The 288,358-nt window shown below is 47.8% G+C and overlaps 2 protein-coding genes across 2 annotated transcripts; one reads left to right on the forward strand and one right to left on the reverse strand.

Annotated features, from left to right (window-relative positions):
• Window positions 1-11,536: 11,536 nt before the first annotated feature.
• LOC141082271 (uncharacterized) lies at window positions 11,537-13,183 on the reverse strand. The gene has a single exon (XM_073566212.1). It carries the CDS (start codon window positions 12,839-12,841, stop codon window positions 11,537-11,539), a length of 1,305 nt encoding a protein of 434 aa, XP_073422313.1. The 5' UTR covers window positions 12,842-13,183.
• A 4,216-nt stretch (window positions 13,184-17,399) lies between these two features.
• Window positions 17,400-237,195, forward strand: LOC141082428 (oocyte zinc finger protein XlCOF29-like). The gene is made up of 3 exons (XM_073566370.1): window positions 17,400-17,498; window positions 35,917-36,096; window positions 237,055-237,195. The coding sequence occupies exons 1-3, from the start codon at window positions 17,400-17,402 to the stop codon at window positions 237,193-237,195; spliced, it is 420 nt and encodes a 139-aa protein (XP_073422471.1).
• The last annotated feature ends 51,163 nt before the right edge of the window (window positions 237,196-288,358 follow it).

Here is a 288,358-nt window from a genome sequence, read left to right on the forward strand (position 1 = left end):
AACAGATGCTCCCTACTATCAATACACGCTTCAAACTCTTGTTTGGCCAGCTTCCATTGTCCCCAGTTTTGAGTTGTAGGGCTCTGCAAGAACTCTGTATACAGATTTCTAAGCTTTACACTAAAATCTGAGTATTTTTCCGCTATTCTTTTTCTTTAGTGAGGCCACAAACATCATAATTTTGCCTCTTAGCACCCTTTTTGCCATATTTGATCCTTGTTATCCCACTGAAATTCTTCCCTCCAGCCCCGTAATTAATTTGTCATTAAATCCCTCATCTTTTGTAAGTTAAGCTGGAAATTTAAATATGTAATGTGTTCCTTTTATCTGGTTATCCACCAATTCCATATCCTCCGGAGCATGGTCAGATATGACCAGGTCATGGATCTCCATTGACTTCATTCTCTTTAATAGTCTCTCCGAGATCAACAGATAGTCTATCCTTGACCAGGATTGGTGGGCTTGAGAGAAGTAGGTAAACTCTCTATCCTCTGGATGTTACCAACACCAAACATCTCTCAATCCAGTTTGTTCAAGGAAGGAGGGGAGAACAGTCTCTCTATTTGGAGGGATCAGACTCTGGCTTTTTCTGTCCTCCTCCTCATTGTGAACAGTATTCATGTCTTCCCCAGGAATTATCAAAGGGGAGTTGTCCAAGATAATTTTCCTCTCCAGGTAATTAAAGAAGACTTTGAACCATTAGGACCATATACATTGTAGATTGAATAGATTTCTCCTCCATGCTCTATGGTCATAGAATCATAGAGTTGGAAGGGACCTCCTGGGCCATCTGGTCCAACCCCCTGCTCAAAGCAGGGGGTTGGACCCAAACCCATCTCCCCTGATCATCACACTCCTGGGACAGCAGATTAAATGCAAAATTACGATGGAATAGTATCACTTCCCCTGCGTGTCTACCTTGAGCTGCCGAGCCCACTACTTTCCCCACCCACAACTTGCTGAGCCTAAAAAAATCCCCACTAGCGTTTATACGATGCAGCGCTTGGCGCCACTAAGCCCCGCCCCTTCTGGTATCGCCGCCTACTATCGCACATGCACGCATGCGATCGGCGCACCCTATCTTTAGCATAGGGTGCGCAGATCGTGTGCTGGCCGTGCGCTAGTAGGATTTCAGCATGCGCTGCGCACTCTTGAAAGTGTGCCGAGCACGCCAAAATGCAACATGGTGCGTTCGGCGCACACCGGCGCACCTTCAAAAGTGCGCAGCGCACGCTAAAATCCTACTAGCGCACAGTCAGCGCACGATCTGCACACCCTATGCTAAAGATAGGGTACGCCGATCGCATGCGTGCATGTGCGATAGTAGGTGGCGATACCGGATGGGGCGGACAGGGAGCCGGCAGGGTGCGGGGCTTAGCGGCGCCGAGCGCTGCATCATGTAAACGCTAGTGTGAAACTAGCCTTAGATGGGTTTCTTGAAGCAATACAATATCTGGTGAGATATTCAGATGCCTCAGTATACCACTAATAGCGTTGTGGACTTTGCTTTTTTCTGAGGAAGTAAGAACCACCAAAAATAAGGGGGTCTGAATACTTTCTGTACCCACTGCATAAATAGAGGGAAGTCTCCACAGGTTAATAGAATCTATGGTATATATGTACATCAAACACATGAGATCACTTATACACAGACACACTGTTCACTATAATTATAATATATACAGTATATATTATAATTATAGTGAACAGTGTGTCTGTGTATAAGTGATCTCATGTGTTTGATGTACATATATATACGGTGGATTCTATTAACCTGTGGAGACTTCCCTCTATTTATGCAGTGGGTACAGAAAGTATTCAGACCCCTTTAAATTTTTCACTCTTTCTTTCATTGCAGCTATTTGGTAAATTCAAAAAAGTGCATTTTTTCTCATTAATGTTCACGCTGCACCCCATCTTGATTGAAAAAAACAGAAATGTAGAAATTTTTGCAAATTTATTAGCCCCTTAACCTCCAAGGGTGTTTTGCACGTTCATGACCGGGCCAATTTTATACAATTCTGACCACTGTCCATTTATGAGGTAATAACTCTGGAACGCTTCCATGGATCCCCGTGATTCTGACATTGTTTTCTCGTGACATATTGTACTTCATGTTAGTGGTAAAATTTATTTAATATAACTTGCGTTTATTTGTGAAAAAAACGGAAATTTGGCCAAAATTTTGAAAATTTCGCAATTTTCCAACTTTGAATTTTCATGCCCTTAAACCACAGCGATACGGCACACAAAATACTTAATAAGTAAAATTTCCCATATGTTTACTTTACATCAGCACAATTTTGGAACCAAAATTTTTTTAGGAAGTTATAAGGGTTAAAAGTTGACCAGTGATTTCTCATTTTTACAACACTATTTTTTTTTAGGGACAACATCACATTTGAAGTCACTTTGAGGGGTCTATATGATAGAAAATACCCAAAAGTGACACCATTCTAAAAAACTGCACCCCTCAAGGTGCTCAAAACCACATTCAAGAAGTTTATTAACCCTTCAGGTGCTTCACAGGAATTTTTTGAATGTTTTTTGAAAAATGAACATTTAACTTTTTTTTACAAAAAAATTAATTCAGGTCCAATTTTTTTATTTTACCAAGGGTAACAGGAGAAATTAGACCCCAAAAGTTATTGTACAATTTGTCCTGAGTACGCTGATACCCCATATGTGGGGGGAGCCACTATTTCGGTGCATGGCAGAGCACAGAAGGGAAGGAGCGCAATTTGACTTTTTCAACGCAAAATAGGCTGAAATTGAGATCGGACGCCATGTTGCATTTGGAGAGCCCCTGATGTACCTAAACAGTGGAAACCCCCCACAAGTGACCCAATTTTGGAAACTAGACCCCCAAGGAACTTATCTAGATGTGTGGAGAGAACTTTGAATTTCCAAGTGCTTCAGAAGTTTACAGCCGTAAAATTAAAAAATCATATTTTTTCCACAAAAATGATCTTTTCACCCCCCAATTTTTATATTAACAGGACCCCAAAAGTTATTGTGCAATTTGTCCTGAGTACGCTGATACCCCATATGTGGGGGCAAACCACTGTTTGGGGCGCATGGCAGAGCTCGGAAGGTAAGGAGTGCCGTTTGACTTTTTCAACACAGAATTGGCTGGACGCCATGTCGCACTTGGAGAGCCCCTGATGTGCCTGAACAGTGAACCCCCACAAATAAAACCATTTTGGAAACTAGACCCCCCATGGAACTTATCTAGATGTGTGGTGAGTACTTTGAACCCCCAAAAGCTTCACAGAAGTTTATAACGTACAGCCGTAAAATTAAAAAATCATATTTTTCAACAAAAATGTGCAAATTGCCTCTTCAGAGAAAAAGAGGACTTGAACTCTATAGCGCCACCTGTTGGTAGTAGCAATCCTGCAAGTCACAATCAAAACGAGTCTTGTAATATGACTTAGGATAAAATGATCTTTTCACCCCCAATTTTTATTTTCCCAAGGGTAACAAGACCCCAAAATTTATTGTGCTATTGTCCTGAGTACGCTGATGTCACGATCCCGCCGCTGACACCATTAAGTCACGGACAGAGGGATGCGATGCACTGCCAACACACGATCACAGGCACAGTGGGGCTTATCTTAGTTATCCCACCGCTGTCACCATGTGATAAAAAAACAGCAAGCTAGGCTTGCCCTAACAATTTATCACATGGGGGTTATTTTGGTTGTCCCAACACTGCCCACAATACTTCACAAAACTTTTCAGTTCCACTTTGGAACTCGCAGCTCTCTGGCGCCCCTTACCCTCAGGTCAGCAAGGGAACTACACCTGGGATAATTTGTCACTGGCCGGCTGCTTCAATGAGGTCTGGCCACCCAGCATGCTGCAGTGAGGGAATTATAAAATGCTCTGGCCGCAGCCACCCAATAGCTTATAAAACCCCTTCCGTCACTCTCAGCTGTACCCAGGGCCCAGATCACACCTTGCTGCCACCAGCTCCAAAGCTTCTCTGATTAAGTTATAAACTTAATAGAGGGGTTTGAAGCCAACCCAATTCAGTAGCAATTATCTTAAAGGCACGTGTTCGTTTTTAGAGCATGAAGACAGACTAATAAAGTTATCATTTATTCCCCAAAAGGGGGCAGTGATTACACAGATAAAAAAAGTTATAAATTTGAGACATTAGGTATGTATAATACAAATATAAATGGGATTAACATTGGGATCAACACTTACAGTTGCTTAATGGTCTTTAGGCTAACCATGTGGGGAGAGGCATAGCCACAAATCTCCCTGCATCTGGGGTCCTTTCAGCACGGGCTCTGCAGTTCGAATGCCTGATTTTTGGGAGGGAATACCTTATAGCTTTGAATTTGTGACATCATAAAAGAGGCGGTCTAGGGATGTTCTAGCTATAACTTTTATTTTTTGCTAATGACACTGTATGGCAGCTCATTTTTTGCAGGACAAGATGACGTTTTCAGCGTTTATTTATATCCATCTTTTTGATCGCATGTTATTCCACTTTTTGCTTGGCGGTATGATGATAAAGCATTCTTAGCCTTGTTTTTTTAATGGGTTCAATAAAGGGGTTAATTAGTGGGAGTTTTATAGAGCGGGTCGTTACGGACGTGGCGATACTAAATATGTGTACTTTTTTTATTTACATAAAGAAATGAATTTATTGAGGAATATTTTTTTCTTTATTTAGGAATTTTTAAAAAATTATTTTTACACATGTTAATTTTTTTTTTTACTTTTTCACTTTTTCCCAGGGTATAACATTACTATATAGTGTCAGAGTGTACGAGGCTTCTGACAAGCCACCTCCCTGCAGGACCCCGCGGCCATCTTGGACCCAGGGACCTGTAGGGAGGAGGCCCAAGGAACAATGTGATCACATTGCATTGGTCTGAGGGTCTCATGGAAGCACGCAAGGAACCCCTTCCCTGCGCGATGCTTCCCTATGTCACAGGAACACTGCGATCATGTTTGATCGCAGTGTGCCAGGGGTTAATATGACGGGAGCAGTCCATGACTGCTCCTGGCACATAGTGCCAGTTGTGATAATCAGTTGACACTCGGCTGCGATCAACCGCATTTTCTCTGTGAACGTGGCTGATCGCGTATGATGTACTATTCTGTCCATGGGAATGATCATTTCCGGTGACTACCTCTTGAAGCTCGCCAAGATTGTGCAAAGCAGTCATCGAAGCAAAAGATGACTACTTTGAAGAACCTAGAATATAAGACATATTTTCAGTTGTTTCACACTTTTTTGTTAATTATATAATTCCACATGTGTTAATTCAAAGTTTCGATGCCTTCAGAGTGAATCCACAATTTTCATAGTCATGAAAATAAAGAAAACTCTTTGAATGAGGTGTGTCCAAACTTGGTCTGTACTGTACATCACCTCACTCTATACATTGAACTTTGGGGTACATGTTTTTTCTATTAGTCACCTATTGATTAACCTTAAGGGGGTGAATTATGGGTATAGTTTTATATTTGGAACTAATAAAGTTTAGTTTTATCCTTTTAGCAGCAAACATGAGGAATGACAAGAGACAACCCATTTAAGAAGATTCTATTTTGGTTAAAACTATTCCAACATTATGAACATAAAAGACTTCTCCCCTATGTGACATCTCTGATGTTTATTAACAGTTGATTTCCAAGTAAAATATTTCCCACATTAAGAAAATGAAAATGGCTTCTCCTCTGTGTGACTGCTCTGATGTCTAACGAGAATTGCTTTCCGGTTAAAACATTTCCCACATTCTGAACAGGTAAAAAGGCTTCTCCCCTGTGTGCGTTCTTTGATGGCAATCAAGATCTATTTTCCATTTAAAACATTTCCTACATTCTGAACATGGATATGGCTTAGAATCATAGAATCATAGAATCATAGAATCGTAGAGTTGGAAGGGACCTCCTGGGCCATCTGGTCCAACCCCCTGCTCAAAGCAGGATTCGCTAAATCATCCCAGTCAGATGTCTGTCCAGCCTCTGTTTGAAGACTTCCATTGAAGGAGAACTCACCACTTCTCGTGGCAGCCTGTTCCACTCATTGATCACTCTAACTGTCAAAAAGTTTTTTCTAATATCTAATCTGTGTGTCTTCCCATTCAGTTTCATCCCATTGCTTCTAGTCTTTCCTTGTGCAAATGAGAATAAAGTTGATCCTTCTACAATGTGACAGCCCTTTAGATATTTGTAGACAGCTATTAAGTCTCCTCTCAGTCTTCTCTTTTGCAAACTAAACATTCCCAAATCCTGCAACCTTTCCTCATAAGACAGGGTTTGCAGACCGGTCACCATTCTGGTCGCTCTTTTCTGAACTTGCTCCAGTTTGTTGATGTCTTTTTTAAAATGTGGTGCCCAAAACTGGACACAATATTCCAGATGAGGTCTGACCAAAGAGGAGTAGAGGGAAATAATGACTTCACGTGATCTAGACTGTATGCTTCTGTTAATACATCCTAGAATTGCATTTGCCTTTTTTGCTGCTGCATCACACTGTTGACTCATATTCAGTCTGTGATCTATTAGTATACCCAAGTCTTTTTCACATGTGCTGTCACTTAGCCCTATTCCTCCCATTCTATATATGCTTTTTTCATTTTTATTGCCCAGATGTAGTACTTTGCATTTCTCCCTGTTAAAAACCATTCTGTTAGTTGCTGCCCACTTCTCTAGTTTATTTAAATCTTTTTGAATCCTCTCTCTCTCTTCTCTAGTATTAGCTATCCCTCCTAGCTTTGTGTCATCAGCAAATTTAATCAGTTTACCCTCAATTCCTTCATCTAAATCGTTGATAAAGATGTTGAACAATACAGGGCCCAGGACAGAGCCCTGTGGTACCCCACTTGAGACATTCTTCCAACTGGATGTGCAGCCATTTACGACCACTCTTTGGGTCCGATCACTAAGCCAGTTATGAATCCACCTAACAGTTGCCTTGTCCATTCCATACTTAGTCATTTTTTCAATAAGGATTGTATGAGAGACTTTGTCAAATGCTTTGCTGAAGTCAAGATATACTATATCTACAGCATTTCCTTGATCCACCCAATCAGTGATACCGTCATAGAAGGAAATTAAGTTAGTCTGACATGACTTATTAGTTAGAAACCCATGCTGACTCTGTTTAATCACTTCATTCTTATCCAGGTATTGACATACATGTTGTTTAATAATTTGTTCAAAGATCTTTCCTGGTATAGAAGTCAGACTCACCGGCCTATAGTTGCCTGGGTCCACCTTCTTCCCCTTTTTGAAGATAGGAACAACATTTGCTCTTCTCCAGTCTTCTGGCACTTCTCCTGTTCTCCAAGAATTTTCAAAGATTATGGAGAGGGGTTCAAAAATTTCTTCTGCTATCTCCTTCAGTACTCTGGGGTGTAATTCATCTGGACCTGGAGACTTGAATTCATTTAGGTTAGCTAAGTGTTTCCTCACTATCTTTCTGTTTATAGATATCCTGGATTCTTCTATTCCCTTAATAGGACAGTGAATAACAGTTGATGTTGCATTTCCTTTCTGAGAGAAAACAGATGCAAAATAGGAATTTAAAAGTTCAGCCTTCTCAACATCCTGTCTTACCATTTCATCATTTTCATCCTGTAAAAATCCTATAGCATCTTTGACTTTTCTTTTACTTTTGACATATCCCCAAAATCCTTTATTTTTAGGTCTTCCACCTCTAGTAATCCAAAATTCTAAAATAGCATGGTCGCTACCTCCTAGGGTCCCAGCCACTTTTACCTCCTCAACCATTTCCTCCCTGTTTATAAGGATTAGATCCAAGGTAGCAGTTCCCCTTGTTTTCTCCCTTACCTTTTGGAAGATAAAGTTGTCAGCAAGAGAGGATAAGAATTTCCTTGACCTGTTAGTTTTGCCTGAGAGAGATTCCCAACAAATGTCTGGATAGTTGAAATCTCCCATGACAACTATGTCATATTTTTTGGAGAACTTGGCCATCTGATGCATAAAGAGTTCATCTATATCTTCGGCTTGCACAGGCGGCCTGTAGTAAATGCCTACAATGGTGTCCTTTCCATTGTTCTCTCCTTGTATTCTTACCCAAACAGTTTCCACAGAACTCCCAGTCTCTGAAGCTTCAATCTCTGTGCAGATATACGCGTTTCGAACATACAATGCGACACCCCCTCCTCGTTAATCAAGTCTGTTTCTTGCAAATAAGTTGTATCCTTCTAGTCTTGTATTCCAATCATGTGTATTGTCCCACCAAGTTTCAGTGATTCCAATTACATCATATTTCTGTTCCTGTGTTAGTAGTTCCAATTCTCCTTGTTTGTTGCCCATGCTTTGTGCATTAGTATAGAAACATTTTAGTTTGTGATTGGTTTCTCTTTCTCCAATATTTTTATTAATTAGATTCTTTCGTCTTTGTTCTTCCTTTCCACTTCTAATAGCAGAGTTCTCAATAGCATTTGTCAGGTGTATGGCTTTTTCTGGTCTTTTGCTTCCCTTCCCATGTTGTTCTAGTTTAAAGCTCTCCTTACAAGTGTAGCAAGGCGACTTCCAAATACCTGCTTTCCAGTCTTCGTAAGGTGCACCCCATCTCTAGCAAGTAGTCCATCGTATAAGTAGTTCACTCCGTGATCCAGAAATCCAAATTGTTGCTGACGGCACCATCGACGTAGCCAGTTGTTCACCTGCAGAATCTTATTCCACCTCCTTGTTCCATGGCCATCCACTGGGAGGATGGAAGAGAAGACCACCTGCGCTCCCAGTTCTTTCACTTTCTTGCCTAAGTCTTCAAAGTCTCTGCAGATGATTTCCAGGTCGTTTCTTGCGGTGTCATTTGTCCCCACATGTAGTAGCAGGAATGGGTAGTCATCTGTAGGTCTGAAGAGTCCTGATATCCTGTCAGACACATCTTTAATTTTTGCACCTGGAAGATAGCACATTTCTCTTGTAGTTATATCCGGTCTGCAGATAGCGGCCTCTGTTCCTCTCAGCAGGGAATCCCCCATGACCACCACTCTCCGTTTCTTCTTCACAACATTTTTCTTTCTCCATCCAGGAGGACTCTGAGGGCGTACAAGGTTGCTGTTTGTTGGCAAAGTCTTATCCTGATGTATTTCTTCATCGTTTTCCTGCGTGAGAGCCTGGTACTGGTTCCTGAGCAGTATGGGTGCTGACTGCCTCCTGATCCTCCTGCTTCTCTGGGTCACATGTCTCCATTCCTCTGTTTCTTCAGGTGCACTTCGAATTTCTTCTCTTTCTGTAACATGAAGAGATAATTCTGCTCTGTCCAAGAACTCTTCACCTTCCTTAATGATCTTCAACGTAGCTAACCTCTCTTCGAGATTTTGCAACTTTTCCTCCAACAGGGACACAAGCTTGCATTTGTGGCATGTGAAGTTTGGCTTTTCCACTGGTAAATCTGTGAACATGTAGCAAGAAATGCAGCTCACCAAATGGCTCCTGGCCTCTTCCATCTTGAGATTTCTTAAAAACGATGAAAGATGATCCAAATTTTTCCGATTTCCTCTTTTCAGCTGCAACGGCCAAAACCCAGTGATCGTTGAGCTCGCGGAGACTCTTCACTTATCCCAGAAGGCACTGGGAATATGCAAATGATCTCCTCAAGACTCTTCCCCTGGTTTTCCGATTTCCTCTTTTCAGCTGCAACGGCCAAAACCCAGTGATCGTTGAGCTCGCGGAGACTCTTCACTTATCCCAGAAGGCACTGGGAATATGCAAATGATCTCCTCAAGACTCTTCCCCTGGTTTTCCGATTTCCTCTTTTCAGCTGCAACGGCCAAAACCCAGTGATCGTTGAGCTCGCGGAGACTCTTCACTTATCCCAGAAGGCACTGGGAATATGCAAATGATCTCAAGACTCTTCCCCTGGTTTTCCGATTTCCTCTTTTCAGCTACAACGGCCAAAACCCAGTGATCGTTGAGCTCGCGGAGACTCTTCACTTATCCCAGAAGGCACTGGGAATATGCAAATGATCTCCTCAAGACTCTTCCCCTGGTTTTCCGATTTCCTCTTTTCAGCTGCAACGGCCAAAACCCAGTGATCGTTGAGCTCGCGGAGACTCTTCACTTATCCCAGAAGGCACTGGGAATATGCAAATGATCTCCTCAAGACTCTTCCCCTGGTTTTCCGATTTCCTCTTTTCAGCTGCAACGGCCAAAACCCAGTGATCGTTGAGCTCGCGGAGACTCTTCACTTATCCCAGAAGGCACTGGGAATATGCAAATGATCTCCTCAAGACTCTTCCCCTGGTTTTCCGATTTCCTCTTTTCAGCTGCAACGGCCAAAACCCAGTGATCGTTGAGCTCGCGGAGACTCTTCACTTATCCCAGAAGGCACTGTGAATATGCAAATGATCTCCTCAAGACTCTTCCCCTGGTTTTCCGATTTCCTCTTTTCAGCTGCAACGGCCAAAACCCAGTGATCGTTGAGCTCGCGGAGACTCTTCACTTATCCCAGAAGGCACTGGGAATATGCAAATGATCTCCTCAAGACTCTTCCCCTGGTTTTCCGATTTCCTCTTTTCAGCTGCAACGGCCAAAACCCAGTGATCGTTGAGCTCGCGGAGACTCTTCACTTATCCCAGAAGGCACTGGGAATATGCAAATGATCTCCTCAAGACTCTTCCCCTGGTTTTTTGGTTTTTTGGTTTTTTTTTCCCCAGCTTCTCTGCTGTGTGAATTCTCTCATGTGTATCAAGACTTGAATTCTGAGTAAAACATTTCCCACATTCTGAACATGAAAAAAGCTTCTCTCCTATGTGAGTTCTCTGGTGATCAACCAAATTTGACTTCTGGTTAAAACATTTCCCACAATCTGAACAGGAAAAAGGCTTTTCCCCCGTGTGAGTTCTATGCTGAGTAACAAAATGTGATTTATCTGCAAAACATTTCCCACATTCTAAACATGAAAAAGGCTTCTCTCCTGTGAGTTCTTTGGTGCTTAACAAGATCCCCTTTCTGGTTAACACATTTCCCACATTCTGAAGAGGAAAAAGGCTTCTCCCCTGTGTGAGTTCTATGGTGATTAACCAAATCTGATTTCTGGTTAAAACATTTCCCACATTCTGAAGAGGAAAAAGGCTTCTTCCCTGTGTGAGTTGTATGGTAAGTAACAAAATGTGATTTATCTGCAAAACATTTCCCACAGTCTGAATAGGAAAAAGGCTTCTCCCCTGTGTGCATTCTCTGGTAACAAAATAAGATTTCTTGTTAAAAAATTTCCCACAATCTATGATGTTTATTAACAGTTGATTTCCAAGTAAAATATTTCCCACATTAAGAAAATGAAAATGGCTTCTCGTCTGTGTGATGTCTCTGATGTCTAACAAGAATCGCTTTCCGGTTAAAACATTTCCCACATTCTGAACAGGAAAAAAGGCTTCTCTCCTGTGTGCGATCTTTGATGGCGATCAAGATCTATTTTCCATTTAAAACATTTCCCACATTCTGAACATGAATATGGCTTCTCTGCTGTGTGAATTCTCTTATGTGTAACAAGACTTGAAATCTGAGTAAAACATTTCCCACATTCTAAACATCAAAAAGGTTTTTCTCCTGTGTGAGTTCTTTGGTGCTTAGCAAGAACCCCTTTCTGGTTAAAACATTTCCCACATTCTGAACAGGAAAAAGGCTTCTCCCCTGTGTGAGTTCTATGGTGAGTAACAAAATGTGATTTATCTGCAAAACATTTCCCACATTCTGAACAGGAAAAAGGCTTCTCCCCTGTGTGAATTCTCTGGTGTTTAACTAAATTTGATTTCCGGTTAAAACATTTCCCACAATCTGAACAGGAAAAAGGCTTCTCCCCTGTGTGAGTTCTCTGGTGTTTAACAAAATATGATTTCTGCTTAAAACATTTCCCACAATCTGAACAGGAAAAAGGCTTCTCCCCAGTGTGAATTCTATGGTGATCAACCAAATCTGATTTCTGGTTAAAACATTTCCCACATTCTGAACAGGAAAAAGGCTTCTCCCCTGTGTGAGTTCTCTGGTGTTTAACAAAATGTGATTTCTGGTTAAAACATTTCCCACAATATGAACAGGAAAAAGGCTTCTCCCCTGTGTGAGTTCTCTGGTGTCTAACCAAACTTGATTTCTGGTTAAAACATTTCCCACATTCTGAACAGGAAAAAGGCTTCTCCCCTGTGTGAGTTCTCTGGTGTTTAACAAAATATGATTTCTGCTTAAAACATTTCCCACAATCTGAACAGGAAAAAGGCTTCTCCCCTGTGTGAGTTCTCTGGTGTTTAACCAAATTTGATTTCTGGTTAAAACATTTCCCACATTCTGAACAGGAAAAAGGCTTCTCCCCTGTGTGAGTTCTATGATGATTAACCAAATCTGATTTCTGGTTAAAACATTTCCCACATTCTGAACAGGAAAAAGGCTTCTCCCCTGTGTGAGTTCTATGGTGAGTGGCAAAATGTAATTTATCTGCAAAACATCTCCCACATTCTGAACAGGAAAAAGGCTTCTCCCCTGTGTGCATTCTCTGGTGTGTAACAAAATGAGATTTGTTGTTAAAAGATTTCCCGCAATCTGAACAAGAAAATGAATTTTTTGCTTTAGGAGCAGTTTGTTTTTTAATGCCTCTTTTGTGACTTTGAGTTTCCTTAGTAGTCAGTAATGAATCAGAAGATGGGACCTGTTTCATAGGATCAGATGACAGATCTTTGCTGTGAATGGATGATGGTATATCTGGAGTAATAGCAATCACTTCAGTTGTATCTTGTAGGATCTCAAGATCATCAGATTTAAAAATTAAAGATGTCAGCTGTTCTTTTGAACTCCTGTTACAGTCATCTGCCAAGACAAAGAACAATTTTCTTTCATGAAATATCATTGAGTTTTATATTTTTGAACATTTCTACTTAAAGAAGTTGCCCACTACTGTAATTTTTTTTCATAAATCTTGTTATTATGTGCCACTAAAAACATCCACTGTGTTTATTTTAGCAATATTACCTTTTATGATGCTCTAGCAGCACAATTTCAGTGCTGGCTCCAGGTCTCATGGGCTTAATCGACAACTTCCTTTCTCCCAACTTACTGTGCTCTAATACTACAAGTTCCATGATGCATTGCACTGGCCTGTAAGCCAGCACCTAGCACACCCACTCCAAAACACACCCAAACCCCTCCCTCCTCTCTCTTCAATCTGAAGCATCTTATTGTAAGGGTCTGTGCACACGTTGTGGATTCTACTGTAGATCCGCAGTGGATTTGGCCCTGCGGATCCGCAGCAGATTCTCCTGCATTGTACAGTACCATTATAGTCAATGTAAAACAAAAACCGCTGTGCACATGGTGCAGAAAATCCGCAGCATAAACGCTGAGGGTTCATTTCTGCAGCATGTCAATTCTTTGTGCGGATTCCGCAGCGTTTTACACCTGCTCCATTATAAGAATCCGCAGGTGAAAGCCGCACAAAATCCACTATAAATCCGCAGGTGAAACGCCGGTCATTTTACCTGCGGATATAACAAAATCCACACAGAAAAATCGGCAGCACAATCCGCCACGTGTTCACATAAAACACATTGCAAGCATCATGAGCGCACACACACAGGAGCGCGCACAGACACAGACGTTCTTAATAATAAGTCCCCGTGTACACACCGTTATAGTGCTGAGAGCTATAAGGCTGTGTGCACACCGGGCGGATTCCAGGGCGGATTATTCCACACAGAATCCGCAGCTCTTGGCAGATAATGCAGGTGCGTTATTGATGCGCTTTTCATGTGTTTTTTCATGTTTTTCACATACAGATTGCTATGAGTTTTTGTAAGCCAAATAAAGGTATGTTATTTAACAAAAAATGATTTGTGATGTCATTTCTGTCCGACCTCCTCTTTTACATTTGTCCAACCCACACTCCATTACACACACAGATAGAGAGATATGGGATAGATAGATAAATAAATAGATACAGATATGGGATAGATAGATATGGGATAGATAGATCCATATATCTATCTATCCATATATCTATCTATACTATCTATAGATATATCCATAGATATTTCCAGATATTTCTATAGATATTTCCATATCCATGTTTATTAATGAACAATGTTTCATTTTAAAAAATAAAAAAAAATGGCGTGGGCTACCACGCAATTTTCTGTGCCAGAGGGTGAAAGCCGACGGCCAGGGGACAATATTTGTAGCCTGGGAAGGGGATAATACCCATGGCCTTTTCCCAGGCTATGAATATCAGCTGGCAGCTGTCTTCATAGCCTTTACTGGCTATTAAAATAGGAGATCCCCCAAAAAATGACATGGGGTCCCACACAATTTTATAGCCAGAAAGGCTACGCAGACAGCTGCGGGCTGATATTCATAGCATAGGAAAGGGCCATAGATATTGGACCCCCCTGGCTACAAATACCAGCCCGCAGTCGCCCCAGAAATGGCGCATCTATAAGATGCGCCAATTCTGGCACTTAGCCCCTCTCTTCCCACTCCCATGTAACGGTGGGATATGGGGTAATAAGGGGTTAATGTCAGCTTGCTATTGGAAAATGGCCCGGTTAATAATGGAGAGGCGTCAATAAGACACCTATCCATTATTAACCTTACAGTAATAAAGGGTTAAAAAAACACACACACATAAGAATAAAGTATTTTAATGAAATAAAACACAACATGGAATTCATATTTTTTTTGCACGCCCAGATCCAAGCGATGCCCTTGGTCTCCTGTAATAAAAAGTAATGAAATAAACAAGCAAACCGTATACTCCCTGTCCGACACAGTCCAATTAATAACAAGTGTCCCACGACGATCTCCCCTACAGAACAGTGACATCAGGTGAGTGGGCCTCCCAGTGATGAACTGACAGGAGACAATGGCTCCTGCAGTGCATCACTGAGGTTACATGAGTTCAGGCTCTCACTTTACAGCAATGCTGCATGAGAATTAGGATTATGGTTAGGGTTACGGGACCTCTTTCCCGGCGGCGGAGGGATACACAGCGGAGGATTACCTCTGCCTGTCATTTCATTGCTGGGGCCCCTGGAGAGCGGTCGTATCAGCTGATGCGACTGCTCTATATGGGAGATAGTCTTTGGACCCTCGTTATTACCTGGACTACAGCGGAAAGGTGAGTATAGGTTGCTTTATTATTTTATTTTTATTACAGGAGATCGATGGCTTCATGTAATTAGGTGATTGTACTCTGTTATGTGTTAAATGTTATATGTATGTTCTATATGTTGTATGTTCTGTATGTGTTTTTTTTTACATTCAACACATTAGCCGGAAGATGGGACTACTACTGTCTCATCATTGGCTAATGTGTCACTCACTGACAGTGTAGCAGGCATAACTCGATGGGACTTGTAGTCCCATCGGACAATGCCTGCCTGCATAAACACACATGCACACACACTCACACACACCCGCACAGCCCCGGCACCACCCGCACAGCACGCAGACCCCCCCGCACAGCCCTGGCAAAACCGCACAGCCTGCCCACCCACCCGCACAGCCGGCATAAAGCCCGCAGACCCTCACAAGGCCGGTCCACCCCCTGCACAGCCAGCAGACAGCCCGCAGACCCCCACATGGCCCGTCCACCCCCCGCACAGCTGGCAGACAGCCCGTAGACCCCCACATGGCCCGTCCACCCCCCGCACAGCTGGCAGACAGCCCGTAGACCCCGCACGGCCTGCCCACCCCCCGCACAGCTGGCAGACAGCCCGCAGACCCAAACACGGCCCGTCCACCCCCCACATAGCCAGCAGACAGCCTGCAGACCCTGACACGGCTCACCCACTCCCCCGCACAGCAGCCCGCAGAGCCCCGTGCAGCCTGTCCACCCACTGCATAGCCGACAGACAGCCTGTCCACCCCCTACATAGCCCTGTCCACCCCCTGCACAGTCCCGTCACTCTTGATGGGTGAGAAGACAGATGCTGCAGAGTGACGGGGCTGTGACGTGTGGTGCAGCACCGCCCACACACTGCTGTGACTCTTGATGAGTGACAGCAGTGTGTTGACGCTGGGTCACGCCTTGCTGATGATGTCACATCAATTTCCAGAGTCAGGAAATTGACATGACATCAGCGGATGTTAGCGGCGGCTGCAGTCTGGGGGTCACGTGACCCGGAATCAGCTACCTGCATAACGCCGCTCACAGGCAGAATTGGCAACGCAAGGTAATTACAAAAATCATTAGGAGCCCCGGGGGATACAATGGGGGGTTACTAAAAAGTAAACTGTCCATAAAAATGGCAAGCTATGCAAAAAACTTTAATTATTTACCAAGACAATGACAGTTCACAGTCTAATAGAAAACTTTGTTGGATGAGCCAGTAGTGTGCGGTGTTCAACTGTTGGTTCATTCTGCCTCCCAAATATCAAATAAAAAAACAGATAAGGCAGGTTACAGTTAATGCTATAGTTAGGGTTAGTGTTGGGGCTAAAGTTAGGGTAACTGTTAGGCTAAACTTAGGGTTAGGGTTTCTTCTAAAGTTAGGGGTAGGGTAAAGAATTAGGTTTTACTCAATTGTCTGCCCAATAATTTGGTCACGTCAGTCACGTCGCAGTTTTGTATTTTTGAAAAAAAAATGAAAACTTATAAAATGGCCCTTCAGTTTTATAGTGGAGGAGGCTTATGCACTTTTATGTTCTGACAGCGAAGAAAGTATTGAAGAAAGCATACAGGATAGTATTACATACATAAGTATACATTAGAGTACAAATTATAATACTTTCCCCATTTTTTAATAAATGCAAATACACCAAACACATCCCTCCCCCTTCCCATAACAAGAACCCCCCCGTCACGCATCTACAATCCTTAGCCATGCATTACAATGTTGTACACTTTTTTATAACCCTAATATCCTATTTTTGATGAGTTCTGCGGAAGCCAATCCGGGAAAGTCCAACCAGCCCCCCCAGATATTCTCGTAGTGGTTCATCTTTTCAAGTAGACGCTTCGCTCCATAAGGATTACAAAATTAACTCTTTTTTACAAATTCCTTCCTAGTAGGAGGATTTTCATCTAACACAGTGTTTCTCAACTCCAGTCCTCAAGACCCACCAACAGTTCATGTTTTCAGGATTTCCTTAGTATTGCACAGGTGATAATTTCATCACCTGCTCACCTGCTCAAGCATTAATAGCATCACCTGTGCAATACTAAGGAAATCCTGAAAACATGACCTGTTGGAGGGTCTTGAGGACTGGAGTTGAGAAACACTGATCTAACCAGTGCAACGTGATAGTCTTCTTTGCAACATAAAGCAGTCTGGCTATTGCTGGCCTACCCCATTCATCCAACGCCACCTCCTCTACATGTCCTAAAATACACGTCAATGGATCTCGAGAAATATTTGCTTCCGACACTCTTTCCACTAAATTTAGGACCCCGAACCAAAATGCCTGTAATCATGGACAAGACCATAGCATATGAAGGATATCAGCTTCATCCATCGTACATCTCGGACATCCAGAGTCTGCCCTTAGTCCAGCCTTTTTCATCCACACAGGTGTCCTGTATACCCCATGTATAGTGTATAACTGCGACCCCCTCCCAGATCCACTCATAGATATTCTAGGGACATATTGTAAAACCGACTCCCACTGCTCATCCGATGTGTCTCCCAAATCCCTTGTCCATTTGGATCTAGCCATCAATGGGTGTCTATCCAAAAACATATCCAGCAATCCCCTGTGAATTATCGATATAAGACCCCTAGTGCCCCTCTGGGGGCCAAGCGTATCCAACATACTGTCATTCTGTATCACTATCGGTGACTTTCTCCACTGTCTAGAGAATGCGTGTCGCAGCTGCAGATACTGGTAAAACATAGTATGCTCCAAAGGGAACTCTTCCCTAAGTGTTTCAAATGTTTTAAATGTCTCACCATCTAGCACAGCGGTGGGGAATCTTTTTTCTGCCAAGGGCCATTTGGATAATTATACCATCCTTCGGGGGCCGTACAAACTCTGCCCACAAAGTACATCCTGACTGTGGTACTGGCTTAATCTTTCATTGCATGCCCTTCAATGTTCAGTAGTGAACACTGCATGTATGTGCTCACAGAGCAAGAAAAATTAATGAGCTTGTGGCAATCAAAATACAGCTCCCTGCCCAAGAATGCAGTCCCTGAGAATCTGCTCGGGGGGCCTGATAAAAGGTCATCGAGGGCCGTAAATGGCCCTGGGGCCTGAGGTTCCCCACCCCTGATCTAGCAACAGCGACACATACCATATACCTATTCTTCTCCACTGTCCAAAATTCCGTAGACTTAGCAGTTCAGTCAGCCGGGGGTCAAACCAAATGGCTTTGTATCTCGGGTATTCCCCTATACCCCTTCATAGCTTTATTTTTTTCCACAGTTTCAGATTTTGGCATTTTAACGACACTAGTCAATGCCTGCCCAGAAATGCCCCAGAACATGACAGACTATTCAAAATCAGACCCATCATCGAAGACTTGACAGAAAAGTTCTTAAAGCTTTACACCCCAACAGAAAACATTTCCATTGATGAGTCCCTTGTAAAATTCAGAGGAAGACTGCACCTCAAGCAATTTATTCCTTCTAAGAGGGCAAGGTTCAGAATAAAGTTCTATAAAATGTGCGAGAGTTCAACCGGATACACATCAGCTTTACACATTTATGAGGGGAAAGAAAGCCAACTAAACCCACCAGGATGCCCTACTTATCTGGGGACATCGGGGAAAAATGGTTTGGGAGCTGATAACTCCATTTTTACAAAAAGGCTACAATCTGAATGTTGACAACTACTACACCAGCATACCCCTATTTAAAAGTCTGGTTGGAAATAACATAGGGGCTTGTGGGATCATTCACAAAAACAGTCAGGGGTTTCCACAATCATTGGTCAGCAAAAAGTTCCGAAAGGGGCAGTCAGGGGCTTTACACAATGGAGAGCTGCTTGCCATTAAGTATAAGGATAAAAAAGATATTTTTATCCTGAGCTCGATCCACACAGATGCCACAAGGGCCCCTGCAGACCAACAGGGATCCACTACTCCAAAACCTGTGGCAAACCACAGTTTTGGTGGAGGAGAAAGTTGTGATCTAGAGGCAAAATGGTGATCATGGTAATACGGCCGGACTACACCACCGATAAAGCAGCCACAGCCGGTGACTGAGAGGAATCTGTGACTTCTCTGCATTCAGTGGTCACTACTCACCTGGGTAGTCATATGTGGGAATCTCCTCTTTACACCGCTCATCATCCCTCACATATGTCTCTGTAGTATTAATATGGGTCAGATCTTCACCCTGAAAAAGATATTGTAAAAGTCACCGACAGATGGAGAAGTCCCATCTATGATCAGCTCTAATCCTGCCATCTCCACCGTTCTCATTACACAAGTATAAAACATATAATACTGGTGGATAAAACAAGACTGAGCACAAGACCTTCACAGCCGTCTACACATCATAGGGGAGATCTCCTGACACCTTCTCTCCATCTACCTGATGATCCTGAGGAGCACTCGGATCTTCTTGGTTACAGTCCTGTGGAAGAAGCGGACGGGGACATCTCTCTGGTGTTGTCCTCTTACTGGATAGATCTGGAGGAAACACATACAGGGACTGAATTCATTCTCTACATACAGATAATTATAGGCCGTGTGTATTTAGTCCTGTCTATTACCTGGTGATGTGAGGGGCTGGGGAACCTCCATTATGACGTCCTTGTACAGATCTCTGTGTCCTTCTAAATACTCCCACTCCTCCATGGAGAAATAGACAGCGACATCCTGACACCTTATAGGAACCTGACACATACAATGATACCGTCATCCCCCGATCCCTTCATTGTATTACTGTATAATGTCCCAGCATTCCCAGCAGTGTCACCTCTCCAGTCTGCAGCTCAATCATCTTGTAGGTGAGTTCTAGGATCTTCTGGTCATTGATGTCCTCATGGATCAGGGGGTGAGGTGGAGGCCCCGTGATTGGGCTCAGGGGTCTTCTCCATCCCTCAGACATAGGGTCCTGACAGCGATCACTAGAGGTTTTCTTCACCACTGTGTAATCCTGGTTATGGAGAGACACATTAATAAATCTCACTCCAGACATTTCCAGAGTCCTCACCTCTCCAGTTCTGTCCATCTGTTATTCCCATAGATAAGAATGATGTAATGTGACGTCATCAGAATCTCTCACCTCTCCAGTGAGACGGAAGAGGATCTCTAGGGTGAGGTGTAACATCCTCTCCGCCATCTTGTCTCTGTCCATATCCATCCTTGATGGGTAAATCAGGAAAATTCTCTTCTGTAGAAGATCTTCACTGAGAGGATCCAATATTGTAGAGACCTGAATGAGAAGAAGATGATCCGATGTAACATCATAAGAATCCTGTGTAATAATACAATTACTGGAGATAATAAGGGAAACATATGAGGAGATTTATTATCTTACAGGGTTTAGTTTTCTTCCCTGACATCTACTAATAAAACCTATATATTTAGGCCACAGACAACAAGCAGTTTCCTCCTCGGAGTCGGCAGCTGAACAGGTTCCTCATAGACTCATCTTCCATAACGCTAATTCTCGTCTCATTACCGACACTGGAATCGGCATTAGCAATACTGCAGGAGATATTCATTACACGCGACATGAGAAATAACTCCTTCATGATGAGGACGACATCTTCATCTTCTACTGCGGCTCTAGAGACAGATTTGGCCAGAGTCGGTCACTGCCTCCATCCCCACCGGCCGTCTATATGAAGGTTTCCCGTCTTCCCCGCACTGGAATCTTCTATCACGTTAGATCTCAGCTCTGAGTCACACACAGAAGTTTGAGGCGTTTAGAAAAGATTTTTAGCTTCCACAATCACAACGGACAGAAATGATCTGATCCCAAAGTCTCCATGTACAGTGATTTATGGGGTTTATTTCTGGCCTTAGACTTTCCTATATTACAAGAAAAACTCCAGAAAAAGCCGATATTAAAATGTTTCTAAAGAAAAATTGGCTCCAACAATTCTTGTAAGAAGAAAAAATTATGCAAAAAGCAGAAGACACATTTTATAATTTTTAACATGTTAAACTTTTATTAAAAAGAAATGAATCTTTTTGGGCCCCAGAACATAGATGTACACCGCAGGGACGGCACAGATGAGGCTTCAACAAAACCACTTGCTGCTGTGAAAAGCAAACATGACATCTAAGAAGGTGTGACAGAGTTTGGCTGGATGCCCCCCGCCTCCAAGTACTCGATAGTATGGGGCGGCCTAGTTACTCCGATACTTACATGCCTAATAATGGGGTCTGGGCTGCAAAGTATGAAGGTCTATTAGGCCGGGCCAGAGGCAGCGTCCAATAAGTTACCTTATAACGCCCCCATACACATTAGACTAAAGTTCCATGAAAGCACTGATTTCGGGGGGTTTGGCCGACCATATAATGTATTTGGGGGCCTCCCGACAGATGATGTCAGGGCAGAGAAGGATCCGGCATCCTGAATTTCAGAGGATAATCCATCTGTTCTTCCTGTAGATAATCCTCCTCTAGAGGAGTCTGGAGGCGACTCTCTCATACAGTCCACAGGAAAGCTGGAATATTTGTGTGTATGGGGGAGTCGGGAGAGATCGCCGTCTGCCAAATGACCGATCAGCCAACTCTGATCTCACGTGTATGGGGCCGTTAGTATTACACTGACAGGCAGTGATGATACACGGCACTACAGCAGTACAGGGCATCACCGGAGCCATCAGAGGCTTGTATGTTGTATGATCGCACTGATCAGAGGGGTTTAAAAAAGGTTTAAAGTGGAAAAAATATCTCAGTTTCAGCAACAAGAAACATCCATCACTATATGGAAAGCAGAGTCACTGCACAATGTTAGTTACGTCACGTCCATAACTACTTTATTATACTCTATTATCCTGTACACAGTGGAGTAGATAGAAATCACAGATCCCACAGCAATAGCTGGAATTGGACCCTCCAACGTAAAGAAAAAAAAATCTATCTATATACACTGTTCAAAAAATAACGGGAACACTTAAACAACAGAATATAACTCCAAGTAAATCAAACTTCTGTGAAATCAAACTGTCCACTTAGGAAGCAACACTGACTGACCATCAATGTCACATGCTGTTGTGCAAATGGAATAGACAACAGATGGAAATTATTGGCAATTATCAAGACACCCTCAATAAAGGAGTGGTTCTGCAGGTGGGGACCACAGACCACATCTCAGTACCAATGCTTTCTGGCTGATGTTTTGGTCACTTGAATGTTGGTTGTGCTTTCACACTCGTGGTAACATGAGACGGACTCTACAACACACACAAGTGGCTCAGGCAGTGCAGCTCATCCAGGATGGCACATCAATGCGAGTTGTGGCAAGAAGGTTTGCTGTGTCTGTCAGTATAGTGTCCAGAGGCTGGAGGCGCTACCAGGAGACAGGCGATGTGGAGGGGGTATATGAGGGCAACAACCCAGCAGCAGGATCGCTACCTCCGCCTTTATGCAAGAAGGAACAGGAGGAGCACTGCCAGAGACCTGCAAAATGATCTTCAGCAGGCCACAAATGTTCATGTGTCTGCACAAATGGTTAGAAACTGACTCCATTAGGATGGTTTGAGGGCCCGACGTCCACAGATGGGGGTTGTGCTCACAGCCCAACACCGTACAGGACGCTTGGCATTTGCCACAGAACACCAGGATTGGCAAATTCGCCACTGGAGCCCTGTGCTCTTCACAGATGGAAGCAGGTTCACACTGAGCACATGTGACAGCCGTGACTGAGTCTGGAGACGCCGTGGAGAGCGATCTGCTGCCTGCAACATCCTTCAGCATGACCGGTTTGGCAGTGGTCAGTAATGGTGTGGGGTGGCATTTCTTTGGAGGCCGCACGATGTTGGGCTGTGAGCACAACCCCCATGGAGACACAATTGTGCCTTTACCTGGAGATAAATTCCCAGTGGGGGCAATTTCCAAAATGCAATAACTTAAGTGGGGAATTCAGCTCTTTTCACACTTAAGGGATCTGTATATGGAGTCTACAAACTACAGTGGGGAAAATAAGGATTTGTTGCGCTGCCAATTTTGGGCCTATAGTCACATTTTTGTGAGGAAAAAAGTACAATTGTCATTTTTTCCTTCCACATTGCTTAAATTCCTCTCACACTGTCCGAATTCAGATATTGCCCTGTCAGAAAGGAGAATACAGGGAGCAAAAGGGTTAATAGGACTCACAGGAGGAATCGGCCCAGAAAGCAGAAGATCCAGGAGTGTCCGCCACATATATGACTGCTCTGTGCACAGGACCTGTGATGAGGTCACAGGAGGGGAGGAGTCAGGGGTCACATGATCAGGGGCCTCAGTGTGTGCAGGACTCAGTGTGCTGGAGCGCTCCCGATAATCAGCTGCGTGTGTCGCGCTGTGTGATAGTCACAGCACCTGCATGGAGGGCGACACATGCAGCTGATTATCGGGAGCGCTCCAGGGATCCGGGGTCCCGATGCAGCTATTCGGTAAGGCATGTTTGACACATCAGTTTTTTTGTTCAGTCAAAATCCGCTAAAATTGCGGCTAGCGGATCCGTTCCTGTACTGACCACAACGTTTGTCACCGGACCGTTATTTTAACGGATCCATCAAAGGAAGAATTTTAAAGGAACCGCTGCCCAGGGAAGGAGAGAGCAAGAGCAAGAGAGAGAGTGAGAGAAATTTTTCAGCCGCGAGAACAGAGTTTAGGGTTAAATTTCCGGCTGAGTGAAGTCTTTCGGGCATGCGCAGTGAGAAGTGCAGATCCTGCCGCCCGAAAAAACGTTGCATGGTCCGTTCGGCCATGTCGGCGGACGTCAAAATTTTGGAGGATCCGCAAAAAAACGGATCCAACGGATGGCCATGCGTCAAGATCCGCCGGTAATGCAACTCAATGAGAAGAAAAACGGATCCGCCAAGAAAAATGGCGGATCCGTTTTTTTTTTGCAAAACGGCGGATTTTGACTGATGGACACAAACGGATGTGTGAAACAGGCCTAAGTGATATTAGCCAATAACAACTTCTCCGACGATATTCGCTCATCTCTAGTAATAACAGCTCAAAGGAATTCACCAAACTTTTCATTAAGTTTAATAGTAAGACCCTATTAAATATTGAGCACCAGCGGAATGAAGCATCGACAGTGGCATGTAAAAGTGTGGGCGCCCCGGGTCAAAATGACCGTTATTGTGAGCAGTAGTAAGATGAAGATGAAATGATCTCTAAAAGGCCGAACCTCTAAGATGACACATGGCCTTTGTATTTTAGGCAAAAATAATAATAAAAAAAAAATATATATATATAGACTTTTTTACAATTTCATAATTACAAAAAGGAAAAAGGGGCGATGCAAAACTTTGGGCACCCTTGGAGATTTGTGTACTGAGATCATTTTGACCAAGATTTCACACCTTAATTAGCTTGTTAGGGTTATGGTGAGATCACATGGTGACCAGGAGCTACAGTCTGAGGAAAGGGCTAAAAAGCCTTCACTAGACCCCTGTACAGCTGTATAATGAGGCCCAGGCTTTATAGTGAAGGGACAGGAGTGAGGGCCTGATCCCAGGAGCTACACTCTGAGGAAAGGGCTAAAAAGCCTTCACTAGACCCCTGTACAGCTGTATAATGAGGACCCAGGCTTTATAGTGAAGGGACAGGAGTGAGGACCTGTGCCCAGGAGCTACAGACTGAGGAAAGGGCTAAAAAGCCTTCACTAGTCCCCTGTACAGCTGTTTAACGAGGCCCAGACTTTATAGTGAAGGGACAGGAGTGAAGGCCTGTTCCCAGGAGCTACAGTCTGAGGAAAGGGCTAAAAAGCCTTCACTAGTCCCCTGTACAGCTGTATAACGAGGCCCAGACTTTATAGTGAAGGGACAGGAGTGAGGGCCTGATCCCAGGAGCTGCAGTCTGAGGAAAGGGCTAAAAAGCCTTCACTAGACCCCTGTACAGCTGTATAATGAGGCCCAGGCTTTATAGTGAAGGGACAGGAGGGCCTGTTCCCAGGAGCTACAGTCTGAGGAAAGGGCTAAAAAGCCTTCACTAGACCCCTGTACAGCTGTATAATGAGGCCTGGGCTTTATAGTGAAGGGACAGGAGTGAGGGCCTGCTCCCAGGAGCTACAGTCTGAGGAAAGGGCTAAAAAGCCTTCACTAGATCCCTGTACAGCTGTATAATGAGGCCCAGACTTTATAGTGAAGGGATAGGAGTGAGGGTCTGTTCCCAGGAGCTACAGTCTGAGGAAAGGGCTAAAAAGCCTTCACTAGACCCCTGTACAGCTGTATAATGAGGCCTGGGCTTTATAGTGAAGGGACAGGAGTGAGGGCCTGCTCCCAGGAGCTACAGTCTGAGGAAAGGGCTAAAAAGCCTTCACTAGATCCCTGTACAGCTGTATAATGAGGCCCAGGCTTTATAGTGAAGGGACTGGAGTGAGGGCCTGCTCCCAGGAGCAGCAGTCTGAGGAAAGGGCTAAAAAGCCTTCACTAGTCCCCTGTACAGCTGTATAACGAGGCCCAGACTTTATAGTGAAGGGACAGGAGTGAGGGCCTGATCCCAGGAGCTGCAGTCTGAGGAAAGGGCTAAAAAGCCTTCACTAGACCCCTGTACAGCTGTATAATGAGGCCCAGGCTTTATAGTGAAGGGACAGGAGGGCCTGTTCCCAGGAGCTACAGTCTGAGGAAAGGGCTAAAAAGCCTTCACTAGACCCCTGTACAGCTGTATAATGAGGCCTGGGCTTTATAGTGAAGGGACAGAAGTGAGGGCCTGCTCCCAGGAGCTACAGTCTGAGGAAAGGGCTAAAAAGCCATCACTAGACCCCTGTACAGCTGTATAATGAGGCCCAGGCTTTATAGTGAAGGGACAGGAGTGAGGGCCTGTGCCCAGGAACCACAGTCTGAGGAAAGGGCTAAAAAGCCTTCACTAGACCCCTGTACAGCTGTATAATGAGGCCCAGGCTTTATAGTGAAGGGACAGGAGGGCCTGTTCCCAGGAGCTACAGTCTGAGGAAAGGGCTAAAAAGCCTTCACTAGACCCCTGTACAGCTGTATAATGAGGCCCAGGCTTTATAGTGAAGGGACAGGAGTGAGGGCCTGTTCCCAGGAGCTACAGTCTGAGGAAAGGGTTAAAAAGCCTTCACTAGACCCCTGTACAGCTGTATAATGAGGTCCAGGCGTTATAGTGAAGGGACAGGAGTGAGGGCCTGTTCCCAGGAGCTACAGTCTGAGGAAAGGGCTAAAAAGCCTTCACTAGACCCCTGTACAGCTGTATAATGAGGCCCAGGCTTTATAGTGAAGGGACAGGAGGGAGAAAAGTGGGGAAAGGAGCCAGAAGAGCCAGACTGCCCATCACTAACCTGCAGAGCCGCACTCCACATATATGGCTGCTCTGTGCACAGGACCTGTAATGAGGTCACAGGAGGGGAGGAGTCAGGGGTCACATGATCTCCGGAGTGCAGACCTCCATGGAGCCTTCTCCTCAGTCAGTGACATTCCCGCCATTATTCGCCCCTCACTACTGGCACAATTACCCCGCGCCGCCTTCTCTACACAGTGTTATGTGTGGAATGTAATGTGTGATTTCTCTGGAGGGAAATAGACCCCACACATGAGGGAATTCTCCCCAGTTACCGGCCGTCTACTATATGGCGGCATATGATTGTGCTATCGACTTCACACCAGGAGCTAAAATGCCCAAATCTCTAATGTAACCGCTATAAGAGAAGATATAACAAATTTCCCCTAAACTCACACAGCGGAGGAGGCCTCACTTGGAGCAATGTGACTCGCGCACAGAAAATCTATTCCCGGTTCTGTGATAAGTTATCGGCCGACAGGAAGAAGAAAGGTCTGAATTACAGCCCAGACTGGAGGAGAAACTGCAGGAGTTAGAATTGGCCAATCAGCGCTCTTCACCCCTATACTTATCTACACAAATACAAGATATGAAATGACAATTAGACGCCATTCTCACCACCAGAACGGAGAGGCGCTAACTTGGAGTAAAGCCGCATTTTATCACCATGCCAATAAGCCTAATAAGATGCCGCTCGTAAGCTCAGAATGAGAGAGTCACTGCATATAATCTCCTCTATAAAAGACCCTAAGGGTCAGCTCTCAGCCCACCCCGATGTCATGTATAGCACTTATAATGAATACCCCCAGAGTTTGTATTCCCCCCACAATCACCCCCCTCACTACTGGAGTCATTCCTTCACACACTACATCTACCTAACCTGACTGAGTCCGCGGCACAACAACTCCATTTACACATCTCTGAGGAGGAAATAGTTTCAACACTCAAAAAACTAAAAAGAGGAAAGGCCCCGGGGCCGGATGGTCTTACAGCAATATATTATAAAAAATGCAGCGATGTGCTGACACCACATATAAAAACCTCTGTAATTCACTACTAAATGGCTCACAGCTGCCCCCTGAGCTCTACGTGGCGCATGTAACCGTAATCCCTAATCCTAAGAAAGATCATCTCACCACAAATTATAGACCTATATCCCTCTTATACATTGACTTCAAAAGCTTTACATCCGTTGTGACTAACAGGACCAATAAAATCCTCCCTCACCTCATCCATCGGGGTCAGGTTGGTTTTATACCAGCGCGACAGGCCCCAGATAATATTAGGAGAGCGTTAAATATTATTCATACAACTAACCTACAGCGAAAGCGACTTCTCCTGCTTGCATTAGATACTGAGAGGGCTTCCGATTCGGTGTCCTGGACATATCTCTTTACGGTTCTATCGGAAGTCGAAATCTCCCCTAAACTTATAAAGTGCCTCCAATTGTTATATGATAGCCCTATCGCTTATGTAAAACTCCCGTCACCACACCCCCCTCCAATTAATATTCAGAGGGTACCAGGCAGGGCTGTCCTCTATCTCCGGATCTTTTTGCACTTGTAATGGAACCCATTGTGGAAGCAATAAGGAGAGATCAGAATATCCTGGGCCCTGAGAATATGGGAGACCAATATAAAGTCAGCCTCTTTGCGGATGATCTCCTGCTAACATTAATAAGTCCCCACACTACACTCCCTCACTTGTTTTCCCTCCTTCATAAATTTGAGAAGATCTCAGGGTTAAAGATTAACATTGATAAATCTGAAGCATTATTTGTAAATTTTCCTAAGACAGAGCAAACTAATATAGCCTCCCATTTTGGGTTTATAGACAAAGAACATTATCTCACATATCTGGGTATCAACTTAACAGCCAACAGGTCACCTCTGTTTAGGTGGAATTACACTCCACTGATCCACAACTTCCAGAGGGACCTGGATAGATGGGCTTCCTCAAAGTTATCCTGGCTCGGCAGAATACATGCATTAAAAATGGTGTCACTGCCTCGCTTCTTATATCTATTTAGGTCCCTCCCAATTATGGTACCAGCCAGAACGTTCACTCATTTACACTCCATGATGTCTAAGTTTCTTTGGCTCGGAAAACAACCCAGAATTGCGCAAAAACTTATGTTCCGTCACAGAAAAGAAGGGGGTTTATCCCTCCCTAATTTTACACTTTATTACAAGTCGGCACAGATTGCTCCATTAATAAGTGCGTGTTCATATCCCAATAGTCCGAGATGGGTTATTCTGGAATCATTTCTCTCCAAACCATTCTCTTTATCAGGCCTAATGTGGACCACAGACCGACTTCCACGGGGGTTAATGAATGTGGCTCCTTTTACAGTCCACTCGTTGCTTCTTTGGAGGAAAGTCCGGTTTAAATATAACTTACAATCAAGCCCTTCTCCCCTGACAGCTATATTACAAAACCCCATGTTCCCTCCAGGCCTTGAGCCACAATTTTTTTCTTGGTGGAAGCTGAAAGGTATTCATATACTTAAACATTTGTGTTCCCCATTTAATATCTTACTTGACAGACAGGAATTTGTTCAAACATTTGAACCTCCAGTTAGGGAGGTAATGCGACTGAACCAGATCTTCCACTTTGCAAAGCAGATCCTCCCGAGCGGTACTACTCTCAGGGCAATGAGTTTTGAAAATAAATGTCTAAATGACCCTTTGGGCAGGGGAACGATCTCATTGATCTACTATGCTATAAATTCTCCACAAAATGATAAAAAAATTGAAGTATACAGTATGTTACAGTAGGAGGAGGATTTGGGGTTTAAACAGTCAATTGATGAATGGTATCGTAGCTGTGACACCCTATCAGAAGGTAGTCACCAGACTTCCCTTGTGGAGACCTCCTTAAAACTATTGCACAGAGTCTATTATGTACCGGAAAAAATTCACAGCATTTTTCCCAATATCTCAGGAGACTGTTTTGGGGCTGTGGAATATCTGGTGACATGAGACATATTTGGTGGTCTTGTACGGTGGTTTCTGGGCTTTGGGAGAAGGTGAAGTGTCTGATAGCACAGATGTATGGTGGACCGGTTGTTCTGGAACCTTCTACCCTTTGACTGGGAACCAGGCCTTCCCGGCTTCCAGAAAGCTTTCAGAAGCTAGTAAACTACTTATGTATGGCCACTAAATCCACATTGCGGCAAAGTGGAAGTCGCCCTCACTGCCAATATCTATGGTGAAAGAGAAGATGACGACATTATGTTATTCTCATTTGTGGCCCCAGCGTTTCTTGTAGAATAAATCCCTTTCTCACACAGTCCTGTAGTAATGACTTTGTTCTCACGTTTTGTAGGAGGGTTCGTCTGACTCCATCTTATGTTATCAGTATAAGTGTGAGAGATGAGAGACAGACGACCGCAGTTTTACCGTGTGTGTCCGGCGTCAGTTCTACAGTGTGAGATGTGCGGGGTCTGTGACCGAAGCTGGGGGTATACGGGTGTATACAGCATACACAGGGGTTTGCGACTGAAGCTGGGGGTATACGGGTGTATACAAAGTACACAGGGGTCTGCGACCGAAGCTGGGGGTATACGGGTGTATACAGCATACACGGAGGGGTCTATGCCCGAAGCTGGGGGTATACGGGTGCATACAGCATACACAGAGGGGTCTGCGACTGAAGTTGGGGGTATACGGGTGCATACAGGATACACAGGGGGGTCTGTGACTAAAGCTGGGGGTATACAGGTGTATACAGCATACACAGGGGTCTGCGACCGAACCTGGGGGTATACGGGTGTATACAGTGTACACAGGGGTCTGTGACCGAAGCTGGGGGTATACGGGTGTATACAGTGTACACAGAGTGGTCTGTGACTGAAGTTGGTGGCATACGGGTGTATACAGAGTACACAGAGGGGTCTGGGACCGAAGCTGTGGGTATACAGGTGTATACAGCATACACAGAGGGGTCTGTGACCGAAGCTGGGGGTATACGGGTGTATACAGTGTGAGAGACGCGGGGTCTGTGAACGAAGCTGGGGGTATACGGGTGTATAAAGAGCACACTGAGGGGTCTGCAATCGAAGCTGGGGGAATACAGGTGTATACAGCATACACTGAGAGGTCTGAGACTGAAGCTGGGGGTATACAGGTGTATACAGTGTGAGACGCGGGGTCTGCGACTGGAGCTGGGGGTATATGGGTTTATACAGCATACACAGAGGCGTCTGCGACCGAAGCTGGGAGTACACAGAGGGGTCCACACAAACGCGGCTCCACTCCGTACACCTCGTACACACACGACTCCGCTCCGTACACCTCGTACACACACGACTCCGCTCCGTACACCTCGTACACCTACGGCTCCGCTCCGTACACCTCGTACACACACGACTCCGCTCCGTACACCTCGTACACACACGACTCCGCTCCGTACACCTCGTACACATACGGCTCCGCTCCGTACACCTCGTACACACACGGCTCCGCTCCGTACACCTCGTACACACACGGCTCCGCTCCGTACACCTCGTACACACACGGCTCCACTTTGTACACCTCGTACACACACGGCTCCGCTCCATACACCTCGTACACATACGACTCCGCTCCGTACACCTCGTACACACACGGCTCCGCTCCGTACACCTCGTACACACTCGGCTCCGCTCCGTACAACTCGTACACACACGGCTCCGCTCCATACACCTCGTACACACGCGGCTCCGCTCCGTCCACCTCGTACACACACGGCTCCGCTCCGTACACCTCGTACACACACGGCTCCGCTCCTTACACCTCGTACACACGCGGCTCCGCTCCGTACACCTCGTACACACACTGCTCCGCTCCGTACTCCTCGTACACACACGGCTCCTCTCCGTACACCTCGTACACACACGGCTCCGCTCCGTACACCTCGTACACACACGGCTCCGCTCCGTACACCTCGTACACACACGGCTCCGCTCCGTACACCTCGTACACACGGCTCCGCTCCGTACAACTCGTACACACACGGCTCCGCTCCGTACACCTCGTACACACGCGGCTCCGCTCCGTACACCTCGTACACACACGGCTCCGCTCCGTACACCTCGTACACACACGGCTCCGCTCCTTACACCTCGTACACACGCGGCTCCGCTCCGTACACCTCGTACACACACTGCTCCGCTCCGTACTCCTCGTACACACACGGCTCCTCTCCGTACACCTCGTACACACACGGCTCCGCTCCGTACACCTCGTACACACACGGCTCCGCTCCGTACACCTCGTACACACACGGCTCCGCTCCGTACACCTCGTACACACGGCTCCGCTCCGTACAACTTGTACACACACGGCTCCGCTCCGTACACCTCGTACACACGCGGCTCCGCTCCGTACACCTCGTACACACACGGCTCCGCTCCGTACACCTCGTACACACACGGCTCCGCTCCGTACACCTCGTACACACACGGCTCCGCTCCGTACACCTCGTACACACACGGCTCCGCTCCGTACACCTCGTACACACGCGGCTCCGCTCCGTACACCTCGTACACACACTGCTCCGCTCCGTACTCCTCGTACACACACGGCTCCTCTCCGTACACCTCGTACACACACGGCTCCGCTCCGTACACCTCGTACACACACGGCTCCGCTCCGTACACCTCGTACACACACGGCTCCGCTCCGTACACCTCGTACACACACTGCTCCGCTCCGTACACCTCGTACACACACTGCTCCGCTCCGTACTCCTCGTACACACACGGCTCCTCTCCGTACACCTCGTACACACACGGCTCCGCTCCGTACACCTCGTACACACACGGCTCCGCTCCGTACACCTCGTACACACACGGCTCCGCTCCGTACACCTCGTACACACGGCTCCGCTCCGTACAACTCGTACACACACGGCTCCGCTCCGTACACCTCGTACACACGCGGCTCCGCTCCGTACACCTCGTACACACACGGCTCCGCTCCGTACACCTCGTACACACACGGCTCCGCTCCGTACACCTCGTACACACACGGCTCCGCTCCGTACACCTCGTACACACGCGGCTCCGCTCCGTACACCTCGTACACACGCGGCTCCGCTCCGTACACCTCGTACACACACTGCTCCGCTCCGTACTCCTCGTACACACACGGCTCCTCTCCGTACACCTCGTACACACACGGCTCCGCTCCGTACACCTCGTACACACACGGCTCCGCTCCGTACACCTCGTACACACACGGCTCCGCTCCGTACAACTCGTACACACACGGCTCCGCTCCGTACACCTCGTACACACACGGCTCCGCTCCGTACACCTCGTACACACGGCTCCGCTCCGTACAACTCGTACACACACGGCTCCGCTCCGTACACCTCGTACACACACGGCTCCGCTCCGTACACCTCGTACACACACGGCTCCGCTCCGTACACCTCGTACACACACGGCTCCGCTCCGTACACCTCGTACACACACGGCTCCGCTCCGTACACCTCGTACACACACGGCTCCGCTCCGTACACCTCGTACACACACGGCTCCGCTCCGTACACCTCGTACACACGCGGCTCCGCTCCGTACACCTCGTACACACACTGCTCCGCTCCGTACTCCTCGTACACACACGGCTCCGCTCCGTACACCTCGTACACACACGGCTCCGCTCCGTACACCTCGTACACACACGGCTCCGCTCCGTACACCTCGTACACACGGCTCCGCTCCGTACAACTCGTACACACACGGCTCCGCTCCGTACACCTCGTACACACGCGGCTCCGCTCCGTACACCTCGTACACACACGGCTCCGCTCCGTACACCTCGTACACACACCGCTCCGCTCCGTACACCTCGTACACACACGGCTCCGCTCCGTACAACTCGTACACACACGGCTCCGCTCCGTACACCTCGTACACACGCGGCTCCGCTCCGTACAACTCGTACACACACGGCTCCGCTCCGTACACCTCGTACACACACGGCTCCGCTCCGTACACCTCGTACACACGCGGCTCCGCTCCGTACACCTCGTACACACACGGCTCCGCTCCGTACAACTCGTACACATACGACTCCGCTCCGTACAACTCGTACACACACGGCTCCGCTCCGTACACCTCGTACACACACGGCTCCGCTCCGTACAACTCGTACACACGCGGCTCCGCTCCGTACACCTCGTACACACGCGGCTCCACTCCGTACACCTCGTACACACACTGCTCCGCTCCGTACACCTCGTACACACACTGCTCCGCTCCGTACTCCTCGTACACACACGGCTCCGCTCCGTACACCTCGTACACACACGGCTCCGCTCCGTACACCTCGTACACACACGGCTCCGCTCCGTACACCTCGTACACACGGCTCCGCTCCGTACAACTCGTACACACGCGGCTCCGCTCCGTACACCTCGTACACACGCGGCTCCGCTCCGTACACCTCGTACACACACGGCTCCGCTCCGTACACCTCGTACACACACGGCTCCGCTCCGTACACCTCGTACACACACGGCTCCGCTCCGTACAACTCGTACACACACGGCTCCGCTCCGTACACCTCGTACACACGCGGCTCCGCTCCGTACACCTCGTACACACACGGCTCCGCTCCGTACACCTCGTACACACACGGCTCCGCTCCGTACAACTCGTACACACACGGCTCCGCTCCGTACACCTCGTACACACACGGCTCCGCTCCGTACACCTCGTACACACACGGCTCCGCTCCGTACACCTCGTACACACACGGCTCCGCTCCGTACACCTCGTACACACACGGCTCCGCTCCGTACACCTCGTACACACACGGCTCCGCTCCGTACAACTCGTACACACACGGCTCCGCTCCGTACACCTCGTACACACACGGCTCCGCTCCGTACACCTCGTACACACACGGCTCCGCTCCGTACACCTCGTACACACACGGCTCCGCTCCGTACAACTCGTACACACACGGCTCCGCTCCGTACACCTCGTACACACACGGCTCCGCTCCGTACACCTCGTACACACACGGCTCCGCTCCGTACACCTCGTACACACACGGCTCCGCTCCGTACAACTCGTACACACACGGCTCCGCTCCGTACACCTCGTACACACACGGCTCCGCTCCGTACAACTCGTACACACTCGGCTCCGCTCCATACACCTCGTACACACACGGCTCCGCTCCGTACACCTCGTACACACGCGGCTCTGCTCCGTACACCTCGTACACACACGGCTCTGCTCCGTACACCTCGTACACACACGGCTCCGCTCCGTACACCTCGTACACACGCGGCTCCGCTCCGTACACCTCGTACACACGCGGCTCTGCTACATCCACCCTGTAAACCCCTCCTGACCCCACAGAAACTTCCCCTCATCCAGCACCATGACAACCAGAACAGCAGAGTCCTGCACACACTGAGGCCCCTGATCATGTGACCCCTGACTCTTCCCCTCCTGTGACCTCATCACAGGTCCTGTGCACAGAGCAGTCATATATGTGGCAGACACTCCTGGATCTTCTGCTTTCTGGGCCGGTTCCTCCTGTGAGTCCTATTAACCCTTTCGCCCCCTGTGTTATTCTTTCCTTAGTTTCCCTGTCTCTGTGTTTTGGGTCGTTGTTCTGTTCTAAGACCCAGCCTCCACTCATCTTCAATGCTGTTACTGAGAGAAGGAGGTTTTTGGCCAAAATCTCCCGATACAAGACCCCATCCATCCTTCCTTCAATACGTTGCAGTTGTCCCGTCCCCTTTACAGAAAAGCACCCCCCAAAGTATGATGTTTCCCCCACTAGGCTTCACGGTTGGTACTGTGTTCTTGGGGTTGTACCCATATATTACATATAGATAGAAGATTCCAGTGCGGGGAAGACGGGAAACCTTCATATAGACGGCCGGTGGGGATGGAGGCAGTGACCGACTCTGGCCACATCTGTCTCTAGAGCCGCAGTAGAAGATGAAGATGTCGTCCTCATCATGAAGGAGTTATTTCTCATGTCGCGTGTAATGAATCTCTCCTGCAGTATTGCTAATGCCGATTCCAGTGTCGGTAATGAGACGAGAATTAGCGTTATGGAAGATGAGTCTATGAGGAACGTGTTCAGCTGCCGACTCCGAGAAGGAAGCTGCTTGTTGTCTGTGGCCTAAATATATAGGTTTTATTAGTAGATGTCAGGGGAGGAAAACTAAACCCTGTAAGATAATAAATCTCCTCATATGTTTCCCTTATTATCTCCAGTAATTGTATTATTACACAGGATTCTTATGATGTTACATCGGATCTTCTTCTTCTCATTCAGGTCTCTACAATATCGGATCCTCTCAGTGAAGATCTTCTACAGAAGAGAATTTTCCTGATTTACCCATCAAGGATGGATATGGACAGAGACAAGATGGTGGAGAGGATATTACACCTCACCCTAGAGATCCTCTTCCGTCTCACTGGAGAGGTGAGAGATTCTGATGACGTCACATTCCATCATTCTTATCTATGGGAATAACAGGTGGACAGAACTGGAGAGGTGAGGACTCTGGAAATGTCTGGAGTGAGATTTATTAATGTGTCTCTCCATAACCAGGATTACACAGTGGTGAAGAAGACCTCTAGTGATCGCTGTCAGGATCCTATGTCTGAGGGATGTGGAAGACCCCTGAGCCCAATCACGGGGCCTCCACCTCACCCCCTGATCCATGAGGACATCAATGACCAGAAGATCCTAGAACTCATCTACAAGATGATTGAGCTGCTGACTGGAGAGGTGACACTGCTGGGAATGCTGGGACATTATACAGTAACACTATGAAGGGATCGGGGGATGACGGTATCATTGTATGTGTCAGGTTCCTATAAGGTGTCAGGATGTCGCTGTCTATTTCTCCATGGAGGAGTGGGAGTATGTAGAAGGACACAGAGATCTGTACAAGGACGTCATAATGGAGGTTCCCCAGCCCCTCACATCACCAGGTAATAGACAGGACTAAATACACACGGCCTATAATTATCTGTATGTAGAGAATGAATTCAGTCCCTGTATGTGTTTCCTCCAGATCTATCCAGTAAGAGGACAACACCAGAGAGATGTCCCCGTCCTCTTCTTCCACAGGACTGTAACCAAGAAGATCCCAGTGCTCCTCAGGATCATCAGGTAGATGGAGAGAAGGTGTCAGGAGATCTCCCCTGTAATGTGTAGACGGCTGTGAAGGTCTTGTGCTCAGTCTTGTTTTATCCACCAGTATTATATGTTTTATACTTGTGTAATGAGAACGGTGGAGATGGCAGGATTAGAGCTGATCATAGATGGGACTTCTCCATCTGTCTGACTTTTACAATATTTGTTTCAGGGTGAAGCTCTGACCCATATTAATACTACAGAGACATATGTGAGGGGTGATGAGTGGTGTAAAGAGGAGATTCCCACATATGACTACCCAGGTGAGTAGTAACCACTGAATGCAGAGAAGTCACAGATTCCTCTCAGTCACCGGCTGTGGCTGCTTTATCGGTGGTGTAGTCCGGCCGTATTACCATGATCACCATTTTGCCTCTAGACCACAACATTCTCCTCCACCCAAAACTGTTCAAATGACTTTGGGCAGTGAAAGCCCTTTTCTATAGAACTTACCTCCTGGAGGATCCACCTACCCCCTGGGATTAGTGTGAGGGTGATCCCTTAAAGCAAGATCTATATGATTGCTTGTACCTGACCCAATATAGGCCAAGTGCGCGCTTAAAGAGTCACACAGAACACAGAGTTAGATGTCTACTCCTTTCTCAGTAAAGGCTTGCACACAACTGAAGTTTATTCTCAAGACAAAGAGACAGGAAATGGGTGTCACACAATCTTCTGAGTAGCCAGTGTCAGTCTATGATAGGTCCATTTCAGCTTCACTTCCATATATGGTATCCAGTATCTCAGCTTCTGCATTGCAAGGATTCCTTCCAGAGTGTTGTCTGAAGACACAGACGCCATTTTGGTATAGAACTGACTTAGGCTAGTTTCACACTAGCGTTTCACTGACCTGCGTCGGTCTGCGCACAGCCGCCGCTAAGCTCCAACCCAGGCCGCGCCTCCTCCCGGCTGCTCCGCCTATGGGCGCAAGACGCTGCATGTGACCTGCGTACCCTATCTTTAGCATTGGGTACGCAGGGCATGCGCAGGTATGCGTTTGCTGGCGCATGCGTCCTTTTGAGGGTGCGCCGAGCGCACCAAAATGCCACATGATCCAGGATAGGGCCAAGTCTGTGATGCCAAGAAATGAGAGAATCTGTAGCAGGAGGGAATGGTCCACGGTGTTGAAGGCTGAAGACAGGTCCAGGAGAAGGAGGACAGAGTAGTGTCGCTTGCTCTTGGCGGTTAGTAAGTCATTAGTGACTTTAGTTAGGGCAGTTTCAGTTGAGTGATGCGGTCGGAAGCCAGAATGTAACCGGTCAAAGAGGGAACAGAAGGAGAGGTGGGAGGACAGTTCAAGATATACATGCTGTTCCAGTAGTTTTGAGGTGTAAGGGAGGAGAGATATTGGGCGATAGTTTGACGCAGAGGATGGGTCAAGGAGGGGCTTTTTGAGGATGAGTGTGATTGAGGCATGTTTGAAGGATGAGGGAAAGACACCATTTCTGTCCAATAACAGCAGAGTTTCCCTTTATCCTGACTTTTCAATTTGTATTAAAACCAACTAACTTCAAGGAGGATTGTGATAATCTCCAGGACAAACATTCCACCTGTGCCATGATAGATCTCTAAGCTGTGCGTGGCTCAGGCTAGTTTCACACTTGCTTTTTTTTGCAGCGCGTTTTTCCCGCAAAAAAACGCATTAAAAAAACGCATACAAATGCATACAAACGCTGCGTTTTTTTCCAGCATTTTAATGCGCATGCAGGAAAAAAACGCAGCGTTTTTGCGCGTTTGTATGCGTTTTTTGTGCGTTTGCGTTTTTTTACAGATTTTGGAAAAACCCCACAAAAAAGAAAAAACAACCATTCAACAACACACAAGACCAATGGGACTTCATTGTGGGTGTGGTATGTTAATATATATACACCCTGTCTACAGTATTCTTCACATTTGCTTGATTCTTCTCGTGACCATGGATCTGCGCTGGAAGAGTTTTCACTTCAACTTGGATTTGGACATCGCGATGGCTCAGGCGTATGCAGTTGCTTGCCATGAACAAAGGAAGAGAGAGAGGCAGCGAAGACGGCGGCGTATGTGGATACATCCGATTGTTGAACTCCGGGAGAGCCGTGGGGCATACCATACCCTCTACAGCGAGCTCCAGTCAAACCCGGAGAAATTTACAGATTATATCCGGATGTCCCACGAAAGTTTCATGGATTTGCTTGCTCGTGTCCAACAATCCATCCGGAGACAGGACACACAGCTCCGTCGTGCGATTCCTCCTGAGGAACGGCTACTGGTGACATTACGGTATGTTTTAAAAACAAAGGGGTGTGGTCTGATGTTTTTTTTTGTAAATTTAGTATTCAAAACCTTGGGTAATTAGTTTTCGTGAATGTACTAATATTTTTTTTATAGTTTTTAAAAATAATATACATAAATATTAATTTTACTTCTTTGTCTGTTCACAGATTCCTGGCGACTGGAGAAACCCTATCCTCACTACACTTCCAGTACCGTATTGGAATCTCTACCTTGTCTGGAATTGTTGCTGACACCTGCCGGGCTCTCTGGAATGTTCTTTGCCCAGAATTTATGCCCCTGCCCACCGCTGAAAAGTGGATGGAAATTGCTGACAAATTCTGGACAGTATGCAATTTTCCCAACTGTTTGGGAGCTGTTGATGGGAAACACATACGGATCATCAAACCCCAAAGAACGGGATCTGAGTACTATAATTACAAAAAGTACTTTTCAATAGTACTCATTGCAATTGCGGATGCCGGATGTATGTTTGTAGCAGTGGACATTGGAGCATTTGGCCGTGGTAATGACTCGCAGGCTTTTAAAAACTCAGACATGGGCCGGAGGTTGTATGGCAACCAATTTAATTTCCCTATGCCACGGCCTCTTCCTCACACCGAAGCTCCGCCACTGCCCTTTGTAATGGTTGGCGATGAGGCTTTTCAAATGTGCGGAAACTTACTGAAACCCTACTCCAGCCGGGACTTGGACCACACCAAAAAAATTTTTAATTACAGGCTGACCAGGGCCAGAAGAACTGTCGAGTGTGCTTTTGGGATTCTTGTTTCCAGATGGCGAATTCTGGGCACGGCCATTAATCTTAAACTTGAAACAGTCGATGAGGTGGTGAAGGCCTGTGTGGTTCTACATAACTTTGTGATGGCTAAAGAGCACCCGACCTTTGAACTGGACGATGATGCTCCTAACCCATTGCCTGAATTCACTCAGCACACTCTCAGGTCATCCGTTGAAGTTGGCCAAATGAGGGACAAATTTGCGGCCTACTTTATTTCTGATGTAGGACGGGTGCACTGGCAAGATGAAATGGTGTAATGTTGTTGTTTATGGTAATAAAAATCCTTATTTGATACCATTACTGAGTGCACTATATTTTTTAAACTCCGATTAATTAAAAAACTTCCCATGTATAACTGAATTTTGTTATGTTCACACACCTGGGCAGGTAAATACACATACGAGTTAAAATGCAGCATTGCTAGTCTGCGTGAAATATATTGGAATGAGCAAAGCTGCAGGCCATGAATCAGGAAACCATTTTTTTTCAAGATAAAATTGTGCAAATAGTTTAAAACAAAGTATGTGATTTTCTCAAAACACAACACTCAAAACCCAACCCCAATGAAAGTCCATGGGGAATACAAGTCAGCATTGAGTGGATGAATGTAATCTGCTCCATTAAAAGTTATTACACTAGGCCTTTGAATGACTATACTAGGCCGTGGTATTTCAAATATGAGTATACTAGGCCTTGGGGCTAGTAGTATAGTAATATGTGAAATACCACGGCCTAGTATAGTCATACCAAGGCCTACTGTAATAACTCGATTTTTAACAACTAGCATCTTGTTTCAACAAAAACAAACTGGTGAAACTAGAAAGAAACTTATTTTTTAGACAAGTTTCAACAGTTTGTTTTTCATGAAACCAGATTCTATTTGGTAAAACTAGAGTTATTACACTAGGCCTTGGAATGACTATACTAGGCCGTGGTATTTCAAATATGAGTATACTAGGCCTTGGGGCTAGTAGTATATGTGAAATACCACGGCCTAGTATAGTCATACCAAGGCCTACTGTAATAACTCGATTTTTAACAACTAGCATCTTGTTTCAACAAAAACAAACTGGTGAAACTAGAAAGAAACTTATTTTTTAGACAAGTTTCAACAGTTTGTTTTTCATGAAACCAGATTCTATTTGGTAAAACTAGAGTTATTACACTAGGCCTTTGAATGACTATACTAGTCCATGTTATTTCACATATGACTATACTAGCCCTTGGGTTGGTTTTTAACATGTATTTACCCATCAGTGTGTGTGTGCGGCGCAAACAACATTAATGAAACTTATTAATGGTGAACCACAAATGTAAATTTATTTTTTATCACAAAAAAAAAATTTAAAAATTATTTTTTACGGCGTTTGGGGGCAGATGGTTTCAATTTGGGGGTGTGCAGGGAATATGCAACACTTGCAGTTGAAGACGGTGTTTGAGGGGAAGGGGCAACAAAACTTGTGGGGGAAGGTAGTCCAGTTAAGGGAATTAAACTTGGAACACTTGTAGGAGAGGAAATCTGTTCAGTTACATTAGTTGTAATGGCATGTCGCCGTAGGCTTGTGTGCCTGGACCGACTTTGGCCCAATGCCCGCCTTGATTGATTTCGCCTTGAAGTAGGGGCAAATATGGAATGTAGGTCCCCCGTCTGCTGGTATGGCTGCTGCTGCTGAGGTGGCGGCTGCTGCTGCAGAGGTTGCGGCTGCTGCTGAGGTGGCGGCTGCTGCTGAGGTGGCGGCTGCTGCTGAGGTGGCAGCTGCTGCTGAGGTGGTTGCTGCTGCTGCTGAGGTGGCGGGTGCTGCTGAGGTGGTTGCTGCTGCTGCTGAGGTGGCGGCTGCTGCTGAGGTGGCTGCTGCTGCTGAGGTGGCGTCTGCTGAGTTGGCTGCTGCTGCTGAGGTGGCTGATGCTGCTCTTCTTGTTCAGTGCTCGTCCTTGCAGGAGGACTGGTGGCGGCAGTGATGGCCCAGGTTTGCAGAGTGGTGGTGGCAGGGCTACTACATGTTGTTGTAGCGGCAGGGCTGTTCCATGTTTGCCTAGTGGTGGCTGAGCTCCACGCATGCATGGGATTGGCGGTGGTGCTCCAGACAGGAGCAGCGCTTGCCATGGTGGTGTCGGTGAAGTGACCAGCTGCACTCAGACTTGTGGTGGTGTAACGGTGGGTGTCCAGCCTTTGAAGAGAGGTGTCCGTGCAGTGGTATGCAGCACAAGTCGGTAGTGAGGTGAAGCGAGTCAATGGTGGCACAGGTGGAAAGGACACCACTGACTGCTGACCGTACCGATTATGCTGCATAGCCTGCAAGAAAGCATTGTTGCAGGCCTGCAGCACATTCAGCTGTTGATCAGGACTAAGGTGTTCCGCCATGCCCTTTTCAATCTTACTAAAAAAATGGTGTGCTGGTCTGTTGAGGTCGGCCTCCAGACGGTCAAGGCGCTGTTCTACAGAATTGAAGCGGTGTTCAAAGTGGTTAAAACCACGTTCCATCAGTGCAAAACCGCTTTCAACTCTGTCGGACAGTGACTTGAGGCTGGAATTAAATGTCTCGCTCAAATGCATAAACTCGGGCAAGACATTCCTGTCCAAGGCCCTCTGCTGCTGGCGGGTAGTGCCCGCATAACCAGTGGCAGAGACCTGGGACAGGGGAACACCTGATGGCCCAGCTTCCTGGTCACCAGCTGTGTGTGTGTGGGACCTGCAAGGTGCTTCCTGGCTGTCGGATGGCTGGGACGGGTCAGAGGACGTCCGACGAAGGACCGCTCCAGGGCCAGGTTGCAGGGTGCTGCTCCAGGTGCTGTGGAAGAAAGGAAAATCATTACTACCATGCCTTTACAAGAAGCATCAGCTGTGGATTAGAAAAACACAGATTAATAAAAATAAAAACCCAAAATGTATAATACTTACGATCTTGTGGCAAGGACCGGTCGTAGGAACTGCAACGCGTGATAGTGACGGTATCTAGTTCTGGTCCTTGACGCAGATCCACTGCGAACCTGGCCCTCAGCACGAACATCACTGTTGAAGCGGTCCTTGATCGAACGCCAACGTGTTCGGACTTTGTCCACTGTTGATAAAAAAAAACAGTGCCGTCAAGTACAACAGTCACTGCTTCACAATTTAGCAATACAATACTCAAAGCAGTCACTGTACACCCCGATGACACTGTTGGGTTTCCTGCTAGAATACACCTAGCACGAAACCCAACAGTGCCGTCAAGGACAACAGTCACTGCGGCACAATGTAGCAATACAATACTCAAAGCAGTCACTGTAGACCACGATGACACTGTTGGGTTTCCTGCTAGAATACGCCTAGCACGAAACCCAACAGTGCCGTCAAGGACAACAGTCACTGCGGCACAATGTAGCAATACAATACTCAAAGCAGTCACTGTAGACCCCGATGACACTGTTGGGTTTCCTGCTAGAATACGCCTAGCACGAAACCCAACAGTGCCGTCAAGGACAACAGTCACTGCGGCACAATGTAGCAATACAATACTCAAAGCAGTCACTGTAGACCACGATGACACTGTTGGGTTTCCTGCTAGAATACGCCTAGCACGAAACCCAACAGTGCCGTCAAGGACAACAGTCACTGCGGCACAATGTAGCAATACAATACTCAAAGCAGTCACTGTAGACCCCGATGACACTGTTGGGTTTCCTGCTAGAATACGCCTAGCACGAAACCCAACAGTGCCGTCAAGGACAACAGTCACTGCGGCACAATGTAGCAATACAATACTCAAAGCAGTCACTGTAGACCACGATGACACTGTTGGGTTTCCTGCTAGAATACGCCTAGCACGAAACCCAACAGTGCCGTCAAGGACAACAGTCACTGCGACACAATGTAGCAATACAATACTCAAAGCAGTCACTGTAGACCACGATGACACTGTTGGGTTTCCTGCTAGAATACGCCTAGCACGAAACCCAACAGTGCCGTCAAGGACAACAGTCACTGCGGCACAATACAGAGCAGGGAAATACTCACTAAACGCCTTTTTGGCGGATGCTGTGGCGCTGTCCCAGCCATCCATCAACGCTGCGGCCACCTCATTCCATAGCCGCCGTGTCACCACATTGTCCTTGTACAGCCGGTCACGGCTGTCCCACAACGGCGAACGCTCCTGGACCAGGCTGATGAGCTGCTCATTATCCAGGTAGACGTCTTCATCCCGTTGTGGAACCTAGACAAAACACATTCATTAGAATAATCAAATTTAAATTGACTAAAAAGTTACAAAAAAAGAAAAAAAAAAAAGAGTAAAAATAGAAGATAAAAAAAAAAAAAAAAAAATTACAAATCATTTGATACTTACATTACGTATCACCACCGGGACTTGGCTTCGCTGCTCCTGCTGTTCGCCCTCACTATTCCCGTCCGCAGATGATGATGACGATGTCTGAAAGTTGAAAAAAACGTAAGAGATTTGGAGAAGCAGCAGATATACTTACCAGATGCACGAAAATAATCACCTCACGGTCTGCTTGCGCCAATTCCTGCCGCGATGGGGAATACTCCGATTCTGAAGACATACTGCATGTAAAAATAATAAAAATCATTAGTACATACATAATTTAAAAGGACAGGCATATAATGTAATATACTCACATTCTTCGCTGATATAAAGTGTTCTTGGTTGAATGTCTGCTCTTCAATCTGTCTAGTGTAGTAGTGGCAGAGTTTTGGCAGGCACCTCCTTTATATAGCCTTTTTTTTTTGGACTTTAGAAGATTCTAACTAGGATAAAAAGTGGACACCACCCAAAAAACGCTGCGCTAAAAAAGCGCATACCTGCGCATGCCAGTGCGCACGTATGCGCATCCATAGGCTATAATGGCCATTTTTAGCGCAAAACGTGCGCATACGTGCGCATGCGATTTTTTCAAGGGCCAAAAAATGCAACATGCAGCGTCTGGAAAATACTATCGCACACCCCAAAAAAACGCAGCGCATGAAAATCGCATACATGCGCTTACAAGTGCGCAGGTATGCGCACCCATGTTAAATATAGGGGAAAAATCGCATGCGCACGTATGCGTTTTTTTCCAGCGCTAAAAAACGCAAATGTGAAACCAGCCTGAGGGCTGTAATATACATTTATTCCCGCCTGCAGGAGATGTGTTGGCTCCAGCCCTGGTGTCATGGAGTCACTCCACGTCATAAATTACATTGTTTTTGATCCTAAGGAATTCAGATTACTGCACAATCTCTCCTGAAATGGGGAACAATATTATTTTCTCTAATCTTCTGCTCAGGATCCATAGTAGCTCCAATGGTCCACCATAAATGAGGGTAACTCTGGTTTACTGTTGTGTAATCTGTATTTGTAGTTTTCAGTTAATGAGATTCTCGTGCTCTGGGGCGGGACTGTGGGTGGGGCTGTGGGCGGGGCTTTATGTGGTGCTCTGATTACATATTCATCTGTATTGGCTTATGACAGGTCGCTGACCCCTCACTGACCTGCCCCCATTATTACATAATGCATATAATAGCATTGATATTATTGGTGATAATGCCTATAATATTGTGGCTATTGTGAGGCTTAGAAAAAAAATCACATCCAGCAAAATGACACCAGCGGCCCCTGTGCAGTAGCCTCTATCTCTTACTTATAGATACTACTGTGCAGGTGCCGCCATCACCGGTGACATTTTGCTGGATTTCATTTTTTTCTAAATATCAAAATAGCCACGAGTCTAAACAGTGGAAACCCCCCCAACAAGTGACCCCATTTTGAAAACTAAACCCCCCCCAAGGAAATGTGTGGTGGGCACTTTGAACAACCAAGTGCTTCACAGAAGTTAATTACGTAGAGCCGAGAAAATAAAAAATCATATTTTTTCCACAAAAAATGATCTTTTTGCCCTCCATTTTTTTTTCAAAGTGTAGCAGGAGAAATTGGACCCCAAAAGTTGTTGTGAAATTCGGCCTGAGTATTCTGACACCCCATATATGGGGGTAAACCACTGTTTGGGCGCATGGCAGAGCTCGGAAGGGAAGGAGCGCCATATTGGAGAGCAGATTTTGCTGGAATTGTTTGTGGGTGACATGTCACATTGTCTGAGCCCCTGAGGTGCCAGAACAGCATAAGCCCCAAAAGTGACTGCATTTTACCAAATACTTCCCTGAATGAATTCTTCTAGTGGTGCAGTGAGCATACTGACACCACAGCTGTTCCAAAGAAAATTATACCATTGGGCAGTGAAGACAAAATAATGAGATTTTTACCACTAAAATGTTGTTTTACCCCAGATTTTACATTGGAAAATAGGTAGATAGGTAAATGGTCGCTACACCCATAGATGAATTCACAGAGGGGGGTCATTTCCTATTCCCAGAGGGGTGTCATTTCCAAAATGGGGTCACTTCAGGGGGGATTCTGCTGTTATGGCACTTTGGAGAGCCGCTAAGTGCCAGAACAACAGAATCCCCCCTGAAGTGACCCCATTTTGGAAATGACACCCCTCTGGGAATTCATCTATGGACAAGGGGGCGGCACGGTGGCTCACCAATGACAACATCTGTAAGGAGTTTGTGTGTTCTCCCCGTGTTTGGGTGGGTTTACTCCGGGTACTCCGGTTTCCTCCCACATTCTAAAGACATACTGATAGGGAATTTAGATTGTGAGCCCCATCGGGGACAGTGATGATAATGTGTGCAATCTGTAAAGGGCTGTGGAATATGTTAGCGCTACATAAAAAATAAAGATTATTATTATAGTGACCATTTTCACTACATGGAGGATTTCCAGAAACACATAGTGGAAGTTTTAAATGCGGCCATTGTGTAGCATTGTGGGCGGCACGGTGGCTCAGTGGTTAGCGCTGCAGCCTTGCAGCGCTGGAGTCCTGGGTTCGAATCCCACCAAGGACAACATCTGCAAGGAGTTTGTATGTTCTCCCCGTGTTTGCGTGGGTTTCCTCCGGGCACTCCGGTTTCCTCCCACACTCCAAAGACATACTGATAGGGAATTTAGATTGTGAGCCTCATCGGGGACAGTGATGATAATGTGTGCAAAATGTAAAGCGCTGCGGAATATGTTAGCGCTATATAAAAATAAAGATTATTATTTATTATTATAGCATGTTCGCATATTGGTGTGAGTAAGACTTTTGTAAGCAATGTGACCGGGAAAAATTATGTTATTAGACATTTCATGAATTGCAGTACTAAAGGTGTTATTTATAAAGTCACTTGTAAGCGCGGATTGGAGTACGTGGGAAAAACGATTCGAGAATTTAAGAGGGGAATTGGCGAACATGTGGGAGACATAACACATAAGAGGGACACTCCAATCTCAAGGCATATTCATGGTATGCATGAGGGGCAGATTTCATACCTTTCTTTTACTGCCATTGATAGGGTCTCTAAACCACAAAGAGGCGGCAATTGGGATCAATTGCTGTTGCAACGTGAGGCTAAGTGGATATTCTACTTGGATACTGTAACACCTAAAGGCCTCAATGAACAGATCATTTTTAATTGTTTTATTTGAATCCCTTCTTTTGCCTTTTTTCCAATTTTTTTGATCTATAGTTTGGATTTTTCTTTAAGCCTGAATCACTTTTCTGTCACCCATTATTGGGGATTGGCATATGTGTATACATTTATATTATATGCCTATATATGCATTTCATGTTGCCGCTTATTTTGTTGTTTTGCGCATTATCTTATACTGGCACTTAATTGGGCGCCATTTGCTCCTTTTTTTGATATTTGGATATGCTATAATATTGCGTGCTTATATGAATATATGGTTTGAATTATTGTGCCTCTCCGGTGCTCTCATATATGATTGGCTTTTTCTGTATTGGCGACGCTGGGGGCGGCGCCGCACTCTTAGGAGTGTGGCAGGATATGTTCCCTGCTAACCGGAAGTGTGGCGCCGTTTGTTTTGATGGATGACACCGGAAGTGTGGCAGGATAGTTTCCCTGCTAACCGGAAGTGTGGCGCCGTTTGTTTGATGGACACCACCGGAAGTGGGGCATCCACCATCTTCCTCTCACCGGAAGTGGGGCGGCATCGGTTCTGGGAAATCTACTGAGGCGGTGTCTAGCGCGAATTATGACGCGCGCTCCTTATCTGAGTCGTCTTATGTGGTATGTCTGACACGCAAAACATGAGTGTGTATGGATAATTTGAAATACGCCATTTGTGTATGTGGTTTGTTACCGGAAGTGGGGCATCCACCATTTTGCGATTGCACCGGAAATGGGGCTTCATCCGCCCATTGGACATGGGTTTTTCCTTTCCAGTGATGTCATTGTGGGGCGTCTTTAGCGCTGGTTATGGCGCGCGCCCTGGGAGTTTTAAATCTTGCAATGGGGGATGACTGGTATGCGAGGTATGATCAAACATATATGTGTTAATTATCTAATTGTGGCAATATGTGTGCATTAACACAATGAGATATACTGTGTATATATATATATATATATATGCCCTCTTCCTTCCACTCTCTGCAGACAGCAGATAGCATAGAGAGCGGGAGGATGTATTTCTCTTAGCTATAGCACTATGGCACTTTAAACAAGTTAGTCCCCTGAAGAGTTACTTGGATGAAACGCGTTGGGACGCTCCTTATAGGGAAAGTGCAGGGCATGTGCAATATAGGGCTAGCTGTGGACTGCCCTTGTAAGGGCAGGAGCCTGGGGATCAGTTAATGGTTAGCATGTAAGGGAATTGACAGGGTATTGTCCTCCCATCGCTACCTTCCTGTTGGTATACAGAGTATCCCTGGTGACTCCTGACCGTCTGCATAAACCGGTGAGATTGTTCCTTTTTTGAAATCTCGTTCCTTTTTTGAAATCTCGTTTATGAAAGGCTATGAACCTGTGGTCTGGCCTTTAAAAAATATACATGTGTATACATGTGCAATTGGCTATAGCATTGTGCTACCTTTTCATTCATGCTGTATCCATTATATAGGTTGTTGTCTGTTTTATCAGTTACATTCTATATCCCTTTTGTGATGCATTTGGGTGCTTGCAAATATCCTCTGAGGATCACCCATTTATCTTGCATCTTTTTTTACATTCACTTGTGGGTGACATTATTTTTGGTATTTTTTAATTAGACGGTTAGAGTGATCAATGAGTGGAACAGGCTGCCATGAGAGGTGGTGAGTTCTCCTTCAATAGAAGTCTTCAAACAGAGACTGGACAGACATCTGACTGGGATGATTTAGCGAATCCTGCTTTGAGCAGGGGGTTGAACTAGATGGCCCAGGAGGTCCCTTCCAACTCTACCGTTCTATGATTCTATGAAACCGCCGACCATAAACAAATGTCGGCTCTGCACAAAGCCCTGCTAGTGCTGACGTTTTTCTACCGTTGGCAGTCATGAAGCGGTTAAGTTAAGGGTACCATCATTTCTGTCCAGGCCTATTTCATGAGTTTAATTTTTTTCATTCTGTGGCAGCATGGCTGAAAAGCAATGTCTGACTTTCATTTGTTCATTGAAACCAGGGGAAGAGTCTTGAGGAGACCATTTGCATATTCCCAGTGCCTTCTGGGATAAGTGAAGAGTCTCCGCAAACTCAACGATCACTGGGTTTTGGCCGTTGCAGCTGAAAAGAGGAAATCGGAAAACCAGGGGAAGAGTCTTGAGGAGACCATTTGCATATTCCCAGTGCCTTCTGGGATAAGTGAAGAGTCTCCGCAAACTCAACGATCACTGGGTTTTGGCCGTTGCAGCTGAAAAGAGGAAATCGGAAAACCAGGGGAAGAGTCTTGAGGAGACCATTTGCATATTCCCAGTGCCTTCTGGGATAAGTGAAGAGTCTCCGCAAACTCAACGATCACTGGGTTTTGGCCGTTGCAGCTGAAAAGAGGAAATCGGAAAACCAGGGGAAGAGTCTTGAGGAGACCATTTGCATATTCCCAGTGCCTTCTGGGATAAGTGAAGAGTCTCCGCAAACTCAACGATCACTGGGTTTTGGCCGTTGCAGCTGAAAAGAGGAAATCGGAAAAACCGCGCGCCAAATTTTGGCTCATCTTTCATCGTTTTTAAGAAATCTCAAGATGGAAGAGGCCAGGAGCCATTTGGTGAGCTGCATTTCTTGCTACATGTTCACAGATTTACCAGTGGAAAAGCCAAACTTCACATGCCACAATTGCAAGCTTGTGTCCCTGTTGGAGGAAAAGTTGCAAAATCTCGAAGAGAGGTTAGCTACGTTGAAGATCATTAAGGAAGGTGAAGAGTTCTTGGACAGAGCAGAATTATCTCTTCATGTTACAGAAAGAGAAGAAATTCGAAGTGCACCTGAAGAAACAGAGGAATGGAGACATGTGACCCAGAGAAGCAGGAGGATCGGGAGGCAGTCAGCACCCATACTGCTCAGGAACCAGTACCAGGCTCTCACGCAGGAAAACGATGAAGAAATACATCAGGATAAGACTTTGCCAACAAACAGCAACCTTGTACGCCTTCAGAGTCCTCCTGGATGGAGAAAGAAAAATGTTGTGAAGAGGAAACGGAGAGTGGTGGTCATGGGGGATTCCCTGTTGAGAGGAACAGAGGCCGCTATCTGCAGACCGGATATAACTTCAAGAGAAATGTGCTGTCTTCCAGGTGCAAAAATTAAAGATGTGTCTGACAGGATATCCGGACTCTTCAGACCTACAGATGACTACCCATTCCTGCTACTACATGTGGGGACAAATGACACCGCAAGAAACGACCTGGAAACCATCTGCAGAGACTTTGAAGACTTAGGCAAGAAAGTGAAAGAACTGGGAGCGCAGGTGGTCTTCTCTTCCATCCTCCCAGTGGATGGCCATGGAACAAGGAGGTGGAATAAGATTCTGCAGGTGAACAACTGGCTACGTCGATGGTGCCGTCAGCAACGATTTGGATTTCTGGATCACGGAGTGAATTACTTATACGATGGACTACTTGCTAGAGATGGGGTGCATCTTACGAAGACTGGAAAGCATGTATTTGGAAGTCGCCTTGCTACACTTGTAAGGAGAGCTTTAAACTAGAACAACATGGGAAGGGAAGCAAAAGACCAGAAAAAGCCATACACCTGACAAATGCTATTGAGAACTCTGCTATTAGAAGTGGAAAGGAAGAACAAAGACGAAAGAATCTAATTAATAAAAATATTGGAGAAAGAGAAACCAATCACAAACTAAAATGTTTCTATACTAATGCACAAAGCATGGGCAACAAACAAGGAGAATTGGAACTACTAACACAGGAAAAGAAATATGATGTCATTGGAATCACTGAAACTTGGTGGGACAATACACATGATTGGAATACAAGACTAGAAGGATACAACTTATTTGCAAGAAACAGACTTGATAAACGAGGAGGGGGTGTCGCATTGTATGTTAGAAACACGTATATCTGCACAGAGATTGAAGCTTCAGAGACTGGGAGTTCTGTGGAAACTGTTTGGGTAAGAATACAAGAACAGAACAATGGAAAGGACACCATTGTAGGCATTTACTACAGGCCGCCTGTGCAAGCTGAAGATATGGATGAACTCTTCATGCATCAAATGGCCAAGTTCTCCAAAAAATATGACATAGTTGTCATGGGAGATTTCAACTATCCAGACATTTGTTGGGAATCTCTCTCAGGCAAAACTAACAGGTCAAGGAAATTCTTATCCTCTCTTGCTGACAACTTTATCTTCCAAAAGGTAGGGGAGAAAACAAGGGGAACTGCTACCTTGGATCTAATCCTTATAAACAGGGAGGAAATGGTTGAGGAGGTAAAAGTGGCTGGGACCCTAGGAGGTAGCGACCATGCTATTTTAGAATTTTGGATAACTAGAGGCGGAAGACCTGTGAAGACTCAGACGTCAAGGTTAGATTTCAGAAAGGCAGATTTTAATGGAATCAGAAAGAGAATTGGAGGGATCCAATGGCTGGATATCCTTAAAGACAAAAATGTCCAGGAAGGATGGGAAATCTTGAAAAATGAAATTCTCAAAGCACGGTTGTTAACAATTCCGAAAAGAGGGAAGAATAGGAAGCATTTAAGGAAACCAGGATGGTTGAACACAGAACTTAAGCACATGCTAAAAAGGAAGAAAAAAATGTTTATAAAATGGAAAGAGGGAGGCATATCTAAAGAAGAATATAATGCTGTCTGCAGAACCTGCAGGGCACAAATCAGATTAGCTAAAGCTGAAAATGAATTGAGGCTTGCAAGAGATGTCAAAAGCAATAATAAAGGATTTTGGGGATATGTCAAAAGTAAAAGAAAAGTCAAAGATGCTATAGGATTTTTACAGGATGAAAATGATGAAATGGTAAGACAGGATGTTGAGAAGGCTGAACTTTTAAATTCCTATTTTGCATCTGTTTTCTCTCAGAAAGGAAATGTAACATCAACTGTTATTCACTGTCCTATTAAGGGAATAGAAGAATCCAGGATATCTATAAACTGAAAGATAGTGAGGAAACACTTAGCTAACCTAAATGAATTCAAATCTCCAGGTCCAGATGAATTACACCCCAGAGTACTGAAGGAGATAGCAGAAGAAATTTTTGAACCCCTCTCCATAATCTTTGAAAATTCTTGGAGAACAGGAGAAGTGCCAGAAGACTGGAGAAGAGCAAATGTTGTTTCTATCTTCAAAAAGGGGAAGAAGGTGGACCCAGGCAACTATAGGCCGGTGAGTCTGACTTCTATACCAGGAAAGATCTTTGAACAAATTATTAAACAACATGTATGTCAGTACCTGGATAAGAATGAAATGATTAAACAGAGTCAGCATGGGTTTGTAACTAATAAGTCATGTCAGACTAACTTAATTTCCTTCTATGACGGTATCACTGATTGGGTGGATCAAGGAAATGCTGTAGATATAGTATATCTAGACTTCAGCAAAGCATTGGACAAAGTCTCTCATACAATCCTTATTGAAAAAATGACTAAGTATGGAATGGACAAGGCAACTGTTAGGTGGATTCATAACTGGCTTAGTGATCGGACCCAAAGAGTGGTCGTAAATGGCTGCACATCCAGTTGGAAGAATGTCTCAAGTGGGGTACCACAGGGCTCTGTCCTGGGCCCTGTATTGTTCAATATCTTTATCAACGATTTAGATGAAGGAATTGAGGGTAAACTGATTAAATTTGCTGATGACACAAAGCTAGGAGGGATAGCTAATACTAGAGAAGAGAGAGAGAGGATTCAAAAAGATTTAAATAAACTGGAGAAGTGGGCAGCAACTAACAGAATGGTTTTTAACAGGGAGAAATGCAAAGTACTACATCTGGGCAATAAAAATGAAAAAAGCATATATAGAATAGGAGGAATAGGGCTAAGTGACAGCACATGTGAAAAAGACTTGGGTATACTAATAGATCACAGACTGAATATGAGTCAACAGTGTGATGCAGCAGCAAAAAAGGCAAATGCAATTCTAGGATGTATTAACAGAAGCATACAGTCTAGATCACGTGAAGTCATTATTTCCCTCTACTCCTCTTTGGTCAGACCTCATCTGGAATATTATGTCCAGTTTTGGGCACCACATTTTAAAAAAGACATCAACAAACTGGAGCAAGTTCAGAAAAGAGCGACCAAAATGGTGACCGGTCTGCAAACCCTGTCTTATGAGGAAAGGTTGCAGGATTTGGGAATGTTTACTTTGCAAAAGAGAAGACTGAGAGGAGACTTAATAGCTGTCTACAAATATCTAAAGGGCTGTCACATTGTAGAAGGATCAACTTTATTCTCATTTGCACAAGGAAAGACTAGAAGCAATGGGATGAAACTGAATGGGAGGAGACAAAGATTAGATATTAGAAAAAACTTTTTGACAGAGTGATCAATGAGTGGAACAGGCTGCCACGAGAAGTGGTGAGTTCTCCTTCAATCGAAGTCTTCAAACAGAGAATGGACAGACATCTGACTGGGATGATTTAGCGAATCCTGCTTTGAGCAGGGGGTTGGACCAGATGGCCCAGGAGGTCAATTCCAACTCTAAGATTCTATGATTCTATGATTTTCATAGATTTTTAATTTATTATTACTTTTGTAAGATTCAAGTTATTTCTGTGACCATTGTGGGTTTTTCTGTAATTAAATGAGGGGTACCAGCAATTTTGACCACGTGTGTAGGAGGAGTGAATATTTTGACTCCACCGCCACTTTCCGGAAATTAACACTTAGCGGATGTTGGAGAGTGAAAATTACACATTTGCCATTTTATTACCCAGCAAGACACACACCACAAATTAAGTGGGTTCTTCTCACTATAGTATTGCTAAATACAGGGATTCTAAATGTTGTTTGCGCACACTGCAAGACTCCGAAGTGAGAGCGGATTTTGCTGGATTAGTTTATAGAAACTCTGCTGCTTTTCAACAGCCTTTGAGCCACTAATAGTGTGGGAACCTCTGTTTTTCCATTGACAGATGATGGACCTGAGTGGGGACTTGTTTTTGTGAGATGAGAATTGGTATTATTTTCGCCTACATAACATTGATTGGTTTCTTTTTATTCGATATTTGGGAGGCAGAATGAACAAACAGTTGAACACCGCACACTACTGGTTCATCCAACAAGGTTTTCTATTAGACTGTGAACTGTTATTGTCTTGGTAAATATTTAAAGCTTTTACATAGCTTGCCATTTTTATGGACAGTTTAAGTAGAAATGTTCAAAAATATAAAACTCAATATTTTATTAAATTTTTTTTTTTTATCTTAGCAGATAACTGTACCAGGAGATCAGAGGGACAGCTGACATCTTCAATTTTTAAATCTGATGATTTTGAGATCCTACAAGATACAACTGAAGTGAATGCCATTACTCCAGATATATCATCATCCATTCACAGCAAAGATCTGTCATCTGATCCTATGAAACAGGTCCCATCTTCTGATTTATTACTGACTACTAAGGAAAATCAAAGTCGCAAAAGAGGCAATAAAAAACAAACTGCTCCTAAAGCAAAGAAGTCATTTTCATGTTCAGAATGTGGGAAATGTTTTACATGGAAATCACATTTTATTACTCACCAGAGAATTCACACAGGAGCAAAACCTTTTTACTGTTCAGAATGTGGGAAAAATTTTGCACATAAATCAAGTTTTGTTACCCACCAGAGAATTCACACAGGGGAGAAGCCTTTTTCCTGTTCAGAATGTGGGAAATATTTTGCACATAAATCAAGTTTTGTTACCCACCAGAGAATTCACACAGGGGAGAAGCCTTTTTACTGTTCAGAATGTGGGAAATATTTTGCACAAAAATCAAAGTTTGTTATCCACCAGAGAAATCACACAGGGGAGAAGCCTTTTTCCTGTTCAGAATGTGGGAAATGTTTTAATCAGAAATCGGTTCTTGATAGACACCAGAGAACTCACACAGGGGAGAAGCCCTTTTCCTTTTCCTGTTCAGAATGTGGGAAATGTTTTGAACATAAATCACATTTTGTTAGACACCAGAGAGCTCACACAGGGGAGAAGCCTTTTACTTGTTCAGAATGTGGGAAATGTTTTAACAATAAATCCGATTGTGTTAATCACCAGAGAATCCACACAGGGGAGAAGCCATTTTCCTGTTCAGAATGTGGGAAACGTTTTAACACTAAATCAGATTGTGTTAAGCACCGGAGAATCCACACAGGAGAGAAGCCTTTTTCATGTTTAGAATGTGGGAAATGTTTTGGACGGAAATCACATTTTCTTTCCCACAAGAGGACTCACACAGGGGAGAAGCCTTTCTCATGTTCAGAATGTGGGAAATGTTTTAGGAATAAATCAGATTGTGTTATGCACCAGAGAATGCACACAGGAGAGAAACCCTTTTCTTGTTCAGAATGTGGGAAATGTTTTAACACTAAATCAGATTGTGTTAAGCACCAGAGAACTCATACAGGGGAGAAGCCTTCTTCCAGTTCAGAATGTGGGAAATATTTTAACCGGAAAGCGCTTCTTGATCGCCATCAGAGCAGTCACACAGAGGAGAAGCCATTTTCATTTTCTTAATGTGGGAAATATTTTACTTGGAAATCAACTGTTAATAAACATCAGAGATGTCACATAGCGGAGTATACTTTTATATGTTCATAATGTTGGAATAATTTTAACCAAAATTGCACCTTCTTAAATGGGTTGTCTCTTGTTATTCCTCATGTTTGCTGATGAAAGGAAAAAGCTAAACCTTATTAATTGCAAATGTTAAACTATACCCATAATTCACCCCCTGAAGGTTAGTTGGAAAGTCACTAATAGAAAAAACATGTACCCCACATCTCAGTATATAGTGTGAGGTGACGTATACACATTCACTCTCAAAGCCTCTCATTTCTACGGGTTTCATCGTCCTCACCAAAGATGACTCATTAGGATTTGGTGCAGATACAATCTTTTGGTCATCCTTTATTGCATTTCAATGCAATGTTGTGGCGACCAAAAAAAAGTAATTCTGGCGTTTTGACCTTTTTTCTCGTTACGCCATTTAGCGATCGGGTTAATTTTTTTTATATTGATAGATCGGGCAATTCTGAACGCCGCTGTAACAAATATGTGTATGTTTGATTTTTTATTGTTTTATTTTGAAAGGGGCGAAAGGGGGGTGATTTGAACTTTTATTTTTTTTTATATTTTTAAAAACATTTCTTTTTTTACTTTTGGCATTGTGAAGACATACAGCATTGTATCTTAATTAACCAGACGACTATTTTTTAGCAACGAAGAATAATAGAATGTTATCTCTATGTTGGCTTTAAATTTAAGTGTTGATTTCTAGTTGGTCAAGAAAACACTTTTGCTTGTGTAAGCCGGTAATATTGACTTTTATTGTACGCTTATCCTTGATCACTAGTGATGATTGCTGATATGCTAATTATACATTGTGTTATGGCGCCAGTTTGTTGACTTCTAAAGCAGAGAGGGAAAAACTATGCAAATAATTTAAATAATCAAGTAATGCTATAATAATCTCATCTCCATTCTTACCCTTTATGTAAATACTGAATGAGGGACACTTGTTAAGTCTAAAAATAGGTTACATGCCTCTGTATAAAGAGACTGAGAGAAACAGTCAGAGAGATTCTGCCAAGACATCTATAGATCCAAAGCACAAGAGACAGGACAGCAGCCACAACATCATCACAAGGGACACGGATCTATCATTCTATAGAAAACAACCTAGGGGTTTTCAGCCTTGGTTGGAAGAATACAGATCTGCTCCATTGACCATCACTGAACCATGGATACATTTGCAGAAGCCAGATTGTGATCTTTGGATCAACTGGCCTTGTACCTTGTATGGACTCAATGGACTGTCATCTTCCTACACTTATTGTTACCTCCTCTCTGTGTGCAGGCCACCATCTTGCTCTCACCGGAAGTGGGGCGGCATCGGTTCTGGGAAATCTACTGAGGCGGTGTCTAGCGCGAATTATGACGCGCGCTCCTTATCTGAGTCGTCTTATGTGGTATGTCTGACACGCAAAACATGAGTGTGTATGGATAATTTGAAATACGCCATTTGTGTATGTGGTTTGTTACCGGAAGTGGGGCATCCACCATTTTGCGATTGCACCGGAAATGGGGCTTCATCCGCCCATTGGACATGGGTTTTTCCTTTCCAGTGATGTCATTGTGGGGCGTCTTTAGCGCTGGTTATGGCGCGCGCCCTGGGAGTTTTAAATCTTGCAATGGGGGATGACTGGTATGCGAGGTATGATCAAACATATATGTGTTAATTATCTAATTGTGGCAATATGTGTGCATTAACACAATGAGATATACTGTGTATATATATATATATATATATATATATATATATGCCCTCTTCCTTCCACTCTCTGCAGACAGCAGATAGCATAGAGAGCGGGAGGATGTATTTCTCTTAGCTATAGCACTATGGCACTTTAAACAAGTTAGTCCCCTGAAGAGTTACTTGGATGAAACGCGTTGGGACGCTCCTTATAGGGAAAGTGCAGGGCATGTGCAATATAGGGCTAGCTGTGGACTGCCCTTGTAAGGGCAGGAGCCTGGGGATCAGTTAATGGTTAGCATGTAAGGGAATTGACAGGGTATTGTCCTCCCATCGCTACCTTCCTGTTGGTATACAGAGTATCCCTGGTGACTCCTGACCGTCTGCATAAACCGGTGAGATTGTTCCTTTTTTGAAATCTCGTTCCTTTTTTGAAATCTCGTTTATGAAAGGCTATGAACCTGTGGTCTGGCCTTTAAAAAATATACATGTGTATACATGTGCAATTGGCTATAGCATTGTGCTACCTTTTCATTCATGCTGTATCCATTATATAGGTTGTTGTCTGTTTTATCAGTTACATTCTATATCCCTTTTGTGATGCGTTTGGGTGCTTGCAAATATCCTCTGAGGATCACCCATTTATCTTGCATCTTTTTTTACATTCACTTGTGGGTGACATTATTTTTGGTATTTTTTAATTAGACGGTTAGAGTGATCAATGAGTGGAACAGGCTGCCACGAGAGGTGGTGAGTTCTCCTTCAATAGAAGTCTTCAAACAGAGGCTGGACAGACATCTGACTGGGATGATTTAGCGAATCCTGCTTTGAGCAGGGGGTTGAACTAGATGGCCCAGGAGGTCCCTTCCAAACTCTACCATTCTATGAAACCGCCGACCATAGACAAATGTCGGCTCTGCACAAAGCCCTGCTAGTGCTGACGTTTTTCTACTGTTGGCAGTCATGAAGCGGTTAAGTTAAGGATACCATCATTTCTGTCCAGGCCTATTTTATGAGTTTAATTTTTTTCATTCTGTGGAAGCATGGCTGAAAAGCAATGTCTGACTTTCATTTGTTCATTTTCATAGATTTTTGATTTATTATTACTTTTGTGAGATTCAAGTTATTTCTGTGACCATTGTGGGTTTTTCTGTAATTAAATGAGGGGTACCAACAATTTTGACCACGTGTGTAGGAGGAATATTTTGACTCCACAGCCACTTTACGGAAATGAACACTTAGCGGATGTTGGAGAGTGAAAATTACACATTTGCCATTTTCTTACCCAGCACATAGTGCCCAGATTGTGCTCCAGGAGACACACACCGCAAATTAAGTGGGTTCTTCTCACTATAATATTGCTAAATACAGGGATCCTAAATGTTGTTTGCGCACACTGCAAGACTCAGAAGTGAGAGCGGATTTTGCTGGATTGGTTTATAGAAACCTTGTTGCTTTTCAGCAGCCTTTGAGCCACTAATAGTGTGGGAACCTCTGTTTTACCATTGACAGATGATGGACCTGAGTGGGGACTTGTTTTTTGTGAGATGAGAATTGGTATTATTTTCACCTACATAACATTGATTGGTTTCTTTTTATTCGATATTTGGGAGGCAGAATGAACAAACAGTTGAACACCACACACTACTGGTTCATCCAACAAGGTTTTCTATTATACTGTGAACTGTCATTGTCTTGGCAAATAATTAAAGTTTTTTTACATAAACTGTCTGTAAAAATGGCAAGCTAAGTAGAAATGTTCAAAAATATAAAACTCAAGGATATTTTATTAGAAAATAATAATTGTTTTTTATCTTAGCAGATGACTGTCCCAGGAGATCAGAGGGACAGCTGACATCTTCAATTTTCAAATCTGATGATCTTGAGATCCTACAAGATACAACTGAAGTGATTGCTGTTACTCCAGATATATCATCATCCATTCACAGCAAAGATCTGTCATCTGATCCTATGAAACAGGTCCCATCTTCTGATTCATTACTGACTACTAAGGAAAATCAAAGTCACAAAACAGGCATTAAAAAACAAACTGCTCCTAAAGCAAAGAAGTCATTTTCATGTTCAGAATGTGGGAAATGTTTTACATGGAAATCACATTTTGTTAGGCACCAAAGAACTCACACAGGGGAGAAGCCTTTTTCATGTTCAGAATGTGGGAAATGTTTTAACCATAAAGGGCATCTTGTTATACACCAAAGAACTCACACAGGAAACAAGCTTTTTTCTTGTTCAGAATGTGGGAAACGTTTTGCACATAAATCATATTTTGTGAACCATCATAGAACTCGCACAGGGGAGAATCCTTTTTTATGTTCAGACTGTGAGAAATGTTTTAACCATAAAGGGAATCTTGAGCAACACCAAAGAAATCACACAGAGGAGAAGCCTTTTTTATGTTCAGAATGTGGGAAATGTTTTAACCAGAAATCACATTTGGTTAAGCACCAGAGAACTCACACAGGGGAGAAGCCTTTTTCATGTTCAGAATGTGGGAAATGTTTTAACTATAAAGGGAATCTTGAGCAACACCAAAGAATTCACACAGGGGAGAAGCCTTTTTTGTGTTCAGTATGTGGGAAATGTTTTAGCCGGAAAGTGCTTCTTGTTACACACCAGAGAACTCACACAGGGGAGAAGCCTTTTTCATGTTCAGAATGTGGGAAATGTTTTAACCAGAAATCACATTTGGTTAATCACCATGGAACTCACACAGGGGAGAAGCCTTTTTCATGTTCAGAATGTGGGAAATATTTTAACCGGAAAGTGCTTCTTGTTAGACATCAGAGCAGTCACATAGAGGAGAAGCCTTTTTCATTTTCTTAATGTGGGAAATATTTTACTTGGAAATCAATTGTTAATAAACATCAGAGACGTCACATAGGGGAGAAGCCTTTTTATATTCATAATGTTGGAATAGTTTTAACCAAAACTGAATCTTCTTAAATGGGTTGTTTCTTGTCATTCCTCATGTTTGCTGACAAAAGGATAAAACTAAACTTTATTAATTCCAAATGTAAAACTACACCCATAATTCACCCCCTGAAAGTTATTCAGTAGGTGACTAAGAGAAAAAATATGTACCCCACAGTTCAGTGTATAGGGTGAGGTGACGTATACACACTCACTCTCCAAGCCTCTCATCTCTGAGGGTTTCATCGTCCTCACCAAAGGCGACTCATCAGGAGACTCTTTAATATTGAACTATATTCAAGCGAGACTAGACAAAAAAACCCTGAAACTATATACTGTGTAAGTTTATAAGCCACTCCAGTGTCAGGAATAGATAGTATGTGACAATACCGTATAATTCTTGTGTTTTTCTCCTATAGGGACTGCCCTAGTTTGGTAATGTAACTGCTGATAATTAGTAGTGCAGACAAATTGTCCTAGACTAAACTCAGTCTTCAGACGGCCCAATATGTACCACTCAGGGAAAACTTACCTGCTCCAAAGATCATTAGCAGCTTCTAACTAATGGCCATGCTGCGGTCTGTCAGGGAACGAGTGCAATATCGTTATAAAGACTAGGGATATGTGCAATCATAATGTCTGGGAGATCTGTGCCATTATTTAGTGTGAATATGGAAATTATCTCTGAAAGGTAAGTGTTCCCTGAGCGGTATATACGGGATTATCACATACTATCTATTCCTGACACTGGAGTGGCTTATAAACTTACACAGTATATAGTCTGAGGTCGCCCAATATGGGGCTAGTTTTCTGACTGTTTCGGATAACATGATACATGATTTTAGGGTTTTCTTCGTCTAGTCCCGCGTGAATATAGGTCAATATTAAATAGTCTCCTGATGAATGAATGAATCCAGTGAATATTCATGCCAGCAGGAAGCCGGTGGCTGACACTGCGCGCTACTGAAGAGCAATGAATGCTCACTGCTCTCTGTGCGCACAGTCCCGGTGAGTACTCCGGCAGCTGCGCTCTGCTTGAGAACAACACATGACGTCCCTGCCATGTGCTGCTTACAAGCATAAAGCAGTTGCTGGCATTGGAGCAGACGCTGTGAGGGAGCGCAAGGATAGGTAAGTGTAATGGTTTTTTTAAATGTCTTCTGATGGGGCCATGCATACAAGGATGGGGGTGGTGGCCAATTATAAGTATTGGGCCCTGCATACCAGGACCGCAATGGGGCCCTGCATATCAGGATAGGGATGGGGCCATGCATAATAGTATAGGGATGAAGGCGATAATTACTGCCAGGATAGGAATGAGGAGCCATGCATACCAGGGTAGGGATGAGGGGGCCATGCATACCAGGATAAGGGATGAGGGGGCCATGCATACCACGGTAGGGATGAGAGATCCATGCATGCCAGGGTAGGGATGAGGGATCCATGCATACCAGGATAGTGATGAAGGGGCATGCATGCCAGGATAGGGATGAGGGATCCATGCATACCAGGGTAGGGATGAAGGGGCCATGCATGCCAGGATAGGGATGAGGGATCCATGCCAGGATAGGGATGAGGGATCCATGCATGCCAGGATAGGGATGAGGGGGGGCATGCATGCCAGGGTAGGGATGAGAGATCCATGCATGCCAGGGTAGGGATGAGGGATCCATGCATACCAGGATAGTGATGAGGGGGCATGCATGCCAGGATAGGGATGAGGGATCCATGCATACCAGGGTAGGGATGAAGGGGCCATGCATGCCAGGATAGGGATGAGGGATCCATGCATGCCAGGATAGGGATGAGGGGGGGCATGTATACCAGGGTAGGGATGAGGGATCCATGCATGCCAGGATAGGGATGAGGGATCCATGCATACCAGGATAGGGATGGGGGGGGCATGTATACCAGGGTAGGGAAGAGGGGACCGTATATACCATGATAGGGGATATTAAGTAAAGAATTTGCTACAATTTTTACCTAATTTCCTCCTCTAAAACCTAGGTGCATCCTATAGTCCAAAAAATACAGTATATATATTTTTTTTTCTCAGCTCATTCCTCATGTTTGGCCTCATTAAAATAAAACACACATACTCCACTGGCGTGCCAGTGGCTGACACTGCGTGCTACTGAAGAGCAATGAATACTTAATGCTCTCTGCAATGAACAGTCCCGGTGAGTACTCCGGCAGCTGTGCTCTGCTTGTGAGCAACGCATGACGTCCCTGCTATGTGCTGCTTACAAGCATAAAGCAGTTGCTGGCACCGGAGCAGACGCTGTGAGGGAGCACAGGATAGGTAAGTGTAATATTTTTTTTTTTTTATGTTTTCTGATGGGGCCATGCATACCAGGATGGGGGTGGTGGCCAATTATAAGGATTAGGCCATGCATGCCAGAACCGAGATGGGTGCCAATCATACCAGAATAGGGATGGGGGCCCTGCGTACCAGGACGAGATGAGGGCCCTGTATACCAGGATAGGGATGGGGCGATGCATACTAGTATAGGATGAGGGTGATAATTCCAGCCAGGATAGGGATGAGAGGGCCATGCATGCCAGGGTAGGGATGAGGGGGCAATGCATACCAGGGTAGGGATGAGGGGGCCATGCATGCCAGGGTAGGGATGAGGGGGCCATGCATGCCAGGGTACGGGATATTAAGTACAGAATTTACTACATTTTTTGCTTCAATTTTTTTCCTAATTTCCTCCTCTAAAACCTAGGTGCATCCTATAGTCCCAAAAATACGGTATATATATCTTTTTTTCTCAGTGAGCTCAGTCCTCATGTTTGGCCTCATTAAAATAAAACCACTCATACTCCACTTCAGTGATGTCGAGACTCACTGTCCCGGGGCTTATGTGAGGTTGTTACATCACACGAGCCCGGCACCCAATCAGCGGCAGTATTCTGACTCTTCCTGCTGGCTGTGAATCCCAAGGGTTCTAACTATCAGCTTCTTAGATAATTGTATAACTCATACTCACACCACCAGGCGTTTTCAGGTAGTTTTAACTCCACCGGCAATGCAACTGCAGAAAGACCAAGAATACCTCTTTGTGGCGTTTTGACTTTTTTTTCTCATTACGCCGTTTAGCAATCAGGTTAATTTTTTTTATATTGATAGATCAAGAAATTCTGAACGCGGTGATACCAAATATGTGCATGTTTTTTTTAATTGTTTTATTTTGAGTGGGGCGAAAGGGGGGTAATTTGAACTTTTATATTTTTTTATTATTTTTAAAAACATTTTTTACTTTTGGGATTGTGAAGACATACAGCATTGTATCTTAATTAACCAGACGACTATTTTTAGCAAACGAAGAACAATAGAAAGTTATCTGTATGTTGGCTTTAAATTTAAGTGTTGATTTCTGGTTGGTCAAGAAAACAGACTTTTGTTTGTGTAAGCCGGTAATATTGGCTTTATTGTGCGCTTATCCTTGATCACTAGTGATGTTTGCTGATATGCTAATTATGCATTGTGTTATGGAGCCAGTTTGATGACTTCTAAAGCAGAGAGGGAAAAACTAAGTAATGCTATAATAATCTCATTTCCATTCTTACCCTTTATGTAAATACTGAATGAGGGACACTTGTTAAGTCTAAAAATAGGTTACAGGCCTCTGTATAAAGAGACAGAGAGAGAGACAGCCAGAGAGATTCTGCCAAGACATCTATACATCTCAAAAGGACCAGAGACAGGACAGCAGCCTTTTTAGATCATGGCTCCATTACGAGGGACACTGATCTATGATTCTACAGGAAACAACCTAGGGGTTTTCAGCCTCGGCTGGAAGAATACAGATCTGCTCCATTGACCATTGCTAAACCATAGATACGTTTGGAGAAGCCAGGTTGTGATCCTGAGATCAACTGGTCTTGCATGGACTGTCGTCTTCTTACGCTTATCATTACCTCCTCTATGTGCATGCCATAGGTGCGGTAGTGACCCTGGAAGATCTGAAGTCACAGCTGCTATTATCCCGGCAGGTCAGTGGAAGGGTGAGACTCTGTAATGTGCCCCATCTTGGGTACTGTGCTGGGACTGTTCTATGTGTTATCTGCCTGTTTTGTGGCTCAGTAAAGCATTACCCACACTGTGTTACCCTCACCCTGTGTTGCCTGAGTAGCATTTTGCCCATGTTAAAAGGAGAGCGGGAGTTTGGCCGGACGATCCCTGGTCCATGCATTTTCGGCTAGCGGGCAGCGCTCATAGAAATAGACTTCTGCTGGAGACCTCTAGTTGTCATGCTAACCCATCAGTGATCCACAATCATGTGATGGGGTCACTGAAGGGCGGGATTTCGGCACGCTTGCTGGCATGTGCCAGAAAAGATGTGGGCTCAGCACTGGCGGCACATCAAAGGGAGGGAGTCTGACATCGGCATACATTTACACCTGATGTCAGAAAGGGGTTAAAGAGGGTTATTTTTACAGAGACAGAAGTAATCAATCATGTATACATACAAATAATTACAGAAATACACAGCTTATAATGTTAAATAGTATAGAGTTAAGACAACAAAATATAATTTGTGTAAATCATGTGTAGATATAAAAATTCAGGCAAATGTCAAATGTAGCGCCATCTAGTGGCTATGTGCAAAAGTGCCATCATAGAGTAAATTGTATCCTAAGAGAGCGTCACTATCGAGGTGGAAATGAAATGAAAGGGAAGGTGCCGTGATTTTTGATAATTTATTGTAAAAATGAAAATTATCTAAAAAGATGTTTTCATCTAAGCTTGACTCTGTTATGTTTATGTTTTTTTACTGTTTTAGTGCAGCCACTGGGCGCTGCCATTTTACCTTGCAGGTCTGTAATGGCTGCTGAACGACACTTTCCATCCTCAAATACGGCAGTCCCTGGGCATAGGAGACAGCGATCGGATGCTGACCCTATCTCTAACATTGCAGCCGCATCAGCTGTAAACTGGGTATGCCTCTGTGGGCTGCTCAATTCACAGCTGTAGTTGTGGCCAGATGCCATTTTATTAGAGACCAGCGCTATCCCCTGAGCTCCATTTACACTCTATCACAAGCCCTATTATGCCGGATGCTGTACTGTTCACTGCCAGCATAATAGGTCTTGGATGGTCACGTTGCACTTACCGTAAGAGCTGCAGGAGATCAGGAAAGGATACCGGACGAGCTCCTGGAATCCTGACGAGCTGCTGCCTGCTGTAGACCCGACAAACTGCTGCCTGCTGTAGACCCGACGAGCTGCTGCCTGCTGTAGACCCGACGAGCTGCTGCCTGCTGTAGACCCGACGAGCTGCTGCCTGCTGTAGACCCGACGAGCTGCTGCCTGCTGTAGACCCGACGAGCTGCTGACCGCTGTAGACCCGACGACCTGCTGACCGCTGTAGACCCGACGACCTGCTGCCTGCTGTAGACCCTACAAGCTGCTGCCTGCTGTAGACTCGACAAGCTGCTGCCTGCTGTAGACCCGACGACCTGCTGCCTGCTGTAGACCCGACAAGCTGCTGCCTGCTGTAGACCCGACGACCTGCTGCCTGCTGTAGACCCGACGACCTGCTGCCTGCTGTAGACCCGACGAGCTGCTGGAGACAAGATGACCTGCTGTATACCAGGTGTGCTGCAGCAGCGACAGGAGTGGGGTGGTGACATCATCCATTGGTAACTATCAGGGCTGAAGAGGTGAAGGGCCAGGAAAACTGCTTTTTGTACAGAGGCAAAAATATGAGAGGTGGTTGATGGTATATGTCAGGGGGGAAGTAGCATATGGAGGTTGTGCATGACATACAGGGGTGAGGTGGCATATGGAGGTTGTGCGTGGCATATACAGGGGTGAGCTGGCATATGGAGGTTGTGTGTGGCATATACAGGGGTGAGCTGGCATATGAAGGTTGTGTGTGGCATATACAGGGGGAGCTGGCATATGGAGGTTGTGCGTGGCATATACAGGGGGAGCTGGCATATGGAGGTTGTGCGTGGCATATACAGGGGTGAGCTGGCATATGGAGGTTGTGCATGGCATATACAGTGTGAGCTGGCATATGGAGGTTGTCTGTGGCATATACAGGGGTGAGCTGGCATATGGAGGTTGTGTGTGGCATATACAGTGGTGAGCCAGCATATGGAGGTTGTGTGTGGCATATACAGGGGTGAGCTGGCATATGGAGGTTGTGCAGGGCATATACAGGGGGAGCTGGCATATGGAGGTTTTGCGTGGCATATACAGGGGGAGCTGGAATATGGAGGTTAGGTGTGGCATATACAGGGGTGAGCTGGCATATGGAGTTTGTGCGTGGCATATACAGGGGTGAGCTGGCATATGGAGTTTGTGCGTGGCATATACAGGGGTGAGCTGGCATATGGAGGTTGTGCATGGCATATACAGGGGGGAGCTGGGATATGGTGGTTGTGCGTGGCATATACAGGGGGGAGCTGGGATATGGTGGTTGTGTGTGGCATATACAGGGGGGAGTTGGCTTATGGAGTTTATGCATGGCATATACAGGGGTGAGCTGGCATATGGAGTTTGTGCATGGCATATACAGGGGTGAGCTGGCATATGGAGTTTGTGCATGGCATATACAGGGGTGAGCTGGCATATGGAGTTTGTGCATGGCATATACAGGGGTGATCTGGCATATGGAGGCTGTGCGTGGCATATACAGGGGGGAGCTGGCATATACTCCTCACACAATGTGCCCATACAATACTCAACACGTGCACAGTAGGATGACTCTACAGTGTCCCTAACGTGGTATGATGCAGCAACCGTGTCCACACCATAGTATCATGCCCCCACAACCACTAATGCAGTATGATGCAGCAACCGTGTCCACAACATAGTATCATGCCCCCACAACTACTAATGCAGTATGATGGTGCAACCGTGTCCACAACATAGTATCATGCCCCCACTAACACAGTATGATGCAGCAACAATGTCCACAACATAGTATCATATCCCCACAACCACTAGCGCAGTATGATGCTGCAACAATGTCCACAACATAGTATCATGCCTCCACAACCATTAGCGCAGTATGATGCAGCAACCGTGTCCACACCATATTATGATGCCCCAGAACCATTAGCGCATTATGATGTAGCAACCGTGTCCACAACATAGTATCATGCCCCCACAACTACTAATGCAGTATGATGCTGCAACCGTGTCCACAACATAGTATCATGCCCCCACTAACACAGTATGATGCAGCAACAATGTCCACAATATAGTATCATACCCCCACAACCATTAGCGCAGTGTGATGCAGCAACAATGTCCACAACATAGTATCATGCCCCCACAACCACTAACACAGTATGATGCAGCAACCGTGTCCACAACATAGTATCATGCCCCCACAACCTCTAATGCAGTATGATGCTGCAACCGTGTCCACAACATAGTATCATGCCCCCACAACCACTAATGCAGTATGATGCTGCAACCATGCCCACAACATAGTATCATGCCCCCACAACCATTAGCACAGTATGATGCAGCAACCGTGTCCACAACATAGTATCATGACCACACAACCACAAACACAGTATGATGCAGCAACCGTGTCCACACCATATTATGATGCCCCCAGAACCATTAGCGCAGTATGATGCTGCAATCATGTATACAGCATAGTATCATGCCCCCACAACCACTAACATAGTATGATGTGACCATTGCGCACCCCATTCATTATGATACTGCAACAGCCCCCTCCAACGCAGTATGTTGTTCCCACAGTGCCCCAGCAAAATATTTAACCACGGCTCCCCAACACCGTATGATGCCAACAGTCTTCCCCCACATACATTATGAGGCCCCTACACCGTAAGAATTCTCTACATCCCCCCACACAGTATGATGCCTCCACAGCCCCACAAAACAGTATGATGGCCCCCACAGTACCCCATACACAATGTGATGGCCCCCAAAGTCTCACACCGTATGATGGTCCCAGCTGCCTCCAATATAAGTATGATTTCCCCACAGTTCCCTACACAGTTTGATTACCCACACAGTCCCCTCACACAAAATTGAGGCCCCCACACACAGCATGATGTCCCCATAACTATGTACACAGTATGGTGACCCCCACAATTCCCTCCACAGCACACACAGTATGATTGCTCCTACTCAGCATGCTGGCTCCATTCCAAAAGAATTCACTGACAAAATTGTTTAAAAAATGTTATCACCCAGCCCAATTCCTCCAGTGCCCTTCACCCGTCTGTGCAGGGGTGATCTAGTCTCCTCATTGTGCCTTCTGGCTGACACTCAGATCTACAGACTGAATACAGTTCTACCATTGAATTCCACTGTATTGGCCTCGGATGCAGATACTGGTGAAATTTAGCCACCAGCACAGGGAGGGCAATGTTGCTTGACACCACCCCCTCACACTCACGGCTCCCATAATGGCTGCATGGTTTGCCGCTGTTAGCTTGAAGCGGGTGGTATACTGCTATCATTTAGACACTTTTGTCCATGAATTAGATAACTTTGTGATCGGTGGGGGTCCAACTACTGAAAGCAGGGCTCTGCAATGAGCCATCAGAATGGAGCGGTGGCGGCACATGCGTTCCGCCGCTTCTTGTATTGTCTATAGGATTGCTAGAGAGAATCAAGTAGAGCTGTACGCATGTGACAGCCATCTAGGCAAAGAATTGAGTGATGGAGGCCACAACTGTTTCATCGTCCTGTTCTCTGGATCTATGGGGATCCAATCTGTCTGACTCCCACCAATCACAATGACCAATCCTGTGGAAAATGTGAAGCTAAAGACTGTTTATAGATGGACTGTAGTTTGCTGCGAGGTCAGGTGGATCTTCTGCATTGTCTCTAGTAGATCATCCAGTTGTTAGAAGTAGTAAAGGTAGAAATGACCATTCTCGACCAATAGAAACTTTACAGCATACTAGACTTCTATTGGGGAAAAATAAAAGTCTAGGTGTTATGCGTCTCCATTGCTTTTCTGTACAGGTTAAAAGAAAGTATACCAATGCGTATACATCAAACGTAATGATAACACAGCCCTAAACCTGAACTCCAATGCAGGTTCACATTGAAGAGCAGTTTTATAGCTACACGTAGCTAGAATTTACAGGAAACATTGGAAATTTATTGAGGCTTTTGTTTCAGTTTTCGCGCATAAAAAAAAAAATCACCAAGTTTGTACCGTTTCGTGCAGCACTGAAAATTTGGTGCAAAGTACAATAATGCAGCCTGAAAAAAACTGACATCAAGCTTCAATTCATCTCATTAATATTATTATTATTATACATTTTATAGCGCCATTTATTCCATGGCACTTTAGATGTGAGAGGGGCAAATATAGACAAGTACAATAAACATGAGCAAAACAAGGTGCACACAAGTACAGAAGGAGAGAGGACCCTGCCGGCGAGGGCTCTCCGTCTACAGGAGATGGGTGAGGGTACAATAGGAGAGGGTAGAGCTGGTCGTGTGGCGGTTCACTAGACTGAGGATCACCGCAGGTTGTAGGCTTGTCTGAAGAGGTGGGTCTTCAGGTTCTTTTTGAAGGTTTCCGTGGTAGGGGAAAGTCTGATGTGTTGAGGTAGAGAGTTCCAGAGTATGCTAGAAGCATGGGAGAAGTCTTGTATGTGGTTGTGTGTAGAAGAGATAAGAGGGGAGTAGAGAAGGAGATCTTGAGAGGATCGAAGGTTGCGTGTAGGTAAGTACCGTGAGACCATTTCACATATGTATGGAGGAGACAGGTTGTGGATGGCTTTGTATGTCATAGGGTTTTGAACTGGAGCCTCTGGAAGATAGGAAGCCAATGAAGGGCTTGGCATAGAGAAGAGGCTAAGGGATAACAGAAAGATAGGTGGATTAGTCGGGCAGCAGAGTGTAGGATGGATTAGAGTGGTGCGAGAGTGCTAGAGGGGAGGCCAGAGAGTAGGAGGTTGCAGTAGTCGAGGTGGGAGATAATAAGGGCGAGCACAAGTGCTTTTGTGGCTTCGTAGTCAAGGAATGTACGGATCCGGGAAATATTTTTGAGTTTGTGTCAGCAGGAGGAGGCAAGGGCTTGGATATGTGGCTTGAAAGAGGGGGCAGAGTCAAGGATCACCCCGAGGCATTGAGCATGCGGGACTGGGGAAAGTTTATCTCATGATAAATTCCCTCTTGTAAGTCACTTTGTAAGGACGTCATTGTATCATGTGCATATCTTATATATACTCTCCTCTCCTTAGCGCAGATCTGCTTGTCTTGTGTCAATACCGAGCTCCTTCTGGTAAGTTTTATATATGTCCTAGTTTAGTCTTTATCCCGTGACATAATCTCTCCCAGAATGCAGAGCAGAATACATTAGATTAGCCCACCCAGGGACCAAGGGATGTGTCTGTCTACAGATGGTAAGCTGTTTTAGGGGCAATCAGCAGAAATGTACTACAACCAGACGTTCTGTAATTCAGGATCATTAAACCCTTAATTACTGCTGTAAAAACATTATGGGTTCTTCTAATGAGTGCACCAGTGTTACCGGACGATGCTTCAGAAGAAGACTACAGCGCTGTGTCTGCACTGTACAGATGCTCAGGCTGTTGCTTGCAGCCTTGAGCATTAACAATGATCGGAGTCCAAATTGGTCTAGGATCATGTAACCGCTTTGTTACGTGTTACGGAAACACTCAGCACCCAGAATATGTTGTGCAGTTATATGTATGTATAATAGGTTCCATGGGAGATGCATGTCCCTAATGCATCAGCCCACAGGCTGCACCCTGGGCAGAGGGGACATGATATTCTCCTTTTGTCCGCCCCCCCACCTTTGTAATTCCCACAGTAAATATTGGCAGGCTCCGGCCACCTGCGGCTATTGTAATGTATGTCTGGCCTGCCGCTTTTCTATTGGCCTGTCCTCTGTATCTGTGTGATATATTCTGTGTCCTGTGAGTAAAGTGTTGTCAGACTGGAAATACGTGGAGAAGCATTGATCTTTTATATGCTCCCATGTAACCAAGGAATTCCAGCCAGCGTCCTTCATTCAGACTCCAGCCAAAGCAGAGTGGACCTCACGGAAACACGGGGTGGTACTGAAAGAGGTACCCGAGATTAGAAGACCCCGTTACACTGGTGGCAGCCAGTGGGATATGATACCCCTTCTACAGGAGGAAAGGAATGAATGGAAAACAACTACCAGAAGTTAAAGAGGACTACATTAAAAGATCTGGTGGAAGCCCGAGGGTTGATCGCCAGCAACAAAACAAAATCGGATTTGATAGCAGCCATCATGGAGCACGACAGTGCAGCGCCCCCCAATGTGAACGTGGAGGAGACTGAATTCCAGAGGGAAGTAAAGAACAGACTGGCGTTCTATGGCCCAAACCCTGCAGTAGAGATCATGCGAGAGGTGATGGCTGATGTGCGTACAGATCTGAAGGAAAAGATGGCCGAGCGGATAAGGATAGAGCTAGCCAAGATGGAGATGGCAGAGTGGACCAAAGTGGATCTTGCCAAGATGGAGATAGCAGAGCGGAGAGAGGAGAGTCAGCGAGCAGGGGGAGCTCTGGCCTTCGACCAGGTACCTTCAACAGTAAGCCACAAAAAGATCCAGTATAATGCCTTCCGACAGTTGGGGGAGGCAAAGGAAGACATTGATGGCTTTCTGCAGGACTTTGAGCGGCAGTGTGCCCTTCATCAAGTAAAGTTGGAGGAACGGGTTCAAATTCTGGCCAGCAAGCTGACAGGCCGGGCAGTGGATGCCTATCGCACGGTACCTGATGAGGACTGTATGGACTATGAGTGGATCAAAGAAGTGATCTTGGCCCGGTATGCGCTGACACCAGAGGCTTACCGCCAAAAGTTCCACGGACTCATAAAACGCGTAACCGATACCCATGCTGATTGGGCCTGTAAATTACGGCGGTCACTGCTACAGTGGGTACAAGGGAGCCAAGCAACCACTAAGGAGGATGTCCTCCAGTTCTTCTTGTTAGAATGATTCTATAATGGACTAACCCCCGAGACACAGGAATGGCTTCGGGACAGGCGGCCAACGACTCTTGAGTAGTGTTGAGCTTTCCGATAGCGCAAGTATCAGGTATCGGCCGATATTAGCTGTATCGGAATTCCGATACTGACTTCCGATACTTTTTTCATATCAGATACCGGAATCGGAAGTTCCCATAATGCTATCAGCCTGCTCGCTTTGATTCAGCCAATGGGAATCCTCAGAAGTGTGGGCACATCCTCTTAGGCATGTAGGCATGTTAACTATTGGCATGGCTGTGATTGGCTGCTGAAATGATGTCATGATGCACTATAAAAGCCACTGCTGCCGCCATTTCTGGTCACTCTGCTGTGAATTCAGTTAGGGACAGGCTGCTGTTGGAGACTGTGAGGGACAGTTAGAATTAGCGATTCTCAAAACAATATTGTGCTTTACCCAGGCTACATAAACCACCACTGTAGCTTTCTTTTCCCTAGCAGCATTGTTCACAGCTGTCTGCAAGGGCTGTGTGAGTGCAGCTCACGCTGTGGAGTGGGTCCTTCAGCCACGTCTGGTTGTAGGACGCCCAGCGTGCGTCACTGCTGCCTCATACATATTTTTCTTTTTGAGCCGCTAATTTTTAAAAAATTCTTTCTAGTGTGCTTCCATCCGTATCCATGTACGTTGGTTGCAAACACTAGTAGTAGAGGGCGGAGCCTTTCTGCAGCCTTTCAATGCTAGTGCCCACTTAGCTGCACTGTTCACGGCTGTCTGAGAGGTCTCTGACTGTGTGTGAGTGCAGCTCACGCTGAGTAGTGTGTCCTGCAGCTAGGTCTGGTTGTAGGGCGCTTAGCGTGCATCACTGCCTCACACATTTTTCTTTTATTGCAGCTCATTTTTTCTCCTATTAGTGTGCATCCATCCGTATCCATATACGGTGGTTGCAAACACTCTAGGAGTACACAGCGGAGCCTTTCTGCAGCCTGTCAGTGCTAGTGCCCACTTAGCTGCACTGTTCACGGCTGTCTGAGAGGTCTCTGACTGTGTGTGAGTGCAGCTCACGCTGAGTAGTGTGTCCTGCAGCTACGTCTGGTTGTAGGCTGCTCAGCGTGCGTCACTGCCTCACACATATATTTCTTTAATTGCAGCTCATTTTTTATTCTCCTATTAGTGTGCATCCATCCATATCCATCTACATTGGTTGGTTGCAAACACTATATAGGAGTAGATAGAGGAGCCTTTTTTCTGGCTTGTGCCCTTCAGCTGCAGCCTGATTAGTATTACCCAATTTTTTTGGAGCCTCATCTTTTGCATTGTATGTTACCTGCCTGCATTGTAATAGCTCCAGAAAGTTGGTGATACTCTGACTTTCAAATCTTTGGTCACATCCTTTTAGTTTTTTCCCCCCAAAAAAACAACAAAGTTCACCAAACACTACATTTGAAAGTTGTGTAGGCCACATTAGCTCCCATTAAAGTGTAGTCGACACACACACTTCATAAAATTAGTGTTTCTTTTACCTGTAACCAGCTGTTCAGGAATAAGCACACTAAGGCCCCCCTTTGTACTTTTCTGCCTATCTTTCTCAGTCTAGCAAGATGAAGAAGGCAGGGAGTAAGGCACGTGGCCGTGGGTGTGGGGATTCTGCAGGGAGAGGACGTGGGGATTCTGCAGGGAGAGGACGTGGGGATTCTGTGCTTGATATTGGCACCAGTGAGTCAGCATCCCCCAGTTTTAGCAGGCAACAGTCCTTTATGCGCAGCTTTGTATGACCTCACCGTACCCCACTGCTGCGGCAGGAACAAATTGAAGCCGTTGTCGGATGAATGGCAGCTAACGCATCAACTTCAATTACTTCCACATCCTCTCAGGGCCAGAGCACCGAAGAGCAACCATCTGTCTCTTCACCACCTGCCAAAGTGCCCAGGCAGTCAGAGAGCCCTGGACCGGAGCCATCACAGTCTCTACTTCTGTTCTCGGAATCTGTTGGTTTGGAAAGAGGGGGCCAGCCAAGCAGCATTCCAGAATGTGAAGAAGAGGGAGTATGCAGTGATGCGTAACTTCTTTGTCCCTCTGAATCTGAAGAGGCGGGTGGGCCAGTGCCTATGGTCAGCACACCTCAGTACGCATCAGATGATGACGAGACTCAGTTACCACTTTCTGGTGCGTACGGTGCTGGTGAGACAACCCAGGAGAAGCAGGTGTTTGAAGAGGGGAGTGTAGATGATAAGGTCCTTGACCCATCATGGCGTGAGGAACAGGAAAGTGGTGGGAGCAGCTCTGAGGAAGAGATTCCCCGAACGGCCAAACCAGAGGGAGAGGGAGGGGGCGGACTTGGTTGCCTGTAGCCTCCACTTCGGCACCCGTTAGGAGCATTCCACTTTCAAAAGGCAAAACGGGTGCTCCCAAGACTTGCAGTGGGTGGTCCTTTTTTGACAAAGTTGCAGATGACATTTGCTTTGTCAAATGCAAGCTGTGTCATGAGAGAGTCAAAAGAGGGAAAAATGTCAGCAACCTCAATACCACTAATTGTGGTATCACGTTAGTTGATTCCCAGGTGTGTGTTCGGCAATGTCTTCTGCTCTGTCCCCATTCCCATTAATAGTTGTGGGAATGTGGACAGAGCAGGACACCTTGCCGGACACACATCAGGGGATCAACTGACGTGACTGAGCCCCAGTAACTCAGGAACAAGTGTGGATTGTGCAGACAACACTGCAGAGCAGCAACTGGCGTGGTTGGAGGCCAGGGGAAATACTAGAGACAGTAGAGCCAGAGGCCAAAGTGGAGCACGGTTACAATCAGTAGTTGTGTACAACCAATATAAAACTCGCTCCAAGTTGGCCTGCTGCATGATTGACCCCTGGGCTTCAACATCGCATGTTGCTGCTCAGAAGTGTGTTTGCCACGGGTACTCCCTCCTGCCCAGCTGGGTTCCTGCACCGTCAGCTGTTTCTCGGCAGAGCCTTTGGCCTAGATGCCTCCTTCTTGGTATCCGAGTTCCAGCAACGTCTGCTGGTCCTTGGTAACTCCTGCTTAGAAACCGTGTTCCAGCACCATCAGCTGGTCCATGGTTGTGCCATTGGCTCTTGTTCCTTTTGCTGCCCCTCCGGGTTCCAGCACCATCAGCTGGTTCTCGGCAGTGTCTTTGGCACGCGTACTCCCTCCTGCCCGGCCTGGTTACAGCACGCCTGCTGTTTCCGGGTAGTGTCAACGTCACTTTGCCACTGATACGTTGTCCTGTCGTGTTGTGGTCGGGTTAGCCGAGTCTATGGTGCCTGCAGTTTCAGTGCTTCCCATGTGGGCTGCGGGTTCTGGTAAAAAAGGCTGGTTCCATAGTGCCAATAGGACAAACACCCCCTGTAGGACTGTGGGTTTCGGTAACTGCGGCCGGCTCGCGGCCTTGCAACTCTGTTTTTCATGGGTACCTTCTGCTACCCATCCGGGTTCCAGCACCGTCAGCTGGTTCTCGGCAGTGCCTTTGGCTGAGGTGCCTCCTTGTCGGTATCCGAGTTCAAGCAACGTCTGCTGGTCCTTGGTAGTGCTTTATAGCACAGGTACCTCCTGCTTAGTAACCATGTTCCAGCACCGTCAGCTGGTCCACGGTTGTACCATTGGCTCTTGTTCCTTCTGCTGCCACTCTGGGTTCCAGCACCGTCAGCTGGTTCTCGGTAGTTCCATTGAGTATTGTAGCTTCTGCTACCCATCCGGGTTCCAGAACCATCAGCTGGTTCTCGGCAGTGCCTTTGGCTGAGGTGCCTCCTTGTCGGTATCCGAGTTCAAGCAACGTCTGCTGGTCCTTGGTAGTGCTTTGGAGCACAGGTACCTCCTGCTTAGTAACCGTGTCCCAGCACCGTCAGCTGGTCCACGGTTGTGCCATTGGCTCTTGTTCATTCTGCTGCCCCTCTGGGTTCCATCACCGTCAGCTGGTTCTCGGCAGTGTCTTTGGCACGGGTACTCCCTCCTGCCCAGCCTGGTTACAGCACGCCTGCTGTTTCCGGGTAGTGTCAACGTCACTTTGCCACGGATACGTTGTCCTGTCGTGTTGCGGTCGGGTTAGCCGAGTCTATGGTGCCTGCAGTTTCAGTGCTTAGTATGTGGACTGCGGGTTCTGGTAACAAAGGCTGGTTCCATAGTGCCAATAGGAAAAGCACAACCTGTAGGACTGTGGGTTTCGGTAACTGCGGCCTGCTCGCGGACGCGACACTTTGTTAATCATGGGTACCTTCTGCTACCCATCCGGGTTCCAGCAACGTCAGCTGGTTCCCGGCAGAGCCTTTGGCCTAGGTGCCTCCTTGTCGGTATCCGAGTTCCACCAACGTCTGCTGGTCCTTGGTAGTGCTTTGGAGCACAGGTACCTCCTGCTTAGTAACCGTGTTCCAGCACCGTCAGCTGGTCCACGGTTGTGCCATTGGCTCTTGTTCATTCTGCTTCCCCTCTGGGTTCCAGCACCGTCAGCTGGTTCTCGGCAGTGTCTTTGGCACGGGTACTCCCTCCTGCCCAGCCTGGTTACAGCACGCCTGCTGTTTCCGGGTAGTGTCAACGTCACTTTGCCACGGATACGTTGTCCTGCCGTGTTGCGGTCGAGTTAACCAAGTCTATGGTGCCTGCAGTTTCAGTGCTTAGTATGTGGACTACGGGTTCTGGTAACAAAGGCTGGTTCCATAGTGCCAATAGGAAAAGCACCCCCTGTAGGACTGTGGGTTTCGGTAACTGCGGCCTGCTCGCGGACGCGACACTTTGTTAATCATGGGTACCTTCTGCTATCCATTCGGGTTCCAGCAACGTCAGCTGGTTCCCGGCAGAGCCTTTGGCCTAGGTGCCTCCTTGTCGATATCCGAGTTCCACCAACGTCTGCTGGTCCTTGGTAGTGCTTTGGAGCACAGGTACCTCCTGCTTAGTAACCGTGTTCCAGCACCGTCAGCTGTTCTATGGTTGTCCCATTGGCTCTTGTTCCTTCTGCTGCCCCTCCGGGTTCCAGCACCGTCAGCTGGTCCTCGCTAATTTCATTTGCTCTTGCAGCTTCTGCTACCCATCCGGGTTCCTGCACCGTCAGCTGGTTCTCGGCAGTGCCTTTGGCCTAGGTGCCTCCTTGTCGGTATCCGAGTTCCACCGTCTGCTGGTCCTTGGTAGTGCTTTGGAGCACAGGTACCTCCTGCTTAGTAACCGTGTTCCAGCACCGTCAGCTGGTCCACGGTTGTGCCATTGGCTCTTGTTCATTCTGCTGCCACTCCGGGTTCCAGTACCATCAGCTGGTTCTCGCCAGTTCCTCAGCCTTCTTGTAACTTCTGCTACTTTTCAAAGTTCAAGCTTGTGGAAATGGTTTTTGATTCTCACTCTGGATCTCCGTGACAATGACCCTGAAGACGACGACCCTGAAGACCACACAGAAGAATACCTAAAAGATGACCCTGAAGAAGATGACCAAGAGGACAAAGAACAGGAAGACAACCACCAAGATGCAGAACAACAAGAGACAGAAGACCAAGAAGCATGAAAACCAAAAGCAGAAGAACATTAAGCATAAGACTAAAAATCTGAGCAAATGAGATTATCAAATTTAGAAGCAGAAGAAGACTAAGCAGTGTATGGGGGTGAGTCCGTTCCTCCTCGTGGTGCCCATGGAAAAGGCCTGCTGCTGCAGGCCAAACTGAATGCGGACAAATCCTATTGTAAATCTTTTGTGACAGGCTGAACGAAAGGTGTAATCTTCAAACTTTTATAGATAACAACTACAGGAATGGCTGACACAAATAAGAATATGATGAAGAAGAATAGGAAGAAGATGAAGAAGTAGAATATGTAGAAGAATAAAAGAAGAAGATACTGTTGCTGCTGAAGATGATGAAGGAGAAAGTGTGGGAGAAGTAAAAAAGAAGGTGAAGAGCATGGAAGTAGTGAAACCTACATATCTGACAAAAAATTAAAGACTTTAACATAGTCAATATCTTTGTAACTACGAACGTCTTTAAAAAAAAAAAAAAATTCCTGTTATTCCATTTGATTGGGCTAAACCTCTATGGCTTTAATGTCTCCTACTCCTCCCATAATACATTCTACATTATTATTAGTTGTTTTTCTTCATGTAGAATTAACCGACAGGGAAAGAAAGGGTTTTTTTTAATTCCGATATTTCTGTTCCATTGACTTGAATGGGACTTCCGGGATCGGAATCGGCGATACCCGATACTTTTTTTAGATCGGCCGATCCATTCCGATACGATATTTTTCAGTATCGGGTGGTATCGCTCAACACTACTCTTGAGGAAGCCACTCGTCTGGCCGATGAACATCATGATGCCAGGAGGCCTCAGTTGTCCGGATCAATGATGGTTACTAGGGTCCCGCCCATGGACCTGGAGGGCCCCAAACCACTGAAGATTGTAGGGGGACCAGCTAGAAACCCGGCCTACCACAGTCCCCCTGGAGAGCGATGCCACACCTGCCGTCAGCTGGGGCACCTGCAAAGACAATGTCCCAACCGGACTCAGCATACCCAGTGGCCAAAGGCGGGAACAGCTACCTTCAGCCGGGCTGCTGTACACTGCTACCAAGGCAAAGCTGACCCGTCATTGGGGGCTACAACTAACCAAGGGGTGGAAGAGATGGAGGAAGTGCTGCATGAAGTAGACCCCGTGCAGGCAGCCCGGGCAACGTATGCAGGGACTAAGAGATTCCGGGGCAACTTTGACCCTTGTGAAGCCTCATCTCGTCCGGGACCAAAGGAAGACGGACCGGACAGTGGCAGTCCGTGTAGCAGGGGGAGCTATACATCAACTGCCCACTGCCAGGATTCACCTGAACTGGGGAGTCGGGGATGGCTTTGTTGAGATCGGCTTGATGGAGGATTTGCCTGCAGACGTCTTGCTGGGAAATGACTTGGGGCCCATGTTGTCTGCATTCTTGGTTGCCCCTCTGGCTGAGACATATCCTGTTACCACCCAAGACAAGCTCGAGCTGCGGAGGCGGAATCACACTCAGAGGAGGCCCAGGTAAGACATCCCAGTCCTACACGTATTCCCATAGCCAGTCACATTTCTTGGGCCACCCTAGATGAATTTAAGAGGGAGTTACTTGAGGATCCTTCATTGGAGGGATATTGTGGGAAAGCACAGGAGGGGAGAGGGGTTGTAGACTACTACTGTTTGTCGCCGTGCTCCACTATGGCCTCCGGCTCCACTGTCTCTAGTATTTCCCCAAGCCAACAACCCCGCCAGTTACAGCTGTGAAGTGGCGTCTGCACAATCCACACTTGTTCCTGTGTAACTGTGGCTCAGTTCCGTCTGTTGATCCCCTGATGTGTGTCTGGCAAGCTCTCCTGCTCAGTCCTCATTCACACTACTAGTAATGTGAATGTGGACAGAGCAACAGACCTTGCTGGACACACATCAGGGGATCAACTGACGGGACTGAGCCACAGTAACTCAGGAACAAGTGTGGATTGTGCAGACGCCACTTCACAGCTGTAACTGGCGGGGTTGTTGGCCACGGGAAATACTAGAGACAGTGGAGCCAGAGGCCTAAGTGGACCAAAGTTACAAATCTGTAGTAGTTTGCATGTGGAGGCAGCAGGGGACTTTGCCGTCTACAAAGCAGGGGAACAGCTGGCATTACTGAACCCCACTAACACAGGAGCTAGTGTGTTTTTCTCTGTGAAGACGGCACTTCTGAACACCAACTGGCGTTGTTGGAGCCCAGGATGAGGCATGGAGCAGGCTGAGGACTGATGGTGTTGGCATATGGAGGCAGCAGGAGACTTTGCCGTCTACACAGCAGGGGACCAGCTGGCATTACTGAACCCCACTAACACAAGAGCTAGTGTGTTTTTGTCTGTGAAGACGGCACTTCTGAACACCAACTGGCGTTGTTGGAGCCCAGGATGAGGCATGGAGCAGGCTGAGGCTGTGATGTACCATGTCTGCAAGATATGTTTTCTGTTGCAATGTGCTAACAAATCCTCCATCCTAGGACATTGTAAACTCTCAGTAGTAGGAATTCCTTCCCCCCAGGTTTTATCAACCCTGCCACTTCCTCTGGAAGAGCAGGAATGTTAATTAGCTAGACCATCTTCCTCACACCATTTGCCTTCTCTCCTCTTCAGAGCGGGAAAAACTTCTTTGTTTGAAACGAATAAAACTATGAGAGACTATACCATAAGAACCAAATACCCTAGAGATATGAAAATCATATTTTTGTAACCTGAGCGGTCCCAGCTTCGAGACCGCGTATGTTTCGAAGTTCTACCCTGTCCAGAACATGAGATAGGATTTGCGCCCAAATGGACGGTCATATCGCATAGATGTTTGATGTTTTCTTGATGGGCTCATTACGCTGGGAAACATGATACCACTGATGAGTCCATACCAGCTTCTCCCATAAAGTTATAGCTAATCTAAGTTTTGTAGCCAAAACATAACTTGGATAAGAGAGGTGGGATCAACCCAGAATGCACTTCTCTGTGATGTCACATAGGAAAGTCTATAAGGCATTTCCGGGGCAAACCAGCTCAGAACAGCTCAAGTCGTCGTGCTAGAAAGATCCAGATGAGCGGAGAAGTGCAGCTCCGCCTCCACCCACCTTAGCCGCATGGTCTGCCTAAGGAACAATATGGAACTGTGAGTGTAATCTCTTTGTTTTCTCCACTTTTATTTTATACCTGTACTGTACATATTTTATGTCTCAATTTTATAGCAACTTTTATCTGTAATCACTGTCCTCTTTCGGAAAATAAATGAAATTATTTAGATCTGTCTCCATGCTCTAAGAATCGAACTATACGCCTTTGATAGATAATCGCTACTAATTCAAGGGGTTTGCCACGGACCCTCTTAATTTAACACTGTGAATTAAGTAACCGTGACTGGTGGCAGCGCGTTGTGTACGGCTATTACGGCTTGCTGGCAGTCTAGAAGGGTCTTATATTGCTGAGTAAGGGGCTTCAGCCACAGCATTGATAATTCCCTTACTGCAGAAGCCTAATTGCCGGTTCACAACAGGCAGCCCGTCCGGCGACTAATTATCCTAGGTGCAGTTCCCTGACTGACCTGAGGGTAAGGGGGGCGCCGGAGAGCTGCGAGTTCCAAAGTGGAACTGAGAAAGTGGGATATACATAAATCCCCGCAGTACTTGGAAGATTGATAGCAGTGGTGGGGCATCCAAATTAAACTCCCCCTGCGGCAAATTGTAGAGCGAGATTAGCTTGCTGGATATTTTTGGTCACATGGTGCCAGTGTTGGGATAACTAAGATAAGCCCCACTGCGCCTGTGATAGCCGTGTGCCGGCATTGTGTCACGCCCCTCCGTCCGCTGATACACCCGTGTCAGTGGTGGGACTGTGACATAGTGGTGACACAGGGTCCGCTGTCCGTCGCGTTTTGGTGGCAGCGGGACTCCCGTTAGTGTCGCCCGTAAGTGGACGAACGGCGGTGGGCTGTTCGTCACATATTGGTGGCAGCGCGGTGGGATAATCCTAGAGCATTAGTGATTTGGTTTGAGCAATCATTCCTCTCACTAAAAACCTGCACGGTTCCTGCGGGAATCCTGCATCATAGGTTTTGGAGAACAGACTCAGTGGTTACTAGTCCTGAGACATTAGTGTGTACTTGCAAGTATCCCCCTCCCGTTTCTTCGTTTTTCTTTTTCTATCTTTTATTTGGCAACCATGGCGGCAAAAGGAGAACCTTGGTACACCCGGCAGACAAAGGAAGTTCTTGCTGCGTTATGCACGTACCAAGGCCTTGACGCCACGAACAAAAACAGAGCTCAAATGATCGCGGCTCTAGTGCAGCTGGACAACGACCAGAATCCAGCGAGCGCAGAAGTTGGCCCAAGTTGCAATGGGGCTGCAGCAGAGGCTCCACTCCTGAGCGCTGGCCCCACATTCAACCAGAACGGGGTGGACCCCTATCTGCAAATGGCCTTGGACGAACTCCCCGCCGAAGACAGTGATGGGCGGGTGAGGCTGATCCAGCAAGCTCGAGAGAGAGCAGAGCAGCGAGCCGAGCGCCAGGCGGAGAGAGCTGAGCGCCAAGCTGAGGCTGAGAGAGCCGAGCGCCAGGCGCAGAGGGCCCATGAACTGGAGGTACTCCAGCGGGGTGGGAATGCCCTCACAGCCCGAAGCCGTGAGCCCAGCAGCGTCCAGACTCCTAAACCCCGGCCAGAGCATTTTCCCGTGATGGAAAAGGACGGGGACTTGGACACATTTCTGCGAGCCTTTGAGAAAGCCTGCAGACAGTACCAGCTGCCTAGAGACCAATGGGCAAGGTACTTGACCCCAGGGCTAAAGGGCAAAGCCCTGGAGGCATTTGCTTCTCTTCCGCCAGAAGCCGATGATGACTATGACGCCATAAAGCAGGCGCTGATCGCCAAATACCGGCTGACACCTGAGGTATACCGAAAGAAGTTCCGACACCTCCAACGTGACCCACACGATAGCTACAGTGATGTGGTGCAAGGACTCAGGACCCACTTTGACCAGTGGATCCATGGACTGTCCGTTGAAACCTTTGAGCAGCTACGGGACCTGATGATCAAAGACCAGTTCCTGCATCTCTGCCCAGCTGAGGTCCGACAGTTCATCCTGGACCGCGAACCAACGAACGCGGACAAAGCGGCGCAGATCGCCGACAACCACGAGGCCAACCGGAAGCCCGAGACGCGGAGGCCAGTCGCCACCAGCTGGAAAGGGGGTAAGCCAGCAACCAACCCCAATGCCCCAGCTAGCCGTCCCTCCGGAGGCCCTGTCCCTGTTGCCAACAACAGGCCGGCTACTGACAGTCGCCTGTGTCACCACTGCCAGCGGCCTAGTCACTTCTTTTACACCTGTCCGAACAGGCCGAAGAACCCCCCAGCCAAGGCCCCCGGGCCCAATGCCTCTGTTCTTTTGGTGGGAGGTGTGGTTGGGAGGGCTGACGACAACGTTCAACCTGTTCAGGTGGGGGCCCGTCTTGCTACAGGCCTCAAGGACACCGGGGCTGAACGAACCCTCATCCGTCCTGGACTGGCGGCCCCTGAAGAGTTTGTTGAGGGGAAAACCCTGACTGTCACCGGGATTGGAGGCACCCGTTGTCCCTTGCCAGTGGCACGAGTTTTTCTTGACTGGGGTGCCGGGAGCGGGTTGAGGGAGGTGGGAGTGTCTGAAAATTTGCCCACTGATGTTTTATTGGGGACTGACTTGGGGAGGATGGTTGCATACTATGTCCCTGACACCCTTCCCCAAACTGATAATAAGGGTAACGTTAACCCTGATGATGTTGATGATGGGAAACTGAATGTGTTACCTGCTAATGCCTTGATGAGTAATGATGCAACTAACAACCATTCTTTCCCCAGGTACGATGCTGATGCTGATGTGAATGTACCAAAGCAAACTGATAACCATTCTTCTCCTAGGAAGGATGATGATGATGTTGATGTATCTGTGCCGACTGAACCCGTTAACCCTTTCTTTGAAGCGGTAGATGTGTCCACAGGTACCAAAGTGCTCAGCCCCGTCACTCTGCGGAGTGAGACGGCTGAGGAACCCCTGGCAGGAGTAAGCAACGGTGCTCAAGGAAATGGGGAGGTGCATGGGGACCATGAGGAAGGTAATGCCATGCAGCTGACCAGTGCCACCGAGGAAGGTAACTGGCCCATAAGTAGCACTGCTCCTGAAGTGTTGGGGGTGGATGGGGAGGTAGAGCCAAGGGCAGCACCAGCTGGTGGGTCTGCAGAAATCCCCAGGGAGACAGCATACATAGCAGCTGTCACACGCAGTCAGAGTGCCCAGATCGCAGGTAACGCACTGTCTTCTGGACCCTCTGCTGCTACAGGAGAGACTGAACCAGAGGTGAACCCAGAGCCGGTTCCAGAGGGTCCCAGTAAAGAGGGGACCCTGACGTCACTTCTGGCAGCCTCCAGCATGGAGTTCCAGGCTGCTCTGCACTCAGATGCCAGCCTGGAGAAATTGAGAGGTCTCGCCGAGACGCCCACCTCCAAGTCTGATAAGGAGAGGGTGTTCTGGGAACGAGGAAGGTTGTACCGGGAGACAGTACCCGGAGATCCTAAAAAGGAGTGGTTGAGGGAAAGACAGCTGGTCGTCCCCTATCAGTTCAGAACTGAGTTGTTGCGGATTGCCCATGAGATTCCACTCGCTGGACACTTGGGGATCAGCAAAACAAAGGCACGGCTGTCTCAACACTTCTATTGGCCCAAGATGGGGACAGATGTAACACACTACTGCCGCTCCTGTGCCACCTGTCAAAAAGTGGGTAAGGCGGGGCCTGCTCTTAAGGCTCCCCTTATTCCTTTGCCGGTGATAGAGGAGCCTTTCCAGAGAATCGCGGTGGACATTGTAGGACCGCTGTCCGTCCCCAGCAGCTCCGGAAAGCGATACATTCTCACCGTGGTAGACTACGCTACCCGGTACCCAGAGGCAGTAGCTCTGTCTTCAACCAGGGCAGATAAGGTGGCTGACGCACTGGTGACCATCTTTTCAAGAGTAGGATTTCCCAGGGAGATGCTTACCGATCAAGGGCCCCAATTCATGTCTCGCCTAATGGAGGCTCTCTGTGAGAAAATGCAGGTGACGCAGCTGGTATCGAGTCCGTATCACCCACAGACTAATGGTTTGTGTGAACGTTTCAACGGTACCCTCAAACAGATGCTCCGCATACTGGTTGAGACCCAAGGGCGCGACTGGGAGCGGTACCTCCCACACCTGCTGTTCGCTTACAGAGAAGTTCCGCAGGCCTCGACCGGGTTCTCCCCCTTCGAGCTCCTGTATGGCAGGCGAGTCCGGGGACCCCTTGGGTTGATAAGAGAATCCTGGGAAGATGAGCCAAACCCCACAGAAGTGTCCATCGTGGATTATGTCATGCGCTTCCGTGACAAGATGCAGACCTTGACGCAGTTGGTGCATGACAACATGATGCAGGCTCAGGCTGACCAGAAGCGCTGGTACGACCAGAACGCCCGGGAGCGGACCTACCAGGTGGGTCAAAAGGTGTGGGTGTTGGTCCCGGTACCAACGGATAAGCTTCAGGCAGCCTGGGAAGGCCCGTACGTCGTCCACCAACAGCTCAACCCGGTCACCTACGTGGTCACGCTTGACCATGCTCGGGGTAGGCGCAAGGCCTTTCACGTCAACATGCTGAAGGCGCACTACGAACGTGAAGCTTGCATCCTACCGGTCTGCAATCTGCCAGAGGATGGGGAGGAAGATTCCCTCCTGGACATGCTGGCCCAGGCCAAGGCCAATGGGTCCATTGAGGACATGGAGATAAGTGGTTCGCTCACCGTGTCCCAGCGGTTGCAGTTGATGGCCACCCTGGAACTCTTCCGGCCCGTGTTCACCAACCGTCCTGGGAGGACGGAGTTAGCGGTTCATGAGGTGGACACCGGGAATCATGCCCCATTACGGCGAACACCTTATCGGATCTCTGAAACGGTGCAACAAGTCATGCGCCAAGAGGTCGATGAGATGTTAAGGCTGGGAGTGATTCGACGGTCAAAAGGTGCGTGGGCTTCACCTGTAGTCCTCGTGCCTAAAAAGGATCGAACCACCCGGTTCTGCGTGGACTACAGGGGGCTCAACGCCATCACAACCTCTGATGCCCACCCGATGCCGCGCATCGAGGATCTGCTCGAGCGGTTGACAAACGCCAACTACATATCCATCATGGATTTGAGTCGGGGATACTGGCAGATTCCCCTGAGCCCTGAGGCACAGGAGAAATCCGCCTTTATCACCCCCTTTGGACTGTACGAGTCCACGGTCATGCCCTTCGGCATGAAGAATGCCCCTGCCACTTTCCAGCGGATGGTCAACCACCTGCTTCGGGGACTGGAGGAGTACGCAGTGGCGTACTTAGACGATATTGCCGTCTTCAGTTCCACCTGGGAGGAACACCTTCAGCACCTCCAGGAGGTGCTCAAGCGTCTTCACCAGGCAGGCCTGACCATCAAGCCGGGGAAGTGCCAGATAGGCATGCGCGAGGTCCACTACCTGGGGCACCGGGTAGGCGGGGGTTCCATGATTCCGGAGCCAGAAAAAGTGGACGCAATCGTGTCCTGGCCCACCCCCAGGACCAAGAAACAGGTGAAGTCCTTCTTGGGCACTGCAGGGTACTATAGGCGGTTCGTACAGGACTATAGCGCCCTTGCCAAACCCTTGACTGACCTCACCAAGCAGAGGCTACCCCAAACAGTCAACTGGACAGATGACTGTGAGGCGGCTTTCCAAGCTTTGAAAGCAGCCCTGTGCAACTCTCCAGTGTTGAGAGCAGTCGACAGCAGTGGCCCGTTTCTGGTACAGACCGACGCCAGCGAGTTTGGCCTCGGTGCTGTGCTTAGCCAGGTCGACTCGGGGGACCAAGAGCACCCCGTGTTGTACCTGAGCCGGAAACTTTTGCCGAGGGAAGTGGCATACTCGACCATCGAGAAGGAGTGTCTGGCCATGGTGTGGGCACTGCAGCGTTTGCAGCCCTACCTGTATGGGCGCGCCTTCACGGTGGTAACCGACCACAACCCACTGAGCTGGTTGCACACCGTGTCGGGAACCAATGGAAGATTGCTCCGCTGGAGCCTTGCCCTTCAACAGTACGATTTTACTGTAAAACACAGGAAGGGCAGTGAAAACGGCAATGCCGATGGGTTGTCCCGCCGGGGCGAACCCGCTGAGGTGCGCATGGCCGATTACCGAGAGGTAATGCCTCCTTAGCGCCCTCTTAAGGGGGGAGGTGTGATGTACCATGTCTGCAAGATATGTTTTCTGTTGCAATGTGCTAACAAATCCTCCATCCTAGGACATTGTAAACTCTCAGTAGTAGGAATTCCTTCCCCCCAGGTTTTATCAACCCTGCCACTTCCTCTGGAAGAGCAGGAATGTTAATTAGCTAGACCATCTTCCTCACACCATTTGCCTTCTCTCCTCTTCAGAGCGGGAAAAACTTCTTTGTTTGAAACGAATAAAACTATGAGAGACTATACCATAAGAACCAAATACCCTAGAGATATGAAAATCATATTTTTGTAACCTGAGCGGTCCCAGCTTCGAGACCGCGTATGTTTCGAAGTTCTACCCTGTCCAGAACATGAGATAGGATTTGCGCCCAAATGGACGGTCATATCGCATAGATGTTTGATGTTTTCTTGATGGGCTCATTACGCTGGGAAACATGATACCACTGATGAGTCCATACCAGCTTCTCCCATAAAGTTATAGCTAATCTAAGTTTTGTAGCCAAAACATAACTTGGATAAGAGAGGTGGGATCAACCCAGAATGCACCTCTCTGTGATGTCACATAGGAAAGTCTATAAGGCATTTCCGGGGCAAACCAGCTCAGAACAGCTCAAGTCGTCGTGCTAGAAAGATCCAGATGAGCGGAGAAGTGCAGCTCCGCCTCCACCCACCTTAGCCGCATGGTCTGCCTAAGGAACAATATGGAACTGTGAGTGTAATCTCTTTGTTTTCTCCACTTTTATTTTATACCTGTACTGTACATATTTTATGTCTCAATTTTATAGCAACTTTTATCTGTAATCACTGTCCTCTTTCGGAAAATAAATGAAATTATTTAGATCTGTCTCCATGCTCTAAGAATCGAACTATACGCCTTTGATAGATAATCGCTACTAATTCAAGGGGTTTGCCACGGACCCTCTTAATTTAACACTGTGAATTAAGTAACCGTGACTGGTGGCAGCGCGTTGTGTACGGCTATTACGGCTTGCTGGCAGTCTAGAAGGGTCTTATATTGCTGAGTAAGGGGCTTCAGCCACAGCATTGATAATTCCCTTACTGCAGAAGCCTAATTGCCGGTTCACAACAGGCAGCCCGTCCGGCGACTAATTATCCTAGGTGCAGTTCCCTGACTGACCTGAGGGTAAGGGGGGCGCCGGAGAGCTGCGAGTTCCAAAGTGGAACTGAGAAAGTGGGATATACATAAATCCCCGCAGTACTTGGAAGATTGATAGCAGTGGTGGGGCATCCAAATTAAACTCCCCCTGCGGCAAATTGTAGAGCGAGATTAGCTTGCTGGATATTTTTGGTCACATGGTGCCAGTGTTGGGATAACTAAGATAAGCCCCACTGCGCCTGTGATAGCCGTGTGCCGGCATTGTGTCACGCCCCTCCGTCCGCTGATACACCCGTGTCAGTGGTGGGACTGTGACATAGTGGTGACACAGGGTCCGCTGTCCGTCGCGTTTTGGTGGCAGCGGGACTCCCGTTAGTGTCGCCCGTAAGTGGACGAACGGCGGTGGGCTGTTCGTCACAGAGGCCTGCTGGTTTTTGGCAAGTGGAGGCAGCAGGAGACTTTGCCGTCTACACAGCAGGGGACCAGCTGGCATTACTGAACCCCACTAACACAGGAGCTAGTGTGTTTTTCTCTGTGAAGACGGCACTTCTGAACACCAACTGGCGTTGGAGCCCAGGATGAGGCATGGAGCAGGCTGAGGCCTGCTGTATTTTGAATGTGGAGGCAGCAGGAGACATTGCCGTCCACACAGCAGGGAAACAGCTGACGTTACTGAACCCCACTAACACAGGAGCTAGTGTGTTTTCCTCTGTGAAGACGGCACTTCTGAACACCGACTGGCGTTGTTGGAGCCCAGGATGAGGCATGGAGCAGGCTGAGGCCTGATGGTGTTGGCATGTGGAGACAGCAGGAGACTTTGCCGTCTACACAGCAGGGGAACAGCTGGCATTACTGAACCCCACTAACACAGGAGCCAGTGTGTTTTTCTCTGTGAAGACGGCACTTCTGAACACCAACTGACGTTGTTGGAGCCCAGGATGAGGCCTGGAGCAGGCTGAGACCTGATGGTGTTGGCATGTGGAGACAGCAGGAGACTTTGCCGTCTACACAGCAGGGGAACAGCTGGCATTACTGAACCCCACTAACACAGGAGCTAGTGTGTTTTTCTCTGTGAAGACGGCACTTCTGAACACCAATTGACGTTGTTGGAGCCCAGGATGAGGCATGGAGCTGGCTGAGGCCTGATGGTGTTGGCATGTGGAGGCAGCAGGAGACTTTGCCGTCTACACAGCAGGGGAACAGCTGGCATTACTGAACCCCACTAACACAGGAGCTAGTGTGTTTTTCTCTGTGAAGACGACACTTCTGAACACCAACTGACGTTGTTGGAGCCCAGGATGAGGCATGGAGCTGGCTGAGACCTGCTGTTTTTTGGCATATGGAGGCAGCAGGAGACTTTGCCGTCTACACAGCAGGGGAACAGCTGGCATTACTGAACCCCACTAACACAGGAGCTAGTGTGTTTTTCTCTGTGAAGACGGCACTTCTGAACACCAACTGGTGTTGTTGGAGCCCAGGATGAGGCATGGAGCAGGCTGAGGCCTGCTGTTTTTTGGCATGTGGAGGCAGCAGGAGACTTTGCCGTCTACACATCAGGGGAACAGCTGGCATTACTGAACCCCACTAACACAGGAGCCAGTGTGTTTTTCTCTGTGAAGACGGCACTTCTGAACACCAACTGACGTTGTTGGAGCCCAGGATGAGGCCTGGAGCAGGCTGAGGCCTGATGGTGTTGGCATGTGGAGACAGCAGGAGACTTTGCCGTCTACACAGCAGGGGAACAGCTGGCATTACTGAACCCCACTAACACAGGAGCTAGTGTGTTTTTCTCTGTGAAGACGGCACTTCTGAACACCAATTGACGTTGTTGGAGCCCAGGATGAGGCATGGAGCTGGCTGAGGCCTGATGGTGTTGGCATGTGGAGGCAGCAGGAGACTTTGCCGTCTACACAGCAGGGGAACAGCTGGCATTACTGAACCCCACTAACACAGGAGCTAGTGTGTTTTTCTCTGTGAAGACGGCACTTCTGAACACCAACTGACGTTGTTGGAGCCCAGGATGAGGCTGGCTGAGGCCAACTTGCAGCACGTTTTATAGAGGTAGTAGACTACAACTGATTGTAACCGTGCTCCACTATGGCCTCCGGCTCCACTGTCTCTAGTATTTCCCCTGGCCTCCAACCCCGCCAGTGACAGCTCTGAAGTGGCGTCAGCACAATCCACACTTGTTCCTGTGTTACTTGGCCTCAGTCCCGTCAGTTGATCCCCTGATGTGTGTCCGGCAAGGTCTCCTGCTCTGTCCTCATTCACACTACTAGTAATGGGAATGTGGACAGAGCAGGAGACCTTGCCGGACACACATCAGGGGATCAACTGACTTGACTGAGGCCAAGTAACACTGGAACAAGTGTGGATTATGCAGACGCCACTTAAGAGCTGTCACTGGTGGGGTTGGAGGCCAGGGGAAATACTAGAGACAGTGGAGCCAGAGGCGTAAGTGCAGCAGGGTTAAAAATCAGTAGTAGTTTGAATGGAGCAGGAGACTTTGCCGTCCACACAGCAGGGGAGCAGCTGGCGTTACTGAACCCCACTAACACAGGAGCTAGTGTTTTTCTCTGTGCAGACGACACATCTGAGCAACAACTGGCTGTGTTGAAGCCCAGGGATTATAGTTCAGGTGGTAGAAACATGAACACAACAGGAGACCTGGATACAGTTGCCAACCAATTATTTAGCCTGGAAGAGGACTGGCAAATTCTGGGGAGATCCAGTCCTTGTTCATTTTCAGAAAAGTAAGCCGGTCGACGTTATCGGAAGAAAGTTGCGTGCGACGGTCTGTTAGTACACCACCTGTGGCACTAAAGACGCGTTCCGATAATACACTGGCAACAGGGCAAGCCAGCACCTCCAATGTATTCTGGCTAAGCTCTGGCCATGTATCCAGCTTAGAGACCCAAAACTTGAAGGGGGAAGAGCCATCTGGGAGTACACTCACAGGGCAAGACATGTAGTCTGTCACCATCTGACGGAAACATTGCCTCCTGCTGACTGGAGCCGTCAGTGATGGTGTAGACAATTGTGGCGGACACACAAAACTTTGCCACATTTGGGCCATAGTGGTCTTGCCTTGTGCTGAGGCGCTGCCTCTGCTCCCTCTTTGTGCCGTGTTTCCTCCACTGGGTCGACGCACAGAGGTGCTTTGTAAAGCACTAGCACCACTGCTGTGGTGGAATGGAAAACATGATGGACTGCACCAGTGTGTCTTGGTACTCCCGCAGTTTACGCTCCCGGTTCAACGTTGGTATGAGGGTTTGCAAGTTGTCCCGGTAGTGAGGATCTAGGAGGGTGTACACCCAATAATCAGCCGTGTAGAGAATGTGGGCGATGCGGCGGTCGTTTCTCAGGCACTGCAGCATGAAGTCAACCATGTGCTGCAGACTCCCAACTGCCAAAGAACCGCTGTCCCATGCTTGAGGCGTGATCTCTGCCTGCTCTGCATCACCCCACCCTCGCTGTACTTTACATACTGACTAGAGCTTTGTGTACCTCCCTCCTGTGGAGAGATGTCTTCCTCCTCCATCGACTCCTCATCCTCCTCACAAAGTGTCCCCTGCCTAGGCCTTTGTGAGGAAGCACGTAGCGCAGACTGTCCAGAAGCAGATGGCATTTGGGACTCCTCATCCTCCACCTCTTCCAAAACCTCATCCCTTAGTGCTTGCTGTGTTTTTTGAAGCATGCAGATAAGGGGGACAGTCATGCTGACTAGTGCTACATCTGCACTCGCCATCCGCATGGAATCATCGAAGGCACGCAAAACGAGGCAGATGTCCTTCATAGAGGCCCACTCAGTGGTGCTGAAGTGTGACCGGCGCACATTGCGACTTGTTTGCGCCTGATGCAGCTGGTACTCCATGACTGCTGCCTGCTGCTCACACAACCGCTCCAACATATGTAACGTTGAATTCTACTTGGTGGGTAGGTCACATATGGTGCGATGTTCCGGAAGGCGTAATCGGCGCTGCAGAGCAGCAAGGCGCGATCTTGCCGTGCTGGAACGCCGCAAGTGAGCGCACTCTATGCGGACCTTGTGCAGCAGTGCATCACGATCTGGATAGTCCCTCAGAAAGCTCTGCATGACCAAGTTGAACACATGTGCCAGACATGGGATGTGAGTGAGGTTGCCAAGGCCAAGAGCTGCCAACAGATTTCAGCCATTGTCATACACTACGAAGCCCGGCTGGAGATTCGCTGGCAGAAACCACCCGTCGCTCTCCTGCTTGATGGCATTCCAGAGCTCCTGCGCTGTGTGGCTTCGATTCCCCAATGAAATTAATTTCAGTACGGCCTGTTGACGTTTGGCCACGGCTGTGCTCATATCGGTCATAACAGGCTCCTTCTGTGCTGTTTCAGAGGAACTGGAGTAGGACGAGGAGTCAATGTGTACAGACTGGATTCCTGCAATCCGTGGAGTTGGCAGAACACGTAGAGCGCCACTCTCCAGATCTGTACCCGGCTCCACAACATTGACCCAATGGACAGTGAGGGAAAGGTATCGTCCCTGTCCATGGTTACTGGTCCACGCATCGGTGGTCAGGTGGACCTTGCTACTGATGGCGTTTAGTAGCGCATGTTTTATGTTTGCCTCCACATGTTTCTGAAGGGCAGGGACGGCTTGCCTGCTGAAATAAAAGCGGCTGGGCACAGTGTATTGTGGGACTGCCAATGCCATGAAGTCCCGGAAGGTGTCAGTCTCCACCAGCCTGAATGACAGCATTTCAAGGGCCAGTAGTTTGGCAATGCCAGCATTCAGAGTCTGTGCTCGGGGATGGTTTGCCGAGTATGGCCGCCTTTTCTCCCATGCCTGTGCTCCCGATGGCTGCCGAGTGGCCTGGGAGTGTGAGGATGACTGGGAACGTGGTGCTGTAGGTGGAATATCACAGGGTCTCCAGACAACAGTGCCAGAGGTTCTACCTTGGCGATCCTGTGAGGAAGCCGAACCAGCTGTGTGTGAGCTGGAGGAAGAGGCCCCAACACGAGCTGAAGAGGTGGTAGGTGGTGCTGTACGTTGGCCTACGTCTTCAGTGTGTCTGTGTAACTCCAGCTCCTGCTTGGTCCACACATGTTTCCACACATTAGTGGTATTGAGGTTGCTGACATTTTTCCCTCTTTTGACTCTCTGATGACACAGCTTGCATTTGACAAAGCAAATGTCATCTGCAACTGTGTCTAAAAAGGACCACGCACTGCAAGTCTTGGGAGCGCCCTTTTTGCCTTTTGAAAGTGGAATGCTCCTAACGGGTGCCGAAGTGGAGGCTACAGGCACCCAAGTCTGCCCCCTCCCTCTCCCTCCGGTTTTGGCCGTTCGGGGAATCTTTTCTTCAGAGCTGCTCCCACCACCTTCCTGTTCCTCACGCCATGATGGGTCAAGGACCTCATCATCTACACTCCCCTCTTCAAACACCTGCTTCTCCTGGGTTGTCTCGCCAGCACCGTACGCACCAGAAAGTGGTAACTGAGTCTCGTCATCATCTGATGCGTACTGAGGTGTGCTGACCATAGGCACTCGCCCACCCGCCTCTTCAGATTCAGAGGGACAAAGAAGTTGCGCATCACTGCATACTCCCTCTTCTTCACATTCTGGAATGCTGCTTGGCTGGCCCCCTCTTTCCAAACCAACAAATTCCGAGAACAGAAGTAGAGACTGTGATGGCTCCTGTCCATGGGTCTCTGACTGCCTGGGCACTTTGGCAGGTGGTGAAGAGACAGATGGTTGCTCTTCGGTGCTCTGGCCCTGAGAGGATGTGGAAGTAATTGAAGTCGATGCGTTAGCTGCCATCCATCCGACAACGGCTTCAATTTGTTCCTCCCGCAGCAGTGGGGTACGGTGAGGTCCTACAAAGCTGCACATAAAGGACTGTTGCCTGCTAAAACTGGGGGATGCTGACTCACTGGTGCCAACAGCAGGCATAGAATCCCCACGTCCTCTCCCTGCAGAATCCCCACGTCCTCTCCCTGCTGAAACTCCACGCCCACGGCCACGTGCCTTACTCCCTGCCTTCTTCATCTTGCTAGACTGAGAAAGATAGGCAGAAAAGTACAAAGGGGGGCCTTAGTGTGCTTATTCCTGAACAGCTGGTTACAGGTATAAGAAACACTAATTTTATGAAGTGTGTGTGTCAACTACACTTTAATGGGAGCTAATGTGGCCTACACAACTTTCAAATGTAGCGTTTGGTGAACTTTGTTGTTTTTTTGGGGGGAAAAAAAACTAAAAGGATGTGACCAAAGATTTGAAAGTCAGAGTATCACCAACTTTCTGGAGCTATTACAATGCAGGCAGGTAACATACAATGCAAAAGATGAGGCTCCAAAAAAATTGGGTAATACTAATCTGGCTGCAGCTGAAGGGCACAAGCCAGAAAAAAGGCTCCTCTATCTACTCCTATATAGTGTTTGCAACCAACCAATGTAGATGGATATGGATGGATGCACACTAATAGGAGAAGAAAAAATGAGCTGCAATTAAAGAAATATATGTGTGAGGCAGTGACGCACGCAGAGCAGCCTACAACCAGACGTAGCTGCAGGACACACTACTCAGCATGAGCTGCACTCACACACAGTCAGAGACCTCTCAGACAGCTGTGAACAGTGCAGCTAAGTGGGCACTAGCACTGACAGGCTGCAGAAAGGCTCCGCTGTGTACTCCTAGAGTGTTTGCAACCACCGTATATGGATACGGATGGATGCACACTAATAGGAGAAAAAATGAGCTGCAATAAAAGAAAAATGTGTGAGGCAGTGACACGCTGAGCGGCCTACAACCAGACGTAGCTGCAGGACACACTACTCAGCGTGAGCTGCACTCACACACAGTCAGAGACCTCTCAGACAGCCGTGAACAGTGCAGCTAAGTGGGCAAAAAGGAAAAGAAATATGATGTCATTGGAATCACTGAAACTTGGTGGGACAATACACATGATTGGAATACAAGACTAGAAGGATACAACTTATTTGCAAGAAACAGACTTGATAAACGAGGAGGGGGTGTCGCATTGTATGTTAGAAATGCGTATATCTGCACAGAGATTGAAGCTTCAGAGACTGGGAGTTCTGTGGAAACTGTTTGGGTAAGAATACAAGGACAGAACAATGGAAAGGACACCATTGTAGGCATTTACTACAGGCCGCCTGTGCAAGCTGAAGATATGGATGAACTCTTTATGCATCAAATGGCCAAGTTCTCCAAAAAATATGACATAGTTGTCATGGGAGATTTCAACTATCCAGACATTTGTTGGGAATCTCTCTCAGGCAAAACTAACAGGTCAAGGAAATTCTTATCCTCTCTTGCTGACAACTTTATCTTCCAAAAGGTAAAGGAGAAAACAAGGGGAACTGCTACCTTGGATCTAATCCTTATAAACAGGGAGGAAATGGTTGAGGAGGTAAAAGTGGCTGGGACCCTAGGAGGTAGCGACCATGCTATTTTAGAATTTTGGATAACTAGAGGCGGAAGACCTGTGAAGACTCAGACGTCAAGGTTAGATTTCAGAAAGGCAGATTTTAAGGGATTCAGAAAGAGAATTGGAGGGATCCAATGGCTGGATATCCTTAAAGACAAAAATGTCCAGGAAGGATGGGAAATCTTGAAAAATGAAATTCTCAAAGCACAGTTGTTAACAATTCCGAAAAGAGGGAAGAATAGGAAGCATTTAAGGAAACCAGGATGGATGAACACAGAACTTAAGCACATGCTAAAAAGGAAGAAAAAAATGTTTATAAAATGGAAAGAGGGAGGCATATCTAAAGAAGAATATAATGCTGTCTGCAGAACCTGCAGGGCACAAATCAGATTAGCTAAAGCTGAAAATGAATTGAGGCTTGCAAGAGATGTCAAAAGCAATAATAAAGGATTTTGGGGATATGTCAAAAGTAAAAGAAAAGTCAAAGATGCTATAGGATTTTTACAGGATGAAAATGATGAAATGGTAAGACAGGATGTTGAGAAGGCTGAACTTTTAAATTCCTATTTTGCATCTGTTTTCTCTCAGAAAGGAAATGTAACATCAACTGTTATTCACTGTCCTATTAAGGGAATAGAAGAATCCAGGATATCTATAAACAGAAAGATAGTGAGGAAACACTTAGCTAACCTAAATGAATTCAAGTCTCCAGGTCCAGATGAATTACACCCCAGAGTACTGAAGGAGATAGCAGAAGAAATTTTTGAACCCCTCTCCATAATCTTTGAAAATTCTTGGAGAACAGGAGAAGTGCCAGAAGACTGGAGAAGAGCAAATGTTGTTCCTATCTTCAAAAAGGGGAAGAAGGTGGACCCAGGCAACTATAGGCCGGTGAGTCTGACTTCTATACCAGGAAAGATCTTTGAACAAATTATTAAACAACATGTATGTCAATACCTGGATAAGAATGAAGTGATTAAACAGAGTCAGCATGGGTTTGTAACTAATAAGTCATGTCAGACTAATTTAATTTCCTTCTATGACGGTATTACTGATTGGGTGGATCAAGGAAATGCTGTAGATATAGTATATCTTGACTTCAGCAAAGCATTTGACAAAGTCTCTCATACAATCCTTATTGAAAAAATGACTAAGTATGGAATGGACAAGGCAACTGTTAGGTGGATTCATAACTGGCTTAGTGATCGGACCCAAAGAGTGGTCGTAAATGGCTGCACATCCAGTTGGAAGAATGTCTCAAGTGGGGTACCACAGGGCTCTGTCCTGGGCCCTGTATTGTTCAACATCTTTATCAATGATTTAGATGAAGGAATTGAGGGTAAACTGATTAAATTTGCTGATGACACAAAGCTAGGAGGGATAGCTAATACTAGAGAAGAGAGAGAGAGGATTCATAAAGATTTAAATAAACTGGAGAAGTGGGCAGCAACTAACAGAATGGTTTTTAACAGGGAGAAATGCAAAGTACTACATCTGGGCAATAAAAATGAAAAAAGCATATATAGAATGGGAGGAATAGGGCTAAGTGACAGCACATGTGAAAAAGACTTGGGTATACTAATAGATCACAGTCTGAATATGAGTCAACAGTGTGATGCAGCAGCAAAAAAGGCAAATGCAATTCTAGGATGTATTAACAGAAGCATACAGTCTAGATCACGTGAAGTAATTATTTCCCTCTACTCCTCTTTGGTCAGACCTCATCTGGAATATTGTGTCCAATTTTGGGCACCACATTTTAAAAAAGACATCAACAAACTGGAGCAAGTTCAGAAAAGAGCGACCAGAATGGTGACCGGTCTGCAAACCCTGTCTTATGAGGAAAGGTTGCAGGATTTGGGAATGTTTAGTTTGCAAAAGAGAAGACTGAGAGGAGACTTAATAGCTGTCTACAAATATCTAAAGGGCTGTCACATTGTAGAAGGATCAACTTTATTCTCATTTGCACAAGGAAAGACTACAAGCAATGGGATGAAGCTGAATGGGAGGAGACACAGATTAGATATTAGAAAAAACTTTTTGACAGTTAGAGTGATCAATGAGTGGAACAGGCTGCCACGAGAAGTGGTGAGTTCTCCTTCAATGCAAGTCTTCAAACAGAGGCTGGACAGACATCTAACTGGGATGATTTAGCGAATCCTGCTTTGAGCAGGGGGTTGGACCAGACGGCCCAGGAGGTCCCTTCCAACTCTACCATTCTATGATTCTATGATTCTATGATTCTATGGCACTAGCACTGACAGGCTGCAGAAAGGCTCCGCTGTGTACTGATAGAGTGTTTGCAACCACCGTATATGGATACGGATGGATGCACACTAATAGGAGAAAAAATGAGCTGCAATAAAAGAAAAATGTGTGAGGCAGTGACACGCTGAGCGGCCTACAACCACACGTAGCTGCAGGACACACTACTCAGCGTGAGCTGCACTCACACACAGTCAGAGACCTCTCAGACAGCCGTGAGCAGTGCAGCTAAGTGGGCACTAGCACTGACAGGCTGCAGAAAGGCTCCGCTGTCTACTACTAGTGTTTGCAACCAACGTATATGGATACGGATGGAAGCACACTAGATAGAATTTTTTTAAAATAAGCAGCTCAAAAAGAAAAATATGTATGAGGCAGCAGTGAGGCACGCTGGGCAGCCTACAACCAGACGTGGCTGCAGGACCCACTCCACAGCGTGAGCTGCACTCACACAGCCCTTGCAGACAGCTGTGAACACTGCTGCTAGGGAAAAGCAAGCTACAGTGGTGGTTTATGTAGCCTGGGTAAAGCACAATATTGTTTTGAGAATAGCTATTTCTAACTGTCCCTCACAGTCTTCAACAGCAGCCTGTCCCTAACTGAATTCACAGCAGAGTGACCAGAAATGGCGGCGGCAGTGGCTTTTATAGTGCATCATGACATCATTTCAGCAGCCAATCACAGCCATGCCAATAGTTAACATGCCTTCATGCCTAACAGGATGTGCCCACACTTCTGAGGATTCCCATTGGCTGAATCAAAGCGAGCGGGCTGATAGCATTATGGGAACTTCCGATTTCGGTATCCGATATGAAAAAAGTATCGGAAGTCAGTATCGGAATTCCGATACAGCAAATATCGGCCGATACCCGATACTTGCGGTATCGGAAAGCTCAACACTAATTAAAGATTGTAGTTAGGTGAGTTGTGACAACTGGAGAGACTGGAGGAGATGTGAGGGAATGGGGTCGGTAGTGCATGTAGTTGGGAGAAGAAGAGAGGAGTCTGGAGACTTCTGTGATAGGATCGAATGTGGAAAGTGAGCCAGGGGAGATGCAGGAAGGGATGGGAGTCACAGCACTTGGTGGTTGGGAGCAGATTTCCTGATGGATAATATCTATTTTTTCTGTAAAGTGGGAGGCCAGGTCATCAGCACAAATGTCAGTGATAGGGGCTTGTGCTTTTGGCCCGAGGAGGGAGTGAGAAGTGTCAAAAAGTTTCTTGGGGTTGTTGGCTAGTGAGGAGATCAGGGTGGTGAAGTAGATCTGTTTGGCGAGGTGAAGGGCAGCGTTATAGGTTCTTAACATAAATTTAAAGTGGATGAAGTCTTCTAGTGTGCGGGTTTTTCTCCATAGGCGTCCATAGGCGTCCAGCACTCCTAGAGCATCGCTGGAGAAGTAGAGTTTGCGATGTGAGCCAGGGCTGTTTTACTCTGTGCTTGGAGGTTCTCAGGGTGAGGGGAGCTGCTTGGTCAAGGGTGCTTCTAAGAGTGTCGTTGTAGTGATGAACAGCCAGATCAGGACAGGAAAAAGGAGATTGGGGACAGTGATGAGTGTAGGGAGTCTGAAAGTGTCTGAGGGTTAATGGCTTGTAGATTTCTGAATGTGTGGTAGGTAGGAGTGAGCTGGGGTGTGTGAGGATTTGTGAGTGTGAAGGAGAGAATGTTGTGGTCAGAGTGGAAGCGGTGAGTTATTTAGGTGGGAGATTGAACAGAGCCGGACAAAGACCAGATCAAGTGTGTTACTGTCCTTGTGTGTCTCAGAGGTTGAAAGCTGCGAGAGGCCTAAAGAGGTGGTTAGTGATAGAAGCTGGGATGCAGATGTGGAAGTAGTAGATAAGGGTTGGAAGTTCTGAGGACATGAAGTGTGGCAGCCAGGCTGAAAAGTGGTTAAGGAAGTGGGTGGTTGAGCCTGGGGGCTGGTATATGACCGCTACTCTGAGGGAGAGGGGACGAAAGAGCTTGATGTTGTGGACTTCAAAATAAGGGAATGAGAGTGATAGAACTGGGGGATGACCTGGAAAGTGCATTGTGGTGACAGGAGTATGCCGACTCCACCACCAGGTCTGTTTGTGGGTCTCGGGGAATGAGAGAATTGTAAGCCACCATAGGAAATGGCAGCAGGAGAGACAGTGTCAGAATCCTGAATCCAGGTTTCAGTGAGGGCCAACAGATTAAGGCTACTTTCACACATCAGGTTTTCGGCGTCAGGCGCGATCCGGCGTCGTGCCGGAGCGCCGGATCCTGCAAATATTTCGTAAAACCGGATGTGACGGATCCGTTTTTCTGCCGGATCCGTCTTGTTCTTGACAGACAAAACCGGATCCGTCTCATCCGGTTAATCCGGTTTTTGTTCCGTTTTTCGACGGATTACGCCGGATCCGGTTTTTAAAATTGACCCTTGTGGCCTTCCGAACGGGATTGGCTACTGGAAAACTATATATAGCGTGTTCCTACAGCCCTTCTTTGACAGGTTGTAGAGGAGAAAGTGCAGGTTGGAGAGAAGAGCAAGTTACTGGCGAAGATGGATGTTGTGATTGGAAATATTTTGAAGAATTTGGCGGATTTTACAGCGGAGGCGAATCGTTTGAGGGTGATTGTTCTGGAGAAGGAGAGAGTGAGACAGCAGCGCATCAGGCATCGTAGACGACGTTTGTGGATCCACCCCATCACAGCCAAGAGAATGACGCGTGGGGTCTATTCTACACTCTGCATGGACCTTAGACGAAACCCAGATAAATTTTTTGGATATGTTCGGATGAAAATGGAGAATTTTGATTACTTGGTGGAGCGCATTGCACACCTCATAAGAAAAGCAGACACCTATTGCCGCTTCTCTGTTTCACCCGCAGAGCGTCTGATGGTGACTTTAAGGTAAGCCACATTTATTGGATATGCTCGCATCAGAGCACACTTTCACTGCAATCTTGTTGGTGGTAGTTTGTATCTCCAAGTGTTATAGCTGAGTTTTGGTATGTAATGCTGTGATTTAAAACTAATTGATTGTTTTTTAATTCCCCACAGATTTCTTGCAACTGGAGAATCCCTTTCGTCACTGCATTTCCAGTACAGACTCGGGATTTCCACCATATCTAGAATAGTGAAGTACACATGCCGTGCACTGTGGGACTCCTTAGCTGAAGAGTTTTTACTAGAGCCCACAACAGAGAGGTGGATTGAAATTTCAGAAAAGTTTCAACAGATATGTCAGTTTCCGAACTGCTTGGGCGCTGTGGACGGGAAACATATCCGCATTGTAAAGCCAACCGGATCGGGATCGGAATATTTCAATTACAAGAAATATTTTTCCATTGTCCTCATGGCCATCGCTGACGCGGAATACAAATTTATTGCTGTTGATATTGGGGCCTATGGCCGCTCCAATGACTCTCAAGTTTTCAAACTTTCTGCCATGGGGCGTAAACTGTATGGAAACACCTTCCAGTTCCCACCCCCTAGACCGCTGCCGCAAACATCTGGTCCACCTATGCCATTTGTCTGTGTAGGGGATGAAGCCTTCCAGCTGTCAGAACACCTTTTGAAACCGTACGGTAGCAGAGGATTGTCAAGAACAAAACGCATTTTTAATTACCGCCTCACAAGAGCAAGAAGAATGGTTGAATGTACCTTTGGTATTCTGACAGCCAAATGGCGGGTCCTATTGACTGCGATCAACCTCAAGACAGAAACTGTGGACGAGGTGATCAAAGCTTGCGTGGTACTCCACAATTTTGTTAGCTGCAAGGAACCCATTTCCATTGAGGACACCTCTGAAGAAACCACCTTGCAAGATTACCATGACATTACCACTAGAAGTTCTGTGACGGTTTCAGTAATGAGGGACAATTTTGCACTATACTTTGTCACCTCAAGGCAGAGTACACTGGCAGGATGACAGAGTGTGAAAGATTTGTGCCCTTAACCAAACTTGTATACCTTCTGTACCAACAGTATATACCTTTGCCAACCAAAGTTGGCTATCTTGTCATGGTCTTACTATTTTTAGCTTTAGGCCACAGGTGTGTACCTAATTGTGTTTTATGCAAAGTATTTCACCTTTTAACAAAAGTTGTGTACATTGTTAGGAAATCAATAAACACAACTTTTTAGGTGAAATACTTTGCTTCAAACACAACCAGGAACACAACTGTGGCAAAAAGCTATAATTTACCCACAGTTATATACTGTACCTGGTTTTTAATACCTTTTTACCTTTGAAATACCCTGTATTTAACCTTTTTTTTAAACATATTTCGCCGCAGAAAGAAATGACAGACAACCATTGTGAAACGATAATTTAACTTTTTTTATTTAAAATATTTTTTTTTTGTAAAATGTTTTTAAAGTGCAAAAAACTTTTTTAATAAAGGTTTTAAACCCAATGGGCATTTTTATTAAAAAACACATCATAAATCTGTGTAGTGTGGGGTGGAAATACTGCTGGAGGGGCTGCGGGACACTTCGACACTGGGAGTGTGGAGAGAGGACTGGGATCGTGGTGGGGAAGGAACAGTTAGAGGTGAAGGTGTGGAAAAAGCTACAGAATGGGTGGACATGTGGGAGGCAGAAGAGGTGGTGGGCGGTGGAGTGGAGGGTTGGGCAGGGACAGTAGGAGCAGATGATGTTGATGGAAAGTTGTATGGGGAAGGAGTTTGGTACGGGGAAGGAGTTTGGTACGGGGAAGGAGTTTGGTACGGGGAAGGAGTTTGGTACGGGGCAGGTTGCTGGAAGTGGGGAGATGTCTGGTACTGGGGAGGTTGCTGGTACTGGGGAGGTGGCTGGTATGTAATAGGAGGGGGAGGATGGAAAGTGGCTGGAGGGGGTGCAGGTGGAGGAACTACTGGGGTGGGAGGAGGAGGTTGGGAGGTAACGTGCTGGAGAGCACCGTGGCATGAATGCATTACATGCATCTGCTGGGTAGGAGAGAGCGTTGCCATGCGCTCCACAACAGACCTGAAAAAGGTGTGGTTTGGCGAAGATCTTGCTTCTGAATGCATGGTTTGCAGAAGTGTCTTCACCTCCAGAATGCTGGAGTTGATCTGCTGAAAGCCTGCGGAGATTTGCTCTGACAAGACTTTTAGACAGTTCTGGAAAGATGCATTCAGATGCAAGAACTCTGGCGCATAAGTCTTTTCCTGACCCCTCTGCCGCTGCCGCCCAGTACCCGCAGGTGTACTAGAGGTGGCAAGGGCAGAACGGTGGGGTAAAGGGAAAGCGATCTCCTCACCAGCAGCTTCATGTAATGTAGGCGGCCACGATGCTCCTGTGCTGGTGGATGGGACAGATGGGCCGAATGTGTGGGAAGGCTGGGAAGGTGCAGATGTACCGGGGCGGTCGAAATGTCCCTCGGTGCCGGTCTCCTCAGGGATCGCCTCAGAAGGGTCCAATTGTGCAGGCTCCCGAGTGCTGCTCACCGTGCTGTGGAATAAAGAGAAAAAAAAACAATTAAAATAGTGACATGGTATGGCCCTGGCTGAAAAAAAATTGTTACATCTAAACATTTTTTTTTCACATGTGGTGTGTAATATTTACCTTCTGGTGACAATTGTATCCCGGAGGAACGACAGGGCTCGTGCGTACTTGTACTTGCTCCTGCGTCCTCCAGATCCACTCGGGGCCCGCATCTCTTTATTGAACTCCTTCTTGAAACGATCCCTCACAGACCGCCACCGCTTCACAATTCTGTCCCCTGAAACGAGAAAGGACAAAGTGGTTAGTATACAACATCAGTGTTTCCCAAACTCCAGTCCTCATGGTCCCCAGGGGTCATGTTTTCAGGATTTCCATAGTAAATAGAAATCCTGAACACATGATCCGTGGGGACCACGGGGACTGGAGTTCGGGAAACACTGGTTTACATCAAGCAACCGGTACTGTATATACTTACGCTCTTTAATCTGGGCCCGAGCATCGAGGTCCTCCCAGTGGGCCACAAGGAGCGAACAGATTTCCTCCCAGAGTCGTCGGGTAACGATCAGGTCAGCATGGCGGCGGTCAGCCATATTCCATAGCGGCTCCCTTTCTCTGACGAGATCGATGAGGTGGTCCACATCTATTCCTCCATCCTTACCGTCTGAGTTGGGAGCACGCTGTGAAGGCTGTTAAAGTAAAAGAGAAAAATAGCAAAATTAGTCACCACACTTAAGACATGAAATAAAAAGTGTACCAAAATTTCACTTAAATATTATGCTTACACGCTGGTGACCGCCGCGTTGCTGTCGCCGACGACCCTGGGAGGCACTGCGAGGACCTCTTGGCCGAGCACCAGATTGGGAAGACTAGAGAAGAAAAGAAAAAAATGTATGTGTTTGGATGTAGGCATTTGTTTGCTGTGTGTGGTCTGTAGAACATTGTTTTCTATGTGTTGTGTGTAGTGTGATGTTGTGTTTCTGCGTTTGATGCAAAAAACTTACCAATTGTGAGCCCACTCCAGGTGTCTGTCCACCCCTTCCTTCTTCTTCTGAGAGCTCCTCTTCAGCTTGTGATTCCTGTTTTGAAATAAAAGCCAATGAATAGACATATATTACAGAGATGATGGATTTTGGAAATAAAAACTTACAGTCAAACGCTGACGATGCGAGGGAGGGCTCCCAGAAGATGATGTGCTGTCCTCTTGCTGGCCAGACTCCATGGCTGTGGGTGGTGCTGTTGCTGCTGCCACTACTGCTGCTGCATCTCTTGGGCGGCTGTTGAATAAAGAGAAACAAAGGGCCAATGAATATCTTGATATTCCATGGCCCTAGTTTTGAGGAATGGGGGATTTGATAATTACCTTCTCTCATCTGCTGCTGGACTCCCCTCTCGTTGTTCAGCATGCTGCTCCATTTGGGGTGGTGGTGGTGCTGATGGTGCTGCAGTGGTCTCCTGCCTTCTCCTGCGCCTGGTTGCTGTCTTGGGTGGCATGTTGGGTGTGGCTGAGGGTCCCACTGTCATGCTTTTATATATGTGTCTTGTGGGCAGAGCTACTGAGCATGCTCAGACCCAAAAATCTGGATCCGGCGCATTCCGGCGCTCATAGGCTTTCATTGTGTGAAAAAGCCGGACACGCCGGATCTGGCGTGTCCGGCTTTTTCGCCGGAGACAAAAAACGTTACAGTAGCCGTTTTTTCCAGACGCCGGATTGCGACACATTGCCGGATCCGGCGAAAACCGGATGAAACGCATGGCCATCCGGCGCGATCCGGCGCAAATGCAAGTCAATGGGGGGGAAACCGGATCCGGCATTGCATTTCGCCGGATCCGGTTTTCGTCAAAAGTGCCGGATCGCGCCTGACGGCGAAAACCTGATGTGTGAAAGAGGCCTTAGGATGGAAAACATAATGGAATTCATGACGTTTAGTAAATCTATGAAACCAGGGCTGGAGCCAACACATCTCCTGCAGGCGGGAATAACTGTATATTACAGCCCTCAGCCACGCACAGCTTAGAGATCTATCATGGCACAGGTGGAATGTTTGTCCTGGAGACTATCACAATCCTCCTTGAAGTTAGTTGTTTTAATACAACTTGAAATTTCAGGCAAAAGGGAAACTCTGTTATTGTACAGAAAATTCACACTTACCGTATTTTTTGCACCTAGGTTTTAGAGGAGAAAATTAGGAAAAACAAATTGAAGCAAAAAATGTGGTCAATTCTGTACTTAATATTCCCTATCCTGGTATATATGGTCCCCTCCTCCCCATTCTGATACACATGGCCCCCTCATCCCTACCCTGGTATGCATGGATCCATCATCCCTATCCTGGTATGATTGGCCCCATCCCCATCTTGGTATGCATGTATCCCTCATCCCTATCCTGGTATGCATGGTCCCATCCCCATCCTGGTATGCAGGGCCCCCCATCTAATCCTAGTATGCACGCCACCTCATCTCTATCCTGGTATGCATGGCCCCATCATCCCTATCCTGCTATGCAGGGCCCCATCTCATCCTGGTATGCAGGGCCCCCATCTCATCCTGGTATGCAGGGCCCCCATCTCGTCCTAGTATACATGGTCCCATCTCTATCCTGGTATGCAGGGCCCCATCTTGTCCTAGTATACATGGTCCCATCCCTATCCTGGTATGCAGGGTCCCCTATCTTGTCCTGGTATGCATGGTCCCATCAGCCCTATCCTGGTATGCATGGCCCCATCCTTATCCTGGTATGCATGGCTCTGGAGGAGGAAGGACCAGAACAATAAAGGCAACAGAGTCTGTGGGCCGTAACCATTGGGACTGCCACTAGTGTGGCAGGGGGACAGAGAACCTGACCGGGACAGACCTGTGACCTTTGCTGCAAAGGGCGGGTCTGATATAAAAAGGGGGGGTGCGCCGGAACCTGGGGTTTCTGGCGGGAAGACAGGAGGTGCAGTAGAGGAAAGTTTGCTCCCTCCCAGCGGGTAACACTACTGACGACAGATTGCGCTTGAGTGTGCACCCCCCAACATCCAGCAACAGCACCAGTGACCGCTTACCGCTGCCGGATGCCGACCCTACGTGACCGCAGGCAGGAAGCGGTGACCGTACTGTGCAACGCTTGACAGCAGACAGTGTAGAGTTCATGGCTCCCGTCGGAGACTTTGACTTTACATCCGCGGCTGCAGCCTTGATACCAGAACCCTCCGCCTCATCTGCCGAAACAACAGCCACCGGTACCTGGACATACAGCAGCCCACCAAAAGGTCCCAGACTCTTCTTCACCGCTAAGAGTTCATCCAGGACCGCTTCCTCAACGTGACGCGCCATCTGCGGCGCCATCGTGGAATCTTTCAACCACCTCCCTTCGGACGACAGTCTGATAAGTTGAACCCTACCGTTTTTTCCTCTCCCGTCGTTAGCAATTCTTTTTTCGTTGTTACCATTGTTGACAGGTGAAGTCAAGCTGTCACTGCATAATACTGAACTTCCACATATTTGTCCGTGCAATACTTCTTTGCATCTTGTATATATTAACTCCCTGCGTGGAGAAAGCCTTGTTATCTTTTTCTCTGGTTATAAAAAGACACCCGTTAACACTTGCTCTGCCCCCTGCTCGTCACTGCATCCAATGCACCTGCTGGTAACCTACAGCCCCATCTCGTCCTGGTATGCAGGGTCCCATACTTATAAGTGGCCCCCATCCCCATTCCTATCCTGGTATGCATGGTCCTATCAGAAAACATTAAAAAAACAAACCATTACACTTACCTACCCGGTGCTCACTTGCAGCCTCTTGCTCCGGTGCCAGCAACTGCTTTATGCTTGTAAGCAGCGCTGGGAACAGTGCGCATTCATGAATATTCATTTCTCTTAAGTAGCGGCACATGTGACCACCAGTAGCAGCAGGAAGCTAGTTGCTGACACTGCGCGCTACTGAAGAGCAATGAATACTCACTGCCCTTTGCGTGCACAGTCCTGGCATCTGTGCTCTGCTTGTGAGCAGCGCATGACGTCCCTGCCAAGTGCTGCTTACAAGCATATAGCAGTTGCTAGCACCGAAGCAGGACGCTGTGAGGAAGCGCGGGGTAGGTAAGTGTAATGGTTTGCATTTTTAATGTTTTCTGATGGGGCCATGTGTTATGATTAGGTAACCGAGCAAGATAGCTGGGGAATAGGCTAGGCAACCAGATAACCAGAAAGGTTGGTAACTAAGCAGATTGCAGACCCCTAAACTGACAACACAACTAGAATTAGCCGTGGGACGTACCTACGATGCCCTAGATGCCTCGGCACAGCCAAAGAATTAACTAAGCCTAAAGCAAGAAAGGGGAAAGCTAAACTGCCCCGGAGTAGAACCCCAAAGGAATAGATAGCCCCTGAACATATATTGCCGATGAGACAAGATGAGGCACAAAACACAGGTAGAAAATAGAGTAAGCAAATGATGGCGCCCAAACTGTCTAGATAGAACAGGACAGGAAAGATACTGTCTGCAATCACGCAAAAACCCTAAGAAAAATCCAACACGTATGATATGCAAAAATACTGAGTTCACACGACTTGTCCCCCACTAGATCAGAATTCTGGTGTGAACTGGAAGCAAAACAAAAGATACTGACATAGCAGGGGATTAGCAATACTGAACACACTGATATGAGCTGTGGCATATGGAATAAGATCCTGTTATGAATGGGTCACCGAGGAGGAAAACTAAAAAAGCTAAGTCACAGAAAACCACACAACTAGCAGCAGCCGTGGAGTGTTACTACGATGAATCTAGACGCCTCGTCACAGCTGGAGGACTAAATAAGCCTAAAGCAAGAAAAGGGGAAAACTAACTGCTCCAGAGCAGACCGCAAAGGAATAGACAGCCCCCACACATGTATTGACGGTGAAGCAAGATGAAAACACAAACACAGGCAGGAAAATAGGCTGAGCAAACGATGGGGCCCAAACTAACTAGAAAGGACAGGAAAGGAAAGACACTGTCTGCAATCTGCCCAAAAACCCTACAAAATAATGTCCAACACTTCTGATAACAAAATTAACCCTGAAGTCACTAGACTTCTCCCACTATATCAGCACTCTGAAATATTATGAGACAGAGCAAAAAAGAGGACAATCTAATAAGGGACAAAAAGCAAATTGGCAAATACAGATAAACAAGAGTGGAAATTCAGCACAGCCCCAGCCGGGGCTGGCTGACCACACAAAAAACTGAATACACAAACAAAATCAATTGTGAACATTAACAGAAACACTTAGCTTGAGATGACTGGAACAGAGCTGAAAACCAAGACCTGAAAAGCCAGAAGGAATCACCAGCACCAGAATAGGGCGTCGGCTGTCTTAAATCCAGTCTGAGATTCCAGAGATCCAATCGTTATCCTCATCATGAGGTAGCAGATCTCTACTAATTAAATCAACCTCACTACCTCCTGTTACCACCAGAGGGAGCCCGGAAGGAGAACTCACAACTGGTAGACCAGAAAATGAGTTCACAACAGGGTCCAGCACAGGTCCCCGCAGGGAACAAGGCTGAACTAACACCTGCAAAGCAGAAATCAGAGAAAGGCAAAAACTGGATCAAATGCAAAAAGATTGCAGCAAACAAATGACTTATCTGAACGATGCAGGACCAAGCAGGGGGCAGTCAGACTTCCAAGTGCACAGGAAGAAACCAAATCACCAGCAACAATTGAGGGAAGGTTGCTCACTTAAATCTTCCCAGTCTGTAACACCTGACCTCCAATCATCATTTTCAGGTGATTGACTTTTGTCAACCCGACCAGCTCCATTACCTGCAGCAATCACCAGAGGGAGCCCAAACTCAGAAGCCAGGTCACAAGTGTTCACAACAGCCATGCATACCAGGATGGGGATGGGGGTGTGGGCCAATTATAAGGATGGGGCCATGCATACCAGGACTGGGTTTGGGGGGGTAATCAGATCCAGACACTATTATTAAAGAGAAATGAATATTCATTGTCCTCCAAGCCCATGGGCGTGGAATGCAGTGAATATTCATTTCTCTTTAGCAGCGGAACACGAGTTAGCCGCAGCCACCGGCTCCAGCCTCCTGTGACCATCTGCCGTTCCCCCAACTTCCCACCACATCCAGAGCCGGTACATCCAGACTATAAGACGCACCCCCCCATTTTCCTCAAGCGTCTTATAGTCCTAAAACTACGGTAGTTTTAACACAAATTGAAAAGTGGGGATAAGCCGGAATACTTACCGGTAATGCTCTTTTAATGAATCCACGACAGCACCCACCGGAGAGAGGGATCCGCCCATAGGAAAAGGAAACCTACAGAGATAAAAGAGGGCGGTCCGCCTCTCCTCCTCAGTTGGATTTCAGAGTACCCGGAGGACCGCCAATTATTAGGCCATTATATTATTCCATATGATCATTCTATTTTTACAAGTAAGAAGGTGTATATACATTATGTTAATTTCTAGAGAGGGTTAGTGAACGGGTGCTGTCGTGGACTCATTAAAAGAGCATTACCGGTAAGTAATCCGGCTTTTTACCCTTCGCCACAACAGCACCCACCGGAGAGACTTTCAGAGACCTTGACCTGGGAGGGACCACCGTGCCGAGGACCGCTCTACCAAAGGCTAGGTCAGATGAGCATGATAAATCAAGCCTATAGTGGTTATAAAAGGTAGAGGGTGTAGACCAAGTAGCAGCCTTACATATAGACTCGATTGGGACATCTCCCCTTTCTGCCCAAGAGGAAGCCATAGCTCTGGCGGAATGCCCTCTGATACCCTCCGGAGGTTCTTTATTGCTCTCAGAGTATGCCAGACTGATCGCGTCTCTGATCCACTGAGACAAGGTACCCCTTGTGACCTCATATCCCTTCTTTTGGCCCTGGAAGGAAATAAATAGAGCCCTACTCTTCCTCCAGCTGCTAGACCTCTCAATGTATTGTAATACTGTTCTTCTAAAGTCTAGTGTATGGAACTTTTCTTCCTCTGGAGTAGAAGGGTTACTAAAAAATGAAGGGAGATGGATCTCTTGTGACCTATGAAACTTCCCTGCTACTTTTGGTAAGTATGAGGGGTCCGGTTTTAATATTAGCTGATCCTGGAATGTCAACAGAAAAGGAGGTTCTATTGAAAGTGCTTGTATGTCGCTAACTCTTCTGGCTGAGGATAGTGCAACTAGTAGTACTGTTTTGAGAGCTAGGTGTTTAAGGGATATTGAATCTAATGGTTCAAAAGGAGGACGTGTTAGGGCCTCCAGTACAAGATTCAAGTCCCAAGGAGGAACTCTGGGTATGTGCACTGGTTCGCTTCGCTCACAGGCCGAGATGAATCTGGCTATCCATTGCCTGCCAAGTTATAACTATAGAGGGCCCCTAGAGCCGACACGTGGACCTTTAGTGTGTTAACCGATAGTCCTAAATCTTTCCCTTTCTGTAGAAATTCTAGGATTGGTGTTATCGGAATTTCTCTAGAATCGGGGGCTGTGTGAAACTCTAGGAATTTCCTCCATACCCTGGTGTAAATTTTTGTCGTAGCCAATTTTCGACTCTGCAGAAGAGTATTGACTAATCCTTCCGAGAATCCCCTTGCTCTCAACATTTCCCTTTCAAATTCCAGGCCGTCAAGTGGAGATTGTCCACTTGAGGATGGAAGAATGGCCCCTGCGAGAGGTGCTTCGGGGTTGAAGGAAGCACCCAAGGGTCTGTCACTGACATTGCCTGCAGGCATGAAAACCATGGCCTCCTGGGCCAGAATGGCGCTATTAAAATTATTTGCGCTTTCTCTGCCCTGATCTTCCTGATCACCTGTGGTAGCAGTATGATTGGGGGAAATGCATATGCCAGTTTGAACTGCCATGGGGCTTGAAGGGCATCCAGAATTTCCGGATTGTCTACCACGTTTAAAGAGGCGAACCTTCGCACCTGCCTGTTTACCCTGGTGGCGAAGAGATCTATTTGGGGAAGACCCCATAGTGACACGATGCGTGAGAATATCTGCTGGTTCAGGCACCACTCTCCTTGCCATAGTGTATGGCGACTGAGATAATCTGCTTCCAAATTGTCTCTTCCCCTTATATGGAGGGCTGAGAGAGACAAAAAATGTTTTTCGGCTAAGGACAAGATCTTTCTTGCGGAAGACATTAAGGCGACTGATCGAGTCCCGCCCTGTCTGTTCAGATATGCGACCACCGTAGTGTTGTCTGACAGGATCCTCACGTTTTCCCCTTGTAACTGCGGAAAGAAATAATATAATGCATGACTATCCGCCTTTAGCTCTTTCAAGTTTGAGGAATCCTGATGCTCACTTATATCCCACAAGCCTTGGCCGAAGTTGTCTCCCATATGGGCTCCCCATCCTGTGGGGCTGGCGTCGGTAGTAATTATACGGGAAGGTGTTATCACCCATGGTACGCCTCCCGATAGATTATCTTCCTCTAGCCACCATGTAAGGGAGATTAGGACCGTTTGGGATAAAGTAATTTTGTTTGTCAAATTCCCTCGGTAATGGCTTCCCTCTACGAGAATTTGATGTTGTAGTTCCCTCGTGTGGAACTGGGCCCACTGAACTGCCGGGATGCAGGAAGTGAGGGACCCCAGGAGAGACATTGCATCTCTTAAAGATATATACGGCCTGTCTATTGCTAACTTGACCTTACTTTTAATTGTCTCAATTGTTACCTGTGGCAATAGGCATTTTTGTTTTATGGAGTCTAGCTGAAGACCCAGGAAGGACTGAACAGATTGTGGCTCGATTCTGGACTTTTTGAAATTTATTATCCAACCTAGAGCCTGCAGAGATAAGATTGCGTCAGCAACTCGTCCATTACATTGTTGAGTTGAGTTTCCTATTATTAAAAAGTCATCCAGATAGGGTATTATCATAGTGTCCTTCTGGCGTAAGAAGGCCATCACTTCCAGCATCACCTTTGTGAAAACTCGTGGTGCGATGGAAAGGCCGAATGGCATGGCTGTAAACTGGAGATGCTGTATGGTGCCATCGAGGGAGACCGCCACTCTGAGGTATTTCTGAAATCTGCAATGGATTGAGAGATGATAATAAGCATCTTTCAGATCCAAGCCTGCCATCATACAATTGGGGAAGAGGAGCTTAATCGTAGATCTGATGGATTACATTTTAAATTTATGATTTATTATATATGAGTTTAGTTTTTTCAGGTTGATTATAGTCCTGAATGAGCCATCTGGCTTAGGTACGAAAAAGAGAGGGGAGTAAAACCCCCTTCCTTCCTGTCCCTCAGGCACATGGATCAATACTTTTTTATTCAGGAGACTCAGAATCTCAGTCTCTAGGGCCCGCTGTTGGATTGGCGAGCTGAGAAATGTTATGATAACTGAGCTATGGGGTATGTGGTGGAACTCTATTTTTAACCCCTCCCTAATAATGCCCAGAACCCAGGGGCTGGCCGTGATTTTCTCCCATTCTTGCAGAAAAAAATGTTAATCTTCCCCCTACTGGAGGAATTGGCTCCTTAGTTTTTGTCTCTGCGGAAGGAGGATCCTCTAAACATGGCACCTTTGCCCTTTTCCTCCTTTGTGGCCCAGCGATTTTGATTTTCCGCTGGTCTTCCTCTGCCAAATGGTCGTCTCCTAAACGCCCTCCTATAAAACGGGAGAGAGGGGTTAGGGAATCCTTTTTTCCTTTCCTTTGCCTTGGTAAGGATTTCATCTAAAGTTTTCCCAAACAAGAACTCACCCTCACAAGGTATGGCACAAAGCTTTGCCTTGGATAGGGAGTCACCTCTCCAGCTTTTAAGCCATAGGCTACGCCTGGCGTTATTAAGCAGGCCTGCTGTTCTGGCCTAAACGCAACATCTCTTGTATCTCTTGTTGCATCCCCTCTCGTACAGACTCAGGGACGCAGAAGGGGTTTTGTCGCAGGGGGGTCTGATCCTGGGTCTCAACCTTGTGTTGTGCCAGATGAGTGTACCCCGGTCTCTCTGAAAACATCCTCTGTCGCAGCCTCAACAACGCCTCCGCCTGCTGTCTCTCCCGGGGGCCTAGGTCTTCACCCAAGTGTACCTGGTCCCATGTTTTAGACTGAGTCCTTTCCCCTAAGACATCCGGCAAGGGAAGTCCAGCTAAATCCTCTGCTTCAGGTGCACAGATGGCCACTACCTCTTCAGGGCGCTCCCAGTAGGGCTTCAGCATATTCACGTGGAACATGCGGATAACCCTGGGGTCGTCACAATCTGCGACATTATAGGTTGTGTCGGCTATTTTCCCCACTACCTGGTAGGGCCCCTGCCATGCAGCTTGAAACTTATTCTGCTTAGTGGGCTCTAACAACAGGACCTTCTGTCCTATTTCCAAAGTACGCTCTCTGGCCCTCCGATCGTACCATATGCGCTGGCGCCGCTGGGTCGCCTGCATGTTCTCACGTACAGCCTGAGTCAGCTCCTGTAGGCAGTCCTGGAATTCCAGTACATAGGGTACAATAGGTACCCCTTCTGTGAGGCCCTCCCCTTCCCAGTGTTCCAGCACTAAGTCTAGGGGTCCCCTTACCCGTCTCCCGTATACCAGCTCGAACGGGGAGAACCCCGTGGATTCTTGGGGCACCTCCCGATAGGCAAACAGGAGGTGTGGCAAGAATTTCTCCCAGTCCCTGTAGGTCCTGGTAAAATCCCCAATGACCTGTTTTAATGTCCCGTTAAAGCGTTCACACAACCCATTGGTTTGCAGGTGGTACAGGGCGCTTCTAATGGACTTTACGCCGCACAGCTTCCACAGTTGGTTGGTCACCTCTGCTGTAAACTGGGTACCCTGGTCCGAGATAATCTCCCGGGGAAATCCAACCCGTGAGAAAACCTGGAGCAGGGCGGCCGCCACCGTCTCTGCCAGTATGTTAGGTAACGCAACCGCCTCTGGATACCGTGTGGCATAATCTACCTTGGTCAATATATAATTTTTCCCGGACGGACTGGGTTTGGCTAACGGCCCTATCAGATCGACTGCTACTCGGCTAAATGGTTCCACCACAATGGGGAGGGGGCGTAATTTGGCCTTGCATCGATCCTCCCTCTTGCCAATGCGCTGGCAACTGTCACAGGTCTGGCAGTACTGACGAACATCATAGGTTACCCCCGGCCAAAAGAAGTTTTGTGTCAATGCCTGGTGCGACTGACGCCGAAGTGCCCGGCCAAGGGTATATCATGAGAGATTCGCAGTAGCTCCTGCCTATACTTCTTGGGAACTACCAGCTGTTGTTTTATAGTGGGGCTCGTCCCTGCGTGGTGCTGCTCTGTGATCCGGTAAAGGAGTCCCTGCTTCCATACAAACTGTTCCCCTTCCAGTACCCCTCTCCCCTCCTGTGCCTTCCCACAATATCCCTCTAATGAAGGATCCTCAAGTAACTCCCTCTTAAATTCATCTGGGTGGCCCAAGAAATGTGTCTGGCTATGGGAATACGTGCAGGGCTGGGATGTCTTACCTGGGCCTCCTCTGAGTGTGATTCCTCCTCCGCAGCTCGAGCTTGTCTCCGGGTGGTCACAGGATAGGTCTCAGCCAGAGGGGCCACCGAGAATGCAGACAACATGGGCCCCAAGTCATTTCCCAGCAAGACGTCTGCAGGGAAATCCTCCATCAAGCCGACCTCAACAAGGCCATCCCCGACTCCCCAGTTCAGGTGAATCCTGACAGTGGGTAGTCGATGTATAGCTCCCCCTGCTACACGGACTGCCACTGTCCGGTCCGTCTTCTCTTGGTCCCGGACGAGATGAGGCTTCACAAGGGTCAAAGTTGCTCCGGAATCCGGTTGGGGCATTGTCTTTGCAGGTGGCCCAGCTGACGGCAGGTGTGGCATCGCGCCCCAGGAGGACTGTGGTAGGCCGGGTTTCTAGCTGGTCCCCCTACAATCTTCGGTGGTTTGGGGCCCTCCAGGTCCATGGGCGGGCCCCTAGTGACCACCTTTGATCTGGAGAACTGCGGCCTCCTGGCATCATGATGTTCATTGGCCAGACGAGCGGCTTCCTCATGAGTCGTTGACCGCCTGTCCCGAAGCCATTCCTGTGTCTCGGGGGTTAGTCCATTAAAGAATCGTTCTAACAAGAAGAGCTGGAGGACGTCCTCCTTAGTGGTTGCTTGGCTCCCTTGTACCCACTGTAGCAGTGACCGCTGTAATTTACCGGCCCATTCAGCGTGGGTATTGGTTACGCGTTTTATAAGTCCGTGGAACTTTTGGCGATAGGCCTCTCGTGTCAGCGCATACCGGGCCAAGATCACTTCTTTGATCCGCTCATAGTCCATACAGTCCTCATCAGGTACCGTGCGATAAGCGTCCGCTGCCCGGCCTGTCAGCTTGCTGGCCAGAATCTGAACCCGTTCCTCCGGCTTCACTTGATGAAGGCCCACTGCCGCTCAAAGTCCTGCAGAAAGCCATCAATGTCTTCCTCTGCCTCCCTCAACTGTCGGAAGGCATTATACTGGATCTTTTTGTGGCTTACTGTTGAAGGTACCTGGTCGAAGGCCAGAGCTCCCCCTGCTCGCTGGCTCTCCTCTCCGCTCTGCCATCTCCATCTTGGCCAGCTCCACTTTGGTCCGCTCTGCCATCTCCATCTTGGCTAGCTCTATCCTGGTCCGCTCGGCCATCTTTTCCTTCAGATCAGTACGCACATCAGCCATCACCTCTCGTATGATCTCTACTGCAGGGTTCGGGCCATAGAACGCCAGTCTGTTCTTTACCTCCCTCTGGAATTCGGTCTCCTCCACGTTCACATTGGGGGGTGCTGCACTGTCGTGTTCCATGATGGCTGCTATCAAATCCGCTTTTGTTTTGTTGCTGGCGATCAACCCTCGGGCTTCCACCAGATCTTTTAATGTAGTCCTCTTTAATTTCTGGTAGTTATTTTCCATTCATTCCTTTCCTCCTGTAGAAGGGGTATCAAATCCCACCGCTGCCACCAGTGTAACGGGGTCTACCAAGCTGGGGTACCTCTTTCAGTACCACCCCGTGTTTTCGGAGGTCCGCTCTGCGTTGGCTGGAGTCTGAATGAATGACGCTGGCTGGAATCCCTGGGTTACATGGGCGCGTATAAAAGATCACTGCTTCTCCATGTATTTCCAGACTGACAACACTTTACTCAGAGGACACAGAATATATCACACAGATACAGAGGACAGGCCAATAGAAAAGCGGCAGGCCAGACATGCATTACAAAAGCCGCAGGTGGCCGGAGCCTGCCGATGTTTACTGTGGAAATTACAAAGGTGGGGGGAGGGTGGACAAAAGGGGAATGCTGATGCATTAGGGACATGCATCTCACATAGAACCTACTATCCATACATATAACTGCACAACATATTCTGGGTGCTAAGTGGTTCTGTAACACGTAACAGGACAATATTAAATAATCACCTGATGACGCCTTTGGTGAGGACGATGAAACCCGTAGAAATGAGAGGCTTGGAGAGTGAGTGTGTATACGTCACCTCACCCTATATACTGAACTGTGGGGTACATAATTTTTCTATTAGTCACCTACTGACTAACCTTCAGGGGGTGAATTATGGGTATAGTTCTACATTTGGAATTAATAAAATTTAGTTTTATCCTTTTGTCAGCAAACATGAGGAATGACAAGAAACAACCCATTTAAGAATATTCAATTTTGGTTAAAATTATTCCAACATTATGAACATAAAAAAGGCTTCTCCCCTATTTGACGTCTCTGATGTTTATTAACAGTTGATTTCCAAATAAAATATTTCATACATTAAGAAGATGAAAAAGGCTTATCCTCTGTGTGACTGCTCTGGTGTCTAACAAGAAGCACTTTCTGGTTAAAACATTTCCCACATTCTGAACAGGAAAAAGTCTTCTCCCCTGTGTGAGTTCTATGGTGTTTATCAAGATTACCTTTATGGTTAAAACATTTCCCACATTCTAAACATGAAAAAGGCTTCTCCCCTGTGTGAATTTTCTCATGTTTAGTCAGGGTTGATTTATCTATAAAACATTTCCCACATTCTACACAGGAAAAAGGATTTTCCCTATGTGGGTTCTCTGATGCTTACCCAAATCTGATTTCTGATTAAAACATTTCCCACATTCTGAACATGAAAAAGGCTTCTCCCCTGTGTGAGTTCTCTGGTGATTAACCAAATATGATTTCCGGTTAAAACATTTCCCACATTCTGCACATGAAAAAGGCTTCTCCACTGTGTGAGTTCTTTGGTGATTAGCCAAATACGATTTCTGGTTAAAACATTTCCCACATTCTGAACATAAAAAAGGCTTCTCCCCTGTGTGGGTTCTTTGGTGTTGTTGAAGATTCCCTTTATGGTTAAAACATTTCCCACATTCCGGACATAAAAAAGGCTTCTCCCCTGTGTGAGTTCTTTGGTGTTCATCAAGATACCATTTATGGTTAAAACATTTCCCACATTCTGAACATGAAAAAGGCATCTCCCCTGTGTGAGTTCTCTGATGGTTCACAAAATATGATTTACGTGCAAAACATTTCCCACATTCTGAACATGAAAAAGGCTTCTCTCCAGTGTGAGTTCTTTGGTGGCTAACAAGATGCCATTTATGGCTAAAACATTTCCCACATTCTGAACATGAAAAAGGCTTCACTCCTGTGTGAGTTCTTTGGTGTTCATCAAGATACCATTTCTGGTTAAAACACTTCCCACATTCTGAACAGGAAAAACGCTTCTCTCCTGTGTGACTTCTCTGGTGGTTATCAAGAGCCTTTTTATGGTCAAAACATTTCCCACATTCTGAACATGAAAAAAGCTTCTCTCCTGCATGAGTTATTTGGTGTATAACAAGATGTCCTTTAAGGTTAAAACATTTCCCACATTCTGAACAGGAAAAAGGCTTCTCCCCTGTGTGACTTCTTTGGTGTCTAACAAAATGTGATTTCCATGTAAAACATTTCTCACATTCTGAGCATGAGAATGACTTCTTTACTTTAGGAGCAGTTTGTTTTTTAATGCCTCTTTTGTGACTTTGATTTCCCTTAGTAGTCAGTAATGAATCAGAAGATGGGACCTGTTTCATAGGATCAGATGACAGATCTTTGCTGTGAATGGATGATGATATATCTGGAGTAATGGAATTCACTTCAGTTGTATCTTGTAGGATCTCAAGATCATCTGATTTAAAAATTGAAGATGTCAGCTGTCCCTCTGATCTCCTGGGACAGTCATCTGCTAAGATAAAAAAAATATTATTTTCTAATAAAACATCCTTGAGTTTTATATTTTTGAACATTTCTACTTAAACCGTCCATAAAAATGGCAAGCTGTGTAAAAAAAAAACTTTATTTACCAAGACAATGACAGTTCACAGTCTAATAGAAAACCTTGTTGGATGAGCCAGTAGTGTGTGGTGTTCAACTGTTTGTTCATTCTGCGTCCCAAATATCGAATAAAATGAAACCAATCAATGTTATGTAAGCGAAAATAATACCAATTCTCATCTCACAAAAAACAAGTCCCCACTCAGGTCCATCATCTGTCAATGGAAAAACAGAGGTTCCCGCACTATTAGTGGCTCAAAGGCTGCTGAAAATCGACAAGGTTTCTATAAACCAATCCAGCAACATCCGCTCTCACTTCGGAGTCTTGCAGTGTGCGCAAACAACATTTAGGATCCCTGTATTTAGTAATATTATAGTGAGAAGAACCCACTTAATTTTTGGTGTGTGTCTCCTGGAGCACAATCTGGGCACTATGTGCTGGGTAATAAAATGGGAAATGTGTAATTTTCACTCTCCAACATCCACTGGGTGTTAATTTCCGGAAAGTGGCTGTGGAGTCAAAATATTCACTCCTCCAAGACATGTGGTCAAAATTGTTGGTACCCCTCGTTTAATGACAGAAAAACCCACAATGGTCACAGAAATAACTTGAATCTGACAAAAGTAGAAATAAATCAAAAATCTATGAAAAAGAACAAATGAAAGTCTGACATTGCTTTTCAACCATGCTTCCTCAGAATTTTTAACCCTTTACCTACAATGGACGTAATATTCCGTCCATGTGACCCTGGACCTAATTTCCATGGATGGAATATTACGTCACAGCGATCAGCGGTGCCCACGTGGTGAGCACCGCTGATCACGGCCGGGTGTCCGCTGATTATCACAGCTGACACCCGGCACAATGTGTCAGGGGCGGTCATGGACCGCCCCCTACACGTTAACCCCTTGCACACCGCAATCAAACATGATCGCGGTGTACCGGGGGTTAAAGAGAAGCATCGGCAGGGAGGGGGCGCCCTCCGTGCTTCCCTGAGCCCCCCACGGCAGCGCAATGTGCAGCGCTGCTGCGGGGGCTCCTTTCCTGCAGGTCCCCGGATCCAAGATGGCGGCGGGGACCTCCGGGGGCCTGCAGGAAGCTGGCATCCTCAGAAGCCTTCTGCACTGCCTGTGACAGATCGCTGATCTGTCACAGTGATCTGTGATGTGACAGATCAGCGATCTGTCACAGGACAGTTATGTCCCCCCTAGGACATTGTAATAAAGAAAAAAAAAAGTGTAAAAATAATTTTAAAAAAATCGCTAAATAAATTAAAAAAAAAAAAAATATTCCCCAATAAATTCATTTTTTGGAAATAAAAAAAAACAAAACAATATAAGTACACATATTTGGTATCGCCGCGTCCATAACGACCCGCCTTATAAAACTGTCCCAATACTTAACCCCTTAAGCGAACCCCTTAAAAAATAAAAATAAAAAACGAAGCAAAAAATAAAGATTTATTATCATACCGCCGAACAAAAAGTGTAATAACGCGCGATCAAAAAGACGCATATAAATATCCATGGTACCGCTGAAAACATCATCTTGTCCCAAAAAAAACGAGCTGCCACTCAGCATCATCAGCGAAAAAATAAAAAAAAGTTATAGCTCGCAGAATAAAGTGACGCAAAAATAATTATTTTTTATATAAAATTGTTTTCATTGCATAACAGCGCCAAAACGTAATAAAAGACCTAAATGAGGTATCGCTGTAACCGTACTGACCCGAAGAATAAAACAGCCTTATAAATTTTACCGCACCCGGAACGGCGTAAACGCACCACCCAAAAGAAATTCATGAAACGCTGGTTTTTGTAAATTCTGCATCCCAAAAAACAAAATAAAAAGCGATCAAAAAATGTCACGTGCCCGAAAATTGCATCAATAAAAACGTCAACTCGTCCCGCAAAAAATAAGACCTCACATGACGCGGTGGGTCAAAATACGGAAAAATTAGAGCTCTCAATATGTGGTGATGCAAAAACTATTTTTACAATAAAAAGCGTCCTTTAGCGTGCGACAGCCGCCAAACATAAAAACCGCCATAAATAGTAAATCAAACCCCCCGTTATCACCCCCTTAGTTAGGGAAAAACAATAAAATAAAAAAAACGTATTTATTTCCATTTTCCCATTAGGGTTAGGGCTAGGGTTAGGGCTCAGATTAGAGTTAGGGGTATGTTGGGGTTAGGGTTGGAGTTAGAATTAGGGGTTTCCACTGTTTGGGCACATCAGGGGCTCTCCAAACGCAACATGGCGTCTGATCTCAATTCCGGCCAATTCTGCATTGAAAAAGTCAAATGGTGCTCCTTCCAAACTCTGCCATGTGCCCAAACACTGTTTTACCCCCACATGTAGGGTATCAGCCTACTCAGGACAAATTGCAAAACAATTTTTGGGGTCCAATTTCTCCTGTTACCCTTAGGAAAATAAAAAATTGGGGGCAAAAATATAATTTTTGTGGAAAAAAATGATTTTTTTATTTTCACGCCTGGGCGTTATAAACTTCTGTGAAGCACTTGGGGGTTCAAAGTGCTCACCACACATCTAGATAAGTTCCATGGGGGGTCTAGTTTCCAAAATGGGGTCACTTGTGGGGGGATTCCACTGTTTAGGCACATCAGAGGCTCTCCAAACGCGACATGGCGTCCGATCTGAATTCCAGCCAATTTTGCATTGAAAAAGTCAAACGGCGCTCCTTCCCTTCTGAGCTCTGCCATGTGCCGAAACAGTGATTCCCCCCCACATATCGGGTATCAGCGTACTCAAGACAAATTGCACAATAACTTTTGCAGTCCAATTTCTCCTGTTACCCTTGGTAAAATAAAAAAAATTGAACCTGAATTATTTTTTTTTGTGAAAAAGTTAAATGTTAATTTTTTTTAAATATTCAAAAAATTCCTGTGACGCACCTAAAGGGTTAATAAACTTCTTGTATGTGGTTTTGAGCACCTTAAGGGGTGCAGTTTTTAGAATGGTGTCACTTTTGGGTATTTTCTATATATAGACCCCGCAAAGTGGCTTCAAATGTGATGTGGTCTGTAAAAATAAAATGGTGTTGCAAAAATGAAAAATCGCTGGTCAATTTTTAACCGTTATAACTTCCTAACAAAAAAAATTTTGGTTCCAAAATTGTGCTGATGTAAAGTAAACATGTGGGAAATGTTACTTATCAAGTTTTTTAGTTTTTTGTGTGCCGTAACTCTGTGATTTAAGGGCATAAAAATTCAAATTTGGAATATTGCAAAATTTTAAAAATTTTCGCCAAATTTCCGTTTTTTTCACAAATAAACGCAAGTTATTTGAATGAAATTTTACCACTAACATGAAGTACAATATGTCATGAGAAAACAATGTCAGAATCAACAGGATCCATGGAAGTGTTTCAGAGTTATTACCTCATAAAGGGACAGTGGTCAGAATTGTAAACATTGGCCCGGGAGTTAACGTGCAAACCACCCTTGGTAGTGAAGGGGTTAAAAAACTAAAATTGTCTATGGTTGGCAGTTTTGTGCTCATCGGGGCACCTATGTACCTTGTAACGAGGGGATTCTGGAGCACAATGCTTCCTGTGAACCCCGTCCTTATCGAGGTCCTGATGACGTCAGTGTCACACCAGCCAATGGGACAAATCACTAGGAGAGTTTTTGTAGCAGCGAACTTTCCCGGGTGATTTGCCTCATAAAAACACTGTTTTTCCTCAGATCTCCTGTCAGTGAGAGATTAGAGAAGAAACAGTTTTACAAGTGCTGCTGCCAACAGCTGTGTCAGTCAGCGATTGTGCTATAAAGTAAAAAAACAGATAAGGCAGGTTAGGGTTAGTACTATAGATAGGGTTAGTGTTGGGGCTAAAGTTAGGTTTACTGTTAGGCTAAAGTTGAGATTACTGTTAGGCTAAAGTTAGGGTTAGGCTAAAGAATTAGACTTTTAGCAATTGTCTCCCCAATAATTTGGTCATGTCAGAGTTTTCTATTTCCGGATAAAAAATAAAAATGAATGAAATGGCCCGTCAGTATTATAGTGCAGAGGAGGCTTATGCACTTTTATGTTCTGACAGTGAAGAAAGTGCAGTGTCAGATGGTGATGTGGATTTCGAGGGCTTTAGTAGCAGCGACAGTGATAGCTCAGAAATGAGCAGTGATTCTGGTCCATCCTCACACACAAGGACCAGTACAACAAGAAGGACAAATAGTGCTTCTGGAGAAATGTCTCCAACTCAGGGAACAATGCCCAGTACTAGCGCTGTCCCTAGTGCTCCTGAATTGGCGCACACCAATGTCCAAGGGGCTTTGCCTCTTGATGTAGCATTTCCCAGATGGGAGGCTTCAGATTCGGCAAATCCATTCATCCCTCATTGTAATGCCATTCCTGGTATAAACGTGGAGGTGGAAAACTTTGGACCAATTAATTTTTTTAATTTGTTTCTTACCGATTGCTTGCTAGAGCATATTGTCCTAAAACAATTTTATATGCATCCCAATTCATCAGGCAGGATCCACAATCCTATTATGCAAGGTCACATTTATGGAACCAACTAATGTCCTAGAAATGAAAACATTTTCAGGACTTACATTCGCTATGGGGCTTGATAAAGAAACGAGCATTCGGTGCCATTGGTCCAACCGCCCTGTTCAAGCCACCCGTATGTTTTCTGCGTTCTTCCTAGGACCCATTATGAAATGCTCATGAGATTTTGGCATTTTAACGACAATAGTCAATGCCTGCCCAGAAATGCCCCAGAACATGACAGACTATTCAAAATCAGACCTATCATCGAAGACTTGACAGAAAAGTTCTTAAAGCTTTACACCCCAACAGAAAACATTTCCATTGATGAGTCCCTTGTAAAATTCAAAGGAAGACTGCACCTCAAGCAATTTATTCCTTCTAAGAGGGCAAGGTTCGGAATAAAGCTCTATAAAATGTGCGAGAGTTCAACCGGATACACATCAGCTTTTCACATTTATGAGGGGAAAGGTAGACAACTAAACCCACTAGGAGGCCCTACTTATCTGGGGACATCTGGAAAAATCATTTGGGAGCTGATAACTCCATTTTTACAATAAGGCTAAAATCTGTATGTTGCCAACTACTACACCAGCATACCTTTATTTAAAAGTCTGGTTGAACATAACATAGGGGCTTGTGGGACCATTCGCAAAAACCGTCAGGGGTTTCCACAATCATTGGTCAGCAAAAAGTTCTGAAAGGGGCAGTCAGGGTCTTTACACAATGGAGAGCTGCTTGTTCTTAAGTATAAGGATAAAAAAGATATTTTTATCCTGAGCTCGATCCACACAGATGCCACAAGAGCCACTGCAGACCAACAGGGATCCACTACTCCAAAACCTGTGTCTGTCAGTGACTACAACAAATATATGGGGTGTGGACCTTGCAGATCAGGTTCTACAGCCATACCAGGTATCAAGAAAATCATATATCTGGTATAAAAAGTTAGTCATGTATTTTTTTCAGGTGGCCACATATAATTCTTTTGTGTTATACAAAAAAGCCGGAAATGCAGATACTTTCCTTGAGTATCAGGAAAAGGTCACTGAAAATCTTGTTTTTGATAATTTTGTCCCCGCCAATCCTTTAGAATCTGAAGATGTCAGAAGACTCACTGAGCGACATTTTATTGCACTCATCCCAGCAACTGAAACAAGAAAGAACCCCCAGAGAAGATGTCGTGTATGTTCCTAGAGAGGAATGAGGCATGATCCCCGCTATTATTACCCACAATGCCCATCACTGCCAGCCTTATGCCTCCATGACGGCTTTACAATCCTCCACACAGAACCACGTTTTTGAACTGTTTTGACATTCAAGCATTTGGTTTATTTAGTGACAGACACATTTGAGTAGAGCTGACTTAATTTCCGGGGGTAGGTGGGGGAGGTCTCCAGAGACACAAGCTGGGCACAATATATTGGGCACTACAATGACATTTTTGCAATTTTTGCTCTGAAATTTCTACTACGAGTTTCTGGAAATCATCCATGTAGTGAAAATGGTCACTATATCCATAGATGAATTCCCTGAGGGGTGTCATTTCCAAAATGGGGTCACTTCAGGGGGGATTCTCTTGTTCTGGCACTTAGCGGCTCTCCAAAGTGTCATAACAGCAGAATCCCCCCTGAAGTGACCCCATTTTGGAAATGGGGTTAAAACAACATTTTAGTGGTAAAAATGTAATTATTTTTTCTTCACTGCCCAATGGTATAATTTTCTATGGAACAGCTGTGGTGTCAGTATGCTCACTGCACCACTAGAAGAATTCATTCAGGGAAGTATTTGGTAAAATGCAGTCACTTTTGGGGGCTTATGCTGTTCTGGCACCTCAGGGGCTCTGACAATGTGACATGTCACCCACAAACAATTCCAGCAAAATCTGCTCTCCAATACGGCGCTCCTTCCCTTTGGAGCTCTGCTATGCCCCCAAACAGTGGTTTACCCCCACAAATGCGGTGTCAGCACACTCACGACAAATTGCACTACAACGTTGGGGTCCAATTTCTCCTGTTACCCTTTGAAAAAAAATGGAGGGCGAAAAGATCATTTTTTGTTGAAAAAATATGATTTTTTTATTTTCATGGCTCTAGGTAATTAACTTCTACGAAGCACTTGGGGGTTCAAAGTGCCCACCACACATTTCCTTGGGGGGTATAGTTTTCAAAATGGGGTCCCTTGTTGGGGGTTTCCACTGTTTAGGCACATCAGGGGCTCTCGAAACGCGACATGGCAACTGCTAATTATTCCAGCATATTTTACATTCAAAAAGTCAAATGGCGTGCCTTCACTTCTGAGCCCTGCCGTGCGCCCAAACAGTAGATTTCCCCCACATATGGGGTATCGGCACGCTCAGGAGAAATTGCAAAACAAAATGTATAGTCCATTTTCTCCTGTTACCCTGGCGAAAGTAAAAAAAAATTAGGTGTAAAGGAAAATTTTTGTTATTTGAAAAGTAAATGTTTATTTTTTCCTTCCACATTCCATTCATTCCTGTGAAGCACCTGAAGGGTTAATAACCTTCTTGAATGTGGTTGAGCACTTTGAGGGGTGCAGTTTTTACAATGGTGTCACGTTTGTGTATTTTCTGTCATACTGACCCCCAAACTCACTTCAAATGTGAGGTGGTCTCTAAAAAAATGATTTTGTAAATTTTGTTGTAAAAATGAGAAATCGCTGTTTAACTTTTATCCCTTATAACTTCCTAACAAAAAAAATTTGATATAGTTGATATAGAGGCTGCTGCGCAGGCGCCGCCATCACCAGTGACATTGTGCTGGATGTAATTTTTTTCTAAGCCTCACAATAGCCACAATACTATAGGCATTACCACCAATAATATCAATGCTATTATATGTATTATGTAATAATGGGGGCAGGTCAGTGAGGGATCAGCGACCTGTCATAAGCCAATACAGAGGAATATGTAATCAGAGCACCACATAAAGCCCCGCCCACAGCCCCGCCCCAGAGCACGAGAATCTCATTAACTGAAAGCTACAAATACAGATTAAACAGTAAACCAGAGTTGCATTCATTTATGGTGGACCATTGGAGCTACTATGGATCCTGAGCAGAAGATTAGAGAAAATAATATTGCTCCCCATTTCAGGAGAGATTGTGCTTTAATCTGAATTCCTTAGGATCAAAAACAATGTAATTGGCTGTAAGTTCTATAGAAAAGGGCTTTCAATGCCCAAAGTCATTAGAACAGTTTTGGGTGGAGGAGAATGTTGTGGTCTAGAGGCAAAATGGTGATCATGGTAATACTGCCGCCAAGAGCAAGCGACACTACTCTGTCCTCCTCCTCCTGGACCTGTCGGCTGCCTTTGACACAGTGGACCATTCCCTACTATTACAGACCCTCTCATCCCTTGGCATCACAGACTTGGCCCTATCCTGGATCTCATCATACCTAACAGACCGCACATTCAGCGTCTCCCACTCACACACCACCTCCTCACCTCGCCCCCTATCTGTCGGAGTCCCACAAGGTTCAGTCCTAAGACCCCTGCTCTTCGCCATTTACACCTTTGGCCTGGGACAGCTCATAGAATCTCATGGCTTTCAGTATCATCTCTATGCTGATGACACACAGATCTATATCTCTGGACCAGATATCACCTCCCTACTAACCAGAATCCCACAATGTCTGTCCACTATTTCATCCTTCTTCTCTGCTAGATTTCTGAAACTTAACATGGACAAAACAGAATTCATCATCTTTCCCCCATCTCACGTGACCCCCCCAACGAACCTATCCATTACAGTAAATGGCTGCCCACTCTCCCCAGTCCCACAAGCTCGCTGCCTTGCCTCGGGGTAATCCTTGACGTTGATCTCTCCTTCAAACCACATATCCAAGCCCTTTCCACTTCCTGCCGACTTCAACTCAAAAATATTTCACGAATCCGTTTATTCCTCAACCAAAAATCTGCAAAACCTCTAGTCCATGCCCTCATAATCTCTCGCCTTGACTACTGCAACCTCCTGCTCTGTGGCCTCCCCTCGAACACTCTCGCACCCCTCCAATCTATTCTAAACTCTGCTGCCCGACTAATCCACCTGTCCCCCCGCTATTCCCCAGCTTCTCCCCTCTGTCAATCCCTTCACTGGCTCCCCATTGCCCAGAGACTCCAGTACAAAACCCTAACCATGACATACAAAGCCATCCACAACCTGTCTCCTCCATACATCTGTGACCTCGTCTCCCGGTACTTTCCTGCACGCAACCTCTGATCCTCACAAGATCTCGTTCTCTACTCCCCTCTTATCTCCTCTTCCCACAATCGCATACAAGATTTCTCTCGCGCATCACCCCTACTCTGGAACTCTCTACCACAACATATCAGACTCTCACCTACCATCGAAACCTTCAAAAAGAGCCTGGAGACCCACCTCTTCCGACAAGCCTATAATTTGCAGTAACCACTGATCGACCAAACCGCTGCATGACCAGCTCTACCCTCGCCTACTGTATTATCACCCATCCCGTTGTAGACTGTGAGCCCTCGCGGGCAGGGTCCTCTCTCCTCCTGGACCAGTCGTGACTTGTATTGTTTAACATTATTGTACTTGTTTTTATGTATACCCCTCCTTACATGTAAAGCGCCATGGAATAAATGGCGCTATAACAATAAATAAAAATAATACGGCCGGACTACACCACCGATAAAGCAGCCACAGCCGGTGACTGAGAGGAATCTGTGACTTCTCTGCATTCAGTGGTTACTACTCACCTGGGTAGTCATATGTGGGAATCTCCTCTTTACACCACTCATCATCTCTCACATATGTCTCTGTAGTATTAATATGGGTCAGATCTTCACCCTGAAACAAATATTGTAAAAGTCACCGACAGATGGAGAAGTCCCATCTATGATCAGCTCTAATCCTGTCATCTCCACTGTTCTCATTACACAAGTATAAAACATATAATACTGGTGGATAAAACAAGACTGAGCACAAGACCTTCACAGCCGTCTACACATCATAGGGGAGATCTCCTGACACCTTCTCTCCATCTACCTGATGATCCTGAGGAGCACTGGGATCTTCTTGGTTACAGTCCTGTGGAAGAAGAGGACGGGGACATCTCTCTGGTGTTGTCCTCTTACTGGATAGATCTGGAGGAAACACATACAGGGACTGAATTCATTCTCTACATACAGATAATTATAGGCCGTGTGTATTTAGTCCTATTACCTGGTGATGTGAGGGGCTGGGGAACCTCCATTATGACGTCCTTGTACAGATCTCTGTGTCCTTCTAAATACTCCCACTCCTCCATGGAGAAATAGACAGCGACATCCTGACACCTTATAGGAACCTGACACATACAATGATACCGTCATCCCCCCGATCCCTTCATAGTGTTACTGTATAATGTCCCAGCATTCCCAGCAGTGTCACCTCTCCAGCCAGCAGCTCAATCATCTTGTAGGTGAGTTCTAGGATCTTCTGGTCATTGATGTCCTCATGGATCAGGGGGTGAGGTGGAGGCCCCGTGATTGGGCTCAGGGGTCTTCCCCAACCCTCAGACACAGGGTCCTGACAGCGATCATTAGAGGTCTTCTTCACCACTGTGTAATCCTGGTTATGGAGAGACACAATAATAAATCTCACTACAGACATTTCCAGAGTCCTCACCTCTCCAGTTCTGTCCGTCTGTTATTCCCATAGATAAGAATGATGTAATGTGATGTCATCAGAATCTCTCACCTCTCCAGTGAGACGGAAGAGGATCTCTAGGGTGAGGTGTAACATCCTCTCCGCCATCTTGTCTCTGTCCATATCCATCCTTGATGGGTAAATCAGGAAAATTCTCTTCTGTAGAAGATCTTCACTGAGAGGATCCGATATTGTAGAGACCTGAATGAGAAGAAGATGATCCGATGTAACATCATAAGAATCCTGTGTAATAATACAAGTACTGGAGATAATAAGGGAAACATATGAGGAGATTTATTATCTTACAGGGTTTAGTTTTCTTCCCTGACATCTACTAATAAAACCTATATATTTAGGCCACAGACAACAAGCAGTTTCCTCCTCGGAGTCGGCAGCTGAACACGTTCCTCATAGACTCATCTTCCATAACGCTAATTCTCGTCTCATTACCGACACTGGAATCGGCATCAGCAATACTGCAGGAGATATTCATTACACGCGACATGAGAAATAACTCCTTCATGATGAGGACGACATCTTCATCTTCTACTGCGGCTCTAGAGACAGATGTGGCCAGAGTCGGTCACTGCCTCCATCCCCACCGGCCGTCTATATGAAGGTTTCCCGTCTTCCCCGCACTGGAATCTTCTCTCCCGTTAGATCTCAGCTCTGAGTCACACACAGAAGTTTGAGGCTTTTCTGGAAGAACAGGACAGGAGACATCTGAGGCCGATGTCTCCATGTACAGGGTTTCCCCTCGGGATAAGAGGCTTTTCTATCCCTTTCCCCCAATTAGAGGGGACACCTGTGGATATCGGGGTCTTTACCGGCTGCAGTCCTGGGGGGATTTACTCGGTAACGTGGACGTTGGACAAACGTCACCATCAATTCCCATCAGAGTAAAGGAACATCGCTCCTCTATTCAGCTCTATGGATCCAGGATGAAATCCACTGCGGCCCCTGCAAGAAAAGAGCGAAGTCTGGTGAGACCCCCGAGGCCGGAGATTTCTACAGCTGCTCTGTGTGCACAGGACCTGTGATGAGGTCACAGGAGGGGAGGAGTCAGGGGTCACATGATCAGGGGCCTCAGTGTGGGCAGGACTCTGCTGTGCTGGTTGTCATGGTGCTGGATGAGGGAAAGATTATGTGGGGGTCAGGAGGGGTTTACAGGGTGGATGTAGCAGAGCCGTGTATGTACGAGGTGTACGGAGCGGAGCCGTGTGTGTACGAGGTGTACGGAGGGGAGCCGTGTGTACGAGGTGTACGGAGCAGAGCCGTGTGTGTACAAGGTGTACGGAGCGGAGCCATGTGTGTACGAGGTGTACGGAGCGGAGCCGTGTGTGTATGAGGTGTACGGAGCACGGAGCGCAGCCGCGTGTGTACGAGGTTTACAGAGCGGAGCCGCGTGTGTACGAGGTTTACAGAGCGGAGTCGCGTGTGTACGAGGTGTACGGAGCGGAGCCGTGTGTGTACGAGATTTACAGAGCGGAGCCGTGTGTGTACGAGGTGTACGGAGCGGAGCCGTGTGTGTACGAGGTGTACGGAGCGGAGCCGTGTGTTTATGAGGTGTACGGAGCGGAGCCCTGTGTGTACGAGGTGTACGGAGCGGAGCCGTGTGTGTACGAGGTGTACGGAGCGGAGCCGTGTGTGTATGAGGTGTATGGAGCGGAGCCGTACGTGTACGAGGTGTACGGAGCGGAGCCGTGTGTGTACGAGGTGTACGGAGAGGAGCCGCATGTGTACGAGGTGTACGGAGCGGAGCCGTGTATGAGGTGTACGGAGGAGAGCCGTGTGTGTACGAGGTGTACGGAACGGAGCCGTGTGTGTACGAGGTGTACGGAGCGGAGCCGTGTGTGTACGAGGTGTACGGAGAGGAGCCGTGTGTGTACGAGGTGTACTGAGCGGAGCCGTGTGTGTACGAGGTTTACAGAGCGGAGCCGTGTGTGTACGAGGTGTACGGAGCGGAGCCGTGTGTGTACGAGGTGTACGGAGCGGAGCCGTGTGTTTATGAGGTGTACGGAGCGGAGCCCTGTGTGTACGAGGTGTACGGAGCGGAGCCGTGTGTGTACGAGGTGTACGGAGCGGAGCCGCGTGTGTACGAGGTGTACAGAGCGGAGCCGCGTGTGTATGAGGTGTACGGAGCAGAGCTGCGTGTGTACGAGGTGTACGGAGCAGAGCCGTGGTGTGTGTACGAGGTGTACGGAGCGGAGCCGTGTGTGTACGAGGTGTACGGAGCGTAGCCGTGTGTGTACGAGGTGTACGGAGCGGAGCCGTGTGTGTACGAGGTGTACGGAGCGGAGCAGTGTGTGCGAGGTGTACGGAACAGAGCCGTGTGTGTACGAGGTGTACGGAGCAGAGCTGCGTGTGTACGAGGTGTACGGAGCAGACCCCTGTGTGTACTCTATATACATCTGTATTCCCCAGCTTCAGTTGCAGACCCCTGTGTACACTGTATACACCCGTATACCTCCAGCTTCGGTCACAGACTCCTGTGTAAGCTCTATACACCCGTATACCCGCAGGTTCAGTCGCAGACCCCTCTGTGTACACTGTATACACTAGAGTTGAGCGACTTTTGTTTTTTTAGGGTCGCGTTTCGTTTCGTGAAACCCGACTTTTCCAAAAGTCGGGTCGAACAAGATCGTCCGATTATAGGGAAAAGTCGGGGTCGTCCCGAAACACGAAACCCAATGTAAGTCAATGGGGAATAAAAGTCGGCAGTGAGAGGAGGACAGGAAACACACCTACAGTGCCCATTTGAATGCCAAAAGCATCAATTCTTCTTACTTAAGCTTGTCAACCTTAATTAACTTCATAATACAAGTTACGCACTGAAAAATGGGGGTTATTTGGCTAAAGTTGTGGGGGGGTAGGGCTGGCTCCAGGTTTTCATGTGCCCTGGGCGAAAGAGCGCCCCTTTAACAGATACCACAACTCATCATGCTCCGATACGGCAGAGAAATAGCGGTATAGTACAATGAAAAATACTTCACTTTTTACATCTCATGACGAGGCCCATCTATTTCTCCATACAGAATCATTGGTCCCATATAATGTTTGAAACAGTATATGATGAGCTCCACATAATGCTACAGTATATGTTGGTCCCCATGGATGAAGCTCCACTGTCTTATGGGCCCAAATAATGCTCCAAACATAATGGGCCCCATTTCTAATGCTCTAGTGTATAATGGGCCCTGTAAATGCTGCTCCAGTGTCTGATGTCCACCTTGGGAATGTTCCAGTGTATGGTGGGCCCCATCTATCATTCTCCAGAGTATAGTGCTCCCCAAAAATTGCTGTCCCAAGATTGAAAACAATCAAATAAGTCTCCTCGCTAGGGAATCCCTGTACTCCTCGTCGTCCCCATCTTCCATCTCACTGCACAGTATTTCAACCTTGCAAGTGCTGTGATCCTGAGCAAGCAGGGGGGGCCCACTTGTTGGCGACGGCACTGGCACAGGGCCCCTGATAGTACGGTGGTGTGTCTGATGGCGGGTGGGCCGAACCTGCACTTTCATCTGCAGCTTCCTCTTTGTCACCGTGTAAGATGGAACTGTATATGGGAAGGGTAACCTGAGTTTCATCAGGGTCAGATTCAGGCCGTGTAGCGTGCGAGGGGAATGTAGTGGTCTGGGTCAATGTACCAGCAGATTCATCGAGCAGTGGCTGGGCATCAGTGCACTTGTGTCGCCCCCAGGAGTACGGTCGCCACAGTGGCATTACCTTCCTCCTAGGGAGTGTGATGTCATGCTTGGGAGCAACGAAGGATCTCTCTAGCAGGTTAACTGATTGGGCGGCGTTATTCCCACGAGTCATGACCCTCCAAACAGCGTTCATGAAGGCAAAGTGTTTGTTTTACGTGGGCAGTATGGTTGCAAAGCTGAACCTTAAAGGAATGTCCAGAAGGGCACCACCAGGAGTGGAGCCTACGGTTAAATTCGACTCCACCTGGGAAACCTCAACCATGCCAGCTACAGAACAGATGCACACATTGCAAGCTTAATTCCGTTAACGAACGAGACTCCGTCATGCCCCGCGGTCCGAGTCCGGCTTACTAGAGGGACACGTGAGGCTCTGGCACATGAGATTGGCCAATAACTGGTGTGTCATGCCCTTACATGTCCGTGGCTGCATGTGCGCTACACTGAAAAGGCCAGCGTTTGTCGCTTACAGGTGCAGATAACCCGCTGAACAACGTTAGTGATGGGGATCACTGATTACAATTATTACCCACGAACGATGATTTCCCAGTAAGTGCAGGTCAACCGCAGTTCCGGAATTAGGCCTAACCATCATTCCTGAAAAAATGAAAAACTTACGTGTGCAAACCACAGGTGCTGTAGCTTGCTTAACAGCTCGCCAGCCATTCTCACGCCCAGTATGGATTACACGTGATTGCACAAAGGTGAGAAAGGGTACCGTATCCCCGGATAACATGTATGGATAGCGTATACATTCAAAATATATGTCTATACATCAGGAGGCAGGCTCAGATGGTGTTAGGCCCAGTATGGCTTGCACGTGATTGCACAAAGGTGAGAAAGGGTACCGTATCCCCGGATAACATGTATGGATAGCGTACACATTCAAAATATATGTCTATACATCAGGAGGCAGGCTCAGACGGTGTTAGGCCCAGTATGGCTTGCACGTGATTGCACTAAGGTGAGAAAGGGTACCGTATCCCCGGATAACATGTATGGATAGCGTACACATTCAAAATATATGTCTATACATCAGGAGGCAGGCTCAGACGGTGTCAGGCACAGTATGGATTTGACGGCCCAGACTACACAGCGGAGGAGCAGGGAGAGGTAAAGATTGCAAATGCTGGGGCCCTGCCCAAGCAAGGGGGGCCCACTCGTGGGAGTCGGTACTGGCACTGGGCCCCTCATAGTACGGCGGTGTGTCTCACGGAGGGTGTGCACCACCACCGTCAGAGACACTTGATTGCACTAAGAGGGACCCTGTACCAGTGCCCGCGCCCAAGAGTCGGCCTACCCACCTGTCCAGGGCAACGGCACTCGCACAGTGTCGTGCGCTAGGTGGTGAAGAGCAGGATGAATGAACTCATGGAGATCAACATCCGACACTGCAGAGACACCATCACGTGTTTCTCAACGCAGTGATTCTAGAGCACTGCCCCCATCCCTTATGGGAAATATGTAGAACATGCAAAACAGAAGCCGCGGAGACACCATCACGTGTTTCTCAACGCAAGCAATGACCAGCCAGGTCTTTGCCCTGGAAGGAACAACCACGGGAAAGGCAGTCTCCAATGAAAGGAAACCACCTATGCCAAAACACGGTATCCATCCACATACAGCTGTTTCGGGGTATTGCCCCTCATCAGTGTGGAGTAGGAAACTGGCTGGTAGGAGCAATGCCTAGTAAAAAGACTATGAAGAGGAGGAGGATGAATGAACTCATGGAGATCAACATCCGACACTGCAGAGACACCATCACGTGTTTCTCAACGCAGTGATTCTAGAGCACTGCTCCCATCCCTTATGGGAAATATGTAGAACATGCAAAACAGAAGCCGCGGAGACACCATCACGTGTTTCTCAACGCAAGCAATGACCAGCCAGGTCTTTGTCCGGGAAGGAACAACCACGGGAAGGGCAGTCTCCAATGAAGGAAACCACCTATGCCAAAACATGGTATCCATCCACATACAGCTGTTTCGGGGTATTGCCCCTCATCAGTGTGGAGTAGGAAACTGGCTGGTAGGAGCAATGCCTAGTAAAAAGACTATGAAGAGGAGGATGAATGAACTCATGGAGATCAACATCCGACACTGCAGAGACACCATCACGTGTTTCTCAACGCAGTGATTCTAGAGCACTGCCCCCATCCCTTATGGGAAATATGTTGAGAAACACGTGATGGTGTCTCTGCAGTGTCGGATGTTGATCTCCATGAGTTCATTCATCCTCCTCTTCATAGTCTTTTTACTAGGCATTGCTCCTACCAGCTAGTTTCCTACTCCACACTGATGAGGGGCAATACCCCGAAACAGCTGTATGTGGATGGATACCATGTTTTGGCATAGGTGGTTTCCTTCATTAGAGACTGCCCTTCCCGTGGTTGTTCCTTCCCGGGCAAAGACCTGGCTGGTCATTGCTTGCGTTGAGAAACACGTGATGGTGTCTCCGCGGCTTCTGTTTTGCATGTTCTACATATTTCCCATAAGGGATGGGGGCAGTGCTCTAGAATCACTGCATTGAGAAACACGTGATGGTGTCTCTGCAGTGTCGGATGTTGATCTCCATGAGTTCATTCATCCTCCTCTTCATAGTCTTTTTACTAGGCATTGCTCCTACCAGCCAGTTTCCTACTCCACACTGATGAGGGGCAATACCCCGAAACAACTGTATGTGGATGGATACCATGTTTTGGCATAGGTGGTTTCCTTCATTGGAGACTGCCCTTCCCGTGGTTGTTCCTTCCCGGGCAAAGACCTGGCTGGTCATTGCTTGCGTTGAGAAACACGTGATGGTGTCTCCGCGGCTTCTGTTTTGCATGTTCTACATATTTCCCATAAGGGATGGGGGCAGTGCTCTAGAATCACTGCGTTGAGAAACACGTGATGGTGTCTCTGCAGTGTCGGATGTTGATCTCCATGAGTTCATTCATCCTCCTCTTCATAGTCTTTTTACTAGGCATTGCTCCTACCAGCCAGTTTCCTACTCCACACTGAAGAGGGGCAATACCCCGAAACAGCTGTATGTGGCTGGATACCATGTTTTGGCATAGGTGGTTTCCTTCATTGGAGACTGCCCTTCCCGTGGTTGTTCCTTCCCGGGCAAAGACCTGGCTGGTCATTGCTTGCGTTGAGAAACACGTGATGGTGTCTCTGTGGCTTCTGTTTTGCATGTTCTACATATTTCCCATAAGGGATGGGGGCAGTGCTCTAGAATCACTGCGTTGAGAAACACGTGATGGTGTCTCTGCAGTGTCGGATGTTGATCTCCATGAGTTCATTCATCCTCCTCTTCATAGTCTTTTTACTAGGCATTGCTCCTACCAGCCAGTTTCCTACTCCACACTGATGAGGGGCAATACCCCGAAACAGCTGTATGTGGATGGATACCATGTTTTGGCATAGGTGGTTTCCTTCATTGGAGACTGCCCTTCCCGTGGTTGTTCCTTCCCGGGCAAAGACCTGGCTGGTCATTGCTTGCGTTGAGAAACACGTGATGGTGTCTCCACGGCTTCTGTTTTGCATGTTCTACATATTTCCCATAAGGGATGGGGGCAGTGCTCTAGAATCACTGCGTTGAGAAACACGTGATGGTGTCTCTGCAGTGTCGGATGTTGATCTCCATGAGTTCATTCATCCTCCTCTTCATAGTCTTTTTACTAGGCATTGCTCCTACCAGCCAGTTTCCTACTCCACACTGATGAGGGGCAATACCCTGAAACAGCTGTATGTGGATGGATACCATGTTTTGGCATAGGTGGTTTCCTTCATTGGAGACTGCCCTTCCCGTGGTTGTTCCTTCCCGGGCAAAGACCTGGCTGGTCATTGCTTGCGTTGAGAAACACGTGATGGTGTCTCCACGGCTTCTGTTTTGCATGTTCTACATATTTCCCATAAGGGATGGGGGCAGTGCTCTAGAATCACTGCGTTGAGAAACACGTGATGGTGTCTCTGCAGTGTCGGATGTTGATCTCCATGAGTTCATTCATCCTCCTCTTCATAGTCTTTTTACTAGAAAAGGGGAGAAAACAAGGGGAACTGCTACCTTGGATCTAATCCTTATAAACAGGGAGGAAATGGTTGAGGAGGTAAAAGTGGCTGGAACCCTAGGAGGTAGCGACCATGCTATTTTAGAATTTTGGATAACTAGAGGCGGAAGACCTGTGAAGACTCAGACGTCAAGGTTAGATTTCAGAAAGGCAGATTTTAAGGGATTCAGAAAGATAATTGGAGGGATCCAATGGCTGGATATCCTTAAAGACAAAAATGTCCAGGAAGGATGGGAAATCTTGAAAAATGAAATTCTCAAAGCACAGTTGTTAACAATTCCGAAAAGAGGGAAGAATAGGAAGCATTTAAGGAAACCAGGATGGGTGAACACAGAACTTAAGCACATGCTAAAAAGGAAGAAAAAGATGTTTATAAAATGGAAAGAGGGAGACATATCTAAAGAAGAATATAATGCTGTCTGCAGAATCTGCAGGGCACAAATCAGATTATCTAAAGCTGAAAATGAATTGAGGCTTGCAAGAGATGTCAAAAGCAATAATAAAGGATTTTGGGGATATGTCAAAAGTAAAAGAAAATTCAAAGATGCTATAGGATTTTTACAGGATGAAAATGATGAAATGGTAAGACAGGATGTTGAGAAGGCTGAACTTTTAAATTCCTATTTTGCATCTGTTTTCTCTCAGAAAGGAAATGTAACACCAACTGTTATTCACTGTCCTATTAAGGGAATAGAAGAATCCAGGATATCTATAAACAGAAAGATAGTGAGGAAACACTTAGCTAACCTAAATTAATTCAAGTCTCCAGGTCCAGATGAATTACACCCCAGAGTACTGAAGGAGATAGCAGAAGACATTTCTGAACCACTCTCCATAATCTTTGAAAATTCTTGGAGAACAGGAGAAGTGCCAGAAGACTGGAGAAGAGCAAATGTTGTTCCTATCTTCAAAAAGGGGAAGAAGGTGGACCCAGGCAACTATAGGCCGGTGAGTCTGACTTCTATACCAGGAAAGATCTTTGAACAAATTATTAAACAACATGTAAGTCAATACCTGGATAAGAATGAAGTGATCAAACAGAGTCAGCATGGGTTTGTAACTAATAAGTCATGTCAGACTAACTTAATTTCCTTCTATGACGGTATCACTGATTGGGTGGATCAAGGAAATGCTGTAGATATAGTATATCTTGACTTCAGCAAAGCATTTGACAAAGTCTCTCATACAATCCTTATTGAAAAAATGACTAAGTATGGAATGGACAAGGCAACTGTTAGGTGGATTCATAGCTGGCTTAGTGATCGGACCCAAAGAGTGGTCGTAAATGGCTGCACATCCAGTTGGAAGAATGTCTCAAGTGGGGTACCACAGGGCTCTGTCCTGGGCCCTGTATTGTTCAACATCTTTATCAACGATTCAGATGAAGGAATTGAGGGTAAACTGATTAAATTTGCTGATGACACAAAGCTAGGAGGGATAGCTAATACTATAGAAGAGAGAGAGAGGATTCAAAAAGATTTAAATAAACTGGAGAAGTGGGCAGTAACTAACAGAATGGTTTTTAACAGGGAGAAATGCAAAGTACTACATCTGGGCAATAAAAATGAAAAAAGCATATATAGAATGGGAGGAATAGGGCTAAGTGACAGCACATGTGAAAAAGACTTGGGTATACTAATAGATCACAGACTGAATATGAGTCAACAGTGTGATGCAGCAGCAAAAAAGGCAAATGCAGTTCTAGGATGTATTAACAGAAGCATACAGTCTAGATCACGCGAAGTCATTATTTCCCTCTACTCCTCTTTGGTCAGACCTCATCTGGAATATTGTGTCCAGTTTTGGGCACCACATTTTAAAAAAGACATCAACAAACTGGAGCAAGTTCAGAAAAGAGCGACCAGAATGGTGACCGGTCTGCAAACCCTGTCTTATGAGGAAAGGTTGCAGGATTTGGGAATGTTTAGTTTGCAAAAGAGAAGACTGAGAGGAGACTTAATTGCTGTCTACAAATATCTAAAGGGCTGTCACATTGTAGAAGGATCAACTTTATTCTCATTTGCACAAGGAAAGACTAGAAGCAATGGGATGAAACTGAATGGGAGGAGACACAGATTAGATATTAGAAAAAACTTTTTGACAGTTAGAGTGATCAATGAGTGGAACAGGCTGCCACGGGAAGTGGTGAGTTCTCCTTCAATGGAAGTCTTCAAACAGAGGCTGGACAGACATCTGACTGGGATGATTTAGCGAATCCTGCTTTGAGCAGGGGGTTGGACCAGATGGCCCAGGAGGTCCCTTCCAACTCTATGATTCTATGATTCTAGGCATTGCTCCTACCAGCCAGTTTCCTACTCCACACTGATGAGGGGCAATACCCCGAAACAACTGTATGTGGATGGATACCATGTTTTGGCATAGGTGGTTTCCTTCATTGGAGACTGCCCTTCCCGTGGTTGTTCCTTCCCGGGCAAAGACCTGGCTGGTCATTGCTTGCGTTGAGAAACACGTGATGGTGTCTCCGCGGCTTCTGTTTTGCATGTTCTACATATTTCCCATAAGGGATGGGGGCAGTGCTCTAGAATCACTGCGTTGAGAAACACGTGATGGTGTCTCTGCAGTGTCGGATGTTGATCTCCATGAGTTCATTCATCCTCCTCTTCATAGTCTTTTTACTAGGCATTGCTCCTACCAGCCAGTTTCCTACTCCACATTGATGAGGGGCAATACCCCGAAACAGCTGTATGTGGCTGGATACCATGTTTTGGCATAGGTGGTTTCCTTCATTGGAGACTGCCCTTCCCGTGGTTGTTCCTTCCCGGGCAAAGACCTGGCTAGTCATTGCTTGCGTTGAGAAACACGTGATGGTGTCTCCGTGGCTTCTGTTTTGCATGTTCTACATATTTCCCATAAGGGATGGGGGCAGTGCTCTAGAATCAATGCGTTGAGAAACACGTGATGGTGTCTCTGCAGTGTTGGATGTTGATCTCCATGAGTTCATTCATCCTCCTCTTCATAGTCTTTTTACTAGGCATTGCTCCTACCAGCCAGTTTCCTACTCCACACTGATGAGGTGCAATACCCCGAAACAGCTGTATGTGGATGGATACCATGTTTTGGCATAGGTGGTTTCCTTCATTGGAGACTGCCCTTCCCGTGGTTGTTCCTTCCCGGGCAAAGACCTGGCTGGTCATTGCTTGCGTTGAGAAACACGTGATGGTGTCTCCGCGGCTTCTGTTTTGCATGTTCTACATATTTCCCATAAGGGATGGGGGCAGTGCTCTAGAATCACTGCGTTGAGAAACACGTGATGGTGTCTCTGCAGTGTCGGATGTTGATCTCCATGAGTTCATTCATCCTCCTCTTCATAGTCTTTTTACTAGGCATTGCTCCTACCAGCCAGTTTTCTACTCCACACTGATGAGGGGCAATACCCTGAAACAGCTGTATGTGGATGGATACCATGTTTTGGCATAGGTGGTTTCCTTCATTGGAGACTGCCCTTCCCGTGGTTGTTCCTTCCCGGGCAAAGACCTGGCTGGTCATTGCTTGCATTGAGAAACACGTGATGGTGTCTCTGTGGCTTCTGTTTTGCATGTTCTACATATTTCCCATAAGGGATGGGGGCAGTGCTCTAGAATCACTGCGTTGAGAAACACGTGATGGTGTCTCTGCAGTGTCGGATGTTGATCTCCATGAGTTCATTCATCCTCCTCTTCATAGTCTTTTTACTAGGCATTGCTCCTACCAGCCAGTTTCCTACTCCACACTGATGAGGGGCAATACCCTGAAACAGCTGTATGTGGATGGATACCATGTTTTGGCATAGGTGGTTTCCTTCATTGGAGACTGCCCTTCCCGTGGTTGTTCCTTCCCGGGCAAAGACCTGGCTGGTCATTGCTTGCGTTGAGAAACACGTGATGGTGTCTCCGCGGCTTCGGTTTTGCGTGCGCTAGGTGGTGACCCCGGCCATGGGGGGGGGAGGCAGCACATTTAGGGAGTTTTATAAAGTGGCATATGTTGATGTTGGACATTCAGCTGATGCAAAAGGCGAAATAGGTCAAGTCCCAGGAAGAGGTGGACCAAAGCAAGCCGTTTTTCTGTCACACTATGTGTCATCAGGGGAAGGTGGGACAAAATCCTTGGAAACCCATGCATGGTTCATTTTAATGAAGGTTAGATCATCCACATTTTGGGTTGACAGACGGGTCCTTTTTTCTGTCAGGATTGATCCAGCTGCACTGAAGACTCTTTCCGATAGCACACTTGCAGCTGGGCAAGCGAGCTCCTGTAAGGCATATTGTGCCAATTCAGGTCAGGTGTCCAGTTTAGCGGCCCAGTAGTCAAAGGGGAATGACCTGTGTGGGAGAACATCGATATGGTAGGAAAAGTAGTTTGTAACCATAGTGGACAACTGCTGTCTCCTGTCACTTTCCATCGATGCTGTATTACCAGTTGTGTGAGCGGTACTTGAAAAATCAGTCCACAACATTGTCATGAAACCCCTGTCTCCAACGCCACTTCTGCTGTGTGCACCATGAACACCTCTGCCAAGCTGCCCCCGGCCCGTACGGCTCGTGTGAGAACCATCACCGCTGCTGTGTGCTGGGAATGCCTCAAGCAACCGATTTACCAGAGTTGCTTGTTTATTAGCCAATATTAGGTCAAGGTTCTCCTGTGGCATGATGTTTTGTAATTTGCCTTTATAGCGTGGATCCAGGATGCTGGCCAACCAGTAGTTGTCATCGTTCATCATTTTGGCAATGCGGGGGTCCCTTTTTAGGATCTGCAAGGCATAATCTGACATGTGGGCCAATGTTCCCGGTGTCAATGATGCACTGCGAGTGCTGGTTGGATTAGCACTTTCTGGCAAATCCACATCCCTTCAGTCACGCACAAACCCTGTACCAGACCTTGCCACGCCAACATTTTCACTTGCCCCACGAGATGCATCCTCCTCCCCTAAGTAATCATCCCCATCATCATCCTCCTCCTCCTCTTCTTCCTCCACCTCGTCCAGGAGAGGTCCCTGAGCAGACAATGGCTGAATGTCATCAAGGATTCCCTCCTCCTCTTCCTCCTCATCAACATTGGCTGCAGACGCCTGCTCCTTAAGGTGCGTCAAAGTTTGCATGAGCAGACGCATAAGTGGGATGCTCATGCTTAGGATGGCGTCGTCTGCGCTTACCAGCCGTGTGCATTCCTCAAAACACTGAAGGACTTTACAGAGGTCTTTCAGCTTCGACCACTGCACAACTGTCAACTCCATGTCTGCTCTCAAAGTGCCTGGCCGTGTATCCTCCCACAAATGCATTATGGCCTGCCTCTGCTCGCACAGCCGCTCAACCATGTGCAGGGTGGAGTTCCACCTTGTTGCAATGTCGATAATGAGGCGGTGGTTGGGAAGGTGGAGCAATCGCTGCAGCTTCTGCATACGAATGGAGTGTACAGGCGACCGGCGGATGTGCGCGCACAGTCTTCGCACCTTCTGGAGCAGGGCTGTTAACTCCGGATAATTATTGAGGAAGCACTGCACCACCAGGTTCAAGGTGTGAGCCAAGCAAGGTATGTGGCTGAGTTTTGAAAGGGCTATGGCTGCCACAAAATTACGGCCGTTATCACTAACTACCTTGCCTGCCTCAAGATGTACACTGCCCAGCCATGACTCAGTTTGTCGCTTCAAGTACTCGGCCAGCACCTCGGCGGTGTGTCTGTCGCCCAAACACATCATCTGCAACACAGCCTGCTGACACTTTCCACTAGCTGCTCGATAGGGGGACACCTCGTGTGCAACAGTGGCAGCTGCAGATGGAGTGCTCGTACGACTGCGCTCTGTGGACACGCTTTCGCTTCTGGAGGAGGAGGAGGAGGAGGAGGGTCGAACGCCTACAGCCAACTGTTTCCTATACCGTGGGCTAGGCAGTACTGTCCCACCACCGCTGTCCCCTGTGGACCCTGCATCCACCACATTAACCCAGTGCGCAGTGATGGACACGTAACGGCCCTGGCCATGCCGACTGGACCATGCATCAGTTGTGAGGTGCACCGTTCCACTCACTGACTGCTTGAGTGCATGGACAATGCGGTCTTTCACATGATGGTGGAGGGCTGGGATGGCTTTGCGAGAGAAGTGGTGACTGGGTAGGTCATAGCGTGGTACTGCATAGGCCATGAGTTTGCAGAAAGCTGCGCTTTCCACCAACCGATAGGGCATCATCTCATACGAGATTAGTTTGGCAATGTGGGCGTTCAAACCCAGTGTACGCGGATGAGAGACTGAGTACTTTCTTGACCTACTCATAGTGTCTGGGAGGGTGAGTTGGACTTGAGAGCTGCATATGGTGGAAGTAGCAGTGGACAGGGCGGACTGAGAGAGGGTTGATGATGGTGATGGAGTTGGTGTTCTTTCTGATGGCCTAGATTCAGTATTTCGTTGATATAACAGTGGGATTCCCTGACTGCTGTGGCCTTGCAACGACACCTCAACATTTGCTGCTGTGCTAACCGGTGGGCTTACAGTGGGGGAAACAATGTAGCATTGCTGACTACCTTCTTTGTGATCAGTTGCACATGTGGTACTTGAGGTTAGGTGTTGTGTCCACGCTTGCAAGTGCATGGTTGTTAAATGTCTAAGCATGCAACTGGTATTCAAATTTTTCAGATTTTTCCCTCGGCTAAAGGTCTTTGCGCACTTCTTACAGATAACCTTGGCCTGATCATGAGGATTTTGTTCAAAAAAGTGCCACACTGCACTCTTCCTACTTTGGCAGACATTTTGCAGCCTAGCACGCTGTGATATTTTGACCCTCTGGACAAGCTGTCCAGCAACTCTTTTGATTTTTGGAACCTGTCTTTGGAGTGCTCCGTGCCTGCCATATAACAGCTGTTGCGATGTCGATGTCTGCTGTGGATGCTCCTCATCTGAGCTATTGGAAGCAGCACCCTCTTCCCCCAATGGATTCCAATCTGGGTCAACAACTGGGTCATCCATCACCTCCTCTTCAATGTGATGTGCACCTTCCTCTGTGTCACCGTGTATGGTGGTATAGTGTGCGGGAAGGGGCACCTGAGTCTCATCAGGGTCAGAATCTGGCTCTGTACACTGCGAGGACAATGTAGTGCTCTCAGTGAATGTACCAGCAGAATCATCTATCAGTGGCTGTGCATCAGTGCACTCCATGTCAGATTCATCTTGGCCTGGGTAATTCACCATTTCCCTTGATAATCCAGGCATGGTATGTGAAAACAGCTCCATGGAGTAATCAGTAGTATGGCCTGCGTCATCCTTCAATCTTGGTTGGGGTGAAGGACACAAGGAAAGGTGTGGTTCATGAACATGAGCCTCCAATGACGACTCAGTGCTTTTATTTTTTATAACTTCAGAAGAGGAGGCGATAGAGCTGGAGGCTGAGTCAGCAATGTAAGCCAAAACTTTTTCCTGCAGCTCTGGCTTTAAAAGCGGTTTGCCAACTCCTAGAAAAGTAAGCCTTCGAGGCCTTGTGGAGCCATACGATGACGCAGGCTCAACACCTCCTGCATTCGGTCCTATTTTGCTTTTGCCACTACCATCAGATTCACCACCAACACCATCATTACCAGCTGCCAACCCCCGCCCAATTCCACGGCCTCTTCCACCAGCCTTCCTCATTTTTGGTAGAAATGTAGACAAAATCCAACAAACTATATAGTAATGTAAAACAAGGTACAAGGTGTCTATAGGACAGGGGAGATTTTGAATTTCTGCACACACTTGTGGACACTGGACACTTATGGATTGTGTGAGGCCCACTGAATATCAGAGCGCTATGTCACAGGCTCGATGGCACAGGTGTGAAAAAAGTGACTACAGGATAAGGGAGATTTTGAATTTCTGCACACACTTGTGGACACTGGACACTTATGGATTGTGTGAGGCCCACTGAATATCAGAGCGCTATGTCACAGGCTCGATGGCACAGGTGTGAAAAAAGTGACTACAGGTTAAGGGAGATTTTGAATTTCTGCACACACTTGTGGACACTGGACACTTATGGATTGTGTGAGGCCCACTGAATATCAGAGCGCTATGTCACAGGCTCGATGGCACAGGTGTGAAAAAAGTGACTACAGGATAAGGGAGATTTTGAATTTCTGCACACACTTGTGGACACTGGACACTTATGGATTGTATGAGGCCCACTGAATATCAGAGCGCTATGTCACAGGCTCGATGGCACAGGTGTGAAAAAAGTGACTACAGGATAAGGGAGATTTTGAATTTCTGCACACACTAGTGGACACTGGACACTTTTGGATTGTGTGAGGCCCACTGAATATCACAGCGCTATGTCACAGGCAGAAATTGGCTAGTGTATCACAAACCACAAGGTGTATATAGAATTGGGCAGAATAGGAATCTCCCTAGAGTGTAGGTCTGTAAGAACGGAACAAGTCCTCCACTTATCCTTCCAGAGTGACACACAGATAGCTTCACTGTGGCCGTGATAACAGCCGTTACACAGTACTGAGAGGAGCGTTCACGTACACGGCTGTCCGGTGTACGTAAAATTGTCAAGCTCCGTGTTTTTTAAGTATACGGACTGACACACGCTGTCTCTCTATAGTTTTGAATGTGATCAAACAGCAAATATATTTAACTGTTTGAAAGCTAGACAAAACTAGAAGGTGCAGGTCTGTAAGAACGGAACATGTCCTCGACATTCTTACAGAGTGACACACAGATAGCTTCACTGTGGCTGTGATAACAGCCGTTACACGGTACTGTGTGAGGAGTGTGCACCGCTGTATGGTGTGAAAAAATGCACGCTCAGTACCTCAGCAGGACAAAAAAAAAATTGGGATTGCTTTTAAAAAAGCAGTTTGCAGAGCAGTGGGTAAACAGCAATGCAGCCGTCAGGAAGCCTTAGAAGGCAGCCTAACAACCAACACCGCTGATCCACCAAAATATAGCCTCCCCTTGCACTGCACACACAGTGACTGGTGTGTTGTACAGGCAAAATCGCTAGCAGCAGAAGCAGTTTTTTTTTCTTCTTCCCTGCCTAACGCTCTCCCTACAGAATCAGCAGCAGCAACCTCTCCCTATGCTAAGATCGGCAGAAGTAAGATGGCGGTCGGCGTGCACGCCCTTTTATACCACCTGTGACGCCCACCAAAGCAAGCCAATCACTTGCATGCCCTTCTGAAAGATGGTGGTGACCCGTGCCTATGTCATCACGTTGCCCACAGTGTCCGTGGATCCTGATTGGCTGAAAAAGAGCGCAAAACAAACTTTTGAAACGCGACTTTGGCGCGTAAGTCGCCGACCTCGTGGCCGACCTCATCCTAGGGTCGGGTTTCGTTTCATGAAACCCGACTTTGCCAAAAGTCGGCGACTTTTGAAATTTTTCGATCCGTTTCGCTCAACTCTACTCCTGGCTGTAATATCCGGCGTCTCCTGACTCCAGCACGCTGGGTGCTATAATCTGCGGCCTCCACTCCAGTGTATTATACTCCTATTACTCTTTTTATTATAAAATTATCAAAAATACATTCAGAAACAAAACACAATACATAAACTGAAGAAAAACCCACATAGACAGACATAAAAATGTGCAAACATGCGCTATCAACTGAAAGTCCAGATCCTTTCCTTGCCCTCCACTAGGCTTTTGCAGCCTAAGGTACCCCCAGCAGGAATCTACTAAAAGAAAAAACAAAGAAACATAAATAACTCTCACCGCGTTTACTTCATTCATACCTATTTTACTATTTACAAAACCCCAAAAAATAACCCTTTCCTGGCCCTCTGCCTTGAAATAAAAAAAGAACTCCGCCATTTTGGACAACAAACCCCAACTCCCATTACACAGCAAAGATTTTTTTGTTTTTTTTTTCCACTCCCACACATGGCAACAAGTTCGTAGCCTTTTTTCCACTACCTTGCACCTCAGGTCTTACAAGTTTGTAGTCTTCTCACTGCAAAATCAGGTCCACGAAAGTTTATGGCCTTTTTATTCCTAAACGAACACTATTTTTTTATTTCCAGGGTCCATAGAGTCTACTTCTCCTGCCCTGCTCCTTTGTTCCTCTTGGCATCCGGTCATCCATCCACCACCCCCCATGCACCCCCCTCCCAACCTGACTACACCCAATCCACACACACTAACTAAAAAAAAGTGTGTTTTTTTTTTTTTCCATTATACCAATGCACAACCAAAAGACATTTTTACCCAAAACTCTCCATACAATTCCATCTACTTACATATTAATATACAAACTAAACACAGCTTTTGCATACCCAAGGCCCAAGTTTGGCACCTGTAAGCCCAATATCCATTATATTTCCTGTTTTTAAAACAAAAAGCTAAGGTGGCATGCACCAGCCCACCACCAGGAAAAGGAGTTCTAGAGGCTCCATCAATAACTAACACAATCATCCTGTCCCTCAAGAACTAAGACTGTCCCTACTTCTATCCCTAAAAAGAAACTGTCCCTACCTGTCCCTATTCTACCTAACTTATTATAACTAACTATCTGTCCCTCAGTGCCTGTCCCTCCCTGTCCCTATCTGCCCCTACTTCTGTCCCTCAACACCCAGTGACCTTATGCTGTCCCTACTACATTCACACAGGTCTGGCTCTCCCTAGAGTGTTTTTCAAAAGGAAAGGCCCCTCCAAAGCCAAGAGGCCTTCCTCACACCCAACCTTTCGAACTCCAAAGAACGTACCCTCACCAGGTCACCCAAGATGTTACTAACCACCTCGTCCCTTGGGAGGAATTTACGCCGCGTCGACACTAGACACCGTGCATTCCAAGTGTAGAACCTAACCACTACACTGACTAGGAATAAAGTGCCCCGGTCTCGGCCACCCAGGGATCCGAATGCTCCATAGGCCCACTCGGCGTAGGAGAGGGACATCAGCCGTGGCCAACGTATGGAAGCACCCACCCTGTTGTAAACCTCTGTATTAAAGGGACAATGAAGCAGGAAGTGCTCCATGCTTTCCAGCACGTCGCCACACTCTTCACGGGGACAGCCCCGATCATCAGAGCTCCTGTACTTCAAGTTCTCCTTTACATACAGCCTCCTGTGGAAGCAGCACCAGGCCAAGTCCCAAAACTTCAAGGGGATCCGTTTAGAATTTAAAAGCCTGAGCCCCACCTCCAGATCTCGGCCTGGGCAATCCTTAAGGGTCAGGGGATTCTGGAAATGGGTCAACAGAACCCTTCTGTCAAGGCATTGCCTCAACATGGTCCTGATTTCCCACATTCCCAGACTCCACCAGCGGATCAACTTCAGAACCGGGGTAGCATAAGCCAGGAGATGCCCATGAGGCATGCAGAGGTCCTTCACTCGCCCACCTGTCTCCCATTCCTGGAAGAAAGGCCAAAGCCAACCCCTGCAGGAGACTACCCACGGAGGAGCCCTCTCTAGCCAGAGGTTGGAAATGTTGGCCTTAAGAAAGGTGTTCACTAAGAACACTACTGGGTTGACCATATCCAACCCACCTAGTCTCCTCATGCGGTATGTGACCTCTCTCTTGATTAGGTTGAGCCTATTCCCCCATAACAACTGGAAGAACAGGTTGCAGACCCATGTCCAGAGAGGTTCTGGCAAGATACACACGCTGCCCAGGTAAATTAACAAAGGAAGCAGAAAGCCTTTTGCCAGGGCAACCCCTCAGGGTCAAAGACCAACCCTTCCACTGGTCCACCTTTTGGGCGGCGATCTTAAGTCTGCCCTCCCAATTTTACTGGGGGTAGTCCCCGGGGCCAAATTCGATGCCTAGAATATTGGCGGTGGCCTGGGGCCCTGGAAGGGTGTCCGGGAGATCAAAACTAGGATCTCCCCCTCCCAGCCAGAGACCTTCACACTTATCCCGGTTGATCATGGACCCGGATGCCTCCGAGTAGCGTACATGACCCAATCCGCCTCCCCTCTCGAGGATACGAAGACATCATCAGCATATGCCACCACCCTCAGAGAGGACCCAGAGCCCGCCTGGTCCATCCCGACTCCCGCCAATGGTCCACGATCTACCCTCCTCAGGAAGGGATCGATCGCAAACACGTATAAAAGTGGGCTCAGAGGACAGCCCTGATGGACCCCCGAACCCACCTCAAAAGGGCAACCCGACCAACCGTTCACCAGTGGAAAAGTCTCAGCCCCTTGGTACAAGATCTCTAACCATTTGACAAACCTCCCAGGCAGACCGTACCTCAAAAGGACAGACCAGAGGTACTCATGGTTGACCCGGTCAAAGGCTTTCGCTTGGTCTAATGACAGCAAGTACCCCTTCCAGTGACCTGCCCTACCCTGCTCCACTGCCTCTCGGACACCGAGCACAGCACTAAAAGTGCTGCGGCCTGGAACAGAGCAGTGTTGGGCCCCCGAAAGGAGTCGAGGTGCAAATTTCACCAGCCGATTAAACAGCACCTTGGCCAGAACCTTCTGGTCCGTATCAAGAAGCGCTATGGGACGCCAATTCTCGATACGGGACGGATCCTTACCCTTTGACAGAATAATCAGGGCTGACCTCCTCATTGAACTAGGAAGAGTGCCCGAGGAAAGACACTCATTAAACACCCCTGTCAAGAGGGGGACCAAGGAGTCCCTAAAGGTCTTGTAAAACTCAGATGTTAAGCCATCCGGACCTGTCGATTTCTTGGGCCGGAGCCCATCAATGGCCAGTCTCACTTCCTCTTCCCTGATTTCTTCTGCCAAAACACCAAGAGAGGGATCATCCCCTGGCTCAGGGATGGCTTCAGCCAGGAAAGCCGACATCCCATCCCGATCCAGATCCTTCTTTTCCAAGAGGTGCGAGTAGAAGGACCTGACCACCTCCAGGATCCCTGATTTGGATCTCTTCAGGGACCCCGTACTGTTGATCAGTCCTGTCACCATCTTACAATTCACTGACATCTTACAGTTTCTGTAAGGGTCGGGCGAGCAGTACTTCCCGAAGTCCCTCTCAAAAACCAAAGATTTGTGCCTATCATACTGGCACCTCTTGAGTAAAGATTTCACTCTGGTGATTTCCTTGCGGTCACCTCCAGTCGAGACGAGCTGCTCGAGTTTCCTCCCCAGAGCCCGGTACAGACGATGCCTGTTCAGACTTCTGAGATTTGAGAGCTGACGGAAGAACCCGCCGCCCGCTTTTTGAAGATCTCCCACCACTCTGACTTACTACTACAGAGATCCAACAGCGGTACCTGGCTCTGAAGAAAATCCTCAAAAGATTGTCTCACCTCCGCTTCTTCCAGTAGGGACGAATTGAGCTTCCACAGCCCTCTTCCCATCCGGGAAGTCCTTGCAACATTCAGAGAAAAGAAAATTAAACAGTGGTCGGAGAACTCCACCTCAACGGCGGACACAGCGGAAAAGATGGCGTCCTCCTTCAAAAAAAACCTATCTATCCTAGACCTACAACTACCCCTATGAAAGGTGAAACCCCCGTGGCCTGGGGTGTGCCGGATGTGGACATCCACCAGGCGAGCATCACTAGCTATGCTATTGAGCGCGACGCTATCATAAGCCAGGCGATCTCCGGGACCCCCCGGTCTCGGGACCTCGTAATGGTGTTGAAGTCCCCACCGAAGACCACCTGTCGGCTAGTAAAAAGAAAGGGCTTGATCCTCAGGAAGAGACATTTTCGGTCCCACCTGGATTGTGGACCATAGATATTAATGAGCTGAAGCTCTTGTCCCCTCATGAAGACATCTAGGATCAGGCACCTCCCCATTTCCAACTCAATAACCCGTCGGCATTCCACATCAGCGGCCTTAAAAAGGACCGCCACCCCGCTATACGGCTCTGCCGCAAGAGACCAGTATGAGGGCCCGCACCTCCACTCCCTCCGTGCTTTATGTATGGCCCCCATGTCCGTTAGTCTGGTCTCTTGCAAAAATAAAATTTCTGCCTCAATTCGGGAGAAAAAAATCGAAGGCCGTGAATCGAGCCGCATCTGACTTAATGCTGGCGACGTTCAAGTTCGATGGCCAATTTCTTTCCCACCCCGCTGCTGTCATTACCTGGGGAGGAGTCCTCAGACACCTTCCTTTTGAGGGATGAGGAAGTATCCATCCCTCCCCCCCAGCGTCCTCGCCTCCGGGCTCCAGGTCTGTCCCCCCCCTCGAGAGGAACAGCGCCCCCAGAGGGATGGACTCCGCCCTCCCCTGAAGGACCCTCCGATGCTGCCCCCGGCCCAGCACCCTCGTCTTGCGGCTCATTATCTGAGTCTCCGAGGGCGCTGAACCGGTTGGTGAGTTTGATCAGAGGGGGGTCAGCGGGCCCATCCATATGTACCCTCACGGTCGGGGGCGGGGGAGACCTTGAAGACTTGCCAGCCTTCTTCCCCCTCGATTTACGGTTGGCACGCTTGTTTTTGCCACCTGATGTTGTAGGCTGCTCTTTGACCTCCTCATCAACACTTTCATATTGTGAGGAATTGTCTGAGTCAGCCGCTTTGTCCTCCCTCTCCAAACTCCTGATCTCCTTCACTCACCGCTTTCTCCCCCAGGGCCTCAGAGGCTTTAGTCGCTGGCCTAGAGGGGGGGCGGGCATCACCCCGGTTGCCCGAGGCTCCACCCGCCCCTTACCATCATGGCGTCTTACCTGCCTCTGCTGATACGCGGGGCCCCTAGCAGCGTTGCCCTTCCTCACCGACCCCTCAGCCCTTCCCCTTCCGTTGCCACCTGCCACAGTAGAAGCGCCACCAGGGGTTGCCCCCTCACGGTCTCCCCCCACCGGGCCTGTAGCGGCATTGGAGAAAGAGCGAGGGCAGCGGCTGAGCGGGTGACCTAGGTCACCACACAGGTGGCAGCGAATGTCCTTGCACAAGGCGGCAAGGTGACCTACCCCACCACACAACGCGCACTTCTGCACTTTGCAGTTGGCGCTGAAGTGGGTGGGGTCGCCGCACTTGTGGCAGACCCTCGGCTGCCCCTGGTAGAAGACCAGGATCCTGTCCCTTCCCAGGAACGCCGAGGAAGGGATGTGGGTGACCGTGCCGCCGGAAACCTTCAACTTTACGATGAAGGTCCAGCCCCCCGACCATACCGAATTCATCCCTGTTCTTTTTTGGGACCTCGGTGACTTCCCCATAACGGGAAAGCCACGTCATAATGTCCACGCCTGCGAGTGACTCGTTACATGTGATTACGGTCACTCGTTTGATGGCATTTTGGCGAGACACCGCCTGTACGACGAAGCCTCGCCATCCAGGGCTCTTCTCGCACCAGCTCGTAATTGGACCAGAAGAGCTCAAGCCCCTCTGGCCGCACGAAGCTGACGTCGAAGAAGCGGGACGCCGAAGGATGTATTAGGGGGAAGATGTCATTAGCCCCAAAGCCCATCTTTAGGAGGAGCTCCACCACCTTGCTCCTGGGTGGACAGCATCATTGCCCCCCCCACCTAAGACGGACCACATTCCTTCTTGGCGGCCTCTGCCCGGCTGTGGGGAGAGACCAAACAGTCCCTCCCTCCCTTTGATTTTGGAAGGCTGCTAGGCCATGTCTCTATCCAGAAAGAAAAGTCCACTGTCCTCCACTCTACCATGATCGATCTTTCTCCCCTTTGGAGGGCCTCCAGGAAACGGCGGTGCAAACCGCAGTCCCTGGAGCCCGGAGGCGAGGAGTCCCCCCCGGAACCACCCCGACCCCCAGCTGCGGCCCCCGCATAATTACGTTGGGGCCTCGCGGCTGGGGGGGGCAGATGGGTCAGCCTTCCCTCCCTCCACCACCACCACTCGTGCTCGCACCCTCATTCACTCTCCCATTCACTCTTTTATTATTTCCACTCTCTCCGGCACTCACTCCAGCATTTACTGCCACATTCACACTCGCACTCACTCCCTCATCCATATCGCTCACATCTCAATTTATATCCTCAAACAGCTCCTCAAAAATGTCTTCTATCTCACTCCCACTCTCACTTCCAGATAAACCAATATTTACATTAGCAGATAAACCAGTATTTACATTAGCAGACTTGGTGTTGCAATACCCCTGCCTTCCTGCTGGGGGCCCTGACTGGCCAGTGCTCTGCTCCTTGGAGCTGCTGGCACTGCTCCACCTCTTGTCCAGGAGTGCTGCTGCCCCTTTAAATACCTCTGAGCAGAGCGCACTCAGTACGCCCTGCCCAAGCCTGGGAGTAGCAGCAGCTCCTGGGTTCTCTGGCTCTATTTTTTTTCTTTTTGCGGTGTCTTTGCACTGAGGGCAGTGGCGGCCACTGCCACCGCACCCTGCCCTCTGCTGTTCGCCCCCGCTGGCTTCCCAGGGAGTGCCAGAGCCCCCGCACCACCAGATAGAGGTAAGCGGGCTGGGGACCCCGACAACTCCCTACCGACTTTTGGGGGCACCATGCTGCTTGAGGGGGTAAGCGGGACAGGAGGCAGCGGGCCTGCCGAGGCCACGCCCCCCCACCGGCCACAGCCACCCCGGGCAGAGCAGTGACCCCTTGCGAGGCAACGCCCCCCCGGGTGACGCGGGCACAGCAGGCGGGGCCGTGACCACGCCCCCCCGCCGGCCGCAGCCAACCCAGGCAGAGCAGTGACCCCTTGTGAGGCCACGCCCCCGGGTGTTGCGGGCACAGCGGGAGGGACAGCGGCCACGGAGGACACGCCCCCCCCCCGCATGCCGCAGCCTTTGCAGGCCGGGCAACACTCTGGGAGGCCACGCCCCCCTCGCGGACCGTCACCGCCTTCCTGAACCCACCACTTGACGCTGGCAGGGCTGGCCACTCCCCCTCGTAGCCCAGCGGCGGCGGTGCCCCCAGCACGGACCCCTTTTTGGGTCTACGTGCCGGGGACCCCGCTCTTGCCACGGGCGCCGTCAGAGGAGCTACCAGCCCCTTGCACTTTTTTAGATGCTGCTTCACAGCAGCCTCTACGCCCTTTCTAGGTCTCTGGACCCCCATAAGTGGACCAGACTTAACGGACCGATGCGTGGGGGATCCAGAGACCCCAGCACTCACCGCCGGAGGTGCGGCCCTGGCTGTACCCGTGCTGAGTGCCAGGCCAGCCCTCCCTGTCACCGGGGACTGAGCCCGGACACCACTACTGCCAATACCGCCAGTGGCTGTTACACCACTGGCACCAGCACCGACCTCCATGTCGCTGCCTGAACCTTCATCGCCACCACATGTGACGGTAAGGTCCAGGCACACATCACTCTGCCCGCGCCCCCGCTGCGGACCCACCACAGGGCCCGAGCCGGGGTGGGCAGAGGGCTCCATACAGCGGGACAGAGGGGCCCCGGAAAGAGGGACAAATATAAGTTTGTCAGCCACGGTGTTTTTTGGCTTGCGCTTGTTTTTTTTCTTTTTCCTCTTTCCGGTTGCCCCGTCCTCAGGGCAGACCTCATCCCCAAAGAGCAGTGTGCCAAACCACTCTGGGGACTCGATCTGCCTCACCTGTTGTAGGACGAGGCAGCCCCCCTCACTACTACTGTCCCCACTTCCACCAACCTCCCCCTCGCTCCCACTTTCCTCCGAGTAACTGGAGTCCGGTGGGAGAGCCACTTGCTCAGGGGCAACCCCGCTGCATGTTACCTGGGTGTTGTTGCTCACCAGGCCTTCAGGTGGGGCAGTGTAAAATAATGCTTATCCTTGTAAAATACTTAAGACTAGTTACCAGATAAAAATATAGTGGTTTATTTGGATTCTTCCATCAAAGGAAAGATTATTACAGAAAAATATAAAAACAGGTGAAAGAGAGATTGTCCATTAGTTCATTAGTGCGAAGATTGGTCACCTTCTTACTCTGAGATCCCACATGGCAAATGGCCTCTGTCTCTCTTAGGCTTCTTCGTAGTAAAGTAACATACCAGCTGTTCAGTTATGTCCAAGCAGAGATGTCTGTGTCTCATGATGATGAGGGAAGGAACCAGCGACCTCTACAGTTAGCCATGAATTATATACGTCTCTTGAAGCACGTGATCCTGGTATATATGGAGTTTGACATTTACCATGAGCCAAGCTTAAAATATGTAGTGGAGCTGACATTTACCACTTGCTAAAATAGCACATGCAATGGAAGACAATGTCCCGTACAGAACATATAAGAATACAACTTCATAACTAATATAAATCCATAACTAATATAAATCCATAACTAATAATATTTAACAATTCCCCCTTTTGAGGGAGACAGACATTAATTGGAACCCTCGAAATATAACAAGATCTTCTTTCTTCTTTTCTTCTTCTTTGACAAAATAATTTAATATCAATAATAATAATAATATCAGATTACCGTTATAAGTACTCAATGACATAATTGATGTGAATTCATGTTATGGTAAGCCGTGAACAATATTCATATAAAAAAATGTATAATTATACTTCCCTAAGTCTAAATTGAAGCATCTCAGGTCCAGTCATCATCATCTGATGTCATCTGGTCTTCATTTTGATGTCTTCTGTCTTCTTCTTGGTTCTTTTTTTTTAAAAAAAAGTTTTTCTATAGCATATAGATGTTGTAGAAATCGTGTTGTGTATCAAATCAAAGTCCATAAATTCAAATGTTGATAAGAAACAAAGTCTATAGATGAAATGCAGCTTTAATATCTGTGCAGTGTCACCTTTGAAAACCTGGGCTTACATTGGCTCGCCTTGGATATTCTGGAATCCCCCATCGGCACTGGTCTTTGAACAGGTGTGACGTCTTTGGTCAGCAAAGCAAGGGTTAAAATGACTCTTCCTTGCTAATCATAGCACCATAACCAGTCCTTGTCCTAATGCACAGGACATATGTCAGGGTTGGAGCTTCCTGACAATTACCTTATTGTTCACCAGCCTTCATCGAAGCTTTTCAGGTGATTGAAACCTCTGGAACTTGGTAAGAACGTGATAACACAGTTCATCTCAGCATCACAGGATCATCGTCCTCTGGTTGTCAGGTTAGACACTTTAATTGTGGCTGTCAGTGGTGGATACTGCACTTGTGGCTGTCAGTGGTGGATACTGCACTTGTGGCTGTCAGTGGTGGATACTGCACTTGTGACTGTCAGTGGTGGATACTGCACTTGTGACTGTCAGTGGTGGATACTGCACTTGTGGCTGTCAGTGGTGGATACTGCACTTGTGACTGACAGTGGTGGATACTGCACTTGTGGCTGTCAGTGGTGGATACTGCACTTGTGACTGTCAGTGGTGGATACTGCACTTGTGACTGTCAGTGGTGGATACTGCACTTATGGCTGTCAGTGGTGGATACTGCACTTGTGGCTGTCAGTGGTGGATACTGCACTTGTGACTGTCAGTGGTGGATACTGCACTTGTGGCTGTCAGTGGTGGATACTGCACTTGTGACTGTCAGTGGTGGATACTGCACTTGTGGCTGTCAGTGGTGGATACTGCACTTGTGGCTGTCAGTGGTGGATACTGCACTTGTGGCTGACAGTGGTGGATACTGCACTTGTGACTGTCAGTGGTGGATACTGCACTTGTGGCTGTCAGTGGTGGATTCTGCACTTGTGGCTGTCAGTGGTGGATACTGCACTTGTGGCTGTCAGTGGTGGATACTGCACTTGTGGCTGTCAGTGGTGGATACTGCACTTGTGGCTGTCAGTGGTGGATACTGCACTTGTGACTGTCAGTGGTGGATACTGCACTTGTGGCTGTCAGTGGTGGATACTGCACTTGTGGCTGTCAGTGGTGGATACTGCACTTGTGACTGTCAGTGGTGGATACTGCACTTGTGGCTGTCAGTGGTGGATACTGCACTTGTGACTGTCAGTGGTGGATACTGCACTTGTGACTGTCAGTGGTGGATACTGCACTTGTGGCTGTCAGTGGTGGATACTGCACTTGTGACTGTCAGTGGTGGATACTGCACTTGTGACTGTCAGTGGTGGATACTGCACTTGTGACTGTCAGTGGTGGATACTGCACTTGTGGCTGTCAGTGGTGGATACTGCATTTGTGGCTGTCAGTGGTGGATACTGCACTTGTGACTGTCAGTGGTGGATACTGCACTTGTGGCTGTCAGTGGTGGATACTGCACTTGTGACTGTCAGTGGTGGATACTGCACTTGTGGCTGTCAGTGGTGGATACTGCACTTGTGGCTGTCAGTGGTGGATACTGCACTTGTGGCTGTCAGTGGTGGATACTGCACTTGTGACTGTCAGTGGTGGATTCTGCACTTGTGGCTGTCAGTGGTGGATACTGCACTTGTGGCTGTCAGTGGTGGATACTGCACTTGTGGCTGTCAGTGGTGGATACTGCACTTGTGGCTGTCAGTGGTGGATACTGCACTTGTGACTGTCAGTGGTGGATACTGCACTTGTGACTGTCAGTGGTGGATACTGCACTTGTGGCTGTCAGTGGTGGATACTGCACTTGTGGCTGTCAGTGGTGGATACTGCACTTGTGGCTGTCAGTGGTGGATACTGCACTTGTGACTGTCAGTGGTGGATACTGCACTTGTGGCTGTCAGTGGTGGATACTGCACTTGTGACTGTCAGTGGTGGATACTGCACTTGTGGCTGTCAGTGGTGGATACTGCACTTGTGACTGTCAGTGGTGGATACTGCACTTGTGACTGTCAGTGGTGGATACTGCACTTGTGACTGTCAGTGGTGGATACTGCACTTGTGACTGTCAGTGGTGGATACTGCACTTGTGACTGTCAGTGGTGGATACTGCACTTGTGGCTGTCAGTGGTGGATACTGCACTTGTGACTGTCAGTGGTGGATACTGCACTTGTGACTGTCAGTGCTGGATACTGCACTTGTGACTGTCAGTGGTGGATACTGCACTTGTGGCTGTCAGTGGTGGATACTGCACTTGTGGCTGTCAGTGGTGGATACTGCACTTGTGACTGTCAGTGGTGGATACTGCACTTGTGGCTGTCAGTGGTGGATAGTGCACTTGTGACTGTCAGTGGTGGATACTGCACTTGTGGCTGTCAGTGGTGGATACTGCACTTGTGACTGTCAGTGGTGGATTCTGCACTTGTGACTGTCAGTGGTGGATACTGCACTTGTGACTGTCAGTGGTGGATACTGCACTTGTGGCTGTCAGTGGTGGATACTGCACTTGTGGCTGTCAGTGGTGGATACTGCACTTGTGGCTGTCAGTGGTGGATACTGCACTTGTGACCGTCAGTGGTGGATACTGCACTTGTGACTGTCAGTGGTGGATACTGCACTTGTGACTGTCAGTGGTGGATTCTGCACTTGTGACTGTCAGTGGTGGATACTGCACTTGTGACTGTCAGTGGTGGATACTGCACTTGTGACTGTCAGTGGTGGATACTGCACTTGTGACTGTCAGTGGTGGATACTGCACTTGTGGCTGTCAGTGGTGGATACTGCACTTGTGGCTGTCAGTGGTGGATACTGCACTTGTGACTGTCGGTGGTGGATACTGCACTTGTGACTGTCAGTGGTGGATACTGCACTTGTGACTGTCAGTGGTGGATACTGCACTTGTGGCTGTCGGTGGTGGATTCTGCACTTGTAATTAACACAGTTACTCAGTAATCATAGCTTTGTTACCTTCTGGGATTTCTGGATCACATTCTTCTTCTTGCAACTGGTAAGAATCAATAAAGTTTAGAAATATGAAAAGTCTTTATTAACGTAATTTCAGTATCTTGCTTGAAGTCTTCATTCCCTATTCTATACCAAATCTGGTAATTTTCCTATCCTATAATATCACAGCGTACCATAGCAATCAGTAATATCCATATAATCATTATCAGAATTTGTACCGTATATGGATTTCAATGTTTGAAATAATAAACCAATAATAAGTGATAATACATTATTATCCATATTCTTCATGTGATAGAACATTTTTTTTTTTATGTCATAGGTGTAATTACCTTTTCCAACCCATAGGTGCCACTGTGTTTTATGTAACCAGTGTTTTCATCTTTATTAATAAGGAATATATTTATTATACTAATAATATGTAGGAATGTATAGCCATGAACCAAAATAAGAATATATGAGTGAGCGAATGAATGAATAAAAGAATTGTTGCATATAACTCAGAAGTGAAACATTTCCTTTGTAATAGAACCATATAATCGCTATATTTAATGAATCAATATTCTCAGTAGATATTACTTTACTAAATATTGATGAAAGAAAAAATAAAAATTTAAGAATTATAATAAAAATAGATTAAAAAAATTGAAAATTAAAAATAAGAATAAGAATAAAAATAAGAATAAGGCCTTTATGTTGATGCAGAGTAGTTATGTCTTCAGTAACATATACCCTTAATATTTCCATGATCCGGATTATTTCATAATTGTCATAAACTTGTGTTATCAAAATATTCAAATTATGCAACTTTGCATGTAATTCCTCTTACTGTAAAAAAATGACTCTTTATAATATTTAATGTTATTATACCCAATACTTATACCATTGTACCTTATTAATATTTCTTCTTTATTAAAATGTGTGAAGAAGAGGTATTAATCAAATGTGATGATGTAGTCAGGATCAAAAACATATTTCCCCCTTAATACCAAAAAATATTGTTTCATGAAATAATTCATTTATCAAAACCAAAATTAAAAATAATTAATTTATAAATTATGTGAATTTATACTTGCTTATACCATTATTTGTCTGAAGATGTGTAACCATCTATGTAACCATTAAAACTAATTTGAATATCATAAAATTATCCTTTGGAAAATTAATTTAAATGTAGATTTTCTTCATAAACCATATTGATGTGCGATTGCACTTATCCACAATTAACTAAATCAAGAAATAATAATTACTATAGAAATATAGAAATATATGTTGTGTAGATAATATTTCATTATATATCCTAATATTCTAATAATTTAAATGATCTGCATATTTCTCCTAAAGATAAAGGCTTTTGTTTTTTTTTTTTTTTCTCTCTAGCATTCAGAATCCTGAGGCCTCATACAAACGTATCACATCACTCGCTCAGCAGCTGCTCATACACTCAGTCACTGTCACTCAGACTGTGTCACATATTTAAGTTTAAACCAAATACCCCACATACAAAGGTGTGATGAATACACGTATTTTAACCCAAATTATCCTAATTATCAATGCATTGTAAACTATTTAAATTTAGTCTTAATATTTCTTTGAATATTCCCCACATGACATAAATATATGTTGTATAGCTATACTTGACATTTAGGCCTGGAAAAAAAATTCCATTGGTTTGCAAAAGTTGAGACCCCCTTAAAAATTCTTTTACTTATTATTAGAACAAGGTTCAAATTCCACATGCTGTGGCTGTCATTCAAGCCATGCAGTAAAAGCATACACACAGAACACATTTAAAATGCAGTTAGTTATTTCCTTTTAAGGGTTAGATATAAAATCATGCAATTATTGCAACTTCCTGTGTAAATAAAGTCATAAATCCTTGTAAGAGAATTTTTCCCGATTAAGTCCTGCTTTGAAATGAAAATTCTAAGGAAAAATAAAAGAGAAGGTTAATATCATATTCATAATTCTAAATATTATTACTGATGTAGATTTTAATTTTCATTAAATACAGTTCTACTATTTCTACTTCTACAAACACTCTATATATACTGTATGAATATGTATATACCCACAAACCATAAAACTACAGGATTATACTCTATAAAATAATTACATATAACTAATACATTGCATAACACTTTACACAATATATATATAATTACTTTTTCTAGCCAATTCCTACACCCATACTTATTTCTCTGCAAAAAATATCCTGAAAGGTTCTTGCCATTTTGAAGCTGATAGATTGTTGGAGCAGAGTATTCAGTTTACAGGCCATGATGTCACTCACCACCTGCTTCTGTCTGTCAAATTCGGCCATCTTGGTTACAGAAAGAAGATCAAAACTCATCATTTTTCTTAACTCAATTTGTGTCTTTTCGGTGATCCTTTGCATCATTCCATAAGGCTTATAACAAACATGTGATTTTCTTCGTTCTTCATAGATTTGATTTCGGGGAAAACTCATTTTAGAAGGCTTTGCTAATACAGGCTTCTGATAAGATTTTACTCCGCCTGTCTTCACAAAATTAGCACAATTTACTTTCCTTTCACGATTCTCGTGTTTTCTGGCAAAATCAAGGGATTGCGCACATTCCAATAAAGAATCTTTTTGCGACGCAATAACACGAGATGCAGGATTTAAAAACCAAAATTTGCTTACAAAACTCCTTATGAGGGACGGTGTTTTGACATTCTCAATCAGCATTTTGTACAAACGTTCATATATTGACAAAAACGTGAAAGTACATTCCTTCCGACCAATCCTTAATTCTTGAAGAATATCAATATCTGGATGATTTTCACTTGATGAACAAAAAATGAGAATTTGTAATCTGTCCTTATCAGATAAATTCTCATGTGTTTCACCAGATAACTTTAAAGTCAATCTCCTAGCAAAGTTTACAGGGATCCACATTTTGAACAACTGATTCTTCTCCTCGTTAGATAAATCAAATTTGTCAACACAACTTTCAAAAACCTCAGAGTTTCTACAAACATGGATTGTGTTATCATATGCAGGAATGATTTTGCATATTTTTAGCAAAGTTTTTCTTACTTTCCTTCGAAGTTGGGCCTGTGAGTCGTCTATTTTTAGTGGTCCGTCTATCCCGTGTACGTCCTCTACGTCAGTTCTGAAGTCTCCTCCTACTTCTCCATCTTGTTCCACATCTGCAAGGTCACCTTCAATGGCTGCTACAGACACTTGATTACAGGCAATCTCGAGAACATCACAACAATCATTTTTGGATTTCTCTGACACAGATCTATGAAATATATCTACCATCTGTAGAATATTTTTTAATCTCTCTCTTTCTCTATTGAAGAATTTACAATCTAACTTCTGATTCGCCAGTTCGCACTCAGTATATAATCTAAGCCATAATACTTCTGGATTAGACTTTTCTACAGACTTAAATTTCAATTTACTCTGCTTAGCAAGAGAATTAATGACATCCATTTCTCTTACCTTGAAATGTCTCAGCTTGTTCCTTTGATGGACAACGCTGGGCTCCGGTCTTCACACGTCTGGCACTTTGGCACTTGTAGTACTTCTCAATCCATCTGGCAATTCTTAGTCCTCACTTCTAGATTCTGTCTGATTCTTGTGAATAGTGGAATTCCTGATAACTTGCACATATGACTGACGTTATCAAAGTTCAATCCCCCTTTTGGGCAAGTTGAGGGAAATCCGCAAAAAAAAGTACAAAAATTCAGATCTGGCTGGCTCTCCAATGTAAAATAATGCTTATCCTGTAAAATACTCAGGACTAGTTACCAGATAAAAATATAGTGATTTATTTGGATTTCTCCATCAAAGAAAAGATTATTACAGGAAAAATATAAAAATAGGTGAAAGAGAGATTGTCCATTAGTTCATTGCAAAAGCTTGTCACCTTCTTTCTCTGAGATCCCACATGGCAAATGGCCTCTGTCTCTCTTAGGCTTCTTCGTAGTAAAGTAACATACCAGCTGTTCAGTTATGTCATCTTGCGTCTGTGTCTCATGATGGTGAGGGAAGGATCCAGCGACCTCTACAGTTAGCCATGAATTATATACGTCTCTTGAAGCACGTGATCCTGGCATATATGGAGTTTGACATTTACCACTTGCTAAAATAGCACATGCAGTGTTAGTAGAAGGCAATGTCCTGTACAGAACTGAGTGTGATAAGAATACAACTCCACAACTAATATATAAATCCATAACTAATATAAATCCATAATATTTAACAGGTATAATGAAGCCTCACTGTACAGGAGAGAGCGGAGCAAGGAGCAGGGGTCTGATCACAAGAGCTGACAATCTGAGGACACAGCAATGCTGAATAACAGTCTACACTGCGTCACTAGATCCTTATACAGGGGTATAATGAGGCCTCACTGTACAGGAGAGACCGGAGCGAGGAGCGGTGGCCTGATCACAAGAGCTGACAATCTGAGGAAACAGCAATGCTGAATAACAGTCTACACTGCGTCACTAGATCCTTATACAGGGGTATAATGAGGCCTCACTGTACAGGAGAGACCGGAGCGAGGAGCAGGGGCCTGATCACAAGAGCTGACAATCTGAGTAGACAGCAATGCTGAATAACAGTCTACACTGCATCACTAGATCCTTATACAGAGGTATAATGAGGCCTCACTGTACAGGAGAGACCGGAGCGAGGAGCAGGGGCCTGATCACAAGAGCTGACAATCTGAGGACACAGCAATGCTGAATAACAGTCTACACTGCATCACTAGATCCTTATACAGGGGTATAATGAGGCCTCACTGTACAGGAGAGACCGGAGCGAGGAGCAGGGGCCTGATCACAGGAGCTGACAATCTGAGGAAACAGCAATGCTGAATAACAGTCTACACTGCGTCACTAGATCCTTATACAGGGGTATAATGAGGCCTCACTGTACAGGAGAGACCGGAGCGAGGAGCCGGGGACTGATCACAAGAGCTGACAATCTGAGTAGACAGCAATGTTGAATAACAGTCTACACTGCGTCACTAGATCCTTATACAGGGGTATAATGAGGCCTCACTGTACAGGAGAGACAGGAGCGAGGAACAGTGGCCTGATCACAAGAGCTGACAATCTGAGGAAACAGCAATGCTGAATAACAGTCTACACTGCGTCACTAGAGCCTTATACAGGGGTATAATGAGGCCTCACTGTACAGGAGAGACCGGAGCGAGGAGCAGAGGCCTGATCACAAGAGCTGACAATCTGAGGAGACAGCAATGCTGAATAACAGTCTACACTGCGTCACTAGATCCTTATACAGGGGTATAATGAGGCCTCACTGTACAGGAGAGACCGGAGCGAGGAGCCAGGGACTGATCACAAGAGCTGACAATCTGAGTAGACAGCAATGCTGAATAACAGTCTACACTGCGTCACTAGATCCTTATACAGGGGTATAATGAGGCCTCACTGTACAGGAGAGACCGGAGCGAGGAGCAGAGGCCTGATCACAAGAGCTGACAATCTGAGGAGACAGCAATGCTGAATAACAGTCTACACTGCGTCACTAGATCCTTATACAGGGGTATAATGAGGCCTCACTGTACAGGAGAGACCGGAGCGAGGAGCAGGGGCCTGATCACAAGAGCTGACAATCTGAGGAAACAGCAATGCTGAATAACAGTCTACACTGCGTCACTAGAGCCTTATACAGGGGTATAATGAGGCCTCACTGTACAGGAGAGACCGGAGCGAGGAGCAGAGGCCTGATCACAAGAGCTGACAATCTGAGGAGACAGCAATGCTGAATAACAGTCTACACTGCGTCACTAGATCCTTATACAGGGTATAATGAGGCCTCACTGTACAGGAGAGACCGGAGCGAGGAGCAGAGGCCTGATCACAAGAGCTGACAATCTGAGGACACAGCAATGCTGAATAACAGTCTACACTGCGTGACTAGATCCTTATACAGGGGTATAATGAGGCCTCACTGTACAGGAGAGACCGGAGGGAGGAGCAGGGGCCTGATCACAAGAGCTGACAGACTGTGTTGACCTAAAAGGAGGGGAAGGTAACCCCTTAACGCATTTCCTCAGCCCCTCTTAACCACTATTAATTAGACACTGAGAACGATTGATGGGTGAAAGTCGGTCACAGCTTTATTAAACTTCTTTTATAAAATTTAACAACCTTTTGTAAACAGGCACTTAGCTTTCTTAAAACGCGCTAGCCGCTCAATGCCCCGCTCCATAGACGCAGGCAAGTCAGCCGGCAAGCCGTAGCTTCGTGCAATAACTTCTCCAACGCCGTGACTTGTAATAACTACGAATAAAAGAACGAAATAACATAACATCAGCAAATTTGTAACAAAAAAGGGAGGGAGGGTGGGAAAAGCACTTCCAGGACCGCAGTGAACGGAGGAAGAGGAAGGGCTGCTAAAATCCCAGGACTTTATATACATAGGAAGGGGCTGTGCTAATCCCTTCTTTATCCCAATTGGCTCCCCATACTTAAATCCCACCTCATTAAATCATGGAAGGGCAGCTGTCATGCCCGAACCAATCAGGGTTAAGGGGAGGGTAGGAAAGGCACACCCAGTCAGTGGCACTTTCCTTAATCAGATCAGTGCCCACCAGACTGTGTTGACCTAAAAGGAGGGGAAGGTAACCCCTTAACGCATTTCCTCAGCCCCTCTTAACCACTATTAATTAGACACTGAGAACGATTGATGGGTGAAAGTCGGTCACAGCTTTATTAAACTTCTTTTATAAAATTTAACAACCTTTTGTAAACAGGCACTTAGCTTTCTTAAAACGCGCTTGCCGCTCAATGCCCCGCTCCATAGACGCAGGCAAGTCAGCCGGCAAGCCGTAGCTTCGTGCAATAACTTCTCCAACGCCACGGAGGATCCTGACCTCAGACAGGACTCCGACCCCCACCCATCAACAGCAATGCCTGCTCAATGCCATCTTGGAGACCAGAGAGGAAAATATTGAGCCCGATATCATTCAGATGTACACCATCGGGTCTCAACAATGCAGCATTGTCCCCTTCCAACTGTCTATGCCTAAACACTACCCCAAAACGCTCGAGAACGAACTTAGAAATCCGAGCATTTATGTTCCTCCTGGTACGCTCCACGGCTATACCATCCCTCGCTCCTTGCCACACTGCCCTCGGAACAATTTCTGACCATACGAAAACCAATTCTTGAAAAAAAACATGAAATCGCTCCATGTCGGCTCGCATCATTGTAAGGAGCTCCGCCATTTTGTAGGAACATAAATCATTTCCCCCTGCATGCAAAACCAAAATTGCCGGACCCCTGGTTCCTCTTGAAATCGACACCACTTCTGGGAGAACTTGCGGCCATTGCAACCCCCTGATGCCTCTCCACATGCAGGACACATCTCAAAAGCCTAAGTGCCTCCCACCAGGGCGGCACTCCGCTCACTGCGCTGCCCAAAATATATACGAGTGTCCCAGCAGCCATATCGTTGGTCTAATCGGATCTGCAGAAAGAAATGAAGCGTTAGTACAATAAATCCGGACGAATGTACCTAGCAAAACACGCTGAACGCCACCTCCCAATCCGCTGAACTTCCTCATCAGGTAAACCTTCCTTAGCAGCCTCCGTAGCAACCCCAATTCGAAAAGAATGTGTGCCATAATCACGCACAGCCACTCCCACACCCTTCAAACATTTATTGAATACCGCCTGGAATTGGTATCTCGTCAATGGCGATGAATCTGCGTGCGTGAAGAAAAATTCACCACCGCATCTAATATCCAAGTATACCGTCAGCAAACCCACCGGGCACGTCGGGGAGTTTGAGGCATTCAGCAACACCCAAGAGCTCCGTCCCAATGTATCAGTCTTGGACTTCCTTAATCGTACCCGCACCGCTGTGTCCAAGAAAACCACATCCCCAACTAGTAATCCACATTCTGAACCGTGTTTTCCCCACGGAACTAATTCCCCAACCCTTAATGCTCCAAAAAATGCTAAACTGAACGCCGCGGATATGAGAGTCGCTTCGAACTTTGAACTACAGACCTTTTGCGAAATCTCTATCAGCTGGCCCAGTAAGGCTAGCGAAATAGGACGCCGACACTCACTAGTAGGATGAATCCTTTTCCACCCTTTAATGGCCTGCCGAATAATAAAGGATTTCGTCACATCCCCCAACCTAACAATTGAAAATGAAAGGCAATACCCGACAAACGCTGCTGTACTGATGTCCCCGACAAACCCCTATCCCTCAAATGGCAGAGGTACTCTATTACCACTTGCAATCTCGCCTCCCCGCAGTCTTGCACCGGCCTGGAACCCGCCACTAAACACCATTCCTTCCACGCCTTACCGTAAGCTTGCCACGTAGACGCAGTCACCGACGAGCGAACCAGCGACATCAGTTGTTCGCGACCAACTCCCACAGGTGCGGCGGACATCGAAAAACCTCCTGGAGAGCATTGGGGCAAGAACCTGATAGCACCTGTAAATGAGGGTGAATGGAAAAGTTAGACATGCAAAGATCACTTTCTTGTACCAATTGAGCTCGAAGCCAGATAATAAATCTCAAACTCAATAAAGCCAACCGGCGCAGCAGGCTCAATACCGGCTGCGACTTGGACGACATATGATTGATACATCTAGCAACGCGCAAATCAGCAGTCTGCATATGTATCTCCTGGTTACGGAGTAACTCACCCCAAAGTTCAATTGAAACGACAATCGCAAAAATCTCACAAAATGTCCCGTCACGACATAACTCCGAACTCCGCCAAACCTCCGGCCACGGCTCCCTACACGTCCTGTTCTCGAAAACCGCCAAAAAACCAGTCTCTGTATCTCCTGTGAAACGCAATCCCAAATCACGAGCCATGCGGCGGGGCAACATGAAACAGGTATGACCATTGAACTTTTCCAAAAACAACCGCCACACTTCCAAATCTGCCTTCATAGTCCTTGTAACCCGCACCCTGTGATGGGGGCTAGACGCACCTTTCGTAGCTAAGGATAGCCTCCGCGAAAAAACCCTGCCCACTGGCATGATTCTGCTGGCAAAAACCAAGAGACCCAACAGCGATTGCATCTGTAAAAGGGTCACATTGTTAACTGACATGAATCCATCAATCATCGACATCAATTTTTGAACTTTCTCATTGGGAAGACGGTACACCATTGCGACCGTATCAATTTCGATGCCCAAGAACGATAAAACTTGCTCCGGGCCGATGGTCTTCTCTTGGGACAATGGCACACCAAATCTGTCTGCCATGGTCGTGAAAGCCATAAGCAACCTGTGACACAAATCCGAGCCCTTTGGGCCAACAAAAAGAAAATCATCAAGGTAGTGGGTAACGGACCTGCTCCCCGATTCCCATCTCACTACCCATTCCAAAAATGAACTAAAAAGCTCAAAATAATAGCAAGAGATAGAACATCCCATGGGGAGACACATGTCATAGTAAAATTCGCCGTCCACTTGGCAACCTAGCAAATGAAAACAATCCGGGTGCACTGGCAGCAAACGAAACGCCGAGTCAATATCCGATTTTGCCAACCAAGCACCTTCTCCCGCCGTTCTGATCAACGTTACCGCCCGATCAAACGATGCATAAGACACCGATGCATCTTCGGGCGAAATCCCGTCATTAACGGAAAACCCTTTCGGATGCGATAAGTGATGTATCAATCGAAACGAACCCGGCTCCTTCTTTGGAATAACCCCTAACGGCGACACTCTAAACTCCGAAAACGGCGGTATTGAAAAGGGGCCAGCCATTCTACCAAGACGAACCTCCTTTTGTATCTTCTCGACAAGAACCTCTGGATGTTCCCGAGCTGATTTCAAATTCGCCGGGAAACCACTGCATTTTTGCAGTCGGAACGGAATGAAAAAACCCTCAGAAAAACCAAAACGCAGCTGACCAGCCGCTTCTTTATTAGGATAACGGTCTAACCACGGTCCCATCTCGACTACGCTCACCGGCGTCCTTCCTATCCGTTTGCTGCGGCTTAATTGTCAACTTTCCTGCTGGCCGCGTACATTTACATGCTGGATGGGAACCGCCACATGCCGAACATTCGTGTTTAAACTTACAAAGGCCGTAGAATCTGCAGTGCCCTTCATTGAACAACCAACAGGCACCAGGTCTGCGCACGACCACTGAACTGGAACCTGTTGCGCTTTGTCCAGCAGCCTCTGATGGAAAGGGAGATGGCCTTTGTGTCATCATCAGCCTTAACCAAACCTCGGTCGCTTTCACCCCCCAACCAATATCTGGATGGAGAGCCAATCTCCTCCGGAATTCTTCGTCATACCGCCACCATGCCGATCCACCATGAGCCTTATAAGAGTTGTAAATCAAATCTTGGTAAATAAAAAGCTCCGAACAACGACCCGGATACTTCTGACCCATAATGCAACCCAGCACTGCAAAAGCCTGCAACCAATTGTTCATCGTTTTTGCCACCTTCTGGCGCCCTTTATCCGTAAATCTCTCAAACGTTCTCCTCTCTTTATCCACCGTATGTTGATCCACAGAAATTAGCGACCAAATATCTATAAAACCATTATTCCAAATTTTTATTTTTGTTTCCTCGTCGATGTGCGATCCAAGCGCACTCACCCCACAAAACATGGTATCTTTATATACTCCCGCTGGCGCGGTATCAACTTTTGCTTTGTCTTGTACAACATCGGATGTTAAGGGCAATTGCCCAAGCAACGCCTTAAGAGCTGAAAGAACCACAGCATTATCCGCACTTTTTAGTCCCAAAAGGGAACACTCACCCGTGTCCGCTGATGGAGGAGGGACTCCCATCGATGGAGGTACTCCGGCTCCTGGACACCTCTCCTGGCTGAACGTGCTGCGACTTGAAGCCCTGGGAGGCACGGCCACCTCGACCAGGCTGAAAGTCCTTGACCGCGCCCTCGACTCCCGATGACTAGGAGGAGGGCCCTGGCCATGTTCAGGACTCGCAGACGTGCTGGACACCTCCGACACCGAAGATGGGGAGCCACGCCTCGAGGACTGATGATGATGACGACCACGAGAAGTTTCCCTGCGCCCCGACCGCCGGGACCTCTTCCTATTCCTCCGAGAAGTGCGTCTGTGGGGACGACGAATAAGAGGACGAGGATCTCTGGCGCCTACGCCTGTCCTCCCTCCTGCCTGGGGAACCGGTTACCCCTGCATGGACCACTGTAACCCCTTCTGCATCCATAACATTCGGGGCATGGGCCGCCGGAGACTGGGCATCATTATAAGAAGCCCCAGTTGCCCCTGTATCTAAGCTACCCCTTGTGACACTAACGGGCGTAATCAAGGGCGGCTGAGCAGGGCTTGATCCCGGCTGCTGCAAAGCTGTGGCTTGGCCCTGTACCCCCCCCAAAGCCACCGTGGCCTGTTCATGGCTCGCCTCCTCCGCCGACCCGGCGGAGGAGGTACTATTCCTGCTCCCCATAATGGGCCCCGCCGCCACGACCGGCAGCCCCATGCTGTGCTGACCCCACACCTCCCTCCCTATACCCGACTCTTTAGACGCTGTCCTTGACGTGCGCACGCTGGCGCTGCGGCGTGCTGCTGCCGGGGACCGCGGCGCCGCGTCCTGTAATGTCGCCGCCGCCCCACGTGCATCGGCGCCAGACCGGAAGTGAGGGGGCGGAGATTTCCGCCTCACCGCGCTCCGCCCACGAACCCCGACAGGCACCGGTGAGGCCTCCCGAAGATGCAGAGGAGGGCGGGTTCGGCGCTCAGACCGCCTGCCTCCTCCCCGCCCCCCCGCCGCCGGCTGCACACACTGAGCCACAGCGGCGGCGGCCGGGGCGACTGCCGCTGGAACCGCGCCAGGGGGCATAACCGCCGAGGACAGGTGAGCGCTGATCCCCTCCACCAATGTCCGAAACCAGGGCTCACCCTCCTGCATAACCTGAGCTCGCAGGGCCTCCATCAGAGAATCTGCCATCTTCCTGCCAGACAGTGCTAAAAAAGCACTTCCAGGACCGCAGTGAACGGAGGAAGAGGAAGGGCTGCTAAAATCCCAGGACTTTATATACATAGGAAGGGGCTGTGCTAATCCCTTCTTTATCCCAATTGGCTCCCCATACTTAAATCCCACCTCATTAAATCATGGAAGGGCAGCTGTCATGCCCGAACCAATCAGGGGTAAGGGGAGGGTAGGAAAGGCACACCCAGTCAGTGGCACTTTCCTTAATCAGATCAGTGCCCACCAATCTGAGGAAACAGCAATGCTGAATAACAGTCTACACTGCGTCACTAGATCCTTATACAGGGGTATAATGAGACCTCACTGTACAGGAGAGACCGGAGCGAGGAGCAGGGGCCTGATCACAAGAGCTGACAATCTGAGGAAACAGCAATGCTGAATAACAGTCTACACTGCGTGACTAGATCCTTATACAGGGGCATAATGAGGCCTCACTGTACAGGAGAGACCGGAGCGAGGAGCAGGGGCCTGATCACAAGAGCTGACAATCTGAGGACACAGCAATGCTGAATAACAGTCTACACTGCGTCACTAGCTCCTTATACATTGGTATAATGAGGCCTCACTGTACAGGAGAGACCGGAGCGAGGAGCAGGGGCCTGATCACAAGAGCTGACAATCTGAGGACACAGCAATGCTGAATAACAGTCTACACTGCGTCACTAGATCCTTATACAGGGGTATAATGAGACCTCACTGTACAGGAGAGAACGGAGCGAGGAGCGGGGGCCTGATCACAAGAGCTGACAATCTGAGGAGACAGCAATGCTGAATAACAGTCTACACTGCGTCACTAGATCCTTATACAGGGGTATAATGAGGCCTCACTGTACAGGAGAGACCGGAGCGAGGAGCAGGGGCCTGATCACAAGAGCTGACAATCTGAGGAGACAGCAATGCTGAATAACAGTCTACACTGCGTCACTAGATCCTTATACAGGGGTATAATGAGGCCTCACTGTACAGGAGAGACCGGAGCGAGGAGCAGGGGCCTGATCACAAGAGCTGACAATCTGAGGAGACAGCAATGCTGAATAACAGTCTACACTGCGTCACTAGATCCTTATACAGGGGTATAATGAGGCCTCACTGTACAGGAGAGACCGGAGTGAGGAGCAGAGGCCTGATCACAAGAGCTGACAATCTGAGGAAACAGCAATGCTGAATAACAGTCTACACTGCGTCACTAGATCCTTATACAGGGGTATAATGAGGCCTCACTGTACAGGAGAGACCGGAGCGAGGAGCAGGGGCCTGATCACAAGAGCTGACAATCTGAGGACACAGCAATGCTGAATAACAGTCTACACTGCGTCACTAGATCCTTATACAGGGTATAATGAGGCCTCACTGTACAGGAGAGACCGGAGCGAGGAGCAGAGGCCTGATCACAAGAGCTAACAATCTGAGGAGACAGCAATGCTGAATAACAATCTACACTGCGTCACTAGATCCTTATACAGGGGTATAATGAGGCCTTACAGTACAGGAGAGACCGGAGCGAGGAGCAGGGGCCTGATCACAAGAGCTGACAATCTGAGGACACAGCAATGCTGAATAACAGTCTACACTGCGTCACTAGATCCTTATACAGGGGTATAATGAGACCTCACTGTACAGGAGAGAACGGAGCGAGGAGCAGGGGCCTGATCACAAGAGCTGACAATCTGAGGAGACAGCAATGCTGAATAACAGTCTACACTGCGTCACTAGATCCTTATACAGGGGTATAATGAGGCCTCAATGTACAGGAGAGACCGGAGCGAGGAGCAGGGGCCTGATCACAAGAGCTGACAATCTGAGGACACAGCAATGCTGAATAACAGTCTACACTGCGTCACTAGATCCTTATACAGGGGTATAATGAGGCCTCACTGTACAGGAGAGACCGGAGCGAGGAGCAGGGGCCTGATCACAAGAGCTGACAATCTGAGGAGACAGCAATGCTGAATAACAGTCTACACTGCGTCACTAGATCCTTATACAGGGGTATAATGAGGCCTCACTGTACAGGAGAGACCGGAGTGAGGAGCAGAGGCCTGATCACAAGAGCTGACAATCTGAGGAAACAGCAATGCTGAATAACAGTCTACACTGCGTCACTAGATCCTTGTACAGGGGTATAATGAGGCTTCACTGTGCAGGAGACACCGGAGCGAGGAGCAGGGGCCTGATCACAAGAGCTGACAATCTGAGGAAACAGCAATGCTGAATAACAGTCTACACTGCGTCACTAGATCCTTATACAGGGGTATAATGAGGCCTCACTGTACAGGAGAGACCGTAGCGAGGAGCAGGGGCCTGATCACAAGAGCTGACAATCTGAGGACACAGCAATGCTGAATAACAGTCTACACTGCGTCACTAGCTCCTTATACAGGGGTATAATGAGGCCTCACTGTACAGGAGAGACCAGAGCGAGGAGCCGGGGCCTGATCACAAGAGCTGACAATCTGAGGACACAGCAATGCTGAATAACAGTCTACACTGCGTCACTAGATCCTTATACAGGGGTATAATGAGGCCTCACTGTACAGGAGAGAACGGAGCGAGGAGCGGGGGCCTGATCACAAGAGCTGACAATCTGAGGACACAGCAATGCTGAATAACAGTCTACACTGCGTCACTAGATCCTTATACAGGGGTATAATGAGGCCTCACTGTACAGGAGAGACCGGAGCGAGAAGCAGGGGCCTGATCACAAGAGCTGACAATCTGAGGAAACAGCAATGCTGAATAACAGTCTACACAGCGTCACTAGATCCTTATACAGGGGTATAATGAGGCCTCACTGTACAGGAGAGACCGGAGCGAGGAGCAGGGGCCTGATCACAAGAGCTGACAATCTGAGGACACAGCAATGCTGAATAACAGTCTACACTGCGTCACTAGATCCTTATACAGGGGTATAATGAGGCCTCACTGTACAGGAGAGACCGGAGCGAGGAGCAGGGGCCTGATCACAAGAGCTGACAATCTGAGGACACAGCAATGCTGAATAACAGTCTACACTGCGTCACTAGATCCTTATACAGGGGTATAATGAGGCCTCACTGTACAGGAGAGACCAGAGCGAGGAGCCGGGGCCTGATCACAAGAGCTGACAATCTGAGGAAACAGCAATGCTGAATAACAGTCTACACTGTGTCACTACATCCTTATACAGGGGTATAATGAGGCCTCACTGTACAGAAGAGACCAGAGCGAGGAGTAGGGGCATGATCACAAGAGCTGACAATCTAAGGAAACAGCAATGCTGAATAACAGTCTACACTGCGTCACTAGATCCTTATACAGGGATATAATGAGGCCTCACTGTACAGGAGAGACCGGAGCGAGGAGTAGGGGCCTGATCACAAGAGCTGACAATCTGAGGACACAGCAATGCTGAATAACAGTCTACACTGCGTCACTAGATCCTTATACAGGGTATAATGAGGCCTCACTGTACAGGAGAGACCGGAGCGAGGAGCAGAGGCCTGATCACAAGAGCTGACAATCTGAGGAGACAGCAATGCTGAATAGCAATCTACACTGCGTCACTAGATCCTGATACAGGGGTATAATGAGGCCTCACTGTACAGGAGAGAGCGGAGCGAGGAGCAGGGGCCTGATCACAAGAGCTGACAATCTGAGGACACAGCAATGCTGAATAACAGTCTACACTGCGTCACTAGATCCTTATACAGGGGTATAATGAGGCCTTACAGTACAGGAGAGACCGGAGCGAGGAGCAGGGGCCTGATCACAAGAGCTGACAATCTGAGGACACAGCAATGCTGAATAACAGTCTACACTGCGTCACTAGATCCTTATACAGGGGTATAATGAGGCCTTACAGTACAGGAGAGACCGGAGCGAGGAGCAGGGGCCTGATCACAAGAGCTGACAATCTGAGGACACAGCAATGCTGAATAACAGTCTACACTGCGTCACTAGATCCTTATACAGGGTATAATGAGGCCTCACTGTACAGGAGAGACCGGAGCGAGGAGCAGGGGCCTGATCACAAGGGCTGACAATCTGAGGAGACAGCAATGCTGAAAAACAGTCTACACTGCGTCACTAGATCCTTATACAGGGGTATAATGAGGCCTCACTGTACAGGAGAGAGCGGAGCGAGGAGCAGGGGCCTGATCACAAGAGCTGACAATCTGAGGAGACAGCAATGCTGAATAACAGTCTACACTGCGTCATTAGATCCTTATACAGGGGTATAATGAGGCCTCACTGTACAGGAGAGACCGGAGCGAGGAGCAGGGGCCTGATCACAAGAGCTGACAATCTGAGGACACAGCAATGCTGAATAACAGTCTACACTGCGTCACTAGATCCTTATACAGGGGTATAATGAGGCCTCACTGTACAGGAGAGACCGGAACGAGGAGCAGGGGCCTGATCACAAGAGCTGACAATCTGAGGACACAGCAATGCTGAATAACAATCTACACTGCGTCACTAGATCCTTATACAGGGGTATAATGAGGCCTTACAGTACAGGAGAGACCGGAGCGAGGAGCAGGGGCCTGATCACAAGAGCTGACAATCTGAGGACACAGCAATGCTGAATAATAGTCTACACTGCGTCACTAGATCCTTATACAGGGGTATAATGAGGCCTCACTGTACAGGAGAGACCGGAGCGAGGAGCAGGGGCCTGATCACAAGAGCTGACAATCTGAGGACACAGCAATGCTGAATAACAGTCCACACTGCGTCACTAGATCCTTACACAGGGGTATAATGAGACCTCACTGTATAGGAGAGACCGGAGCGAGGAGCCGGGGCCTGATCACAAGAGCTGACAATCTGAGGACACAGCAATGCTGAATAACAGTCTACACTGCGTCACTAGATCCTTATACAGGGTATAATGAGGCCTCACTGTACAGGAGAGACCGGAGCGAGGAGCAGGGGCCTGATCACAAGAGCTGACAATCTGAGGACACAGCAATGCTGAATAACAGTCTACACTGCGTCACTAGATCCTTATACAGGGTATAATGAGGCCTCACTGTACAGGAGAGACCGGAGCGAGGAGCAGGGGCCTGATCACAAGAGCTGACAATCTGAGGAGACAGCAATGCTGAATAACAGTCTACACTGCGTCATTAGATCCTTATACAGGGGTATAATGAGGCCTCACTGTACAGGAGAGACTGGAGAGAGGAGCAGGGGCCTGATCACAAGAGCTGACAATCTGAGGACACAGCAATGCTGAATAACAGTCTACACTGCGTCACTAGATCCTTATACAGGGTATAATGAGGCCTCACTGTACAGGAGAGACCGGAGCGAGGAGCAGGGGCCTGATCACAAGAGCTGACAATCTGAGGAGACAGCAATGCTGAATAACAGTCTACACTGCGTCATTAGATCCTTATACAGGGGTATAATGAGGCCTCACTGTACAGGAGAGACTGGAGAGAGGAGCAGGGGCCTGATCACAAGAGCTGACAATCTGAGGAAACAGCAATGCTGAATAACAGTCTACACTGCGTCACTAGATACTTATACAGGGGTATAATGAGGCCTCCCTGTACAGGAGAGATCGGAGCGAGGAGCAGGGGCCTGGACACAAGAGATGACAATCTGAGGAAACAGCAATGCTGAATAACAGTCTACACTGCCTCACTAGATCCTTATACAGGGGTATAATGAGGCCTCACTGTACAGGAGAGAGCGGAGCGAGGAGCAGGGGCCTGATCACAAGAGCTGACAATCGGAGGAAGCAGCAATGCTGAATAACAGTCTACACTGCGTCACTAGATCCTTATACAGGGGTATAATGAGGCCTCACTGTACAGGAGAGACCGGAGCGAGGAGCAGGGGCCTGATCACAAGAGCTGACAATCTGAGGACACAGCAATGCTGAATAACAGTCTACACTGCGTCACTAGATCCTTATACAGGGGTATAATGAGGCCTCACTGTACATGAGAGACCAGAGCGAGGAGCCGGGGCCTGATCACAAGAGCTGACAATCTGAGGAAACAGCAATGCTGAATAACAGTCTACACTGCGTCACTAGATCCTTATACAGGGGTATAATGAGGCCTCACTGTACAGGAGAGACCGGAACGAGGAGCAGGGGCCTGATCACAAGAGCTGACAATCTGAGGACACAGCAATGCTGAATAACAATCTACACTGCGTCACTAGATCCTTATACAGGGGTATAATGAGGCCTTACAGTACAGGAGAGACCGGAGCGAGGAGCAGGGGCCTGATCACAAGAGCTGACAATCTGAGGACACAGCAATGCTGAATAATAGTCTACACTGCGTCACTAGATCCTTATACAGGGGTATAATGAGGCCTCACTGTACAGGAGAGACCGGAGCGAGGAGCAGGGGCCTGATCACAAGAGCTGACAATCTGAGGACACAGCAATGCTGAATAACAGTCTACACTGCGTCACTAGAGCCTTATACAGGGGTATAATGAGGCCTCACTGTACAGGAGAGACCGGAGCGAGGAGCAGGGGCCTGATCACAAGAGCTGACAATCTGAGGAGACAGCAATGCTGAATAACAGTCTACACTGCGTCACTAGATCCTTATACAGGGGTATAATGAGGCCTCACTGTACAGGAGAGACCGGAGCGAGGAGCAGGGGCCTGATCACAAGAGCTGACAATCTGAGGAGACAGCAATGCTGAATAACAGTCTACACTGCGTCACTAGATCCTTATACAGGGGTATAATGAGACCTCACTGTATAGGAGAGACCGGAGCGAGGAGCCGGGGCCTGATCACAAGAGCTGACAATCTGAGGACACAGCAATGCTGAATAACAGTCTACACTGCGTCACTAGATCCTTATACAGGGTATAATGAGGCCTCACTGTACAGGAGAGACCGGAGCGAGGAGCAGGGGCCTGATCACAAGAGCTGACAATCTAAGGACACAGCAATGCTGAATAACAGTCTACACTGCGTCACTAGATCCTTATACAGGGTATAATGAGGCCTCACTGTACAGGAGAGACCGGAGCGAGGAGCAGGGGCCTGATCACAAGAGCTGACAATCTGAGGAGACAGCAATGCTGAATAACAGTCTACACTGCGTCATTAGATCCTTATACAGGGGTATAATGAGGCCTCACTGTACAGGAGAGACTGGAGAGAGGAGCAGGGGCCTGAGCACAAGAGCTGACAATCTGAGGACACAGCAATGCTGAATAACAGTCTACACTGCGTCACTAGATCCTTATACAGGGGTATAATGAGGCCTCCCTGTACAGGAGAGATCGGAGCGAGGAGCAGGGGCCTGGACACAAGAGATGACAATCTGAGGAAACAGCAATGCTGAATAACAGTCTACACTGCCTCACTAGATCCTTATACAGGGGTATAATGAGGCCTCACTGTACAGGAGAGAGCGGAGCGAGGAGCAGGGGCCTGATCACAAGAGCTGACAATCGGAGGAAGCAGCAATGCTGAATAACAGTCTACACTGCGTCACTAGATCCTTATACAGGGGTATAATGAGGCCTCACTGTACAGGAGAGACCGGAGCGAGGATCAGGGGCCTGATCACAAGAGCTGACAATCTGAGGAAGCAGCAATGCTGAATAACAGTCTACACTGCGTCACTAGCTCCTTATACAGGGGAATAATGAGGCCTCACTGTACAGGAGAGACTGGAGCGAGGAGCAAGGGCCTGATCACAAGAGCTGACAATCTGAGGAAACAGCAATGCTGAATAACAGTCTACACTGCGTCACTAGATCCTTATACAGGGGTATAATGAGGCCTCACTGTACAGGAGAGACCGGAGCGAGGAGCAGGGGCCTGATCACAAGAGCTGACAATCTGAGGAAGCAGCAATGCTGAATAACAGTCTACACTGCGTCACTAGATCCTTATACAGGGGTATAATGAGGCCTCACTGTACAGGAGAGACCGGAGCAAGGAGCAGGGGCCTGATCACAAGAGCTGACAATCTGAGGAAACAGCAATGCTGAATAACAGTCTACACTGCGTCACTAGATCCTTATACAGGGGTATAATGAGGCCTCACTGTACAGGAGAGACCGGAGTGAGGAGCAGGGGCCTGATCACAAGAGCTGACAATCTGAGGAAACAGCAATGCTGAATAACAGTCTACACTGCGTCACTAGATCCTTATACAGGGGTATAATGAGGCCTCACTGTACAGGAGAGACCGGAGCGAGGAGTCGGGGCCTGATCACAAGAGCTGACAATCTGAGGAGACAGCAATGCTGAATAACAGTCTACACTGCGTAACTAGATCCTTAAACAGGGGTATAATGAGGCCTCACTGTACAGGAGAGACCGGAGCGAGGAGCAGGGGCCTGATCACAAGAGCTGACAATCTGAGGAAACAGCAATGCTGAATAACAGTCTACACTGCGTCACTAGATCCTTATACAGGGGTATAATGAGGCCTCACTGTACAGGAGAGACCGGAGCGAGGAGCAGGGGCCTGATCACAAGAGCTGACAATATGAGGACACAACAATGCTGAATAACAGTCTACACTGCGTCACTAGATCCTTATAAAGGGGTATAATGAGGCCTCACTGTACAGGAGAGACCGGAGCGAGGAGCAGGGGACTGGATACAAGAGCTGACAATCTGAGGAGACAGCAATGCTGAATAACAGACTACACTGCGTCACTAGATCCTTATACAGGGGTATAATGAGGCCTCACTGTACAGGAGATATCGGAGCGAGGAGCAGGGGCCTGATCACAAGAGCTGACAATCTGAGGACACAGCAATGCTGAATAACAGTCTACACTGCGTCACTAGATCCTTATACAGGGGTATAATGAGGCCTCAATGTACAGGAGAGACAGGAGCGAGGAGCAGGGGCCTGGACACAAGAGCTGACAATCTGAGGAAACAGCAATGCTGAATAACAGTCTACACTGCGTCACTAGATCCTTATACAGGGGTATAATGAGGCCTCACTGTACAGGAGAGACCGGAGCGAGGAGCAGGGGCCTGATCACAAGAGCTAACAATATGAGGACACAACAATGCTGAATAACAGTCTACACTGCGTCACTAGATCCTTATAAAGGGGTATAATGAGGCCTCACTGTACAGGAGAGAACGGAGCGAGGAGTCGGGGCCTGATCACAAGAGCTGACAATCTGAGGACACAGCAATGCTGAATAACAGTCTACACTGCGTCACTAGATCCTTATACAGGGGTATAATGAGGCCTCACTGTACAGGAGAGACCGGAGCGAGGAGCAGGGGACTGGATACAAGAGCTGACAATCTGAGGAAACAGCAATGCTGAATAACAGTCTACACTGCCTCACTAGATCCTTATACAGGGGTATAATGAGGCCTCACTGTACAGGAGAGACCGGAGCGAGGAGCGGGGGCCTGATCACAATAGCTGAAAATCGGAGGAAGCAGCAATGCTGAATAACAGTCTACACTGTGTCACTAGATCCTTATACAGGGGTATAATGAGGCCTCACTGTACAGGAGAGACCGGAGCAAGGAGTCAGGGCCTGATCACAAGAGCTGACAATCTGAGGACACAGCAATGCTGAATAACAGTCTACACTGCGTCACTAGATCCTTATACAGGGTTATAATGAGGCCTCACTGTACAGGAGAGACCGGAGCGAGGAGCAGGGGCCTGGACACAAGAGCTGACAATCTGAGGAAACAGCAATGCTGAATAACAGTCTACACTGCGTCACTAGATCCTTATACAGGGGTATAATGAGGCCTCACTGTACAGGAGAGACTGAAGCGAGGAGCGGGGGCCTGATCACAAGAGCTGACAATCTGAGGAAACAGCAATGCTGAATAACAGTGTACACTGCGTCACTAGATCCTTATACAGGGGTATAATGAGGCCTCACTGTACAGGAGAGACCGAAGCGAGGAGCAGGGGCCTGATCACAAGAGCTGACAATCTGAGGAGACAGCAATGCTGAATAACAGTCTACACTGCGTCACTAGATCCTTATACAGGGGTATAATGAGGCCTCACTGTACAGGAGAGACCGGAGCGAGGAGTCGGGGCCTGATCACAAGAGCTGACAATCTGAGGAAACAGCAATGCTGAATAACAGTCTACACTGCGTCACTAGATCCTTATACAGGGGTATAATGAGGCCTCACTGTACAGGAGAGACCGGAGTGAGGAGCAGGGGCCTGATCACAAGCGCTGACAATCTGAGGAAACAGCAATGCTGAATAACAGTCTACACTGCGTCACTAGATCCTTATACAGGGGTATAATGAGGCCTCACTGTACAGGAGAGACCGGAGCGAGGAGTCGGGGCCTGATCACAAGAGCTGACAATCTGAGGAGACAGCAATGCTGAATAACAGTCTACACTGCGTCACTAGATCCTTATACAGGGGTATAATGAGGCCTCACTGTACAGGAGAGACCGGAGCAAGGAGCAGGGGCCTGATCACAAGAGCTGACAATCGGAGGAAGCAGCAATGCTGAATAACAGTCTACACTGCGTCACTAGATCCTTATACAGGGGTATAATGAGGCCTCACTGTACAGGAGAGACCGGAGCGAGGAGTCGGGGCCTGATCACAAGAGCTGACAATCTGAGGACACAGCAATGCTGAATAACAGTCTACACTGCGTCACTAGATCCTTATACAGGGGTATAATGAGGCCTCACTGTACAGGAGAGACCGGAGCGAGGAGCAGGGGCCTGATCACAAGAGCTGACAATCTGAGGAAACAGCAATGCTGAATAACAGTCTACACTGCGTCACTAGATCCTTATGCAGGGGTATAATGAGGCCTCACTGTACAGGAGAGACCGGAGCGAGGAGCAGGGGCCTGATAACAAGAACTGACAATCTGAGGAGACAGCAATGCTGAATAACAGTCTACACTGCGTCACTAGATCCTTATACAGGGGTATAATGAGGCCTCACTGTACAGGAGAGACTGGAGCGAGGAGCAAGGGCCTGATCACAAGAGCTGACAATTTGAGGAGACAGCAATGCTGAATAACAGTCTACACTGCGCCACTAGATCCTTATACAGGGGTATAATGAGGCTTCACTGTACAGGAGAGACCGGAGCGAGGAGCAGGGGCCTGATCACAAGAGCTGACAATCTGAGGAAACAGCAATGCTGAATAACAGTCTACACTGCGTGACTAGATCCTTATACAGGGGCATAATGAGGCCTCACTGTACAGGAGAGACCGGAGCGAGGAGCAGGGGCCTGATCACAAGAGCTGACAATCTGAGGACACAGCAATGCTGAATAACAGTCTACACTGCGTCACTAGCTCCTTATACATTGGTATAATGAGGCCTCACTGTACAGGAGAGACCGGAGCGAGGAGCAGGGGCCTGATCACAAGAGCTGACAATCTGAGGACACAGCAATGCTGAATAACAGTCTACACTGCGTCACTAGATCCTTATACAGGGGTATAATGAGACCTCACTGTACAGGAGAGAACGGAGCGAGGAGCGGGGGCCTGATCACAAGAGCTGACAATCTGAGGAGACAGCAATGCTGAATAACAGTCTACACTGCGTCACTAGATCCTTATACAGGGGTATAATGAGGCCTCACTGTACAGGAGAGACCGGAGCGAGGAGCAGGGGCCTGATCACAAGAGCTGACAATCTGAGGAGACAGCAATGCTGAATAACAGTCTACACTGCGTCACTAGATCCTTATACAGGGGTATAATGAGGCCTCACTGTACAGGAGAGACCGGAGCGAGGAGCAGGGGCCTGATCACAAGAGCTGACAATCTGAGGAGACAGCAATGCTGAATAACAGTCTACACTGCGTCACTAGATCCTTATACAGGGGTATAATGAGGCCTCACTGTACAGGAGAGACCGGAGTGAGGAGCAGAGGCCTGATCACAAGAGCTGACAATCTGAGGAAACAGCAATGCTGAATAACAGTCTACACTGCGTCACTAGATCCTTATACAGGGGTATAATGAGGCCTCACTGTACAGGAGAGACCGGAGCGAGGAGCAGGGGCCTGATCACAAGAGCTGACAATCTGAGGACACAGCAATGCTGAATAACAGTCTACACTGCGTCACTAGATCCTTATACAGGGTATAATGAGGCCTCACTGTACAGGAGAGACCGGAGCGAGGAGCAGAGGCCTGATCACAAGAGCTGACAATCTGAGGAGACAGCAATGCTGAATAACAATCTACACTGCGTCACTAGATCCTTATACAGGGGTATAATGAGGCCTTACAGTACAGGAGAGACCGGAGCGAGGAGCAGGGGCCTGATCACAAGAGCTGACAATCTGAGGACACAGCAATGCTGAATAACAGTCTACACTGCGTCACTAGATCCTTATACAGGGGTATAATGAGACCTCACTGTACAGGAGAGAACGGAGCGAGGAGCAGGGGCCTGATCACAAGAGCTGACAATCTGAGGAGACAGCAATGCTGAATAACAGTCTACACTGCGTCACTAGATCCTTATACAGGGGTATAATGAGGCCTCAATGTACAGGAGAGACCGGAGCGAGGAGCAGGGGCCTGATCACAAGAGCTGACAATCTGAGGAGACAGCAATGCTGAATAACAGTCTACACTGCGTCACTAGATCCTTATACAGGGGTATAATGAGGCCTCACTGTACAGGAGAGACCGGAGTGAGGAGCAGAGGCCTGATCACAAGAGCTGACAATCTGAGGAAACAGCAATGCTGAATAACATTCTACACTGCGTCACTAGATCCTTGTACAGGGGTATAATGAGGCTTCACTGTGCAGGAGACACCGGAGCGAGGAGCAGGGGCCTGATCACAAGAGCTGACAATCTGAGGAAACAGCAATGCTGAATAACAGTCTACACTGCGTCACTAGATCCTTATACAGGGGTATAATGAGGCCTCACTGTACAGGAGAGACCGTAGCGAGGAGCAGGGGCCTGATCACAAGAGCTGACAATCTGAGGAAACAGCAATGCTGAATAACAGTCTACACTGCGTCACTAGATCCTTATACAGGGGTATAATGAGGCCTCACTGTACAGGAGAGACCGGAGCGAGGAGCTGGGGCCTGATCACAAGAGCTGACAATCTGAGGAAACAGCAATGCTGAATAACAGTCTACACAGCGTCACTAGATCCTTATACATTGGTATAATGAGGCATCACTGTACAGGAGAGACCAGGGCGAGGAGCAGGGGCCTGATCACAAGAGCTGACAATCTGAGGACACAGCAATGCTGAATAACAGTCTACACTGCGTCACTAGCTCCTTATACAGGGGTATAATGAGGCCTCACTGTACAGGAGAGACCAGAGCGAGGAGCCGGGGCCTGATCACAAGAGCTGACAATCTGAGGACACAGCAATGCTGAATAACAGTCTACACTGCGTCACTAGATCCTTATACAGGGGTATAATGAGGCCTCACTGTACAGGAGATAACGGAGCGAGGAGCGGGGGCCTGATCACAAGAGCTGACAATCTGAGGACACAGCAATGCTGAATAACAGTCTACACTGCGTCACTAGATCCTTATACAGGGGTATAATGAGGCCTCACTGTACAGGAGAGACCGGAGCGAGAAGCAGGGGCCTGATCACAAGAGCTGACAATCTGAGGAAACAGCAATGCTGAATAACAGTCTACACAGCGTCACTAGATCCTTATACAGGGGTATAATGAGGCCTCACTGTACAGGAGAGACCGGAGCGAGGAGCAGGGGCCTGATCACAAGAGCTGACAATCTGAGGACACAGCAATGCTGAATAACAGTCTACACTGCGTCACTAGATCCTTATACAGGGGTATAATGAGGCCTCACTGTACAGGAGAGACCGGAGCGAGGAGCAGGGGCCTGATCACAAGAGCTGACAATCTGAGGACACAGCAATGCTGAATAACATTCTACACTGCGTCACTAGATCCTTATACAGGGGTATAATGAGGCCTCACTGTACAGGAGAGACCAGAGCGAGGAGCCGGGGCCTGATCACAAGAGCTGACAATCTGAGGAAACAGCAATGCTGAATAACAGTCTACACTGTGTCACTACATCCTTATACAGGGGTATAATGAGGCCTCACTGTACAGAAGAGACCAGAGCGAGGAGTAGGGGCCTGATCACAAGAGCTGACAATCTAAGGAAACAGCAATGCTGAATAACAGTCTACACTGCGTCACTAGATCCTTATACAGGGATATAATGAGGCCTCACTGTACAGGAGAGACCGGAGCGAGGAGTAGGGGCCTGATCACAAGAGCTGACAATCTGAGGACACAGCAATGCTGAATAACAGTCTACACTGCGTCACTAGATCCTTATACAGGGTATAATGAGGCCTCACTGTACAGGAGAGACCGGAGCGAGGAGCAGAGGCCTGATCACAAGAGCTGACAATCTGAGGAGACAGCAATGCTGAATAGCAATCTACACTGTGTCACTAGATCCTGATACAGGGGTATAATGAGGCCTCACTGTACAGGAGAGAGCGGAGCGAGGAGCAGGGGCCTGATCACAAGAGCTGACAATCTGAGGACACAGCAATGCTGAATAACAGTCTACACTGCGTCACTAGATCCTTATACAGGGGTATAATGAGGCCTTACAGTACAGGAGAGACCGGAGCGAGGAGCAGGGGCCTGATCACAAGAGCTGACAATCTGAGGACACAGCAATGCTGAATAACAGTCTACACTGCGTCACTAGATCCTTATACAGGGTATAATGAGGCCTCACTGTACAGGAGAGACCGGAGCGAGGAGCAGGGGCCTGATCACAAGGGCTGACAATCTGAGGAGACAGCAATGCTGAAAAACAGTCTACACTGCGTCACTAGATCCTTATACAGGGGTATAATGAGGCCTCACTGTACAGGAGAGAGCGGAGCGAGGAGCAGGGGCCTGATCACAAGAACTGACAATCTGAGGAGACAGCAATGCTGAATAACAGTCTACACTGCGTCATTAGATCCTTATACAGGGGTATAATGAGGCCTCACTGTACAGGAGAGACCGGAGCGAGGAGCAGGGGCCTGATCACAAGAGCTGACAATCTGAGGACACAGCAATGCTGAATAACAGTCTACACTGCGTCACTAGATCCTTATACAGGGGTATAATGAGGCCTCACTGTACAGGAGAGACCGGAACGAGGAGCAGGGGCCTGATCACAAGAGCTGACAATCTGAGGACACAGCAATGCTGAATAACAATCTACACTGCGTCACTAGATCCTTATACAGGGGTATAATGAGGCCTTACAGTACAGGAGAGACCGGAGCGAGGAGCAGGGGCCTGATCACAAGAGCTGACAATCTGAGGACACAGCAATGCTGAATAATAGTCTACACTGCGTCACTAGATCCTTATACAGGGGTTTAATGAGGCCTCACTGTACAGGAGAGACCGGAGCGAGGAGCAGGGGCCTGATCACAAGAGCTGACAATCTGAGGACACAGCAATGCTGAATAACAGTCCACACTGCGTCACTAGATCCTTACACAGGGGTATAATGAGACCTCACTGTATAGGAGAGACCGGAGCGAGGAGCCGGGGCCTGATCACAAGAGCTGACAATCTGAGGACACAGCAATGCTGAATAACAGTCTACACTGCATCACTAGATCCTTATACAGGGTATAATGAGGCCTCACTGTACAGGAGAGACCGGAGCGAGGAGCAGGGGCCTGATCACAAGAGCTGACAATCTGAGGACACAGCAATGCTGAATAACAGTCTACACTGCGTCACTAGATCCTTATACAGGGTATAATGAGGCCTCACTGTACAGGAGAGACCGGAGCGAGGAGCAGGGGCCTGATCACAAGAGCTGACAATCTGAGGAGACAGCAATGCTGAATAACAGTCTACACTGCGTCATTAGATCCTTATACAGGGGTATAATGAGGCCTCACTGTACAGGAGAGACTGGAGAGAGGAGCAGGGGCCTGATCACAAGAGCTGACAATCTGAGGACACAGCAATGCTGAATAACAGTCTACACTGCGTCACTAGATCCTTATACAGGGTATAATGAGGCCTCACTGTACAGGAGAGACCGGAGCGAGGAGCAGGGGCCTGATCACAAGAGCTGACAATCTGAGGAGACAGCAATGCTGAATAACAGTCTACACTGCGTCATTAGATCCTTATACAGGGGTATAATGAGGCCTCACTGTACAGGAGAGACTGGAGCGAGGAGCAGGGGCCTGATCACAAGAGCTGACAATCTGAGGACACAGCAATGCTGAATAACAGTCTACACTGCGTCACTAGATACTTATACAGGGGTATAATGAGGCCTCCCTGTACAGGAGAGATCGGAGCGAGGAGCAGGGGCCTGGACACAAGAGATGACAATCTGAGGAAACAGCAATGCTGAATAACAGTCTACACTGCCTCACTAGATCCTTATACAGGGGTATAATGAGGCCTCACTGTACAGGAGAGAGCGGAGCGAGGAGCAGGGGCCTGATCACAAGAGCTGACAATCGGAGGAAGCAGCAATGCTGAATAACAGTCTACACTGCGTCACTAGATCCTTATACAGGGGTATAATGAGGCCTCACTGTACAGGAGAGACCGGAGCGAGGAGCAGGGGCCTGATCACAAGAGCTGACAATCTGAGGACACAGCAATGCTGAATAACAGTCTACACTGCGTCACTAGATCCTTATACAGGGGTATAATGAGGCCTCACTGTACATGAGAGACCAGAGCGAGGAGCCGGGGCCTGATCACAAGAGCTGACAATCTGAGGAAACAGCAATGCTGAATAACAGTCTACACTGCGTCACTAGATCCTTATACAGGGGTATAATGAGGCCTCACTGTACAGGAGAGACCGGAACGAGGAGCAGGGGCCTGATCACAAGAGCTGACAATCTGAGGACACAGCAATGCTGAATAACAATCTACACTGCGTCACTAGATCCTTATACAGGGGTATAATGAGGCCTTACAGTACAGGAGAGACCGGAGCGAGGAGCAGGGGCCTGATCACAAGAGCTGACAATCTGAGGACACAGCAATGCTGAATAATAGTCTACACTGCGTCACTAGATCCTTATACAGGGGTATAATGAGGCCTCACTGTACAGGAGAGACCGGAGCGAGGAGCAGGGGCCTGATCACAAGAGCTGACAATCTGAGGACACAGCAATGCTGAATAACAGTCTACACTGCGTCACTAGAGCCTTATACAGGGGTATAATGAGGCCTCACTGTACAGGAGAGACCGGAGCGAGGAGCAGGGGCCTGATCACAAGAGCTGACAATCTGAGGAGACAGCAATGCTGAATTACAGTCTACACTGCGTCACTAGATCCTTATACAGGGGTATAATGAGGCCTCACTGTACAGGAGAGACCGGAGCGAGGAGCAGGGGCCTGATCACAAGAGCTGACAATCTGAGGAGACAGCAATGCTGAATAACAGTCTACACTGCGTCACTAGATCCTTATACAGGGGTATAATGAGACCTCACTGTATAGGAGAGACCGGAGCGAGGAGCCGGGGCCTGATCACAAGAGCTGACAATCTGAGGACACAGCAATGCTGAATAACAGTCTACACTGCGTCACTAGATCCTTATACAGGGTATAATGAGGCCTCACTGTACAGGAGAGACCGGAGCGAGGAGCAGGGGCCTGATCACAAGAGCTGACAATCTAAGGACACAGCAATGCTGAATAACAGTCTACACTGCGTCACTAGATCCTTATACAGGGTATAATGAGGCCTCACTGTACAGGAGAGACCGGAGCGAGGAGCAGGGGCCTGATCACAAGAGCTGACAATCTGAGGAGACAGCAATGCTGAATAACAGTCTACACTGCGTCATTAGATCCTTATACAGGGGTATAATGAGGCCTCACTGTACAGGAGAGACTGGAGAGAGGAGCAGGGGCCTGAGCACAAGAGCTGACAATCTGAGGACACAGCAATGCTGAATAACAGTCTACACTGCGTCACTAGATCCTTATACAGGGGTATAATGAGGCCTCCCTGTACAGGAGAGATCGGAGCGAGGAGCAGGGGCCTGGACACAAGAGATGACAATCTGAGGAAACAGCAATGCTGAATAACAGTCTACACTGCCTCACTAGATCCTTATACAGGGGTATAATGAGGCCTCACTGTACAGGAGAGAGAGGAGCGAGGAGCAGGGGCCTGATCACAAGAGCTGACAATCGGAGGAAGCAGCAATGCTGAATAACAGTCTACACTGCGTCACTAGATCCTTATACAGGGGTATAATGAGGCCTCACTGTACAGGAGAGACCGGAGCGAGGATCAGGGGCCTGATTACAAGAGCTGACAATCTGAGGAAGCAGCAATGCTGAATAACAGTCTACACTGCGTCACTAGCTCCTTATACAGGGGAATAATGAGGCCTCACTGTACAGGAGAGACTGGAGCGAGGAGCAAGGGCCTGATCACAAGAGCTGACAATCTGAGGAAACAGCAATGCTGAATAACAGTCTACACTGCGTCACTAGATCCTTATACAGGGGTATAATGAGGCCTCACTGTACAGGAGAGACCGGAGCGAGGAGCAGGGGCCTGATCACAAGAGCTGACAATCTGAGGAAGCAGCAATGCTGAATAACAGTCTACACTGCGTCACTAGATCCTTATACAGGGGTATAATGAGGCCTCACTGTACAGGAGAGACCGGAGCAAGGAGCAGGGGCCTGATCACAAGAGCTGACAATCTGAGGAAACAGCAATGCTGAATAACAGTCTACACTGCGTCACTAGATCCTTATACAGGGGTATAATGAGGCCTCACTGTACAGGAGAGACCGGAGTGAGGAGCAGGGGCCTGATCACAAGAGCTGACAATCTGAGGAAACAGCAATGCTGAATAACAGTCTACACTGCGTCACTAGATCCTTATACAGGGGTATAATGAGGCCTCACTGTACAGGAGAGACCGGAGCGAGGAGTCGGGGCCTGATCACAAGAGCTGACAATCTGAGGAGACAGCAATGCTGAATAACAGTCTACACTGCGTAACTAGATCCTTATACAGGGGTATAATGAGGCCTCACTGTACAGGAGAGACCGGAGCGAGGAGCAGGGGCCTGATCACAAGAGCTGACAATCTGAGGAAACAGCAATGCTGAATAACAGTCTACACTGCGTCACTAGATCCTTATACAGGGGTATAATGAGGCCTCACTGTACAGGAGAGACCGGAGCGAGGAGCAGGGGCCTGATCACAAGAGCTGACAATATGAGGACACAACAATGCTGAATAACAGTCTACACTGCGTCACTAGATCCTTATAAAGGGGTATAATGAGGCCTCACTGTACAGGAGAGACCGGAGCGAGGAGCAGGGGACTGGATACAAGAGCTGACAATCTGAGGAGACAGCAATGCTGAATAACAGACTACACTGCGTCACTAGATCCTTATACAGGGGTATAATGAGGCCTCACTGTACAGGAGATATCGGAGCGAGGAGCAGGGGCCTGATCACAAGAGCTGACAATCTGAGGACACAGCAATGCTGAATAACAGTCTACACTGCGTCACTAGATCCTTATACAGGGGTATAATGAGGCCTCAATGTACAGGAGAGACAGGAGCGAGGAGCAGGGGCCTGGACACAAGAGCTGACAATCTGAGGAAACAGCAATGCTGAATAACAGTCTACACTGCGTCACTAGATCCTTATACAGGGGTATAATGAGGCCTCACTGTACAGGAGAGACCGGAGCGAGGAGCAGGGGCCTGATCACAAGAGCTAACAATATGAGGACACAACAATGCTGAATAACAGTCTACACTGCGTCACTAGATCCTTATAAAGGGGTATAATGAGGCCTCACTGTACAGGAGAGAACGGAGCGAGGAGTCGGGGCCTGATCACAAGAGCTGACAATCTGAGGACACAGCAATGCTGAATAACAGTCTACACTGCGTCACTAGATCCTTATACAGGGGTATAATGAGGCCTCACTGTACAGGAGAGACCGGAGCGAGGAGCAGGGGACTGGATACAAGAGCTGACAATCTGAGGAAACAGCAATGCTGAATAACAGTCTACACTGCCTCACTAGATCCTTATACAGGGGTATAATGAGGCCTCACTGTACAGGAGAGACCGGAGCGAGGAGCGGGGGCCTGATCACAATAGCTGAAAATCGGAGGAAGCAGCAATGCTGAATAACAGTCTACACTGTGTCACTAGATCCTTATACAGGGGTATAATGAGGCCTCACTGTACAGGAGAGACCGGAGCAAGGAGTCTGGGCCTGATCACAAGAGCTGACAATCTGAGGACACAGCAATGCTGAATAACAGTCTACACTGCGTCACTAGATCCTTATACAGGGTTATAATGAGGCCTCACTGTACAGGAGAGACCGGAGCGAGGAGCAGGGGCCTGGACACAAGAGCTGACAATCTGAGGAAACAGCAATGCTGAATAACAGTCTACACTGCGTCACTAGATCCTTATACAGGGGTATAATGAGGCCTCACTGTACAGGAGAGACTGAAGCGAGGAGCGGGGGCCTGATCACAAGAGCTGACAATCTGAGGAAACAGCAATGCTGAATAACAGTGTACACTGCGTCACTAGATCCTTATACAGGGGTATAATGAGGCCTCACTGTACAGGAGAGACCGAAGCGAGGAGCAGGGGCCTGATCACAAGAGCTGACAATCTGAGGAGACAGCAATGCTGAATAACAGTCTACACTGCGTCACTAGATCCTTATACAGGGGTATAATGAGGCCTCACTGTACAGGAGAGACCGGAGCGAGGAGTCGGGGCCTGATCACAAGAGCTGACAATCTGAGGAAACAGCAATGCTGAATAACAGTCTACACTGCGTCACTAGATCCTTATACAGGGGTATAATGAGGCCTCACTGTACAGGAGAGACCGGAGTGAGGAGCAGGGGCCTGATCACAAGCGCTGACAATCTGAGGAAACAGCAATGCTGAATAACAGTCTACACTGCGTCACTAGATCCTTATACAGGGGTATAATGAGGCCTCACTGTACAGGAGAGACCGGAGCGAGGAGTCGGGGCCTGATCACAAGAGCTGACAATCTGAGGAGACAGCAATGCTGAATAACAGTCTACACTGCGTCACTAGATCCTTATACAGGGGTATAAAGAGGCATCACTGTACAGGAGAGACCGGAGCGAGGAGCAGGGGCCTGGACACAAGTACTGACAATCTGAGGAAACAGCAATGCTGAATAACAGTCTACACTGCATCACTAGATCCTTATACAGGGGTATAATGAGGCCTCACTGTACAGGAGAGACCGGAGCGAGGAGCAGGGGCCTGATCACAAGAGCTGACAATCTGAGGAAACAGCAATGCTGAATAACAGTCTACACTGCGTCACTAGATCCTTATACAGGGGTATAATGAGGCCTCACTGTACAGGAGAGACCGGAGCAAGGAGCAGGGGCCTGATCACAAGAGCTGACAATCGGAGGAAGCAGCAATGCTGAATAACAGTCTACACTGCGTCACTAGATCCTTATACAGGGGTATAATGAGGCCTCACTGTACAGGAGAGACCGGAGCGAGGAGTCGGGGCCTGATCACAAGAGCTGACAATCTGAGGACACAGCAATGCTGAATAACAGTCTACACTGCGTCACTAGATCCTTATACAGGGGTATAATGAGGCCTCACTGTACAGGAGAGACCGGAGCGAGGAGCAGGGGCCTGATCACAAGAGCTGACAATCTGAGGAAACAGCAATGCTGAATAACAGTCTACACTGCGTCACTAGATCCTTATGCAGGGGTATAATGAGGCCTCACTGTACAGGAGAGACCGGAGCGAGGAGCAGGGGCCTGATAACAAGAACTGACAATCTGAGGAGACAGCAATGCTGAATAACAGTCTACACTGCGTCACTAGATCCTTATACAGGGGTATAATGAGGCCTCACTGTACAGGAGAGACTGGAGCGAGGAGCAAGGGCCTGATCACAAGAGCTGACAATTTGAGGAGACAGCAATGCTGAATAACAGTCTACACTGCGCCACTAGATCCTTATACAGGGGTATAATGAGGCTTCACTGTACAGGAGAGACCGGAGCGAGGAGCAGGGGCCTGATCACAAGAGCTGACAATCTGAGGAAACAGCAATGCTGAATAACAGTCTACACTGCGTGACTTGATCCTTATACAGGGGCATAATGAGGCCTCACTGTACAGGAGAGACCGGAGCGAGGAGCAGGGGCCTGATCACAAGAGCTGACAATCTGAGGACACAGCAATGCTGAATAACAGTCTACACTGCGTCACTAGCTCCTTATACATTGGTATAATGAGGCCTCACTGTACAGGAGAGACCCGAGCGAGGAGCAGGGGCCTGATCACAAGAGCTGACAATCTGAGGACACAGCAATGCTGAATAACAGTCTACACTGCGTCACTAGATCCTTATACAGGGGTATAATGAGACCTCACTGTACAGGAGAGAACGGAGCGAGGAGCGGGGGCCTGATCACAAGAGCTGACAATCTGAGGAGACAGCAATGCTGAATAACAGTCTACACTGCGTCACTAGATCCTTATACAGGGGTATAATGAGGCCTCACTGTACAGGAGAGACCGGAGCGAGGAGCAGGGGCCTGATCACAAGAGCTGACAATCTGAGGAGACAGCAATGCTGAATAACAGTCTACACTGCGTCACTAGATCCTTATACAGGGGTATAATGAGGCCTCACTGTACAGGAGAGACCGGAGCGAGGAGCAGGGGCCTGATCACAAGAGCTGACAATCTGAGGAGACAGCAATGCTGAATAACAGTCTACACTGCGTCACTAGATCCTTATACAGGGGTATAATGAGGCCTCACTGTACAGGAGAGACCGGAGTGAGGAGCAGAGGCCTGATCACAAGAGCTGACAATCTGAGGAAACAGCAATGCTGAATAACAGTCTACACTGCGTCACTAGATCCTTATACAGGGGTATAATGAGGCCTCACTGTACAGGAGAGACCGGAGCGAGGAGCAGGGGCCTGATCACAAGAGCTGACAATCTGAGGACACAGCAATGCTGAATAACAGTCTACACTGCGTCACTAGATCCTTATACAGGGTATAATGAGGCCTCACTGTACAGGAGAGACCGGAGCGAGGAGCAGAGGCCTGATCACAAGAGCTGACAATCTGAGGAGACAGCAATGCTGAATAACAATCTACACTGCGTCACTAGATCCTTATACAGGGGTATAATGAGGCCTTACAGTACAGGAGAGACCGGAGCGAGGAGCAGGGGCCTGATCACAAGAGCTGACAATCTGAGGACACAGCAATGCTGAATAACAGTCTACACTGCGTCACTAGATCCTTATACAGGGGTATAATGAGACCTCACTGTACAGGAGAGAACGGAGCGAGGAGCAGGGGCCTGATCACAAGAGCTGACAATCTGAGGAGACAGCAATGCTGAATAACAGTCTACACTGCGTCACTAGATCCTTATACAGGGGTATAATGAGGCCTCAATGTACAGGAGAGACCGGAGCGAGGAGCAGGGGCCTGATCACAAGAGCTGACAATCTGAGGAGACAGCAATGCTGAATAACAGTCTACACTGCGTCACTAGATCCTTATACAGGGGTATAATGAGGCCTCACTGTACAGGAGAGACCGGAGTGAGGAGCAGAGGCCTGATCACAAGAGCTGACAATCTGAGGAAACAGCAATGCTGAATAACAGTCTACACTGCGTCACTAGATCCTTGTACAGGGGTATAATGAGGCTTCACTGTGCAGGAGACACCGGAGCGAGGAGCAGGGGCCTGATCACAAGAGCTGACAATCTGAGGAAACAGCAATGCTGAATAACAGTCTACACTGCGTCACTAGATCCTTATACAGGGGTATAATGAGGCCTCACTGTACAGGAGAGACCGTAGCGAGGAGCAGGGGCCTGATCACAAGAGCTGACAATCTGAGGAAACAGCAATGCTGAATAACAGTCTACACTGCGTCACTAGATCCTTATACAGGGGTATAATGAGGCCTCACTGTACAGGAGAGACCGGAGCGAGGAGCTGGGGCCTGATCACAAGAGCTGACAATCTGAGGAAACAGCAATGCTGAATAACAGTCTACACAGCGTCACTAGATCCTTATACATTGGTATAATGAGGCATCACTGTACAGGAGAGACCAGGGCGAGGAGCAGGGGCCTGATCACAAGAGCTGACAATCTGAGGACACAGCAATGCTGAATAACAGTCTACACTGCGTCACTAGCTCCTTATACAGGGGTATAATGAGGCCTCACTGTACAGGAGAGACCAGAGCGAGGAGCCGGGGCCTGATCACAAGAGCTGACAATCTGAGGACACAGCAATGCTGAATAACAGTCTACACTGCGTCACTAGATCCTTATACAGGGGTATAATGAGGCCTCACTGTACAGGAGAGAACGGAGCGAGGAGCGGGGGCCTGATCACAAGAGCTGACAATCTGAGGACACAGCAATGCTGAATAACAGTCTACACTGCGTCACTAGATCCTTATACAGGGGTATAATGAGGCCTCACTGTACAGGAGAGACCGGAGCGAGAAGCAGGGGCCTGATCACAAGAGCTGACAATCTGAGGAAACAGCAATGCTGAATAACAGTCTACACAGCGTCACTAGATCCTTATTCAGGGGTATAATGAGGCCTCACTGTACAGGAGAGACCGGAGCGAGGAGCAGGGGCCTGATCACAAGAGCTGACAATCTGAGGACACAGCAATGCTGAATAACAGTCTACACTGCGTCACTAGATCCTTATACAGGGGTATAATGAGGCCTCACTGTACAGGAGAGACCGGAGCGAGGAGCAGGGGCCTGATCACAAGAGCTGACAATCTGAGGACACAGCAATGCTGAATAACATTCTACACTGCGTCACTAGATCCTTATACAGGGGTATAATGAGGCCTCACTGTACAGGAGAGACCAGAGCGAGGAGCCGGGGCCTGATCACAAGAGCTGACAATCTGAGGAAACAGCAATGCTGAATAACAGTCTACACTGTGTCACTACATCCTTATACAGGGGTATAATGAGGCCTCACTGTACAGAAGAGACCAGAGCGAGGAGTAGGGGCCTGATCACAAGAGCTGACAATCTAAGGAAACAGCAATGCTGAATAACAGTCTACACTGCGTCACTAGATCCTTATACAGGGATATAATGAGGCCTCACTGTACAGGAGAGACCGGAGCGAGGAGTAGGGGCCTGATCACAAGAGCTGACAATCTGAGGACACAGCAATGCTGAATAACAGTCTACACTGCGTCACTAGATCCTTATACAGGGTATAATGAGGCCTCACTGTACAGGAGAGACCGGAGCGAGGAGCAGAGGCCTGATCACAAGAGCTGACAATCTGAGGAGACAGCAATGCTGAATAGCAATCTACACTGTGTCACTAGATCCTGATACAGGGGTATAATGAGGCCTCACTGTACAGGAGAGAGCGGAGCGAGGAGCAGGGGCCTGATCACAAGAGCTGACAATCTGAGGACACAGCAATGCTGAATAACAGTCTACACTGCGTCACTAGATCCTTATACAGGGGTATAATGAGGCCTTACAGTACAGGAGAGACCGGAGCGAGGAGCAGGGGCCTGATCACAAGAGCTGATAATCTGAGGACACAGCAATGCTGAATAACAGTCTACACTGCGTCACTAGATCCTTATACAGGGTATAATGAGGCCTCACTGTACAGGAGAGACCGGAGCGAGGAGCAGGGGCCTGATCACAAGGGCTGACAATCTGAGGAGACAGCAATGCTGAAAAACAGTCTACACTGCGTCACTAGATCCTTATACAGGGGTATAATGAGGCCTCACTGTACAGGAGAGAGCGGAGCGAGGAGCAGGGGCCTGATCACAAGAACTGACAATCTGAGGAGACAGCAATGCTGAATAACAGTCTACACTGCGTCATTAGATCCTTATACAGGGGTATAATGAGGCCTCACTGTACAGGAGAGACCGGAGCGAGGAGCAGGGGCCTGATCACAAGAGCTGACAATCTGAGGACACAGCAATGCTGAATAACAGTCTACACTGCGTCACTAGATCCTTATACAGGGGTATAATGAGGCCTCACTGTACAGGAGAGACCGGAACGAGGAGCAGGGGCCTGATCACAAGAGCTGACAATCTGAGGACACAGCAATGCTGAATAACAATCTACACTGCGTCACTAGATCCTTATACAGGGGTATAATGAGGCCTTACAGTACAGGAGAGACCGGAGCGAGGAGCAGGGGCCTGATCACAAGAGCTGACAATCTGAGGACACAGCAATGCTGAATAATAGTCTACACTGCGTCACTAGATCCTTATACAGGGGTATAATGAGGCCTCACTGTACAGGAGAGACCGGAGCGAGGAGCAGGGGCCTGATCACAAGAGCTGACAATCTGAGGACACAGCAATGCTGAATAACAGTCCACACTGCGTCACTAGATCCTTACACAGGGGTATAATGAGACCTCACTGTATAGGAGAGACCGGAGCGAGGAGCCGGGGCCTGATCACAAGAGCTGACAATCTGAGGACACAGCAATGCTGAATAACAGTCTACACTGCATCACTAGATCCTTATACAGGGTATAATGAGGCCTCACTGTACAGGAGAGACCGGAGCGAGGAGCAGGGGCCTGATCACAAGAGCTGACAATCTGAGGACACAGCAATGCTGAATAACAGTCTACACTGCGTCACTAGATCCTTATACAGGGTATAATGAGGCCTCACTGTACAGGAGAGACCGGAGCGAGGAGCAGGGGCCTGATCACAAGAGCTGACAATCTGAGGAGACAGCAATGCTGAATAACAGTCTACACTGCGTCATTAGATCCTTATACAGGGGTATAATGAGGCCTCACTGTACAGGAGAGACTGGAGAGAGGAGCAGGGGCCTGATCACAAGAGCTGACAATCTGAGGACACAGCAATGCTGAATAACAGTCTACACTGCGTCACTAGATCCTTATACAGGGTATAATGAGGCCTCACTGTACAGGAGAGACCGGAGCGAGGAGCAGGGGCCTGATCACAAGAGCTGACAATCTGAGGAGACAGCAATGCTGAATAACAGTCTACACTGCGTCATTAGATCCTTATACAGGGGTATAATGAGGCCTCACTGTACAGGAGAGACTGGAGCGAGGAGCAGGGGCCTGATCACAAGAGCTGACAATCTGAGGACACAGCAATGCTGAATAACAGTCTACACTGCGTCACTAGATACTTATACAGGGGTATAATGAGGCCTCCCTGTACAGGAGAGATCGGAGCGAGGAGCAGGGGCCTGGACACAAGAGATGACAATCTGAGGAAACAGCAATGCTGAATAACAGTCTACACTGCCTCACTAGATCCTTATACAGGGGTATAATGAGGCCTCACTGTACAGGAGAGAGCGGAGCGAGGAGCAGGGGCCTGATCACAAGAGCTGACAATCGGAGGAAGCAGCAATGCTGAATAACAGTCTACACTGCGTCACTAGATCCTTATACAGGGGTATAATGAGGCCTCACTGTACAGGAGAGACCGGAGCGAGGAGCAGGGGCCTGATCACAAGAGCTGACAATCTGAGGACACAGCAATGCTGAATAACAGTCTACACTGCGTCACTAGATCCTTATACAGGGGTATAATGAGGCCTCACTGTACATGAGAGACCAGAGCGAGGAGCCGGGGCCTGATCACAAGAGCTGACAATCTGAGGAAACAGCAATGCTGAATAACAGTCTACACTGCGTCACTAGATCCTTATACAGGGGTATAATGAGGCCTCACTGTACAGGAGAGACCGGAACGAGGAGCAGGGGCCTGATCACAAGAGCTGACAATCTGAGGACACAGCAATGCTGAATAACAATCTACACTGCGTCACTAGATCCTTATACAGGGGTATAATGAGGCCTTACAGTACAGGAGAGACCGGAGCGAGGAGCAGGGGCCTGATCACAAGAGCTGACAATCTGAGGACACAGCAATGCTGAATAATAGTCTACACTGCGTCACTAGATCCTTATACAGGGGTATAATGAGGCCTCACTGTACAGGAGAGACCGGAGCGAGGAGCAGGGGCCTGATCACAAGAGCTGACAATCTGAGGACACAGCAATGCTGAATAACAGTCTACACTGCGTCACTAGAGCCTTATACAGGGGTATAATGAGGCCTCACTGTACAGGAGAGACCGGAGCGAGGAGCAGGGGCCTGATCACAAGAGCTGACAATCTGAGGAGACAGCAAATGCTGAATAACAGTCTACACTGCGTCACTAGATCCTTATACAGGGGTATAATGAGGCCTCACTGTACAGGAGAGACCGGAGCGAGGAGCAGGGGCCTGATCACAAGAGATGACAATCTGAGGAGACAGCAATGCTGAATAACAGTCTACACTGCGTCACTAGATCCTTATACAGGGGTATAATGAGACCTCACTGTATAGGAGAGACCGGAGCGAGGAGCCGGGGCCTGATCACAAGAGCTGACAATCTGAGGACACAGCAATGCTGAATAACAGTCTACACTGCGTCACTAGATCCTTATACAGGGTATAATGAGGCCTCACTGTACAGGAGAGACCGGAGCGAGGAGCAGGGGCCTGATCACAAGAGCTGACAATCTGAGGACACAGCAATGCTGAATAACAGTCTACACTGCGTCACTAGATCCTTATACAGGGTATAATGAGGCCTCACTGTACAGGAGAGACCGGAGCGAGGAGCAGGGGCCTGATCACAAGAGCTGACAATCTGAGGAGACAGCAATGCTGAATAACAGTCTACACTGCGTCATTAGATCCTTATACAGGGGTATAATGAGGCCTCACTGTACAGGAGAGACTGGAGAGAGGAGCAGGGGCCTGATCACAAGAGCTGACAATCTGAGGACACAGCAATGCTGAATAACAGTCTACACTGCGTCACTAGATCCTTATACAGGGGTATAATGAGGCCTCCCTGTACAGGAGAGATCGGAGCGAGGAGCAGGGGCCTGGACACAAGAGATGACAATCTGAGGAAACAGCAATGCTGAATAACAGTCTACACTGCCTCACTAGATCCTTATACAGGGGTATAATGAGGCCTCACTGTACAGGAGAGAGCGGAGCGAGGAGCAGGGGCCTGATCACAAGAGCTGACAATCGGAGGAAGCAGCAATGCTGAATAACAGTCTACACTGCGTCACTAGTTCCTTATACAGGGGTATAATGAGGCCTCACTGTACAGGAGAGACCGGAGCGAGGATCAGTGGCCTGATCACAAGAGCTGACAATCTGAGGAAGCAGCAATGCTGAATAACAGTCTACACTGCGTCACTAGCTCCTTATACAGGGGAATAATGAGGCCTCACTGTACAGGAGAGACTGGAGCGAGGAGCAAGGGCCTGATCACAAGAGCTGACAATCTGAGGAAACAGCAATGCTGAATAACAGTCTACACTGCGTCACTAGATCCTTATACAGGGGTATAATGAGGCCTCACTGTACAGGAGAGACCGGAGCGAGGAGCAGGGGCCTGATCACAAGAGCTGACAATCTGAGGAAGCAGCAATGCTGAATAACAGTCTACACTGCGTCACTAGATCCTTATACAGGGGTATAATGAGGCCTCACTGTACAGGAGAGACCGGAGCAAGGAGCAGGGGCCTGATCACAAGAGCTGACAATCTGAGGAAACAGCAATGCTGAATAACAGTCTACACTGCGTCACTAGATCCTTATACAGGAGTATAATGAGGCCTCACTGTACAGGAGAGACCGGAGAGAGGATCAGGGGCCTGATCACAAGAGCTGACAATCTGAGGAAGCAGCAATGCTGAATAACAGTCTACACTGCGTCACTAGATCCTTATACAGGGGTATAATGAGGCCTCACTGTACAGGAGAGACCGGAGCAAGGAGCAGGGGCCTGATCACAAGAGCTGACAATCTGAGGAAACAGCAATGCTGAATAACAGTCTACACTGCGTCACTAGATCCTTATACAGGGGTATAATGAGGCCTCACTGTACAGGAGAGACCGGAGTGAGGAGCAGGGGCCTGATCACAAGAGCTGACAATCTGAGGAAACAGCAATGCTGAATAACAGTCTACACTGCGTCACTAGATCCTTATACAGGGGTATAATGAGGCCTCACTGTTCAGGAGAGACCGGAGCGAGGAGTCGGGGCCTGATCACAAGAGCTGACAATCTGAGGAGACAGCAATGCTGAATAACAGTCTACACTGCGTAACTAGATCCTTATACAGGGGTATAATGAGGCCTCACTGTACAGGAGAGACCGGAGCGAGGAGCAGGGGCCTGATCACAAGAGCTGACAATCTGAGGAAACAGCAATGCTGAATAACAGTCTACACTGCGTCACTAGATCCTTATACAGGGGTATAATGAGGCCTCACTGTACAGGAGAGACCGGAGCGAGGAGCAGGGGCCTGATCACAAGAGCTGACAATATGAGGACACAACAATGCTGAATAACAGTCTACACTGCGTCACTAGATCCTTATAAAGGGGTATAATGAGGCCTCACTGTACAGGAGAGACCGGAGCGAGGAGCAGGGGACTGGATACAAGAGCTGACAATCTGAGGAGACAGCAATGCTGAATAACAGACTACACTGCGTCACTAGATCCTTATACAGGGGTATAATGAGGCCTCACTGTACAGGAGATATCGGAGCGAGGAGCAGGGGCCTGATCACAAGAGCTGACAATCTGAGGACACAGCAATGCTGAATAACAGTCTACACTGCGTCACTAGATCCTTATACAGGGGTATAATGAGGCCTCAATGTACAGGAGAGACAGGAGCGAGGAGCAGGGGCCTGGACACAAGAGCTGACAATCTGAGGAAACAGCAATGCTGAATAACAGTCTACACTGCGTCACTAGATCCTTATACAGGGGTATAATGAGGCCTCACTGTACAGGAGAGACCGGAGCGAGGAGCAGGGGCCTGATCACAAGAGCTAACAATATGAGGACACAACAATGCTGAATAACAGTCTACACTGCGTCACTAGATCCTTATAAAGGGGTATAATGAGGCCTCACTGTACAGGAGAGAACGGAGCGAGGAGTCGGGGCCTGATCACAAGAGCTGACAATCTGAGGACACAGCAATGCTGAATAACAGTCTACACTGCGTCACTAGATCCTTATACAGGGGTATAATGAGGCCTCACTGTACAGGAGAGACCGGAGCGAGGAGCAGGGGACTGGATACAAGAGCTGACAATCTGAGGAAACAGCAATGCTGAATAACAGTCTACACTGCCTCACTAGATCCTTATACAGGGGTATAATGAGGCCTCACTGTACAGGAGAGACCGGAGCGAGGAGCGGGGGCCTGATCACAATAGCTGAAAATCGGAGGAAGCAGAAATGCTGAATAACAGTCTACACTGTGTCACTAGATCCTTATACAGGGGTATAATGAGGCCTCACTGTACAGGAGAGACCGGAGCAAGGAGTCTGGGCCTGATCACAAGAGCTGACAATCTGAGGACACAGCAATGCTGAATAACAGTCTACACTGCGTCACTAGATCCTTATACAGGGTTATAATGAGGCCTCACTGTACAGGAGAGACCGGAGCGAGGAGCAGGGGCCTGGACACAAGAGCTGACAATCTGAGGAAACAGCAATGCTGAATAACAGTCTACACTGCGTCACTAGATCCTTATACAGGGGTATAATGAGGCCTCACTGTACAGGAGAGACCGAAGCGAGGAGCGGGGGCCTGATCACAAGAGCTGACAATCTGAGGAAACAGCAATGCTGAATAACAGTGTACACTGCGTCACTAGATCCTTATACAGGGGTATAATGAGGCCTCACTGTACAGGAGAGACCGAAGCGAGGAGCAGGGGCCTGATCACAAGAGCTGACAATCTGAGGAGACAGCAATGCTGAATAACAGTCTACACTGCGTCACTAGATCCTTATACAGGGGTATAATGAGGCCTCACTGTACAGGAGAGACCGGAGCGAGGAGTCGGGGCCTGATCACAAGAGCTGACAATCTGAGGAAACAGCAATGCTGAATAACAGTCTACACTGCGTCACTAGATCCTTATACAGGGGTATAATGAGGCATCACTGTACAGGAGAGACCGGAGCGAGGAGCAGGGGCCTGGACACAAGTACTGACAATCTGAGGAAACAGCAATGCTGAATAACAGTCTACACTGCATCACTAGATCCTTATACAGGGGTATAATGAGGCCTCACTGTACAGGAGAGACCGGAGCGAGGAGCAGGGGCCTGATCACAAGAGCTGACAATCTGAGGAAACAGCAATGCTGAATAACAGTCTACACTGCGTCACTAGATCCTTATACAGGGGTATAATGAGGCCTCACTGTACAGGAGAGACCGGAGCGAGGAGCAGGGGCCTGATCACAAGAGCTGACAATCGGAGGAAGCAGCAATGCTGAATAACAGTCTACACTGCGTCACTAGATCCTTATACAGGGGTATAATGAGGCCTCACTGTACAGGAGAGACCGGAGCGAGGAGTCGGGGCCTGATCACAAGAGCTGACAATCTGAGGACACAGCAATGCTGAATAACAGTCTACACTGCGTCACTAGATCCTTATACAGGGGTATAATGAGGCCTCACTGTACAGGAGAGACCGGAGCGAGGAGCAGGGGCCTGATCACAAGAGCTGACAATCTGAGGAAACAGCAATGCTGAATAACAGTCTACACTGCGTCACTAGATCCTTATGCAGGGGTATAATGAGGCCTCACTGTACAGGAGAGACCGGAGCGAGGAGCAGGGGCCTGATAACAAGAACTGACAATCTGAGGAGACAGCAATGCTGAATAACAGTCTACACTGCGTCACTAGATCCTTATACAGGGGTATAATGAGGCCTCACTGTACAGGAGAGACTGGAGCGAGGAGCAAGGGCCTGATCACAAGAGCTGACAATTTGAGGAGACAGCAATGCTGAATAACAGTCTACACTGCGCCACTAGATCCTTATACAGGAGAATAATGAGGCTTCACTGTACAGGAGAGACCGGAGCGAGGAGCAGGGGCCTGATCACAAGAGCTGACAATCTGAGGAAACAGCAATGCTGAATAACAGTCTACACTGCGTCACTAGATCCTTATACAGGAGAATAATGAGGCCTCACTGTACAGGAGAGACCGGAGCGAGGAGTCGGGGCCTGATCACAAGAGCTGACAATCTGAGGACACAGCAATGATGAATAACAGTCTACACTGCGTCACTAGATCCTTATACAGGGGTATAATGAGGCCTCCCTGTACAGGAGAGACCGGAGCGAGGAGCAGGGGCCTGGACACAAGAGCTGACAATCTGAGGAAACAGCAATGCTGAATAACAGTCTACACTGCGTCACTAGATCCTTATACAGGGGTATAATGAGGCCTCACTGTACAGGAGAGACCGGAGCGAGCATCAGGGGCCTGATCACAAGAGCTGACAATCTGAGGAAGCAGCAATGCTGAATAACAGTCTACACTGCGTCACTAGAGCCTTATACAGGGGTATAATGAGGCCTCACTGTACAGGAGAGACCGGAGCGAGGAGCAGGGGCCTGACCACAAGAGCTGACAATCTGAGGACACAGCAATGCTGAATAACATTCTACACTGCGTCACTAGATCCTTATACAGGGGTATAATGAGGCCTCACTGTACAGGAGAGACCGGAGCGAGGAGCAGGGGCCTGATCACAAGAGCTGACAATCTGAGGAAACAGCAATGCTGATTAACAGTCTACACTGCGTCACTAGATCCTTATACAGGGGTATAATGAGGCCTCACTGTACAGGAGAGACCGGAGCGAGGAGCAGGGGCCTGACCACAAGAGCTGACAATCTGAGGAAACAGCAATGCTGAATAACAGTCTACACTGCGTCACTAGATCCTTATACAGGGGTATAATGAGGCCTCACTGTACAGGAGAGACCGGAGCGAGGAGCAGGGGCCTGATCACAAGAGCTGACAATATGAGGACACAACAATGCTGAATAACAGTCTACACTGCGTCACTAGATCCTTATAAAGGGGTATAATGAGGCCTCACTGTACAGGAGAGACCGGAGCGAGGAGCAGGGGACTGGATACAAGAGCTGACAATCTGAGGAGACAGCAATGCTGAATAACAGACTACACTGCGTCACTAGATCCTTATACAGGGGTATAATGAGGCCTCACTGTACAGGAGATATCGGAGCGAGGAGCAGGGGCCTGATCACAAGAGCTGACAATCTGAGGACACAGCAATGCTGAATAACAGTCTACACTGCGTCACTAGATCCTTATACAGGGGTATAATGAGGCCTCAATGTACAGGAGAGACAGGAGCGAGGAGCAGGGGCCTGGACACAAGAGCTGACAATCTGAGGAAACAGCAATGCTGAATAACAGTCTACACTGCGTCACTAGATCCTTATACAGGGGTATAATGAGGCCTCACTGTACAGGAGAGACCGGAGCGAGGAGCAGGGGCCTGATCACAAGAGCTAACAATATGAGGACACAACAATGCTGAATAACAGTCTACACTGCGTCACTAGATCCTTATAAAGGGGTATAATGAGGCCTCACTGTACAGGAGAGAACGGAGCGAGGAGTCGGGGCCTGATCACAAGAGCTGACAATCTGAGGACACAGCAATGCTGAATAACAGTCTACACTGCGTCACTAGATCCTTATACAGGGGTATAATGAGGCCTCACTGTACAGGAGAGACCGGAGCGAGGAGCAGGGGACTGGATACAAGAGCTGACAATCTGAGGAAACAGCAATGCTGAATAACAGTCTACACTGCCTCACTAGATCCTTATACAGGGGTATAATGAGGCCTCACTGTACAGGAGAGACCGGAGCGAGGAGCGGGGGCCTGATCACAATAGCTGAAAATCGGAGGAAGCAGCAATGCTGAATAACAGTCTACACTGTGTCACTAGATCCTTATACAGGGGTATAATGAGGCCTCACTGTACAGGAGAGACCGGAGCAAGGAGTCTGGGCCTGATCACAAGAGCTGACAATCTGAGGAGACAGCAATGCTGAATAACAGTTTACACTGCGTCACTAGATCCTTATACAGGGTTATAATGAGGCCTCACTGTACAGGAGAGACCGGAGCGAGGAGCAGGGGCCTGGACACAAGAGCTGACAATCTGAGGAAACAGCAATGCTGAATAACAGTCTACACTGCGTCACTAGATCCTTATACAGGGGTATAATGAGGCCTCACTGTACAGGAGAGACCGAAGCGAGGAGCGGGGGCCTGATCACAAGAGCTGACAATCTGAGGAAACAGCAATGCTGAATAACAGTGTACACTGCGTCACTAGATCCTTATACAGGGGTATAATGAGGCCTCACTGTACAGGAGAGACCGAAGCGAGGAGCAGGGGCCTGATCACAAGAGCTGACAATCTGAGGAGACAGCAATGCTGAATAACAGTCTACACTGCGTCACTAGATCCTTATACAGGGGTATAATGAGGCCTCACTGTACAGGAGAGACCGGAGCGAGGAGTCGGGGCCTGATCACAAGAGCTGACAATCTGAGGAAACAGCAATGCTGAATAACAGTCTACACTGCGTCACTAGATCCTTATACAGGGGTATAATGAGGCCTCACTGTACAGGAGAGACCGGAGTGAGGAGCAGGGGCCTGATCACAAGCGCTGACAATCTGAGGAAACAGCAATGCTGAATAACAGTCTACACTGCGTCACTAGATCCTTATACAGGGGTATAATGAGGCCTCACTGTACAGGAGAGACCGGAGCGAGGAGTCGGGGCCTGATCACAAGAGCTGACAATCTGAGGAGACAGCAATGCTGAATAACAGTCTACACTGCGTCACTAGATCCTTATACAGGGGTATAATGAGGCCTCACTGTACAGGAGAGACCGGAGCGAGGAGCAGGGGCCTGATCACAAGAGCTGACAATATGAGGACACAACAATGCTGAATAACAGTCTACACTGCGTCACTAGATCCTTATAAAGGGGTATAATGAGGCCTCACTGTACAGGAGAGACCGGAGCGAGGAGCAGGGGACTGGATACAAGAGCTGACAATCTGAGGAGACAGCAATGCTGAATAACAGACTACACTGCGTCACTAGATCCTTATACAGGGGTATAATGAGGCCTCACTGTACAGGAGATATCGGAGCGAGGAGCAGGGGCCTGATCACAAGAGCTGACAATCTGAGGACACAGCAATGCTGAATAACAGTCTACACTGCGTCACTAGATCCTTATACAGGGGTATAATGAGGCCTCAATGTACAGGAGAGACAGGAGCGAGGAGCAGGGGCCTGGACACAAGAGCTGACAATCTGAGGAAACAGCAATGCTGAATAACAGTCTACACTGCGTCACTAGATCCTTATACAGGGGTATAATGAGGCCTCACTGTACAGGAGAGACCGGAGCGAGGAGCAGGGGCCTGATCACAAGAGCTAACAATATGAGGACACAACAATGCTGAATAACAGTCTACACTGCGTCACTAGATCCTTATAAAGGGGTATAATGAGGCCTCACTGTACAGGAGAGAACGGAGCGAGGAGTCGGGGCCTGATCACAAGAGCTGACAATCTGAGGACACAGCAATGCTGAATAACAGTCTACACTGCGTCACTAGATCCTTATACAGGGGTATAATGAGGCCTCACTGTACAGGAGAGACCGGAGCGAGGAGCAGGGGACTGGATACAAGAGCTGACAATCTGAGGAAACAGCAATGCTGAATAACAGTCTACACTGCCTCACTAGATCCTTATACAGGGGTATAATGAGGCCTCACTGTACAGGAGAGACCGGAGCGAGGAGCGGGGGCCTGATCACAATAGCTGAAAATCGGAGGAAGCAGCAATGCTGAATAACAGTCTACACTGTGTCACTAGATCCTTATACAGGGGTATAATGAGGCCTCACTGTACAGGAGAGACCGGAGCAAGGAGTCTGGGCCTGATCACAAGAGCTGACAATCTGAGGACACAGCAATGCTGAATAACAGTCTACACTGCGTCACTAGATCCTTATACAGGGTTATAATGAGGCCTCACTGTACAGGAGAGACCGGAGCGAGGAGCAGGGGCCTGGACACAAGAGCTGACAATCTGAGGAAACAGCAATGCTGAATAACAGTCTACACTGCGTCACTAGATCCTTATACAGGGGTATAATGAGGCCTCACTGTACAGGAGAGACCGAAGCGAGGAGCGGGGGCCTGATCACAAGAGCTGACAATCTGAGGAAACAGCAATGCTGAATAACAGTGTACACTGCGTCACTAGATCCTTATACAGGGGTATAATGAGGCCTCACTGTACAGGAGAGACCGAAGCGAGGAGCAGGGGCCTGATCACAAGAGCTGACAATCTGAGGAGACAGCAATGCTGAATAACAGTCTACACTGCGTCACTAGATCCTTATACAGGGGTATAATGAGGCCTCACTGTACAGGAGAGACCGGAGCGAGGAGTCGGGGCCTGATCACAAGAGCTGACAATCTGAGGAAACAGCAATGCTGAATAACAGTCTACACTGCGTCACTAGATCCTTATACAGGGGTATAATGAGGCCTCACTGTACAGGAGAGACCGGAGTGAGGAGCAGGGGCCTGATCACAAGCGCTGACAATCTGAGGAAACAGCAATGCTGAATAACAGTCTACACTGCGTCACTAGATCCTTATACAGGGGTATAATGAGGCCTCACTGTACAGGAGAGACCGGAGCGAGGAGTCGGGGCCTGATCACAAGAGCTGACAATCTGAGGAGACAGCAATGCTGAATAACAGTCTACACTGCGTCACTAGATCCTTATACAGGGGTATAATGAGGCATCACTGTACAGGAGAGACCGGAGCGAGGAGCAGGGGCCTGGACACAAGTACTGACAATCTGAGGAAACAGCAATGCTGAATAACAGTCTACACTGCATCACTAGATCCTTATACAGGGGTATAATGAGGCCTCACTGTACAGGAGAGACCGGAGCGAGGAGCAGGGGCCTGATCACAAGAGCTGACAATCTGAGGAAACAGCAATGCTGAATAACAGTCTACACTGCGTCACTAGATCCTTATACAGGGGTATAATGAGGCCTCACTGTACAGGAGAGACCGGAGCGAGGAGCAGGGGCCTGATCACAAGAGCTGACAATCGGAGGAAGCAGCAATGCTGAATAACAGTCTACACTGCGTCACTAGATCCTTATACAGGGGTATAATGAGGCCTCACTGTACAGGAGAGACCGGAGCGAGGAGTCGGGGCCTGATCACAAGAGCTGACAATCTGAGGACACAGCAATGCTGAATAACAGTCTACACTGCGTCACTAGATCCTTATACAGGGGTATAATGAGGCCTCACTGTACAGGAGAGACCGGAGCGAGGAGCAGGGGCCTGATCACAAGAGCTGACAATCTGAGGAAACAGCAATGCTGAATAACAGTCTACACTGCGTCACTAGATCCTTATGCAGGGGTATAATGAGGCCTCACTGTACAGGAGAGACCGGAGCGAGGAGCAGGGGCCTGATAACAAGAACTGACAATCTGAGGAGACAGCAATGCTGAATAACAGTCTACACTGCGTCACTAGATCCTTATACAGGGGTATAATGAGGCCTCACTGTACAGGAGAGACTGGAGCGAGGAGCAAGGGCCTGATCACAAGAGCTGACAATTTGAGGAGACAGCAATGCTGAATAACAGTCTACACTGCGCCACTAGATCCTTATACAGGAGAATAATGAGGCTTCACTGTACAGGAGAGACCGGAGCGAGGAGCAGGGGCCTGATCACAAGAGCTGACAATCTGAGGAAACAGCAATGCTGAATAACAGTCTACACTGCGTCACTAGATCCTTATACAGGAGAATAATGAGGCCTCACTGTACAGGAGAGACCGGAGCGAGGAGTCGGGGCCTGATCACAAGAGCTGACAATCTGAGGACACAGCAATGATGAATAACAGTCTACACTGCGTCACTAGATCCTTATACAGGGGTATAATGAGGCCTCCCTGTACAGGAGAGACCGGAGCGAGGAGCAGGGGCCTGGACACAAGAGCTGACAATCTGAGGAAACAGCAATGCTGAATAACAGTCTACACTGCGTCACTAGATCCTTATACATGGGTATAATGAGGCCTCACTGTACAGGAGAGACCGGAGCGAGCATCAGGGGCCTGATCACAAGAGCTGACAATCTGAGGAAGCAGCAATGCTGAATAACAGTCTACACTGCGTCACTAGAGCCTTATACAGGGGTATAATGAGGCCTCACTGTACAGGAGAGACCGGAGCGAGGAGCAGGGGCCTGACCACAAGAGCTGACAATCTGAGGACACAGCAATGCTGAATAACAGTCAACACTGCGTCACTAGATCCTTATACAGGGGTATAATGAGGCCTCACTGTACAGGAGAGACCGGAGCGAGGAGCAGGGGCCTGATCACAAGAGCTGACAATCTGAGGAAACAGCAATGCTGATTAACAGTCTACACTGCGTCACTAGATCCTTATACAGGGGTATAATGAGGCCTCACTGTACAGGAGAGACCGGAGCGAGGAGCAGGGGCCTGACCACAAGAGCTGACAATCTGAGGACACAGCAATGCTGAATAACAGTCTACACTGCGTCACTAGATCCTTATACAGGGGTATAATGAGGCCTCACTGTACAGGAGAGACCGGAGCAAGGAGCAGGGGCCTGATCACAAGAGCTGACAATCTGAGGAAACAGCAATGCTGAATAACAGTCTACACTGCGTCACTAGATCGTTATACAGGGGTATAATGAGGCCTCACTGTACAGGAGAGACTGGAGCGAGGAGCAAGGGCCTGATCACAAGAGCTGACAATCTGAGGAAGCAGCATTGCTGAATAATAGTCTACACTGCATCACTAGATCCTTATACAGGGGTATAACGAGGCCTCACTGTACAGGAGAGACCGGAGCGAGGAGCAGGGGCCTGATCACAAGAGCTGACAATCTGAGGAAGCAGCAATGCTGAATAACAGTCTACACTGCGTCACTAGATCCTTTTACAGGGGTATAATGAGGCCTCACTGTACAGGAGAGACCGGAGCGAGGAGCAGGGGCCTGATCACAAGAGCTGACAATCTGAGGAAACAGCAATGCTGATTAACAATCTACACTGCGTCACTAGATCCTTATACAGGGGTATAATGAGGCCTCACTGTACAGGAGAGACCGGAGCGAGGAGCAGGGGCCTGATCACAAGAGCTGACAATCTGAGGAAGCAGCAATGCTGAATAACAGTCTACACTGCGTCACTAGATCCTTTTACAGGGGTATAATGAGGCCTCACTGTACAGGAGAGACCGGAGCGAGGAGCCGGGGCCTGATCACAAGAGCTGACAATCTGAGGAAACAGCAATGCTGATTAACAGTCTACACTGCGTCACTAGATCCTTATACAGGGGTATAATGAGGCCTCACTGTACAGGAGAGACCGGAGCGAGGAGCAGGGGCCTGATCACAAGAGCTGACAATCTGAGGAGACAGCAATGCTGAATAACAGTCTACACTGCGTCACTAGATACTTATACAGGGGTATAATGAGGCCTCACTGTACAGGAGAGACCGGAGCGAGGACCCGGGGCCTGATCACAAGAGCTGACAATCTGAGGAAGCAGCAATGCTGGATAACAGTCTACACTGCATCACTAGATCCTTATACAGGGGTATAATGAGGCCTCACTGTACAGGAGAGACCGGAGCGAAGAGCAGGGGCCTGGACACAAGAGCTGACAATCTGAGGAAACAGCAATGCTGAATAACAGTCTACACTGCCTCACTAGATCCTTATACATGGGTATAATGAGGCCTCACTGTACAGGAGAGAGCGGAGCGAGGAGCAGGGGCCTGATCACAAGAGCTGACAATCTGAGGACACAGCAATGCTGAATAACAGTCTACACTGCGTCACTAGATACTTATACAGGGGTATAATGAGGCCTCACTGTACAGGAGAGACCGGAGCGAGGAGCAGGGGCCTGATCACAAGAGCTGACAATCTGAGGACACAGCAATGCTGATTAACAGTCTACACTGCGTCACTAGATCCTTATACAGGGGTATAATGAGGCCTCACTGTACAGGAGAGACCGGAGCGAGGAGCAGGGGCCTGATCACAAGAGCTGACAATCTGAGGAAGCAGCAATGCTGAATAACAGTCTACACTGCGTCACTAGATCCTTATACAGGGGTATAATGAGGCCTCCCTGTACAGGAGAGACCGGAGCGAAGAGCAGGGGCCTGGACACAAGAGCTGACAATCTGAGGAAACAGCAATGCTGAATAACAGTCTACACTGCCTCACTAGATCCTTATACAGGGGTATAATGAGGCCTCACTGTACAGGAGAGAGCGGAGCGAGGAGCGGGGGCCTGATCACAAGAGCTGACAATCGGAGGAAGCAACAATGCTGAATAACAGTCTACACTGCGTCACTAGATCCTTATACAGGGGTATAATGAGGCCTCACTGTACAGGAGAGACTGGAGCGAGGAGCAGAGGCCTGATCACAAGAGCTGACAATCTGAGGACACAGCAATGCTGAATAACAGTCTACACTGCGTCACTAGATCCTTATACAGGGGTATAATGAGGCCTCACTGTACAGGAGAGATCGGAGCGAGGAGCAGGGGCCTGATCACAAGAGCTGACAATCTGAGGACACAGCAATGCTGAATAACAGTCTACACTGCGTCACTAGCTCCTTATACAGGGGTATAATGAGGCCTCACTGTACAGGAGAGACCGGAGCGAGGAGCAGGGGCCTGATCACAAGAGCTGACAATCTGAGGAAACAGCAATGCTGAATAACAGTCTACACTGCGTCACTAGTTCCTTATACAGGGGTATAATGAGGCCTCACTGTACAGGAGAGACCGGAGCAAGGAGCTGGGGCCTGATCACAAGAGCTGACAATCTGAAGAAGCAGCAATGCTGAATAACAGTCTACACTGCGTCACTAGATCCTTATACAGGGGTATGATGAGGCCTCACTGTACAGGAGAGACCGGAGCGAGGAGCCGGGGCCTGATCACAAGAGCTGACAATCTGAGGACACAGCTGTGGGGAGGAGGACCCCCATACAGTGATTCGGCTGGAACCAGGGGGACCGCCATCAGGGTTGTTGAAGAAACCACATCAGGGGGATTACAAAGGGAGACATGCGACTGAAGTTGTCAGGGCAACAGGGGGCGGGGCGAGGGTAAAAGGAGCAGGGGACGCGCTGAGGTGGCAGTTGAAGGAGAGCCTGACTGGAAGGAGAGAGCCGTGCGGCAGAGAGAGGACTGTGGCAACTGACGGTGTGGAAAAGAGAGACAGGCAGGAGACTGAAAAAGGGAAATTTGAGACTGACCGAAGGTTGACGCGTAAGAGACTCTCCCCGGGAGTTTCCCCCCGCAAAGATTCAGATAAAGTGACGGCCGCTGATTCCCTCCGTGGTGTGACAGGACCGGGATCTCAGGCGACCGCTGCGACGACACAGCAATCCGGTACAGTGGCCAGGATACTGCCCCCCTGTCTTCTCCCACAGCTGCGGCCCCGTCATCACCGACCTCAGGGGACGTCACCTCGCTATAGGCGGCCGCAGAGCCCCGTCCCTGTTACTGAGGGGACACTGAGCAGAATTTGTTAACGTTTATGTCTTTTTTTGAAACTGCGTCATGACTTGGCTGGGGAACGAGCGCCTCTAAACGGACGCCTGGGAGATTGACCCCCTGAACAGTCTCTTCAGGGCCCGTTGTGCCCCACCGACCCCATTTCTTCAGGGCCTGTTGTGCCCCACCGTGCCAGCTTCTTCAGGGCCCGTTGTGTCCCACCGACCCCATTTCTTCAGGGCCTGTTGTGCCCCACCGTGCCAGCTTCTTCAGGGCCCGTTGTGCCCCACCGACCCCATTTCTTCATGGCCTGTTGCGCCCCATCGTTCCGGTTTCTTCAGGGCCTGTTGTGCCCCATCGTTCCGGTTACTACAGGGCCCGTTGCGCCCCACCGTCCAGTTTCTTAAGGGCCTGCTGCGCCCCATCGTTCTGGTCTCTTCGGGGCTGGACAAGCACAAGTCCTTCCGGGAAGTCGTGGATTACAAGGCAGCCACATCTGCAACCCCTGAGTGGTCGTGAACTCGAGCGACGCCCGGAAGGCTAAGTGTATTATAGAGAAAATAAGGACCCTTTTTGTTATTTTAATGTTGTTTTACGAGTCCCTGCGAGGACAAATAAGTGTTTCCCCTTTTGTCTGATTTAAGCAGTTTTAGCCCTTGAGGCTTTAAAACTTATAAAAGTTTATTTCACCCCACATTCAGTCTCGTGTCTCGTCACTGCATCCTGTGAGCCTGCTCGAACCCTACACTTGGCGTAGTCGGCAGGATGCAGTCTCCGAGCGCGGACAGTGGCGGCCCCGAACATGGGGGAGCTGTAAGCTCTGTAAATAATGAGGGTCCCTGTACCAGCATTTCATTGGGGGCCATGTTGAACAACCTGCCTAGATTCTCTGGCTCAAATACTATGCTATGGAGCTGGACAGAGCGGATGAGGGGGCTTTTTCGGATGCACCCAATGACCCCTGACCTGGAAGCTGAAGTGGCACTCATGGCCCTAGACGGGGAGGTGCGGAGGTCAGTGATGTTGAAACCTCCGGGGCACCGCAACACTTTTGAAAAGGTGTTGCAGATAGTGGAACAGACCCACGGGGATCCCACTAATGTGGGAGAGTTAAGGACCCGACTGTTTAGCCGGATGCAGGCAGAGGGGGAGACGATTACTCAGTATATGAATGTACTCCAAGAGTTGCATACGGCTATTGAAAGAAAAGATGGGGTAGGGGTAGGACCTGTTGACATAACCCTACGTGACCTACTGGTGACTGGACTGCGAGATCCACTGATAAAGCAGGCTTTAAGGGAACGGATCAGAATGAATCCCCAAATCGACTTTTCAGAAGTGGGAAGTCAGGCACGGGTTCAGGAGCAAGAGCAGGGGATGGCGGTCCCCGTGGGGAAGGTCCGAGGTGTGGAGGCCTCCTCGAACACAGTTGAGGAACCTCAATGGGTGGAGGAGATGAAGCGTGAATTGAAAAATATAAAGAGCGAGTTGGCTGAAGTAAAGAGAAGAACCGAACCGGAGACTGGACGACCCAGTGCTAATCCTGGTCCCTGGGGGTCACGCTCTCCGCGAGGTGGTCAATCTCTACCGGCCCGGTGTTATGAGTGTGGAGAACCAGGCCACTTCGCCCGAGAGTGTCCGCGGCGTGGGAGATACCCACCCCGGCGGCCATTAAACTAAAGGGCTCCGGGCTGGGGGGACGCCGCTCGGAGCCGAAAACCACAACTAGGGGTGGTGGAAGTCCCGAAGATTTGGTAGCAAAGTGTCCTGAAGTTTGGGCAGAAGTTGAGGGCCGGGCCGTCCGGTGTCTGGTGGACACGGGGTCACAAGTAACCACTATGCCCACAGCGTACTTTCAACAAAACTTTCCGGAGGCAGCAAGGCCTCATTGGGGGCCCATGATTAGACTAGTAGCCGCCAACCAACTGCCGGTTCCGGTTGCCGGGGTAGTGTGGGTGCAGGTGACGTTGTGCGGTAAACCCCTCGGCCGCAGAGGGGTGGTGCTGACTCAAGGAGAAGCTGATCAACGACACCCCGTCACCCTAGGCATGAATATTTTAAAAGAGTTTGGTAACCTGTTGCTTAATGATCCCACACAAAGGACACTGAAGCAGTGGGGTTCTCGCACAGCTCAGGGACAGGTATTCCAGCAGCTGGTGCGAGGTGCGCGGGTGCATCGGGACTGCCAGGAGGGTGAGGCTCTGGGCAAGGTCATCGCGACAGCGGCACCCCTGCTTGTGCTGCCTCCTGGACAGACACTGGTGGCCCTGCCAATTCGGGCCCCGATACCTTTGGAAGGCGTAGAGGTGCAGGTGGAGCCGTGTCACTCAGAGCACTTACCTCCTGGCATACTGGTGGCCCGTTCCCTCGCTACGGTGCGAAAAGGAACCGCCCTGGTCCGCTGCGTTAACCTTGAAGACCGAGATATCATTCTGAAAGCACGGACTGTACTGGCCAAACTAGTAAAGCCTCTAGAAGTGCTGCCCGCTGCTGCGGTTCAATTACGAGTACACCCCGAGGATCCTGGGGAGGTAACAATACGAACCCTACAGGCCCACGAAGTCTCGACACAAGAGAAGGGCCGAAATATTTTGGAGCAGATGCGGGCCGAGCTTTCTGGACTAACTGCGGCCCAACTTTCACAAGTAAAAGCATTGCTGGGACAGTACCATGAAGTATTTGCTAGTCATGAGGACGACTTTGGGTGTACCACCGCCATCACTCATGAGATCCCCACAGCAGGAGCGGCCCCTATCCGAGAACGATATCGACAGATCCCGCCACAACTCTATCAGGAGGTGAAAACTTTGCTGGCTCAGATGCTACAAAAAGGGGTGATACGGGAAAGTCAAAGCCCTTGGGCGGCCCCCATCGTGTTGGTCAGGAAGAAAGATGGTACACTACGATTCTGTGTGGATTATCGTAAATTGAATGCTTGCACTATTAAAGACTCATACCCACTGCCCCGCATAGAAGAATCTCTGTCTGCATTGGGTAAAGCAACATATTTTTCGACCCTGGACTTGGCCAGTGGGTACTGGCAGGTGCCTATGTCAGAAGAGGACAGAGCTAAGACGGCGTTCATAGTGCCCATGGGACTGTTCGAGTTTAATCGAATGCCATTCTGGTTGGCCAACGTCCCCGGGACATTTCAGCGATTGATGGAGCGATGTCTAGGGGATCTCAATTTTGAGGCCACGTTGATCTACCTGGACGACATCATCATCTATGCCGCCTCCTTCGAGGACCACCTGAAGCGGTTGGGACAGGTACTCAGCCGGCTTCAAAAGTACGGGTTGAAGGTGAAGCCTCAGAAATGTCACCTATTTCGCTCTCAGATTGAGTATCTGGGTCATGTCGTTTCGGCAGAAGGTGTGAGGCCATCCCGGGAGAAGATTGCTGCTATCCAGGAATGGCCTACCCCCGAGACGGTGAAAGACGTGCGGGCTTTTCTGGGGTTAGCTGGATATTACCGTCGTTTCGTAAAGAATTTTGCATGTCGAGCTCGAGCCCTGCATGACCTGCTGAAGGGGGCTCCCGCTGGGGCCAATGGGCGAAAAATCCAGTGGCAACACCCTCAGGAAGAGGCCTTCCGAGATCTCAAGGCTGCACTCTCGGATGCCCCAGTGTTGGCTTATGTGGATTTTTCTCAGCCGTTCATCCTGCACACTGACGGGAGTCTTCACGGGCTAGGAGCTGTGTTGTCACAAGTTCAGGATGGCCGGGAAAGGGTGATCGCATATGGAAGCCGTTCACTCCATGACTCCGAGCGTAACCCTGACAATTACAGCTCTTTTAAGCTCGAGCTCCTCGCAGTGGTGTGGGCTATGACGGAGAGATTCGCAGAGTACCTAGCGGGCTCCGAGGTGGTAGTGCGAACTGACAATAACCCACTGGCTCATTTGGAAAACGCCAAGTTGGGGGTTTTGGAGCAGCGATGGGTGGCCCGAATGGCGAAGTACAATTACAAGATTATTTACAAAAGAGGGGCCGAGAATGTTCATGCAGATGCTCTCTCTAGGATTCGACATACAACTCCTGGACAGAATCGAGACGAAGAATTAGAAGGAGAGGAAATACCGTTCGCTCTTACCGCTGCCGTGCTCACCAATGTTGATGCAAAAGTACCTTCCCCAGAGGCCCACAGGGGCATCCTGGAACAATCTCGTAATAAGTGGATACAACAGCAACAAGAAGATGAAGAAGTTGGACTTCTCCGGACATGGGTCGCCGCTGGTCAATTACCCACTGATACTCAACGACAAGCTTTGACCCAAGACCTGTCGCTGATGCTGCGACAATGGGAGAGACTGATTATCCGAAGGGGATTACTGTACCGTAAGATCACTTCGCAAACAACCTCAACGACTGTTTGGCAGGTGGTTACGCCCGAGCTCAACTACACGAACTGGCTCGAGAGGCTCACGAAAAAGGGGCCCACTTTGGAGTCAAAAAGACTTTGCAATGGTTACAACAGAAAGTTTATCACCCACGCTTGTCGGCTGTTGTGGACGAAGTTTGCCGTACTTGCCGCTTATGTGAATTGGCCAAACCGCCTGCTCAGAGGGCCGCAACACAGACGATTGTGACTTCAGAACCCTTGGAGCTCCTGACGGTGGATTATCTGCACATTGGTCCCGCATTCCAGGGATACGAACACTGCCTCGTCATGGTGGATCATTTCACTAAATTCGCTGTGGTCACCCCTACTCGAGACCAGACCGCGGAGTCAGCCGCCTCCGCAATTTGCAGAAATTTTATACAAGTGTACGGCTGTCCTCAACGCATACATTCCGACCAGGGAGCATGTTTTTTGGGGAAAGTTATGGAGGAACTACATCATCTTTATGGGATTGATAAATCCCGGACCACACCATATCACCCGCAAGGGAATGGGGCTTGTGAGCGATTTAATCGGACATTGATTCAAATGCTACGCACTCTGGAGAGTGACAAGAAAGCTCGTTGGCCTGAATATGTTTCTGAATTAGTGTGGGTTTATAATAATCGGGTACATCGAGTAACGGGCTATACTCCTTATTTCCTGCTGTTCGGATGAGAGGGTAAAGGGATCACGGAGGTAGAGTTGGACCCCGAAGAGCCTCGGCCCTGGACCGGAGTGTCGTCTTGGGTCCGAAATCATCGCCACAGGTTGCAAACTCTTCACCGAATTGTACATACCAAACTTCAAGACTGGGAACACCCCGGGAAGAATACAACCTCCCCTCCCCATCTCCAAAGCGGGGACCGTGTGCTTGTACTAGATCAACGCCCCCAGAATAAACTGGAGTCACGTTGGGAAGAGAGTCCTTATCGGGTACTACGCCGTATCCATTCAGAAGGACCTGTGTACGAAATACAGCCCGAGCAGGATGAAACACTGCCCACTCGCATTGTGCATCGTAATATGTTACGCCTGTATATTTCTTCCGACCCGAAGCAACTGGAACCCGTCCCGAAGACATCCGAACCGGAGTCCATATGCTGGGACTCAGACGACGAGGATTTCCCTCCAGTTCCCAAGGGCCCTCCACCCAATAATGAGCCAGTTGACACAATTAACCTACCGGCATCTTGCAGCTCACCGACGTCCACCACCCCAGAAGATTCCACCCCAGTCGAACTTAGACGCTCCGAGCGGACAACAGCCGGCAAACCCCCCGAACGGTATGAACAAGACCAGTTCGTATGGCAACAAATATTGACACCTTTACAGACCAATCTCAATAGACTAACACCCTCGCCCGAGGACTGGCGAGCTTACAGGGTGGGGGAATGTGGGGAGGAGGACCCCCATACAGTGATTGGGCTGGAACCAGGGGGACCGCCATCAGGGTTGTTGAAGAAACCACATCAGGGGGATTACAAAGGGAGACATGCAACTGAAGTTGTCAGGGCAACAGGGGGCGGGGCGAGGGTAAAAGGAGCAGGGGACGCGCTGAGGTGGCAGTTGAAGGAGAGCCTGACAGGAAGGAGAGAGCCGTGCGGCAGAGAGAGGACTGTGGCAACTGACGGTGTGGAAAAGAGAGACAGGCAGGAGACTGAAAAAGGGAAATTTGAGACTGACCGAAGGTTGACGCGTAAGAGACTCTCCCCGGGAGTTTCCCCCCGCAAAGATTCAGATAAAGTGACGGCCGCTGATTCCCTCCGTGGTGTGACAGGACCGGGATCTCAGGCGACCGCTGCGACGACACAGCAATCCGGTACAGTGGCCAGGATACTGCCCCCCTGTCTTCTCCCACAGCTGCGGCCCCGTCATCACCGACCTCAGGGGACGTCACCTCGCTATAGGCGGCCGCAGAGCCCCGTCCCGGTTACTGAGGGGACACTGAGCAGAATTTGTTAACGTTTATGTCTTTTTTTGAAACTGCGTCATGACTTGGCTGGGGAACGAGCGCCTCTAAACGGACGCCTGGGAGATTGACCCCCTGAACAGTCTCTTCAGGGCCCGTTGTGCCCCACCGACCCCATTTCTTCAGGGCCTGTTGTGCCCCACCGTGCCAGCTTCTTCAGGGCCCGTTGTGCCCCACCGACCCCATTTCTTCAGGGCCTGTTGCGCCCCATCGTTCCGGTTTCTTCAGGGCCTGTTGTGCCCCATCGTTCCGGTTACTACAGGGCCCGTTGCGCCCCACCGTCCAGTTTCTTAAGGGCCTGCTGCGCCCCATCGTTCTGGTCTCTTCGGGGCTGGACAAGCACAAGTCCTTCCGGGAAGTCGTGGATTACAAGGCAGCCACATCTGCAACCCCTGAGTGGTCGTGAACTCGAGCGACGCCCGGAAGGCTAAGTGTATTATAGAGAAAATAAGGACCCTTTTTGTTATTTTAATGTTGTTTTACGAGTCCCTGCGAGGACAAATAAGTGTTTCCCCTTTTGTCTGATTTAAGCAGTTTTAGCCCTTGCGGCTTTAAAACTTATAAAAGTTTATTTCACCCCACATTCAGTCTCGTGTCTCGTCACTGCATCCTGTGAGCCTGCTCGAACCCTACACAGCAATGCTGAATAACAGTCTACACTGCGTCACTAGATCCTTATACAGGGTTATAATGAGGCCTCACTGTACAGGAGAGACCGGAGCGAGGAGCAGGGGCCTAATCACAAGATCTGACAATCTGAGGAAACAGCAATGCTGATTAACAGTCTACACTGCGTCACTAGATCCTTATACAGGGGTATAATGAGGCCTCACTGTACAGGAGAGACCGGAGCGAGGAGCAGGGGCCTGATCACAAGAGCTGACAATCTGAGGAAACAGCAATGCTGATTAACAGTCTACACTGCGTCACTAGATCCTTATACAGGGGTATAATGAGGCCTCACTGTACAGGAGAGACCGGAGCGAGGAGCAGGGGCCTGATCACAAGAGCTGACAATCTGAGGAAGCAGCAATGCTGAATAACAGTCTACACTGCGTCACTAGATCCTTAAACAGGGGTATAATGAGGTCTCACTGTACAGGAGAGACTGGAGCGAGGAGCAAGGGCCTGATCACAAGAGCTGACAATCTGAGGAAACAGCAATGCTGAATAACAGTCTACACTGCGTAACTAGATCCTTATACAGGGGTATAATGAGGCCTCACTGTACAGGAGAGACCGGAGCGAGGAGCAGAGGCCTGATCACAAGAGCTGACAATCTGAGGAAGCAGCAATGCTGAATAACAGTCTACACTGCGTCACTAGATCCTTATACAGGGGTATAATGAAGCCTCACTGTACAGGAGAGACCGGAGCGAGGAGCCGGGGCCTGATCACAAGAGCTGACAATCTGAGGACACAGCAATGATGAATAACAGTCTACACTGCGTCACTAGATCCTTATAAAGGGGTATAATGAGGCCTCCCTGTACAGGAGAGACCGGAGCGAGGAGCAGGGGCCTGGACACAAGAGCTGACAATCTGAGGAAACAGCAATGCTGAATAACAGTCTACACTGCCTCACTAGATCCTTATACAGGGGTATAATGAGGCCTCACTGTACAGGAGAGAGCGGAGCGAGGAGCGGGGGCCTGATCACAAGAGCTGACAATCGGAGGACACAGCAATGCTGAATAACAGTCTACACTGCGTCACTAGATCCTTATACAGGGGTATAATGAGGCCTCACTGTACAGGAGAGACCGGAGCGAGGAGCGGGGGCCTGATCACAAGAGCTTACAATCTGAGGAGACAGCAATGCTGAATAACAGTCTACACTGCGTCACTAGATCCTTATACAGGGGTATAATGAGGCCTCACTGTACAGGAGAGACTGGAGCGAGGAGCAAGGGCCTGATCACAAGAGCTGACAATCTGAGGACACAGCAATGCTGAATAACAGTTTACACTGCGTCACTAGATCCTTATACAGGGGTATAATGAGGCCTCACTGTACAGGAGAGAGCGGAGCGAGGAGCAGAGGCCTGATCACAAGAGCTGACAATCTGAGGAAGCAGCAATGCTGAATAACAGTCTACACTGCGTCACTAGATCCTTATACAGGGGTATAATGAGGCCTCACTGTACAGGAGAGAGCGGAGCGAGGAGCAGGGGCCTGATCACAAGAGTTGACAATCTGAGGAAGCAGCAATGCTGAATAACAGTCTACACTGCGTCACTAGATCCTTATACAGGGGTATAATGAGGCCTCACTGTACAGGAGAGACCAGAGCGAGGAGCAGGGGCCTGATCACAAGAGCTGACAATCTGAGGAAACAGCAATGCTGAATAACAGTCTACCCTGCGTCACTAGATCCTTATACAGGGGTATAATGAGGCCTCACTGTACAGGAGAGACCGGAGCGAGGAGCAGGGGCCTGATCACAAGAGCTGACAATCTGAGGAAACAGCAATGCTGAATAACAGTCTACACTTTGTCACTAGATCCCTATACAGGGGTATAATGAGGCCTCACTGTACAGGAGAGACCGGAGCGAGGAGCAGAAGCCTGATCACAAGAGCTGACAATCTGAGGAAGCAGCAATGCTGAATAACAGTCTACACTGCGTCACTAGATCCTTATACAGGGGTATAATGAGGCCTCACTGTACAGGAGAGACCGGAGCGAGGAGCAGGGGCCTGATCACAAGAGCTGACAATCTGAGGAAGCAGCAATGCTGAATAACAGTCTACACTGTGTCACTAGATCCTTATACAGGGGTATAATGAGGCCTCACTGTACAGGAGAGACCGGAGCGAGGAGCAGGGGCCTGATCACAAGAACTGACAATCTGAGGAGACAGCAATGCTGAATAACAGTCTACACTGCGTCACTAGATCCTTATACAGGGGTATAATGAGGCCTCACTGTACAGGAGAGACCGGAGCGAGGAGCAGGGGCCTGATCACAAGAGCTGACAATCTGAGGAAGCAGCAATGCTGAATAACAGTCTACACTGCGTCACTAGATCCTTATACAGGGGTATAATGAGGCCTCACTGTACAGGAGAGACCGGAGCGAGGAGCAGGGGCCTGATCACAAGAGCTGACAATCTGAGGAAGCAGCAATGCTGAATAACAGTCTACACTGTGTCACTAGATCCTTATACAGGGGTATAATGAGGCCTCACTGTACAGGAGAGACCGGAGCGAGGAGCAGGGGCCTGATCACAAGAACTGACAATCTGAGGAAGCAGCAATGCTGAATAATAGTCTACACTGTGTCACTAGATCCTTATACAGGGGTATAATGAGGCCTCACTGTACAGGAGAGACCGGAGCGAGGAGCAGGGGCCTGATCACAAGAACTGACAATCTGAGGAGACAGCAATGCTGAATAACAGTCTACACTGCGTCACTAGATCCTTATACAGGGGTATAATGAGGCCTCACTGTACAGGAGAGACCGGAGCGAGGAGCAGGGGCCTGATCACAAGAACTGACAATCTGAGGAGACAGCAATGCTGAATAACAGTCTACACTGCGTCACTAGATCCTTATACAGGGGTATAATGAGGCCTCACTGTACAGGAGAGACCGGAGCGAGGAGCAGGGGCCTGATCACAAGAGCTGACAATCTGAGGAAGCAGCAATGCTGAATAATAGTCTACACTGCGTCACTAGATCCTTATACAGGGGTATAATGAGGCCTCACTGTACAGGAGAGACCGGAGCGAGGAGCAGGGGCCTGATCACAAGAGCTGACAATCTGAGGAAGCAGCAATGCTGAATAACAGTCTACACTGTGTCACTAGATCCTTATACAGGGGTATAATGAGGCCTCACAGTACAGGAGAGACCGGAGCGAGGAGCAGGGGCCTGATCACAAGAGCTGACAATCTGAGGAAGCAGCAATGCTGAATAACAGTCTACACTGTGTCACTAGATCCTTATACAGGGGTATAATGAGGCCTCACTGTACAGGAGAGACCGGAGCGAGGAGCAGGGGCCTGATCACAAGAACTGACAATCTGAGGAGACAGCAATGCTGAACAACAGTCTACACTGCGTCACTAGATCCTTATACAGGGGTATAATGAGGCCTCACTGTACAGGAGAGACCGGAGCGAGGAGCAGGGGCCTGATCACAAGAACTGACAATCTGAGGAGACAGCAATGCTGAATAACAGTCTACACTGCGTCACTAGATCCTTATACAGGAGTATAATGAGGCCTCACTGTACAGGAGAGACCGGAGCGAGGAGCAGGGGCCTGATCACAAGAGCTGACAATCTGAGGAAGCAGCAATGCTGAATAATAGTCTACACTGCGTCACTAGATCCTTATACAGGGGTATAATGAGGCCTCACTGTACAGGAGAGACCGGAGCGAGGAGCCGGGGCCTGATCACAAGAGCTGACAATCTGAGGAAACAGCAATGCTGATTAACAGTCTACACTGCGTCACTAGATACTTATACAGGGGTATAATGAGGCCTCACTGTACAGGAGAGACCGGAGCGAGGAGCAGGGGCCTGATCACAAGAGCTGACAATCTGAGGAAGCAGCAATGCTGAATAATAGTCTACACTGCGTCACTAGATCCTTATACAGGGTTATAATGAGGCCTCACTGTACAGGAGAGACCGGAGCGAGGAGCCGGGGCCTGATCACAAGAGCTGACAATCTGAGGAGACAGCAATGCTGAATAACAGTCTACACTGCGTCACTAGATCCTTATACAGGGGTATAATGAGACCTCACTGTACAGGAGAGACCGGAGCGAGGAGCCGGGGCCTGATCACAAGAGCTGACAATCTGAGGAGACAGCAATGCTGAATAACAGTCTACACTGCGTCACTAGATCCTTATACAGGGGTATAATGAGGCCTCACTGTACAGGAGAGACCGGAGCGAGGAGCAGGGGCCTGATCACAAGAGCTGACAATCTGAGGACACAGCAATGCTGAATAACAGTCTACACTGCGTCACTAGATCCTTATACAGAGGTATAATGAGGCCTCACTGTACAGGAGAGACCGGAGCGAGGAGCAGGGGCCTGATCACAAGAACTGACAATCTGAGGAGACAGCAATGCTGAATAACAGTCTACACTGCGTCACTAGATCCTTATACAGAGGTATAATGAGGCCTCACTGTACAGGAGAGACTGGAGCGAGGAGCAGGGGCCTGATCACAAGAGCTGACAATCTGAGGAGACAGCAATGCTGAATAACAGTCTACACTGCGTCACTAGATCCTTATACAGGGGTATAATGAGGCCTCACTGTACAGGAGAGACCGGAGCGAGGAGCCGGGGCCTGATCACAAGAGCTGACAATCTGAGGAGACAGCAATGCTGAATAACAGTCTACACTGCGTCACTAGATCCTTATACAGGGGTATAATGAGGCCTCACTGTACAGGAGAGACCGGAGCGAGGAGCCGGGGCCTGATCACAAGAGCTGACAATCTGAGGACACAGCAATGCTGAATAACAGTCTACACTGCGTCACTAGATCCTTATACAGGGGTATAATGAGGCCTCACTGTACAGGAGAGACCGGAGCGAGGAGCAGGGGCCTGATCACAAGAACTGACAATCTGAGGAGACAGCAATGCTGAATAACAGTCTACACTGCGTCACTAGATCCTTATACAGAGGTATAATGAGGCCTCACTGTACAGGAGAGACTGGAGCGAGGAGCAGGGGCCTGATCACAAGAGCTGACAATCTGAGGAGACAGCAATGCTGAATAACAGTCTACACTGCGTCACTAGATCCTTATACAGGGGTATAATGAGGCCTCACTGTACAGGAGAGACCGGAGCGAGGAGCCGGGGCCTGATCACAAGAGCTGACAATCTGAGGACACAGCAATGCTGAATAACAGTCTACACTGCGTCACTAGATCCTTATACAGGGGTATAATGAGGCCTCACTGTACAGGAGAGACCGGAGCGAGGAGCAGGGGCCTGATCACAAGAACTGACAATCTGAGGAGACAGCAATGCTGAATAACAGTCTACACTGCGTCACTAGATCCTTATACAGAGGTATAATGAGGCCTCACTGTACAGGAGAGACTGGAGCGAGGAGCAGGGGCCTGATCACAAGAGCTGACAATCTGAGGAGACAGCAATGCTGAATAACAGTCTACACTGCGTCACTAGATCCTTATACAGGGGTATAATGAGGCCTCACTGTACAGGAGAGACCGGAGCGAGGAGCCGGGGCCTGATCACAAGAGCTGACAATCTGAGGACACAGCAATGCTGAATAACAGTCTACACTGTGTCACTAGATCCTTATACAGGGGTATAATGAGGCCTCACTGTACAGGCAAAGACCTAGAACAGATTTCTATTTAAAAAAAGAGCCGTCTCTTTATGGTGAGCAGAGCCAAATGAGAGGGATCACCAAAAAGAGCCGAACTTCCCATCAGTACCACTGAGAGCCTTCACTTCGGATATCATATGACCCCTGACTCCTCCCCTCCTGTGACCTCATCACAGGTCCTGTGCACAGAGCAGTCATATATGTGGTGGACACTCCTGGATCTTCTGCTTTCTGGGCCGGTTCCTCCTGTGAGTCCTATTAACCCTTTCGCTCCCTGTATTCTCCTTTCTGACAGGACAATATCTGAATTCGGACAGTGTGACAGGAATTTAAGCAATGTGGAAGGAAAAAATGACAATTTTACTTTTTTCCTCACAAAAATGTGACTTTACCACAAAATTGTCAGCGTAACAAATCCTTATTTCCCCCACTGTAGTTTGTAGACTCCATATACAGATCCCTTAAGTGTGAAAAGAGCTGAATTCCCCACTTAAGTTATTGCATTTTGGAAATTGCCCCCACTGGGAATTTATCTCCAGGTAAAGGCACAATTGTGTCTCCATGGGGGTTGTGCTCACAGCCCAACATCGTGTGGCCTCCAAAGAAATGCCACCCCACACCATTACTGACCACTGCCAAACCGGTCATGCTGAAGGATGTTGCAGGCAGCAGATCGCTCTCCACGGCGTCTCCAGACTCTGTCACGTCTGTCACATGTGCTCAGTGTGAACCTGCTTCCATCTGTGAAGAGCACAGAGGGCGCCAGTGGTGAATTTGCCAATCTTGGTGTTCTGTGGCAAATGCCAAGCGTCCTGTACGGTGTTGGGCTGTGAGCACAATCCCCATCTGTGGATGTCGGGACCTCAGACCATCCTCATGGAGTCAGTTTCTAACCATTTGTGCAGACACATGAACATTTGTGGCCTGCTGAAGATCATTTTGCAGGTCTCTGGCAGTGCTCCTCCTGTCTCTCCTTGCACAAAGGTTGAGGCAGCGGTCCTGCTGCTGGGTTGTTGCCCTCATACGGCCCCCTCCACATCTCCTGGTGTACTGGCCTGTCTCCTGGTAGCGCCTCCAGCCTCTGGACACTACGCTGACAGACACAGCAAACCTTCTTGCCACAGCTCGCATTGATGTGCCATCCTGGATGAGCTGCACTACCAGAGCCACTTGTGTGTGTTGTAGAGTCCGTCTCATGTTACTACGAGCATGAAAGCACAACCAACATTCAAAAGTGACCGAAACATCAGCCAGAAAGCATTGGTACTGAGATGTGGTCTGTGGTCCCCACCTGCAGAACCACTCCTTTATTGAGGGTGTCTTGATAATTGCCAATAATTTCCATCTGTTGTCTATTCCATTTGCACAACAGCATGTGAAATTGATTGTCAGTCAGTGTTGCTTCCTAAGTGGACAGTTTGATTTCACAGAAGTTTGATTTACTTGGAGTTATATTCTGTTGTTTAAGTGTTCCCTTTATTTTTTTGAACAATGTATATAGAGAGAGAGAGAGGTTTTTTTTTCTTTACATTGGAGGGTCCAATTCCAGCTATTGCTGTGGGACCTGTGATTTCTATCTACTCCACTGTGTACAGGATAATAGAGTATAATAAAGTAGTTATGGACGTGACGTAACTAACATTGTGCAGTGACTCTGCTTTCCATATAGTGATGGATATTTCTTGTTGCTGAAACTGATTTTTTTTCACTTTAAACCTTTTTTAAACCCCTCTGATCAGTGCGATCATACAACATACAAGCCTCTGATGGCTCCGGTGATGCCCTGTACTCCTGTAGTGCCGTGTATCATCACTGCCTGTCAGTGTAATACTAACGGCCCCATACACATGAGATCAGAGTTGGCTGAACGGTCATTTGGCAGACGGCGATCTCTCCCGACTCCCCCAGCTTTCCTGTGGTCTGTATGAGAGAGTCGCCTCCAGACTCCTCTAGCGGAGGATTATCTACAGGAAGAACAAACGGATTATCCTCTGAAATTCAGGATGCCGGATCCTTCTCTGCCCTGACATCATCTGTCGGGAGGCCCCCAAATACATTATATGGTCGGCCAAATCCTCCGAAATCAGTGCTTTCATGGAAAATTAGTCTACTGTGTATGGGGGGGTTATAAGGTAACTTATTGGACGCTGCCTCTGGCCTAATAGACCTTCATACATTGCAGCCCAGACACCATTATTAGGCATGTAAGTATCGTAGTAACTAGGCCGCCCCATACTATCGAGTACTTGGGGGCGGGGGGCATTCAGCCAAACTCTGTCACACCTTCTTAGATATCATGTTTGCTTTTCACTGCAGTAAGTGGTAAAACTGTCAGGGTTTTTGTTGCAGCCTCATCTGTGCCGTCCCTGCGGTGTACATCTATGTTCTGGGGCCCAAAAGAGTTAATTTGTAAAAAAAAATGTTTCACTTGTTAAAATATAATAAAATGTGTCTTCTGCATTTTTGTGTTTTTATTTTTATTTTTACAAGAATTGTTGGAGCCAATTTTCTTGAGAAACATTTTAATATCGGCTTTTTCTGGAGTTTTTCTTGTAATATAGGAAAGCCTAAGGCCAGAAATAAACCCCATAAATCACTGTACATGGAGACTTTGGGATCAGATCATTTCTGTCCGTTGTGATTGTGGAAACTAAAAATCTCTTCTAAAAGCCTCAAACTTCTGTGTGTGACTCAGAGCTGAGATCTAACGTGATAGAAGATTCCAGTGCGGGGAAGACGGGAAACCTTCATATAGACGGCCGGTGGGGATGGAGGCAGTGACCGACTCTGGCCACATCTGTCTCTAGAGCCGCAGTAGAAGATGAAGATGTCGTCCTCATCATGAAGGAGTTATTTCTCATGTCGCGTGTAATGAATATCTCCTGCAGTATTGCTAATGCCGATTCCAGTGTCGGTAATGAGACGAGAATTAGCGTTATGGAAGATGAGTCTATGAGGAACGTGTTCAGCTGCCGACTCCGATGAGGAAACTGCTTGTTGTCTGTGGCCTAAATATATAGGTTTTATTAGTAGATGTCAGGGAAGAAAACTAAACCCTGTAAGATAATAAATCTCCTCCTATGTTTCCCTTATTATCTCCAGTAATTGTATTATTACACAGGATTCTTATGATGTTACATCGGATCATCTTCTTCTCATTCAGGTCTCTACAATATCGGATCCTCTCAGTGAAGATCTTCTACAAAAGAGAATTTTCCTGATTTACCCATCAAGGATGGATATGGACAGAGACAAGATGGCGGAGAGGATATTACACCTCACCCTAGAGATCCTCTTCCATCTCACTGGAGAGGTGAGAGATTCTGATGATGTCACATTACATCATTCTTATCTATGGGAATAACAGATGGACAGAACTGGAGAGGTGAGGACTCTGGAAATGTCTGTAGTGAGATTTATTAGTGTGTCTCTCCATTGCCAGGATTACACAGTGGTGAAGAAGACCTCTAGTGATCGCTGTCAGGACCCTGTGTCTGAGGGATGGGGAAGACCCCTGAGCCCAATCACGGGGCCTCCACCTCACCCCCTGATCCATGAGGACATCAATCACCAGAAGAACCTAGACCTCATCTACAAGATGATTGAGCTGCTGACTGGAGAGGTGACACTGCTGGGAATGCTGCATTATTATTATTATTATTTATTTATAGAGCACCATTGATTCCATGGTGCAGTACATGAGAAGGGGTTACATACAAATTACAGATATCACTTACAGTAAGCAAACTAACAATGACAGATTGATACAGAGGGGAGAGAGAACCCTTCCCTTTCGGGCTTAAATGCTACAGGATGGTGGGGAAGGAGACAGTAGATTGGGGGGTTGCAGCAGCTCCAGTGATGGTTAGGCGGTAGCTCCAGTAGTGGTGAGGAGCCAGCATTGCAGGCTGTAGGCTTTTTTGAAGAGGTGGGTTTTCAGGTTCCGTCTGAAGGATCCGAGTGTGGATGATAGTCGGACGTGTTAGGGCAGGGAATTCCAGAGGATGGGGGCTATTCGGGAGAAGTCTTGGAAGCGGTTGGGTGAGGAGTGATTAAGCGTGGAGGAGAGAAGGAGGTCTTGGGAAGACCAGAGATTACGTGAGGGAAGGTATCGGGAGATTAGTTCAGAGATATATGTAGGAGACTGGTTATAGATGGCCTTGTAGGTCAGTATTAGTAATTTGAATTGGATACGCTGAGGGAATGGGAGCCAGTGAAGAGATTTGCAGAGGGGAGAAGCGGAGGAGTAGTGAGGAGAGAGATGAATTAGTCAGGCGGCAGAGTTAAGGATGGACTGGAGAGGTGCAAGGGTGTTAGCAGGGAAGCCACAGAAAAGGATGTTGCAATAGTCGAGGCGGGAGATGATGAGGGCATGCACAAGTAGTTTAGTAGATTGAAGGTTGAGGAAGGGACGGATTCTGAAAATATTTTTGAGCTGGAGGCGGCAGGAGGTGGAGAGAGCTTGGATGTGCGGTTTGAAGGACAGGGCAGAGTCAAGGGTTACTCCGAGGCAGCGGACCTCCGGTAGGGGGGAAAGCGTGATGTCAATTGTTATAGAAAGGTCGGGTAAGGAAGATTTGTGAGATGGGGGGAAAGATGATTAGTTCAGATTTGTCCACATTGAGTTTGAGGAAGCGAGAGGAGAAGAAGGAGACTATGGCTGATAGACACTCCGGGATTCTGGAGAGCAGAGAGGTGACGTCTGGGCCAGAGAGGTAGATCTGAGTATCATCGTCATAAAGGTGGTACTGGAATCTGTGGGACTTTATGAGTTGCCCCAGGCCAAGTGTATAGATTGAGAAGAGTAGGGGTCTTAGAGCAGAGCCTTGGGGGACTCCAACAGAGAGAGGGTGGGATGAGGAGGTAGTGTGGGAGTGGGAGATGCTGAATGTGCGGTTGGAGAGGTATGAGGAGATCCAGGATAGGGCAAGGTCTTTGATGCCGAAGGAGGAGAGGATCTGTGGTAGGAGGCAGTGGTCAACTGTGTTGAAAGCAGAGGACAGGTCTAGAAGGAGGAGTAAAGAGTATTGTCCGTTAGCTTTGGCTGTAAGTAAGTCGTTAGTAATTTTGGTCAGGGCTGTCTCAGTGGAGTGATGGGGCGGAACCGACATTGTAGATTGTCAAAGAGCAAGTTAGAAGAGAGGTGGGAGGAAAGTTCAGCGTGGACATGCTGCTCCAGGAGTTTAGAAGCGAATGGGAGCAGCGATATTGGGCGACAGCTGGACGTGGCTGTTGGGTCGAGGGTTGGCTTTTTAAGGATAGGCGTGATTGTGGCATGTTTGAAAGCAGAAGGGAAGGTACCAGAAGTTAATGATAGGTTGAAGAGGTGGGTTAAGGATGGGATAAGTGTGGTGGGGAGGAGGTGGGATGGCATAGGGTCAAGTGCACAAGTGGTAAGGTGTGATTTGGAGAGAAGATGAGCAAGCTCCCCTTCAGTGATGTTAGATAGGGAGGTTATGGGGTTTGGGCATTGGTCTGGTGTGCAAAGGGGTTGTGGTGGTTGAGCAATAAAGACATGCCGTGTTTGGTCTATCTTGGTTTTGAAGTGTGCGCGAAGTCCTCGGCAGAGATGAGGGAGGTTGGAGGGGGCAGTGGTGGGCGGAGGAGGGAGTTAAAAGTATTGAACAACTTTTTGGGGTTGTGGGATAAGAAAGATACAAGGGATGTAAAGTAGGCCTGTTTAGCAGAGGTGAGAGCTGATTTGAATGCAAGTGTTGCTTGTTTGAGTGCAGTGAAGTCATCTTGGGAATGTATTTTCTTCCAGCGCCGTTCTGCAATTCTGGATGCTTGCCGAAGCTTTTTGGTGGTGTTATTGTGCCAGGGTTGTCTATTGATTCGTCGCACTCTGTTATGCATGACAGGGGCGATTGTTATGATTGGGTCACCGAGGAGGAGAGCAGGCCCAAGCTAAGCCACAGAAAACCAGAGAGGTTGGTAACTAAGCGGATTGCAGACCCCTGATCCTATCCACACAACTAGCAGTAGCCATGGAGCGTACCTACGATGATTCTAGATGCCTTCGACACAGCCGGAGAACTAAATAAGCCTAAAGCAAGAAAGGGGAAATCTAAACTGCCCCAGAGCAGACCCCAAAGGAATAGATAGCCCCCAAGCATACATTGTCGGTGAGACAAGATGAAAACACAAATGCAGGTAGGAAAATAGACTGAGCAAATGATGGGGCCCACACTGACTAGACAGGAAAGGAAAGACTATGTCTGCAATCACGCAAAAAACCCTGCAAAAAATGCCCAACACGTCTGATAGAAAAATACTGAAGTCACTAGACTTCGCCCACTATATCAGCACTCTGGTATATTCTGAAAGCAGAGCAAAAAGAGGCCAATCCAATAAGGGACAAAAACAAACTGGCACAAACAGTAACATAAGGATGGAAATTCAGCACCGCCCCCGCCGGGGCTGGCTGACCACAACTGTTGTGAATTTGCTTTCTGGCCTGCTTTTGAGTACCCTAGGATCTGCGGTGCCTCCTGAGGTCTTAGTGGACTTCAAAAGAGGGGAGGACAAGGCAGGGAAGAGGTGGGATTGGGTTGAAGGTGCAGTTGGAAGAAAGGAGAAGGCCCACTCCTCCGCCATGTCTGTTGCCAGGGCGAGGAGTATGCATGAAGTGGAGGCCGCCGTAACCTAGCACAGCAGGGGAGGCTGTGTCGGAGGGTGTCAGCCAATATTCGGTGAGGCCAAGGAAGGAAAAATTACGAGAGGTAAAGAGGTCGTGAATCACATGGAGTTTATTGCAGACGGAGCGGGCATTCCAGAGTGATCCAAAGAGTGGGAGCAGGGTGGTGGGTGTCAATGGCACGAATTTGAGGTGAGAAAGATTTCTGGTGTTTGTGTTGGTTTGGGAACGATAGAAGGGGGTAATGATGGGAGGTATGGGCTGTGGGGGTCCAGGGTTGGGAGATATGTTACCAGTAGTGAGGAGAAGCAGAGAGAGGGAGAGCATGTGGGAGAAGGAGGGTGGGTGGCTTGTTTTGTATTAGGAAAGCTCTGAGGTCGAGGGGCAGGTCAGCAGAGGAGGTCAGGTAGGGAGGCAAGAGGGAAGGAGAGATTATTATTTGGCTAGCAGGTGCTGGGGTTTGCGGATAGCGAAGGAGAGTAGGGAGTAGTAGAGTCAAAACTGTTAGTGCGTATGTCAGCATGGTGAGAGTAATTTAGAAGGCAAAAGAAATTTAGTACATGTAAACGCAGCGGTTAGGCTACTTTCACACTAGCGTCGTGTGACGTACGTCGCAATGCATAGTTTTGGAGAAAAAACGCATCCTGCAAAGTTGCCCACAGGATGTGTTTTTTCTCCATAGACTTGCATTAGCGACGCATTGCGACGTATGGCCACACGTCGCATCCATCGTGCGACGGATGCGTCGTGTTTTGGCGGCCGCGACGCACACAAAAACGTTACATGTAACTTTTTTTTCTGCGTCGTGTCCGCCATTTTCGACCACGCGTGCACGGCTGAAACTCGGCCCCCTCCTCCCTGGACATTACAATGGGTAAGCGGATGCGTTGAAAAACTGCATCCGCTGCCCCCGTTGTGCAAATCTTTCACAATGTGCGTCGGTACGTCGGCCCGACGCATTGTGACGGGCCCATACCGACGCTAGTGTGAAAGTAGCCTAAGTCGTACCTTCTGGTCACTTCAGGCTCATTTCAGATGTTATCCTTAGAAAACATCATTGCAAAGACAGACCGTGGTCAAACAGACCTCTACGTCTGAATCTAACTTAACAGCACATGAAAGGGCCCAGGTGTGATCAGAAAGGGAGGAGCAGCAGGGAGACTGGATGCAGACACAGGAGATGATTAATTAAAGTCACAAGAGGAAATGCAAAGGGAGAAGGTATTGCAGCCATAACATATACCCGTGATAGCAGACAGGTACAGGGGTGATTGGGGTTCAGGAAAGCTGGGTGATGATGGTATTGCAGCCTGAACACATACCATTGATAGCAGACAGATACAGGGGTGATTGGGGTTCAGGAAAGATGGGTGATGATGGTATTGCAGCCAGAACACATACCTGTGGATGAAGCAGATCGATTGTCAGAGTGATAGTAATAGTGAAGCATAGTAATAATAATAATGAAGCATCTATAGCAGGGAGTCATTTTCAGGCATATTTCAGATGTTATCCTTAGAACGACAAAATTGGTATGACAGACCGACATTATACAGTAACAGTATGAAGGGATCGGGGGATGACGATATCATTGTATGTGTCAGGTTCCTATAAGGTGTCAGGATGTCTCTGTCTATTTCTCCATGGAGGAGTGGGAGTATTTAGAAGGACACAGAGATCTGTACAAGAACGTCATAATGGAGGTTCCCCAGCCCCTCACATCTCCAGGTAATAGACAGGACTAAATACACACGGCCTATAATTATCTGTATGTAGAGAATGAAGTCCCTGTATGTGTTTCCTCCAGATCTATCCAGTAAGAGGACAACACCAGAGAGATGTCCCCGTCCTCTTCTTCCACAGGACTGTAACCAAGAAGATCCCAGTGCTCCTCAGGATCATCAGGTAGATGGAGAGAAGGTGTCAGGAGATCTCCCCTATGATGTGTAGACGGCTGTGAAGGTCTTGTGCTCAGTCTTGTTTTATCCACCAGTATTATATGTTTTATACTTGTGTAATGAGAACGGTGGAGATGGCAGGATTATAGCTGACACCAGTGACTGGAGATTAACTTTTTACCTCCGATCACAGCTGAGCGGTCATGCTGTGTTCTGACAGTGTGGGAACCACGGCACGGTACGCTCTGAAGGAAAGCAAAGATATAATGGCAGTAAGAATTCGGATTCCAGGCAGGGAGCATAGCGGAGACACAGAGCAGGAAGAGGTCATTAGCTCAGGTTTGCTGCACTATTGTGGCTTATAGCAAAGGTTATGCACTGCCGCATGTAACCGGAAAGTTCCTGACTGCATAATGCAGAAGACGCATTCATAAAGTGTCGTGCCTGCCGTCTGATGTATATACTTCACATCAAGGTCTTGTTAAGCAAAGGAAAGTCTGTTTTTGAACTTTGGTCTCCCTCATTCATCTCCATACCATCTGGTCTGGGCCTACAACGACAGCAGCAATCTGCGGAGTCGGGAGTTAAGACTCTGCCAAATATATACAGTGGGGCAAAAAAGTATTTAGTCAGTCAGCAATAGTGCAAGTTCCACCACTTAAAAAGATGAGAGGCGTCTGTAATTTACATCATAGGTAGACCTCAACTATGGGAGACAAACTGAGAAAAAAAAATCCAGAAAATCACATTGTCTGTTTTTTTTTTCATTTTATTTGCATATTATGGTGGAAAATAAGTATTTGGTCAGAAACAAGCAATCAAGATTTCTGGCTCTCACAGACCTGTAACTTCTTCTTTAAGAGTCTCCTCTTTCCTCCACTCATTACCTGTAGTAATGGCACCTGTTTAAACTTGTTATCAGTATAAAAAGACACCTGTGCACACCCTCAAACAGTCTGACTCCAAACTCCACTATGGTGAAGACCAAAGAGCTGTCAAAGGACACCAGAAACAAAATTGTAGCCCTGCACCAGGCTGGGAAGACTGAATCTGCAATAGCCAACCAGCTTGGAGTGAAGAAATCAACTGTGTGAGCAATAATTAGAAAATGGAAGACATACAAGACCACTGATAATCTCCCTCGATCTGGTGCTCCACGCAAAATCCCACCCCGTGGGGTCAGAATGATTACAAGAACGGTGAGCAAAAATCCCAGAACCACGCGGGGGGACCTAGTGAATGAACTGCAGAGAGCTGGGACCAATGTAACAAGGCCTACCATAAGTAACACACTACGCCACCATGGACTCAGATCCTGCAGTGCCAGACGTGTCCCACTGCTTAAGCCTGTACATGTCCGGGCCCGTCTGAAGTTTGCTAGAGAGCATTTGGATGATCCAGAGGAGTTTTGGGAGAATGTCCTATGGTCTGATGAAACCAAACTGGAACTGTTTGGTAGAAACACAACTTGTCGTGTTTGGAGGAAAAAGAATACTGAGTTGCATCCATCAAACACCATACCTACTGTAAAGCATGGTGGTGGAAACATCATGCTTTGGGGCTGTTTCTCTGCAAAGGGGCCAGGACGACTGATCCGGGTACATGAAAGAATGAATGGGGCCATGTATCGTGAGATTTTGAGTGCAAACCTCCTTCCATCAGCAAGGGCATTGAATATGAAACGTGGCTGGGTCTTTCAACATGACAATGATCCAAAGCACACCGCCAGGGCAACGAAGGATTGGCTTCGTAAGAAGCATTTCAAGGTCCTGGAGTGGCCTAGCCAGTCTCCAGATCTCAACCCTATAGAAAACCTTTGGAGGGAGTTGAAAGTCCGTGTTGCCAAGCGAAAAGCCAAAAACATCACTGCTCTAGAGGAGATCTGCATGGAGGAATGGGCCAACATACCAACAACAGTGTGTGGCAACCTTGTGAAGACTTACAGAAAACGTTTGACCTCTGTCATTGCCAACAAAGGATATATCACAAAGTATTGAGATGAAATTTTGTTTCTGACCAAATACTTATTTTCCACCATAATATGCAAATAAAATGAAAAAAAAACAGACAATGTGATTTTCTGGATTTTTTTTTCTCAGTTTGTCTCCCATAGTTGAGGTCTACCTATGATGTAAATTACAGACGCCTCTCATCTTTTTAAGTGGTGGAACTTGCACTATTGCTGACTGACTAAATACTTTTTTGCCCCACTGTATGTTCGGGCGGTATAGAAAATTGCTTTGGAAAGGCTTCTGGGATTGACTTTGAGATTGCCCCTTGCAGACCGGGGGGGCTGGACCCTCATCTGACCTTGTTTTCCATGGGCACACCGCTGGTGAAGGTTCCGTCTCTGCCTGCTGCACGCGCCATCTTCCTACTCTGTGGTGACGTCACTACTACCCGGTGTTCAGGCGGTGGGGAGATTTCCTTCTGAACAGCATGTGCGTCCTGCCTTAGGCTTGCCCCTTGCTGACCGGGGGGTTTTCGCCCTCCTCTGCTCAAGTTAAGGCAGGGCACATCGTTGGTGAAGTTCCTGTGGAGGATTGCTGCGGGCGCCATCTTCCTCCACCTTCAGTGATGTCCCCAGGCGCGACCAATCAGCGACGCGGGATTTCCGTTACAGACAGAATTAGACGATTATATATAGCTGACCCGTGGAAGCGCTGTTAGGCCGTCGTCAGAGTTTGCTCACTCCTTTCTTCAGCCTCCCGGCCATGAAGTTTTACACTTTTACTACAAATAAACTACGGACTTTCAATCAGTGAGTACTGCAGTCCTTACTTTCTTTGGTGAAATTATATATATAGATAGATATGTGTATGTATATATATATATTTGTCAGAGTCATATCTCCCGACTCTGCAGATTGCTGCTGTCATTGTATTATTACACAGGATTCTTATGATGTTACATCGGATCATCTGCTTCTCATTCAGGTCTCTACAATATCGGATCCTCTCAGTGAAGATCTTCTACAAAAGAGAATTTTCCTGATTTTCCCATCAAAGATGGATATGGACAGAGACAAGATGGCGGAGAGGATGTTACACCTCACCCTAGAGATCCTCTTCCGTCTCACTGGAGAGGTGAGAGATTCTGATGACGTCACATTACATCATTCTTATCTATGGGAATAACAGATGGACAGAACTGGCGAGGTGAGGACTCTGGAAATGTCTGTAGTGAGATTTATTAATGTGTCTCTCCATAACCAGGATTACACAGTGGTGAAGAAGACCTCTAGTGATCGCTGTCAGGACCCTGTGTCTGAGGGATGGGGAAGACCCCTGAGCCCAATCACGGGGCCTCCACCTCTCCCCCTGATCCATGAGGACATCAATGACCAGAAGATCCTAGAACTCATCTACAAGATGATTGAGCTGCTGGCTGGAGAGGTGACACTGCTGGGAATGCTGGGACATTATACAGTAACACTATGAAGGGATCGGGGGATGACGGTATCATTGTATGTGTCAGGTTCCTATAAGGTGTCAGGATGTCGCTGTCTATTTCTCCATGGAGGAGTGGGAGTATTTAGAAGGACACAGAGATCTGTACAAGGACGTCATAATGGAGGTTCCCCAGCCCCTCACATCACCAGGTAATAGACAGGACTAAATACACACGGCCTATAATTATCTGTATGTAGAGAATGAATTCAGTCCCTGTATGTGTTTCCTCCAGATCTATCCAGTAAGAAGACAACACCAGAGAGATGTCCCCGTCTTCTTCCACAGGACTGTAAACAAGAAGATCCCAGTGCTCCTCAGGATCATCAGGTAGATGGAGAGAAGGTGTCAGGAGATCTCCCCTATGATGTGTAGACGACTGTGAAGGTCTTGTGCTCAGTCTTGTTTTATCCCCCATTATTATATGTTTTATACTTGTGTAATGAGAACGGTGGAGATGGCAGGATTAGAGCTGATCATAGATGGGACTTCTCCATCTGTCGGTGACTTTTACAATATTTGTTTCAGGGTGAAGATCTGACCCATATTAATACTACAGAGACATATGTGAGGGGTGATGAGTGGTGTAAAGAGGAGATTCCCACATATGACTACCCAGGTGAGTAGTAACCACTGAATGCAGAGAAGTCACAGATTCCTCTCAGTCACCGGCTGTGGCTGCTTTATCGGTGGTGTAGTCCGGCCGTATTACCATGATCACCATTTTGCCTCTAGACCACAACATTCTCCTCCACCCAAAACTGTTCAAATGACTTTGGGCATTGAAAGCCCTTTTCCATAGAACTTACGACCTGGAGGATCCACCTACCCCCTGGGATTAGTGTGAGGGTGATCCCTTAAAGCGAGATCTATATGATTGCTTGTACCTGACCCAATATAGGCCGAGTGCACGCTTAAAGAGTCACACCGAACACAGTTAGGCCGTAATCACACTACCGTGTGTGATACAAGAAACACATGAGTCTCTCGCATCAACATCCGGCGATGCCGCCTGTACTCAGGACCGGAGCTGCGGCTGCATAGAAATACATGGCTGTTGATGCGACAGACTCGTGCGAGTTTCTCCCATCACACACAGTAGTGTGATCCCGGCCTTACATGTCTACTCTTTTCTCAGTAAAGGCTTGCACACAACTGAAGTTTATTCTCAAGACAAAGAGACAGGAATTAGCCATTCTCTCCTTCACATTAGGAGACGCTGACCGTTACCTGCCCAGATCTGTAACTATAAAGCCAAATGACAGCGTACGTAGAATGTGCTGACAAGATAGAAAATCACTTGGAGAAAAATCTTATGCTGGGCCTGTAAGAGAAAGCGGAGGGTAATGATGCTGTTGGCTTCCTAGATCCCTGAGATCTTATCGGATGAATCTTCTCTCCCTTCTGTGCTGCTGAATGTCTCATGGTCCCTACAAGACCAGGTCCAGTCTTTCTGGCCAAACTTCCCTTTTATGATTAACAACATTAAGGCTGCGTTCACACATCGCGAAAATGCGAAAAAACAGCAACCCATGCAATCCTATGGGATTCTGCAATGCTGCGCTAATGCTGTGGCTTTTCCCGCGACGGAGTCGATTCGCGGTAAAATCCGCAGCATGCTCATTAATTTGCGGAATCGCGGCGATTCCGCCCACATAGGAATGCATTGTTCTGCTTACTTTCCGCATGTGGCTGTGCCCACCATGCGAAAAGTAAGCAGAACATTTGCGGATGGTACCCACCGTCCGGAGGAGAGGAGACTGTCCTCCAGGCTCTGGGTACCATATCCCTGTAAAAAATAGAATTAAAATAAAAATATTGGGTTATATTCACCTTCTGGCGTCCCGCGCAGCGTCCCCAGGCCTCAGCGATACACGCGGCAGCTCCCGTTCCCAGTGATGCATTGCGATGCATTTGCTGACGTCGCGTGTCGCGATCATGTAGCGACGTCAAAGGTCATTGCCGCAATGCATCACTGGGAACGGGACCTGCCGGAGGATCGTGGAGGCCTGGGGACGCTGCACGGGACGCCGGAAGGTGAATATGGCCCGATTTTTTTTTTATATATTTTTTTTTTTTTTTTACTATTTTTAACATTAGATCTTTTACTATTGATGCCGCATAGCCTCAACAGTAAAAAGTTGGTCACGCTAGTCAAACACTATGTTTGACGAGTGTGACCAACCTGTCCATCAGTTCTCCAAGCGATGCTACATATTGCTTGGAAAACGCTAGCATTCTGCAAGCTAATTACGCTTGCAAAACGCTAGTTTTTCCGTGGGAAAATCGTGGGAATTTAAAATGCGATTTTCCCGCGGAATAAAATTCCGGAATTCTCGCGGTAACTTCCGCGGGAATTCCGCAACGTGTGCACATAACCTCACTGCACATTTAGGCTAAGTGTGAATTTCTGTCCAATAACAGCAGAGTTTCCCTTTATCCTGACTTTTCAATTTGTATTAAAACCAACTAACTTCAAGGAGGATTGTGATAATCTCCAGGACAAACATTCCACCTGTGCCATGATAGATCTCTAAGCTGTGCGTGGCTGATGGCTGTAATATACATTTATTCCCGTCTGCAGGAGATGTGTTGGCTCCAGCCCTGGTGTCATGGATTCACTCCACGTCATAAATTACATTGTTTTTGATCCTAAGGAATTCAGATTACTGCACAATCTCTCTTGAAATGGGGAGCAATATTATTCTCTCTAATCTTCTGCTCAGGATCCATAGTAGCTCCAATGGTCCCCCATAAATGAGGGCAACTCTGCTTTACTGTTGTGTAATCTGTATTTGTAGTTTTCAGTTAATGAGATTCTCGTGCTCTGGGGCGGGGCTGTGGGCGGGGCTTTATGTGGTGCTCTGATTACATATTCATCTGTATTGGCTTATGACAGGTCGCTGATCCCTCACTGACCTGCCCCCATTATTACATAATGCATATAATAGCATTGATATTATTGTTGACTAGAGGTGTGGCCGATGTTATCGCATCGAGAGTGAAGTGTGTGTGTGTGTACATGTGGGTGTATGTGTCCCGCAGCTGCCTGCGCACCCACCTCCGTGCAGTCACAGCCGGCAGGAAAGAGGGTGGTTTGCGGCCTGTGCTGGAAATGTGTGAGTACGTGTGTGTATGTGTGAGTACGTGTGTGAGTATGTGTGTATGTGAGTACGTGTGTGTGTATGTACATGGTGGGCAGGCAGCGGCGGGGGGTTCTAGCAGCGGCCAGCTGGCAGGAAAGACCGTGGCTTGCGGCCTGTGCTGGAGATGGGGTGCGGCGTCACCAGAGGGCGCCCGCACCCCACCTCCAGCACAGGCCGAAAGCCGCGGTCTTTCCTGCCGGCTGTGACAGAGGTGGGTGGGCAGGCAGCGGCGGGTCCAGTGGTGGCGGGAGGGTCCCGGCGGTATCCTGCTGGTGGTACTGAGGAAGGGCCTGGTATCACCAGCGGGTGCCTTATTGGAATACCCATCACTTTGGTATTCCAATATAGCGGTTGGCGTACTTCCGGTGCGGCGCGGTGGATTGTGGGATTTGAGGACATCCAGACGGAAGTGGATGACAGACAATTTAAGGTAAATATATATATAGATAATGCCTATAATATTGTGGCTATTGTGAGGCTTAGAAGGAAAATTACATCCAGCAAAATGTCACCGGCGGCCCCTGTCCAGTAGCCTCTATCTCTTACTTATAGATGCTACTGCGCAGGCGGGTCGCCCTCCCAGGGCTGTGGGGTACTCGGTACCGGGTTGGTATCAGCAGGATGTGTCACAGCAGCGGTGACCCGGTCCGTGGTGCTGGGCGCCCAAGTAGAAGGGGGGATGAATGGTGAAATGTAGTTGATAGATGAATAGTTCGTGACACCACCTGTGGTGTTCGGCAAGTGAGGTGTTAGGCCGACGCTGCATGCAGATCCTCTGGGGCTGGTGGTGTGTTGCAGCCAAGATGGTGCAGCTCCCCACAGGTGGAGCTGTAGTCCCAGGGCAGTGTAGATCTGGGGGTAGAGGAGAGGCGCAGGCAGTGTAGAAGCTGGTACCCAGATGTAGCGGTGTGGGGTGTGTTGGCGCAGGAATAAATGGAGGACACTGGGGCATGTAGTTCTAAAGCTTTACTCACAGTCTGTTGTGCAAACAGGTGCCTGCCTACGTGCCGTGTCCTCCGGGTCAGGGGCTCAGTCAACCCCCAGGCAAGATAGGATGCTCCTTTCCAACACTCCGCCAACATGTGCCTTTCTGAACGTCTCCTCTTATAGCGCCTATAAGTGAAGTACTCCCAGTACTGAGTTACACTGGAGTTCCTCCTGTCCGATGTTCTTATGAACTTTCCTCACACGGCAGACAGCTGTAGCCTGCTTCGGGGACTCCTTGCTTCCTAGTCCCGGCTCACTATCAATGTTGCTGTTGTGCCCCCAAGTCTGAGATGGGAGTAGCGCAGACTCCTCCGGTTTCTGTTGCAGGACCATTAGTATCCAAACAACCTCGGGGACCGGGCCCCGGCCTTGCGCTTAGAACTTCTAGGAAGGGCTCTCCTCTAACCCACGTCCTCTGTTCTCTTTTACTCCTCATGTTCCGTACTAGAATCATAGAATCATAGAATCGTAGAGTTGGAAGGGACCTCCTGGGCCATCTGGTCCAACCCCCTGCTCAAAGCAGGATTCGCTAAATCATCCCAGTTAGATGTCTGTCCAGCCTCTGTTTGAAGACTTCCATTGAAGTCTTTCCTTCTTATGAAAAGTCAGGTTTCCGTTCAATGTCTTTCTCTTTCTTTCCTTTCCCGTGCCAGTAGGCTCAGATCACTGAGGTCTGCTGCAGCACTCCTTCCTCCATCCCTCTCAGGGATCTTCTCTCTCTCACACTCTCCGACTGAATGCCTCACTGAATTCACTGAACTGAAATCCTAAACTTTCCCGCTCATTTATGTATTCTAACTCCACCCGCCTCATAGCACGTTTCGTGTTCCAACCAGGGAGCCGCAATGTGGCTTTGCTACACTACTTTGTGGTGAGGGGTGCAAGTGTTGGAGTGTGGTCAGGAGCTTCCACCTTATCTGGATGGTGGGGCACCACACCTCAGGAGGAGGTGCAGTACCTCTGTGGCGACTGAACCCTCAGGGGCGCCACACAGGCGTCGCCATCGCCGGTGACATTTTGCTGGATGTAAATATTTTTTTTCTAAGCCTCACAATAGCCACAATATTATAGGCATTATCAACAGTAATATCAATGCTATTATATGCATTATGTAATAATGGGGGCAGGTCAGTGAGGGGTCAGCGACCTGTCATAAGCCAATACAGATGAATATGTAATCAGAGCACCACATAAAGCCCCGCCCACAGCCCCACCCACAGCCCCGCCCCAGAGCACGAGAATCTCATTAACTGAAAACTACAAATACAGATTAAACAACAACCACAAGACGGATTTCATCACCAGGTATCATTGTAATCTGTATAACGGCGCTGACCTGACAGTGTCTGTAGGTTACTGAGCACAATCCTGCTGACAGGTTCCCTTTAAGACCTCTCAGCTCTGCATTATTATACACAGTTCTCTATAAATGTGTAATATTTCTTCATGAAACTCATCTGACAGGAAATATTGACCCTTACGATAGTTTAGATTGTGACGTCACCGAGCCCCATACTCTAATTACTCCATAGAGGTTTCACCACTAGCTGCTCATTTATTACTGATGGAGACTGTGGAGTTTGATCATCTCAGTAGTTCCTAATCAGGCCCCATTTTTAATATCTGACGTGTGTCACTTTATGTGGTGGTAAGTTTGGAATTCTTCACAAAGGATAATAGAAAACAAATGGATCTTACAAATTATTTTCCAGCTTCGCACTATAACCTACATACGATTGTACACTACTGTCTGGGCACATGGCAGTTTTCAGAAGGGAAGGAGCGCCATTTAGCTATTTGAATGCAGATCTTGCTGGAATAGTTTGCAGACACAATGTATTTGGAGCACTGTTCATGGTCACCTGGCAGCTCAAAAGATGTCCATCATGAACATGCTTGGCTCTATCTTCTCTGCTTTCCATATCCCAAGAATTGCCTTGCTAATCTAACACCCTTACATGGAATCTGGACTTACACTGGGACCCCTAGGCTTGGACCATGGTGTTACCTGCTATTCTGTGGTGTTAGATGCCTAGATGCCAAGAAGAATAGTCAGGTAGCTGGGTCAGAACCAGAAGGACAGAATACAGAATCAGAAGACACAAGAGTAGTCAGTAAACGGGCCATGGTCACAACAGGAGATAAATACACAAGCCGCAAGCTGAGCACAGAGGACTGAACCAGAGGAGAACAGCGCTGTATCTGGCAGATTCCGGCCATGTGCTCTGTGCTTTAGTAGAGTGTGGTACTTTCCAATTGGCTGAAGTAGGGAGCAGATTACTCCAGCTGGACAGCAGGAACACATCCCAGATGAGATTGGACACACCATATGCAGAAGCCCTAATATAACTAAATGACAGAAAACCAGAATAGTCGAAATCCCCATAAAGTAATTCCATTTTATAAATTAATTCACTGATGGTTATAATTAGTGTTGAGCTTTCTGATACCGCAATTATCGGGTATCGGCCGATATTAGCTGTATCGGAATTCTGATACTAACTTCCAATACTTTTTTCATATCGGATACTGGAATTGGAAGTTCCCATAATGCTATCAGCCCACTCGCTTTGATTCAGCCAATGGGAATCCTCAGAAGTGTGGGCACATCCTGTTAGGCATGTAGGCATGTTAACTATTGGCATGCCTGTGATTGGCTGCTGAAATGATGTCATGATGCACTATAAAAGCCACTGCCGCCGCCATTTCTGGTCACTCTGCTGTGAATTCAGTTAGGGACAGGCTGCTGTTGAAGACTGTGAGGGACAGTTAGAAATAGCGATTCTGAAAACAATATTGTGCTTTACCCAGGCTACATAAACCACCACTGCAGCTTTCTTTTCCCTAGCAGCAGTGTTCACAGCTGTCTGCAAGGGCTGTGTGAGTGCAGCTCACGCTGTGGAGTGGGTCCTGCAGCCACATCTGGTTGTAGGCCGCCCAGCGTGCCTCACTGCTGCCTCATACATATTTTTCTCTTTGAGCTGCTTATTTTTAAAGAATTCTATCTAGTGTGCTCCCATCCGTATCCATATAGGTTGGTTGCAAACACTAGTAGTAGACAGCGGAGCCTTTCTGCAGCCTTTCCGTGCTAGTGCCCACATAGCTGCACTGTTCATAGTTGTCTGAGAGGTCTCTGACTGTGTGAGTGCAGCTCACGCTGAGTAGTGTGTCCTGCAGCTACGTCTGGTTGGAGGCCGCTCAGTGTGTCACTGCCTCACACATTTTTCTTTTATTGCAGCTCATTTTTTCCTCCTATTAGTGTGCATCCATCCATATCCATATACGGTGGTTGCAAACACTCTAGGGGTGCACAGCGGAGCCTTTCTGCAGCCTTTCAGTGCTAGTGCCAACTTAGCTGCACTTTTCACGGCTGTCTGAGAGGTCTCTAATTGTGTGTGAGTGCAGCTCACGCTGAGTAGTGTGTCCTGCAGCTACGTCTGGTTGTAGGCCGTTTAGCGTGCGTCACTGCCTCACACATTTTTCTTTAATTGCAGCTCATTTTTCTTCTCCTATTAGTGTGCATCCATCCCTATCCATCTACATTGGTTGGTTGCAAACACTATATAGGAGTAGATAGAGGAGCCTTTTTTCTGGCTTGTGCCCTTCAGCTGCAGCCAGATTAGTATTACCCAATTTTTTTGGAGCCTCATCTTTTGCATTGTAGGTTACCTGCCTGCATTGTAATAGCTCTAGAAAGTTGGTGATACTCTGACTTTCAAATATTTGGTCACATCCTTTTAGTTTCCCCCCCCCCAAAAAAAACAACAAAGTTCACCAAACACTACATTTGAAAGTTGTGTAGGCCACATTAGCTCCCATTAAAGTGTAGTCGACACACACTTCATAAAATTAGTGTTTCTTATACCTGTAACCAGCTGTTCAGGAATAAGCACACTAAGGCCCCCCTTTGTACTTTTCTGCCTATCTTTCTCAGTCTAGCAAGATGAAGAAGGCAGGGAGTAAGGCACGTGGCCATGGGCATGGAGTTTCAGCAGGGAGAGGACATGGGGATTCTGCAGGGAGAGGACGTGGGGATTCTGTGCCTGCTGTTGGCACCAGTGAGTCAACATCCCCCAGTTTTAGCAGGCAACAGTCCTTTATGCGCAGCTTTGTAGGACCTCACCGTACCCCACTGCTGCGGGAGGAACAAATTGAAGCCGTTGTCGGATGAATGGCAGCTAACGCATCGACTTCAATTACTTCCACATCCTCTCAGGGCCAGAGCACCGAAGAGCAATCATCTGTCTCTTCACCACCTGCCAAAGTGCCCAGGCAGTCAGAGAGCCCTGGACAGGAGCCATCACAGTCTCTACTTCTGTTCTCGGAATCTGTTGGTTTGGAAAGAGGGGGCCAGCCAAGCAGCATTCCAGAATGTGAAGAAGAGGGAGTATGCAGTGATGCGCAACTTCTTTGTCCCTCTGAATCTGAAGAGGCGGGTGGGCCAGTGCCTATGGTCAGCACACCTCAGTACGCATCAGATGATCAGTTACCACTTTCTGGTGCATACGGTGCTGGCGAGACAACCCAGGAGAAGCAGGTGTTTGAAGAGGGGAGTGTAGATGATGAGGTCCTTGACCCATCATGGCGTGAGGAACAGGAAGGTGGTGGGAGCAGCTCTGAGGAAGAGATTCCCCGAACGGCCAAAACCGGAGTGAGAGGGAGGGGGCAGACTTGGTTGCCTGTAGCCTCCACTTCGGCACCCGTTAGGAGCATTCCACTTTCAAAAGGCAAAACGGGCGCTCCCAAGACTTGCAGTGCGTGGTCCTTTTTTGACACAGTTGCAGATGACATTTGCTTTGTCAAATGCAAGCTGTGTCATCAGAGAGTCAAAAGAGGGGAAAATGTCAGCAACCTCAATACCACTAATATGTGGAAACATGTGCGGACCAAGCGCGAGGTGGAGTTACACAGACACACTGATGTTATGAGTTCATTTTTCCCTTCACCACTGAGGTCTGATGAACTCCCTCCTCTGGTGAAGGAAGGTAGTGAGACTGATTACCAAACACTTGGGCAGCTAGATAATAACTGGGTGGCTTGAATTGACTGGACATAAGGCTGCCGACGCCCTTCTTCCTGGCTGGTGATTTTCCTGCTGGATTCTTGGAGACCAGTCTGATTCCTGCGTCTCAAAGTTAGTTTTTCTGCTCTGCTTTGTACTCTTCAGTTTTGTTTTTGTTTGCCTTGTTTTTTGGGAGTTCTGCCATCCCCGGCCGGGGGTGAGCTGAATTCCATTTTTGTCTCTGATCTGTTGATCTTTTGCTCTGTCTTAAGAATATACCTGAGTGCTGATATAGTCTTTTGAAGCCTAGTGACTTCAGGGCCTGTTTTTCCTATCAGTCAGTTGGCTCATTTTGATAGGGTTTTTGCGGATGGCAGACAGCAGCTTTCCTATCCTGTCCTATGTAGTTAGCTTGGGCCCCATCATTTGCTCAACCTATCTTTCTATCTGTGTTAGTGTTTTCATCTTGCTTCACCGTCATTATATGTTGGGGGCTGCCTATTGCTTTGGGGTCTGCTCTGGGGCAGTTTAGTTTTTCCCCTTTCTGTCTTTAGGCTATGTAGCTCTCCGGCTGTGATCGAGGGGTCTAGGGCACCGTAGGAACCCCCCACGGCTACTGCTAGTTGTTGTGGATAGGTTCAGGGGTCTGCAATCCGATAGCTGCCAACCTCTCTGGTTTTTCTGGGCTTAGCTGGTATTTTGTTTTTTCCTCCTTCGGTGACTCATCATAACACACTGAAGACGTAGGCCAACGTACAGCACCACCTGCCACCTCTTCAGCTCATGTTGGGGCTTCTTCCTCCAGCTCACACACAGCTGGTTCAGCTTCCTCACAGGATTGCCAAGGAAGAACCTCTGGCACTGTTGTCCGGAGACCCTGTGACATTACACCCACAGCACCACGTTCCAAGTCATCCTCACTCTCCCAGGCCACTCGACAGCCATCGGTAGAACAGGCATGGGAGAAAAGGCGGCCATACTCGGCAAACCATCCCCGAGCACTGGCTCTGAATGCTGGCATTGCCAAACTACTGGCACTTGAAATGCTGTCATTCAGGCTGGTGGAGACTGACACCTTCCGGGACTTCATGGCATTGGCAGTCCCACAATACACCGTGCCCAGCCGCTTTTATTTCAGCAGGTGAGCCGTCCCTGCCCTGCAGAAACATGTGGAGGCAAACATAAAACATGCGCTACTAAACGCCGTCAGTAGCAAGGTCCACCTGACCACCGATGTGTGGACCAGTAACCATGGACAGGGACGATGCCTTACCCTCACTGCCCATTGGGTCAATTTTGTGGAGCCGGGTACAGATCTGGAGAGTGGCGCTCTACGTGTTCTGCCAACTCCACGGATTGCAGGAATCCAGTCTGTACACATTGACTCCTCCTCCTACTCAAGTTCCTCTGAAACAGCGCAGCAGGAGCCTGTTATGACCGATATGAGCACAACCGTGGCCAAACGTCAACAGGCTGTACTGAAATTAATTTATTTGGGGAATCGAAGCCACACAGCGCAGGAGCTATGGAATGCCATCAAGCAGGAGAGCGACGTGTGGTTTCTGCCAGCGAATCTCCAGCCGGGCTTCGTAGTGTGTGACAATGGCCGGAATCTGGTGGCAGCTCTTGGCCTTGGCAACCTCACTCACATCCCATGTCTGGCACATGTGCTCAACTTGGTCGTGCAGAGCTTTCTGAGGGACTATCCGGATCTTGATGCACTGCTGCACAAGGTCCGCATAGAGTGCGCTTCCTTGCGTCGTTCCAGCACGGCAAGATCGCGCCTTGCTGCTCTGCAGCGCCGATTACGCCTTCCGGAACATCGCATCATATGTGACCTACCCACCAGGTGGAATTCAATGTTACATATGTTGGAGCGGTTGTGTGAGCAGCAGGCAGCAGTCATGGAGTACCAGCTGCATCAGGCGCAAACAAGTCGCAATGTGCACCGGTCACACCTCAGCACCACTGAGTGGGCCTCTATGAAGGACATCTACCTCGTTTTGCGTGCCTTCGATGATTCCAGCAGATGGCGAGTGCAGATGATGCACTAGTCAGCATGACTGTCCACCTTATCTGCCTGCTTCAAAAAACACTGCAAGCACTAAGGGATGAGGTTTTGGAAGAAGTGGAGGAGGAGGAGTCCCAAATGCCATCTGCCTCTGGACAGTCTGCGCTACGTGCTTCCTCACAAAGGCCTAGGCAGGGGACACTTTGTGAGGAGGATGAGGAGGAGTCGATGGAGTAGGAAGACATCTCTCCACAGGAGGAAGGTACACAAAGCTCTAGTCAGTATGTACAGCGAGGGTGGGGTGATGCAGAGCAGGCAGAGATCACGCCTCAAGCAGGGGACAGCGGTTCTTTGGCATTTGGGAGTCTGCAGCACATGGTTGACTACATGCTGCAGTGCCTGCAAAACGACCGCCGCATCGCCCACATTCTCTACATGGCTGATTATTGGGTGTACACCCTCCTAGATCCTCGCTACCGGGACAACTTGCAAACCCTCATACCAACGTTGAACCGGGAGCGTAAACTGCGGGAGTACCAAGACACACTGGTGCAGTCCATCATGTTTTCCATTCCACCCGACAGCAGTGGTGCTAGTGCTTTACAAAGCACCTCTGTGCGCCGAGCTAGTGGAGGAAATTCGGCACAAAGAGGGAGCAGAGGCAGCGCCTCAGCACAAGGCAAGACCACTATGGCCCAAATGTGGCAAAGTTTTGTGTGTCCGCCACAATTGTCTACACCATCACTGACGGCTCCAGTCAGCAGGAGGCAACGTTTCGGTCAGATGGTGACTAGAGTTGAGCGATACCGTCCGATACTTCAAAGTATCGGATCGGAATGGATCGGCCGATCTTAAAAAAAGTATCGGTATCGCCGATTCCGATACCGGAAGTCCCATTCAAGTCTATGGGACTTCCGGTATCGGAATAAGAAAAACCCTGTTTTTGCCTTGTACAGCCTCTCTGGGGTCTGTACGGGCCTTTCGGGGGGCTGTGCCGGCCTGCCAGGGGGTCTGTGCAGGCTCCGGTGGTCTGTGCCGGCCTGCCGGGGGGCTGTGCCGGCCTGCCGGTGGTCTGTGCAGGCTCCGGTGGGCTGTGCCGGCCTGCCGGGGGGCTGTGCCGGCCTGCCGGTGGTCTGTGCAGGCTCCGGTGGGCTGTGCCGGCCTGCCGGGGGGCTGTGCCGGCCTGCCGGTGGTCTGTGCAGGCTCCGGGGGTCTGTGCAGGCATCGTCCGATGGGACTACAAGTCCCATCGGGCGATGCCTGCTACCATGACAGTGATTGACACATTAGCCAATGATGGGACAGTAGTAGTCCCATCATCCGGCTAATGTGTTGGATGTAAAAAAAAAAAAAAAAAAAATTACATGCTACATACATGCTACATACATACAACATGCATACTACATACATGCTACATTCATACTACATACTACATACATGCTACATTCATACTACATATATACTACATGCAACATACATACTACATATATACTACATGCATGCAACATGCATACTACATATATACTACATGCAACATACATACTACATATATACTACATGCATGCAACATGCATACTACATATATACTACATGCTACATACATACTACATATATGCTACATACATACTACATATATACTACATGCATGCTACATACATACTGCATGCTACATACATACTACATGCTACATACATACTACATATATGCTACATACATACTACATATATACTACATGCATGCTACATACATACTGCATGCTACATACATACTACATGCTACATACATACCACATATATACTACATACATACTACATGCATGCTACATGCTACATACATACCACATACATACTACATACATACTACATACATACTACATGCATGCTACATGCATGCTACATGCTACATACATAACACATATATACTACATGCATGCTACATACATACTACATGCTACATACATACCACATACATACTACATACATACTACATACATACTACATGCATGCTACATACATACTACATGCTACATACATACTACATATATACTACATGCATGCTACATACATACTACATGCTACATACATACTACATATATACTACATGCATGCTACATACATACTACATACATACTACATGCATGCTACATACATACTACATGCTACATACATACCACATACATACTACATATATACTACATGCATGCTACATACATACTGCATGCTACATGCATGCTACATACATACTACATACATACTACATGCTACATACATACCACATATATACTACATACATACAATACATTCATACAATACATACATAGACATACAGTACATATAACATAGAGTAACATACTTACCAATACTTGTCACATTGTTCCCCGAAGCCATTGTCTTTTACGGAATAAATATTAACATAACAAACCACAAAAATACTCACCCACGATCCGAAGCAGTCCACGAGTGTGTCCCACGACGATCTTGGGTAGAGAACTGCAGCATCAGCTGATGCTGCCGTTCTCTACGGGCTGCAGGAATCCAATGACGGAAGGTAGGTATCCTTCTGCACTGTATTCCTCCGCCACTTAAAAAAAAAAAAGTCCCTAGTCTCACTTTATGCCATTGCTGTGTGGGAATTAGCAATGGCATAAAGTGAGACTAGGGACTTTTTTTTTTTTAAGTGGCGGAGGAATACAGTGCGGAAGGATACCTACCTTCCGTCATTGGATTCCTGCAGCCCGTAGAGAACGGCAGCATCAGCTGATGCTACAGTTCTCTACCCAAGATCGTCGTGGGACACACTCGTGGACTGCTTCGGATCGTGGGTGAGTATTTTTGTGGTTTGTTATGTTAATATTTATTCCGTAAAAGACAATGGCTTCGGGGAACAATGTGACAAGTATTGGTAAGTATGTTACTCTATGTTATATGTACTGTATGTCTATGTATGTATTGTATGAATGTATTGTATGTAGTATGTATGTAGTATATATGTGGTATGTATGTAGCATGTAGTATGTATGTAGTATGTATGTAGCATGCATGTAGCATGCAGTATGTATGTAGCATGCATGTAGTATATATGTAGTATGTATGTAGCATGTAGCATGTAGTATGTATGTAGTATCTATGTGGTATGTATGTAGCATGTAGTATGTATGTAGCATGCATGTAGTATGTATGTAGTATGTATGTAGTATATATGTAGTATGTATGTAGCATGTAGTATGTATGTAGCATGCATGTAGTATATATGTAGTATGTATGTAGCATGTAGTATGTATGTAGCATGCATGTAGTATGTATGTAGTATGTATGTAGTATATATGTAGTATGTATGTAGCATGCATGTAGTATATATGTAGTATGTATGTAGCATGTAGTATGTATGTAGCATGCATGTAGTATGTATGTAGTATATATGTAGTATGTATGTAGCATGTAGTATGTATGTAGCATGCATGTAGTATATATGTGTTATGTATGTAGCATGCATGTAGTATGTATGTAGTATGTATGTAGTATGTATGTAGCATGCATGTAGTATGTATGTAGTATATATGTGGTATGTATGTAGTATGTATGTAGTATGTATGTAGTATGTATGTAGCATGCATGTAGTATGTATGTAGTATATATGTGGTATGTATGTAGTATGTATGTAGTGTGTATGTAGCATGCAGTATGTATGTAGCATGCATGTAGTATATATGTAGTATGTATGTAGCATGTAGTATGTATGTAGCATGCATGTAGTATATATGTAGTATGTATGTAGCATGTAGTATGTATGTAGCATGCATGTAGTATGTATGTAGTATGTGTGTAGTATTTTTTTTTTTTTTTTTAACATTTAACACATTAGCCGGATGATGGGACTACTACTGTCCCATCATTGGCTAATGTGTCAATCACTGTCATGGTAGCAGGCATCGCCAGATGGGACTTATAGTCCCATCGGACGATGCTTGCACAGACCCCCGGACATCAGCACAGCCCCCCGGCAGGCCGGCACAGCCCCCCGGCAGGCCGGTACAGACCCCCACAGGGTGCACAGACCACCGGCAGGCCGGCACAGCCCCCCGGCAGGCCGGTACAGACCCCCACAGGGTGCACAGACCACCGGCAGGCCGGCACAGCCCCCCGGCAGGCCGGTACAGACCCCGGGCAGTCCACACAGCCCCCCGGCAGGCTGGCAGAGACCCCCGGAAGGCCCGAAATGACGGCGCATCATGATGCGCACACACCGTGCATCATGATGACGTCATTTCGGCTGTCAATCAACTTTGAACTTCCGATTCCGATGCCGACTTCCGATATTGAAAAAATATCGGAAGTCGGTATCGGAATTCCGATACAGCAAGTATCGGCCGATACCCGATACTTGCGGTATCGGAATGCTCAACACTAATGGTGACAGACTACATGTCTTGCCCTGTGACTGTACTCCCAGATGGCTCTTCCCCCTTCAAGTTTTGGGTCTCTATGCATTGGAGGTGCTGGCTTGCCCTGCTGCCAGTGTATTATCGGAACGCGTCTTTAGTGCCGCAGGTGGTGTACTAACAGACCGTCGCACGCGACTTTCTTCCGATAATGTCGACCGGCTTACTTTTCTGAAAATGAACAAGGCCTGGATCTCCCCAGAATTTGCCAGTCCTCTTCCCGACTAAATAATTGGTTGGCAACTGTATCCTGGTCCCCTGTTGTGTTCATGTTTCTACAACCTGAACTATAATCCCTGGGCTTCAACACAGCCAGTTGTCGCTCAGATGTGTCGTCTGCACATAGAAAAACACTAGCTCCTGTGTTAGTGGGGTTCAGTAACGCCAGCTGCTCCCTTTGTTATGAATGAGTCACCGTAGGAGGCAAAAACAGAAATACTAGCTAAGTCCAGAAAACCAGAGAAGTTGGCAGCTATCGGATTGCAGACCCCTGAACCTATCAACAACAACTAGCAGTAGCCGTGGGGGGTTCCTACGGTGCCCTAGACCCCTTGATCACAGCCGGAGAACTAAATAGCCTAAAGACAGAAAGGGAAATCTAAACTGCCCCAGAGCAGACCCCAAAGCAATAGGCAGCCCCCAACATATAATGACGGTGAGGCAAGATGAAAAAACACTCACACAGATAGAAAGATAGGCTGAGCAAATGATGGGGCCCAAGCTAACTAAATAGGACAGGATAGAAAAGCTGCTGTCTGCAATCCGCCCAAAACCCTATCAAAACAAGAGCCAACAGACTGATAGGGAAAAAAGCCCTGAAGACGCTAGGCTTCAAAAAGACTATATCAGTACTCAGGTATTTTCTGAAGACAGAGCAAAAAGGAATTCAGCTCACCCCAGCAGGGAATGGCAGAAATCCAGAAAAACAAGGCAAAACCAAAACACAAATGCAAAAAGCAGAGCAGAAAACTTAGCTTTTGAGGAGCAGGAATCAGACTGGTCTCCTAGAATCCCTCAGAGAAATCACCCGCAAGGCAGAAGGGCGTCGGCTGCCTTATATCCAGTCAGCAATTCCAGTCACCCAGTCATCATCATCCTGCACAGGTGCTTGGTAATCAGCCTCACTACCTTCCTTCACCAGAAGAGGGAGTTCATCAGACCTCAATGGTGAAAGGGAAAATGAACTCACAACAGTACCTCCCCCTTGAGGAGGGGTCACCGAACCCTCATCCACGCCACCAGGGCGATCAGGGTGAGCCCAATAAAAGGCACGCACCAATCTTTTGGCATGAATATCAGAGGCAGAGACCCAGGAATTATCCTCCTGACCATAACCCTTCCACTTAACCAAATACTGGAGTCTCCGTCTAGCCAGACGGGAATCCAGTATCTTCTCTACCTCATATTCCATGTTACCTTCAACCAATATAGGGTCCGGAGGTGCAACCCCAGGAACAACTGGTTCAACAAACCTCTTCAACAAGGACTTATGAAACACATTATGGATTTTAAATGTGACAGGAAGAGCCAAACGAAAAGAGACCGGATTAATAATCTCCAAAATCTTGTAAGGTCCAATAAATCTAGGCTTAAACTTAGGAGAAGCCACCTTCATAGCGATATTTTTTGATGATAACCAAACCAAATCACCAACCTTAATCTGGGGACCAATGGTCCTATGTCAGTTGGAAAACCGCTGGGCCTTTTCCTGGGAGAGAGATAACTTATCCACCACTTGGTCCCAGATCTGGTGCATTCTCTCCACTACAGTGTCAACACCTGGGCAGGCAGAAGGCTCCACCTGCCCTGAAGAAAATCGAGGATGAAACCCAAAGTTACAAAAAAAAGGTGACATCAAAGTGGCAGAACTAGCTCTATTATTTAAAGCAAATTCGGCCAAGGGCAAAAATGAAACCCAATCATCCTGATCAGCGGAAATAAAACATCTCAAATACGACTCCAAGGTCTGGTTTGTTCTCTCCGTCTGCCCATTGGTCTGAGGGCGAAAAGCAGAGGAGAAGGACAACTGAATTCCCAGCTTGGAACAGAAAGTCCTCCAAAATCTAGACACAAACTGAACTCCTCTGTCAGATACAATGTTCTCAGGAATCCCGTGCAAGCGAACCACCTGTTGCTAAACAGGGGCACCAACTCAGAGGAAGATGGCTACTTAGGGAGTGGTACAAGATGAACCATTTTAGAGAACCTATCACAAATCACCCAAATAACAGTCATTCTCTGAGAGACAGGCATATCAGAGCTGAAATCCATTGAAATATGGGTCCATGGCCTCCTGGGGACCGGCAATGGCATCAACAAGCCACTAGAGCGAGAACAAGGTTTAGACCGGGAGCAAGTCCCACAAGACTGCACAAAATTCCTGACATCACGAGACAAGATGGGCCACCAAAAAGACCGACTCACCAGATCTCTAGTACCAAAAATACCTGGATGACCAGCCAATGCAGAGCAATGAACTTCAGACATCACTCTCTTCTTCCACTGGTCAGGAACATACAACTTTCCACTGGGACAATGCTAAGGTTTGTCCTCCTGGAACTCTTCCAGAGCACGTCTCAAATCGGGCGAGATGGCAGAAAGAACTACCCCTTCGCCTAAGATGGTAGCAGGCTTGGTCACCACAGGAGAATCAGCAAAGAAGCTCCTAGAGAGAGCGTCAGCCTTGACATTCTTAGTGCCAGGAAGAAAAGAGACCACAAAATCAAAACATGTAAAAAACAAGGCCCACCTAGCCTGTCTAGGGTTCAAGCGTTTGGCCGACTCCAGGTAAATCAAATTCTTGTGGTCAGTGAGGACCACGACTTGATGTTTAGCTCCCTCCAACCAAGGTCTCCACTCCTCAAATGCCCATTTGATGGCTAATAGTTCCCGATTCCCCACATCATAGTTACGTTCAGATGGAGAGAACTTTTGGGAAAAGAAAGCACAGGGATTCATTTTAGATGTTACAGGATCCTTTTGGGACAAAACAGCTCCTACACCAATCTCAGAAGCATCCACCTCTACCTGGAACGGGAGTGAGACATCAGGTTGCTGCAAACCGGGGCAGAAGTGAATCTTCGCTTCAGCTCCTGAAAGGAAGAAACAGCCTCCGGAGACCAATTCAGCACATCAGCACCCTTCTTAGTCAGATCAGTCAATGGCTTGGCAATACTAGAAAATTTTGCTATAAATTTCCAATAAAAATTAGCAAAACCCAAAAACTTCTGGAGGGCCTTCAAAGAAGTGGGCTGAACCCAACCATAAATGGCCTGTACCTTGGCCGGGTCCATTTCAATAGTTGACGGAGACAAAATAAATCCCAAAAATGAAATCCTCTGTACCCCAAAAAGGCATTTCGATCCATTGACATACAGGGAATTCTCCCTCAAGATCCGGAACACAGTCCGAACATGTTCCACATGAGAATCCCAATCCTTGGAGAAGATCAAAATATCATCCAGATAGATAATCAAAAATTTATCCACAAAGTCTCGGAAAATGTCGTTCATGAAGCACTGGAAGACAGAAGGGGCATTAGTGAGCCCAAAAGGCATCACCAGGTACTCAAAATGTCCCTCCGGAGTATTAAACGCCGTCTTCCATTCATCCCCATGCTTAATGCGGATAAGATTATACGCCCCCCTGAGGTCAAGCTTGGTAAACCAGCAAGCACCTTTAACTCTGGAGAATAGATCCGAGATCAGGGGTAACGGATACTGATATTTAATAGTAATTTTGTTGAGGGCACGATAATCAATACAAGGCCTTAATGAACCATCCTTTTTGGCCCCGAAAAAAAACCCGGCAACTAAGGGTGAAGAGGATGGTCTAATATGACACTTCTCCAATGCCTCCTTAATATAGGATCGCATAGCCTCGTGCTCGGGTACAGATAAATTGAAGAGCCGACCCTTGGGAAATTTACACCCCGGGCTCCGTTCAATTGCACAGTCATAACTCCTATGAGGAGACAAAGATGCAGACTCATTCTCACTAAATACATCATAAAAGTCCGCCAAATAGTCAGGAACATCATGCGACTGAGGAGAGGTGGAAAAAACCGGAGCCTCACTAAGGGCACACCGACAACCCCAACTCACCACAGACACAGATTTCCAATCCAAAACTGGATTATGAATTTGCAACCAGGGAAACCCCAGAACAATGGTATCATGCAAATTGTGCAACACCAAAAATCTGCAATTTTCTTGATGGTCTGGGGCAACCCGCATTACCACATGGGTCCAAAACTGAGGCTTATTTTTCGCCAAAGGAGTAGCATCAATCCCCCTCAAAGGGATAGGAGTCCGCAGAGGCGTCATCGGAAATCCACAACGTTTAGCAAAATCCAAGTCCATTAGGTTCAGGGCTGCTCCCGAATCCACAAAAGCCTTGGAGGAAAATGTGGATAGGGAGCAGATCAGAGTAATTGCCAGAAGAAACTTAGGTTGAACACCACCCACAGAAAACGTGTGTGCAAAACATTTCTCTCGTTTAGGACAGACAGAAATAATATGCGAGGCATCTCCACAAAAAAAAAACACAGCTTATTACGCCTTCTGAACTCCTGACGTTGCTCCCTGGACAAAACTCTATCACATTGCATAGGTTCAGACATTTGTTCAACAGGTGGCAACACCTCTCGTGCAGTCCTGCGTTCACGTAAACGCTGATCAACCTGAATGGCTAATGAATAGAATCGTCAAGACCAGAGGGAACAGGAAATCCCACCATAGTATCTTTTACGGCTTCTGACAAACCCTTCCGAAAGAGCGCTGCCAAGGCATTATCATTCCTGGTAGTAAGGACCGCCCACTTTCGGAATTTTTGACAGTACAATTCTGCAGAATCTCGACCCTGGCTCAATGCCAACAGGGTCTTTTCAGCCTGATCAATAGCATTAGGTTCGTCATACAACAACCCCAAGGCTTGAAAAAATGCATTCACATTAGTCCGAATAGGATCACCTGGTTTCAAAGAAAACGCCCAATCCTGGGGATCGCCACGCAGCAAAGAGATGACAATTTTAACCTGCTGCGCGGAGCTCCCTGACAAGTTAGGCTTCAAGGCAAAAATTAATTTACAATCATTTTTGAAATTCAAAAATTTAGAACGATCCCCAAAAAACACATCAGGAGTAGGGATCTTTGGTTCAGCAGCATGTGAATGAGCAAGGTAGGCGGAAATTCCCCGCACTTCCGCAGCGAGCTGCTCCACACGATCAGACAATTGCTTTATCTCCATTGAGAAAAAAAACAAATTCCCCCTACGGCCTCAGAGATATAGAGGAAAAAATATACACACTTTTTTTTTTTATACAATTCTTTCCTGCTATTGAGTACCCTAGGATCTGCGGTATGGCGGGTGATTCTGTTATGAATGAGTCACCGTAGGAGGCAAAAACTGAAATACTAGCTAAGTCCAGAAAACTAGAGAAGTTGGCCGCTATCGGATTGCAGACCCCTGAACCTATCAACAACAACTAGCAGTAGCCGTGGGGGGTTCCTACGGTGCCCTAGACTCCTCGAACACAGCCGGAGAACTAAATAGCCTAAAGGCAGAAAGGGAAATCTAAACTGCCCCAGAGCAGACCCCAAAGCAATAGGCAGCCCCCAACATATAATGACGGTGAGGCAAGATGAAAAAACACTCACACAGATAGAAAGATAGGCTGAGCAAATGATGGGGCCCAAGCTAATTAAATAGGACAGAATAGAAAAGCTGCTGTCTGCAATCCGCCCAAAACCCTATCAAAACAAGAGCCAACAGACTGATAGGGAAAAAAGCCCTGAAGACGCTAGGCTTCAAAAAGACTGTATCAGTACTCAGGTATTTTCTGAAGACAGAGCAAAAAGGAATTCAGCTCACCCCAGCAGGGAATGGCAGCAATCCAGAAAAACAAGGCAAAACAAAACCAAAACACAAATGCAAAAAGCAGAGCAGAAAACTTAGCTTTTGAGGAGCAGGAATCAGACTGGTCTCCTAGAATCCTTCAGAGAAATCACCCGCAAGGCAGAAGGGCGTCGGCTGCCTTATATCCAGTCAGCAATTCCAGTCACCCAGTCATCATCATCCTGCACAGGTGCTTGGTAATCAGCCTCACTACCTTCCTTCACCAGAAGAGGGAGTTCATCAGACCTCAATGGTGAAGGGGAAAATGAACTCACAACATCCCCTGCTGTGTGGACGGCAAAGTCTCCTGCTCCATCCACATTCAAACTACTACTGATTTTTAATCCTGCTCCACTTAGGCCTCTGGCTCCACTGTCTCTAGTATTTCCCCTGGCCTCCAACCCCGCCAGTGACAGCTCTTAAGTGGCGTCTGCATAATCCACACTTGTTCCAGTGTTACTTTACCTCAGTCACGTCAGTTGATCCCCTGATGTGTGTCCGGCAAGGTCTCCTGCTCTGTCCACATTCCCATTACTAGTAGTGTGAATGAGGACAGAGCAGGAGACCTTGCCGGACACACATCGGGGGATCAACTGATGGGACTGAGGCCAAGTAACACAGGAACAAGTGTGGATTGTGCTGACGCCACTTCAGAGCTGTCACTGGCGGGGTTGGAGGCCAGGGGAAATACTAGAGACTGTGGAACCGGAGGCCATAGTGGAGCACGGTTACAATCAGTAGTAGTCTACTACCTCTAAAACGTGCTGCAAGTTGGCTTCAGCCTGCTCCATGCCTCATCCTGGGCTCCAACAACGCCAGTTGGTGTTCAAAAGTGCCGTCTTCACAGTGAAAAACACACTCGCTACTGTGTCTGTGGGGTTCAGTAATGCCAGCTGTTCCCTTACTGTGTAGATGGCAAAGTTTCCTGCTGCCTCCACATGCCAACCCTATCAGGCCTCAGCCTGCTCCATGCCTCTTCCTGGGCTCCAACAACGCCAGTTGGTGTTCAGAAGTGCCGTCTTCACAGAGAAACACACACTAGCTACTGTGTCTGTGGGGTTCAGTAATGCCAGCTGTTCCCCTGCTGTGTAGACGGCAAAGTCTACTGCTGCCTCCATATGCCAACAACATCAGGCCTCAGCCTGCTGCATGCCTCAACCTGGGCTCCAACAACGCTAGTTGGTGTTCAGAAGTGCCATCTTCACAGATAAAAGACACTAGCTCCTGTGTTAGTGGGGTTCAGTAATGCCAGCTGTTCCCCTGCTGTGTAGACGGCAAAGTCTCCTGCTACCTCCACATGCCAACAACATCTGGCCTCAGCCTGCTCCATGCCTCAACCTGGACTCCAACAACGCCAGTTGGTGTTCAGAAGTGCCGTCTTCGCAGAGAAACACACACTAGCTACTGTGTCTGTGGGGTTCAGTAATGCCAGCTGTTCCCCTGCTGTGTAGACGGCAAAGTCTCCTGCTGCCTCCACATGCCAACAACATCAGGCCTCAGCCTGCTCCATGCCTCAACCTGGGCTCCAACAACTCTAGTTGGTGTTCAGAAGTGCCGTCTTCACAGAGAAAAACACACTAGCTCCTGTGTTAGTGGGGTTCAGTAATGACAGCTGTTCCCCTGCTGTGTAGACGGCAATGTCTCCTGCTCCATCCACATGCAAACTACTACAGATTTGTAACTGCTCAACTTAGGCCTCTGGCTCCACTGTCTCTAGTATTTCCCCTGGCCAACAACCCCGCCAGTTACAGCTCTGAAGTGGCATCTGCACAATCCACACTTGTTCCTGAGTTACTGTGGCTCAGTCCCGTCAGTTGATCCCACGATGTGTGTCCGGCAAGGTCTCCTGCTCTGTTCACATTACTAGTAGTGTGAATGAGGACTGAGCTGGAGAGCTTGCCAGACACACATCAGGGGATCAACAGCCGGGACTGAGCCACAGTTACACAGGAACAAGTGTGGATTGTGCAGACGCCACTTCAGAGCTGTAACTGGCGGGGTTGTTGGCCAGGGGAAATACTAGAGACAGTGGAGCCGGAGTCCATAGTAGAGCACGGTGACTATCAGTAGTAGTCTACAACCTCTATAAAACCAGCTGCAAGTTGTCCTCCGCCTGCTGCATGCTTCATCCTGGGCTACAACACAGCCAGTTGTAGCCTGGAAGTGCCATCCGCACAGATAGAAACACTTGCTCCTGTGTCTGTGGGGTTCAGTAACGCCAGCTGTTCCCATGCTGTGTGGATGGCAAAGTATCCTGCTGCCTCCAAACTCACACTACAACGCTTTTTCTCCTCGCTCCAAGTAGGCCTCAGCCTGCTCGGAGCATTGATCCTGGGCTACAACACAGCCAGTTGTAGCCTGGAAGTGCCGTCCGCACAGATAGAAACACTCGCTCCTGTTTTAGTGGGGTTCAGTAATGCCAGCTGCTCCCCTGCGTGTGGACGGCAAAGTCTCCTGCTCCATCCACATTCAAACTACTACTGATTTTTAACCCTTCTCCACTTAGGCCACTGGCTCCACTGTCTCTAGTATTTCCCCTGGCCTCCAACCCCGCCAGAGACAGCTCTGAAGTGGCGTCTGCACAATCCACACTTGTTCCTGTGTTACTTGGCCTCAGTCACGTCAGTTGATCCCCTGATGTGTGTCCGGCAAGGTCTCCTGCTCTGTCCACATTCCCATTACTAGTAGTGTGAATGAGGACAGAGCAGGAGACCTTGCCGGACACACATCGGGGGATCAACTGACGGGACTGAGGCCAAGTAACACAGGAACAAGTGTGGATTGTGCTGACGCCACTTCAGAGCTATCACTGGCGGGGTTGGAGGCCAGGGGAAATACTAGAGACAGTGGAGCTAGAGGCCTAAGTGGAGCACGGTAACAATCAGTAGTAGTCTACAACCTCTATAAAACGTGCTGCAAGTTGGCCTCAGCCAACTCCATGCCTTATCCTGGGCTCCAACAATTCCAGTTGGTGTTCAGTAGTGCCGTCTTAACAGATAAACACACACTAGCTCCTGTGTTAGTGGGGTTCAGTAATGCCAGCTGTTCCCCTGCTGTGTAGATGGCAAAGTCTCCTGCTGCCTCCACATGCCAACCCTATCAGGCCTCAGCCTGCTCCATGCCTCATCCTGGGCTCTAACAATGCCAGTTGGTGTTTAGAAGTGCCGTCTTAACAGAGAAACACACACTAGCTCCTGGGTTAGTGGGGTTCAGTAATGCCAGCTGTTCCCCTGCTATGCGGATGGCAAAGTCTCCTGCTGCCTCCAACATCACACTACATGTTATTTTCCACTTGCTCCAAATAGGCCTCAGCCTGCTCGGAGCATTGATCCTGGGCTTCAACACAGCCAGTTGTAGCTTGGAAGTGCCGTCCGCACAGATAGAAACACTCGCTCCTGTGTCTGTGGGGTTCAGTAACGCCAGCTGTTCCCCTGCTGCTGCCTCCAACATCACACTACTACTGACTTTTAACCGTGGTCCACTTAGGCCTCTGGCTGTACTGTCTCTAGTATTTCCCCTGGCCTCCAACCCCGCCAGTCGCTGCTCTGATGTGCCGTCTGCACAATCCACACTTGTTCCTGTGTTACTGGGGCTCAGTCACGTCAGTTGATCCCCTGATGTGTGTCCGGCAATGTCTCCTGCTCTGTCCCCATTCCCATTAATAGTTGTGGGAATGTGGAGAGAGCTGGACACCTTGCCGGACACACATCAGGGGATCAATTGACGTGACTGAGCCCCAGTAACTCAGGAACAAGTTTGGATTGTGCAGACAACACTGCAGAGCAGCAACTGGTGTGGTTGGAGGCCAGGGGAAATACTAGAGACAGTAGAGCCAGAGGCCAAAGTGGAGCACGGTTACAATCAGTAGTTGTGTACAACCAATATAAAACTCGCTCCAAGTTGGCCTCAGCCTGCTGCATGATTGACCCCTGGGCTTCAACATCGCATGTTGCTACTCAGAAGTGTGTTTGCCACAGGTACTCCCTCCTGCCCAGCAGGGTTCCAGCACCATCAGCTTTTTCTCAGCAGAGCCTTTGGCCTAGGTGCCTCCTTCTTGGTATCCGAGTTCCAGCAACGTCTGCTGGTCCTTGGTAGTGCTTTTTAGCACAGGTAACTCCAGCTTAGAGACCGTGTTCCAGCACCGTCAGCTGGTTCTCGGCAGTGTCTTTGGCACGGGCACTCCCTCCTGCCCAGCCTGGTTCCAGCACGCCTGCTGTTTCCGGGTAGTGTCAACGTCACTTTGCCACCAATACGTTGTCCTGTCGTGTTGCAATTGGGTTAGCCGAGTCTATGGTGCCTGCAGTTTTGGTGCTTCCTATGTGGGCTGCGGGTTCTGGTAATAAAGGCTGGTTCCGTAGTGCCAATAGGACAAGCACCCCCTGTAGGACTGTGGTTTTCGGTAACTGCGGCCTGCTCACGGCCTTGCCACTTTGTTTTTTTCCTGGGTACCTTCTGCTACCCATCCGGGTTCCAGCACCGTCAGCTGGTTCTCGGCAGTGCCTTTGGCCTAGGTGCCTTCTTCTTGGTATCCGAGTTCCAGCAATGTCTGCTGGTCCTTGGTAGTGCTTTGTAGCACTGGTACCTCCTGCTTAGTAACCGTGTTCCAGCACCGTCAGCTGGTCCACTGTTGTGCCATTGGCTGTTGTTCCTTCTATTGCCACTCTGGGTTCCAGCACCGTCAGCTGGTTCTCGGTAGTTCCATTGACTCTTGTAGCTAATGCTACCAATCCGGGTTCCAGCACCGTCAGCTGGTTCTCGGAAGTGTCTTTGGCTTGGGCACTCCCTCCTGCCCAGCCTGGTTCCAGCACGCCTGCTGTTTCCGGGTAGTGTCAACGTCACTTTGCCACCAATACGTTGTCCTGTTGTGTTGCAATTGGGTTAGCCGAGTCTATGGTGCCTGCAGTCTTGGTGCTTCCTATGTGGGCTGCGGCTTCTGGTAATAAAGGCTGGTTCCGTAGTGCCAATAGGACAAGCACCCCCTGTAGGACTGTGGTTTTCGGTAACTGCGGCCGGCTCACGGCCTTGCCACTTTGTTTTTTTCCTGGGTACCTTCTGCTACCCATCCGGGTTCCAGCACCGTCAGCTGGTTCTCGGCAGTGCCTTTGGCCTAGGTGCCTTCTTCTTGGTATCCGAGTTCCAGCAACGTCTGCTGGTCCTTGGTAGTGCTTTGTAGCACTGGTACCTCCTGCTTAGTAACCGTGTTCCAGCACCGTCAGCTGGTCCACTGTTGTGCCATTGGCTGTTGTTCCTTCTATTGCCACTCTGGGTTCCAGCACCGTCAGCTGGTTCTCGGTAGTTCCATTGACTCTTGTAGCTAATGCTACCGATCCGGGTTCCAGCACCGTCAGCTGGTTCTCGGAAGTGTCTTTGGCACGGGCACTCCCTCCTGCCCAGCCTGGTTCCAGCACGCCTGCTGTTTCCGGGTAGTGTCAATGTCACTTTGCCACCAGTACGTTGTCCTGTCGTGTTGCAGTCGGGTTAGCCGAGTCTATGGTGCCTGCAGTCTTGGTGCTTCCTATGTGGGCTGCGGCTTCTGGTAATAAAGGCTGGTTCCGTAGTGCCAATAGGACAAGCACCCCCTGTAGGACTGTGGGTTTCGGTAACTGCGGCCGGCTCATGGCCTTGCAACTTTGTTTTTTTCCTGGGTACCTTGTGCTACCCATCCGGGTTCCAGCACCGTCAACTTGCTCTCGGCAGAGCCTTTGGCCTAGGTGCCTCCTTCTCGGTATCCGAGTTCCAGCAATGTCTGCTGGTCCTTGATAGTGCTTTGTAGCACAGTTACCTCCTGCTTAGTAACCGTGTTCCAGCACCGTCAGCTGGTCCACGGTTGTGCCATTTGTTGTTGTTCCTTCTGCTGCCACTCTGGGTTCCAGCACCGTCAGCTGGTTCTCGGTAGTTCCATTGACTCTTGTAGCTAATGCTACCCATCCGGGTTCCAGCACTGTCAGCTGGTTCTCGGAAGTGTCTTTGGCACGGGCACTCCCTCCTGCCCAGCCTGGTTCCAGCACGCCTGCTGTTTCCGGGTAGTGTCAACGTCACTTTGCCACCAATACGTTGTCCTGTCGTGTTGCGGTCGGGTTAGCCGAGTCTATGGTGCCTGCAGTTTTGGTGCTTCCTATGTGGGCTGCGGGTTCTGGTAATAAAGGCTGGTTCCGTAGTGCCAATAGGAAAAGCACCCCCTGTAGGACTGTGGGTTTCGGGAACTGCGGCCGGCTCACAGCCTTGCAACTTTGTTTTTTTCCTGGGTACCTTGTGCTACCCATCCGGGTTCCAGCACCGTCAGCTGGCTCTCGGCAGAGCCTTTGGCCTAGGTGCCTCCTTCTCGGTATCCGAGTTCCAGCAACGTCTGCTGGTCCTTGGTAGTGCTTTTTAGCACAGGTACCTCCTGCTTAGAAACCGTGTTCTAGCACCGTCAGCTGGTTCTCGGTAGTTCCATTGACTCTTGTAGCTAATGCTACCCATCCGGGTTCCAGCACCGTCAACTGGTTCTCGAAAGTGTCTTTGGCACGGGCACTCCCTCCTGCCCAGCCTGGTTCCAGCACGCCTGCTGTTTCCGGGTAGTGTCAACGTCACTTTGCCACTGATACATTGTCCTGTCGTGTTGCGGTCGGGTTAGCCGAGTCTATGGTGCCTGCAGTTTCAGTGCTTCCTATGTGGACTGCGAGTTCTGGTAACAAAGGCTGGTTCCATAGTGCCAATAGGAAAAGCACCCCCTGTCGGACTGTGGGTTTCGGTAACTGCGGCCTACTCGCGGACGCGACACTTTGTTAATCATGGGTACCTTCTGCTACCCATCCGGGTTCCAGCAACGTCAGCTGGTTCCCGGCAGAGCCTTTGGCCTAGGTGCCTACTTGTCGGTATCCGAGTTCCACCAACGTCTGCTGGTCCTTGGTAGTGCTTTGGAGCACAGGTACCTCCTGCTTAGTAACCGTGTTCCAGCACCATCAGCTGGTCCACGGTTGTGCCATTGGCTCTTGTTCATTCTGCTGCCACTCCGGGTTCCAGTACCATCAGCTGGTTCTCGCCAGTTCCTCAGCCTTCTCGTAACTTCTGCTACTTTTCAAAGTTCAAGCTTGTGGAAATGGTTTTTGATTCTCACTCTGGATCTCCCTGACAATGACCCTGAAGACGACGACCCTGAAGACCACATAGAAGAATACCTATAAGATGACCCTGAAGAAGATGACCAAGAGGACAAAGAACAGGAAGACAACCACCAAGATGCAGAACAACAAGAGACAGAAGACCAAGAAGCATAAAAACCAAAAGCAGAAGAACATTAAGCATAAGACTAAAAATCTGAGCAAATGAGATTATCAAATTTATAAGCAGAAGAAGACTAAGCAGTGTATGGGAGTGAGACCGTTCCTCCTCGTGGTGCCCCTGGAAAAGGCCTGCTGCTGCAGGCCAAACTGAACGCGGACAAATTCTGTTGTAAATCTTTTGTGACAGGCTGAACGGAAGGTGTAATCTTCAAACTTTTATAGATAACAACTACAGGAATGCCTGACACAAATAAGAATATGATGAAGAAGAATAGGAAGAAGTAGAAGAAGTAGAATATGAAGAAGAAGAAGAAGAAGATACTGCTGCTGCTGAAGATGATGAAGGAGAAAGTGTGGGAGAAGTAAAAAAGAAGGTGAAGAGCATGGAAATAGTGAAACATACATATCTGACAAAAAATTAAAGACTTTAACATAGTCAATATCTTTGTAACTATGAACGTCTTTAAAAAAAAAAAAAAATTCCTGCTATTCCATTTGATTGGGCTAAACCTTGATGGCTTTAATGTCTCCTACACCTCCCACAATACATTCTACATTATTATTAGTTGTTTTTCTTCATGTAGAATTAACCGACAGGGAAAGAAATGTTTTTTTTTTTAATTCCAATATTTCTGTTCCATTGACTTGAATGGGACTTCCGGGATCGGAATCGGCGATACCCGATACTTTTTTTAGATCGGCCGATCCATTCCGATACGATATTTTTCAGTATCGGGTGGTATCGCTCAACACTAGTTATAATCTATACACACGTGGTCAAAATTGTTGGTACCCCTCGTTTAATGACAGAAAATCCCACAATGGTCACAGAAATAACTTGAATCTGACAAAACTAATAATCTATCAAAAATCTATGAAAATGATCAAATGAAAGTCAGACATTGCTTTTCAGCCATGCTTCCACAGATTTTTTTAAAAAAAATAAAATTCATGAAATAGGCCTGGACAGAAATGATGGTTCCCCTGAAAATAATGTGACAAAAGGGACATGTTACATCGCAGTGTGTTCACTAATTTGCATCACAGGTGTCTACAATCCTGGAATCAGTGAGTGGCCTGTATATAGGCTACAGATACTCACTGTGCTGTGTGGTGACATGGTGTGTATCACACTCAACATGGACCAGAGGAAGCAAAGAAGAGAGATGTCCCAGGAGATTAGAAAGAAAATTATAGACAAACATGTTACAGGTAAAAGTTATAAGACATCTCCAAGCAGCTTGATGTTCCTGTGACTACAGTTGCACATATTATTCAGGAATGTAAGATCCATAGGACTGTAGCCAACCTCCCTGGACGTGGCCGCAGGAGGAAAATTGATGACAAATCAAAGAAACTGATAATACGAATGGTAACAAAAGAGCCCAGAATAACTTCTAAACAGATTAAAGGTGAACTTCAAGCTCAAGGAACATCAGTGTCAGATCGCACCATCCGTCATTGTATGAACCAAAGTGGACTTCATGGGAGAAGACCAAGGAGGACACCATTGTTGAAAATAAATCATAAAAAACAGACTGGAATTTGCCAAACTACATGTTGAGAAGCCACAAAGCTGCTGGGAGAATGTCCTATGGACAAATGAGACAAAAACGGAACTTTTTGGCAAAGCACATCAGCTCTATGTTCTCAGATGGAAAAATGAAGCATATCACGAAAAGAACACTGTCCCTAATGTGAAACATGGAGGAGGCTCTGTTATGTTCCGTGGATACTTTGCTGTATCTGGCACAGGGTGTCTAAAATGTGTGCAGGGAACAATGAAATCTCAAGACTATCAAGGGATTCTAGAGAAAAATGTGCTACCCAATGTCAGAAAGCTTGGTCTCAGTGTTAGGAGTCAGATTTCTGCCCCTTCCATGCTGAAATCTAGGTCCTCACATTCTGCAGTCTCCTGCTCTTCATCCACTGCAGGGGAGATTGCAGAGGAGATTGCCCTGCGGCAACTCTCCCCAGAGGCTAAGTCTTTCATTCCCTCATCTGATGCCCTGCGGCAACTCTCCCCAGAGGCTGTCTTTCATTCCCTCATCTGAGCATGCTCATGGGACGACCTCCCATTGGAGTTCGGGAGTCAGGTGCTCAGGTCCTGTGTCGGATCCCATTGGCTCCTCTTGGAGACCTGGAGATTTCCGGAAGGTCCCGTTTGCTATAAAAAGCTGCATGGCTGTTCCGCCATGCACTAGTATAGTCATGCTTGCTGCTGTGTGTATGTTGATGGATGCATGATCTGGTGAATGACTCATTTGAAACCCCCATTCCTTTGACATTACGTCTGTGTGAGAGATTGAGTTTTAGCCAGTACCTGCGCCAGCGCGCTATTGCATCTTTGCCACAGCTGCTTAGCGTCTACTTCACGCCAGCGTCATAGCGGCGTCTTTTTTCCAGCGGCTCAGTTCTCACCGCGCTGCAGTTGCAGTCCTGCCGTGTGTTCGCAGTTGCGAAGCCACGCACACGATTCTCTACGGTAGGTCTAGACGGAGTTAGTACTGTCATCTAGGGCTACTCCTTTGACCAATTACCGCGTGTGCATCGCTGAGGTTCTGTGACCTTAAACAGACTCAGCGTTTCTGTGTTTTTGTTTATTTATGCAGCTCTGTGGTTATAACAGAGCGTGCTCAGTGCATCTGGGTGCTGTTTAACCCTGTGCACACTACCGCCAGATTGCTCTGCCTTCACCTAGCAGCGGTTTAAACACCTACTGCACGGTGGACCCCGAGTGGCGAACGCACTTTATTTACATTTTTTATGTAGTGCGTTCCGCCGTTCCTAACACTCATTCACAGGTCATGGGTCTTCCAACAGGATAACAACACAAAATACACAGAAAAAACATGCAAGAATGGCCTTGAGGAAAACAATGGACTATTCTGAATTGGTCTTCTATAAGCCCTGACCTAAATCCTAATAAGCATGTTTGGAAAGAGCTGAAACATGTCGTCTGGAAAAGGCAACCTTCAAACACGAGACAACTGGAGCAGTTGCTCTTGAAGAGTGGGCCAAAATACCTGTCGAGAGGTGCAGAAGTCTCCTTGACAGGTACAGGAATCATTTGATCGCAGTGATTGCCTCAAAAGGTTGTGCAACAAAATATTAACCCTTTCACGCCAGAGCCTGTTTTTGCCTTTGTGAACGGGCCAATTTTTTGAACTCTGACCAGTGTCACTCTATGAGGTCATAACTTAGAGTTGAGCGACTTTGGTCGGATCGGGTTTCGTGAAACCCGAATGAAACAAAATAAGTTTCAGATGAAACTCGTCCGACTAGAGCAAAAAAAGTCGGAGTTTCGTCCGACTTTTATTTCCCATTGACTTGCATTGGGGTCGGGTTTCGGACGAAACTCCGACTTTGTTTTGCTCTAGTCGGACGAGTTTCATCTGAAACTTATTTTGTTTCATTCGGGTTTCACGAAACCCGATCCGACCAAAGTCGCTCAACTCTAGTCATAACTCTAAAAGGCTTCAATGAATCCTGGTGATTGTGAGAATGTTTTCTTGTGACATATTGTACTTTATGATAGCGCTAAAATTTGTTTGATATGACTTTCATTTATTTGTTAAAAAAATGGAAATCTAGCAAAAAAATTTGAAATTTTACAATTTTTAAAATTTTAATTTTTATGCCCTTATCAAAGAGTCATATTGCACAAAATCTAATATATAAAGCTCAAAGTGTGTATGTATGTGTATGTATGTATGTGTGTATGTGTGTGTATGTATATGTGTGTGTGTATGTGTGTGTATGTATGTGTATGTATGTATGTGTGTATGTGTGTATGTATATGTGTGTGTGTATGTGTGTGTATGTATGTGTATTGTGATAAAACACTCCGGGATCGCCTTTGCTGGGGTCAAAGGTCACGTGCATTCAGCATGAAACTCAGGCGCAGAGCTGGGATTCGGGTATAACTGACCCTGGGTCAGGTTTATTAACGGTGAAAGCAATGCAAAAGGAAATAAAACAAAACAAATCCTTGCCTGTCCGGCACTAACTAAACAATGGACAACCTAACTACCAACTGGCGGGCTTCTCCCGTCCAGCCAAACCACAGTTGCAGTGGGCACTGCTTTCACTCACGTGTGTGTCTCACACAGACAGGCTCTCTGTGTTCCCAGGCTGAGACACTCACACACCCACCTGGCATCCTTTTATATCCACCTCCCATTATTCATTAGTAAGCAGGTGCGATACTGACCAGACTAGGCCACATAGGAAAGGAATCTGGGCGAGATATACCTGCCCTCATCCACTATTCCCACATGATTCTCACATATCCCCCCCCTTTGCTCAGACCACTCCTGTCGAGCAATGACACCCGCCAAACAGTGCACTCGGGACAGGGCATCTGCGTTTCCCATCTGTACTCCTGGGCGGTGCTCCACCGTAAAAGTGTAGGCCTGCAGGGCAAGGAACCACCGGGTCACCCGGCTATTCCGTTCCTTGTTCAAGTGCATCCACTTGAGAGGGGCATGGTCAGTGATCAGCCTGAACTTTCGGCCCACCAGGTAATATTTGAGGGCCTCTAGAGCCCACTTAATGGCGAGGCACTCTTTTTCTACGACTGCATACCTTTGCTCGTGTTTATTCAGCTTCCTGCTGAGATAGAGGACTGGGTGTTCCACTCCGTCCTTCACTTGTGAGAGTACGGCCCCGATACCGGTATCAGAGGCATCTGTTTGTACCACAAACTCTCTGCGGAAGTCCGGAGTCACCAGTACGGGCTGAGAGCAAAGTGCCCATTTTAGGCTATGGAAGGCTTCTTCAGCCGCTAAACTCCATTTAATCATGACGGAGTCTTTCCCTTTTGTAAGATCCGTCAGGGGGGTAGCGATGGCTGCAAAATTGGGTATGAACCGGCGATAATAGCCAGCGATCCCCAGGAAGGCTTGTACCTGCTTCTTGTTGACAGGTTGCGGCCAGTCCTGAACTGCCTGAATCTTATCAACCTGGGGTTTAACAACACCCCTCCCAATTACATACCCCAAATACCGGGCTTCTTCTAGCACGATGTGACATTTCTTGGGGTTCGCGGTTAGACCTGCCTCCCACAGGTCGTCAATCACAGCTTGTACTTTCTGGAGATGAGTTTCCCAGTCCAAGCTGTAAATGACAATGTCGTCCAAATAGGCCGAAGCGTACCACCTATGTTGCCTCAGGACTCGATCCATCAGTCTCTGGAAGGTCGCCGGTGCTCCGTGCAGTCCAAACGGCATATACACATACTGAAATAGACCTTCTGAGGTAGCAAATGCCGTCTTTTCTCTGGCAGCCTCCGCCAGAAGGATCTGCCAATACCCCTTTGTTAGGTCTAGGGTCGTAATATACCGGGCTTTTCCTAACCGATCTATTAACTCGTTGACCCGGGGCATAGGGTAGGCATCAAATTTTGAGACTGCATTCAGTTTCCTGAAGTCATTGCAGAACCGGATGGTGCCGTCCGGTTTAGGAATTAGCACAATCGGGCTGGACCAAGCACTGTGCGATTCCTCAATGACACCTAACTCTAACATTGCCTTCACTTCTCGGGAAACGGCTTCACGGCGCGCTTCCGGGATTCGGTAGGGCTTTACGTGAACTGTGACACCAGGTTCCGTTACAATGTCATGTTTCATTAGCGTAGTCTGCCCGGGTTTTTCTGAGAAAAACTTTTGGTTGTAAAGTAGAAACTGCCTGACCTCAGTCTTTTGCCGCTCCGAGAGAGTCTCTGCAACCCATACCTCCGGTACAGTATGTGAGCAGACGGGACGGGCCAGCTCCGCTGACAAGGCAGACCGATCTTTCCAGGGTTTTATCAGATTTACATGATAAATCTGTTCAGGTTTCCGTTTACCTGCCTGGTATACTTTGTAGTTTACTTCACCAACTCTTTCCTTAATCTCAAAGGGGCCCTGCCACTTTGCCAGGAACTTACTGTCCACCGTGGGGACCAGGATCAACACCCTATCTCCGGGTGCAAACGTACGGATCTTGGTGCCCCTATCATAGATTCTTTTTTGGGCTCCTTGAGCCTGTATCATGTGTTCTTTGACGATAGGCATAACAGCCGCAATACGGTCCTGCATTTGTGTGACTTGATCTATCACTGTTTTAAACGGAGTGACCTGACCCTCCCAGGTTTCTTTTGCAACGTCTAACAGTCCGCGAGGACGTCGGGCGTACAATAACTCGAAAGGCGAGAATCCCGTGGAAGACTGGGGTACTTCCCTGATGGCAAAAAGCAAATATGGAAGTAAATAGTCCCAGTTCTTCCCATCCTTGTCTATCACCTTTCTCAGCATCTGCTTCAGAGTTTTATTGAACCGTTCGACCAACCCGTCTGTTTGAGGGTGATACACGGATGTGTGTAACGGTTCGATTTGTAACAATCGGCAGAGCTCTTTCATTACCCTGGACATAAAGGGGGTCCCCTGGTCGGTGAGTATCTGTTTTGGTATACCGACCCGACTAAACACATGCACCAGTTCCTTGGCAATCGTCTTGGTGGCCGTGTTACGCAAAGGGATGGCCTCCGGGTAACGAGTGGCATAATCCAAGATGACCAGGATATGTTGGTGTCCACGTGCAGACCGTGGAAGGGGCCCAACTAAATCCATCCCAATCCTCTCAAACGGGACTTCAATAATAGGTAGGGGTACCAAAGGGCTACAGAACCGGGGCTTAGGTGCAGAGGCTTGGCAGTCAGGACAAGACTCACAATATACACGAATATCGTGATGCATGCCTGGCCAAACAAAACAGTGTAATATCCTTTCGGTGGTTTTCTGGACTCCCAGGTGACCTCCCATCACATGTCCGTGGGCCAGGTCCAGCACCTGCCGCCGGTAGGGTTTTGGCACGACTAATAGTTGCACCGTATCTTCCCCCTTTTTCTCTATCTGATAGAGTAAATCATTCTCCAGAACCATGTAAGGATATGCCAGCCTAGAGCCAGGTTCTACGGGTACCCCATTTATCACTTTTACATTCGTCCTAGCCTGAGAAAGGGTAGGATCCTTTATTTGCTCGCTTTGGAAGTCATCTTTCTGAACTTCTAAATCCGGCAAACGGGGAGGTGGACGGCTGTCGGCCTCCTCCTCTTCCCCGGTCTCTTCCGTATCACCCGCCATGACTGAAAACGGGAACTGCAGGTCATTTCCCGCAGACTCTTCCGCCGAGTCTTCCGGGGAGACCTCTCCCAGGGATTCGGGACCCACATGCGCCCTGGGAGAAGAACCATGTACACTATTACCCGAGGGCATCAACTGATTCTCCCACAATTGCCAGAAGTGGGGAAAATCCCGGCCCAGGATAACATCATGCAATAACGCCGGGACGAGTCCCACTTTATGTTGCACAGACCCATAGGAAGTAGTAATGCATATGACCGTGGTGAGGTACGAACAGGTGTCTCCATGCACACACGTTACAGAAAATTTGTCTGACGGTCCTGTCGGGGCTGACACCAGACTGGCCTTCACCAGAGTCACCACACTTCCCGAGTCTAACAATGCCACCACATTTTTTCCATCAAGAGTTAAACCACACAAGTGTTTTTCCACCGCCTTTTGACCAGCATTCACACTCACTACCCGTGCAACCATAGACATGCGGTTTTTAGAGTCTGTGACGTCGCACTGCATGGGTTCAGTAGTGAGCGGACAGTTCGCAGCAATATGTCCCATCTCTTGGCAGCGGAAACACCTAACGGGCCCCTTGCTTAGACCATAGTTCGTTACTCTCGGCCTCGCAGTGCGGGCAGTCCCGTTTTCCTCCCCCACTGTCTTAGGGATTTTTCCATCTCCCCTACTCCCTGGAACAGTCTTACCGGTTCCACGTGGAGATGATGAAGAACGAGGTGGGGTAGCGTCGTCTCGGAGTCCTTCCGCCACGGAGTAACGTTCAACCAGATCCACCAGTTGATCTGCCGTCGTAGGATTTCCATGGCTTACCCACTTCCTCAGGGCTGGCGGTAGAGCTCTCAAGTACTTGTCCATGACGACTCTCTGGATTATCTCTGGCGCTGTCAACACCTTGGGTTGTAGCCACTTCTTCGTCACGTGGATCAGGTCGAACATCTGTGACCGCGGTGGTTTATCCGGCTGATAAGTCCATTGATGCACTCTCTGTGCACGGACAGCGGTCGTCACTCCCAGCCGGGCCAAGATCTCGGATTTCAATTTGTCAAAGTCCTGCGCAGCTTCAGGTTCCAAGTCATAATAAGCCTTTTGGGCCTCACCGGAAAGAAACGGGGCAATCAGGCCGGCCCATCGTGCCTTCGGCCATTTTTCTCGCACCGCCGTCCGTTCAAACGTGGTCAGGTATGCCTCGACGTCATCTTCGGTCGTCATCTTCTGCCAGTACCGACTCACGTGAATCACTCTCGACTCGGCTTCCAGGTTAACCTCCTGTAGGCTTGCCAGGCGCTGCGCCACCTGCTGGAGAAGCGAACGATCGGTAGCTGTCATGTCCACCAACTCCTTCAGCTGGGCCATCATCACCCGATTAGCTTCTTGCTGGACGGCGGTGGACTGTACCAGCGCTTTCACCACGTCCTCCATGCTCATGCTTGCAACGTGATGCCCGCATTCTCCACCACAATGTGATAAAACACTCCGGGATCGCCTTTGCTGGGGTCAAAGGTCACATGCGTTCAGTATGAAACTCAGGCGCAGAGCTGGGATTCGTGTATAACTGACCCTGGGTCAGGTTTATTAACGGTGAAAGCAATGCAAAAGGAAATAAAACATAAAACAAATCCTTGCCTGTCCGGCACTAACTAAACAATGGACAACCTAACTACCAACTGGCGGGCTTCTCCCGTCCAGCCAAACCACAGTTGCAGTGGGCACTGCTTCCACTCACGTGTGTGTCTCTCACACAGACAGGCTCTCTGTGTTCCCAGGCTGAGACACTCACACAACCACCTTGCATCCTTTTATATCCACCTCCCATTATCCATTAGTAAGCAGGTGCGATACTGACCAGACTAGGCCACATAGGAAAGGAATCTGGGCGAGATATACCTGCCCTCATCCACTATTCCCACATGATTCTCACAGTATGTACAGTGCCTACAAGTAGTATTCAACCCCCTGCAGATTTAGCAGGTTTACACATTCGGAATTAACTTGGCATTGTGACATTTGGACTGTAGATCAGCCTGGAAGTGTGAAATGCACTGCAGCAAAAAAGAATGTTATTTCTTTGTTTAATTTTTTTTTAAATTGTGAAAAGTTTATTCAGAGGGTCATTTATTATTCAACCCCTCAAACCACCAGAATTCTGTTTGGTTCCCCTAAAGTATTAAGAAGTATTTCAGGCACAAAGAACAATGAGCTTCACATGTTTGGATTAATTATCTCTTTTTCCAGCCTTTTCTGACTATTTAAGACCCTCCCCAAACTTGTGAACAGCACTCATACATGGTCAACATGGGAAAGACAAAGGAGCATTCCAAGGCCATCAGAGACAAGATCGTGGAGGGTCACAAGGCTGGCAAGGGGTACAAAACCCTTTCCAAGGAGTTGGGCCTACCTGTCTCCACTGTTGGGAGCATCATCCGGAAGTGGAAGGCTTATGGAACTACTGTTAGCCTTCCACGGCCTGGACCGCCTTTGAAAGTTTCCTCCCGTGCCGAGGCCAGGCTTGTCCGAAGAGTCAAGGCTAACCCAAGGACAACAAGGAAGGAGCTCCGGGAAGATCTCATGGCAGTGGGGACATTGGTTTCAGTCAATACCATAAGTAACGTACTCCACCGCAATGGTCTCTGTTCCAGACGAGCCCGTAAGGTACCTTTACTTTCAAAGCGTCATGTCAAGGCTCGTCTACAGTTTGCTCATGATCACTTGGAGGACTCTGAGACAGACTGGTTCAAGGTTCTCTGGTCTGATGAGACCAAGATCGAGATCTTTGGTGCCAACCACACACGTGACGTTTGGAGACTGGATGGCACTGCATACGACCCCAAGAATACCATCCCTACAGTCAAGCATGGTGGTGGCAGCATCATGCTGTGGGGCTGTTTCTCAGCCAAGGGGCCTGGCCATCTGGTCCGCATCCATGGGAAGATGGATAGCACGGCCTACCTGGAGATTTTGGCCAAGAACCTCCGCTCCTCCATCAAGGATCTTAAGATGTGTCGTCATTTCATCTTCCAACAAGACAACGACCCAAAGCACACAGCCAAGAAAACCAAGGCCTGGTTCAAGAGGCAAAAAATCAAGGTGTTGGAGTGGCCTAGTCAGTCTCCTGACCTTAACCCAATTGAAAACTTGTGGAAGGAGCTCAAGATTAAAGTCCACATGAGACACCCAAAGAACCTAGATAACTTGGAGAAGATCTGCATGGAGGAGTGGGCCAAGATAACTCCAGAGACCTGTGCCGGCCTGATCAGGTCTTATAAAAGACGATTATTAGCTGTAATTGCAAACAAGGGTTATTCCACAAAATATTAAACCTAGGGGTTGAATAATAATTGACCCACACTTTTATGTTTAAAATTTATTAAAATTTAACTGAGCAACATAATTTTTTGGTTTGTAAGATTTATGCATCTGTTAAGAAATCCTGCTGTTGTGTGAAGTTTGAAGGCTTTAACTTATTTGCATCTTATCAAACCTGCTAAATCTGCAGGGGGTTGAATACTACTTGTAGGCACTGTATGTATGTGTGTGTGTGTGTGTATGTGTGTGTGTGTATGTCCGGGATTGGCATCCGCACCGTCGCAGCTACAGCCACAAAATTTGGCACAGTTACACGTCTGGACCCGAGAGCGTCCTAAGCTATGTTGTGAGGCGAAATTTTAACCCCGCGCGTTCCAATTCACCAAACAATTTTGCCCCTATCTACATACTGGGGAAAAAGTGTGTGCGTATCAAGCCCCACCCCTCATTGTGATGTCACAATGGTTGCCATGACGACGCTGATGTCATCATAGGTTGCAAGCCCCGACGCTCATTATGATGTCATAATGGTTGACTATGGGATGGAGGATGTGTGATGGGTATATGGGCATGGGACTATGGGATGGAGGAAATGTATGATGGGTATATGGGCACTGGACTATGGGATGGAGGATATGTATGATGGGTATATGGGCATGGGACTATGGGATGGAAGATGTGTGATGGGTATATGGGCACTGAACTATGGGATGGAGGATATGTATGATGGGTATATGGGCATGGGACTATGGGATGGAGGATATGTATGATGGGTATATGGGCATGAGACTATGGGATGGAGGATGTATGATGGGTATATGGGCAGTGGACTATGGGATGGTGGATATGTATGATGGATATATGGGCACGGGCCTATGGGATCGTGGATATGTATGATGGGTATATGGGCACGGGACTATGGGATGGAGGATAATTATAATTTGCTATAACTAACCACAGTTAGTTACTATGCCCGGGCAGCGCCGGGCTCTTCAGCTAGTAGTTAATAAATAACATTTCCCACATGTCTACTTCACATCAGCACAATTTTGGAAACATTTTTTTTTGTTAGGAAGTTATAAGGGTTAAAAGTTAAACAGCGATTTATCATTTTTACAACAAAATTTACAAAACCATTTTTTAGGGACCACCTCACATTTGAAGTGAACTTGGGGGGTCAATATGACAGAAAATACCCAAAAGTGACACCATTCTGAAACCTGCACCCCTCAAGGTGCTCAAAACCACATTGAAGAAGTTTATTAACCCTTCAGGTGCTTCAAAGGAATGAATGGAATATGGAAGGAGAAAATAAACATTTACTTTACTTTCACACAAATTTTCATTTGCACCTAATTTTTTTTTAACTTTTGCAAGGGTAACAGGAGAAAATGGACGATACATTTTGTTTTGCAATTTCTCCTGAGCATACCGATACCCCATATGTGGGGGAAATCTACTGTTTGGGCGCACGGCAGGGCTCGGAAGGGAAGGAGCACCATTGACTTTATTTAGGTCACTGATGTGCCTAAACAGTGGAAACCACCAACAAGTGACCCCATTTTGGAAACTAGACCCCTTAGGGAACTTATCAGATGTGTATTGAGCACCTTGAACCCCCAGGTGCCTCACAGAAATTTATAATGTAGAGCCGTGGAAATAACAAAATAACATTTTTCTCAAATCTTTTTAGCTCCATATTTTGCATTTTCATAAGGGTAACGGGAGAAATTGCTCCATACAATTTGTTGTGCAATTTTTCCTGAGCTCGCCGATACCCCATATGTGGGAGAATACTACTGTTTGGGCGCATGGCAGAGCTTGGAAGGGAAGGAGCGCCATATTGGAGAGCAGATTTTGCTGGAATTGTTTGTGGGTGACATGTCACATTGTCAGAGCCCCTGAGGTGGCAGAAAAGCATAAGACCCCAAAAGTGACCGCATTTTACCAAATACTTCCCTGAATGAATTCTTCTAGTGGTGCAGTGAGCATACTGACACCACAGCTGTTCCATAGGAAATTATACCATTGGGCAGTGAAGAAAAAATAATTACATTTTTACCACTAAAATGTTTTATCTCCAGATTTTACATTGGAAAATAGGTAGATAGGTAAATGGTCACTACACCCAGAGATGAATTCACAGAGGGGTGTCATTTCCAAAATGGGGTCACTTCAGGGGGGATTCTGCTGTTGTGGCACTTTGGAGAGCCGATAAGTGCCAGAACAACAGAATCCCCCCTGATGTGACCCCATTTTGGAAATGACACCCCTCTGTGAATTCATCTATGGATATAGTGATCATTTTCACTACATGGATGATTTCCAGAAACTCGTAGTGGAAGTTTCAGAGCAAAGATTGCAAAAATGTCATTGTAGTGCCCAATATATTGTGCCCAGCTCGTGTCTCTGGAGACCTCCCCCCACCTACCCCCGGAAATTGTTAAGTCAGCTCTACTCAAATGTGTCTGTCACTAAATAAACCAAATGCTTGAATGTCAAAACCGTTCAAAAACGTGGTTCTGTGTGGAGGATTGTAAAGCCGTCATGGAGGCATAAGGCTGGCAATGATGGGCATTGTGGGTAATAATAGCGGGGATCATGCCTCATTCCTCTCTAGGAACATACACGACATCTTCTCTGGGGGTTCTTTCTTGGTTCAAAGAATAAATGTGAATTTATACACCGGCGCTCCACCTGATATAAACTAGAGCTGCAGGTGCTGAGACAGCCTCTGTGCTAATGGCTGACAAAAAAGAGGTTTACAAAAAATAAACAGGAAAGCAGCAAGCTAAAGTTGCTACTGTATGGGTAAAATCAGAAAAGCAATACCTAGAGATCATGGAATCATAAGGTAAATGAAGAAAACCGTCTGCCTACCTTGAGGTGAATGTATGATCCAGCACGGATAGAAGGGTACTATGAAGAAAGTTTCTGGGTTACTAGCCTGCAAAATAATCCACAGAGGTAGCTGCACCAGAAGGATCCTCAACGCTGGAGCAGGGAGATGAGAGCCAGCAAGTGTACAGGTACTGGCATGAAATCACAGCGGCACGTGGAAAAGATACTGTGTACCCCAGGTGGAGGATGAGTGGGGACCGGGGAGTGTCCCCCTTCCTTAGCAATGGAGCCCACCTGAATCCTCACCGAGGATAAGAAGCACGCGGAGTGCGCCGGTGTCAGTGCCAGAGTGTCGGGGGGCATTGTCTGGGTGACGTCACCTTGAGCAGGCGAAGAAGGTCCGTGCACCTTCGAAACGCGTTGGCGATTGGCCCTTCTCAGCCTCCGTTCCCCTGCTTCTAGTCTCTGCTCTAGGTGACATCACCCAGACCATGCCCCCCGTCACTCCGGCACTGACAGCGGGGTCTCCTGGCCAGCACACGCCGCGTGCTTCTTATCCTCGTTGAGGATTCAGGTGGATCTCATCTCTCTGCTCCAGCATTTAGGATCCTTCTGGTGCAGCTACCCCTGTGGATTATTTTGCAGGCTAGTAACCCAGAAACTTTCTTCATAGTACCCTTCTATCCGTGCTGAATCATACATTCACCTCAAGGTAGGCAGAGGGTTTTCTTCATTTACCTGCATGTTATGCCTCCATGATCTCTAGGTATTGCTTATTACACTTAAGGGCAAGCAGCTCTTCATTGCGTAAAGCCCCTGACTGCCCCTTTCGGAACTTTTTGCTGACCAATGATTGTGGAAACCCCTGACGGTTTTTGCGAATGGTCCCACAAGCCCCTATGCTATGTTCAGCCAGACTTTTAAATAAGGGTATGCTGATGTAGTAGTTGTCAATATACAGATTGTAGCCTTTTTGTAAAAATTGAGTTTTTACCCTTCGCCACGACAGCACCCACTGGAGATATCGGATCCGCCCCATTTGGAACAGGAAACCCTACAGGAAAGATAAAAGGGGCGGTCCGCCTTTCCTCCTCAGTTTTGGTTTCCTGTTCCAAAAGGAGCCTCACGATCCTTCAGGAAAGCATACCTGGGCTATGCATGCCGCCTGTGCGGACTCCACAGGAACGGCAGGGGCTGCGGTTCGGAGGCAGCGTCGGGGGAGACTCCGTTAGACGGCTCCCCCCTCATCTGATGCATGGAGGGTGATGACCGGGTCCGGGGAGGGCCGCCCGGTCTCACCTAGGAGCGCGCCGGGTGGCACCACGACGCGCAGGCTGCCGCTGCTAGGAGTGGTAAGTGCGCCAGTGGCGCGAAGAAAGAGAAGAAAAAAAATTTTTTGAAAGCACAGCAGCGGTGGCGGTGGCGTGGAGAGCGCGGGCCGCAGGCAGAAGCGGAGGCACGGTAGCCGGCCGGCGCAGAGGCACTGACCGCCGGAAGTAATGATTGAGCTTCCGGGGCAGGATGGCTGAGAGTGCGACGGCGCATGCACGGTGATCCCGGGGAGGAGGAGTGACTTCTGGGGGCAGACACAAGGAAGAAAGGAAAAAAAAAAGAGGCAATCTATTTAAACAGCGCCGCAGCTGTGCGGTGGTGAGCCATGTCGTCCCCAACAGAAGTGCATGCTCCAGCAGGAGACTCTGTGGGGGGCAGCTCCTCCAGGGACCGCAACACCAGGACAGACACCGCCTGCAGGAGTGAGGCAGGAGAGTCAAGGCCTAGGACGGGATCTCAGCCATCCGATCTGGTAATATAAGGCTTCACTGGGTGAGTGTGCAATGTATATACTCTGCCTATTAAGCTGACCTCTCCCCCCCCCCCTCCTTTCGCCATGTCTCCCCTCTCCAGGCGAAGAAAAAAGAAAAATCTAAGCATAAGGAATACGCGTTATGCGCTTAACCTCTCCCTGACTCCTACCCCAAAAAGCTCTGTAAGCGGTGCACCAGGGAGACTAGGCAGGGGTCCACAGTGTCATCAAAGGACATTCGAGTCATAATCAGGGAGGAAATACAGGCTATCACCTGCGCCAGTACTCCCTCAGAGTCTGGGAGCAAAAAACAGGTGACCCTCAGCTCAGAGTCAGAGGAAGAACAGGGGTTAATCTCCGACTCCTCACTCACATCCTCGTCATCATCAGACATGGAGGGACGGTCATGTTTTCCTCTGGATAGTGTGGATAACCTGGTCAAATCTGTGAGGAATACTATGGGGTGTGAGGAAGCAAGGGGTGCCCAAACTGCACAAGAAATAATGTTTGCGGGGTTGACGGAAAAGAAAAGGAGAGCGTTCCCAGTAATACTGGCAGTTAAGGCCCTAATAAAAAGAGAGTGGGAAAAACACGATCAAAGAAGTTTTCTCCCATCGGCCTCAAAGAGGAAATATCCATTTAGCAATGGCGAGCTATTAAAATGGACCAAAGTGCCAAAGGTTGATGCCGTTGTAGCCTCTACCTCGAAACAATCTACTATTCCGGTAGAGGACGCAGGCTTGTTGGCAGACCCGCTAGACCGTAAGGCAGAGTCATCTTTGAAAAGATCTTGGGAGTCTACCACGGGGATTTTTAAGCCAGCAGTAGCCAGAACGTGCACCGCTAGATCTATGCTCGTATGGTTGGATCAAGTGGATCAACAAATCGAGCAGAAGGTGTCAAGAGAAAAACTACGGGCCGCTATTCCATTGATCAGAGGGGCAGCAGCCTTTATGGCCGATGCTTCGGCAGACACTCTGCGGCTGGCAGCGAGATCGGCGGCTCTGGTGAACAACGCCAGGCGGGCTCTGTGGATGAAGAGCTGGAAGGGGGACGTGCAATCAAAATCTAAGATTTGTGCAACCCCGTGTGAGGGTGAGTTTCTCTTTGGGAAAGCCCTAGATGACATACTCGCCAAAGCGAAGGAGAGGAAGAAGGCCTTCCCTGATTCTTCTGTCCCTTTCTATAGGAGAACCTTTAAAAGACGACCGTTTGGAAGAAGGAGGCAAACGGATAGATCAAATAGATGGCCCGTAAAGGAAGAAAAACAAAAGGGTAACATGTTCAGGGGTTCAACGTTCCGGAAGGAAAATAAATATTAAAAAATCAGACCCACCAGTAGGGGGTAGATTAAAATTTTTTTATTCAAAATGGGAACAAATAATTTCGAGCCCATGGATCCTAAGTATAATTAAAGAGGGAATGAAAATAGAATTCCTTCAAATCCCTTATGATTTCTTTATCATAACCCGCCTTAACTCTATAGTTCAACAAAAGGCCCTCGAAGAAGAAATTCGGAGCCTACTATCCAAGGGCGTTTTAGTAGAGGTCCCAGAGGGACAGGAAGGTAGAGGATTTTACTCTCCTTTATTTTTAATTTCCAAACCAGATGGTACGTTTAGGACAATTATTAATTTAAGGAAGCTTAATACGTTTATAAAAAATTATAAGTTTAAGATGGAATCAATCAGATCCACCATAAAGCTTCTCTTTCCAAACTGTGTAATGGCGGGGATTGACTTAAAAGATGCTTACTATCATCTTCATATCCATGATAGATACCAAAAATACCTAAGAGTCGCAGTGGTGTTCGAAGGCAAGATCCGTCATTTTCAGTATACAGCCATGCCTTTCGGCCTCTCTACAGCGCCAAGAATCTTCACCAAGGTGATGGCAGAGGTGATGGCCTATCTTCATCAAAAAGACACTCTAGTCGTACCTTACCTAGACGACTTCCTAATAATCGGGAACTCTGTCACCCAATGTACCAAACGTGTGGCTGACGCGATCTCATCTTTGCAGGATCTAGGCTGGATCATCAATGTACAGAAGTCTAGACTCGTTCCGCATTCCCTCCAGATGTTTTTAGGGTTCCAGTTAGACTCCACAACCCAGAGATGTCTACTTCCTCAGGTAAAGATTGCACTCACAAAAGAGAAAGCGGAGGCAGCAATAGGTAGACCACGCATGTCTCTGAGAGGGGCAATGTCGCTATTGGGGTCCCTAAATTCTTGTGCCCCGGCAGTCCGGTGGGCCCATTATCATGTCCGCATCAGATCCTCCAAGAGGACAGGCGACATGGTGGTCACCTCGAGAGCAAGATAACCTTAACACAAGAGGTCTTGACTTCTCTAGAGTGGTGACTAGATGATGACCATCTATCCTCAGGAGTCCCATGGGTTATAGTACCATCTTGTATCCTAACCACCGATGCTAGCCCCCATGGCTGGGGAGCCCATATGGGGAATAGCTTTTGTCAAGGAAGGTGGAATAGAGAGGAATGGGAATACTCGTCTAATTTAAAAGAGCTGACAGCGGTATATTATGCTCTATACCATTTTCTTCCACAGCTCCAACAGAAACATGTCAGGATCTTGTTGGACAACACCACTACAGTGGCCTACATAAACAGACAGGGAGGTACTCGATCAGAGACTCTGATGTCTTCTGCGGGAAGAATCTTAAACTTAGCCGAAAGCTATTTTTTGTCCCTCTCGGCTCTTCATATCAGGGGAGAGAACAACCGAGAAGCAGACTTCTTAAGCCGACACACACTTCGGCAAGGGGAGTGGTGCCTCAATCGCCGAGTCTTCAAGGACATAGTAGCCTTATGGGGGCAACCTCAGGTGGACCTCTTTGCCACGAAAGAGAACAGACAGATAAAGATGTTTGCTTCCCTGTCCCCGTCAGATCACCCAGACATACTGGATGCCCTCCAGACCTCATGGAAGTTCAAACTGGCATACGCCTTCCCTCCGTTGATTCTCCTGCCACTGATTCGGAAGATCAGAGAGGACAAGGCGAGAGTAATCTTGATAGCACCATTCTGGCCCAAGAGACCGTGGTTCTCGTGGCTACGAATTATGTCAGTGACAGATCCTTGGGTCCTTCCTTCGATTCCCAATCTACTCTCCCAAGGCCCTTTTTTCCACCCCCAAGTGGACAGCTTACCCTTGACAGCGTGGAATTTGAAAGGCAGCTACTAAGATCAAGAGGCTATTCTGAAACACTAATTGCTATGCTCCTACAGAGCAGGAAGCAGTCCACGACCCAGATTTATACAAGAATATGGAAGAAATTCCTACAGTTTCATACAGCACCTCATACAACAGAAGTCCCGATAGTTCCTATCCTAGAATTTCTACAGAGAGGGAAGGACTTGGGCCTGGCAGTAAACACACTGAAAGTTCAGGTGTCCGTGTTAGGGGCACTGTACGGCCATAATATAGCAGGAAATAAGTGGATATCACGATTCATTACAGCTTGCGAACGGATAACTCCAGTTCACATACCTGCAATCCCCGCATGGGACTTAAATCTGGTCTTAGATGCCCTGACGGAAGAACCCTTTGAGCCAATAGACACGATATCCCTCAAATACTTGTCACTCAAGACAGTCCTCTCAGTAGCACTGACATCTGCTAGAAGAGTGGGTGATATCCAGGCCCTGTCCATAGATTCATCCTTTTTTCAGTTATACCAGGATAGATTAATATTAAAGCCAGACCCCTCATACCTGCCTAAGGTATCAACAAAATACCATAGATCTCAAGAGATACTTCTTCCAACCTTCTTTGAAGATCCCTCCACTCTAGAGGAGCGGAAATTCCACACTTTGGACGTCAGAAGAACTGTCCTAAAATATATTGCGAGGTCCAGGAGTTGGAGGCAGTGTAGGGCTCTGTTCGTATCTTTTCAGGGCTGTAAAAAAGGGTATGGAGTCACGAAGAGCACCATTTCCCGATGGATCAGGGATGCCATTCGCTTAGCCTACTCCGCAAAAAATGAAGATCCTCTGGAAGGCATCAGAGCTCATTCCACTAGAGCAATGGCGACCTCCTGGGCCGAGAGGGGAGACGTTCCAATTGAAACCATATGTAAGGCGACAATTTGGTCATCTCCTTCTACCTTCTATAATCACTATAGACTTGACCTTTCATCAACTTCTGACCTAAGCTTTGGCAGGACTGTCCTTGGCACGGTGGTCCCACCCAGGTGATGGTCTCTGGAATCTCTCCAGTGGGTGCTGTCATGGCGAAGGGTAAAAAGCCGGATTACTTACCGGTAATGCTCTTTTAATGAGTCCACGACAGCACCCGCTCACTTCCCCCCTGTTAAAGATATCGATAATAAAGTATATCTGCTAAAGATGAATAAAAGACATTGCCTAATCCTTGGCGGTCCTCCTGGTACTCTGAAATGCAAAACTGAGGAGGAAAGGCGGACCGCCCCTTTTATCTTTCCTGTAGGGTTTCCTGTTCCAAATGGTGCGGATCTGATACCTCCAGTGGGTGCTGTCATGGACTCATTAAAAGAGCATTACCGGTAAGTAATCCGGCTTATCAGCTCCCAAACGATTTTTCCCGATGTCCCCAGATAAGTAGGGCATCCTAGTGGGTTTAGTTGGCTATCTTTCCCCTCATAAATGCGAAAAACTAATGTGTATCCGGTTGAAGTCTCGCACATCTTATAGAGCTTTATTCCGAACCTTGCCCTCTTAGTAATAAATTACTTGAGGTGCAGTCCTCCTTTGAATTTTACAAGGGAAATGTTATCTGCTGGGGTGTAAAGCTTTAAGAACTTTTCTGTCAAGTCTTCGATGATGGGTGTGATTTTGAATAGTCTGTCATGTTCAGGGACATTTCTGGGCAAGCATTGACTATTGTTGTTAAAATGCCAAAATCTCATGAGCATTTCATAACGGGTCCTAGGAAGAACAGCAGAAAACATAGGGGTGGCTTGAACAGGGCGGTTGGACCAATAGGACAGAATGCTCGTATTTTTAACAAGCCCCATAGCGAATGTAAATCCTAAAAATGTTTTCCATTCTAGGACATTAGTTGGTGTCCATAAATTTGACCTAGCATAATAGGATCGTGGATTCTGGCTGATGAATTGGGATGATGATTATTATTATTTATTTATATAGCACCATTGGTTCCATGGTGCTGTACATGAAAAGGTGTTACATACAAATTACAGATATCACTTACAGTAAACAAACTTACAATGACAGACTGATACAGAGGCAAGAGGACCCGGCCCTTTTGTGCTTACATACTACGGGATGGTGGGGAAGGAGACAGTAGGTTGGTGGGTTGCAGCAGTTCTGGTGTTGGTTGAGGCGATATCTCCGGTAGTGGTGAGGAGGTAGCGGGGTCATTGCAGGCTGTAAGCTTTATTGAAGAGGGGGTTTTCAGGTTCCGTCTGAAGAATCCGAATGTGGTTGATAGTCGGATATGTTGGGGCAAAGAATTCCAGAGGATGGGGGATATTCAGGAGAAGTCTTGGAGGCGGTTGGGTGAGGAGGAGCGACATAAATATATAAATTTGTAGACTAATATGCTCTAGCAAGCTATCTGTCACAAACAAATTAAAAAAAGAATTGGTCCAAAATTTTCCAACTCCACATTTATACCAGGAATGACCTTAAAATTAGGGATGAATGGATTAGCCAAATCTGAAGCCTCCTATCTAGGAAATGCTACATCAAGAGGCAAAGCCCCTTGGACTTTGGTGTGCGCCAATTCACGAGCACTAGGGACAGCGCTAGTACTGGGCATTGTTCACTGAGTTGGAGACATTTCTCCAGAAGCGCTATTTGTCCTTCTTGTTGTACTGGTCCGTGTGTGTGAGGATGGACCAGAATCACTGCTCATTTCTGAGCTATCACTGTCGCTGCTACTACAGTAAAGCCCTCGAAATCCAAATCGCCATCTGACACTGCACTTTCTTCGCTGTCCGAACATAAAAGTGCATAAGCCTCCTCTGCACTATAATACTGATGGGCCATTTTATTCATTTTTATTTTTATTTTCCGGAAATAGAAAACTCTGACGTGACCAAATTATTGGGGAGACAATTGAGAAAAGCCTAATTCTTTAGCCTAACCCTAACTTTAGAATAAACCCTAACTTTAGCCTTACATTAACCCTAACTTTAGCCTAACAGTAACCCTAACCCTAATTTTAGCCTAACAGTAACCCAACTTTAGCCTAACAGTAACCATTACTTTAGCCCCTAACCGTAACTAGCATTATATGTAACCTGCCCTATTTGTTTTTCTATTGACAGATGATGGACCTGATTGAGGACTTGTTTTTTGTGAGATGAGAATTGGTATTATTTTCACCTACATAACATTGATTGGTTTCTTTATATTTTACATTTGGGAGGCAGAATGAACAAATAGTTGAACACCACACACTACTGGCTCATCCAACAAGGTTTTCTATTAGACTGTGAACTGTCATTGTCTTGGTAAATAATTAAAGTTCTTTACATAGCTTGCCATTTTTATCGTCAGTTTAAGTAGAAATGTTCAAAAATATAAAACTCAAGGTTATTTTATTAAAAAAATTGTTTTTTATCTTAGCAGAGGACTGCACCAGGAGATCAGAGGGACAGCTGACATCTTCAATTTTTAATTCTGATGATCTTGAGATCCTACAAGATACAACGGAAGTGATTGCTATTACTCCAGATATATCATCATCCATTCACAGCAAAGATCTGTCATCCGATCCTATGAAACAGGTCCCAACTTCTGATTCTTTACTTACTACTAAGGAAAATCAAAGTCACAAAAGAGGCATTAAAAAACAAACTGCTCCTAAAGCAAAGAAGTCATTTTCATGTTCAGAATGTGAGAAATGTTTTAACCGGAAATCAGATTTGGTTAATCACCATGCAACTCACACAGGGGAGAAGCTTTTTTCCTGTTCAGAATGTGGGAAATGTTTTAACCAGAAAGGGAATCTTGATAAACACCAGAGAATCCACACAGGAGAGAAGCCTTTTTCCTGTTCAGAATGTGGAAAATGTTTTAACCGGAAAGAGCATCTTACTAGTCACCAGAGAACTCACACAGGAGAGAAGCCTTTTTCCTGTTCAGAATGTGGCAAATGTTTTAACCGGAAAGAGCATCTTATTAGTCACCAGAGAACTCACACTGCAGAGAGGCCATATTCATGTTCAGAATGTGGGAAATGTTTTAAATTGAAAATAAGTCTTAATATCCATAAAAAAACCCACACAGGGGAGAAGCCTTTTCCCTGTTCAGAATGTGGGAAATGTTTTAACCGGAAATCACAATTGGTTTATCACTATAGAACTCACACAGGGGAGAAGCCTTTTCCCTGTTCAGAATGTGGGAAATGTTTTATCCGGAAATCAGATTTGGTTATTCACCATAGAACTCACACAGGGGAGAAGCCTTTTTCATGTTCAGAATGTGGGAAATGTTTTAAAAGGAAAATAAGTCTTGATAGCCATCAAATAACCC

This window comes from Dendrobates tinctorius, unplaced genomic scaffold, assembly GCF_039654945.1.
Source record: "Dendrobates tinctorius isolate UK_male_01 unplaced genomic scaffold, ASM3965494v1 ptg000017l, whole genome shotgun sequence".
Classification (NCBI taxonomy): Eukaryota; Metazoa; Chordata; class Amphibia; order Anura; family Dendrobatidae; genus Dendrobates; species Dendrobates tinctorius.

What these genes read in the sequence shown, in the direction of transcription:
- LOC141082271 (XM_073566212.1), bottom strand. Translation starts at nt 12,841, where the DNA reads ATGATATTTCATGAAAGAAAATTGTTCTTTGTCTTGGCAGATGACTGT.
- LOC141082428 (XM_073566370.1), top strand. Translation starts at nt 17,400, where the DNA reads ATGGACAAGACCATAGCATATGAAGGATATCAGCTTCATCCATCGTAC. An exon ending in AGCCTTTTTCATCCACACAG is followed by an intron (nt 17,499 to 35,916) that starts GTGTCCTGTATA and finishes CTCCATAACCAG; the next exon opens with GATTACACAGTGGTGAAGAA. An exon ending in TTGAGCTGCTGACTGGAGAG is followed by an intron (nt 36,097 to 237,054) that starts GTGACACTGCTG and finishes TGTATGTGTCAG; the next exon opens with GTTCCTATAAGGTGTCAGGA.